At 38.6% G+C, this 227,246-nt stretch overlaps 1 protein-coding gene across 11 annotated transcripts; it reads right to left on the bottom strand.

The window, feature by feature from the left end:
* Window positions 1-28,475: 28,475 nt before the first annotated feature.
* TCF12 (transcription factor 12) lies at window positions 28,476-199,310 on the bottom strand. 11 transcript variants are annotated; one of them, XM_054168947.1, is made up of 22 exons: window positions 199,143-199,310; window positions 197,809-197,908; window positions 196,982-197,054; window positions 153,479-153,552; window positions 150,295-150,363; window positions 140,070-140,172; window positions 102,977-103,041; window positions 82,906-83,041; window positions 79,806-79,858; window positions 58,568-58,673; window positions 57,320-57,459; window positions 56,870-57,014; window positions 55,282-55,346; window positions 51,241-51,319; window positions 46,554-46,627; window positions 45,569-45,640; window positions 44,625-44,831; window positions 37,665-37,779; window positions 36,669-36,840; window positions 35,167-35,396; window positions 32,395-32,548; window positions 28,476-30,840 (listed from the first exon to the last, which is right to left on the bottom strand). In XM_054168947.1, the coding sequence occupies exons 2-21, from the start codon at window positions 197,881-197,883 to the stop codon at window positions 32,406-32,408; spliced, it is 2,196 nt and encodes a 731-aa protein (XP_054024922.1). In that variant the 5' UTR covers window positions 197,884-197,908; window positions 199,143-199,310; the 3' UTR covers window positions 28,476-30,840; window positions 32,395-32,405. The 11 variants fall into 11 exon arrangements, with proteins under 11 accessions (XP_054024922.1, XP_054024924.1, XP_054024919.1 ...); XM_054168944.1 differs by having other exon boundaries at window positions 28,477-30,840; window positions 35,167-35,399; window positions 199,143-199,309; XM_054168946.1 differs by having other exon boundaries at window positions 28,477-30,840; window positions 35,167-35,399; window positions 44,625-44,828; window positions 199,143-199,309.
* Between the last annotated feature and the right edge of the window lie 27,936 nt (window positions 199,311-227,246).

Below are 227,246 nucleotides of genomic sequence, written 5' to 3'. Positions count from 1 at the left end.
CTCTTCCAATCTTCAGTTTCCGCTGCAAATTCACTACCCTATCAACTTGCAGGTTAGGACATGTCCCTTAACATGATTTTACACTGTATCATACAAAGGAGACTTTACCTAGGACTGTGACTGCAGGCTTGCAAGAAGAAATGATACTGCCTGAAGTCCAATGGTGGTAAATAATTCTGATGTGAGTCATATAACAGGGGAACACAATGACAGGCTGAAGGGGAGGAGTTTGTGCCATAAGGCTTTCCTTCCTCAGGATTTAGTAATTTGAACAAACAGAAGTCTAGGCTTCCTGCAACCTTCATGAGAACACTAACTATTAAGATAAAATCATGGTTAATTCTCTTTCTACCATGGTATTTTTGGTAGGCAGTGTTTTCAGTACCACAGGAAAAACCAGAAGTGTCTCACCTAAACATCCCTTATACAGAGGTTCTTAAAATAAATTAGATGCAAATCTAATACCCTTGGTAGAGTCAAGACTTGATCACAGACCTCCTCTGATCACTAATCCTCTGTTCACTTTTAGGTATAAGATAAAACAGATAATGCTTTTCCTGCACCATTGTGTAAGAAAAGATTAGCATCAATTTCAAAAGTGTATTGTGGAGGTTTTCACTTCTCTACAGCTCACTTTAAAGGACTAGAATGCCACTAACAGAGATCCGTCACCCTTTCTTCAGTCTTTGATAATGGTCAATCTGGGTGTAACCTATCGACTCTGATCATTTCTGTGGTGGACTGTCTTTCTCTCAGGTGTGGAAAGAGGCACTGCACATAGTCTGTGTTGGAGATTCCACTGCACATCAAAGCACCACAGTACCAAAGCCTCTAGCCTGTAGCCACTTAGAAAAATTACCCAACACGTTACAAATTGAATCCGCCTTTACTGGTTCACTATTTAAAACATACTCTACAAATGCATTGTACACTACTTGCACATTTCAAGGAGCGAAAGCTCTAAATGATGCACATGTTGGAATGACAATAAGACAAATGGAAGCTTTCATTGGGAAAATGCAAACCAGAAGACAGATAGCTTGTTTTGCTTTAGGCAAAGCATGAATGCAAACATTTAAACTAGAGAAACTCCCCTTTCCTTCTGTGGTCCCTCTGAGCCATTTCATTAATTACTTGGAACTATTTACCTACTTCCCTTCATTTAGGCCCCAGGTGCAGACACTGTGGATTACAAAATTTTTAATTCTTTTCACTGGAGTGAAAAAACAATATATGGACACACTCGTATTTTCCATTCTGAAATCCAGGAATGTGAGGAGACATGGCATCCTAATATATATTTTGTGCTTGCCTGTTTTTTTGATATCCCATACCAAAATGTGAGAGTGGTAGGGGAGTCAGTGATGTTTCTTTTCCAGAGTACAATGAACATATTTGTTTAGTTTTGTTACAATAGCAAGGGCAGCTGACAGTGTTTGCACTTCTGTGTCTTCTAACACTTCACTGAAGAGATACCCCTAATCTTTGAAGAAAGACAAATACCTCATTTTGCAAATGTGCTGACCCGTGCTTATGCAGTGGCTCTGACAGCCACCTTCTGTGATGAAACATGTTCTTAAAGTATGACCAGGCAGATCCAAACCCATTTTTTTCCTTATGTGCAGCTAGAGAGCTAATGGAGGCATTAAATTACTAGAAAATAAACAAACACCCAACAAACAAACCCAAATCACAGCAGAGGTACAAAATTCATAGTTTAAAAATTACAACAAAGAGGATCAGTCTCAATCTTTTTGGCAAGATAGCCATTTCTCAAAGCTGTGCTCAGAGTTTTAATTTCAAACTTCCCTCCAGGGGAAAAATGAATTAAAACTTTTCTTGTGCTCTTATTGAGAGATTCTTCTGCTCTTGATTACTTTGGAATACAAACAACAGATTGTAGGACACTTGTGGTATAGATAACTTTAAATAATGATTAACAAATCTATGGATACTTGCACAAAGTGTATTCATCTTTTCACTTCCCAATAAAGAATGTCAGTTCCAGGGTAACCCAGGTCATCAAGGGGTGGCTACTGAGTCTGCCTGCCCCTGTCACAGCTGCCTGGCAGCAGGCCTACCCTCAGGAACAGCCAGCTGGCTCTGCTGTGCATTTCAGCTTCCTCCAAGTTTGCATGTGGACCTGTGAAGCAGCTGAGTTTATTTTGCCCAATCAGTTTATTTGTTGTTAATCTGTAGAGTTTTCCCATTGCCATGACTGATGATGATACAGTCAGTTTACACTTGGAGTTTTCAGCATAGCCTCTCTGCTCTGTCATTTCTGCTGGTCTGCTCTGGCCTTTCAAAAGATCAGATGTGTTTCACAGATTTTGTTCATTTTCAGTCAGTTCAGCACTTCTCTGTTCTGATCCTGTTGCTTGTCCAGATGCACAGGTTTCTTTTCTCAACCTGCTAGTTGTGGCCCTTATCAAACTTAGGCTATGAAAAAGACAAATCCTTTCTCTACTTTCTCTGTATTCCAACTGCATACCTATTAAACTATACAAGCTACTGGGGTGATGCTTCATTTAGGTCTTGTTAGAGCATAGACATCTATGCTCATTATTAATGAGACATATCAAATTTTAGTCAGAAATATAACTCCCTTGCAGAACTGTGACCCGTAACAATGCCAACAAAATCAACCTATTCATCTTCAGATGTCAAAAGAAGGGTATAAGTAGCATCTACCGTAGGAAAAAACCCTTTGAATTCTAGGGTGTAAATGCATGCATCCAAGGGGGTGTAATTCATTGTTAAAAGGAGGAGAGTATGCTCAGAATAAAAATATTTTTTCCCAGAACATGTCTGTCTGTCTTAATTTAAAATATATGTCCAAAGCATGAAGAAACTTCTTTCTAATCTAACCAAGTATTTTTTTCTGGAGAAGACAGTTATTTGGCCTAGTGAATTTAATAAGAAGATACTGTAATTCATTTAACTATTTGGTTATATTTTTAATCTCATTAAGTTAATTACTTTCCTGTTGCATTTAGTTACCTAGATGAGCGAGATAATTTTGTAAACCCCTATTTTATTACTTGATCTTTTTTTATTGTATGCTGTCTTCTTATTCAGCAGGACAGCATTAAATATATTTACAGTGATATTCATCACTTCACCTAATCTTATTATCTTAGTTACTTACCATCTCAGCTCAGTAGCACAAGTTTTCACAAATCTGCCATATGGAATTCTCTCCAAATTATTTTTATTCACTCTCAACTTCTGGACTTTTTCTTTAATTGCAGTAGACTTACTGACATGTGGATTGGAATGAAAAAAGTAGTCCACTCCCAGATTTCCATATCCAGGGGAGATGAATTTAAGAGCTTGTTGGAGTCAGTGGTAGTCTCTCTAAGTTTCTCTAAACACAAGAGAAATCATTACTCCAGTTTCAACCGCTCTCAGATTTAAACAATGATATTCACTGGCATAGGGAGAGACATTCAACTGTTTAAATGGTTTGCATGGTATAGTTGCATGGTTTAGTTGATTAGGTGGGGTTGGATGATAGGTTGGACGTGATGATCTCGAAGGTCCCTTCCAACCTGGTCTGGTCTGGTCTATTCTATTCTAAATAGCTATTTCTGTTCACTTATGAAGAGTGTCAAATCAGGTGCAGTCATGCCTGCTGGCTACATGTTATAAGAACAAATTAGTCTAAAGGCACTGACAAATTTCATTCCAATGCTCTCCCAAACCACTCTAATTAATAATCTAATTCAGTAGGAATTATTTTGTATTCAGCTGGACTCAAATTCGTTTACTCTCATAGGTTCCTCATGACCTTCCCAAATTTTGTTGCAGCTTGTCAGCAGTTAGCACATTAAAATCAACTAACAAATAAATTTATTATGACTGAAACCTAGTTAGGATGGCATCTTAGCTCATGTCCAACTTAGGTGGGCAGTATTACTCAGTTGAAACTACTGATTCTATTCCTGCATAAGTACCTTCCTCAAATGGGGCCTCTCTTGCCTGTAAAGATGAGCAGCTGCTGAGTTGAAAACAATTTAAATCCTCAGGCATAGAAAGCTGTTCTACATTCCCTACTCAATGCCTAGTACTCACCTAATTCTAATTCTACTGCATTCACACATTCTGATTCTAATTCCTGTTAAATATGGTATTTAAATACTCATTCAGGATTACTATGGAAGTGTATAAAGTAAATATATCTGAGAAATAATTAATTTTAAATTGTAAGGTTGTCCTTGAGTGTTAGTAATTATACTAAGCATGAAATCTGTGTGATTCGTGATTATTCCTGCTATTTTGATTTTTGTGTAGATGGAATTGGGCTGATTGTGAATAATGTTATTGAATTCCTCTGTTTGTTTAAAAAGGAAGTTGGAATTTTTGTGTGATGGAGTGTTATCACTGTCATAATATCTGCTAGTGAGGAGCTAAAGAGACTGAGAGATGCTTTCCCATAAATATAGTGTTCTTCAGGCACAAAGACTTGGGAAGGAAACAATTCCTTCTAATTAGGAAAATAATTTTAAGCAGAAAAAGATGTAAAAGCTTAAGGATTGTTCTTGTCAGAGGGAGATGTTTCTGAGAAGAATTAGGGCAATAGAGGATTATTGTTTTGTTAAGCCTTTGATTGAGATCTCAGACTTTCATCAGTTCTGTAGCAATACAAACAAGAAAACTAAGGCTCAAATAGATCTCTAGAAAAGAGATCTTTGGGAAATAAAATAAACCATCCGAGACTAGGATTTAGCTTTTGGGTATTTATAACTCCCAGTTGAGAGCCAAGGGGACATTTTTCTGTCATCACCCTGTTACTTTTGAAAACAGAGGGGAAAATTTTTAGCTTTTGATTTCTCAAAAAATAGTATTAGTTATTTGAAAAAATTCTGGACCAGAGCATGAAAGACTCTTTAGAGAAATACTCTAGAGTTGTTTAGAGGCTGCCCTGAGTATAATCAAGATTAAAGCCTTTAATGAAGGCAAAGCTTACTTATCTGATCAAATCCTAGCATAATGGCCTAGCATGTGATATTATTCCGTATAAGTTACATAACTTTTTAAGAGCATACTTTACCTTCTGCAGCACAGACTATTCTTAATTTGGTCAGATCCTTGAGAAATGTAAACAGACCTGAAGAAAAAAAAAAAAAGTGTATTTGTCAACAAAAGAAAATCAGACCTTTCTGTGAGTTGGTTAAGACGAAAGCAAGACAGGAAATGAATAAAGAGGATCAAAGAACCTGGAAATAAATGTTGACAGGCTTCTGCGCTGGCAGTTTAAAATCACATACTATTAAGCATTAGCTTTCTGCTTAAGTGTTTACCCACAAGATTGCCTTTCCCTAATAAAGGCTAGAGATTACCCACAACTCATTTGTGTTTGCAGGTTTACTGTGCATATGTGTGGGTACATCCTACCATTTATCAGCCACAATGCACTGAGGTCACAAGTCCCCAGCCTCATTAAAAGACAGTGAGCCAATTGTAAAACAACTCCCTTCTCCCTTGGCACATCTGAACATATGGTGCAGGAATAGTATGCTTAATTTTGAAACAGTCAGATCTGGGAAGGAGCTAAGCAGTTAGGCAAAAAGTAAGTAATGAAACTTTGGATATACAGAGTCAGAGTTTTCCTGTTTTGACAATAGGATTGATGGACTACAGCTTCAAGCTTTAATTTTTTTTCACACAATGAGAAATAAAGACTAAAAGTTACAATATTGGAAGCTGTAGTTCAACAATAAAACAAAAGCATGATGCTACTCCAACATGGTAATGTATCAGAGCTTCACAAAATCATTGACTGAAAATAAAGTACTGATGTACACAGCATACTCTAATGTAGGAGCATTGTATCATCAGGGTGTTTGTTACTGTCAGAAAACATAGTGACAGAAGAGAAGGTGGTTGCTTGACTCCTTATATGTCTAATATAATGTGTCTGATACATCACAGTAAAGAATTGTTTAGAAGTTTGACAATACAGGCTTGTAACAATTGCCATTACACAACTTACAGGTGTAGTCTGAGTATGGGTGGCGATGGTTGGTGTTATACCATCAGTCTCATCTTGTGCATTGGCATGAAAATATGGTGCAAATCCTGCAGTTCAGACTTTTTGGTAAGATAGATTTACTGGGTTTTTTTAACTACTTAAATGTAAGCATTAAATATCTCATTAACCTGTTTATCATTTTGCACAAGGTTATCTTAAGAAAACAGCCTTTTCCAGGTTAAGGAACTGATATACATTAATTCATTTAAAAAGAAAATACTCACTGAGAATTATATACTTAAATGCAGACTTTAGGGGTATTGTTCAAAGTGGTCCTCCAGAGAGCACAGTGAAAACACTGTCTCTTGAGAAACAATGCAGAACCTTTCATTACCATTGAGAACAGAAATATTAATGGCTTCTTCAGTCAAGTAAATGCTCACTATTTTGTGCTGCCATATATTCAATCAAAATAAAATTACTTTTGTTTTCCTTTATTATTCCCTTTCCTCTTAAAATGCCACATTTCCTGATGAATATTAGATATATTCTGATTATGATACTATACTAATTTAGGAACATTTAGGAACATGCAGTCCTCACAGAACGTATCTATTGTGTGAATTAAGAATCATTAACTGTGTAAACAATAAGAAATTGTAACTGTGGACTTTAGAAAGAAGAAATTAAGAAGATCGAGCTGGTTTAGACTGTCTCTGCAGTCAGTCTCTGCAGTCAGTCTGTCTCATCAAATGTATAGACAGCCTAGAGAGCATGTGCAAAGAAGTTCAGATAAAGGCCATAAGGAGGAATAGGATGGACATCCCAAACGACCCCCACAGTATATAATGAGCATGCGTGCATGAGATTTACATATGTAATGAATCCCATGAGCTAATATTAATATGCTAATCACTTCTTAGAAAAATGATGGTTATGTATGAGATGTAAGCAGATAGTTTCTGAATTTGTCTGGCTTTGATAAACTTAGGTGGAGCGATCCCCCATGTATCCGCGCCAAAATAAAGAAATGCCTGCTTCCGAACCCCTCCTTGGGCTTAGGGAGTTTTCCTGCCATATTCGGCAACAGTTAACTGGAAGCAGCGAAGTTAGCTAGCTTGGAACACAACTTCATTGCCAAATAAATGGACTCTTTTTTTATTGCATCATGACACTGTTTTATACGGATGTAAACAACATAGTAGTACAGGTAGCATTTGTCTGTCTGCTTAATGCTACCGGTTCAAACTTTTGCATAAGGAAAAGACCAAAAGAGAATGTTTAAGCGGAAGTCCTTAAAACTAACTTTCCTTTCTGTGTTAGATATGTAAACTAATTACCTTTTTGTTATATCCTTAACAAGCTGGAATGAGGCTTTGGAGAACTCTGTACTGAATTTGCACAATGAAAGCATAATACCTAACAAGGAGGTGTTTCTGCAGCTGGAAAAAAAGGGGTGAAGGGGCAGAAGGGAGAGAAAAAAGGTAACACTGGGGTAGAATGAATGGAACAGACCTTTTCCATCCCTTTCACCAGCTGTATGGAGTGCCAGGTTGGAAAAAAGGTGCCACATTCATTTACTTCCTTCCATAACACACCAAGCAGCAGAACTGCCAATTTTGTTATCTGGCTTGAGAAACAGATGTTGTTTGAATTCAAACATGGGCATGAGTGCATACACAGATGTAGATATATATACCTGCTTATTTCCACATGCTCATACTCGATTAAGAAGGCCTACTTGCAACTTTTTCAATTACCCACAGCCTGTAAGCAGTTCAAACACAGGTCTGTCACCAGGAGAAGGGCTGTGATAATGCACAATTAGTCTAAATCCCTGAGAAGAAGCAAGACAGCTGGGATTACTAAGCCTGGCATTGCTGGATTGTAGTGATCCAGTCCTGCAAAGGAGTAGGGAGACACCTGGAAGCCATTTCCTGCTTGTGGAGTGATCTCCCTCCCCCTTCCTCTCAAAGATAAGTATATGCAATGTGGCTTTTAGCTACAGTGAGGTGTTTTGGTTTTTTTTGTGGTGGGTTTTTTTGTTTGTTTGTTTGTAATGTCAGGAAGGTTTGCTTGAAAGGCACAAATCCAGGTATTTCCTTACATGTAAAACTTCAAAAGACCAAGTTTTTTCCCTCTGATGCCTTTTTTTTTCTTCTTCTCTAGTCTCTGTCTTTTTACAGATTTTTACAGCTCTGAAAACTTCTTCACAGTTTCATTTTGAAACTGGCAAATAATACTTTAACAGACTAGAGATTGCTTAGCTACTGACCTGAGCTTTCACACTGCCAATGCCAAAATGACTGATTGTTGCTTTCTAGCTATACTTCCCTAACATACAACAGGTTAAGAATTCCACACCCTCCCATTCTTAAATACTTAAAAGTTTCCTTGGCTGTGCAAAGCAAGCACATACTTTGTCCATGAGAATGCCTTTGAGCAGTATCTCTTTTGTCAGTTAGGTTTCTCTTATGCATTGTAATTCTTGCCAGGAGACATCTTCTGACTAGTTGGAGTTTTTTGTCTCTGGAAACATTTCACTTGGCAGAATGGTCTCTCTGTTTTAGCTGTTGGGGAAGGTGTTGGCCCCCTTGAAATCAACAGGATCCACCAAATTCTAAGATGACAGAATTTTTCACTTCCTGTTTTTACAACCACTTAGGATTAGAAGCATGCAATGCTTTGTCAATCTAATTATGCTCCAGCCTTCAGCTGTTATTTTCTATAGACCGGTTGGTCTTAGAAAAACTAATAGCAGAGATGGAACATGCCTCTATTTCTGACCCAAGCTTATAAACAACTTCCAAATAATTAATTTTATTTTCACTAGAAGAAATCTCAGTTGAAGTCTAGAAATTTTTGAAAACAAATATAGAAAAAGAGATAGGTAAATGTTAGGATGCCAACAAAAATGGTTTTGAGAAGTCTTACAGAAAATATCACTCACAAAATATTTTCCTAGGTTTTGAGAAGGTTACTTTTTACCTAAAGGCATTTGTTTGCATGTATAATTCATTAGTATTATGTTATAATTCTGTTGCAATAGTTATGAGACTTTTATACTTTATTTTAATCTCTTAACCAGTGATCTATAACCACAAATTCTGAATGGAGGCTTAGACTCCCAAGTCTTACTGAGGAAGGTATGACTTTATAAGAAAGTCAAATTCTTTAGATATATAAATGGTAACATAGAAGTATAAGTGGTCAGAGTGCAGCAAGGACTGAGCCAAACACAATACTTCACAGCCAGCATGGCAGAAGTCTCACCAGGCAGTGCCCTATCCCACAGTACCAGAGCAAGAGAGCAGGGAAGGTTTAGGGAAGACAGTAGAGGTTAAAAAAATGTCCAAATACCAGGAAGCTTGCAGTGGCAAGGCAGAACCAACATCAAGGCAGGCAGGCAGTTTGCAGGTGAGGGACAGCCCAGGAATCATCAGAACCATATCAACAGGAAGAGCCCAGATGAAGCTGTGAAGTCAAATCAGCAGACTCCATAACCAAGCACAGGCACACCTGAAGTGTAGCTGGGGGGGGGTGGGAACTGAAGCCCCAGGACCCATGGTCAGAGGCCCCAGGTAAGGCTGGTCAGGGCTATTAAATCCTATTGGTGCACTGGGACACACTAAGTAAGTTAGTTGAACATCCAATCTCTTATTTTCATGCATAGGTGAGAAACTGAGTGAATTATGATTGTGGGTTGACTAGTGATGTGTTTTCTGACCCCTGAGTACCTGATTTCTCAACCACCATATTGCAATAGCGCTACGTCTACCCATAGTTTATATAAACATGAAGTATGTTAAACAACTGAATTATAATGTGATACTTTTGCTTCCACTGAATTCTGGACCATCTGTGTACTAATAAATTTCTGAACTTAGAAAGATCTCTTTCACTATGTAATTCAGATACTCTTGGAATATTCTTCTGTATGTACTTTGACATTTATATTTCATTCTTTTTTTTCCATTGCAATTAAGTTTCTGTTGGATCCCAAGTTTCAGTTGATATTTCTGTACTTTTGAAAAGTCTTCTGTGCTCATCTTAAACATTTAAAATTCTCAATTTCTGTGCTGTTCAAATTATGAAAATCAATGCAAGCTTTGTTTCCAAAGTCTCTGTAGCAGAGTTTCAGGTAATCTGATTTCTGAGAAACAGTTTGGTTCATGTGCATTGATAAGCAATGTTTTCTTTTTCATCTTTCCCAGATGAGGTAATACAAACTGCTGGCTCACATCCTGGGACACAGCGCAGGGTGTCAGCGGCATTGCAAGATACAATTGTAACAGGCACTTTGTACTTCTGGACTAACACCTGATCAGTGTGTAAAGTGTCCAGTTGGCTAAGTGTATCCCCTGCTTTATCATTGACAAAATGCATGATTCTCCTGCTGGCAGAGAGAAAATTCAAAGCCTATCAAGTTCTCACTGGGGGAATTTGGGCAGAAAGGATCCATTTCAGTGCCTCACATAGAGAGGCACAAGTTATTGTTTCAGTAGTTACTGCAGCACTATCATTTGCTTCCCCAAATTGTGTCTGGCCAGGGTTAGATGCAAAAGAAAACCAACAGATTTTGTTGAGGTAAGACTCAATATGTAATAACCTAAGAGCACCTGTGCTGGGTCAGACCAAAAGCCCATATAGTTCAGTATCCTACTGAGTTGAGGTAGATGCCTTGCAAGAATTAAATTCTTTTTAACTTGCAAAAATTTCCTCCACACTTTTTCTTCAGAGAATCATACTGGGCAGGAAAACTCATTAAAAAGTAGCAAATCATGTTTTATATAAGATAAAAGGGATCCATATCTTGCTGCTATAAAAGGCATTGTTGGCTTCAGTTATCTCTGCTGAGGATATCACCTAAAAACTTTACGCAGAAAGAATAGTCTAAATTTAGATGTTACTCCAGTAGCCATGTCAGACTTCATAATATTTCTATTTTGATGTCTTGTAGCAGATCATAGCTCTATGATAGAAATAGAACACTGCTCTATTTCTAGTCTGACATTTTGATTTTAATAACCTAATACGAACTAAAATAGCAGGTGCATAGCAACACCTGTTTAGAATGAGGAATGTTTGATGCTAATAAGCAATTTTAGACAAGATTCTACTCACCCAAAGCTTTCATCTCAGCCCATATAATACATATATAATCAAAGCAATTAACCTCTTAGCTTCTGGCTAAAGGATTGCGAAAATTAGCTATAAGATACAAACACAAAAATTGTAAGTCAGTGACATTATGTGAGCTCATTGGAAAGATCCAATGTGGTCACTTCAATACTATCACTGCACTCTGTATTTTTAATTATTATGCTATCAACATTGCAAAAGCTGGATGTGGTCTGATAAAAGACTGATGCATCCAAAAAAAAAAAAAAATAAATGACCAAACACTACAGAGAATGATACTTGTCCAACATAAACATGAAAGGAAAATGTGGGCATGGCCATGTCTGGTGGAAAATTGAGAGCTCATTGAATGAAAGGGTTAATTAAGAGATTACAAAGATGAACTCCAGGCAGCCAGTGAGAATTCAATTCCCCTAGATTGTTGCAACAAAGCAAAAGATGAGTATCTTTGTCTCTTGTAATTGCGTTGTTCATGGCCCTCCTAAATCCCCAAAACAAACAACAAACAAGCCTAGCCCTTCTGTCACACAGACTTGGTCTTGCTATTACAAAGGTTCCACTTGTGAAAAACACTCTTGTCTATTTCTGTGCTTTTCCACATTTTATCCTCTTACCAGGTTGAAGGTCAACAGAACTCACAGAGAAAATACAGTTATTTGTTCCAGTAGCGATCTAGTACTTGACTGGAGATACACGTTGTATCAGACTGTGAAAGTGCAGGCTTCATAGTTAACCTGAGTCCAGTATAGAACTCTGAAAAGACATCACAGTTGCACTCAGTGATTTTACGGGTCTTTTACAACCTAAATGATCCTACAATTCTGTTACAGGTTTCTGCTACAATAAGTTCAATGTATCATTTAGTTTCTCTTCCAGCTTCTGGGGCAAACCCTGTCTATGTGCTCCAAATTTCTCTCACACATCACAGTTATCCAATGACACAGATCTTTTCAATTCCTCTCCTGCTTCCTCCAGGCCTGCTGTGTAATTTTTCCCCCTACTCCAAAGCCAGTCATTTACGAGTCTCCATCCTCACCAAGCTGTGGCTTCAGCTGAGGGAAAGTCAATAGGTTGGGTATCATCTAAGGCCTGATAGGCTACCTCTCCCCCCACCTTTTCCTCATTCTGTTCATTGCTTGAAATACAGCCACCTACCAGCACCAGCTACTGAGCATTTCAGAGAGTCAAGTTCCTAATTTGTTCTTCAGTTTGTTCTGTTCTGCAGCCTTAAGGATTCTCTGACAGAACCATTACAGCTAGACAAGTCAAACAGGCTGATGATCAGGACGTGAAGTGGAGAAGAAGAGAAAAACTTTGTGTGGGTCTTGGTCACAGGGACCTTTTTCTGGAGTCCAGCATGAGAACTGGTGCTGTATAGATTTGGTCCAGTAGTGCTGACACCTTGCATATAATGACAAGCTGCAAACAGCAAGTTACTGAACTACTGCCTGAGAAGTTTCCCAGGTTCTTAGCGATGGAGAAGTTTTCTGGAGATTAGTCAGATGTCTGTTAATTTTCATATCTCTCAGAATACTGTCTCAATAAAGGAAGGAATTATTTAATGTCTAGGAAAGGAGAAGGAAAGAATGTTAATTATACTTGATAAAGTATAATCCTACCACAAGAAGATGTATAAGTAGTTTTGTTACTATTTTAACTAAACCAACCTGCACCATAATTTCTTTGCATCACTGAAGTTTTCAGTCTCTTCATGGCTTCAGTACTTGAACATTTCATGTCTCTCATTTTGAATCATGACTGCACTTCCTGAGAGGAAACACCAGCAAAATGGCAGAACTTGAAGAGACATCCAACACACATGACAAAATGAGAGGGATTTCTAGAAGCTGCATACTGTTGGTCTCACATATGACAGTGCTAGAAGTATAATTGCATTCATTCTCAGCAAGGAAAAAGTGTTGCTTAAGAGAACACTTCCCCCAGAGTTTTCTTCTTTGGCAGAAAGATGTCCTCATTTAGTTTCAGTTTGAAGCTGTTAATAGGCTGCATTCTGCAGAAGTGTCTACTAGTCTAGTAAATGCAAATGCACCAAATGCATATTTTACAGGGGTAAACCTATGTATTTGAAGTCAATGAGCTTAAACTGTGCAGTATAATTAGAGGAATGACCCTTAGGTTGCTTTGACAAAACATTCTTTAATTGCTGGATTTTAGGATTATTGGATTAGAAGATTAGATGGAATGCCTGGAAGTCTTAAATTGGAGCATCTATAAGTCAAGCTTCTCATGAACCAAAGTTGCAATCTATAAACCTCACAGTTTGTGTAAGTTGATATAGTAATTTATCAATATACTGTCATGCTAGAAGAACAGCCTGTTTCTCTGACCTCTATTTCTAACTTTTGCTTTAATTTTAAGGAACTTTTCTCAATGAGAGAGGACAACATTAATGGTGCTGTAGTAATTCTGAGCATGGTCTGTGAATCATTAGACTTCCTTACCTGTACATTACTAAAAGAATCCTGATACTGACCAGACATTGTGTAGCATTCACCTTGCAGAGTTTGTTTAATTCTTAACTATGTTATGGTCAATAAGGACAGATACGTCTTTAATGGCATTCTTACAAGACTTACCCTGGTGTCAAAGCACTCTGCTTTGGTTACATAGTGTTTCTGAGTCCCAAAGAACATGGTAGACTACAGGCTTTTATCCTTTTTTTTTTTTTCTCTCTGTGCAATAGCAGATTCACTAGCAAGTACAGAGTTTTCACACATGGCACACAGAAAGTAATTCTGTCATTTTAGCTTATCTCACTTCCAGGGGAGACTTAGTACTTAATTCCTAAAAGTTTCTGTGATAAAGATTTCTCCAGCTGCTGGTGCTCTCCCTGCTTGCTCCGATGTATAGCATACCACACACACAGCTGTGAAAACCACAAGAAAGACTGGCTGTATGCTGTGTATCTGTGTGTATAGAGAAGTAACAGCACAAAGAGAAATAGATTAACAAATAGGAGGGACACTTTTGGCTCTGGTTCAAATCTCTCACAAGAAAAATGCTATGAAGTTGGTTATGTCAATAATGAGAAGAAATGTCCAGTGTGTTCTGAACCTACAGGTTTACAGTATCACAGTACATTAGAGGTTGGAAGGGACCTCCAGAGATCATTGGGTCCAACCCCACTGCCAAAGCAGGATCACCTAGGGTAGTCTGCACAGGAATATATCCAGATAGGTTTTGAACGTGTCCAGACAAAGAGACTCCACAACCTCTCTGGGCAGCCTCTTCCAGTGTTCCATCACCCTCACTGTAAAGAAGTTTCTCCTCGTGTTGAGGTGAAATCTTCTATGTTCAAGCTTGAACGTGTTGTTCCTTGTCTTATTATTGCACATCACCAAAAAGAGCTTGCCCCCTGCACTTGACACCCACCCCTCAGATATATACACACACTGATGAGATCCCCTCTCGGTCTTCTCTTTTCAAGAATAAACAGCCCCAGGTCTCTTGGTCTCTCTTCACAGGGGAGATGCTCAAGTTCCCTAATCATCCTCGTGACTCCATTGGATTCTTTCCAGCAGATCCCTGTCTCTCTTGAACTGGGGAGCCCAAAACTGGACCCAGTATTCCAGGTGTGGTCTCACCAGGGCAGAGTAGAAGGGGAGAACTTCCCTAGACCTGCTGGACACACTTTTCTTGATACACCCCAGAATACCGTTGGCTTTCTTGGCCACAAGGGCACATTGGTGTCCCATGGAGAATTTGGCTGTCCACCAGCACACCAAGGTCTCTCTCTGTGGAGCTGCTTTCAAGCAGGGCAGCCCCTAACCTGTACTGGTGCATGTTGGTATTCCTCCCAACATGCAAGATCCTGTACTTGTCCTCATTGAACTTCATGAGGTTTGCCTGCACCCAGCTCTCCAGCCTGTCCAGATCTCACTGGATGGCTGCACAGCCTGATTGGGTGTCAGCCAACACCCCCAGTTTTGTATCATCAGCAAACTTGCTGAGGGTACTCTCAATCCCCTCATCCACGTTGTTGATAAAGATATTGAACAAAACTGGACCAAATACCGATCCCTGGGGAATGCCACTGGTCACAGGACTCCAAGTTGACTCTTTCCCCCTGATGACAACCCTCTGAACTCTGTTGTCAAGCCAGTTTTCAATCCACCTCACACACCAGCCATCTATGCTGCATTTTCTGAGCTTTTCTGTGAGGATATTATGGGAGACAGTATCAAAAGCCATGCTGAAGTCAAGGTATATGACATCCACTGCACTTCCCCCATCTAGCTACTTGGACATGGTTTCATAGAAGGCTATCAGATTAGTCAGGCAGGATCTCCCCTCAGTAAATCCATGTTAGCTACTCCTGATAACCTTGTCTTCCATGTGGTTAGAGATGACCTCCAGGTGAGGCTGACTGGTCTGTAGTTGCCTGGGTCCTCCTTCTTCCCTTTTTTTGAAGACTGGAGTGACATTTGCTTTCTTCCAGTCGTCAGGCACCTCTCCTGTTCTCCATGACTTCAGAAAATGATGGAGGGCGGTTCAGCAACATTATCAGCCAGCTCTCTCAGCACTTGTGGATGCACCCCATCAGGGCCCATGGCTTTGTGTGTCTTCAGTTGGTGTAAGAGATCTCTAACACAGTCCTGACTGACCAGTGGAGTGTCTTCTTCCCTCCAGTTCTGCTCCCTTGCTTCCAGAAGCTGAGGTTCCTGAGGGCTAGTCTTACGAGTAAAGACTGAGGCAAACAAGGCATTCAGTAACTCTGCCATCTTTGCATCATCAGTTACCCTATCTCCATATCATGCACTAGTCACATTTTTTGCCTACTCTTCCTTTTATTACTGATGTATTTGAAAAACTCTTCTTGTTCTCATTCACCACCCTGGCAAGTCTCAGTTCCAAGAGGGCCTTGGCCTTACTAGTTGCATCTCTACAACAGGTTTACGATCCAAGTGTTTCAAAAGGAAGAGTTAATCTAACAATACTATGTTGCTCTTCTCTGTGATGGTTTCTTAAGTATTAGGAAGACTACTTTTAATTAGTGTATTGAAGAGTTTTGAAAGTTATTACTAATACGCTGTCAAGTTTTGTGAAACAAACAGAAGAGGAATTGTGTTCACAAGCAGCATGGAGACAGCTGTGCTAGCCATATTTCCCAAGCCATTAACAGAGTAGTCATCAGCACTTCAAAGCACCATATTCCCATATCACTTAGTATTTGCACTACTAAAATGACAGCAGCCAGAATAGAAGCCAAAACTTTGAAGTGTCCCAGTATGATGAAGATCATGACTTTCTTAACAGAAGGATCAATATGGAAAAGTGTAAATCATATTCTTATTTTCTGGGGTTAAAAAAAAAAAAAAAAATCAATTTTGGCATCTATTAAAAGCAGCTAACATTTTAGCCACCAATTTCCACAAGGCCAGAACTGTGCTTTTTGGATTAGCAGTCTTGTCTGCATTTAGCATACCCAAATTAGCAGAATTACATGTAGTGATAACTTACATATTTTCAAATTGAAACTATAGGAAAGAAGAAGACAACAGTTTATCACTTCCTTCTTTGGTGATAGAGCTCTATCAAAAATAAGTTTTCACTAAATTCACAGTATTTAAAAAATTTCTTTCTGAGATAGCACATAACTCTCTAACTTCCTTTAAAATAGCAATCTGTGTTTCTGTTTAAGCCAGGGACTGATACAAATTTGCTATACTATTGGGTAACATAAAATAAGGAAATAAATATCTTAACACATGTCCAGTGGGACACACTTTTTTTCTGTTTTACTGCTGTTGAACTAAAAATAAAGTACCTGCAAAAGCCCCTTGCATGCCTAATCTGAAAAGGCAGTCTGACTAACTGTCTAAAAGTTAGGAGCCAGGGAGTCCCTGTCAGTGACAAGAAAGGGAGCTGTAATGTACAGCAGGCCTTTTCCCAGCATGAGCTCTCAATCTGCAGTCTTCAGGTTCTACTTTCCCACATTTTACATCAGTGTAATTGCACTGTCTTCAAAGGATATTCCTCACATCCACCAATTTAAGACTGATTGGAGTAAAGCCTTTCTTTAACCACAGGTTCTCCTGCAGCACTGATTTCTGCCAGACATTGAAGCAAAATTCATACAAAAAGCTAGAATATAGACCCTGTAAATAAAGACAAACCGGATATGAATCACTTCCTATTCCCATGCCCACTCCAAGTATAACTACAAACTGGAGGCCTTGAAATCAGAAGAAATTTCTGGCCTGTTCGGAATTGCTGTCACAGGTAATATTATCCCCAAAGAGCATGATACCAACCACACATAATTTGGGGCTCAGTTAATACTTTTTGTGCACCACTGGCCTCTTTGGCTTCTTTACCTCTTCAAAGACATTCAAGACATAGTTCTAAAGGGTTTTCTATTCTCAGAGATTTACAGAAAGAGCAAACAGCTTAGAAGGTTACAGTAAGTATGAGAATCCTGCCATGTAGATTCAAGAAAGATTTTGTAATCAAAAATATCCTTGCCAGAAACAGTTTCAGGTTTCTTTGGTATTTGGAAGTCCTTTGCTAAACAAAGTAAAAATGAATGATAAACAAAATCAAGTTTCCTTTGAGCCTGATGTTCTTGCAGCTGCGCTCCACTTTTAAGAGTAACCCATGAGCAATTAATTTAGAATGACACTGGCAAGCAGTCCCCAGACTTTAATGAATACCTTTTTGACAAGCTCATAATCCTCCTAGTTAATAAAGTCTCTCTGAAATTAGTTTAACTCTGATTTCACCACTACAAGCAATCGGTATCAAATCTAAGGTCCTTTGCAGTACTTACTCATTTAAAATGGTTCTAAAAAGAGAATATCCAGTTACATTTTATAAAGTAGAAATGGCATTTGATGAAGGTCACCCTCAATCCAGTGGAAGAGCTGGAAAGAAAATCTGGGTTCCTGAATACCCTTCTATTGTTCAATTGATTCAGCAATGGTCTTGTCTCCCATCTTAGTATCTTGCAAGGAAAGGATTAAATTCTGATTCCAAGTTATCTAATTGATTCTTTTCCTTTAGGCCAATATCAAGATCTTAGAAAGTTGAAGTATTATACTGTAGCTATAATATAATGAATTATTGTCTGTAAAAATTACTTAAATAGTATCAGTATAGGACCACATAGTGGTCAGCTTTTAATTTAAATTTGTGCTCTCAATGTATGTCTGCTTTTGAAAATGTTGCCCTTCAAATTCTGTGCCAGTTTTACCTACAGGTCTCGAATACAGAAACTATCTACATGAGGATGTTATGCCACATCGTGTCCTGTGAGACAGGAGATAGAACTGTGAATTGGAAAAGACGCCAAGATAAAATCTCAGTTGACCTCTTGGTAAGTCAATAACTTTTATATAAATGTTCTGAAATGTGCTAAATGTGTGCCTGTTGCATATGGGTATGATGAAGAAAAAAGAAATTCTGTATTTGCATGAACCCATTTTCCCATGTAGATGCTTTAATGAGGCAATTTTTGATACGTAAAATCACCTCGACCTTTCTAATTTGCCTACAAAATAAACTAAGAGGTGCACAAGTTACTGTCAGGCTTTGAGTCTGGTAGCATTTTTCAGAATTTAGAAAACTCCAATTATCAGAGTGTAAAGCCTTAAATGAAGGAGAACTGTTTGGTTTAAATCTAATTAAGCATTGGATAACTTACTGCTAGGGGAGACTGAGGTAGAATCATTTTGTAAGGTCATTTTTTCAAAGTAAGGATATAACAGTTTTAATTTAGTGATTCACAGGGATGGCTTGTTTTAGCTTCTACTTTTCATGTAAGATGAAGAATGAGGTGAAAATGGGTTAAGAAAAAAAACAAGATTTGCTTACTAGTCCCCTCCATCTTAAATAAAGGTGAAAGCTTATTTATAAAAAAAAAGTTGTATTAATAAGAACTAAGATAATCAAGATGGCCGAGAAGGGTCAGTGATACTAAACAATGTAACTGGGGTCCTGAGACCAGAAGACATCTTACCATCTCTAGATGTGATGAGCAGTCTGACTATGCACTCCAAAAGTATTTGTGTAGAACATGTAAAACTGAAAATAACATAGCCCAAGCACCCTGTAGAACAGTTTTAATAGCAACAGGCACCAGTTTGTACCATGACCTTAAAATACTAACCTTTCACAAAGGATTTATTTTAGGTTGCTTCTTTGTTTTTATCTCTTCTTAAGTCAACACTGGGAAAAAAAAAAAATAAAAAAAAAGGATAAGACAGGTATTAGCCAGTGAGGAAAACTGCAAAAACCATTTTCAATCAGTAGGATGCTCCTCAGCCGAATTTGTGCAATTTTTCTTTAAGAGCTTGATGCATATGTCAGTATCAGCTGAACTGGAGGCCTTATTGCTATGACAATTCCTGTGTTTCTGTGGCAAGGATAATTCCATTCCAGAAGCCACAAATTAGAAAATGGTTTCTTAGTATGAAACACCAAATGGAACACAACATGATCTTCCTCCTTTCTCATGCGTGTTAACTGTAAAAAGTTTCTTTGTCCGGAATGTGGCTCTGATTACATTTCTCTATCCAAAAATAAACATGGTGTAAAAGAAAAGGATATGGGGAGGGGGGAAAGCCTGTCACTGGGCCACCCTCAGGAAAACCTCACAAAATCTACTGTCTGTCTGTGCAAGCCATGGAAGAGCTAAAGAAGTGCTTCCAGCCTGGTGGTCTTATTTTTAATTAAAACAAATTAGGCTCTTTCAGCTGCTGCAGATAAATATTTGATGAAAAGAGACAAGGACAGATGTTAAAAAAAAAAAAAGCAGTAAATAAAGAGTAAGACCAGAATTCTGTACCCAACAGAATTTTTTAAAATTTTCTTTAATTTAGAAATGACTTTATGGATTTCTGTCAAATGTCTAATTTTACTAACATCATATATGCAAAATATAATAGCAGCATCCTTATTGCAATTAATCTGTCATAACATCTGTAATTCATGTCCTTTCGAATGTTTCATTTTAAAAGGTGAATGTGGTACCATTCAGTCTTTTCCTGTAGTCACAGTTGTGTTTACCAGTATGCTTGGATCTAACCTCAAACTTCACCTTTCTCTCAGTGAGGATTTACACAAGCTGACCTCCATAGGTTCCTTCCCACTTCAGTTGCCATATGACTTGATACCCATTGGGTCTTGATTTAATTTACTTCTTAGAAAATTAATTTATACCATTCTAAGAAAAAAACCTGATCTAATAGAATTAATTTTAAAATGTGCCATAAAAGAAACCAGAGTCATGAAACAGAGGAAAAAAAAAATCTCAGTAGCTGGCTATTTAATGTCTTTAGTGTTAGCATTATATTAGCATTGCCTGCTAGCTTAAGGTCTGATCTTGCTGTTCCTGGGTAAAATGGATATTTTCACAGGAGTTTCAATGGTAATATTTAAGGTGACAGAAATATTTAAAAATAGCATGGTAATTCAGGTCAGATAAATTGGCATAGCCCAAATTCTGGAAATATGAAGACTAAAGTTATGAATGAATGGAGTTCTGAAATATATACCTGACTCTGAAGATGGCTGAGAAGAAAAAGTAAAAAATTGATTGACTATGAGGTGATACTAAAGAGCTGCAGAGCCCTACAGTTTGTGTAGATGAAAGCAGAGCAACACCTGGTGAGATAAAACAGAAGTTCAACAAGTTCAGATGGGAGATGAAGAACAAATTTTAACCACTGAGGAAAAGTAACCTTAGATTGTGATGAACTTCTCATAACTGGAGGTAATAAAATCAACCTAGAATTGGTTATACTATGTATTGGTTAAATTGAGAAGTATGGACCTCTATAAAAACTATGAGAGGTACTTCATAACTTGCAGAAGGTCAACACAAATTATCATAATTGCCCCTTCTAGTCACAGCATCTATGAATTTGTGGTGTTCAGAGTAACAATGTATCCCAAGCCTCTTGAGGTTTTCTGAAGCTGACACAAAACTCCTAATCTATGGTCCATGGAAAATACCTGCCCTTTCCACCTTTGTGGATTTCAGGCAAGAAGAGTGATAGTCTCAAGTGCAAAACAATCAGCCAAATTTTAATTCAAAGATCACACATAAAGAACTCAATGGCAACCTTGCTTGGCACAAATTTACTTGTGATCTGACAGACCTGATTTGAGCCCAACAAACTACCAGAGATAACAGTTAGTCAATTTCTCATTTCAAAGGCAGCATGATAATTGAAAGCTTTCAGGTGTACCATGTGGAAATCAAACCTGCAGCAAACAGTAATGTCAATGACAACCTATAGGAACTTTGAGCTCAAGGTGAAAAACAACTCTCAGAACAGTTACAATCAACTGAATCCTCAGTTAGGACAGAAAAAATGTGAGAGTGTTCTTTCCGAGTGGTACCTGGGTTGAGAACTTGTGAAGCATGAGTTGCAAGGATCTCTGACACTGAGCACTTTAAAGGACCCTTGCAGAAACTGATAGCATTTGGCAAGGTCACCATGTCACCAGTTAGCATGGCATTATGTTCCCCAGCTGAGAACTTACATGGAATCTGACGGTATTTAACCTCGAGCTAGCTATGGGCTGTCAACACGAGCTGCAGCCAAACTGTTGTACTGGAGTATAAACACACAGGGTGTGTCTGATGAAGCAATAAATTACAGGAGTAGGCCTCTGTTTTCTAAACTACTGTAAGGACTACAAAATTTACAATGCCAAATCCATGGCATGTCCAGTGCAAGACAGGAGAGAAACAAGGAACTGACGTATATGCTGCCTCTGTATATCTTTGAAACTGACTGCAGTTAGAATGGGATTCAGCCTCAGAGCAACAAAGAGTGAATATGCATCTGCGCCAGTTGCAGGTAAACAAACTACAGGTACACCAGTTCCATGCTACTGAAGCTATGTCCAAGCATCATCATCATTTACATTGGCAGAAACTGAGCAGCTTTTCTAAGGAACTTCCCTTCCATTTTTCAGAGTGCAAAGGAAATAGGAGACATGTTCAATGTCCCTAGTCATCAGTGATGTGTTTTATAGAGACCCACTTCTGTAAAGATTTCTGTGCTGGCTGAAATACAAGCAAAGAAGGCAGGGGGAGGAAAGGCCCAGTATAATAATTACTCCTTCATCTCCTTACAGACAAGGTTAAGGCAGACAGAAATGAGCAGACTCACCAAGGTTATGCCATACAGCCAGGATTTAAACTCAGAACTTCTGAATCCAACACCAGTGCCTGAACCACACATTCATTTTCTACTCTGTATCCACCCCCTAGTCTTGGGCCATGTGGCCACTATTGGTGAAATGAAAAACAGGTGCAGATCCATGAACAGATGGGAGACCAGCCCTGGCTGATCTCTGGAGGATAATACAGGGTTGTTTTCCACAAAGAGGATTCCAAAGAACCAAAGAAGCAGTACTCCTGCCCTAAAACTGAAGCTGCTCTGCCTCACACTAAATGTTATCTCCACTAGCCCAGCAAGTGGGAGTTTTGAGGCATGGTCTGTTGTCTGTCAGCAAAGGACATTGCCTTATTGACCTCTCAGACTTGCAATATTGGCATCTCTTGTTTTTCAGGCATGCCTATAAAGATCACAGAAGGTGAACTGCAATTCCATTCTTCGCAGTAACTGCAGCCAATGTTTCTTGGTTGCTGAAACATGAAATTTCTTCCCTTGAGTAGACAACTTTTGCATGTCTAACCCTTAAAAAATGCCATTAGTCATATGCATATTCTTTCTCTGGGAAAATCACTAGTGGTATGGGACAAATCAGCCAGGTAAGATGAATAATACATTTGTTCTGGATCCATAAGAACAGATCTACTTTTGATTTCCAGCTCATGGGGAGGTGATGGCTTACTCCACAATTTGTGGTTAAACAAAGAACTTAGACTTCTCAGTGGGAGAGTCGTATTTGATTGCTAACAGGCTGATTGGTGCTTCTGAGCATAGAATGGAGTGTTAGGATGCACAGTATTTCCCTGCCTTGTGTGACCCACAGTTACAGTCCCTACATGGTACAAGACACATTTTACCTCCACATGTCACTCACCTGACACCTCAGTATTAGAGAAGACAGGGTAATCCTTGTTTTCCATAGTTCACATATCAAACCCATGAGGACAGCATCTGTAAGAGGACAGAGTATGTTTCACAGAGTCATATAATCATATGCAATGAGCAGGGACATCTTCAACTAGATCAGGTTGCTCAAAGCCCCATCCAACCCAACCTCTAGTGTTTCCAGGAGTGGGGCACCTACCACTTCTCTGTGCAACCTTGTCCTGTGTTTCACCACCCGCATTGTAAAAAATTTCTTCCTTACATCTAGTTTGAATCTACCTTCTTTTAGTTAAAAATCATTGCCCCTTCTACCATCACAACAGGTTCTTCTCAAACACTACCGGCTTCAGCCTTCTCAGGGGTTTCTTCTGCTTCTTGCAAAAGCATTCCTTAAGTGTCGTGTCAGAGAGAGATTTGCTCTACCTGCTAAAGCTTCCTTTACAGCAAAAAATGTATGTCCACTTGTGCCAACAGAGTCAAATAAATCCTGACTGTTACCTTAGACTGTATTTAAATTAGGGGCACAAACCTGATTTGCAACAGCAGGCCAAAACCACACTGCTAAGACACATGTATTCTGCTCATTGTAAACTGTAAATCAAATTGGTTAGAAAAATCTGTCTTATCCCACTTTTAGTCAGCTTTTGAAGGAAAACATTCTCCACAGATGACACTAATAGAATTTACCAGCAAAGACCACCCAGGACACTGGGAATCTGAAACTGCTTGGCCTCAGTTACTCAGATTTGTTCTCAGCTTCATGTGTCTCTTTGAGAGACAAAACCAACCGACCAACCAACCAACCAACCAACAAACAAACAAAACAACCCAGAGCATTTCCTTAATTTTGAACTTGGATTTCTCTTCCAACCGAACATTCATGAAAGCAGCTGGTCCCTGAAGTGGAATGTTCCAAAACTGCATTTGGAGCCAAGTATGTATGTTAGGGAGTCAGCCATGATACCGCTTTATAGAGAACAGACAATGGATTTTGGATCTCATAAGTACCTTTCTTGCTGCAAATAAGTTTCCTTCCCCTATTCTTTGGAAACATCTCAGGCTGTATTGGAAACAGAGGATGTAATTTATTTTTATCGCCTTCCCTGTAAAACTGGCCAGCTGCCACAGGGTTCTGCTTTCAGATGCAGCAAGAGGCAGGAGAATCACAATGAAGAACCATTTGTTTCAGTGGCTCCTGCTCTGTTTTCTTATCTTATTTGGAGGCTACCTACTGTGCTATCTTATCACTCTTTCTAATCCTGCAAAACTTCTCTGTAACTTGACCCCCTCCAGAGAGAGAGAGCTGACCTTCCTAGACCTCCCTGCTCCTCTATTCCTGCTCCCTTCCTCGCAGAGCAAGTCACTCCTTCTTTTTGTTACTTTCAGGACTCCTTTTTCACTGCCTATCTTACTGCCTCACTCCTTTTCCCAGCTCATTACATTGCATTTCCTAGCTGAATGTACATAATACAGCTCTATGGCCTCCTTGGGGTATGCTTACTTTCTCACTGTCCAGCCTGCCCTTTGACATCTGATGAAGAAGGATACATCCTTTCAATTTCTTCATGTGTGCTATTAATTGCTCACTTCAGAGTAACTATTTACTGACTATCACTGTGTTTACAGTTGAACACAGCTGAACATTTGGTCTTCACAGTTCACCCTCTTCTACACCACCCACCCAGTTTCTTTTCAATTGTTGCAAAATAGATGTCTCCAAATCATTTCACAAAGTCACAGATGCAATGTACTTATGTTCCCACACCCAGACTCCTGCTCTCAAATGCTGGTTTGCTTCATTTACAGAGAATTAAAGAAAGACTTTGTATTGGTATTTTTGTCTCCAGTTCTCTAATAAAAAAAGCAGTGAGGCTTAACACTTTGACCTTTCTGTTGCACATATTCCTACTGTAGAAAACCCAGAAATGTAGGTGAGCATCACACTTCTGACCTATAAAGAAAAGATAGGAACTCAGGAGGAAGCATAGAAGTGTGGCCACTGAAATGAGAAGGGCTCTCTTACATATAAACTGTGAATGTCTTCACTGGATCCAGGGCCCTTGGGCAGAGGGAATTTTAGTAGGCTGGGTGGGGGGATAAAAATTACTCTAGCAAATGTACAGAAGAGAAGAATTACGCTGTTATAATGCAGCAATTCAGATCGAAGATGAAAATTCCTTCAGATGTCCTTCTCATTCCATATGGATCTTAAAATATTACAAAATAATATTAAATAAATGTAAAACAAATGTGGTTGGTTTTTTTTTCCCAGTGAACAGAATATTGTAATTATTTTGCTTTAAGATAGTATTTTGGATAAAAAGAAGGAAGCTGCTAGGTCAAAGAGTTTAAGAGCTGATTTATGACAAGGTGGATGAAATCACTGAGTGTGAGCATTAGCAGGAAAGAGTGAGAGGAAGGCACTTGCACAATTCAACAGTGGAACAACCCAAATACCCCAAACCATTTAATTTGTGTTTTGTCACGGCATCCTTGTCTGTGCTATTAGAGATGCTTATGTTTCCCGTGGGTGAAGTTGCCTGCTGCTTTCCAGTTTCAGTTCCTATTTTAGTGCTTATTACTTTACAGATTCTAAACATGGGTACAAGTTTTCCATCCTGAGAATTTGGGCTGAAATATTTAAAAAAATTTAGCAAAAATAATCTAGCCTTTCCAACAATTCGATTAAGGACTGCTGTTTTGTGCATAGTTCTTTTTTTGTTGCTATTATTGAGGAGTTTTACCGCCCATAAATGTAATGCTCACAAATTACAATGATAGGAGAGCCTGATATGTGTTTGTAGGTCCTTGTATCAGGAATGTTCCTTGTCATTGAAAACTGTCTTAAATAGCTAGTGGCTAAATAAGCGTATGTTCAGTGTAGGCTTATTAGATTTGCACTGAATGAGACTTCCCATGTAATTACTCCTTCCAGCCCTCAAGGTGACTGTAATGCTGCATGCTGGAACAGAGGACTCACTCTCAGTTCTCTTGTTCCCACTGCTCTCTACTGCATGCTGAAAAAGAAGAGTCAGCTGCTGCATTACCTAGATGAGGCAGCCCCAACACGGCCTGGAAGGAATGGAAGCCAGCATGCATCAGGACGGCAGGGAAGAGAAGACAGAGCCTACAACTGTAAGCCTGAAGTGACAGAACCTCAAAAATGGGCAAGGGGCCAGGCAAGAAGTGGCATAGGTAAGGGAGGTATTATTCTGTGGATGTTGGAAGGGACCGACCATTGTTGAATTTCACCATTGCTCTTCACACTAGAGTAGTAAACCTGCACCACATGAATCATTCCATCAGTTATTTAGCAGAAGCATGTATCTGGAAATGAAAAGTTTTAAGCCGGCTTATAATGGGTACAATCTGGAGACCATATCCCATGCAACAGAAAGTGGGGGTGAGGTGGTGCTGGGAAGAGACAAAGGAGGAAAAAAGTTCAGGAAGATCTGCAAAAGCAGGTACAGACAGCTCAGTTTGTAGGTAGCCTTCCAGTTGAAAAGGCAACAGTTCTAGTAATAGCAAAGTAAACCAGTGTATGGTTCTGGCTATTTTTCATCAGTTATTCTGGATATGCAAAATAGCCACACCGGCAAAAGTGAAGCTCAACAGACACATGTCATTTTTGGTTTCACCCACACTCTTCCCAGATACCCCTGAAACACCTGTAAATGCAGAATCTGTATTTATATCCAAAAAACCTTAATGAGATCTTTATTGACACATTTGTTATACTTCTATATAACTGGATAATGATGACCAGCTGGCTACAGATAATGACAGGCACTAATTTATATTGAGTTGCTACCTTCAAATTCTATAGGCTTTTAGCACTTTTTAGCATTCTTGCCCTCTTGGATTTTATGATGATCACATTTACTATTCTTGCATGCTAGGAAAGGGATGGACATCTAAAGAGCTTTATGTTTAATTACAGTTTCAGCTATTAGTCATGTAAACAAATTAAATGGACATTTAATTAAATGTTACCCTTTTAAAAGGGCCCCTCAACTTAAAACCAACATTGTGTGCATTTAACTTAATTAGTCAGGTAGTGCTAGGAATTAATGTACTTCTGCTGATATATTCATAATCAGATACATTAGCGTTGTTGCCTTCATAGCATACAGCTCTCTCCTGCTAGGTACTGTACAAACAGAACTGGAAGTCTATCTGCAAGACTTCCTTTTCTTTGTCACCTTTAAAAGAAAATCCTGGTACCCTCTTTCAGCTTTTATAGGTGTCATCTGACCGCTCTGCTGTCAATTTGAAACATGATCCAAAAATTTTTTGTATTTATATACAGGAGACTTATCTCCTGTAGAGCAAGTTTTCTGTATTCAGGGATGGGGATTTTTTGTTCCAAAGCATCAGGTTCTAGCCTGAGTGAATAAGGCTGATGCATTAAATATCAAGCCCACAAATGTCCTGAAGAACTCATCTGATTTTGAAAGGTTATTTCAGCAGTCAGAGAAAATAATTTGGGAGCAGTCTGGAGCACCTAATCTGGCTATGCAGTAAACAACTGGCTATTTGGTGTCTTTCCAACAAACATGCAAACTAGGGCTAGTGATTAATTCTGCTTCTGTAATAAGCTAATGCTTCTGATACTGTTCATCTCCATTCATTTGTGGGTGCTGGGAAATAAAATGCCAAGCAATACCCCACTCCTCAGACAGCTCATTCTACAGATGAGTTTAGAGCCTTGTTTGGAAAATGCAGCCAGCAGGTCAAGGGATGTGCTTCTCTCCTTATACTCTGCCCTGGTGAGGCTACACTGGAGTATTGGTGCCCAGTTCTGGGCTCCCCCATTCAAGTGGGACAGAGAACTATGCCTTAGACACTGCACACTTCCATTTTCTTTTGTTTGCACTCACAGAGGGAGAAACTGTAGAAAATGTGGAAATACTAATTTCAAGCTTAAGCTACAGGGTTGGTTCCCCCCTCCCCTTCTCATTTTCATAAAACCTACATAGATGCATTAATCAATTCAGAAGTAACTCAGCACTGAACTTCAGTGCACAAAATGGACCTATCTTAAGGACAAAGTAAGGGAACAAAGACGTAGAAGATGGCTGATGCCTATGGCATCAGCTTCTGCTCCAGGCTTCCTATTTGCCTGTGCAATTCCCCTTCCTGTGCATCAGTAAATGCAAGCTAGGTACTGCTCCTCCTCAGCTCGCTGGGCATTTCTATATTGGCTTCACAGGGAGTAGCAAGGACACTTCTTGTGCCTGAGACTTATGGTGTACCTTGGAGAAGGCATTTAGGTTTTATTCAGGTAGAGGTGAAAGCTGTTTTTGCTGGTGTTATTCAAGGGACACGTTACCTATGGGGAGAGAGAAATTTTAAAAACTCACTAATTTACCATGTTAAAAAAAGATGGCACATTTATTGCTACATAAATGTTATATACATAGTGTTTTCTGTTACATTGACAGAAATTTTTTTGAACTTCTTGCTGCTGGTTGGAAAGGTTTATCAGCAATACCTTGAAATTTGACACAGGGTACAAATCTGCAATAAACCAACAATGGAAACTGGAGAACAAGATGAGAAGCAATTCATCTCGGACAATTAGCTCTTACAATACTCCATAGGTACTACACGGTATGCTAGAACCCTACTATGGTCTTACAATGCTATTGTAAATTTCTGATATTAATGAACAGGTTATGGTAAATAACCCTACATTTTTACTACCTAATATAGTAAAATAAAGTAAGAAACTTTTTACTGAAAACTTTTTCGATTTCAAAAATCTAGAAAGAGTAATATTTAGAATTCAAGAAATTTTCTTACAAGATTATTGTATAAAAGACTAGCTACAGTGAAAAATAAGCCAAATGTTTTTTTCTTTCTATTTTATGAAGGAAAGCTTCTGGGCATACTGCAAAGTCTAATATAGCCAAAAAGACAACAAGCTTAGAAGGAAAAAGGCCAGGCAGTGGCACGTGATCACTTTCACACGTCATAAGCAACAAATTCGTTTAGCTGATAAACACTGAAATGAAGAACAAGGCCACAGATATAATCAGGTGTTATTTGATGATATATGCAAATTAAAGTAATAGAAATGAGTCCACTAATTCCACAAACTGTTTTGTTAGGAACCATCCAAAACATCAGCTTAAATTCATTAGTTTATTTTAACAATCCATCCTTTGTTCTTTCAAATTAAATGACTTCATAGAAACTATTGTTTTGTTCCTGTTTTCTGTGTGAACCAATTGCCAGTGATGAAAGATGCACTATATAAACAATAGCTCAGACAACCTTGGCTTAGAAAATTTTCTCCCATGGTCATTGCAGTGGAAGACAGTTTCCATGGAAGTTCAAAGGGATTTAACCATTTCAACACATCTGTGAAAAAAAGGAATACTTATGGACACTGTTCTGATGGAGAAACATTTAAAGGTTTAATGCTAATATGGCTTGGGAGGGGGTCATTTGTTTCCATTTGATTCACACTATTTTATTTTCTCCACTGACAAGCCACACAAAAGTGACAAGATAATTAATGTATACAGTAAGGAAAAATTGGCGACCATTGCTCTTATATTCCATTAAGTAAGCCCACCTTACTGGTGGCTTTATCACAACACTACCTGCCATGGTGAATTTAGGATTTTGCTATTCACCAAAATTACAGCCTGAAAAAAAAAAAAAACAAACCTCCTTTGTATTATAATGCATTTTGTGCTTACGTACAGCTAACACTTTACATGTACTATATGTAGTACTTACTGCTCGGAAAACAAAGCAACTCTAACAAAGTAGATTCTCCCCACCCAATTTACACTTCACGTTACAAGCTTTACTATGAAGCCTAGAAGCCTAAAAAGGTTTTGTTTATAATTAGGAAAAAAAAAAAGAAAGAAGAAAAAAAATAAGAGGAAAGTCTGAGGGAAAATAAAAATCACTTTTTAAATCCAAGAAATGTTATGGTCACAGTATTGCTCCTGCCTGCGACTCTGATGAGGCCTCTTACTGGCTTGAAGCATGGAGCTCAGTATGGAAGGGTAACTATGACCATAACCACAGATTACCAGAGACCAAAAATAACATAAAAAAAAGCTATACCAAGGAATAGTTCCCTACTGCATGGAAAACACTAGTCATATGGCAAAAGGAGAGGAAAGGACAACAAAAGACTTTTCCCTTCCTTTTTTAAGACACTAAAAGGTATGCTGGGAATGCTACGGGTCTATGGTTGTCACTGCTTTGTTCTCTGAATGTGAACAGCTTTACTAAATGCTGGCATTCAGCTGAAATTTTATCAGCTTTTAACATGTTAACTTTTCCCTTTATATGTAGACCTTTACAGTTCCATAACAATAAATAAAATTTGTAGTTACAATGCATTTGTCAATTCAGTTTAGGCACAAGGCAACTTCCACAATGAGTGGAGAGATCACAACAGTCTCTGATTGTGCAGAAGCGACACACTGCTTGCAACAGAATGATATGTTCAGAGTACTTCAAGGGCTGAAATTCTATCTGAAGATCTTGTATTTTCACTCCTGATGCAGGTGTTGACCAGTAGCTTTGATCATGAGATTGCATTTGGGTTTCTTGCTTCAAGTGTTTTCTCCTGTCAGGTTTGTGTCTTCATATAATGTTAGTTGTCTGTGTCCTTGTGAAGAAAGGTCACCTTCTGTGTATCCTACCAATAATTCTGGAATTCTAGAAAGAAATTTGGGAGAAGAAAGGAGTATTAGGAAAAGAATTGGTAAGTACTATAATATCGACACTAGAGAACTATTTTGAATGGTATCTTACTGTTTTTTTCAGTCAGTTAAGTGCAAAAGAAAATCACATTGAGAGGTCTTGAAATCCTCCTCCCCAAATATTGAGTATGATACATTGAACAGTTTGCTCTCAGGAACATTCTGTTTGGACTCTTTGGATATGGGAGAAAGAACAATCTGCAAATCTCAGACCTCTGATTTATATTTGACTTTGTTTGCTGAAATAAGCAGGAGACAGTCCCCAGTTCAATCACAACTGTTGCAGGTACACATTGCCATAAACCACGAGACTGCACAGCCTTTTTGGATCATCTTACAAAGGTGCTTCTAGTAAAAAAGCAAAGACATAGTAAGCTTCAGAAAGCATTGTATTAATAGAGCAAGAACGGCCGATAAAGTCTGCTCTAAATCAAAAACGATCTGGCAGTTCAGAATGAGCCTATTGCTCTGATATGGAATAAATGCAAACATCTTGTTTTTGTAAAAAGAAACAGCATTTCATTAACGATGGAGGAAGGTGCCTGTAAGGTATGGGGAACAGTACTGACTCAAGTAAGATTTGGTTTAAGTGTCATTTTGCTGCTTTTGAAGGAACACCAGAGAATAATAAACTTCCATAGGCCTTCACCGTAAGCTGAAAGAGAAGCCAAACTGTCTAGGTACACAACTACAAACCCCCTCCCTAAACAGAAAATGTGCTAAAAATAAGGGCATTAAACCCAATTTCTCAAGTCTTCTGAAAGTGGTAATAGTTTTACCATTTTAAAAGACACAGAATACTCAGAATTTTTTCTTCTCCAAATCAAGTTTTCCCCAATTATTGAAAAAAATCGACCCAACCAAAACCATGCAATAAACTCAAAAGAGCAATACTTTTGCAAGGCCTCCCCATCAGCGTGTTCTAAATGAACTACTGTGTTTTGGACTGCACGGGGCTTTTGGAAATTCTGATTTATCTTGCAAAGCTGAAAACATGATTTCTAAAATCTCAACTATCTTCACTAATACAGATTGTGACTTTAGACAGTTAGCAATCTCTGTTGGCAAGTGATTCAAGTTAGAATGCCTGTCTTTAAAGCCAGACAGCAAAACTCTGAGATAAGAAGTCTCTTCAAGTGTTTCTATCAGCACTGGGAAACAATAGATGGATTTTCAAACAAAACAGTGAGATATTTAGATCATCTGAAGATGTATAATTAATCTCTATTGTACTTGGCTTATCTAGCAAGCTGTTGTCTATTCCTCTGATGCCATGCCAAGAAGGCCACCTGAGCCAAGAGATGTAGCCACAGGCAACAACACATGGAAATGAAGAGACTTTAATGACAATTTCTTAATTTTTTTAAACTGTCAAACTACACAATTCAGCATGCTTTTGCTTATACTCCAAGAGAGGAGCAGAAGTATAGTGCTAGTGGCAGCTCAGTAGCTAAGAACAAATACATCTAGATCTCCCAAATTTGAGCCAGTAAGAGGAAACGAGACATACCTGGCTGGTGTTCACATATGACCCATAGGGTTGGTAGTTTCACTCAGGCCAGGATGGCTTCCTGGGTGTGGTGTTGGTGGCTCTGCCGATACGGCAGAAACTTTTTCTTCTTCCCTTCTCTTAAGGCAGGCTGCTTTAGGGTTTAGGTTTCGTTCTGTAATAGAAAAATGATTATGACCCCATGCGCTGATACCAAGGGGAATATTGATACATAAAGCACCATAGTAAAAAACAGCTACACAGCCTCCCTCTTCTAGCTGCTTCTGTCCCTGTGTTAAAATGCAGGTGCCTAAAACGGCAGAGAAGCACTACCAGAAATCCTGCCAAGCATCTCCTAGCTGGCATTGTAAACAAAACCCCAGAAACATTACTAACTGCCTACATACACCTTCAAAAAACTTCTGAAAAGTACTTTCCTTGTCAGCAGAAGTTGCTAAAGTGTGAAATGATAACTGTCTGTAGTTTGCAATGCAGTAAGAGAGATTTCTCTCGTTTGTTGGCATCTTGAAGTCATACCAACCTTACTGACATCATGCTATTTTCAGTAACATTACTGCTGCTTTCTTCTTCTGAAGTTATTGGCCTGCTATTAGAACAAGGGAAGTAGAATGTTCTGTCAATAATTCTCTTCATACCCCCAAGTCTGTGAAATCACCTTGTGCCCGTCACACTTCAATTGAAGGAATATCATCATAGAATCAATAAGGTTGGAAAAGACCTCAGATATCATCAAGTCCAACCTATCACCCAACACCTCATGCAAGCCACAAAGAGCAGGACTTTTCAAAACATTTTTCCTCTCATCACATTGAAGTCAGTACTTCATAACAGGCAATTGTGGACTAGCTATCAAGGTATTTCCATCAGTATTTTTCCATTTCCTCAATTAGCTTCAATAGATGTAGATTCAGATCTAGTTTTCAAATAATGACAGCTTTTTATGTCAGCTTTTCTGTTCTTCAAAATGGCTTCTCATGAATTGAAAGATGAAAGATGTAAATTGTAATGGCCAAAAAGACACACAAAAAGTGTGTAATGTATTCTACCAGCACATGTTGAACTTAATCAACATTTCAAGATATTTTCCTAGCTGTCAGAGAATTCTGCTTTGCAGTTTGAGATCAGAAATACAACTTTAGCTGTTGTTGAAGAGACTGCCAAAACTGAACAGACAGCACAAGCCCTTCTGGACTGCACAGGCACCCTTCTAGAAATTGCAGTTCACTGACCCTGTGCATTTTACAAGAAGTAGAATCAAGCTCATTTGACAGGCAATTTTGGACAGACTTGCTAATTCTGCTTTCTCTCAAGTCATTATCAACAGCCTCCTACTCCATTTCCTAAGGATGAGCACTCCCAGAGAGACTATTGGGGGAAAAAAAACTGCTAACTTTTCTTAATCACAGTTTTCTTTGTTTAAATGTGGCTTGCCTTGAAGTTTTAAAGAAGATTTAATTATGTGGAAACTTTGAAAGGAAGTTAATTTACAGTGATTTAGGAAACGGAGATAAAAATGCTAGCCTACAGTTAGAGCTTAAAATCTGAAATGTTCCCTTTTGAATAGCACCAATCACAAAATGAGAAGCTTCATTACCAGCAAAGAGGAAATTGTTTATGCAATTATATAATGCAGCGGGTGCCACACAAGGCTCCAGTCAGTCACTTTCAGGAACAGGTGCAAAGAAAGGCAGGTGAGAGAAAAAGGGGAACACAGCCTCTCACAAGAGGCAGGGGTGTGCTTGTGATAGGCTTCCTCAACTGCACAGAGCGCAAAGGTGAGATGTAAATGTGAATAACAAGAAGCTCTCACTTTACACTGTCCATAGAGTAGGTCCAGTTTAAGTACATTTATGAAAAGATTTCTACCTGAGATATAAGGTCTGGAAGCAACCAAAAAACCCCAAAAGTCATTTAATTAACGTTCACAAATTGCTTTCAGTGGATTATAGAATCTGTGAGAGTAAGCAGCCTTTAAACTTTTTTTTTTTTTAAAAAGAAGTTTGATTAATGTTGTTCTGACTTCATAATATTCAATCTTCTACACTATGGCAAACATTTTCAGACCAAACCAACTTTCAAGATCCGAGTCTCGGACATGGTAAAGTAAGATTTACCATGGCAACGACTGGTGTCCGATTTGCAGAGGAGCTAGTTGCTCTACATGCCTTGGAAGACCTCTGACTAGAGACAGTGTGAACTGGGTCGGGAAAACTCTGCCTGAAAACCCAGCACCTTATCCTTACTACAGACTATGTGAATTTGTGTTAAGTTATCCACTTTGCCACTTTCAATGTCACAAACACATGGAAGCCTAGCCCTGGTTCAGTTGAAGCAGAAGTACGGTTTCTCTCTTCACCCTGGTATAAGATTCATGTGCAAACCAAAGTTAATTTCACTGTGAGGTTCACCTTCAAATAATTCTCTTCTTGCTAAAACTTTTGTACTACTAAATAAGTGCTTTTTACAAATGTAATCAAGATGTATCAATATTTGGACTACAAGTTTATCTTGAAAATACAGATGAAGAGATGGCTAATTAACAGAAGGCAAAAAGAAAAAAAAGCAGCTCAAAGGCACCTACTCTCCCACCCCCTTCTTTTAAGGAAATACTCAATTCTTAGCTTTTCCAAAGAACTTCGACTTGTTACGGAACAGCAAACATTATTCCAGTAACTTGTGCTTCTAGGTGTGCAGATTTCAAGAGCAGCCTGACACGACTCTCTGAACAAAGCTACCACGCAGACTGCCACAGCACGACGACAAGCTACTGACCTCTCACTTGCTGCTCTAGACTGAGGATGACGGCTACAGCCTGGTGAAGAATAAGCAGTTTCGTCTGTGGTTTTTCGCTCTTCAGATGAAGCTGACACATACGGCCAAGTTCTTTAAATGCCTCATTAATGTCTCGCACACGCAAACGTTCTCTAGCATTATTTGCCATTCTCCTCTCCTTTTCTCTTTCTATTTTCTGCTCTGGGTTTAAATCCTCATCTTCATTAGTACTGCTGCAAGAAAAAAAGTGTACTGAAATATCACTGGTGTTTCAAAGAAGTGATCCTGCTGCTGGTCGAAAATTGAGCTGATGAAGTTAAAACTTCCCACTTAATCTACTTCATATTCAAGTATAATTAGTTAAATAAGAAAGTGTTATATACCATTGCTTACTTGTTGAAGGTAATTCCTGCCATTTTTGCCTTTTCTAAAAATGAACCTTAAATAGTTTCTGCCCGAAGAATATTCACAGAAGATTTTCTGCAGATATCTTTTATCTGCAGATAAAGGTACAGATACCTTCCTCTAGGAAAAGGGCTGATGTCCCCAAAGCACCACTTCAGTCAAGTACTGACAGCTGTTCAAATAGCCAAGAGATAATTCTGCCATCTTGTCAGGTGAACAGCAAATAATTTGCAAAAATAACTTGATATATATTTTTCAATATATCACCTTATAGAAGAGGTGCTCAATAAAATTTCCAATTTAATGTGCTTATTAAGAAAGTTTTTTTGTTAAAAACCTTGCTGCACAATTTTAGAACGTCTTTTTTTTCCCTAATACCCAGGGTAGAGCTAAACAGTTGCATTTAGAATTCTTGTATTACTTCAAAAAATGGGACTGTCCAATTCACTCTAAAACTGTGAGAGCCCTCTGCTTTACTGCACACACTAAAATGCTTCTAGACACATGTGAAGGTATTGCCTCCACTGCCTGTGCTCACAAAGTTCTGGCTGTTTTCTGTTATCTCAAATTTCAGCACTTGGGTCAGGCCTGTCCTACAGCTATAGAAGCTTTACCCAGTGCTGCCTCCAGTTTTCCTATCCGTGGATTGGGAGGGGAGGGCATGTTTAAAAGGAATGCTTTTCTGCCATATTCACCCCAGACTGTGAGTTATCAGGCTGCTGCTCTCCATCACTACTGGTGCACACTGAGCAGCTCAACCTTGGTGCAGGCACAAAGCACTGCAAATTTCTAATGTCATTCCATCCTCTATGCTGGGCAAGGCCCTCTCAATCTTTTACTACTTCATATGTACCAGCAGATACTAGGCAAGGCACTGGCTTAAGGGAGTGAAGACTTCTCAGGTGGTTTCCCCATAAAAAAATTTATCTTGTGTTCAAAATGATACAAAACTGTAAACTATTCATCTATCTTGGCTGCCTACAAATATAGGCACTGAGGTAATGTAGAAGCCTAGAACTGAAGCTATGAAACTTCAGGACAACATGCTGCAGAGCAGTAATGAAGCACAAATTCCCTAGATCACACCAGTAACCCACCTGGTTCGACCTCTAGATGAGACCTTGATATCCTTCTGGGAGGACTCATCATCTGATTTCATGTCATCTGATGAGGGAGGTTCATGTATATTTTCATCCTTCTCCTTATGTTCAGACTTGATTTCTGTTGGACCTATAGCCACAGACTGGCCCTGTAAGCCACCTGACAATGCTGTAAGCAACCAGAGATCAGTATGAGTATCACAGGAGCAAAACATTTAAGAGACTCTCAAGCAGATATTGTTGATAGGAGGCCAGGGCCGCACAGAAGCCTGGGAACACAACATAAGGAACTGCACTCTGGCAACAGAAACAAGAGAAATCCTGGTAACAGTGCTGTATTTCGACATGTGTCATGTGTTTTAAAGGGATCATAATTCATCAAGCAGCTTGATCAGTAACATCTTAATCTAAGAAAAACACTGTTAAAGACAAAAGGACATTTAGTGAAGGAAGGAAATTTGCACTTCATGTCTGGGCTACAAATTTTAAGTGCAGAACTGCAGTGACATCAAGATTTGGGTTTAGGCCAAATGCGCAACATGTGCCTCCCTAAATGCTGCAGGTATGCTAATGAATAAGCCAACTTCTGTTTTCTATAGCTTACTCTTTTAGGCTAAATACTGAGGGAACTGAAAACACCTGTGTGGAATGACTTTATTAGCTAAACTGAAATCTGGCCTCAGCCCTCCTAGCTGGTTCAGAAACAGCTGCAGCACTGCAAATGGCATTACAGCTCCTTAAGGTAGGAGACTGTGGCTGTAATGCAGAGTCTGCTGCTGAAGATAGACTGGGACAAGTCTGACACAGGGAAGCCCTCAAAACTGTTGCAGGAATCCCCAGCAGTGGTGATTTATAGGATTTATAATTAATTTTTATTCCTCAGCATTATCTATGTCTCTATACCCCATGCTGATGTGAGTTCACCAAGATATACAACCTCATCGACTCTGGATTATTGCAGACCCTGTTCAGCATTTAGCATTGCAGTATTACCTCGGTAGCTTTCTTGTGTTTTGTGATTTAGGTCTGTGGTCTGAGCAGAAACTGTACTGGGAAGAACTGAATGGTTGCTGTTGAGGCTGACGCTTTCTTCCCGGTGAGTCCCAACCTAAAGCAAAACAAAGACTTCCATTAAAGATGCGATTCAAAGAAATAGTCCCAAAGTAGAAGTTTAAAAGAGAAAGTATTTGCTGGATTCAAGACATGAGTTACAAGTTCTGGCTCAGTAATGGAAAGATTTAGCTAAAAGATGCTGTTACACCAAACCACTTGATTACAGCATGCTGCACAAAGCAGTGACCAACACCTGTTTGCAATAACACAGCAACATAGCAGACTTTCTCCAGTATTTTCCCACAGAACACTACAGAATCTTCTCCTTGATTTATACCCGAGGGGTGTAAGATTTGATTAACCTTTAATTGCTTAAAACTATCAAATCTAGTACCTGTAACATTTTGATCCTTGAAAGAAAATGATGGGGAATAATCATCTTCACCACACGAAAGGTGTGCATGCTGCCCTACACTCATGTATGCAGATACACATATATATTTATAAAATACACAGCATCTCATTTTGTTTGCTGAAAGAGGATTAAGAACTGGATTGGTTATCAAAATATATCTTTTTTTTTTCCCTTTAATAATTCTCTCTCATTTCCTTCTTTCAACTCAATTCATTTAGTCCCATTACAGAATCTTGTAATACAAAACCAATAATCCAGGCATCTGAACTATTCTTGTCACCTCTCTCAGTATTTTCTAACCTGCTCGTCCGTTATTCATCAGTAGATGTCTAAGCAGCAAGTATTGAGATGAAGAGCCTTAAAAAAAATTCTGATTTTGCATAAACTTGAACTAATGATACTTACGTAAGATAGCTGTGAGTGTGGACATCTTGTCTGAAGAGACAAGTTTGTTAAAAAGCTGCTGCTCAGTACAGAAAACTGTTCTCGCTGCAAACCTCTACGACAGATACTCTTTTGTTTATAAGAGGAAGAGGTAAAGACACACTGCCTGCATTTAAATGGAATGCAGACCATTTAAATGTTTTGATTCCTAAAGACACCAGAGTCCTTTAAATATTTATAATACAACCAACATAATACAATTAAACAGTTAAAAACTGAACAAAGATGAGGGATTCTACTATCATTTGTATAGTTACAAAAATTGGATACAGATGAAGCTTTTTATTGGAACAGTAGCAAACATGTCAACTAGAAGATTAAGCCTTTAATTAAATAGGTTTATTGCCTAGAGTTACACATGAGAACCACTGTTTTTCAATAAATCCTTCAATCCTAGTAAACTGCTGAGCTTTGAATCCCTCTTGAGTAATTAATGCAGCTTTTACCTTTCATGTCTTAGTATGGGCTTTAGCCAGAGAGAGATAAATACCCTTATGCAAGTTTATCCTTTGTTTAATATACACTCGTTCATGTAAGCTAAGCACAGGAAAGGAAAGGGGGGGAACCCACCCCAACAACCCACAACTAATATCAGGTCATTCTGGGCTGCTATTTGTATTGTTGCACAAAAAAAGTCTCCTCTTGTATACTGTCGAGTATCTGTTGCTACTTAAAAGTGTATTTTTTTTCTTCCTTTGCGTGTCATAGGTTTTGTTTTTGAGAAGTCCTACTATGCCAGTTGCCAGTTGCCTTGGCTTTTGTGGGTGTTGTGAATTCACTGTGAGTAAGGAGCAGAGCCTGAGTTTTTTTAAAGCCCCCAAGACAAAAAACTCTGCAACAGTGACACGAAACTGAACTTCCAAAAATGAGTCTCTCTCTAATTCTGCCCTGCAGGTTGTGTGTTCTGTTTTATTCTTCTGGTCATGCTTAGTCTGAACGCAGGAGGGTGCTTTTATTCAGGCTACACACTATTAATCACATCAGGGCCAGGTTTGTTCCAAAATCTACTTCAAAAGGGCAAAAATTTCTTAAAGCTGTGTACAAACATAACAGCTGCCAGAACCCTGGCAACTTTCAACTCTAGAGCTAATCTTGATAGATTAGGAACTCAGTTCTGAGCAAGGCAGAAAATAGATTAGAAATAAAAACTGATTTCAAGTCCATGTTCTAGTCCTTTGGAACAGGCTTACATAGCCAAAGCCTACAATTTAGATTAACAGGATTTACACTGAAATCTTAACAGAAGTGTTACAAAATTGACTGCAAGATCTCTGATATACTTGACAATCCAAGCAGGCAAACCCCCAAACCAAAAAAGATTACTCTATCTCACACAAAGGCCAAGAGCTTCATTTCCTATAAGCACAACTTATCAGTGCCAACTTCAAGGTATCAAATTGGACCTTTAGTACCTTAAACACCAAGGTTGGGTGTTTTTTTGTTGGTGGTTTTGTTTAAGAAAAAAGAGTTTTTCTTTTCCTCGAATCCTCACCATCTGGATCTCAGTGGGGCACAACCTTGGGCTTCTTTTAAGGCTTCTGAAAGGCATTTTTGTACCCTGGGCTCCGACGCCTCCGGAGCAAACAAGCCTGCGACATGTTTTATTACTGTCATTTGCAAGCGATTCTCAGTCAAATCATTTCCTAGCACGAAGGGTGGCTGGGGTGGTGCGTGTATAGCTCCAAGGCCTAGGACCTGCCTGTGGCTCCACAGCTTCTCCTGGAGCTCTCCTGAGGCTCCAGCGCACCCCCCCAGCAACGGGGCTTGGGCCACAGCCGCAGAGGGCTGGTAGATGCAACACGGCCCGGGGCAGGGGCTGGCAGCCGCGGTCTGGCCTGTTTCAGCGTAACTACGTTCGCGCAAGTTCCTTTGTAATCCGTTTCCTCCCCTAGGCAAACGCTCCTCGGGCGCTGCCGGCGAACCGGGTCCGGATATTAGCATACAGCTGGGCCCGCCCCGCCGCCTCCCCCGGGAGGCCCCGCAGCGCCTTAACAACCGGGTCCGCTCCGCTGGCACAGACCCGCTCCGAGTGACTGGCAGCATTTCATTTTATAAGCAAACAAACGTGCAGTTAATTCATTCTTTCATGAGCTAATTTCGCCTTATTTTCATCATCCCTCTTAAGTAAACCCTAACCACTCCTCGGGCACACGAAATGGAAGACAAATGGAAAGGCTGGATGCACATCACACAGCAAAACCCCCAGCTTCTCAGCTGCACAGGCCAAGTATTTTAGAGAAGTCTGAGAAGCAAATCAGCACCGACACTGTATCTGTTAAAAACATTGAAATTGCTCACCTTTGTGTATTTTCTTTATACAATGACAATCTAATCCAGATTCAGGATTCTCAGCAAAAGAAATATCTTACAGCTCAGTCAAGTCACAACTTGAGAAAAACAGGAGGCTGGTATATAAGGCAAAGTGGCTGTAATTTCCCAGGTGAACTGTATTTATTTTCACTCATTTAAAGACAGACTTGCACATAAGGACAACCACCTGCAGACACCCTAAGTTTTGAAAGAAAAAGTGGGTGCAGAATATACTTCAGTTGATTGCAACTGACAACATTAGGAATCTGAAACCAGAAGACTACAGTTGTTTTTTTCAACCGAGTAAAACCTTGAAAAATCATGGCAACTAATGACACACTGTTGCACGTTGGGGAACAGAGTGAACGTGGGGAAAAGACAACCTTTGTCCTGTTAGCTTGGTTCTGCATCTCATGCTTCACTTTGATTATTGATTTTGAACTCGGCAATAAAAGCTTTTGAGAACCAGAGGGGGAATAATTCTATCTTTTCTCCTATTTGCTACAGGACTTACCTAAGCATATTTTAAACTATATGCAACTTTCAAAGTATACCAGCTACTCAATTTGGCCACGGTCATTAATTTTAACTAAGGTGAGCATAATTAAGACAATGAAAAGGGCTTTAAAACCCAGGATCTTTACACTTCAGACAGCTGAAAACTGTTCATTGGGAGCATAATCTCAGTGGAGAAATTCTGACAAAGTGCTTTGAGCAAGGGCAGAGGTTGGTGTTGCCAAAGCAGCTTAAACTGCCATTTCGTGCTTTTGTACTACAGCAGACACAGGGTAGAAAGAAGATGATCACTCATTTTCTTAAATTCCTGTTGTACCTGGAAAAAAGCAGCTCGGTGACTTAAGGATTCAGTTTCATCCTCAAATGAGCTTCCAGGCCTTTTATTTATTTATTTTTAATCAATTCAGGCTGTTCTTTCTCCATCATATTACAACGACAAATAAAGAGCAGCTTGAATAAGAACAAAAAGAGTATTACTTCTTCGCTTTTCAATAATACATGAAATAAAGCACAAATCAACTTCAAAGGGCGCTTAGCAAATATTTGATGAGTTGGAGATATTAAAAATCTATTTGAATAAGTCTAATGGTCAGCCCAGCTAAAAAGAAAAACAAGGCCATTCACAGCGAGCAGGAAATGAAGTCAACTAGAGTTTTAAAATAAATCTGGCTCAAAAATTAAGCAAATGTTAAAATAAACCCATGTCTGGTTACACTAATTACATAACAAGGAGTTAAATTACTCATTTCCTAGCTCCTTCTGCCAAGATCATCATCTTCAAGGGAAATTACATTTTTTTTTCCCTAAAGAACAAAAAAGTTTTCTATAAAGATCCACATCCCCCTCCCTTGACAAGGAAGTTTCATTTAGTGCTGAACCCCAATGAAGAAACTTGGCCAAATAACTCTGAGCACATTAAACAAAAATAAGTAAACACCCTTATAAATGCTGACATTTCTCACTATCTTAGCCAATACACATGATTTTTCTTGAAGTCCACTAAAGTATTTAATGCCTGAACAAAGTCTAGATCTTATAGTTTGGGTTGTGTGTCAAATTCTCCACTCTCCAACATTTACTATTTCAAGGGAAAAAAAAAAAAGGTAAGCAAGTGCAGTTTGAAATTAATTGAATACTTTCAGAATGCTACCTCATACGTAGGAGTACTACCAAAATGCCATCACCACTAATAAACCAGTTTCCACTTCACTCATACGTGCCAAGCTCTGCTCTGTACCTATTTCAAGACTCCATACTAAGTCATGCTGAGTTCCTGCAACTGCAGATGATGTCAAGGGCACTCCTTGGGGACTGGGCAAGGCCATTGGTTTATATACATGTTTGAACAGAAGGATGCCTCCTATTGGAGCCAGTTACTCTGATGTAAAAAAACGTAAGGTTAATCCAAGAAATTCTTCAGCTGACTCACTCTTCAAGCCAAAACTGACCTACAAGCTTGTTTTGCCCAGTGAGGATGAAATATAAAAGCAAGTATTTTGCCTGATCTATGTTTATTTCTAATGAGCAGCAAGCATCCTTCCACCAAAACCGCAGCTGAATCACTAGATGACAAATCTATGTTACATTTAAGTTGCACAACTACATTAAACTATAGTAGACCAAGAAATCTTTACTTATTTTGGGGAGTAATTTCCCACCATCACCTATATTAATGAAAAGCAAGTTGATAAATACTTACCGTAACTTAGGTTGAAGGAGAAGCAGAGATTTTTATATACACTTTGACACTATCTGCACTTGACTGTATCTTAGCAGCATCAAAACGTTCCGCAATTTCAGTCACTCACACTCATGTTATTTAGACCAAGGGAAAAGAATGTTTTCTTTTGTATGACTCAATTTCAGTCTAACCCAGAGGATTGTAGAATTTTCCCTATAATAGCGTTCTTTTAAATACTGAACATGAGGCAGTGTTAAGGGAAGAAAAAAGTATTTTATGCTGCACTTCAATACTAGAAGTAACCGTGAACGTGTACAGAAACCTGAAGTTGGATGTGTGTTTGGAAAGTACCCCCTCCCCAAAAGCCCCCAAACACACAGCTTATAGCAAGTTACCATTCTTTTTGATGTTTACTGCAGTGGTTCTGAAATTAATATAAATGGATGTGTGACGTGCAAGCGGGAGAGCCTGGAACTAATTCTGGTTTATAGAATACGAACCCTTCAGCAATTGGGGTACCTAATTATTTTGATGATAGGTGAAATTTTGCCTTGATCACACAGCATCCAGCTGTGAATCTGTTTTATAACAGAGAATTTCACAGCATGTAACTGGCCTTTAAAATTATGCTGTAAACATGCAAACACATGGCACCACTAAAATAAGCATGTTTTAAAATGCTCTTTTTCCTTTAAGCATTTCTGAGAAGGAAGGAATGAAAAGGAAGAAAAAGGGAAGTGAGCAATGCTACAAATTGATTTTGTTTACTGGGTAATGCTTTTAACATATTTTTGACCGGCGAAAAGTCTGACCCCATTTTTTTCAGAAGAGTTCAGATTTTAAAAGAAACTAAAATAGATGGATTGAATTATTTCACTCTTCTTAGGGATTAATCTAAAAGTTGTTTCCTCTTCATTGTTACTTATTCTACAGCTGTGCTCAAACTCCCTTTTAATTTAGAAAAGAAAAAGTTTAAATTTTGAGCCTGCACACGCTATGGTTCCACATTCCAACAGCTTCCTCCCAGTCCTCTGCCAGCATCTGCTATTGAAGACTAGTTCCAGTTTACAATAAACAGCTTTTCCAGACCAGAACACTTGAAATTCAGTCCTTCTTGACTGCTTTTCCCATTCAATCTCTCTATTCACCGTTTCAAGGAGAAAACTGTTCTGCCAATTATTACACATCTGGAAAAAATGCATGTATAAGCTGAAATGCTTTCAGCAGAAAGTTTCAGCTTTCTGCATATGGTCACAGCAGGATTTTATGGGCCACTGACCAGGCCAAAGTCTAAGTTTTCCCATCTTTCTCCTCCCCCTCATTTCTGCCCACCCCCACCCCAGCCCTCTAATTGGAAACCCATAACAGGTGCAAGTTGTCTGCCATATTTTCTCCCACAAGAATCTCCAGTAGTTTCTTCCTGATAAATACTAGCCTCGCAGTGCAGTTTTAACTCACTAGACTTTATGATCATTTCAATGCATCAGCTGTAATTGCTTTGCATAAGAAGATACACGTTTAAAATGGGCATTACCATTGACGCTTGTCTGCTGGTTGTTACAAGGCTAGATGCTCCATAAGTCGAGTTCAGGCTTCCAATTGGCCCATTGTGGGATGGTCCCAATAAACTGTGTATATCTCCATGGCCACCTGATAGGCTTGTTGAAGGCCCCACAGCATGATTCCGTAGTACATGAATAGCATCGTCAAGTCTGTCCAAGCGATCCTCCATTCGAGACTGCTGTTGGGATGTAAGAGGGGCAGTGGCAGCCATTACTGAGTACATCTGCAGACCCAAAACTTAACAGTTCCTACCTCAAAGATACTAAAGGTTGAAGATGGAATGCGGTTTCAAAAGACTTTGAAAGCACCTACCAGCACTACAAACAAACAGGAAAAAGAACAGGTATCTAGAGATTTTGCTTGAAACAGCATTCATTCCACAAATAGGTGGCAGCTTTTAAAGTGAAGCTTATTACAAGGTTAATGCTACTCATCTTCTATTTCATGGCATGAACGAGAAAAAAGAAATTGCTACAAAATAAACTAACACAGGATGGGAAGGGTCATAAAATCAGCCTCACCACATTAGTAATAGTTACAGAGAGGCAGAAGCTTTTTGAGACCCCCCCCAAAAAAAGGGTCAAAACTTTAAGTGATAATTTTCTAAAATGGATCTTTTAGCAGATTACGTATTTCAGAAATAAAAGCAAGTTCTGTATGTTACTGCACAAAAGTCTGTCTTAAAATAACTTTCCTTTAAAAAAAAGGCCAAAAAAAACCAAAACCAAAACCAACACCAAATAAAAAAGCCCAAAGCAAAACCAGTTCTGACACTGCAGCTCGCTAGAAACTGGAATAGCAGAAATGTTGGTGTCAAAAGACTGGTCATAGCTACACTAATTTAAGTTTTTAATGGGGAATCCAAAGGAAGCATTAATTGAAACACGAAAGGCACCATCTAAAGCGAAATAGTACCTCACAGACATCCTTTAAGAAGGACATTGCATCTTGCAAATGCTCGTGAAGTTGCTGTTCAACTCGATTTTTCTGGCAAAGTCAAGACAGAACAGGAAGCAAAGCACAGGTTAAGATTAATTCAAAAAAGAGGTGAGGAAACAGCTGATGTGCATGTCAGCAATAAATTGTTAGTCAAGTTAATGCAACAGAGATTTGATTGTATCAAGGTAAGAAAAGCTAATATTTAACACTGCAGTTATGTTAGGACTTTAAGATATACACATCAATTACATTTAATTGCAAAAATACTGAAGAAGAGAAGACTGTTTTAGCTTAAAATTTTATTCTTGTTAGACAGAGAAAAAGAAACTACATCCGTGGAAACTAGAAATATCAAGAGATAACCAAAACCCTCCTTCAGAATTTTCCCCTTCCTTTCCTGATTCTGCATCAGAAATTTAAGAAGTCAGTAACTTAAATCCTCTGATGAATCTTCAAAAGAAGAAAATTTATAATGCTGTAGAGATTAGTTCACATGTGTTTTTTTCTGTAAAATGTTTCATTAATTAGTAAGTGAACATTCCCCAATAACAAATAATAATTACAAATGTAATGCCAAAGTAATGAAAACAAGCCCAAGAGACTACCATTTAAGGGAGAGAGGGGGGAAGGACAAGTAAATGCAAAAGCATGAAGTCTTTATCTTTTCTCCAGACTGAACTTTAGATAAGAATTAGCTATGGATTTGTGAAAAGGTACCAAAAGCTCATAACAGCGCTTTAGCACCAGCTGTCCTCAGCACAGAAGCCTGATGCCCAACGAACAGATGGTGAAAGACACACCCTGCACGTCTTATATTGTTCGACTGAACAGGCCATTTGTTAGCAAAGAATTCATTTGTAATGCTATCCTACTGTTTCCTTTAATGATATGCAGGATTCAGACAAAACCAAGCCTTCAGCTCTTACGTAAAAAGTACTGTGTTGCTTTCAACAATTCTTACCAAGGAGTGTAGAGAGTTTTCATAGTTTGGAGACGAGGGGGCTTGTCCTCCAGTCCTAGACCACTGACTGGCACCTGTCAAAATCGTCTGGGTTAACACACTGATTTACGCAGCGTGTGGGAAGCAGAGACGCAGTATTTCTCAACATAATTAAAATCAACATATTCTACATTAAGGTAAGGTAACATATGGGTATACAAAAGAGGGCAAATTCCTTCATTTTGCCTTATTGAGGGCTTTTGAAAATATCCTGGCACCTGTAAGGTTAGACACGTTGTCGATGACAAAGCAGTGACATCTTCCAAGTGCTTCAGTACTTAAAAACATGGACTACATGCAAGCACTTCCACTGTATCTGAAATACCTGCCTTCTGCCAGTGCTGCCATAAAATGACTGCCAAAACTGTTTCTTCCACAGATTATGTTCAGTGTACGCAGGTGTATCTTTAATGGCGTTAAAATACACAAAAATGTTTGAAGAAATCCAATAAACACTGAATTGAGGATAACTGGAGAATTATTTTTATGACACCTCACCGCTAAATCAGAAAACTTTAAACCAGATCTAAAAGCCTTGTCTAGTTCTACACTCTACCATTTCAGATAATAATGCATTCCAAGTTTAGAAGAGTCAAAATAAACCCAAGCTACTGCCATTTTCTATTTCAAATGCATTTAAGCTAAAGTGGCAGCTACAGAATCATTGACTGAACAACAAATTGGCAATTGTATCCATACTACTTATATACTGCACATTCAAACATATATCCAGTCTATTCTAACGTAAATACACTTAATTAGCATGTAAAATGTAAAAATAATTAGATGTGAAATGCTATAACTAAGCAAGCAGTACTTTTAAAACAAAGCCTGTAGTAATGTAACATGTATTTTTCTCACCAACTAATAATGCATCTTTCATAAAGATGCTACATGAAATTCTGTGGCCATTAAAGACAGCTTCCTTTCAGCCATATAAATGTAATAATAAAGCAATTACATTAATAAATTATGGACATACAATCCAAAGCAGCTCATTAAAGGAAGAGCCTGTGGGCTTGTTCTCTCAATAACAGCCAGAGCTGTACGTCTGGAAAACTGGGAAAAGGTTTAATAACATTACAGTTCCTTTGTTCAGAGAGCTGCAAGTAGTTACCTTTTACAGAAAGGGGTTTATTTAACAAAAAGAATACAGCTTGCACAGCTATTAAAATACCTAAATATTTCCCTTCTAATTAAAAAAAACCCAACTAAACAACAACCGCCTCCAATTTCGTAGAAGCCCAGAGCTGCCATAACTGTGCTGGAATTCTTTTAAAATATAACAACATCACTGAGTAAGTTTGTAATTACCAATTTTCACCTCACACAGCTACTCTAGGTCTGGATCTGTAGTCTCCCTTCACATGGCTGTCATTCTTGACCCTTAGGAATACTGCTTTGAGCCCCACTTATTTTTGCAACACATTAATGAAAACAGCTTCAGAGTATTTTGGCTCAGTGCAATGTTAACATTTTTATCTGGTCAAAACTTCATTTTTAGAGTCAAGGCTTTAATGAAAGCTCACTATCATGAGGACTTAGCGTTCTATTTTCCACACTAAAGCACCAGTGGGATATTAAGCAGAAAGACAACCAATTAAGAAAAGAAAGCAAACAGACTCAAGACCTGGGTGTTGATCAGTTTGGGTGTTTTTTTTAACGGACACAGCTACCATTTCCTTAATGTAAGGCCAGAACAAAACCCTGCGTGGGACTTCTCATGAAGAAAACAAAAAAGAAAAGAGGGGAGGGAATGCTCAACTCCTTCTCCCCAACAGCCCAACTGGAAGCTGCAGTTTTTAACCGCCCCTCTAGTAACGCCAGTGCTCTTCCTGAGCAGTGCCACGCTCCATCCCCATGTCTGCGCAGGCTGCCAGATGGCACTGATTTCCTGCCTTCCTCATTCCGCTCCCCCTCCTAAGAGTTTGCGCATGAAACTCACCAATTATGTTAAAAAGCATCCTGGCACCACAAGCCCTGCAATTAACAACTGCAGCTTTTAGTGCAGCACCAACACAGCAGCATGAAAAAACAAATAAGCCAGGCAAGTGTTGGGATTTACAGGGGTCATTGATGGTAATCGCTGTTCCTACTCTCAGAGTCTCCCCAACACTAATCCTCTGGCTCCCCTTTCAAGCACACAGTGGAGTCAGTGGAGGGCTGGCTTTGCATCCTCAGAACTGACTGAACCCTCCTGAATACCTCAGATCCTGGGAGGATTTTCAAAATACCAAGGATCCAACCATTCAGATCCATATATACATGTCTCATACACATACATTACCATTAAAGCGATGCAAGAACCTAAGCTCTGGGCATGTTTATAAAAACCAGAACCTAAATAAAAGCTCACACGCTATTGTCTAGTAATACTTGGGAGTTTTCATCATGTCATTCCCAAAGCTTTTACTTAAATTAAGACAAAATTATTGCCAGTCTTTACTCAGAATCACACCAGCCAACCAGCCAAACGTGAGCTTGTATACTTGAAGTATTTCCTGGAGTTACTACCTCTCAGTGTTTTAACTGGCAGACAGAGTGCTCCGACTCTAATTTACAATTAGAGGATGGGTAGATCATGGCTTAGTCAAATCTGTAATAGTAAGAATGCTAAATAAACAAAGAACTAACTGCAAAAGATGAAAATCACGAGGAAGGCTAAAATGCTCCAAAATATATTATTTGAGCATACATAAAACATTTGTTTTATCTGCAATAACTTTTTGGGTCAGGACAGAAAATGGCTACCATGAGTATAAAATAGTAATAAATATAGTAGTAATTACTTTACATTGTGCTTCACTGTGTTTGTAGTGACTCATCTGGGAATAAAGATAAAAGTCCAGATTCATAAATGAAGGTAATTAACTACTGGAGCAATTTACCAAAGGCTTGATAAATTCTCTATCACTGGAATTAAAGGGGGTGGGCTAGGAGGGTGCAATTGTAAAGCAGATGCTAAGTTTGCGCCTGAGAAGAATATTATAGTTGCTTATATGTACTACTGTCAGAGCCATCTGAATCCAGAATAGGGAACACAAATCAAAGTGCAAATGTTGGAGAGGTTTTTGGGTTGATAAAGATTCAAACAAAGACATTGACAGCAAAGGGAAACTCCAAATTTTCAGGACCTCAAATTTGAATTCTAACCCCAGAAATCAGCTAGCTCTTTTGTGCCTACACAGTTAGGCGTGGTATCTAATCAGGGAACTCCAACTGGGATCTTAAAAAATTTAAATACTTTGAAATGTCAGAACATCTTTCTTCCAGTCACAAAGTAATTTCACTATTTGCTTTGATGTTAAAAAGGAAATAAGAACAATTTTCTGGTCTGATCTGCCTTCTCAGTACAATGAGGAAACAAAACATTCTTTGTCAGCTAGAATCACTAAATCAAAAAAATCCCATTAATCCCATCATTACTCAGTTCAACATGGATTTTTCAGTTACAGAAAAATAATGCCCAAAGCAGCTGCTCAGGTATTCCATGTCAGATATTCATTAATCCATTAAGTACACAGAAAACCAGAGCAGTGTCCATTAAACGTGAGTGAAGGATGAATATGCATACAGATCTGCGTATGTGTATATGCCTGCATTCTGCATGCAGGAACTTCACTAATTTATTCACCTAGCTTAGCAAAGTGTCCAGCAATACTCGAGTGAAGGGTGTACAGAATGAGCTAATTATTTTATATATTTTTTTTTCCCTTCCCTTTTTGTTTGTTTGGTTTTTTTAAATAGCAAAACACTCTTGCAAAAAAAGTTACCACTCAATGGCCAGGAGCCTGAATAAATATATTAACCAACAGAGAATGGGAAAGCAGACTTGTATAAATGTTAAATAATTTAACAAATTGCACTGTAGGAAAGAACAGGGTTAAAGTTACATCATCTCGCTTGTAATTCTAGTTCTTTGTTAAACAACAAATTTAAGTCAATGGAGCTTTCACAGTCCTCTCTATATGGAGAACAGCTGTTCAACTTTTACTAGACAGCTGAGGCCACAGTGTCTGTGAAAGCTGCACTACCCACTAATAGCTGTAGGCAGCTGCCCACAGTTCATCTCCGCACTGGAATGCTTCTGCCCACATTCACACTATGAACACACAAAGCACAGGTGACAGAGATGGCTGCAATATAGAGCATTTATTTTGAAAAATGCCAGAAATCCTTCTCCCATAGAATGAAAGCATTCATGAAAGAGATGAATGAAAAGCTATCCTATGTAAAAACTGGAGAGTCTCATAGCCTACTGTATTTTCCTTAGAGGGAACACATCTGCTGTGTTTGTCACTGAAAGCCGCCAGAGTTTTAACATGTAACTTCAAAAAGAAACCCAACCAAATCACTCTTATTCCTTTCTGATGGTATGGTTCAGCACACAAATATTTACAGATGTAACAGCTATGGTCATTCAACGTTTTCCAATATTATTTTAATAAGCTAGTTTTCAAAGCCAGTCACCAAGATTTAAGTGAATACTCATACCAAAATACTTAAGAATCTGCTTTTATGTATATCTGGGGTTAGTAAAATGGAAAACCAAGCCAAATACATAAGTAATTACACAAGCAAGCTACTGCTGATTTCACTGATGTTTTCAAAACAACAAACAAGTTCTTGACAAATGGTTAGTCTCTACCTGTAAGAGGCGATGGTGATCCAACTGGGGTTGATGGATTTGATGGAAAACTACTGCTGGTATGATCAGGAGAATAAATCTAGCAACAGACAAAAGAGATTATGTATCAATACACATCAAACCCAGCTATTATGGTTCCATTTCACACTTTTAATTGTCACTCGGGGTTGGATTGATTACAAAACCAACTTGATCCTTCAATCACAGCTCTGCTTTATTACAGTCACGGCTCTAAAAATGTCCAGAGAAGTTTCATTTTCAAGGTGCTGTCAAAATAAGCACAACCTGCATTTGATAACACAACTGATCTTCCTTCTACTTGAACAACAGCAGAAAATACAAGCTTTTTTACCACCAAAGGGGAATGATACACATGAAGAGTTAACCAAAACTTCGGCAAAATGCAGAGGAGTGATCGCTTCCCAAACTTTAGAGAGAGAAAATATTTTAGCAGTCAACACATGTGATCTTCCAAAAAGTAACCCTTCACAAGAGAAGCCACCAAAAAAGCATTCAGCTCTAGTTGATGTTAGTACCTACCAAATGAAACACATCAGAAATTTTGTTGCTCTTGCTATGTATTGCAGCACAACTTTTCTCTCTTATCACTCACTCCCTTGAGATACTACACCTCAACTTGCAACAATTCATTCCTTGCTATTAACGTAATTAAAAGGTCTAAAAAACCCCCGAACACAAAATGCTTAAAGCTTCAATTAAAATGTCAAGATTCTTGGAAAACTCATTTTTGTGAAGGGAATTCAATAGGTTTAAACGCTGACTATGGCCTTTAGAACGTATTTTTATCAGTCTTCAGTTCAAACCTGTTTTACTTGAGCAGAGACCAGGACTTGTTAGTCATCAGTTAAAAATCTTCACTGGCAGGGTGGTTGATGTCTCTTCACACAGACAATATGACATTTCAGCATTTAGCTGACAATAAACCAGGACTTAGGTTAAATTGCATATTGTATTTTTTGAACTGGCAAAACCAGGACCTGATAGACCACATGGTCTTTCTTCATCTAGCATATTTTCATTAGATAAGACCATCAGCTCCCTAATGGAAAGATCTCCTTTTCATACGTGGTACAAAGAAGATTCATTTAATAAAACAGACTGCCTCAGAACACTGTAGGAAATTCTTGTGCTGTACATTTGTATAGAAACAAATCTTGAGCATCAGTATGGGAACTGCAGAGACTTCCAGACAGAGAAGACACAGAGAATTAAAATTATGTCAGAACAAAGGCCATCAAGTTTCCTTTGAAACCAGTCATTTTCCACTGCTCCACCTGCAGATTTTATTTCGCTATGTTTTATTACAGGGAAAAACCTACGCTATACCGAAGACAACCAAAACACAAGGTCTGAATTTATTCTGCATGCAGTCCCTGGTCACTGTGCTGTTAAATGACCAATGATAAACAACCCTGACACCTTCTGCCAGGCTTAAATGGTAACATGACTCATTTTACTGCAACAAATGAGACTCCTCCTCCTATCAGTCATGGTCCATTCCAATCAGCGGGGTGCCAATATGCCAGGGTCTAATGAAAAGGCTCTCAGACAAAAGCTGCACAATTGAGAGCCCGCAGAGCCAAACCTTGGAGCTGTTAGTCCAATTTTTTAAACACTACAGTGTACATTTCAGTTAGGCTTTGTTATGTTAATGTTATAGAGTCTAAAGCAACAAAGAAACTTAATTCATGAATTACTTTTAGAAGTCAACTTCCCTACATTTTCTTTCCTTTTGTGAGGAGACCAGTGGCTATTTAACTACCGAGACCCTACAGAGACCATACAAAGGCCTTTACTCTAGTTTGGAGGTAGGAATCAAAACATAAGTTATCACAAAGAGGTCTGATATAATCAACAAAGTTAAACAGTCGTCCTGTTTGATCTCCTCTAAATTAAAGACCAAGTGTTTTGATTTGGCATTAGGCAATGAAATAAACCAGATGTTTCTCCTGCCATATAACCCTCCATGGGCACAGTCTTAAAGGGTTATTGTTTGGCAAATGTTCAGGGAAACACATTAGAAATGGCACGAATACCCAGATTTTCTTTTCTTTCTATCTATACTAGTTCATTATCCAAACTAACGCATAATCCACAGGGCTTTGGGAACTTTGTGTAAATACTTTCATGTACAATTCTCTTTCTTGCCTACCCTGAGATTAAGACCACAATTATCCAGGCTTAAACCTAAAATAAAAGAACCTTTGCAAATGTATTATCTGGCCTTACATGTTTAATCACATACTATTCTGTACGGTCTTTAATACCTAAACTGAAGCACAAATGTCGTATCCTCTGATGTTTCACACATGAAAGGCCTATTGTGAGATGTACATCAACAGCATTTTACAACTAGAAATTCCTCTCAACAGTTGCAGCATTTAAAACCTAACGGAAAAGCACATTGCACTGTCTTGAGGCTGGGGGGGGGAAGTCAGGACAATTGCAGTATTTAAATACAACTTTGCCCAGAAGAATATCCTTGGTTTACTAGCCATCAAAATTCATGTGCACTAGCTTCACCTGCAGGAGAAACCACCTCCCCCTACTCTGCACAGCCGAGAACAGTGCTCCCCACTGAACCAGCGGAAATGTGCTGGGTGCGCACGGGGTGCGGGGGAAGCAGATGGATGAGGCAAAGGATTTGAAGTGTGCAGACTATGGCATGCACTGATAGAGCAGATGGAATGCATCACCATCAGCTATGACAGAAATGATTTATGGAATGACCTGGGTGCTCCTGCCAAGCAACAACATGGGATGACAGAAACAAGTTTCTATGACAACCAGAGCCCACCCACCAGTTAGATTAAACATTTCTGCCCTGACTTCCACTTGCAATATATTTAGAGTTTTTCCTCAAAACATCAGTCTGGTTTTCTCAGCTAGTGACTTGGGCAAAAATACCTGAAAGGACAAGAAAATAATTTACAAAAGGACAGCAGTAGAAAATATCATAAAGGGCCACAGATCTAAGTGGCCAGTGTGTCAGACCTCAAACAGAAATTTTGGTCAGGCTGCAGAACAGCAGACATCCTAATGCATCCTCAGAGCAATGAGCAGCCTGAAGTATGTAAGCATTGCTATTTCTGGGAGTTGAAATGACCCCAGTTCTTTCTTCACGGGTCTCAGACAAAAAGAGTGTGCTAACTGTCCTCTGGATTCATGAATTGTTACCTACTTGCTGAAACGCCAAAAGCAACTGGGACAAAGTTTCTCCTCAAAACCAGTAGGTCAGAGTTCTACCCAATACGGACATCACAGACATTATCAGATCTGGTGATCTTTTAACATATGACCCTCTGAGGGAGGCAAGGCTAACAGGATCTGCAGGAACATGCCCATCTGCATTCACCACTGTGAGGTGAGGGATGCAGAATCAAACCCAGGAGTGGTCTTTCGGGGCTTCTAAATAAGACTCAGTCTGTTTGTGACATGCAAGAAATACAAAGCGCTCCCCCAGTCACCACTCCGAACTCTGAAATTTCTGCTATTGCTATACTGCATCAGTTACCGTTTCATATAGAGTACTTCCAATTGTACCAATGCAAAAGCACTGCTGTATATATGCATACACAAACAGAGATGATCCTTGCAATGTTTTACATTATCAACATTACCCCAACAAGTGTTAAGTTTAAGCTTTATGCAAGTACAGAATTTTAAGATTGTTCCATAAATTGCAGCTACAGAACACAGCATTCAAAACCTCTCAGTTTTGTAAGGCTACTGAACAAACATTTCAAACCTTGAGGCAGGATCTGCTTTAAGAGCAATGTTAAAAATATTTGCCTAACGAGAACACTACAGAAGAAAGTCAGAATGCATCTTCTACAAATAAAAGCATTTTCCCCTTGCCTCTTTTTATAGACATTTGTCTAGTATATGACATTACAGTATCACAGTATGTTCTTGCAACACAAAAACTCCTGATTTGGTATTATAGAATGAACGAACACACGGAGTAATGAATGCAATGTTCAAAATACATCTCTCGGATCTGAATATTCTGTTACTTACAGATGCCAATGCCTTCCCAAGGGCATCACCTGTCTGTGAGCTTCCAGCACCATTTCCTCTGTTTCCTGTAATGGGGAAAGCAAACCCAATACTTATTTTTAAAGCTGAAATTTTATTTGCTTTTATTCATCACGTACAGTTGAGCAACCACTTTTGAAACGGATATTCTGAGGAAGTCAGTGTCAACAGAATCAGTTCTCATTATACTTAAAAATTTAATTAAAACAATTAGATTTAAATTTAGATGCTCTCCTCTTTAAAGTCAAATACAGTAATCACCGTGATAACTTAAGGACCAAGAAGTGAAGGCAGTCAGGAAAAAGGCTGAAACTATTTTCCAGGATAATTTTAATAAAACACGGTCACAAAATAAAAATCAGACCTGTGGCAGCTTATTTCTGAACTGTTATCACTAACATGCTGAATGTTCCATCCATTTTTAAAGATAAATTCACTCAACAGTCCCTTGTTTGTCTCCCTGCTCCCCCCTGCTCTAATTCCCTGTGTTACACTCTCATCTTTATTTTAGCAAATCCCTGAAAAGCTCTTATCCACCAAGCTTTCTGTCACCCCCGGTCTCAGATGCATGTCAGCAGCTTTGTGTGCCCTTTTGCTCCACACAACGTTGAGCCAAGAGGAGCTCTGAAGCCCTGCCAATTGGAAGCACAGAAAGGATCGGGAATCTCTGAAATACCTGCTTTCTGTAAAAGAGAGAGCCTTTCTCCAATTATCAACTTCTAATGCTAAAAGCCCTGTATTTAGCGTGAATGTAAGCCATTCACATCAGAAATCCAAATCATGCAACACTCGCCGTTTCAAGTCTATCGCAAACTTGCATTTTCCAGCCTGAATTTCCCATGCAGATTCATTAACTGGGCTCTGTTTAAAGATCCAAGTGTAAAACATGTTCCCTAATCAAAGCCAAGATAGTCATTCTAACTAAATTCCACTTACTTAAAACAAAGCTAAACACAGATCATATCAAAAGGAAAAGGGATGTCTCCGAGCCTTTAATTTCTATGATTCTATCTTAAATATGTACAAAGAACAGATGATCATCTTTTATTTCATGCTTTCTATGTAAGCACAGAAGAGACTAAACCAGCCACCATACTAACTACTCAAACAATCTCTAAATCAGTTAAGACAGGAATTTACGATGCAGTTTATCATCCTCCCCAAAGAAACAGTCTTCCTGCCTTTCTCTGGTATAGCATCTTGGTGACAGAGCAGCTCTGAAAACTGCAATGCCAGCGCTACCTATAGAAACATGTACATGTATGCGTGTGCATAAGCTATGTATAAACCACGTAAGGATAGCTGCTGTTAAATTAGACAGATGCTATCTCCTGAACATAGAGTTAGCTGTGAAAGCAAATAAACCAGTAAATCCCAAACTGACTGCAAAACAATTTGCCTCATCTCAGCCCTACTGAGAAGAGACATGTCATAGTAGTGTGGGAACCCTCACCTACATAAGCATCCCATAAATTAAATCTTACTAATTTTGCATGTCATGCAGCCTGAAATGTAATGTTCTTGTTTTTCATTTAAAAAAAAAAAAAAAAAGGTAGGAAGAACATTTTACCCAGAATATTATCTGATCCATTGACAGGTGGAGTGTGTGAGGCAGCTACATATGGTGAACTGCTGGTACTGCCACGATGGAAGCTGGACATTGGAGGGAGACTGGCATTTATATCTGTAGGTGAGACTGAATGCGGGGGATAGCTCTAGAGAGAAGAGAAACAGACATAAGACATTAAGTAGTCTTTAAATAAATGTTACTATTTTAAAATACCAAATATACAACACCCAGCTCTTTTATTAAAGAAAGGGACTCATCCATCCGCTGAGCAGATCACTACACAGCCACAGATTTTTATTTATACAACAGACATAAAAGGACATCAATCTAATACAGTAAGTTTGTGATTTCTGACAACTGAGTTCTTAAGTGATACAAGAGTAACAAACAAGGCATGGATTCTTGCAAGCCAGATCTCCACATACAAGCACAAACGCATTCGTATCTTACCAAACGGTCATGTGCATGCAGGCCGCTGTAACTGCCGGACTGGGACATGTGGGAAGAGGAGCTTCCCAGCATCCCACCATAGCCAGGCTGGCTCATGCCATTGGACGAACTCCAGAGGTCAGAAGAATTGTGGGTCCCATCTTTTTTAATTAATAAATAAATAAAAGGAAACAAGAAAAACATGTTTATTGAAGTACTGAAACTGACTCTTCTTTACAAAATTGTTTTAAAAGAATACATAATCCAGCACGGCGTGGGGACCAGCTCATTCTGCGTCTTCTATTTTCATGCCACCACACTGCTGTATTTCTAAAAAAAACAACCCCAAAACCAACAGAAGCTTTATAGTTGAAATACAATCCAACCACAGCTGAGAAAATACCAAGTACTTCTGCTCACTACACAGACCTTCAGTATGACTGGATTTATATCAAGAGGGTTGATAAAAATTCCAGACTGAAAGAAATAATAAAGGAGTGGTGGGGAAAGAAGGCTGGCAGAGCAGCGTTCATCGTAAACATGCAGTGCAAAACATCTACTGAGGTAAAATCAGCTATTTATAGTCTGAAATACCTTAGCACCATAAAAAAAAACAAAAAACTTTTCACAGCAGATTGAAGTAACTGAAATTACATTACATAAGCCTTAACCCATGTGTAAATGCTGTATTCCTTCTGCAGCACACACAACCTGAAGAGTTCTGTGAACTCCTGCACTGAGAGACTATGCCTTCAACATGCTCCTAAACCTCCTCAGACTACAGTACTACCTAATTGCATGACATGAGGCTGAGGAAATTAATTCTGCTCTCATTTTGTTTTATGCAATCTTTTTTTTTCCCGGTATGCTGGACACACAAGCATCTGAGAACTTAGGACTGTTAGCTGATATTGTACAGTCAAATTCCAGAACAGCCAAGAAGCCCCTCACCTCATTTTTCTCTATCACTCCAGCGTGCTGCTCTGAAGCCCCTACAAATCAAAGGACAGGGGATTCTGTCCATTCGGCCTTGTGTATAATCCCCTTAAATTTCAGTAAGCAATTAATGTCATGAGAAAAACTTTAAATCAGCAGACAGCTCCCTTCATCTAACTGTTTTAGAAGTACATAAAACTTAACCATAGGCTCTAGCACAGTACGTTACCTTTACGCTTCCTCATCCATTCACTACAACAGTGGCTGACTGCAGATTTCTGCCTAAAGGACAAGTGACATATGTATCCGTGTATCTGAAATCATTTTACCCACCTTGCATAAAGAAAGTGCTAGCAAACATACTGCTTGGTGGCTTAGGAGACGGGTAGCTTGGAGATTCTCGGTTGAAATCATCAGAACTTGGGGATGGTGCATACACCTAAATATTGGAGAGTGATAAAAGCAGGTTAGTAATGTTTGGGTGTCGTGCATTAAAAAACACCCGTAACAGCACACAGGCAGGGATAGAAAGCACAAATAAAAAAAGAACAGTGTAGCAAGCTGCAGCATTTGTTGCCCTTGTTTTATTTGCTTTTTAGCAAGTTGCCACAGTACAGAGGAACTACAGTAGAATGATCCTAACAACACACTTTCTGGTGTGCCAACTCAGCCAGGTGGCCTGATAAAAGCTTGAATGCTGATTTTGCTTTCTAAGTGCACGACTCGCACAGACTTGTTGCTCAAGATAAAAAAAGCAAGATAAAACAACTGGGCCCCAAACAAATTTTATTTTAAAACAACTGTATGCCTTTCTGAATATTTAATTAGCTGGCATTTCAACAATCAGAAAGAAAAAGACGATCCAGTGACAAATGGAAAGACTTTATTGCAACCGCTGTATCACCCATTCAGAACTTTGCACACCTTTGTATAGTCATCAAAAACCTATGTGATGCAAGTCCTGAGGAATAACCATGCAAAACTGCAATATTTCCATGCTGGTCCAGCATTAAAGCAGAATGATCAACCTGAACTTCCAACTAATGAATTTTAAGAAGTTAAAAACTGCTACATGCCAGGTAAGTGCAATGATTGCACATCTTTCACTGAAGTTACTCCAAGAAGAAACATCACGCATATCCAGGAACAAGTCAGACCGAAGAGGCCAGTATTCACAGACCCAAGGACACTGCCCATAATGTGAGCTGTTCAAAGTGATGCTATTTCTTTATAACCAATGTTTTGGGCAACATACTGGATATTGTCATATGGCTAATGTATTATCATTATTAAAATAAAAACCTTAGGGGAAAAAAAAGCAAATGGCAAATAAGTCAGTAATAAATATAAGAAAGTAATATTGAAAACATCTTTGCTATGAAGCAGAAAAAAACAACAACAAAAAAAAGGCAAAAAAGGCAGCGTACTTTTATTTCTATTCACCTCACTTGTGAATTTGTAAGGCTTCCAAAACTATGCATACATTAAGAATGATTTAAAAACTTTAAAGCTTACATAATGTGACTTACACAGTGTCCTAAAATACCCTAAAATTCCAGAAGTGAGAATTTTTATCTCTTCCTATGCAAACACAGACACACGCATGTTTCTACATCATCCACATCTCTTCCTTCTCTTTCTGGGATGTTGTTTACCAAGCAAGAAAAAGGCCAGGGAAACTAAGCCGGCCAAGAAAAAAACCGTGTCAGCTCCCTAAAAGAGCCCCATTGTTCGCCGGAGGGGGAACGCTCAGATACAGATATTTAGAAAGTGAAGTGGGCAAATCCCGCTGCTATTTGCATACCAATACCCGCACCCACCCCCCCTACCCCCCGACTCCCAAATGCTTTTCTAGCCTGCTGTTGTCAGACCAAATGGCTGGGCATGTGCCTGCAGACAGCACTTTTCTAGCAGAGGGACTGATTTACCACTCTCTTCGACTCGCTTTACATCCGCAGAATTTCAATACAATCTATCAAAGTACAGCGCGATGGAATCGCGACAAGGGAACAAGGAATTAGGCCGGGGCATAGCTGTCGATAGGAGCCGTGTAAGGAAAACGACAGCAGGTACAAAGACACCTGGGTAAAAAGGAGTCAAGTGGAAAACTTCTAACTTTGGGTTGCATGCTTGTTTTAAAGCTGCTCGTTTATCAAGCGGAACATTTTTAGGAAAGAAGGCCTTTCAGGAAGCCTTTGTTCAATCTTTTATGTGCACGCTGTCAGTCTCGGGAATAAACGTAAAAGAGAGACTCACCAAACCTGAGTGACAGAGTGACAATATGTTGTAAGCAATATTAACAGTACATATGTATTTCCCATGTATGATGAATGCATGTATATTCCATGCCTCAGACATATTTTAACAAAAATGTCACTCTGTCAAATTGTAAATACTTGCACTCGTAAGACTGCAAACGTATTAGGCAAAACTGGGCTTAATTTGCAAGTTCTCTGTTGTGCAGAATAACGCAGCATATGCTATAGCTGATGGATAATCTATCACTGTCACAGGACAGCAGTGGAAACAAAGCTTTATGACATTTAGCACTGCCATGGAGATGTACACTGATTAATGCAGAATCACCTACAGTGATGAATTATTCTTATTTTAAACGGTAATGTTTGGCGAGAAATCTGTAAATACCAGTTTCGGACAGAAACGTTAACATTTTACGTAACTGGGTGATTTATAAAAAATGATTAAACGGTCCCTCTGAAGGAAAATGAAACTGAAAAACTCCCACAAGTCTATCATTTATAGGTATGTATGTACAAGCCATTAACATAATAAAAATCTTATGAATTATATGAATGTAAAAGAGGCCCTTCCAAACAGCTAGATGAAAGTCCTAGCACAGACACATAACTTTATATAGTTTCTGCCTGTTTTGGTATCTTAACTGTAGCTTGCAAAAATATAGCTGCAACGTTATGAAGCTGCACTTGTGCCAGTCTAGCTTTTTCAGATCAAAGGGTTCTTGCGGCAAAACACAACTGATGTGGTCTCAAAGACTTCATTAACTCCAGATGTGGGGAAACAGCCAGCCAGTTCCACAAAAGGAGCAAGTCTCTTTTAGTTACAATCAGAACTACCCACAAATTAAACCCAGGCCTCTGATGTCATCTGATCACCTGCAGATGAGCACCAGGTTTTTTTCTGGTTAATGACCTAATCATAATTTTTATGTTGTGTTGCTACAAACAAAGTCTAAAAGGAAAGGAGAAAATTTACTAAGATTAACCTGAAGTCTATGAGATGCAAAATACAAAGACTTTAAATAAGTTTGATATAAAAAAGATGACATTTTATTTTTAAGTTGGGAGCTACATATCAGGGTGACTGTTCACTCTGAAAGCCTCATATGCACTAGGACCTTCTCTAGCAAAACACTGCCTCTGTGTCTGGTGTTCCACAGCAGGCTTATGTGGGTGCATGGCAGCTCCCTGGTCTATGTCCTAGTTGAAAGGCTTTCTCTTCTGCAACAGCTGAAAGCAAGGGAGTTATAAATATGATGTGGCTGCTCAAGACAGCCTCTTTTTAGCTATTAAGCTGATAACAGCGACATCCAGGAGGCATTAAACCAGTTTTTCCTGGCTGACGTTCCCACTATGAGAAGGAATACTGTTAAAAGGTCAGCCTGTCTGCAGAGCCTCCTTGAAGAAGGTTGTCTCCAGCAGGTAGAAGTGGAGCCCAACTTCTAATCCTCTGAAGTGAAGTGAGCCCGGGATGCATCTCCATACTGACAAGCAAAAAGTTCAACTACGAATGGGAAATTCCCTTCCAATAAACATGGGCCAAACCCACTTTCTGTACACCAAGTGTACACACAAGTCACCAAGTGGAGTTCTTGACTTTTTTAGAGCTGCGCTAGAATATACATCAATCCTAACACTGCAGCACTTCTGAAGGGTAGAGAACCTCCTTGAAAGAAAGTAGGACAAATGAGCTACTAAGGACATCGAGTCAGAGAGACCATGTCCCTGAGCTGGTCTATTATTTCTCCAGTGTGAAATGCAAGATAACAAGCAAGATGGTTGTTTTTTTTGTTTGTTTGGTTGGGGTTTTTTGAGGGTAGTGGTGAGAGCTGACTTCAGAACAGAGCTGGAAAGACATTATCTGTGCAGCACCAGGTTTAAGCAAAACAAACACATCATCCACATCATCCAGTTCTGGAATCTGCCCTGGTGATTAACATATATAATCAGCACTACCATGAAAGTTACACCAACATGTAAAACACATCCAAGGATTACACAGTGTGCTTGTTTACTGGTACAAGTGCCAATAACACGAATATGAATTTTACCAAATTTTATGCTAAGTAAAACTTCCAAGCCTCATTCTATAAATGCATTTAATAAATATAACACTTAAGAGTCCTCCTGTCGGCATACTTCCTCTCAGGCAATTTTCCTGTAATCTGTTTAAAATTCTTAAATATTTATCAATGTTTAATATTAATGTTAAAAGCAGATTAAAAAATAGCAACCAAACCTTACTTCCGATGAGCTCATGCTATCTCAAGACCAAGTCTCCCATCACAGACTGTTTATGGAATTATGAATTATGTTACTTACTTAAGCCTAACTATTAACAACTCTTGGAAGTTCAGGAAAATATTTATCAAGCTGCTGGAGACAGAATTTTTCAAAAACAGGGGAGATGGATAACCTATTCTGTATCTTGTAAACTCTGCTAAATAGCCTATCTACATTCCATCAGCATCAGTCACTCACTGAGCAAGTGTGCACTGATGCATGATTTGTACATGTGGCAAAATTTTACAGTGTATTATCGGCAGGTTTTGTAGCAAAAGCGACTTCTGATGTAAGGCAGCTCTGAGAAGAGGAAACTTGTATTCATGTTCATTGTATTTCTGACAAAATCACGTACTAAAACTTCAGGAATGTAAAATAGTAACTACAGTTTTCCAAGCTCCTCTTTACAGCAAGACAGAAGCTGCCAAAAAAACACTCCCACCCAAATTCTTGTTGACATTTAAGTAAGATGTTAAAATGAAGAGCCCTAATACTCAGGATCAGGGTACCATATCTTCCATCATATTTCTGGTTTCCAACACCAAGTGTAAGGCTTCACACATTAAAAAAAAAACCCAACAACTTTCACCATCCAGCATGAAAATAGCGCACTCCTTTAAGAGCACACCGCATCAGTCTCGTCTGCAAAATAATATTTAAGAACGGTATACAATTCAAACTCCTTTAAGTAGCTAAGGTGAATTCCATCTTACACAAATGTTTATGCAGTTTAGGCATGCTATACATGCCTGTATGGGTATTGCTGAAGTGCAGAAGCCCCCTGTAATGGTGCACAGTACAAATACTTCCTAGCTTCTTCCCCAGTAAACGGCAATTTTGAAGCCACGTTAAAAAGCGATAGGCAAACTTCTCAAATATCCAAATTCATTACAAGGAAACATTTTGGTCTGTTCTTTTACATGTTGTTTTTTAAATTTCAGCGTGAGGCAGAGAGAGGAGGAAAAAGAAGAGAAAGCAGCAGGACCACCAGAAATAAATACGCACATACATACTGCCTGAGTATTTTTTTTATATTAAGAAAAACTCTTCTCCATAGTCAAACTGTGATGTCACCGAAGGATGCATACATCTAAGTCTTCCAAAATTCATTATTAAATTCATATTTTAAGGAAACAAAAATGGAAACACTGAAACTAATCAGTCTGATTCTTAACCTGTTCCCTGTATTTCAAAAGGCAGGAATCCCCATCACCAGTACTGACCACAGGAGGATGCAGTAGTAGATACAAGGCTATCTTTTGCATTTGCTATCTCTCCTCTGAGCTCATCGGTGCTGTTTCGGTACCTTCGACACAGACTATTAGATTTCCACACGCAGATGATTATGAAAGCACACACGCTGAGCAAACAGGGTGTGTTACTCTTTGCTGCTCACATTTTGAGAAATATAGATCTGTCCAATACAGCACCTGATCCCATCCCTAGCTGCTTTCTTTTGCCCAAGGAAATGGACATAACCTTCACTTTAAAGCATCAATAAAGCTTGTTGCAGAGAAGACACCCTTTTGGCAAAGGACCGCTGCTCTGTAGATTGGCAGTTCAACCCAATGGAGTGGAGCAGGGAAGACTCTCCTGGGCTGATGCAGTGTAACTCTGTGTTTTTCAGTAGGGCAGGGAGGGGAAAGAAGAGGTGAGGAAGAGGGAAAAAAATACCCAGCCAACCAATGTTTACTACCTCTCTTTATTCAGTGTCCACAGCCATGTACCCCTAGAGATTTTCCAGCTGATCTTCTATTTGTCCTTACTTAGAAATGTTAGCTTTGACCTTGTTTAAGTTGCTGTGGGCAGCATATGGTACAGTGCAGCACTAATTGTACTTTTCTCCCTCTATACTAACTGGCCCAATACTAATAGAAGCAGAACTGAATCATTCTTCTTTTGCACCTGGTTGCCCCAAAATTTACAAACTGAGAACACCTCACTTTGATGTTAAAAGACTCAGTACATTATTTATTGCATAACAGCTACAGAAAGGCATGCTGTCGTGTCATCTAAGACCAGGCAGTGTTATTAACATGTTTCTCTCTGCTGTAACTCCAAAAGCAATGGCTGCAAGGCAGGCAATTTCTCAACTGAAAAAAATACCCAAACATACAACATGTATACTCACATCTGTGAGTACTTATTCCTTTGTACACATGTGCCCATAGGTATGTAAATATGCATGCACACACAGGGACACATTTACAGCCTTCTACACTGTCAAAATTCTCCCAAAAATCCCTATATAAGCTAGTTAAAAAAAAAAAAAAAATCAGGAAACTACATGTATGCAAATATCTATGTATGTGCTCATTTCCTCCCTCCCTTTTTAAGCAGGGATTGTAGAAACCTACTGTGAAAGATGCAGTAAATTCACTTTTGAAAAGGATCAATAAAATCTCAGCCTGTACTGAGAAAAACAAATATTTACTCAATAATAAACCCCACCTATTCATAGACTGGTATATCAAATGAACACATATAATCTTCAGAACACTATAGTAATGTATAACTTACTCACATATTTATTCTCATATGAAACAGTAGTCATAGGTGATATAAAATAAAGTATAATCAATATTGCTCCCAAAATTGACTTGTGGTGATGACACAAGTCCATTACAATCTATATTATAACAACTCTACAACACACTTAAAAAATAATTTTTCTGTAAACATATAGAAGAAATTAAAAAAGTATAAATCTTTCAAGTTTGTATTTTATTCTTTATGCACAAAGAAGACATAAAACTCTCATTATTTAAATACCTTTTTGGTGCTACTGCATTTGATAAAATTTAACTAAAAAGGCTCTAGTGAAAGAAGTTTGCTTAGTTATTTTTTAGTTCTAAAAAACCCACACAAAATACTTAAAAAGTGTAATTTAAATGTGTGCTATTATTTGTATTTATAGATTTTTTGGGAAGCTTTTCTTTTTAGTTAGAGTTTAAGTGTTTGGATTTTTTTCGACCCTGTAGCACAGCTCTAGAATGAAACAGAAAAGACAAAACTTTAAAAATAGATACAATTCTAACTGGTGTTTTCCTCCCTGTATTAAATTTTGGTAAGCTTTCCATAAACTGAGAATATTTTCTATATATCAAAAGGATGAGGGGGAAAAAAAAAACACCAAACCACACAACCCCCCCCTTAACAAAGCCAAACAAAAACACACCAAAAAACAAACCACACCACCAACACAAAAAAACCCAACCACCACAAAACACCACCACGAGAAATCTTCTAGTTCAGTGCGAGTGTTTTATTTTCTTTACAATACTAAGAAAGATAGGTTTTCTTTTCGTTTTGGTGAGGATTCTTCAAACACTTTTTTTTCCTTAACATCTATTGCACATAATGGTAAAAGGTTACTCCTCAGAAAGGGATTTGTATTAAAACACTATTTTTCACAGGTCCCTCCTAAACCACACTGTAACAAAAATCAAACCTTTTCTACTCTTAAAACTCCCAACTCGATTTTTAAACTTATGTGCCAGTGCATACACAACCAGATACTGGGGTGCTTATACTTTTTTTAGCGCAATATTTTCTTTTGACTTACAAATTTAGCAAGTTGAAAAGAAAAAAACCATACCGAACAAAAAGTCTAAATCGCACATTTCTGCATGTCATATCCCACTTGTTCTATGGATAAATAAATCAGATTTGATTGCATCGCCAGGTATCAAGGAATGACAATATAAAAAAACTAATACAATAATCGAAATAAAAAACTCAAACTCAACAAGATACATACTAGCAACTTCTAACTTATGAAACAACATGAATAAAAGCAGTAAAACATCACGATTAGGGTGTGTTCTGTTCTCTCATTATAGAACGGTTCTTACAAAGATTTGGCACACATGCCAGAAACTGCAACACAAAAACTAACTTCCTAAACTTGACAAAGTATATTTAAATTAGTAATTCAGTGAAATTTGCAAAATTACTAGGGAAGAAAACGCTAAAAGCTAGTGAGACAGTTAATTTTTTTTTTTTTTAACTAAAACCCCAGGCAACATGATATAGGATCGTCATATGATTTGTCATCTATTTACTAACTCTTCAAGCTCATAAAGGTCACCTCTGACCCATAACAGGCACATGCTATCAATTTTCAAGCCATGCTCTCCTACAGTACCAGCACTTCCATCTACTATATGCCTGGAAATACTTAATAAGATCAAAGCCTATTTTCCTGCTACAAGAACAAAGAGAAATATTGTAATAGAGTGATCTGTGCACTAGAAAGAATAAAATCAAAACTCCATGCAAGTTATATTCCCTTTGCTTCAGGGGTATTGTATAGTTAATTTTACTTAAGTCATATATATATCTTCACATAAAACTTCAAACAGATTGTTTTAGCCTAGGAGCAGACATGAAAGAAAAATAATTTCATATTTGAAAGACAGCTGGCATCTATACCAAAGGAAATGAAATAGAGACCAAGTGGTTTTACTTGTTCCCCTAACCACTCCTCCAGTATCTTTTCTGTTACTCAAGCAGCTCAGACACAACGCCTTTAATGAACGCTTTAATTATCACTGAACAAAATTCTTGGCAGAAAAGTTTACTAATGAAGGCAAAGCTCACACAGGCCCGTGAAAGGAGAAATAGCAGTAAAAATACCAAAAGAACAAAAAACCCACAGAAAAGATCGGTATCAGCATATGCGTTTTTCCTATTTAATGTTATTTTAATCACAGAATAACGTCAAAACCACGGACAACATAAACAGACTAGAAAAGACACACCGTGTTTAATTTACCACTTTATGCCAGTTCTTACGCACACACAAACAACACCCCAACCAACCCAAAAAACCCCAGAGGTTTCACTTTTTCGGGATCTGCAATTTTTATTTTTATTTTTTCCTTCCAGTGGCTGTAGTAGTCTCGCAAGTGAGACGGCCACCTCTGTCAAGGCAGCGTTAATGGCTGGCTGCGGTGCGCTCGGTGTCCGGCGGCACGGCCCTTACCGGCGCGGTGCTCCCGGTGCCCAGCAGCAGGGTGGTGCGGGCTTGGGACCCGGCCATTAGTCAGCGGTTACTGGAGTGCGCTGGGGAACGCTGCTCCGCGGAATGGTAAACTCAAAACTAACACAAACACCAAGGAGAAGTCGCAGGCGCGCAGGAACCCGAACTTCACCGGGCTCCGCGGCACCCCAGTAAGCGGGCCCAGGGACGGGCAGGGCGGGAACGGCCCGGTCCGGGAGCGCCGCCTGGCTGCGGCACCCCGAGCCCCTGCAGAACCGGACCTGGCGTCTTCGCACAGAAGCGAGCAGACTTTCCGCCACGCAACTCCGCTGTAGTTTCTCTCAGAGGCCGCTCGCCTCCTGTTCGCTCCAGCACGGGAGCGGGTCGCTCCTGCAAACCCCCCACCCCAGCCCTCTGAGGCTCAGCGCCGCGGCACCCCCGGCGCTCTAAACTCGCATTAGCCCGAGAGCGACCGCGGCTGGCCGGCGCTCCGCAGCCCCCGAACAAAGACGGCGGCCCTTACCGTCTTCCCGTTGTAGTAGTACATGAGGGAGTTGCTGCCCACGCCGGGGACGGGATACGCGCAGTACATGGCGAGGCTGGCAGCGGGCCGGGCTGCAGCGCGCCGCCTCCTTCCACCACATCCACCCGCCCGGCCGCCCGCTCCGCTCCGCGCCGCCCGCGCACATGGAGCGCCTCAGAGACGACTTATGCAAAACAGGACTGAACCATCTCCGGCCGGGCGCGGGGGTAGGGCGGGTAGGGGCCCCACCGGCCGGGCTGGGCCAAGCAGAGGAGGGAGGGGGCACTGCCGCGCACCAGCCAGCACCCCCGGCTCCGCACCCGCCCGGAGACCAACGTGCGCGTCCCAGTGAACTGCCAGCCACGAGGTACCTGCTAATGCACACGTCCTGAGCGGGTTAATCCTCTGCTTTTTGTTTTAATTAAATTAGATCACTTGTGGCAGTGGAGACGATGCTTGACGCAGCAACACGGCCATCTGGCTCTGCCTAAAGTTGCTTCCAACTTTGGCAAAGCCTTCCGAAGCTACAGGCAGCGGGTCCCATGAGAGAGCCAGAGCACCCAGGCAGCGCTTACGGGGTCCCCCCACCCCCCAAGCCGCCCCCAGCGCAGCTACCGTGCCACACCGTGCCAGCTAACAAACAGGGAAATGTGTGCAGTGTGTGACAGTCTTACACAAGATACTTAGCTTTAAAATAACTTTAAATTGATATAAATATTTCTATTTTATGGGTTCATCCCAAATGCATCTTTAAGACAAGGTGTACAGTTCTTTGGAAGTATGAGTCTTGACTCCCTGTATATTGTGTAACATGTTTTTGTAGGGGGGGAAGAAAAAAAAAAAGGCAATTCTGTGCCCATATAAGAAAGGAAAAAAAGGGAGGAACCTAGACAACTTTGGCAAATCACAAAAATGTTAATTATACAATACAGCAAACAGACTGCAGCCTCCAGCGTGAAAATCCCTTAGCAGTCGCACTTTGTCTCTGACTGTTAAATCTTTTTGCCTTCTTCACTGAACGGTGGCATTAACTAACGTTAACTCTTAATGAGGTATACATTTCTTTATTTTCTACACATGAATGCACTTGGTTATTAACTGGGTTCCTGGCAAGTCAGATACAGATTTCAATCCAGGAAAAAAAAGGTTAAAGCGAAACCACATTTCCCCACCTCTAACTGTGTCAACTGCCAATGCTGTGAATTCTCCCTGCCTCCCTCCTGACAAAAGCAGGAAAATACTTCAGGATATGGGGGAGGGGGGAGAAACAGGCAAAGTTCAATTTAGCAATTTGCAGAGAAAGAAAGCAAGCTGCAGAAATTTGTTTCATTCTATCAAGCACCTTATGTGTCTGAAACGTTCTGCAAGAGTCACAAATTCACTACAGTAGAACACTATGGTCAGATAAAAATCTTAGTGGGTTTTCTGTATAATTTCCATGATCTCAGGTTGTAACTATTGCTGTGTCTGTAAATATAGAGAATATACAGCAGACACTGATGAAAAATATTCACACCTCCAGCTTCCAAAGCTTTTTCAGAGAACTCTCTCTATCAGTTCGGAGGTTTGTGTTGAGAGCACGTTGGCAAACACACCCTGCAGTTTACATCAGCTGAAGAACACTTTCATTTTTACTGTTAAGACAAAACTACACAACCAGAACACTTTAATCGTGCTGTAACCCTAATGATAACTGAACTCTTCTGCAATACAAAAGGCATACCAGCAGCAGCTGCAAAAAAAGAACATCACTTCAGACTATTAAATGGTCAGGCCCCCAGAGTGACTTGTGGTTTCCTCCTTACCCTAAGGACCACAAAGACCCATTTCAGAAAGTCCTTAAGAAGCTTTGATTTGCAGCTAACTGGCATTTCTTAAAGCTTCTCACTAACATTCAAGACTCTACAGATGCAATATGCTAGAAGATCTTCAGATCATTGCATGTGCTACTTCTGATAGCATGCTAGATTAGAATTACTAATTTAGACTAATGTACAACTTCAAAAAAACCCCAACCCTAAACACTGGAGAAGGCACCTCCCACTTGCAAGAACTGAAGAAAAGTCTATTTTTCTGAAATAATTCAAGTGCACACAGTTTTAAATCACTAAAAATACTACCAAAGTAACTTGAGTCAGTTGAGACTATCATCAACATAGTTGCCATTGCTACTGTACCTCCATGCACACGTGCTCAATTTTCAGAATAGCTGTATTTGAGATGAAGAGCACAATCAAGCCCCCCTTCTCAAGTAATGAGCTTTATCCACCCATACTACAATACTTGGAAAAAAAATTAAAAGACACATCAGAAAAAACTAATGGTACTTCACAGCATCTGGAAGGAAGCTTCATGTTACAACTGCCCTATATTTGTGCAGAGGCACTGTAACCAAAATTATAGGCAGTATTAACTGGTAATATTTACTAACACACCATTTATCAGTATATCAAAATCACTGACATTGTTCACCATCATATGGGTTAAGACAGCAGCAACATTATAATCAATAAAACTGAGTAACACCACTGCAAACATTGTTTGTAGACAAACTCATTTCAAGACTGGTACCTCCCTAGAGTCAACAAAGGAATCTGCTCCTGAATTTTCCGCATAAATCAGAAGAATAACACTTTTCTTCTACCAAAAAGGAATTAGTTATCCTACCCTCAGCTACATTGGTAGGAATAAAACTCTATGAACAATATTGTTTCTCACAGGACATTTGCTACATGACTTCAACTTACAGGATCAGACCATAGTTCCAAACATATCAAACTTCAACTCACAGAAGTTTACCTTTACCAGAGGAGATGAAAAATAAACCTAAAATGGAAGAATTTGAAAGCTTGCTCAAAAAAATGGCAAAGTTGTTATGGGTAATTCTGTTTGCAGGACCTACTACTAGATAACTGTTCCAGAAGCTCCTGAAGTCCAAAGTAAGTTTTTGTTTTGTGGTTGCAATTTTTATAATCCCCATTTAAACCAAGCAACAGCTGCTCTGAAATTTGTTTTCTTAAGAGAATCATGTTACAGTGAAATGAATCATAGCTGCATCAGCAATACTGTACTGGGTACAGTTGTTTACTCCATTTTTCCTTGGTGACAAGTCAAGGGTTAATCTTATGACTCAGTCTGACAAAACAAGTCAGCTGGAGACAGGGCCAATTTTTTAAACTTGATTTCAGACAGACATGCCGTCAGCAGAGGAGCACTGAACTGACATGCACTTTGTAGCCTGAATTGTTTCTACTCATGACCCTGTACTGTGTGTCAAAAACAATAAACTGCTTGTTTTCTAAAGTATATAAAGAGATTATGAAATCTGATGCAGAGCAAAATACTGACCTAATAATAAACCAAGCTACCTGCAGGAAAATGTTTTCAAAGACTTGCGACAGTAAGAAATTTTGTGAATGAACTACATGTTCTCCCTTGAAAACAAACTGTTCTGTGAGATGCATTTTTGTTTCACTTGTCAGAGCCACAAAGCAAACACACAATAAGCACATGTAACCCATCATTTGAATTTATGAAAAATAAACATCATTTCCCCAGATCACTGAAAGTCATGCCATATGAAAGATAATTATGCAACTGTCTCAACAGACAAGAGCCATCCTCTGGTCAAACATGTTCCACAACAAAACAGAAATATCAGGATCCTTTAAAAAGATTACTGCTTTTTATCGCAGTTACTATTTTTTAAGTGGCTCTATTCAAACAGAAAAAGCAGCAAAACCTTTTACAAGAATTATGTGCAACTAGAAACTCAAGTTCCTTTTTTACCAACATAAGCAACAGTGAACTGTAAACCAAAGCATCCTTGAGTTTCCTCACAGAGACTTGGCTTCAATCCTGTTGAAAACATGGTACCCTGTTAAGAGCCCAAGCCTGCTTTTGAACAAAATGCCAGTTCTATTGTTCTCACTAATTTGCATTTAATTTCTTAGGGTTGGGGTTATTAACCCGGTATCTTTGGAAATACAGCAATGGAACTGTTCTAGAAGTCTCCTATTTTAACCCCACTCCACCATAAGGTTGTAACTTATCAGTTTCAACCACATTTGACAGAGGAACAGAAGTTTCACAAGTGATTAAATTCTTATCAGTTCTAAGAAAACTGGAACCTGAACAGGAGAGACAGACACCAACTGATAGCCCAATGAAATAATGGCAAGGAATGGAGGATAAAAAACAAATTCATAGAGAATTAGTCTGATACTAAACAACCTGTTGCTAATTAAAATATGCATAGCAACTTTGAACTGCTTCTCTTGCACAATACAGAAAAACAAATAATTCTATGCATCTCGGGACTCCCAACATTTATTTTAAAACCAAGCATTTATGATGATTAACTATGGCAAGGCCAGATCCAGTTAGGATCATTGATAAGGGATGTGTTCAACATCATGCATAATGTATCTGTTAGAACAGACAAAATTTTACGTCTTCAGAAGCAAACCTGTCCATTTTAAGAGGAAAACATATTGCTCATTATCCTGTCCTCTATTTCATTAATCAGTTAAGTAAATGTTAATTTATTTTAAAAGCCTTCTGTTGTTAACCAACCACAAAGTATGCAGGGACAGAGCAGACTAATTGTATGGAAGACAATTTAACCCAGTGGACTACATTTGATAGGCGAATCCCCCCACCTCTCGATATCTAAAAGATGTTTTCATCAAATTAATTCACTCATCTACGCAAGACCTTAAATATTTTTGTGGTTTTCCTTTTCCAAAAGTTTGTCTTCAACTGTGGTTTGTCTGTAATTGTGGTTGTTGGTTGACATTTTTTTTCTTATTTGTTTTTGTAAAGAACTTGAGTTACCTAAGACAGTATGGGTAAAAATATGTCTGGCTTTTTATCCCCCCCCTCTTTTTTTTCTTAAACACATTTGAAACTACAGATAGGAAATTTCTCTTTCAGTAGTTTTCCAAATAATATTGAGTTACAGATGTTTAAGTTTTTTTACCCAAATATTTTACTAGAACGGAAAGAATGAGGGGGGAAAGTGCTGTCACATCCTTCAGTATCTAACATAAACCAATTTATCTCAGGTGGTTTTAAAACTTTTTTTTTTCAAAATCTTTCAAATGCAATTTTGATAATGCTCAAATGGAGCAAACTTTATTATTTTGCTGAAAATATTAAGTACCTACAGTTTAAAAGCCTCTATCTGAACGTCTTCACTTAAATCTACCTTAAAAAGTAAATAACAATGTTTATTATCCTGAGGCATAAACGACTATATGATGGTTTCTGATGGAATAACCATCTCCAAATGTGCTAGAAACTACTAAATCTAAGAATGAGTATAGAAGCTAAAAGAATCTTAAAACCTAAAATGAAGCAGCAGGACTGTGACTGAAACTTGCCAGAAGACTACTTGAATTACAATTTTTTTCACATCAACTCAAAATGTACAAGAAAATTTATTTGACGAATTAAGAAGTGATTAAAGGGTCCCTCTGCTGGTCCAACCTTAGCATCATTCCACTCTTTGATTACTGAATCAGTTTCTCCCCTCACCAAAACCCTGCAACCACACCTGCACTTGTGTGAGCTCCCTGTAGGTGGCTCCAGAGTCAAAACCTGAGCCCTGCCCAATACATAAAAACACACATTTTTGGAATTTATTAAATAATTCGGTGTCAGAGAAGCTTTAAAAGATTGCTTGTTAAAACGCAGAAAGCTAGTTGTGCCTCACCATGTATTTCCCCATGCATCTCTTGCCTTCTTTTGTACTCCAGCTTGCTGCTTAGAAAAAAACTCTTTCACAAATTAAGCCAAGCAGCCCATCAAAAGCCAAACCATGAATCCTTCTGTCATGCAGTTAGAAATCTGCCTACGACTTCCCTACAGGCAGAAAAAATGCTAACAACTAATCCTAGCTATCAGTGCAAATGGTATGGAATCCCATAACTACATCTCCAAGCCTGGTCAACTTCCTTTCTTTAAATGCCTTGACATCACAAGAAACTCTTGTGGGACTAAACCAAGAGGAAATTCAATTTGGTTTCTTTGCTTCCATGTGTGAACACACATCTTTGTCTGGAATTTCATTTAAAGATTAGGCAGGGCTTTCAGTTCAGTACCATTCTTTTGAAAAATAAATCATTTTTTTTTTATCACCCACTTCTGACAAATGGCCCAGTCACAGGCAAAACAACCTGCCTAACATTTGGGCTGAGCAAGCAATTGAAAAGAAACATCTCAGTTCAACAGCACATGAAAGTCTAACAACACAGCATTGCTCACCACTTTTCTAGATGACTTCAGGGATTAGAGAAGTCTTCCCAACAAAACCACAAGTACTGTCAAAGGACATTTAAGAAATAGTCCTCAAAAAAGCTTTTATCCTTATCTATTATTATAAACCACCACAGTAATTTATGGCATTGGAGACATTAATCTTCGAGGTAAAGCAGTGCTACAGCCATTCCAGGTAACTTCTGCCTAAATGACACAAGCTGCAATTCAGTCATGTTATTTTTTGCAGATAAGTTTTAGAACTATGCACAGATTTAAAATTATTGTATGCAGATCTACACTTTAAGAGAACCTAATATGCTGATTCTGATATGTTGCAAAAACTTCAAAACTAAAGTATTTCCAGCAAATCCAAACACTGGAATATGATTTGGCATCATCAGACATCTGTCACATAGGTATATGCAGGATTTCCACAGAGAAGATACCTCAATTTAACAACCTCACAACAGTTCACCACAGAGAATAGGACAGTTAGTTAGGAAAAATGAGCCACTTGCAATTAAAAAACCAAAAACCAACCAACCAAAAAAACCCCACCCAACCCCAAACCAAAACCTGGTCAAACAACCCCCCAACAAACCATTAGGAGAGAGTTAGTGGAGTATCTTCACCCTAATTGAGTGGGAACCTGATCTGAACCCTCACAACAGGACTTCCAAATGGACTGCTTAATGACAGCTAAATGTCCTCATACAGCAGAGTGGGTGGCATGATACAATCTGAGGCACTGCTGTTTTCAGATACATTCCAAATAAAGGCCATGTTGGAAACAATTACAATAATCTAATCAGAAAAGCAGGTCTTTTACTTATTAAACATAAAATCGCAAAGAAATCCTTTTACTTGGGTTGGCAGCAATTTAAGGGGTGGAGGTTTTATATATTCCCTTTTTGTTTAAGCCCACAGATGCACATGGCGACATTTGATTCAAGTGACCAAAGAACAAGCAAAAAGCAGAAGGGAAGATGGAAGACTTAGTCAAGAGGAAATTACAAGTTCTGTGTTGCATTATCCATAAGGATTTATTTGCCCGGTTTTGTTACTTAAAATTACCTACTAAAACGCACTGCATCAGAGGCAAGGGTCAGGCAATTTACTGCTGCCTTTGAAAGTGTTGGATACTAAAGACAAGTGACAGCTGAATGTATCAGTTGGTTGTGCAAGGCAATTCAAAACTGCTCTGAACAAATTAAATACTGGGGTTTGTGGGTTTGGTTTGGGGTTTTTTGACACCTTTTCTGGCCAGTGGGAACAATCCTTAGCCCCCCCCCCCCCGAAAAAAAAAAAGTCCCACTAGAAGGCCAGTTAAAAAACATTACAGAACTTAAGCATCACATAAAGTAGCTACACAGGACACTCCAAAGTTTTTATTCAGAGCCATGGACTTGATAAAAGGGTATTGCTTTACACCAGGCTACTTCAATACACATTGAGGATAATTCTCTAAAGAAAGTCCACTCCGCTTGGCAGATGTTATTATTTTTAATACAATCTAAACATTAAAGGCTCAAAACACTGGTTTCAGATAAATATTCAGAAGACTGAATCGTTTTCCACTCCACCATTTCCACTCACCTGCAGGAAGGATGAAGGAAGGAGGGAGCACAAAAGAGGGTAGGATCTATTATTTTTCTTCTGGTATCTTTATGAGACACATCTTAAAATATATTTCTCAGGCTTGGTCTTATAAGACTAGCATGACACCAAAAGAGAAGTTTCTTACATGTAAATCAAGTTTTCTCCAGCTTTGCTTCATAAAGAAATCTCTTGATAACTTAGTACCCATCGACTATATGCACACTATACAGGGTGAACCCCTAAAAATCTAGATATAAATTGTCTTGAATATATTGAAAAACAAGAGTTTGAATTTACAAGACGTCTGGTTTTAGAAAAACACATAGTAACAACTTGCCAAGTGAGTAAGCAGCAGCCTAAAGTTTCATATTAACTGATAATCTCAGGTCCTGTGTGAAGTCTAAAATACCAAAAATAATTAGAAATCACACTACCCAGAAAATAATCAGACATTTGTGCCTGTGCGTCACAGATGATTTACTGTAACAACAACAAAATAAAATCATCAAAACACTAATGTATTTCAGGCTATTTCTCTGGCATGAGACTATTTAAATGGCAAAAGTATGATGAACTGTATTTGCACCTTTCCTTAGAATTACAGCCTCACAGTAGCTACCAATTATGGTATTAATCATAAATACTAGTTTGAAATATTTTCTGACCACATATGTAAATAGTATGTTCCTGCTCATAGCCTCTCCAAAATTAGATGGCAATCTCCCAGTGTGTTTCCAAGTAAGCCTTACTCTTCTTTCTTTTCCCTCTGCAGACTGAGCAGCTCTTTGAAAAGCCTGACACTCTGCTCTTCCTATCTTAGCCCCATCAATTAGTGACATGTTGTTAGTTTCTTGGCTTAGTTACAGTTAACTCCTACCCCCCACTACAATATAAACAGCGCATCATAATCTTTGTCTTCCCTCAAGCCTGGCTTAAGCTAACATGAGAAAAAAACTACAGATTTTTTAGTTTCTATCCTCGCAGTAAGGCTTTAAATTTAGCAGTTGTAGTTTAACATAAATGCTTGCATTCAAAATGTTTTGGGTAATGACTCACCACCTAGCAACTTAGGAGGGGAAAACTTAAAAACGCGTTTGCCTGGTGCATTTCATTTTAACAGTGAAAGGACAAGTTCAGATTGAGTTCCATTCTAGAAAGGAACTAAACAATTAGCACTTTTCTCTGGAACTATATTAAGTCCAGATAAGAACATATGAAGTAGCATAAAACTCAAGGCTAGTGATTTCAGCGAATATTTTACAAATCCAAGAAATAAAGATTTAAAAAAAAAAAAAAACAACAAAAACCCTGTTGTTAAATTACAGTTAACTAGGAAATTAAATTACTGCTGAGCATCTGTGGCCACGGTAGCCCTACACTAACACAAAAACATTGCGGAAAAGATTTTAGAAACACAATTTAAATACCAAAGGAGCCTTCCCCCCAAACATATATAACATCAAGTATCATCTTCCTTGTCACTTTCCATATTATAATTAAACTTCTCTTTGCTGCCTATTTGCTAAATCAATTTTTATCTTTCACACAATACATTCTGACTTCTTTAAAACAACTTACAGAATTATCTACTCAAATTTCCTATGATGCTTAGTGAAACTCAGTTTTGTGCCATCTTCCACAACATAGCTTATGTCACTTTTTTTTTTCCCCCTCCCCTCACTTTAAGATGTGTCAGTTTACTTCCAGGCTCTATTCGGCACTGCAATACAGAGAAACCTGCAGCACCACAATCACTGATTATTCACAGTAACTGCACTTTATTGTGCAGATTGGTAAAATGTTGATGCGAATAAGATTTATCAGCATTTTGTTGTCTCCACTCTTCTCTCAGAACAAGAATGAAATGAAAACCGTTTGAAAAACACTGCTGCTTAAAATCCAAGTGAGAGAAATGTTTCATTTGCAAAAATGATCTCTTTACCTGGCTGACGCTACTAAATACTAAGCATGGAATGTAAGCTTTATTACTCGCCTTGAATTACAGTAATAAATTATGTGAAAATTGCACTGCTATGTGTTTTAGCTTCTCTGACATTTTAAATATATTTTTGTTAATCTAGCAGAAATCATCTGCTAGACTGTAAAGCCACCCTACATAACAAGCAACTGTTAAAATGTAAATTGCCAAACTATTTTTAGCTGCTGCTGCTGCAGGGAGGGGAGGGGAAGGAAAAAAAACCCCACAACAAACAACAAAAAACCAAAAAAACGGGGAGGGGGGGGAAGGAAGAAGAAGAATATTCCTGGCCTCGGGAATAATGATTTGAGGCATTGTGTTCATTTTGTTTATCAAGCAGCTATTCAGCCTCTAGTGGGGCCCAAATGCTTATGCAAGCAAAAGCTCCTAAGAGTGCCTGCAGCTGCAATCCTGGCTTCCAGGTAGGCTGCAGGTTCAGAGCACAGCTGCCCCAGGCTGTCTACACTATCGCGGCTCCATCTGGAAGTATGGTTAAAATAAGATTTCAGATCCCAGTTTCTGTATATATCACTGCAAGCAGGGGGAGGGAGAAAGGGAAGAGAGGGAGGAGAGAACGGGAGATGCAAGGACTAGAAGACACCATCCGTCCTTCAGACTCAATACAGAATAGAAAGCTCAGACCCATTTTGCTCCCACTGTATTGCTGCTGCCTGTGCAGAATGTTCCATTCAGCCCATCCGGCTCTGAGTTATGACTCAGCCAAGTGCACCTGCGCCCGTGTGTTAAGCACTGCCAAATAAAAGCCCAACAGCCATTTCCACAACAAAGAGATGTACCCGGCAAGGCAGCGGGGCTTCCCCCTCCCCTCCTGTCTGTTCTGAGCCGGGGGAAAAAAAAGAATTCTGTCCTTCACTTCACTGGGGATTTTTCACTTTACGTGGATTTTTAAATGCAGATTCATTTACAAACAATTTTCTTCCTTTTAAGAATAAAGCATATTTAATACCACCAAACACCCCTATAGCATTAGATTATCACAGCCATTAATGATTTTTCCACCAAAACCCTTCCAACCTTTTTCATCAAAGCCCTTTATTCTCGAAGGATAAATTTTCAAGCAAAGAGGGATCAACAAACTAGTTGCTTGAAAGCATTCCTGATGCTAGGCTGAAGTTAGGAAAGGCTTAATGAAGGCTTTAAAATCCACCAGGGCTTCACAATGAACATCTGACTCAGTGATTTATGCATATTAATAACCTCAGTCCTACTGAGGCAAGCTGAGCTGTACATGTCCTCCGAATCTTAATGTCTTCAGCTCCACTGGGATTATTACAAATGTAAATTTCTAAGATTCTCAGCTATTAATCTCTGTCTGTCCTCCTGTTCAGCAACATAATGACTAATTAAACATCAAAAGACCTGTACAGGAGATCTTCTTTGACAGCTCCTGGCCCAGCTCTCTTCCCAAGAGAGGAATTCAAATGACAGGGACAAGTGGGTAGGAGCATATGAGCAAGCTACAAATCACTGCTATGAAATCTAAAAATTCCACATAAAATATGTACTTAGTCCTCCAGAACCACTCCCAATTACCTAGCCTAGCTGTTCATGTCCAGCGGATAAGCCTTCCTGGTGCTAAAGTTAGGACATTTGTATGTATGTCAGGTAAATAGAGTGCAATTTAACCCAATTTGTTTACTATAAATAAAAAATTTAGTACTTACAGAAGAAGGCAAACCAGGGGGCACCTTTCTTACTTTCTTTGTCTGTAGAGGATCTGTACATAGAAAAAACAATATTTCATCAAATATCTACAGGAATAAAGGAAGAAACAGCTGGGCTACACAGCTTTTTTGTTTCCACAATGGATTTATTATTTCTCCATGTCATGAATTTTTTCTCATGTGCCAATGAAACTTGTCTTTCACATCAATACAAGAATATAACATACTGATGTTGTTCTCCAAAATAAAGCTTTGCTACTTGATTACTTTCAGTTCTTTCCATGAGGAAAGCAGTTATTCCTAGGAACACTAAAACTGATGGGGTGCACTGATGCCCTTATATACACTTAGTAAGAAACACATTTTGAGATATATAAAGGAGGAAAATGGGACTGATTAGTGGAAGAAAAGCTTTTTCTTCCTGCACTTCAGAGTAAAGACAGAACTATAAACCCAAGAATTTATGGCATGTTAAAAGTATGATTTATACTCTAAAAATACTCATGTGATCTAAATTTCTATAGCTTTTAGACCATACCAAGATTGTAAATAGATAGCAAATCTAATGAGCTAATTACTTTTAAGTAATATAAGCCATACAGCTCAAATTTGCACCTAATAGTAAAGTTGGAAGTAGGATACCTGTCTCCTCCTTCCACTAACTGTCACATCACAAAAGAACCCAGCAATTTTACTAACTAAATCAAAAACCTGAAGCAGTTTACTCAGTCACTAACACAATTAATCTGAATAGTATAAATGCAAACTAAAAGTTAAATGATGTTCCAAAGACAAGTATCTGCCTGGATTACCAGTTCTACAGCTGACCAACTGAGTCTCCAATTAAAATACAGAATTCCTGGTTTTGTTTTTCTCACTTAGAATATTTAACCACTGTTTTATTATAGGGCAAGAAAAAAAGTGAGATATGGTGACAATATCTGCTGAATATCTTTACTATGATTGTTCCCATTGGGCATGTTCAAAAGAAAATAAAAGGACTACCAGAAAAGATATTTAACACTGCGCTCAGAAGGAAACACTGCTTGGTTTCAATGATCTTTAATGTCCAATTTTTAAAGTTTATTAAAGACCTGGTCAGGCTACTCCTTCTTGGAGATTACATGTCTATATTTTGCCTTTGCTTTAAATTCTCAGGAAGCAGCTCTGTAACATTTAATCAGTCCATGGGAAAAAAGAAAAATAAAAAAATTCAGACATACTTTTTTCTTGTCATTGGAAACAAGACTTGACATAAGAGTGCACTCCCTTTTCCTGTCACTTCTGAAAAAAACATTTCCATAAATTTGTAACTACCACCTGACATGTCCCAGGTTATGGTCCCCCAGATTCGGCAATGACAGAAAGAGGAGTATCATGTTGTTACCCATCTGAATGGGTTTATACCAACTGAGCTTTACTTACAAGGAAAAAGGAGTCATGCTCTGAAAACACCACACTTCACTTAATTTTGTTTAATTTAACAATACGTGGAACTTATCAAACTGTGCAGTTAATTTCAGAAGAAATTAACTTCATCATATATTCAAGTAAATAGCAGAAATCAGACAGTCTTGCTTAGGTATAATTTCTTCATACCCTTCTGCCCACATCAGTATCACTCTCTGTCCAGCAACCAATGTCACTCTCTAACTGTCCCCATTACTCAAACCCAGTGCAGGTTACTGTTACCAGTATTAATGGTTTCTCACTATAACCAATTCAATGGGGACTAAAACTTAGAATAACAAACTCCATCTCTTTTCTATCAAATTTCAAACATGCTTCCAAGTGGCAAACAATTTTACTGAACTTGCATGAGACTGTTCCTTTTCTGAAACAGATCTGAAGAACTGCTGTTTGATTCTCATTCTGAGGAACATGAATACTTACAAATCTATTTTTAAATAAAGACAACCCCAGATTAAACAGCGGTTGTCTTGACAACAGGTTAAAAAGTTATACAAAACCAGCGTTTAAAAACACCTACATGCATAAAAATACACATCTAAAGGTAAAGTTCCAAAGTTACATATTTATAATTAAAGATGTAAAAAAACAATTTCAAGCATGCTGAGGACTATTTTAATGCCCAAGGAGTTTGCAGTTCTAGTTCATACTTAAGTTACTTCAAGAAACAATTTGCATTTGCTGAAATGTTATTTTGGCTAAAATATGGTTTCAGTTATATGGTTTCAACAACTAAGGTTTTATTATGGAATAGAAGTACTATAGACAATGAGAGGCATTAAAAACCCAAGCATATAGCTACAGCAATCCCAACGACATAATATGCTAACATCAAAATATGGTAGCTTTTAAACCAGAGTATCACGTTACAGACTCTCTTTTCATACCAAAAAGAATTTTTTTCCACTTGCACACCCTATTATTTGTGATCATCTTACAGCAGAAATGACAGAGGAGCTGGCTGGCTCACTCAAGACTCCTTAATTCAATAAAAAATTCTTTAGAGCTATGAAATATTACCAATATGACCAAGTACAGAATTTCCATTTGTCTCTAAGCATATGCAGAAGAAAATATTAATACTGTCATATGATTGTAACAATTTTTAAGCAAGTTTCTGCCTGCATATTTTGCAAGATAGTTTGATTTCAGAATAAACTACTAGCTCCAATTACTACAAACTTTAAAGGCATGTTGAACCAATTACAATGAACTATATATTGTCCAGAATAAAGTTACTTTTAGCATATAAAAGGATAATTGTTTCCCTTTTGTGTCTTTCCCCTGCTAAATAATGGTAATGACCTCAAGGTCAGGCATTTCCAGGAGTTAATGATGGCATGGGTTAAGGGCACTCAGCTGGTCATCAGCTCCTACCCATCTGTCATTATTGCTTTTGCAATTATGGGTTTTATTGGGGTTTGTTTGTTTTATGAGCAATACTGACCAGTGTTGAATTCGAACTAGCATCTCAAAGAAAATCTTCATAATTCGAGTTTATCTCTGATATAGCACTTTGCCTGAATTCCTCCCAGAGCAAACTCCAGCATATATAAAACAAGCTGTCAAAGAAAAGGTCTGCAGAAATGAATCATGAACAAAAGTTTTAAAAGCTGTCCATATTACTCACCAAGAGCTGGTGAGTCATGAAGCGGTCTTCTGCGTTGATTTGTACTGGAAAATGGATAGTAGGGTGTTCCAGGTTTTCCAGAGGAGGACAGCTGACCTGGACTTCCAAGCCCCATATCAGACCGAAGCAGACTAGACTGCAAAACAGAGAAAAGTAAAATTAACTGTTGTCACAACTTGGCTATTAATATACCAGGCTAAGAAGCTATTAACCACACATACCGCTCTTGGCATTTTAAAGAATTTACTGGGCTTTTAGTGAAGGTCTTCAAGGCAAAATAAAAAAGCTGACTTAAAAAATTAGTATTCAGAGAATACATAGCAACAGAATTCAGAAACAGAGCAAGTTTGGCTGTGAGCCTTGAAACAAACATGACCATTTCAGTTTAAAACATCTGAAAGAATCAATTCATGCCTAAACTCTAAATAAAAGACATAATACTTTGTTTAGTTTGCAACATAACACCTCTTCTATTACACAACATAAGCGAAATTGATGAAAAACTAGGAGTTTATAACATGATGTTAGGTTTTAGCACATACTTAGAAATTCAGACTTACTACATCCATAAAGATATGGAATAATTGTAAAAAATCATACACAAAGGAGAGAACATGAGATTAGTGCACAGAACACAGAGATCATGACATTAAAAAAACTTCAAACCAACAACAAAGTTGAGCCCTATCCTTCTTGTTCCCTTTCCATGCAGTAAGTATGAAAACATTCTAAACACTTAACAAGTAAATTATATATTGTTTGGTCTCACACTGCATGGATTTCTTCTGTAAAACTGAAATGAACATTGGTGATTTATAAGAATGTAATTTTCCATGGTTGATGCTACACTGAACCTTCTTTTAGTCTGAAAATCCCCAGACTTTCAGTGAAGCCCCCCAAAGTTTGTACAGAAAACATGACACTACCAGGCAGTAAAACTGCAAACACTGCTGCTTCACTCCTGGCATTTGCATACAGCTTTCTTCATACAGCAGCATCCATTCTGTGTTCCATACCACTAAGGACACTTTGCTTTTAATACTTGCAAAAATCAGACAGTGTTTTAAAGTCACCATGGTATCAGCAGCCTTCAGAAGGCAGTGATTTGATTTCTTCATACTTGGTCATTATATACTGCAGTCTTCCCAGGGGGCAAAGGAGGTGAGGCACAGCTGTTGGATGGCAGGGCAAGAGTTATGTTTTGCCTACATTCAAATGGCACTAGCATTTCAGATGTCTGATGATGCCAAGACAGCATCTACTGATATATTTATACCAAAACAAATCTGAAGTGCCACCTAGTTAAAGACTCACACAACTGGAGCACTGTAATCCGTGGCTACAGGCTCTTCAGGAGAGGCAGGCAAGGGAGAAGGGGTGAAGGGCTGGCCCTGTACATCAGGGAGGCTCTAGATGCCATAGAACTGGAGATTATGGATGATCAGGTTGAGTGCCTGTGGGTGAGAATTAGAGGGAAGGCCAACAAGGCTGACATCCTGGTTGGAGTCTGTTATAGACCACCCAACCACGATGAAGAGGTTGATGAATTATTCTACAGGCTGCTAGAGGCTGTCTCAAGATCACCAGACCTTGTTCTTATGGACAATTTTAACCTGACAGATACCTGCTGGGAACTTAACACAGCAGAGAGGAGGCAGTCTAGAAGGTTCTTAAGAATGTATGGAGGATAGCTTCTTATCACAGCTGCTGTGTGAGCCTACCAGGGGTTAGGCTTTGCTTGACCTTCTGTTTACAAACAGAGAAGAGCTGGTGGGAGATGTGGTGGTTGGAGGCTGTCTGGGGTCCAGCGACCATGAAATAATTGAGTTCTCAATATGCAGTCAAGCTAAGAGGGGCAGCAACAAAACCTCCACTCTGGACTTCTGGAGGGCAAACTTCAGATTACTTAAGGAAGTAACTTAGAAGGTACCTTGGGAAACAGCTCTTAAAGACAAAGGGTTCCAGGAGGGCTGGACCTATTTCAAGAAAGAATTCTTGAAGGCACAGGAAGAGGCTGTGCCAGTGTGCCGGAAGATGAGCCACCGGGGCAGACGGCCAGCCTGGATGGGCAATGAGCTTCTGAAGGAATTAAGGGGAAAAAAGAGGGTGTATCACCTTTGGAAGGAAGGTGAGGTAACCCATGGAATGTTTAAGGATGTTGCTAGGTCATGTAGGAAAAAAATTAGAGAGGCAAAAGCCCATTTAGAGCTTAGACTGGCCACTGCTGTGAAGGACAACAAAAAATCCTTCTACAAATATAGCAATGGCAAGAGGAGGGGCAAGGACAACCTCCACTCCTTAATGGACAAGGAGGGGAATATTGTAACTAGAGATGAGGAAAAGGCAGAGGTACTTAACACCTTCTTTGACTCAATTTTTTTATAGCAAGATAGGTTGTCTTCCAGACAACTGACCTCCTGAGCTGGCTGATGGAGTCAGGGAGTAGTATAGTTCCCCTGTAATCCAGGAGGAAGTAGAGACCTGCTCAGCCGCTTGGATCCCCACAAGTCCATGGGACCGAATGGGATCCATCCTAGGGTGCTGAGAGAGCTGGCAGATGAGCTCACCAAGCCACTCTCCATCATTTTCCAAAAGTCCTGGCTCATCAGAGAGGTCCCACATGATTGGAAGCTGACCAACGTGGTGCCCATCCACAAGGAGGGCCAGAAGTAGGAACCAGGGAATTACAGACCTGTCAGCCTGACCTCAGTGCCAAGCAAGATTATGGAACAGGTCATCTTGAGTGCAATCACACAGCACTTACAGGATGGCCAAGGGATCAGGCCCAGCCAGCATGGATTTAGGAATGGCAGGTCCTGTCTGACCAACCTGATCTCCTTCTATAACCAGGTGACCCACCTGGTGGATGTGGGGCAGGCTGTGGATGTAGTCTAGCTAGACTTCAGCAAGGCCTTTGATACCGTCCCCTACACAAACTCCTGACCAAGCTGTCAGCTCATGGCTTGGACAGCAGCACTCTGTGATGGGTTAGGAACTGGCTGGAGGGTCAAGCCCAGAGAGTGGTGGTGAATGGTGCCACATCCAGATGGCAGCCAGTCACTAGTGGTCTCCCCCAGGGATCAGTGCTGGGCCCCATCCTGTTCAACATCTTTATTAATGATCTGGGCAAGGGGATTGAGTCCATCATCAGTAAATTTGCAGATGACACCAAGCTGGGGGCAGATGTTGATCTGTTAGAAAGCAGGAGGACTCTGCAGAGGGACCTTGACAGGCTGGACAGATGGGCAGAGTCCAACGGCATGAGATTTAACGCATCTAAGTGCTGGGTTCTGCACACTGGCCACAAAACTCCCATGCAGTGCTACAGGCTGGGGACAGAGTGCTTGGAGAGCAGCCAGGCAGAAAGGGACCTGGGGGCCCTGGTTGATAGTAGGCTGAATGTGAGCCTGCAGTGTGCCCAGGTGGCCAGGAAGGCCAATGGCATTCTGGCCTGTATCAGGTACAGTGTGGCCAGCAGGAGCAGGAAGTCATTCTGCCCCTATATTCAGCACTGGTCAGGCCACACCTTGAGTACTGTGTCCAGTTTAGGGCCCCTCTGTTTAGGAAAGATGTTGAGTTGCTGGAACGTGTCCAGAGAACGCAACAAAGCTGGTGAGAGGTTTTGAGCACAAGCTCTATGAGAAGAGGCTGAGGGAGCTGGGGTTGCTTAGCCTGGAGAAGAGGAGGCTCAGAAGAGACCTTATTGCTCTCTACAACTACCTGAAAGGAGGTTGTAGCCAGGTGGGGGTTGGTCTCTTCTCCCAGGCAACCAGCACCAGAACAAGAGGACACAGTCTCAAGATGCACCAGGGGAGGTTTAGGCTGGACGTTAGGAAGAAATTCTTCTCAGAAAGAGAGATTGGCCATTGGAATGGGCTGCCCAGGGAGGTGCTGGAGTCACCATCACTGGAGTTGTTTAAGAGGAGACTGGATGAGGCACTTGGTGCCATGGTTTAGTTGATTGGATGGTATTGGGTGATGGATTGGACTTGATGATCTCGAAGTCTTTTCAAACCTGGTTAATGCTATTCTATTCTGAAGTTTCTCCTTCAGTCCCACTGCTCCCAAGCCAACCTTCCTCCCCTCCTCAAACTGCTCTCAACAACAAAGTCCCACACGCACATGTGGATTTGAAAGGCTGTTAAACAAGCAGGCCTGCAGACTGCATCATGGTAGGATCTGCTCTACTGCTGTTGCCTTCTAGGCTAAGAGCAGCCCACCTGAACTCAGAGGCCATTGTTCCTAGCCTCCCCACATTTTCTTCTGAGGCCCGAACACCCTCATTCATAAGCAAATACGGGGTTTGGATTGCATGATATCATTTAAAAGCTGGTTCTTTTGGTGTGCTGACTTCTGAAAGGTGAAGTTAACTCACAGGGTTCTCAGTAAGACACCAAATCCCTTCTAACTTGCAATGCACTAGAATTAGCAGAAAATCCAGAATTCATATAAAATTATAGACCATAAAAAAAACAATAACCTTGAATGCATTTTTCTAGATAAATGGGTTGGCATCAAATCTCTACTGAAATGTCTGTCTTTTACTTGTCTGATGACTAATTTGAGCATGAAAATCTTCTATTTTAATTGAAGAGTGGGATGTGAAAAAGTCATCCTGTTTCAAACTACAGGATGGTCCAGAAGTGTTAACTATTTCTCACAAGTCTGTCACAGTCTGAAGAACAAAGTGAATGATGATTTCAAATGTTAAAGCATAACAAAAGTTTTCCCATAACTTAATTTCTTCATTCTTATTCTTACAATAAACTCATCTTAAAATCAGAATTGTTAACATGCAACTCAACATGAGATCCCTTACAAGGAGCAAGGTGACCTTTAAAGGATACGGAAGAAATCGGGAGGGGGCATTCTGCATGTGGACTGTTTCAGTAATTCTGACTTTGACAAGCAAGAGTTTGTTTTGCAGAAAACACGATTATCAGGATAGCTGGCTCACATAGTTCAAGCCTGAATTTAGTAAAGATGCTTGCCTAAACATTTATTAGACTTAGTGGTGAACACTCTGCAGGACACCTGGGCAACATCTTGTGAAAAGCATTTCCTCCAAACACCACCCAAAAGAAGAAATGAGACCAGTTCTACACTTAGCTCAAGACCTGACCCTCACCCCAAGAGTACTCAGACTGAAGGAATATTTCTTTACATAGTCCATGGGGAAGGGGAGGAAATATTGTGATAGCTGTCATTTCAAGTAGCTAAAGCAAGGTCACTCACAAAATCCCAGAACCACTGGGGCTGGCAGAGGCCTCTGGAAGTCATCTAGTCTATCCCCTGCTTGCTCAAAGCAGCTGTGAAGCACAGTTAGGAACTATGTTCCGTTCACATAGAAGACAACCCTCCTTATTCCCTGCCAGCATCTCCTCCTGATCATTGGCACTGATTCTGTAAATGCAAGGGGATGCATAAAGACGCCCCCAAAGAAACGGGTGGGAGGATTCTTAGTTCCTCTGTTCTTCTATTCAGTAAGGGGGAGGGAAAGGAAGACAACAAAAAATAACCAAAAATCCAGAAAACACTCTTCATTTCTGCCAAGTCATTCCAAAAGGCATGTGTCTATCTTTTTTCCAGACTTAACCTTCAACCTTCACCTCACAACATTTGCTAATCTTGCTTTTGTCCTAAGTACTGCAGTTCTTGACATTTTCACCAGACCCTGAATTTCAAAGCAGCATGGCTACTACAACAACATCAAGCGTACAGGTTATATTACACATACTCAGTGAATCTCAAGCTACACAACATACTCAAAAGAAGTTTCCTGATCTATATTGTATTGTTGGTTCAAGGTTTTTTTATTGTTGGGTTTTGTTTTTTAAATGGGGGAAAACCCCATAACCCTATTTTACAATACCCACAATCAAATGAAGCATCTGTTTAAAGTTTTATAATCATTCCTCAGTCTTGCAAAATAAAATAAAAATAGATGTCATTAGTTCAGCTTATTGATTTTTCTGCCTGTCTGAACCAATTGAGAAGCAATATTGATTAGGACTGATCCTTTCCTAAGGGCATCTGATAAAGAAAGGAATACAAAAATACCACTGAGGATAGCAAAACAGCTTTGTATTATCAGCACCAAGCTTCTCCTAAGTGCCCAAGGTCCCTGCACAGAGGCAGATCGCTTACATCGTAGTGCGCAGCATTCTCCACAGAGAATGTTCACGCTCCCTCCGAACCTCATCTGCCAAGCACGGATCCAATTACTAAAGAATAATCAATGACTGGTTATTCTCCCGAACACTGCCAAGTCCTGTCTGCATTACCCTTATAAATAAACAGGCATCACCCTTAAAAATTTGCCTCGTTGGATTTTATACAGCATATTCAAGCCCCAAGACAAACAAGAATGTATTTAAAGCAATACATTCCCTAAGGAATAGGTGTTCCATAACCAACCTCACACACAAAAAAAGAATACACAAAGAATTAAAAAAAAAAAGGAAAAGGCTTTTGTTATGTTCAACTAAGAACACAGCAAACCTGATTTCAAAGACAACAGGGAAAAAGAGGTAAACATGACTGCTTTTCAAATTTAGCCTTTTCATGAAAAAAATGAGAAACAGTTTTGACAGCCTCAGGGCCCACCATGGTCTGATCCAAAAAAATCAAGGCTTTTACAAGGGCCACTATCCAGACAAATGCTTTAAAGGGGTTCTTTTTTAAAAAAATTGTTCTTATAAAAATTAAATGCAAGGGAGCCATCTATTCAAACACTGCAAGGATGAGGTGGGAGGAAAAGAATCTTATCTACATATGGTGGGATGAGGGGGTGCATTTATGCACCTTTGTCACAGAAAACAAGTAACTTTGTATTGCAGCTGCACTTACATGCACACAAAGTTAGCTTCCATTCAAACTAACAAAATAATATGCTTATATCAAAATGGTATATGCCTGAGATAAAAAAAAACAACCCTCCTTACTCAACATATTTTAAAATGTTTTCAATTGGTTCTTTCAAAGAACTTGAGCATAAACATAAGAAAGCATTTGGCTACTTCAGAAGTTTTCTTTTCTCCAGCCCAATTCTGTAAATCTGTAGAGCCCCAAAGATACAATTTGATGCCAAAATACTGCCCTGCCTTCAATGAACTTCTAGGACATTGGCCAGCAGAATTCTAAGATGTTGGTAAACACTACTTTGATTTTCGTACTTCAATATAAAATGTGGACAAGTAAAGGCCTTACCGATGTCCTTATGCAATATTCCTTGAAGATTTCTAGCATCTAGGCTACAGATAGATAGGAAAGCTAAGCTATCCTGCAGAACACACAAACACTTTTAATAAACACACTCCATACACCACACTATCATATAAGGCTTTAACTTTTCAAAAATTTGTTCTGGACTGTTAGTCTTGTGCTTCTGGGTCTAAATCTTGTTCATACTTAAAAAAAAAATGCACATGTATTAGCACACACTTTGACAAATTCAGATTTTTCTAGTGCAGCCATAGCCAAACTATGCAGTATTTTAATCCAAATAAAACTGTGTGCCTTTACATTATTCATTATTTCCTATCAAAAGAATAATACGGTTGCGAATAGAAGCATTAGCCCATTATATGCAACTGATTATGACAGGGCCATTGTAGTGGCATAATAAGGCAGGCTGCTTTGGCAGTGAAATGAGAGCTGCAACTCACCAACTGCAAACTATAGATTTTGAAACCACAACAGCTCCCCTATCCCTCCCCCCAGTAAACTCATCAACTGGATTTTCTTTTTTCTGCATTAGCTTCCTTTTAAAGTTTATGCTTGGAGTCCCAGCAGTCAGCTGTCCCTATTTAAAGCAGGAAAACAAAAGTGTTAAAAGCACATCCCTTGCCTTGCTGTAAACCTGAAATGCTGCACTGGGTAGAGCAAGAGTTTCGCGTGCATGCGCTTTTATTCAGTGAGCCATTTGGATGACTTAAAAGCATGTATAGAATGTCTCAATATTTCACATCTTGCCTCACAGATAAACCTGGCAATTTGCATGAGCTATTTAAAAGAACCTAACAAAACGGAGAAAGCCAAACTCTGCTAAACTTGCAAAATCCCCCAGCTAAGTTGTGTATATTGCTACTGCGATTCCAGAAGAAAGCAGAGCACAACATTGGAAAAATAATTGCTCTGTGAGAGACTAGTTCAGTACAGATGTTTGGGCTGCAGAAAGATCACCTGAGTTTCACATTATGCCATTTAAGCAAAAAAATAAAATGACCAAGTTACAGAGTGTTGACTTTTACTTTCCTGAAGTCTCCACTCTGGAAATTGTAATGAATATGCACCCCAAAATAGGAACTGAAATTTGAAAAAAAAACCCCCAACCAAACAAACCACTGACATATGACGTAAATTCATTTTAAATTTAAATTCCAGAGATATGTTTGCAATTATCAGCATGTTGTTAAAGAATCTCATCCTGAGAATGTCATCAAATAGTAATGTGAAATACGGTGTTACCATTTTGAGAACAAAGGAGCCCTGAATGAGTAATCAATAGCAACTGGCAGAAAATGAGGCATTAATTATGATCCTCTCTAGTGTTTTGTCTCAAACAAGGTTTCATTAAATATATTGTGCTAACCTGTACATCTTCAAGCCATTACCAATAGATTTGATCGGATATATTTTTGGTTTGTTTCGGGAGAAGGAAAACATCAGGAATTAAAAACAAAAACAACATCTAAAGTGTTATATGATAACTTGGAACATTTTTTCTTGATCAGTTTAAGAGAAATCAGGGGTTGCTAATAGAACGTCTTGGGAGAGGATCCTCTAACAACATGCTGATAATTGCAAGCATATTCCTCATTTAAAAAAAAAAACCCTCAGATCTTATAATCTCAGTGTAGTCTCTTGAAAATTTAATTATCATCTCCTATACCTAAAGTATCACGCAGGTTTGAGAAGATAATGACAGTCATCCATCAACTGCATCCTGCCAGTGTAATCAGGCTAATCTAGCTCACTGGAGTAAAAAACAGCTACCTAGGGTACTAAATACTGAAGTGATGCAGCATTGTAAACAAAATAACAGACATTTAGTTTTACTGGCTTCCCAATTAATGTTAATATTAAAGAATATCAAAGTATCAATATATTCTCTTTTTCACCAAAGCTTCACCAGATCAACATGAGCTACTTATTCAACATGTGTACTGAAGCAAGATCTTCTACCACGGATAACTCAGTTTATGTGCAAATATACTGAGACAGAGTGGGAGAAGGAAGAAGTTTAGTCAGAATTCCATACTTTTTTTTTTTCCAGTAATGGGAGGATTAAAGATTAAATGAAAAAGGAAGGAAATGGTTTTAAAGTAACCTGACTAGTACAAGTATTTTGAGTGAGTCCCTTCAATCTCTCTCTTGCAATAATGGCTTCCATACACTGATACTGCATACTGGCAAGACTACAAATCCTGTCTGCTTCTAAAAGCATCACCCTGCTGATATTGGTGTCCAGTCCCCAAGGTTATGCTGGCTCAGCTTGTCTTTGCTCATTCCCCCAGGCAAGGTATTTTTGCGTTGCTGAGTGAATTCTAGGAAGGCATTACTAAGCATTGTGATTACAGGTCAGGCTCCCCTCCCTTTGCCTTTGAATGTTTTTGCTACATCATGAAAACAGTAATTTGAACAGCTTCCTTACTGTGATCATAACAAAAGCATAAGGTTTGTGGAGAACTACAAAATGTCGGAAGAGAAGCAGCTGAAGAGTTATTCATCTGCTTCATAATTTTTTTGGTACCAGCCTTCCTGCTTTTCCAGTGTGAGAAGTTAACATTATAATAAAAGATTTTATGCTGAATCTTATTTACAGAAATCAGACTATGAAGGACATTATAAAGCTCAAACTATCCTTGCATCTGTTTCTCTCTGCATCTTCAGCAAAATTATTTCAAAAGATTTCAGACCATTAGGAGAATGTTTCATGTACACAGTATGGGGAAGCTGTGCAACTCCTCTCCCACATAACCAAAGGAAAAATTTCACTTGCTCTAATCATCCAGTCAGAAAATGCATAACATAATGGAAGGTACCAAAACTACCATTAATATAGAAACCAGACAATGGCTAATGGCTAATGGTGCTTGGTGCCGTGGGTTAGTTGTTTGGGCGGTGTTGGATTGGTTGATGGGTTGGACGCGATGATCTTGAAGGTCTCTTCCAACCTGGTTTATTCTATGTATTCTAAACGTAACATGGAGGACCCATATGACCAGATGAAAGCTAAGTCCAAGACTATGGTACTAATAAATGTACAAACAAGCCCAGTAAATATCTTAAGATACAATCCCTTCTCCTTAATAAATATTATACTTTTTTCCTCTGCTTTTTATAGATCAGTGCCACCAGGAGCACAGACTGAAAAGCACACAACACAGCTGAAACCAATGCAAGTTGATGGCTTAGCTCCATGTAAGAGGAATCAAAATGGTAAATTTGTCTTGTGCTTCTTTCCGTCCACAGACTATCTGCTCAAGCTGCCGTCTCTCCTAGCCTATGCTAAGTAACAGGTTGCTTACACCACTTTTATCTCCCTCTTCCCAATTCTACTCAAGGTCTGTATTCATCTTGAGATGAGTAAAATGTGCAGATGGAAAGTCTGGAAAAGGTCTTCATCTCCCTGAAGTAAGAAGGAAAGGTAACTGGGACTCAACATAGTACAGTAGTTATAGGCAAAAGGAATAAAATCCAAAGGACAATCTAACTCATTCAAACAGACAGGTATGGCTAGGAGAACCAATCTCATCTTTCCCCCCATCCTTCAATATTACAATAAATTTGCAATTGAGAAGCATCCAGTTCTGAGGCAGTAAGATTAGTTGTAGACAAACAGTAACTGACAAAGAAATTCTGTCTGCACTTCATGGTGTAACATGCTTTTTACTTCCTTATGCAGAAGATTTATATATGTATATGAAATACATATAGATAAATGAATATATATATATTCATTCATTTACAGGATATTTATTACCTTAAGCACAATCAAATACAACCAAGAACTGAAAGGAGAGGCAAAAAAATCTTGCCAGTCCTAGAAAGTGTGAGAAAGAAATGCAAAAAGAAGTAATAGTTTGCCTACTTAAGATATTCAAACTGATTTCTTGTGAACCTGTTCCCCTGGCAGAAATAGCATCCCTCCCTGAACTCTTAATTCCTAGCAAATACTACCTGCTTTATTTCAGGGGATGTCTTACCCACTTAACTGCAGGTGGTCACCTCCAGCTCTGGAAAAAACCATCTAGCCTGTGCCCAATATGTGCGCCTTCTGAAAAAGATATACAGGCTCCTTATCTGCTGAGAGGCAGGAGGTATTTTCCCCAATAACACAGTAAATAATTCACTTGTAGCAAATCATAACCAAGAGAAAGTTAATATCGCTTGGTTTTACCTGAGAAGTAAAATGAAGCAAATAGGAAGTTGAACATGCCATCTGCCCTTAAACAAGACATGCCTCTCCCCACCACAGCCTTTTAAAACGGTATCAGGTGGCAGAATTCATCATTGCTGCTTCAGTTAACATTGTGTCAGCCTTTCCTTCAGAAGCCATGTTTCTCAGAGATAGATAGCTCAGCTGTAAAAATCTGCTTTGAGAAGACACCTTGTATCAAAGGTGTCAGAGGAGATTAAAAAGAAAGTGAAAATTTACAAAATAAAATCAGTTTGTCAGCTTTACAGTTACACTGGTATTAGAAACCCCACAAGCCTCTCTCTGGTTGTTTTCCCCCCCCCCCCCATATTTCCACAACTCAGTATTACTTAGATTTAAATAGACATTACATTCTCTATACTATTTCTAAGCCTATGTGAGGAAGCAAAGTGCCACTGTTTATTCTAAGGCCTCACAGATAAGAAGGGTCCAGAATATCATGTATTTTTCTGCTTCACTGTGAAGATCTGTCTAAAGCATCACTGATTCAAGTGTGCATTGGGTTGGAAGGGACCCTCAAAGGTCGTCTTGTCCAACTGCCTTGCAGTGAGCAGGGACACCTCCAACTAGATCAGGATGCCTGGGGCCACAAATAAAATGCCAACAATAAGCAGGAGGAAATTTCTTTTTTCTTTTTAACTGATACATTGGGGGGTAGGGAGGGCAGAGGAGGGGAAAGAAATAAAATGCCTAACCTTGTGGGTCCATAACAGATGCAATCTGACATCCTTTATTAGTACCTAAGTAAAGTCTACCATGTCTTTTAAAATTACAAAATAGTAGACCTTCTGGTAGCATCCATGCTTTTCTATAATTAGCACATTTAAAGTGCATATTTTGCTTTATTGTACACAATTACACTGAAATGTATATTATATATATAAATTATTATAAAGATAATACCCTTAGTTTAAAATAAAATAAAATTTAAAGTCTGAAGAGACAAACTAGCTACAAGGCTTAGTCTAACATTCTCCAGCATCCATTTTACCACACTACTACTTCCACTGTCCACTTAGGTGTGGTCTAAATAAGTTTATTTCAAGTCATTCCTGAGGTAAGTTATAATTTTTTCTACTCATTTAAAGCCTTTCATTAGTTTCTCACACCCCCCCCCTTTTTTTTTTAATCTTTTCAGAAACACAACATCATAGGATCAGATGCCACATCCTCAACAAAAAAGAAAAAAAAAAAAAAAAAAAAGAGCTTCAGGTCATGAAGAGAATTTCTACAGGAAGAAATAAACACTGCAGAACTCCAAATGTGTGTGAGAGGGCTTCCGTAAGTAAACTTCAGACATACATCAAAGAAGAAACTATCAAGTACCCACTGAGCCAACAATGGAATAGCCTATGTATTTATTTGTTTTACACAGTTGTCCATTACTTCTTCCACCTTCCAACTAGACAACTCACACTTAGTGCTGTTTTACAGATAACACCACAGCAAAGCACATCAGTATTAGTCTAGCACAATGGCCCTTGTATTAATTCATTGTTAAAACTTAGCAAAACATCCCAGCAGCAACTGCAGAGAGATGCTTCCATTCTGCTACTTAGGGGCTACACTGGCAGATTGAGAAAGATCAGTCCAGAAGCCTTCACACACATTTAAAGAACAACTGTGTTTTAAAACGTGATGTGATACCTTTTTCTTCTAATTTCAAGCAACATCTCAGCTGTCAGATACCACTAAAACCCTACCTTATCAAGCCATTCAAAAAAATCACTCATTTCTTGCACTCTTGCCACTTTCAAGTGTTTCATTCCTACAAAACCTGTATTTCAAGTTACATTTTTCATACTGTTCTTTGCTTTATGAGTTTGTGAATAAATGTCACTCTGATTCCCACATACATTTTAACACACTATTGCTTCCTAACATTCACATTGTTGCCTGTATGCTTATTCTTCCAGGTGTTTGTTACCTGATGCTTTACTAGATGCACATCTTAGAGTTACATAGTTTATGAATGTATTAAAAATACTCTCTCAAGTTCTTGCTTCTAAAGTTGGTTCTGTTAATTTGTCTCTATGCAGCAAGCTGGTGTCTACAGAATCGCCATGCTACTGTGGATACTTGTTTCCCACCTTGCTTGCATACTGCTCACCAGTAACAAAAGAGTTGCCATTTTGTCCTGTGCACAGTATGAGCATGCTTTTATGTTCTCCTTAGACAGCTCAAACTTCTGGACTTCTACCCTTATTACACTTCTCCAACCTGTGAGATAGCTGTTACAGAGAGTGTGCTCTTTCCCCGGCACTGCAGAACTGTTCATTCAATTTGTATTCTGCTCCAATTGCTTTTTTGAATTTGAAGAGACAAATAATGACTATGCAAAAGCAAAGAAACGTACACTTGCAAACATTTCTTTTGCCAAAGTGATCATCTGTTAAATTGTCCAAGAAATTTGTGCTGAAGGCATCTTTCAGTTTATTTTGAAGTTCTTACAGTATTTTTTAAGAAGTGACTTAAAACATTTTGTTTTTTTGCACAAAAATGAACCAAAATTTTGGTCTGTGCAGGGTGTAACAGCTAATAAAGATTTTCATGCTTGCAAATTTATTTCTTAAAATATTGCTAAATTTGCAGACAGGAATGAAGCATGCCTTTAAAGTTCCAAATTAAATTGTGAGGAAAATTTTCTTAAGTCAATAAACAAAGAAGGGCCACTAATTTTTATTAGTTCCTATACTGTAGCTATTTTCCAGCACAAATGACTCAGGCATACACAAATCTAGCTTTTTGACTGGTGTCCAGTGAGGTGAATGTTCCTATGTTGAATGATAGCAAAGGCAGAAGATGAATGAGTTTGTTCCACTTAAACAGTAAGAAGCCAGCTTATTTTTTTCTCCAAGGTAGTACCCAAGAAACAGCATACATTTAAAGTAATGGAAGAAACACAAATCATGCTCTGAAGATGCACAAAGACCAATACATCTGTCTTAATATTCCAGTGAAGCATGTAGGGTTTTTTTTCTGATAAAGAAGAAATCAGTAGATCCTGAAAAGTTGCCTGAAATTAAGTCTTAATATGTTTACTTGAAGTTTATTCCCATATGGAGCACTAAGTATGGTGCTAATGTACATTAAATGTTACTGTCGTACTGCAAAATTCAGGCTAATTTAATAATGATGCCTGATGTGCCTTACATCATGTAGCAATGATGCAGTAATACACTGCTAAATGAGTCACCTCACATTAGCTTCACAGGAACAGCAGAGCTGACGGCTACTGAAGGGAAAAAGCTGTAGCAATATTACTGGAAACATTGATGGACTAGCTTTCTATTGTGGGGTTTTTTTGGGAGGTGGTGGTGGTGTTGTTTGTTTGCTTGTTTGCTTTTTTGGTTGTTTTTTTTTTTTTTTCTTCACCTGAAAAATAAAGATACTGAAACAGCCTTATCTATTGCCAATATGCATAAAAAATATGTAATAGCAACAGGAATGAGTTAAAAATTCATCTGCCAGTACTAAATATAACACATACAGCACACAGTACCATAGAAATTCTTCATACGGTATATAGCACGATATATTTCATACTGTATCAAATATGTAGTAGCATACATACATCCTGTACTATATAGAGTTATATATATGCAGTTGCATGTATTTTGTATCACTTCACATAGACTAAGCAAAATGTATTTAGTAAATACAATCAAAGAATGTCCGGGTTGGAAGGGACTTCCAAAGGTTATCTAGTCCAACCCCTCTACACCCAAACAGGGACATCCTCAACTAGATCAGGCTGACCAGAACCCTCTCCTTAGCTCCTTCCTTCCTCAATTTTTTCTTCTTTCTGGAAGACGGAATAGCATGTGGACTTGAAATTGTTATGAGGGGAGGGTAAATTTGTTATCTCCATGTGTTAAAAAAAAAGACATTTTTTCATGCATAATTGTTTAAAATAAATACAGAACATTAAGGGGATAGTCACAAATGATTTACTATCTTCAGCCTAGTGATGCCAGTGTGGGAAGAGAAACTTTTACAAGCCCATGAGAACAGACACCGTTAGGCTTAAGGAAGATTCTCCTCTTCACCTATTATCCAGGGCACTTACAGGCTCATGGGGATAAAGCCACCTTCTGTGAAGACCCACAGAAACTATTAGTCTAACCACTACACCTGTACTGCACATTTATCTCAATTTCACTTTGAAAATAGCACAGATTCCTGGCTTTCATAGAGCTCAAACTTGTCAAAGCAATGTGCAGTGACAGCTGGGAACCTTTTTGATAGTATTGGAAATGGGAGTCACATTCAATATCAGAAGTCTAATCTTGTTTCTTTTACTTAAGCTACAGTTCTGAGTGCTACATTACAGAAATGTAAGGAAAACCCTCTTTATTACAAGCAGCTTTCTGAAAACTTAATCTATACAAAATTTATCATTTGTGAAAAACATGCCCTTCCCAAACTTGCAATTACACAGACAATAGGAATGGTGAGATTCTCCAAAAATCAAACACCCCCCCTCACCTACAATTTGAAGACACAGAGACATTGTGTCTAGCCACGCAGCACTGCATTTCATTCAGACAGCAAAACAGTTTTTACATTTCTTCTAAAAGCTTTCAATTCCTTGTCCAAGTAATTTTTTTTCTCATTCATCTAAACCAACTCTGCATAAGCCTTGATATCTCATCTCACCCACCCACATGGAGCCTATACATTCTATGAATCATTGGAGAGAATAAAAAGTCAGTTGGAAAGGTGAAGACCTGTCAGGAGGAGAAAGATTGTGCAGTACAAATAAAGCCAGAAAAGGAAGGCAGTTCAGAATTTGATGGCAAAACACTAGAAAAACACAAGTTTTAACATAACACACAAACATACACCATTAACCTTACAAACACTAAACCATACAAAACCCCACAGATCAAGAAAAATGCAACTGCTTTGTCAAGTCTGTTACTTGTATGAACAGGCCCAGTGCAAGTGCTATACGCTAGAGTGTTCCTTTTTGCCTTCCTTAAAACACCTGATGGAAATAAAACCTGAAAGTACCCACTTCATGTTTGATAAAAATATTCCTGAATTAGCCGTATGTACACTCCTATGACTAAATGCTATACCCGAATTATGTTTCTTATATTTAAGTCTCTTAGGTTGTTAAGCTACAATGAGAAATCAATCACACAAGCTCCAACATTCTTAACTGAAAAGCCAACAGTAGCTAACAGTCCATACACTGTTTATTTTCAGTGAAGGGTGAGAAACAAGAGGCTTAAACTTCAGTTTACAGCAGTCTTGAAAATTTTCATTCCAGACCTCTGTAAACTTAACAGGAGTTTTGTAAAAATTAAAACTTATCACACATCCACACTAGGTTATTAATATCACTCACACTGATGACATGGAAAGAACTTTGGTAAGAGAAGAACAGGTTAGAGAGTATTAGGAGCAGTGAGGTATTTTCAATTCATACATTCCTTAAAAGACACTCAGAAGACTTGCTTTTGAAACCCTAACCACTGCCTTAGAACACTCATGGTTCAGAGGGAGTGTGAAGATTGAAAAATAATGGGGTTGGTTGGTTGGTTTGTTTCAGGGAGGAACAAAAGCAGTAACTTGTAATTCCTCACCAATTTAAATTTCATTTTTTGGGAAGAATATTGGAAGAAATAGACTGAAAATGTCTTGAAGCTGGAATCAACTATGCAAAACTGAGACAGTTTAAGAGATGTTTTAATAAAGCTTTTCACATCTCACAGGTGAATGAAGGAACCAAGGACAACTGAAACTACTGCTGAATATAGAGTACAAATGTTTTAAGAAACAGTAGCTAGAAGCTCATGATCAATACTGGATGAATGTATTCACTGAGCCTTTGCAGGCATCTGTTTTGGACATCATTCCACTTCTTAATTAGTGATTTGGATGAAAAACGAAGACAGCATTTACTAAATTTACAAAGCAAATAACCCAGAAGGATTTTGAAGTGCAGTGCAAGTCTGAAATTCAGAAGCGTACTCACAAATTTCGAGAAGGTAAAAATCAATGTGTTAAAACACAAATAATTTGTGCATAAGAAACCTGCAAACTAAGAAATACAGGCTGAGAGATGATAAGCTGGCCAGCATTACCATAAGAAGGCAGTGGGACATCACAGAACACCATCAAACAATTATCGAATATTGGATACTTGTTATGAAAAGGTAAATAGCACACAGCAAAAAACCCCCACCAGTACTGTAGAAAGATCCAGGAGATGTCTTTTTGCCATAATAGTATGGCCTTTGATGAGGTATTTTACCTGGCTTAAAGAATCGGAATTCTCCAGGGTTATGAACCACTGGATAACATCTAGAGCAGAATATAAGCTTTTCTACCAATATTTCAGACAGAGATAATGCCTGTTACATATTCTGCATTATATTCTGCACACACCAAATGTAAAAATTAACTCCATTTATGTTTTATCTTTTCTAAGGACTCTCTATCATCTTAATCACCTAGTGTATTTGCAGCGTCTACAGACTTAAAAGAGTATAGATTCTTCTCCAAATCCACTGTCTCTAAGAGCTGGATACTTTAATTGCAAGGGTATTTAGATAAGGCATCAGGAAAACTTTTTAAGAGTAAGAATGTTCAAGTATTGGAAAACAAAGTACACTGTGGTCATGCAGTCTCGCTTCATCTCCTGAGGTTTATAAAGACTGACTATATTAGTGTCTGTCAGGGATAACAAGGCTGATTCTTCATTTGGATTCTCAAAATGATCTCTCAGGATCAGTTCTGACCTTTTCCATGATAGCTTTCAAACTCTTTAACTACAATGACAGATGTATTTCAAGCACTGCCATGAATTTATGAAATATCTATATAAAGAAAAATATTGTTCTGAAATCACACCATGTTCCAAATTAGCAAACGACTTCAAACACTGTCAGATTTAAGGCCAAATTAAAGTACAAACTCTTAACTATCCACATAAATTTAAACTGAATTAAAATTTAATTGAAAGTTGACTCTTCTAATTTTCTGAACAGAAAAACAAACCAGGTTTACCTAAAATACCATTTTTCCTGTATACTAAGAATGCATGTCTAAGAAGGAAGAAACTATAGGAGTGGAATCAAAGGAGTAAATATGTATTTAAAACTGTTACACATAAAAATAGTACTAGATATAAAGGACAAATACAAAAGCATTTTCTTCAATGAGTAGTGAAACAACAGAAGTTACACTCATTACCACAAACAAAACAGAACTTTATGCAAAGTTAACACGAACTCATTTTCCTATACACAATATTAACTTAACCACAGAGTAATATGGAAATTAACTTGCTTACAAACTAATGTCAAATTTAAGTTATTATATTTAAAGACAATACATACAGAGTTATTTGAACAACAGTAATAACATTAATACACTGTTGTACTGTCTCAACTGGCAATAACATGAAGCCCATAACCTCAACTTACAGAGGTATCCTGCTTTCTGCGAGAATGTTACCGAAAGCTCACCTATACAGTTACAAATAGGTCTTTGTCCTTCACATCTGTGTTGCAGAGTAGTAGCAAAGGCTCTAAGAATGAACCTTTCTTAACAGGGGAAGCAATGTTAGAATGGCATTGCCACATGGTGCTGCCTGTTCACATTTCCCAAACTAATAGTTAAAAGACTCAAAATCAAGTTGTCAAACTGCTATCCTAAGTTTTATCCTCCTGAAAACATCAGTTAAAAGGAAAAAGTCTATTTGCAGTGAAATTTGAATGCATTCCTCTGAGAAAACAACACAGCAAATACACTTACTGGAATTAAAACCATAGTGTATTAGTTATTAAATCTGTCAACAAATACTGAGAATCATAAAATGCAAATTACAGTTTTTAAACATTCAAACTTCCTGAACATCCAAAATAGATTTTTAAACTATAATCAATAGAGTATTCTTCATGTGGCTTTTTAGGAGGAAAAAAAAAATAATAAAAAGGAAAAAGAAATCTTCATTCTAAAACAAAGATTTAGAGATCAAGTTTTCTTTCACTAAAGAACACATCAAAACCCCAAAATAATACATCATTAAACTGGATAACCTGGATAATTGTTAAAAATTGAAAGCCTAGTAACTGTTTTCCTTTAAAAATGTACATAATCTCCTCCTGAAGTAAGTTGACTAATGAACTGTATTCAGTAATTACTGGTAATATTTTTTTTTACAAATTATTTGAAAAATCTGATTATCACAGACTAATCATGATGTGCAATAAGTACTGGTCTATAATTCTGTCTGCAGCCTTAGGGAGAGGAACAAGTAACGGCAAAGGATAAGAAAATTCATCTCATGATTATCTGTAGAAAGTTGCAATACACACAGCTGAAGCACATCATTCAATGTTCAGACTAGTAACAACAGCCCTTTTACTGAAAAGAGGAATTCATACTCATGGAACACTCTTGCACATAGCAGAAGTATCTCCCCTAAGTGGATGCAAGGCAACTTGACCACATATAATGCAGAAAATGTATTCTACAAATCGTAGAACCCATTTTTTTTTACTCTGCTTGGTAGCCTAACACATTCAAGTAACTTGCCTAACACATTCAAGTAACTTAAACTAAGTTTTAGTTCAAATTATTCCATTTACTTTCCATTGCCATTATACTTACTTGACAGCCTGGTAACCCCGTATCTCTACCATACAACGGAAATGGACCTCTATCTGATGTTTTTCCTATAAAAGAAAGACATCTGAAATTAGGTTCTTTTAAAAACCTGCTATTTATTTGCATCAGTTGTCCTTATGTATGCAGTTCAGAATATCTGTTCACACCACAGTAAATTTACAAAATTTAAGTTGCATACATAAAATTAGGCTTTCATACACCCGCATTTAATGCACTCACAGCACTGCTTCATTAGATGACACACTTACCTAACTCCATTTTTCACATAACCCATCAGTAAAAAAGAACTACTGCAATTTTTTACTGTTATAAAAGATCCTTATCAGTAAGTTTAATTAAAAAGAGCATAGGTCCAGCTTCACTTCCATTATCAATGAGCAAAGGTAGAAACATTCTTAGACATTTTTCAGTCCTACATGAATAAAACACGTAACTGGTATCATGTGAGGTGATGAATAGATTAAGCAGTAAAATAAAACCAATAAACCCAGAGGAAGCTAATAAAAACTTCAATTCAGAACAACAAGAAAGCCCACACCAGCCTCTAATGGCTGAATTCTTCAGCTCTTCACACTCTTAGAGCCTTAGAACTCTTTCATTTCACGTACATTCCAGTCGGGTGCAAAAGTCAAGCAATACAGATGGTGAAGAAAGCAAACAAGACTCTTCTCCACACACACAATATCTGCATGTAGGTAGCACATACCAAACATGGTGCCTTGTGTAGAGTGGCTGCCCTTGGACATTGCTATCTGAGGGCACAAGACAGGAACAATGTGGTTGACAATTCCAGGAGAACTACTTATTGCTGTATTTGTTGGTTATGCCACCAAACTGGTATGTTTGTACATTAAAACTCGGTGTAAAATATATCCAGCAAGGAACAGAAGTTTACTGATCAACATTTAAAAAGAAGTAATAATCTTGAACAGAAGTCTTTGCTGAACAGTCATCAAGTATGTGCATAGCAGTAAACAAGTGCATATGCCTGCCCTAATTATGACAGAGAACCAAGAAACACCCCATACCACTATTCAGTCTTACCCAAAGGCAAGCATGGACAAATACCTATTTGAAAATTAATACCACCTAACCCAGCTAGGCATTCTCTTTTCTAAACAATGTATGTGTCACTCAGGCATCATAAGAAGAAAAAGAAGCCTGTCTCACACATTCCCATTTCAGTGATAAATAGTTCTATGCTATTGCAATCGTGCTTCTAGAATAGGACTTCACCTACTTTTTCTCATTTTCTCTCTTAGTAACAAAAGAATCTCTAAATATCATTGCATAAAACTAAAAATGTGCTTAATGTTAGTTTTAAAAGTGCATCCTGTGTAAGTCAAGTGTATAAGACAAAGTTTGAATCTCTTGGAACAACATCTCTGCAAGATTATCATCTTAACTACAGGCAGTCTGGTCAACAATAGTTTGCTTGAAAAATGGCAGCTCTGCTATAACAAAGGGAGGGAAAAAAGTTAACATTTCTCTGCTGAAGCAATTTGCTTCTAACAACTACTGGGTATCAAGCAAATAAAATACCTAGCATGCAGAATAATATAAAGTAGGATGAATCATGCTGTTCATCTTACACCAGAGTCAGCATTTTCTTTCCAGAAAATGAGAATCTTATACCACATGATAAACAACTCCAACTGTAGTATGCAGTATTCTAGGCAGGCTTTAAAAACAAATGTTTGTACAAGAGTCAATTACAGAAGCTAGAAAAATTATGATTTAAATTACAGTTTGCATAGTAAGCAAGAAATTGTTAGATAAGAATGCATAAAATCATGTTATTTAAATGTTATCACTCCAAAAGTTTGGGAGGTTCATACTAAGGAAAAAAGCTGATATGAATAGCCCTGTCTATACTAAATTTGCTTTTAAGAAATTATCAAGAAAAGTCAAGGCTGCCTGATGCCGCACTGCCTAAATATTTGTGAAGAGCTAGACCTGAAGCAAATTAAAATTTAACCTGTGGTCCAGTGACTAAGCTTTTCAATTAAGGGTTTGAAAAGCAGCCTAGGATCAAGTACAAGACAGTGCCTTTTGTACAGTCTCCCAAACACATTCATGTTGGAAGTACTCAGATGCAACCCTAAAACCCACAATGGTGCCATCATGTTGAAGGTGTGACTTTTTAAACAATCACACACTACAGAAACATATGTTGAGCCTACACTCAAGGCCTGTTCCTGGTTCTCTTGTACTGTACAACTGCATCCTGTTGTCCCTTTTGCTGGACTAGAGCACTATGCTAGTAGCATGATCTTCACACTTGCATAGCAGCAGGGTGGGAGAGAGACAGTGACCTGGGCATCATCAGAGCACATCTGCTCCATTGTTCAAAAGAGAATAGGACAGACTCCATTAACAGTCCGTGAAGCTTCACTGGTAACTACACAGGAAAGGTTTCCCAGCACTGTGCTGTCTCAGTATCAAGGGGTGGTTCCACTATCAACACAATGTGAGAGTATTGATTGCAAATTGTCTGTTGTCACTTCAGCTGCTCCTTTCCAGGCACAATGCTATTGTCACCATTTAAAACATTGTAACTAAATGTCACAGGTAAAGCTATCAACAGAAAGAGAAAATACTTAGCAACTGCTCCATGTAGTAAGTCAAGTATTTGAAAGGTATGCAATGTCAAGTTTGAGAAGAGGACACTTCTTCATTCTTTTAACAAACTGGTAGGTCTCATACAGATTGTCTGATCAATGCATGGGCAGTCTCAGGCAACTAATAAAGCTCAAACAAAGCCAAATATATAGAAGCTGAACCCCTTGGGTGTTTTTTTATCTTATCAAATAGCTTCCTACATTATCCAGATTCTCTATATATTGACGGAAGAGCATAAAAATGTAGTGCTTACCGTAACAAATCAACTTTACCGGAGTACTGGTGTTTGTGAGCACACAAACTTTAAAAAGATAGCCAAATCAGACCCTGAAATGTCTGGCAGGTCTGCCCCCACCAGATTTGCTGCCGAATATGTTATACCCTCTGTCTGATCATACACTCTTCACATTCTCTCATGAGGGTCTTGTCACAGTCAGTGCTCACTACACAGATGCCAATAGCATCTTTTTTACTATAGCTGGAAACAGAACCACTAATGCTTGACATTAAGGGGACATAAGGAAACATCAGTTGGAAGAAGGATATGCAAAAACACTCTTGGATGACAAAATCCTTGCTGAATGTTTCCCTTTGCACAGATTTGTGTAAGCACAGCTGTAAAGACATGAGTAGACATACCAGCTGCAAAGGTAAAGCAACGCCCAAATGAATTTTAATTCTTCTTTAGTTTTCATTAATATTATGTGAAAACATAGTGGGATCTGAAGCAGCTTTGGCCAGTTTTCTGAACTCCAATACATCCCATCAGATCTTCTTTAGTACCTTTCAGTACTTCCCATCAGTAGGGCTTCCTACACGCAGCCATTGTGAATCATCAGCAATTTGATCACCATCATGTACCTTCTGTCTCAATATTTCAAGAATTATCCACTGTCATTTTAGAAGTACACTCTGCACCTTGCTTCCAAAGAAGCATCATGGTAAGCTTATCTTCAGGTTACATACCAGTCTTCCAACTGGATCTGAACTAAAGCAACAGACATTTAGAAATAATTGAGTTGATTATACATAGAAATATGAAATCTGCACATACCTACTCACAGGTTTGGTGGGTTGGTTTGTTTGTGGTTTTGTGTGTTTTCAGAATTTTTTGTTTCTGTGTGTGTTTTGCTTTGGGGTGTTGTTTGGTTTTGGGGGTTTTGTTTGGATTGCTTTGGGTTTTTCATTAAGTGTTGTGTATTTTCATCAACAAAAACTTCAATGACCTAATCACTACTTAAGAGCCCCAAGGACTATGTAGTTAAAAGAAACTGAGCCAAGAAAATCCCATTCAGCATTTTGAACCACGAGTACCTCCTAATTTCATAAACTTAAAACCTTGACAGTTCTGTACCCATTCAAATATTAATAAGCATTTAGTAAACTATTCTTTTTCTCTTGCAATCGCTTGTCTAAATGTGATGTGCTCACAACTTAATATAGCTTTTGAATACTGCACAAGGAATTGTATTCCGTAATAAATCTATCTGTATAACAGCTGTGCAGCCTTCTTAACACTGAATGAACTGAAACAGCAAGATGCAAAGTGATAGTGAGCTGAAAACAGCACTGCATTAACTCAGCTGAGGACTACTTCAGTGAATGTGCTATAAATGCCTGTCAGTAGTAAAACAGCCTTTTCCCACTGCTTCTAGATAATGCTTAGTTTATGAGAGGATGACAGAATGTAACTGCAAAAAATTACTTCAATTCCCACAGAAGTAACCCTTCACAGACTAAAGATTTTTCTATGCGTTGCTACGAATTTATTTGGGTGACAATATGGAAAGCACCAACAGTTTTAAATGAATCGATGTTTATCATCCAGTATGAATACCACAGTGACCACAGCTGGCAGCTGCTCTCTTTGTCAGACATGAAGTACGTCTGCCCTACTTGTACAGAATCATCCTTCAGTGAATCTTGAAACATGCTTTAGAGTTTCTAATCATAATTTCATCCCTGATAACACTGTTAACCAGTTACAATAGAGAGCTTACCCAAAACTCAGTTTATAACAAACCAATGTTGACTTAGAGGATTTTTTAAGTTAAATTTGGCCAGAAATAATTTCTTGTATCGCTTTCTCCCCCTCCACATCCAGTAACAAAATACCCAGCAACAAAGTATGTGTCTTTGTTACCCAGAGAATGAATGCATTCAAGGAAGTTTTCAATATAATGAGGAACAGACCGCAAAAGCTATACTGACTGGTGCATACAGATGACACCAGAAAAACATTCAAAGTAAACAGTTTTCTACAGCTTAAAAGCCACTTTCTAACTAAATCACAAACCAGAAAGGAAGCATGCAAAGTTTATAGAAGAACATATTTGCTGCTTCTAGTACAGGTCCATTCTTTTTTAAAATTTTTTTATTTTTAAAATTTCCTGGTGTTGAAAATTTGTATTCAACCATGACTCCACGGGGGGGTGGGGGTGGGGTGTGGAATTTACACTAGACTAAAACACAAAAATCAGCCCTGCTCCTGCAGTCTGGTGTGCTGCCTTCTTAGAGACAAGACTGACTGAACACAAGGAACCATAAAAAACTTTCCTATGTATCTAGACATTTCCCATGGCACCCGAGAAAACGTTCTTACCCTTCTACTGCCATATATGGCTACTCATTAATAGAGCCTTTCACAGTTTTAATGTCTTATACCCACACTCTTATCTGTAATATTTTAACAGTAAATAATACACATGTGAATGTATATTGGGAAGACATATAAAAATACCACATATATTTTTCCTTATAATATTTTTGACCAAAACTTAAGGAAATGAAAACCATCTGAAGCAACACAATTTGAAGAAAGTGCTTAAAATCCTGGACCTCCTTGTCTCTTCACAATTTAAGCATTATTGGCTAACGTGTGCCAAGCACGCTGCTGGCTACATTAAGGATGTTTAAGAAGCCAGTGCCAACAAGTGCAGCTGCTGGACTTGCAGCACCCTCCTCCCGTTCATCTCAAGCCAAATTACTCACTCAGCTATGAACAATGAAGCAGCAACAAGCAAGACTAGTGATAAACTACAGGATCCCTACAGAGGTCAGTGATTAGCAGGTCCCTAGTTGTAATCACTTTTCTAACCTAGCCTTTATCTCACCACATGCTCCATCTTAGCTCAGTCGTCTTCTGACTGCAAGTAGCTTCCCAATCAATGACCCCTGAAGTTCTGAAAATACATTCACACTCCCTTACCTAAAAAAAAGAAGTGTCTGCAAACTCCCAGCACAATTTTTGAAAGCTAAGGTTAGTAAATAATTCGCGCATAAAATCACGTTACTCAAACACATTGTAATAAAGTAACAGAAGAACAGAAAAAAATATAACCCTATTTAACCAGGAACGCTGTGCCAAGAGATAACCAGCAATAGTCTATTAGTCTATATAGGTAATCTTAAGAATGATCACCCATGTGTTCTTGAATGTCTCGAAGTCTTTATCCAGTCTTGAAGACTGGATAAAGAAACGATAAGTACAGAATATGACTGCGGGGAAGGGGGTTGGGGGGGGCGGCAGGGAAGAAAGATTATTTCTTACCCCCTCTCCCCTGGACATCTCCAAAATCCGATTTTCCCAGATGGAAGAAAAGGCTAAGTAAAGCTTGGTTCTTATACTACAAGTTTGCCCCCTACTAATTTCTTCAGTCAAAATTTTGAAAGACCACAATCCTACAGAACTCTACCAACCTGGAAGATGTAAAAGCTCATGATCTTGAATGAGATTTATGGGACTTAGCTGTCCAGTTTCAGGTCAGTCTCCAGTCTCTTATGATTCTCCATGCCATAAATTCTCATTTGTAAGATAGCATTATACTTCTGCTATTCAGTCCTATTACTTGTCTTTTCTTTGAGCAAGAACTGTTTTTCATCTCTAAATGATCCAAAATATGGAAATTTTAAAACCAGAATTACCTGGAATCAGCTTCCCACTATAACTGCTGCAATTGTAAGAACAATGCTTTAGACAGCAAATACTAAATTACTGCTTTTGTTGACATTTGGACAGGATCATTGGAAGGAGCCAGGGAGGATCATTGGAAGGAGCCTTTTTTCACTGTGCTTTACAAAAAACTAGTAAAGTTGCAAGTTTGTTTTATACTTTGAGTTGTGTGGGTATTTGTGTATGTCTTCCACTAAAAATGCTACTGATGAACTGACCTGGCAACGATCTCGGACTACATCTATTAAAACGTTAAACACGGCAGTCAAGGGATTTCTCACAACTTCTTTAACACAACATTTTTAAAAGAATCTGTTTTAGAAAGACATGCCCTTCACACTTTTACCCCATTGATTTGTAAGTACTTCTAAGAAAAGATGGAATATTCTGTCAGTTTGTAGACTACTGCACAGATCCTCTGCTATGAAAACAATTTATTAATACTCTTATATATTTCAAGTACAAAGGAGGTAAAGGTTGGACTAAATTCCACATTATATTTGGACAGACACTATGAACCTGTAACTTATATGCTCATGTCAAACTGTTCCATCAGCAGCTGATCCACAAAGGTTCCTTCCTCAGAACTATTCCTGTCTCTAACTTAACCAGGCTTATACTGTGCTAAATGCTTGCAAGGCTGAAAGGGACTGAAGCTTCTAGCAGAAGCCGCACATGAATAACTTAAGGCAAGGGGAAAAGAGCGAGTACAAACATCTTAAATGAAGAAAGACCTTTCTTCTCCTCCCCAAGCATATGTGGGCCAGCATCTGCAAACCAAGTAATTCTTGAATAGCTATTTAGTTTCATTTTTCCACTATGTCTACCCTAGGCTAGCCTTACCATAAATAATGTTACCACTTTATTAACCCATTAATATGTGCTATGCATAGACAGAACATCCAGTGGTAGAAATATACTAAAAACCACTACAGTAAAACCACACTAAAAAATGAGGGAATAGGGATAGAGTAACTGTAACACAATAACCAAATTGAGTATGCATCTGAATACACATACATTCCACACTGGTGGCAGGAAGGCATTTTATCACATGCATTTATTCACCTCATCTATTCATCCCATGTATTTCTAGAGTATTCAAAGTCTTTGCTTGGGCTGTTAAAATATGTCTCCTTTTGGTATCTTCCTTATCTCATCCCCAAGGGATTTAGTTGCAATTTTCAAGCCACTAACAAAGCTGCTACTTAAAACTAACTTGAAAAAACATCCTTTGCTCTCCTGATGTGGAATTTGTCCCAGATCTAAGGACAATCATTACTCAGTGTCTATCAGCGACTTTAACATCAAGCACATTCTTAAACCTGAAGTCAAGAGGATTTTATAATTGGAAATGAAAAGAGAATCCATACTTAACAACAAAATGCTACACCTGGTTTATGATTAAAATGTTATTTTGCTGATATCACTAAATACTAAATTCTTACACATATAAATATTAAAAATTTAAAGATCAGTTTCTTATGTAGGTATCCCACAGCTGTTCTCACCATCTAAAGTCTATTAATTCTCATTAAACTTGAAAAGCCAGCTTTGTCAACCACAAAGGATTCTCCCCCCGCCCATTCTCTATACAAACAGTGGTTCAAACAGGGCAAGTATTTATAACCACCTTCCATAAGGCAACTGGCAAACACATACAATAGCACTCTGCTGTCAAAAAGTTTTGACAGCTCTTATTTAGATGATTTGCATAACTTCAGCTTCACCCTTCACAGGCCACACAGCCATCCCAAACGCAGAGACAGAAGTCTGTAAATGGAGTATTCCCAAACTGTAGTCTCCAGACTAGCAGTAGCTCCTAGACTGCAAAACAACCCACAAACACACACACACACAAAAAGGCAGCACCACCCCAAAAACAAAATTAAAAATGAATCAAAAGAAAAACAAACCACAAACATTAGAAGTTAAAACAAATTTCAGAAAAAAACAAGGCAACAAGTGTTTGCCCAGTATTACTGCTTCAAGAGAAGAATCTCTCCAGGCACTGCAGAGTAACCAAGTTATCTGTTAGAATCGGAGGGGAAAGCCTCACAAGGCAGTGCCTGAAAGCAGCCATCTCCTGTTTGAGGGATGAAAATTTCTAGCTATTCACATGCAGTATATGCAAGCACGTTGAGCCAAAAGAGGAGAAGCAAAAACCCCGTAAAGAATAGTTAGTTTAAATTAATACAAAGCACTGCAAGTGCTAAGCGCTTAAAATAGGTGGTCTTATTTCAGTACAAAGCCAGTGTTTACAGTAAGGGACTTTAGACTGTGTAGAAATTTAAAGCAATCCTACCAAGCCCTGAAATACTCAAGGTAACTGTACAAGAGAACGTCACTGCATTGCAAAAAGACAACCTGACATTGGAGAGAACAAACTTTATCCACTGGGCGGGGGGAACCACCACAAACAAACCAAAAAACCCCAACACACTCTCTAAACTATCCCCTCATCTGTAGACATAACGTGTCTCCACACATTTACAAAAACACTGATACTGTACTGCCAAAGCACTCTCAGGATGAATACTGTTTTAAGTCATATCCAAAAAACCTAACAAGGAGTTGCAAAAGAAAACACATTTGCTGTTTATTTTGGGAGGCGAGACAAGTAGCATTCTTCAGAGAGAAAGGGGGCAAACTAAAACACAGTCTTTCCAAGAGATCGTAACAGTCATGGGAACGTGACTGAAGAAATGCTAACAAGAATATGCCAGGTCCAGACACATAGTGAAGGTAAACTTAAATCTTGGATTTAAACCCCCAAGGAACATAGTGTGCTGTTCAGTGAACTACAGAATAGAACTTCATATATCAATAAACACCCTCCCCTGCTTGGCTAAGCTGGGATTTCCAGAGATATCACCATGCTGCTTTACATGACATAAAGCAGATGACAAAAAACACCTTTCCCAAGCACGTTAAGAACAAAGGGAAAACTTACGTCAATGTGGGCAATTATTTTATAGAAATTGTAATATGAATAAGAATGATGAAATATTTTTTTTTTCAACAGGAAGGAAGGCCAAAAAGTAATTGCTAACATTCTGCATTTTTCTATCAGCAGGTCTAGATAGTCTGACTCAAAAAAAGGTCTTTGAAGAAACATTTAATGTATATCAACAAAGGAGTTCTCTTGAATATTAACACTGGTTTTACTTTGGTCTTAGAACACTCAGGAAGTACAAGGTGTCTGGAAACAAGTTCATTTTGTTCAGTACTTAAAATAACAAATAGGATTACCCAAATAGTTTTTCCTCTGATAGGAAGTTATAAATAACGAAATTGCAAAAATGAGATTTTATTAATAAAATGTAGGTTAACGATAACCTGAATTTGTGGGAAATCTTTTTTACACTGTAACCATGGCAAAGTACAATATCAATGTAGCTGTTTTTTGTAAGGTACATGCCTTGATACAATAATATATTGGGGGAGGGGGGGAGTAGGAAGATGGCGAAGAAAAAAGTTAACTCCTAAAAGAATAAGAATGCATTAAGGGTGTACAAAGAATCATCAACATGACTCAAACGTTGCCCCTAGATTTTGTCATCTTTTCTTTTTTACAAATCATCAATTTGACAATCTGAACATCTTACTGGAAATTCAGAGCTTCGTGGCAGATTGAAACAACTGAAAACAGGTCACTGATATGGAGTGCTCTGAACTGTATTCTAAGGAAGCAAGCTGCCTTTTTTTATTCAGTCAAGTGCAAAAGATGCCTGCAGGACTCAGACAAGGCCCTACAGCCTCCTCTTCTTTAACAAGAGGGGGGAGCTATGAAAACTTTCCATGATCCATCATTATCCTAATCTTACCTAAACCCTACTGGCCAGCATCAGCAGCTGTGCAAGAGGCACACTGGCCTTTGTGAATCCCACCGGTATTCTCCCCAGGCACTGAACAGGAAAGCTGAAATGCCTACCTTGAGGTTAGGAATGTGGTTACAGTACCTGAAAGTGTTACGAAGTGAAAATCTTCCTTCTAAGCTTAAATGGTATTAAAGAGTGAAAGTAAAAACCATGCAGGCTTTGTAACTTTTTATCTATTTTACCTGCTTGTACTTCAATTCCTGCACTACAGAATGGGGACTAAGGAGATTGCATATCATTACAGAAGGCTTTTATACACAAACTAGGATTAATTTCAAAGACACTTCCCTATTCCATATCTAGTCTTTATCTCTGCTGTAAGCTCTCAACTACACATCACTCCTTGATATTAAACAGTCATAAACACTTATAGGAAAGACTTTTCTTGATCCTGCTCTCTCTCGAGTACTCATCTAACTCTCAGCATCTCAAGCACCTATTTTACTTCTCAATGCAGTGGCTTTTCAACCTAAATCTATTTTTTTATCAATCTCCATGCACCTATAGTTTTGCCATTATCAACTATACACCATATATGGAACCTGTCCTACTTACCATCTTTATCGGTAACCTGGAGGAGACAATAAAATGCATGCTAAAAAAAGTTTGCAAAACATTCCAATTTAGAAGATACCATTAGTACATGTGAAGACAGGACCACCATTGAGAGTAATGTCATCCATTCAGAGGACAGGGCAAACAGGAACCTCATAAAATGTAACCATTACATTGCTAAGACCTGCACCTGGTCCAGCCAAATCATTTCTGAAATACATATGCAATTTTTGATCCCTCAATTACAAAACAGAAACAAACAAACAAACACAGAAAACCACCCCTCAAATATCATAAACAGAACCAACCAAGCAAAAGAGGAATACAGTGCACAAGTTCTCATTGGACATTGAAGGCGGCCTCACAACAATGCAGCCGTTCATTTAATTACTTTCACATATATTCCAGAATCCTGGATTCTGAAATCCTGCAATTGGCAATCTTCCCTCTAACTTCCTATCACTCAGGTCAAATGTCTTCTGCTCCTCCAATTTCTTTTCTCAGCTTCCTGTTTCTTTTTCCACAGCAGGGCAATGACCTAAGGTATCTATTTCTGTATTGGTTTCTCTTTACAACTTACACTCCTATCTTATAATTATTTTCCCCCCCAACTTCAAAATTTAAGTGAAACAAATGTAGGCTTTCCAATTCAACTGAATTAACTCCCTTTGTTAAATATTCTTCATGCACTGGCTCTGCAAAAATGTTCACACACTTAAAAAAATCCACACTATTTATCCCTATCATCTTTCCTTCTCTGCCTGAGAACGTTCTTGGTTAGCTGGTTTCTGCAGTGAGTTTTACAACTTCTACTATGTTGTATGAAACAGTAAAAAATACTGAATGATAGCCAAAATTATGCTGAGCAAACCATTTGAAGATGGGTAATAAAAAGTACTAAGACTGCTACTGAAATGTCCAAACTTCTCCACTTTTAAATAAAAAATTGTACAGTCAAGTAGAACATTGAATTATTGTAGGAGTTCCACGCTATAGCTGTCATCTTGAAACTCTCACTATGTCTATGGTAATGCAATTCACATTTATATTCTAATAGAAAAACAAAGTAGTACTGATGTGATTAAAATTGTTGCACTCTTACTTTCAATGTTATATTCACAAAATCTATTTTAGGAACCGCTTTGGAAGCAACTGATGTTTTATGCAGTGGACTGCTATTTTCCCAGATGAATAGAATATCCATTCTTTGGCTCACAGTTTCCATGACACTAAAAACAAAACATTCATCGGCACCACATCAGCGTTTGACGATAAATGCAGCTGCAGCTCACAGCGTACCTCAGCCTGCCTCAGCTGAACAGAGGCACTGTATTTTCCCAACGCAATTTCATTGTTTTACAGAGAAGCTCTTTCTTGCCAAACTCAAATATTTCAAGCTCTGCTTGGAATGAAGTTATTAATTTCTGCAAGTAATGATACTAATCTGAAGTCATACAAATTATCAAGCAGAGTACATAACCAAAAGCAAGACTTCAGTAACAGCAGCATTTGCACCCACAGTTAAGAGGAAAATTGTGGCCAAAGAACTTTAAACTTTGCTCCCTCTTACAATTCCAATGCACTTCCTTCAAGTCACTTGGACAAAAATGTTATGGGGACCATTTAAGAACTATTAAATGGAGAAAGTCACATGGTAATCCAGTGACAAGGAGCAGCATTGCTTTCAGCGCTATTTCTCTCCCCAAAAGAGGCACTTAAGCAAACTTAAGACATCATGAGAGACAGTCTCCTGCTTTAGGGGAAAATTAGCTAAGGATTCGTCTCTTTGAAATTGACTTTGAGTGTGCAGTCACTCCCCTTTTCACACTAGTCTGCACTCTGCTGTTACACACACCTTGACTTAAATCAATTGGTCTGATTCTAAAAACCACATTAAAAAAGAGGACCTAAACAACACTCTGAATTTCTTAGAAGCAATTTTAGGCACAAATTCAGTATAGCACTGAATCACATATGTACTTAAAAGTATATGAGATATATATAATATATATATATAAAAGTATATATATCCCATATATATATATAAAAAAGTATATGATATTGTATATCATATAATATTGCTGGACTGCACACCAATTTCAGAGAAATCTGACAAAGGATGAATCCTCTCAGTCTACACTTGCTGTAGTTTAAGAAATACTCAAAATTTCTGAAAATACTGATAACCTAACACATCAGTAATAACTGATTCGCAATTTAAAGGAAGTACTATTTTAACCCAGAAATTTTAAATTATAAAGACTGAAATCCTACAATAATAATGCACCCTCTCCAAATAAAGAAACAAAGTCCCGGCTCACAGCATACAAGAAAGGAGATAAACATCCACATTTAGCTAATTAAATATTCTGAAAATAACTTTCCAAGAAGAGTCTGAAATGGAGGGCAGTTGGTTGCACATTTTCAGCTCTCCTAGGGTGCTACTCTTACTCAGTTATCGCAACCCCTCCCATCTCTGCCGTGACCAAAGATTGTGCTTCTCCCCACTCCGCCCAACTGCTGCTGTGCTGAGAGCTCCCCCTCCTGTTTTAATGTACTCTAATCATGCTGAAGAATTAAGCTGCCCACGCACAGAGAAATCAAACGTATCTATGGCATTGTAAGAAACACCTACATCATTACAAAAATAATCAGATGTGAGATATAACCTAAAGGCATTTCCTTATACCAAAATGGAACAACACTCCCCTTCCAATAAAGTTCTTTTAAAATACAGCTCAAAGAACAACATTAATCCAAAGGCTGCAGCAATATTTATTAATAAATCATTAGAAAAATAAAACAAAACAAAACAAAAAAAAATCATTGCTCTTTATACCCAACCCACTGACTTCAACTTGAGATTCAGCAGACCCATCAGGATCAAAGAAGTGTAACAGCAGCTTACTGTCAGAGGCCAGTGGAATTTGCTTTCAAGCATTACTCTTAATAAATTTCTATTGATGGCCTTTCTACTGACAACGGCTGGACCTTTCTAACATCCTTACACTAAGCCATTAACCAGACTGGAGCAGCAGTGCGCTCCCCACAGGCCACTACAGATTACAAGATCAGAAAAAAATTAAATCCCCTTTGTAAGTTTTTCCAGGAGCTAACCAAGCCCCTATGCAGATATACACAAAAAGAAACTTTCTAATTGCCAACACAGCACTCATACATCCACAGAATACTATTAACTGGAGTGTAATCTATGTTGCAGGTAGTCATCACCACAACCTAGCGAGAACATTTGCGTTAATTTGCAAATACAGTCTTGCAGAGGTTCCTTGGTAAGTCATTAAACACCGCTACAAGATACAAATGCTGTCTTCAAATTTTCAATTTTATTAAGTGTTTGCTGAGGTTTTGACCCTTATTTTCCTTCTGAAGCCAAAAAGGAGACAAGAAGTCCAGAAGCTGGTAGAAATATAGTCAACTTCCCTTACAGTTCCTGGAAAGAATTTTCTTATCTACAGATTTAAATTCTTCTTATCCTAGTGTTTCCCAAACAGTGGATAATGAATTAAAGAGATTCACCAGCAGACTGGCAGACCAGATATAAAGTTCTTCTTTCTCTACTTCAAATACAATGCAATTTTTATTAAAAATGTTAAAAATATACCACGTGCTGTCCTGAGACTTTTTGCAGCTGCAGAGGCAGTAGTAAGAGACTTCATAGTGAGAACACAAGCAACAATGTCCTTAAGTCCAGAGTAAATTCCCACCTGTCTGTGATTATCTCACATACAGCCTGGTATGCAGAGGCAAGATGAATTAGCCCAAAGAAAAATTTTTTTAAAGTACAATTTGCAGCATGAAAACCTTAAGGTAACAGAGACTCTTCATAGTTAGTGCCCGTTTTATTGCTCCCTTCTTAAAACCAGATTCCTTCTAGCTGTTTGCTTTTTGAAACTTTGGATAATTATTAGATTCTAAATTGGGACATCAACTATGAAGACAGCAATGAGGGAAGGCAACTGGACAAACAGTAATATTACAACCACAATCAGTATCTCTCTTCCCAAACCATGAACCATGTCTTCTCCATCTGCTCAGGTACTTAGCTCAAGAGCACAAACAAAACCAAAACAAAAAAGCAAACAAAAAACAACCAAACAAACCCAACCAACCAAAAACCCACAAAAATCCTCCACCCAAAAACCAACCAAAAAACCCCCAAAACACACCACCAAACCAAACACACCAAAAACCCCAAACACCAAAACCCAACCAAACAAAAAAAATTCATATCCATGTGATAGTGGTTCAAAGAAAGAAAAAGGAAAAATTTAAAATAATTATGGCAGCTGTTTTAGATATGGAAAGTCAAGATTTCCCGGGTCAAAAACCCAATGTTTTAAAAGAATCTCCAAAACTGGTATCTAAAGATGTCTGCTTTTCAGATAGCAAAGCACCCATTACATTTGGAGTAGAACTCAATCAGAAACGGCACAGGAATGCTGAAGCCATCTCATGTAGGTCTCCTTGAAATCCTAAATATGGATTTATGGTCCTGATCCTTCAAACAGCTACATACATGCTTAACGGGATTATGCATGCTTAAAGTCTCTTAGATGTAGAAGTATTTGTAAAATTAGGACTTACTGTGAGCACACAGATTATTCAGTAGCATGCATTAGATTCATGCTGATTTTTGCTATACTCTACGATATTTGGATGCTTCCCATTATACCAGGAAGCTGACAAAGTAATTTAAAATATTTGAGGTGTATTTTACTTCCCTGTGTTACAGAAAGCTTATAAGGATTCCCCCCCTCCCCCAAGGAAAGAGAGTATCATCAGAGGATTACCAAAAGCATCAGAACGTTAATTAAGTGGCCATTTAACTTATGATTTTTAAAAATTCATTATAATTAAATAAAAATCAGACATTTATTTCAGCTTGCTTTATTGATTTTATCTTAGAGCTCTATATATTTCTAGAGCTAGAGCTATACTGGAATACTTTTTGAAAAGCAAAACCACTTGAGACATTTGATAAGTCTTGTATGTGTCTGTGTGTATGAGTTACACCACTCACCTGTGCTTCAGTGTATCCAAAACAGTTCAGCCACATGCATACACAATTTCACTGAGATTTTTCTTCCCTGAATAAGATCTGTTCTTTGCTTACTACTTTTTAATTCTCTTTTTAAAAGTTTTTTTTTTTTTTTTTTCCAATTACAGGCAGGAAATAAAAAGAAATGCAACTCTTTTATGTAAAGTAAATCCATCTGGATGTTTGCTGCATCCTATAATATAAACTTGTGATCCCCAACCAGAATGAGTTATAGTGAAGCTGCAGGCAAAATTGTCTCCATATACCACAATCCATTATCCCTGTCAAGTTAATGTTCCATGTTGAGCCATATGGCATGGGTACACACTCAACAAAGGAAATTCCTTAAACTTGTTATAATCAGCACTTACAGTCATCCAAAAAACCTGACATAAACAGCTTTATTGTGTTTTGTGCATTTCAGTTGATATCCATGACAAAAAGAGGAAGCTTCAGAAGAGAGAGAGAAAAAAAAGAAAGAAAGGGGGGAAAAAAAGGAAAAAAGGGAGGGGAGAGTAAAATTGCAATAATAAAAAGGGAGGGGGGAAGACAGAGATTGTACATATCATAATTACATATTTTCCTAACAATAGAGCTCAAGTCTTCTGACATTGATATACTGCCAGTTTAACAAGACACAAACAAACAAAAAAACCCAAACCCTACATCAATACCTCATTTTCAATGCAAGTAAGAAATCCTATGGTTTCTAAGTGCCTGACTCATGTAAAAGATTCTCATTTAAAAGAACTGAATCATTTTTAGTTTTCCTGGCTTTGGAGAGAAGGTGTGCCTTCAGTTGTTTAATTACCAAGAATTTAACAGTCTTCCATTAACGATACGGTAATTTAAGTAAAATATCTTTCTATGCATTAAGTGTAGGTCACAGATGAATTAAAGACTCCCAGAAGCCTCTGCTACCTGGCACAACCCATCACATCAAGCCTAAGTCAAGGTACAAGTAGAGCAGAACTTCATTCCAGCCCCCGCAGTGACAACAATAAAACGCTGAGAAAACACACTATCAAATACTGAACTCAGCATCAATTTCTGTTAATTACAGCCTTGTCAGCAACGTGATTATTCAAACAGCTCATGCAAATGTTAATGAGTCCTTATTTGCATATTTATTTTTTCCTTTGTTGAAATGTCATTGATTATTACATTCTACAATGATGAATGCTGCTGATGATGTGCTCTGATATGTAATTAGTCATTAAGTGGAATGAATAGATCAATTATGAAAAAGGAGTGAGATTAAGAAATATCAAACAAGACCGCCCAATGTAACTATAGAATTTTTTTAAAGGAACTAAAATAATTTCTTGGCATTTAAAGTGCAACATCAGTAGTTTTCAATAAATAAACTACTACTTTTCTGAGGTTAAATAAGATCTTCCACATGCACTGCTACTTGGGTAATCTAATTATAATAGCAGAGTGCTTTTGGAAAACCAGGAAGAAATCTGCACAGTAACAGGCAGGTTTGGGGGTTTGCTTGTCATGTCACATCCTTCCCCCAGATTTTAAAAAACACCGTATATGTTCCAAAGCTGATTATAAGTGCAGATTCTCTGATCTTTCAGCAGATATGAAAACAGCATTTGCTGCACTTGCAGCAGTCCCACTTTGTTCTCAAGGAAAAGACTCGCACTGGCATTTGCAACTGCCTGCTCTAACTACCCAGTCAGCACTCACTGTTTGCGGATGAAGGGGAAATGGGAGAGAAGAGGAAGGAAGGAAAAAAAAAACGGCAACAAAAAAAACCCACATTACTGCAGACCAGATGGGAACATTCCACATGACCAAACCAATCAATCACCTCGGTGGGGCGCAGGTGCAACACAGCCGTGTAGCAACACACCATTTCACAGTCTATCGGGCACAAACACATGGTCACCAATCAATGGCACCCCCAGGACCTGGGGGGGAGGCTCTCTCGAGCCTTACTGGTCCATGCCTGATGACTTCATAATCACACATCATTTCATTCACTGGAGGATACAAACCAGCATTCTAATAACCTTCCCCCGAAACCGGTCATGTTGTGCATATTAATAGAGCGCCGGCTAAAGCTGAACCACCGGCTTCATGCTGCAATCTGAGCAGAGCCTGCAAGAGCGAAACAACCTGAAGCTATGAACTTCTGCCCAAGGAAGGACAGTCATCTCAGACCCAGATCAATGGCATCATTATTCATTTTGCCAAAATAAACTGCACAACCCTTGCACCTTTCACAAAGCAGCCTTTGAACAATAGCAAACAAGCCGAGATAAAGGAGAAAGCGGGATGAAAAATCAATGGAGGAATGTGCTTCTGTACTTGGTAATCTGTTAGACAGAATTCTGAAACAAACAACCCCTGATAGCAAAAAAAAAAATAAAATTTAGATTTATATGCTTGTCAGTACTCTCAGTGAATTTAAAATTCTTTTAAAGCAAAAGAAAAAAAAATAGAAGAAAAGGGGGGGGAGATTAATTTTAACAGACGAATTTTAAAACAAGAAGACAAAAAAATTAAACACTGTGATGTGATCATGCCCCAGTGAGACATGAATGAGAGCACTAACTGCTTTTAACCACAGTTTGCAGAAAAGGCCAGTTACAAATGTTCATTTATGGTTTTGTTATTGATAACTGAGGAATATAATAAACATTACAGACATAAGAATACGGAGGCATTTTGGTCAGGATGTATCACACCACGCTGTTAAGTATTAGCACTGTTAAAAAGATACTCATGAAATAAATGTAGCAAGGAGTGCGTCTTCTCTGGAAATTAAATTATGCCTCGGGGCTAAAAGTCAAATTGCAACCAAAATGTAAAACACTAAACAAACTATTTACATGCACTTTTCACACTTAGAACGCTCTTAAGTGCCCAGGAAGGTAGGACTCCACCATTTGGTATCAAAGCAAAAAAGCTTTTGTTTTTCTTAATTTGATCATATAAAGAACAGACATCTCTGAATTATCCAGTTAAATCAGGCAAGCCCAGTATCTAATAAACCAATAAACCACCTCAGATTTGCTTTCAGGCATAAATCACCGAGAACTACTTGGAGAAATAAGTGTAGGATGTGTGACAAAAGTGTATTGTTAGGTTGCACTCCATAGGGCTACATGTTGCTTTAGGTCAATGATAATTCCTCCTTTCCCATCTGGGAGGCTATGCAAAGGCATTACAATATACTTAAGTTCATTAATACAAGGTGGGGGGGGGAGGGGGAGAAAATAATGCCAAAAGCAGAAAAAACTTTTTTTTTTTTTTGTTAGAAACCATATCGTTTGGGGATTTGTACTGCTGCAAGCCCTTTTATTTTCTCTTCTTTGCTCCCTCCCTTCCCTATCTCACAGATCTCAGGAAAATGCACAAAAGCATTTGCATTTTGCTTTCAATTCAGATTCCTGGTATGATTCACCTTTTCACAGAGCCAAATCCAAGTCCTGCAATCCAAAACCTCCACATGATAAAAAGGTGGCAGACTTGGCACTGTTAGAGGAGCACAGAAGGGTTAAAGAAAAAAGGTGAGTAATATCAAAGGAACATTCACATCCTTTTGCAGAATTATGTTCACCAGCAGCAGTTGAGGAAGTATTCTTTCTCACTAGAATACAAAAACCATTAATCAATAAATCATTAAATTAAGGGCCTGACAACCAGTTCTATTCAGGGCACTTACAGAATGCTAATTACTCTAGTATCTGGGGATCATACAGTGTTAGAAGCCAGAATATCTTCTTTAATAAGATAACATTTTTAGATAAAATTCAGCTTCTTTTATTTTGAAAGCTCTTGAAAATAAATTTAAAATGTCATATTATGAATTAAGTACTAGTATTAGTCACACTTCACATGCAACACAGGACAGGCTGATGGCTATGCTACAGACCCGATGTCTCTTAAGAGGCAAAAAAACTAACAGCTGGCAACATTCACAACAGAAAAGGCTGGGAGGAGTTTGACAAAGAACCTCCAAAATTAAAAAGCCTTACTAAAGCTCACCCTTGACTGGAAACATTAAACAGGAGAGAACAAGAGGGCAGTTCACACAAGTGCCCAGGCCAGTCTGAGGCCTCACTGCATTCCCTGTCTTAAAATGCTACATGAGTGAAGCCAAGAGCACACATCTGTGGTAGGATACATGCCCCAACCATAAACCTCTTCTGGTCCTCAGACAAAGCTGACCACGGTGGGAAAGGCTTTTTTTTGTTGTTGCTGTTTCTGACATCATCATACCTAAAATAAGCTAAGACATAGAAAGTGAGGGCTCAGCTCAACACAAGAAACCAGTACACAAAAGGACAGATTTTTCAGAGCAGCTTCTAAAGACAGGATATTCCAAGATGGCAGAAGTAGGTACTGCTTTCGAGCAAGGAATTTCTATAAAGACAGCACAAAGCACGACAAGAGACATGTGAGTGAACTTCGGAAAACAATGTTTTTAAAAAGCATGGCACAAGTAGCAGGGATACAGTTGTTACATCAATTATATAGTCCGTAAGGACATCAATGTGAGAGTAACAGATTTCAATCAGTTTAACTCAGTAAAGGAACCATGACAACAGTAACAAATTTTAACACAAAACAAATACATACATAACTCCTGAGACATTTCCTATATGGTTCTTGCTCCAAAAATGTATAGAAGCAAAGTTACCAATAAAACATTACATATAATTGACAAGTATATACTCTATACAGTAGTAAAATTTATCTTTTAGGAATTAACTTGGAGTTGTTAATTCACTGAAAATTAGACAAGTGCCACTGTTTGGAAAGAAGGAGCCAGAAATCAATGAAAAGAAGAGTTATAATAAACCCAACCAACTCTCCCTATCAGAAGAATGTGGTAACTGCTTACAAGGTTAACCTGAAATTGACTTCTGCAAGAAGTACTCACAGTATCATAAACAGAGGAAACTTAATATTTACCATAAACAAAGGTAAAAATGTCAAAGCTTAGAATACTTTACAACTAAGACTGAAAGGGTTTTGTGATTTCTTGAGTATAAACGGTGACATGAGATCGTCAATGCAGCTGTTACTCTAACAAGCAGAAGACAAACATTTGCTTAATATTAATAAAACCTAACAAATTTATTCAACATATAAAGCTGTGAACTGAAAACATAGCTAAAATTAGGTATATATTTCCCTTAGTAAAGGCAATTTTGAAAGTATTCAAATCCAAAAGAAATCCGTAATACCATCGAGAACTTTCTTTAACTACTACAGAAACATACAAACCCAGCTAAACAGAAAGCTTTAAAGTTTAGATACAAGCTATTGCTTGACTGGCCCTTTTTATCTAATCATCTATACTGATGCACTCATTTATCCAGTGTCAACAAAAAACTACTCATTTTACTGGATTCTTTTGATCAGCTGTTACCATCAAGCTGACTGCTTTCCATTCAGGCTTCACAGCTGGATTCATTATAAAAAAGGTATATTAAACCTTGAGCAGGCATAACTGGCTTTGACTTCAAAATAAGCATTTTTATAACTAATGATGCTATATTTTCAGGTATTAAATAAAATTTTCATTCCAATACAAATTTTTCAATGTGACACTGACTGCATATATTTAAGAACCTGCAGCAACTGTCAAAGTTACAAATGTGTTTAAAAAAAAAAAAAAAAAAAAAAGGTTAACAACCCCAAATTTTTAAATGAGAAAAAATTAAATTAGAAAAAAAAAAAATCAGGAAAAGGAACAAGAATTTCTCTCAGTAGAAATCACCTTGGAAAGAAGTCTTAGAATCACATTGAGGCTGAGGGTTGGAGCTTATATATTTTTAAAAAGGTAGGAGGCACATTTGGGAGTTTGTTTTTACAACAGTCACTGATGAGGTTCTTACAGAGTTGATATCTTTTACATTCTCGATAAAAGGGACTTTTAAGCTATGGCTGAATGCCTACACTACTTAGCGCTATTTTATATATAAGGGCTGCTTGTTACAATGACAGTATTATCCACAAGATGGATAGTTACTTTTAAAAAATAAAAAAGATCAATATCCTCAGGGAAAACATGGGAAAAAATTAGCTAGAGCTGTCTTCCAAAACACAAAATATTATTTTGCTTATTTAAGCAAATATTTGAAAGGTGTCAACAGGACAGAAAGGAGAAAGGCAGCACAAGGTAGAAAAAGGTGGTTCTGTACATGCATGTAAAAGATTAAATATGGTTATCTAGTAACCCTGTTACATTTCTACCTCCTTTTGAAATCACTGCAAAAGTCTGGTCAAGAAGAAAAAGTGTATTTCCTCAGAGGAAGGGAAGAGAAGGCAAAGGGCCACCTCCTCCTCATTACAGCAGATCTTGAACAGGCTACAAAGGGAGTTAGGGATTCCAGGCATCACACCAGAAGGGAAGAACATAGGAATACATATTGCCAAAAAGACAGTTAAAACCAAAAAAGGTATGTATCCAAAGAGACACAGTCAGGGAAGTTGACTGTATGTATCTCATGACACACGTTGGTTTATTAGCAATAAAAAAAAAAAAAAAGGGTGGGGAGAGGGGGTGAACGACACACCGGGAAAAACCTTCTTGGACAATTAGAGTTAAAACCTTCTTGGACAATTAGAGTTGTAACCACCTGATACAATTCTTGCAAAAATTTCAATTACAAAATCCCCTTCAAACATAAGTTTAAAGTGATACTGTCTTTTAAAAAACCAACTAGTTCTTTCCGTGCCCATATTTCTGATCATGGTCAGCAGTGCCCTCCATGCCCGTATTTATACAATGTAACCCCTTTCACTATTTACAAGCAGAAACAAAATGTGAAAAGTTTGAATTTAATACTTTCCAAACTGGTCACAGCAGAGTAAGCTCAGATGGCTAGTCGAACAGAACATCCTTAAGGGGACAGAGCCACCCCAGAGGCTTTGTGGGCAGGAAATCTTTAGGCAAAGTGATTCATCATGTGTGGCAAGATGACTGTGACATCTAAAGATTCTTGCCTAGAGCAGCATGGTACATGCTACAAGGGATCAAGCATTCTGAAAAGCATCCACACACATCTCAGAAACTTCGGTGAAAAAGGGCATGTTTTAAATAACAAAACATTGGACACTAAAAATGTGTACGTGAATTTGTTTTGTGGTAGAAAACCAAGAAGTTCCCCTTCAGCGTGTCTGAGCCCAAGGAGCTGACCTAACATCACAAAGAGAAATCTGTACTCATTTTGCCTTCACACTCACTCTTTCAGAGTCTAACTGAAGGATGTTTCAATATCTGGCACATATTCCTTCTTTCAATATAACAAGGCCATAAATGATTATTTATCCGCTTGAAAACATTTTATTGTTTGCTTAATAATTTGCTACAACTTCTAGCTCTTCAGAGTGATGATCAGAGTGCATTACCACACCAGCACTGCAAGGTGAGGCAGTTTTGATCTTCTAAGACCAGTGCACAGTAATCTCCCATGAGGAGAATATTTACTGTACTAAATAGTATTCCTCTTCAGAATCTGCACATAAAGATCACTTAAAAGAGACCAATTTTGAATGTAAAAATGTCTCACAAGTGACCCACACTTGTGGGTCCTCCTCTACTACGTTACGTCACTTATGGCACTGGCCAGGAACAAATTCACAGACAAAGAATAAAACAAAACAAGAGCAAATGTGAAGAAGGACATGCTCCAAATTCAAACAGTCAAGTGCTATAACCAAGTAATTACTCTTCTGTGAGCAGCAACAGAACCTAAAATTTTATTTTCTTTATAGATAAGATTAAGGAAACAGAAAATACATCTACCAAGAGCAATACATCTGCACAAATTCACAAAAAATGTCCTTTCTTAAGACAGTCAAAAAGTCAACAGACCAAGGAAGACAGACATGCCAGGTAAAGACAGGAAAAATCCCCAAGTGTAGCTGAATACAAGCCTTACAGAAGTACTCAGGTGGAACAGCGTATTGATTTTGATAGGTGCAATCAAGGAAACATAAATACAAGTTTAACCACACAGTAAACCTGAGGACAGATTATTCTGTTGATAATTTCAGTACAAATTAAAAGTCCACATTCTTTTCTATCTCCGATGTTTTGGCATTTTGTTTAAGAAATAAATCGGATCAATAACAAAATTGTGCTGCATTAACAAACAAGAAAGCAACATTAGAGTATCATCAAGGGCAGTGGCAACTTGAAAAACATACCTTTCATTTCAACAGTAGGGCTGAAATTCAGTATCAACGGAATAATGATGGTTTAGAGCACAAGTTGAAAGAAAAAAAGAGGAAGAAAAAAAAAAGCTGCCGGGGCTTGGATAAGGTTTTCTCCCAATGAATCACTGCCTTTCAATGTGTTGTTTTATTTCACATTGGTTTACTGGCATTTGCACTACGCCTCTATCATAAGACCAAGCTGTATCTGTGCTGGGGGAAGAGGGGAAGGCACACAAAACAAACCCGGAGGAGTACAAGCAGCAGGGAAGCTTGCCTCCTTCATACTGCAGAATGTCAACCAAGCACTAAAGAGACAGCTAAATTTTGAGCTGAAGGTATTTGTGCCCTGCATTTTCTTCTATCTAGATAAAATGAAAGAAATCAATATAGAAAATACTCTGTATTTTTAAAATCTAAGTTTACCTTTCTAAATATACTGCTGAAAGCCCACTGTTTATTATGTATAATAAGCACGCTATCCTACATAAAATGATTACCAACTGGAGAAACACATGGGCCTTTTCCTTCTGCCAACAAACCATATTCTTTTTCATAGTTTGCAACTGTGCCACTGAACCAATGAAAACGAGCAGTATTTCTCATCTGGCCCCTCTCCCTCTGTCCCCCACTCCAAAATACTAAAGGACCGGGCTTCTACTCAATTCATTGACAGCTTTACAAAGTTGCTAGGTTTTATTACCATGTATCTTTTGAATCATACTTCTAGAAAGATAGATTTCTAATGTAACAGCAAAAATTACAAATGAAATAAAGGATAGACATGTATACTGGAGAAACATATTCATTCCAATTGTGTGCAGGGCTTAGTGCCAGATAGCTGTCTAACAAAGGAACAAAATCATACAGTTGTTTGGCACTCAAGGCTAAAATCATCGTGAAACATGCACTGTTTATAAATTGTCAGTGATGGCTAAAAAGCAGTGAACAAAAAAATTCAAAGGAAATGCAGCCAATCACCAGAAAGACAAACCAATCATCACTCCTCCTCCCAGCACGCAGTAGTCAAACAAAACAAAGTAACTCCCAAGCCCCCAATATGCTGGGCAAGAGCAACATGTTAGCAGCTTAAGCATTGCATGAACAAGTGACTTCAGATTGGGCTCTCAGGGTTCAACTCCAAGTACCCAGAAAAGCGACAGATTCAGATACCTGAGGAAAAAAATGGCATGTGGACTTCTCAGCTTTGTTATTTATAAAGTAGTATTTTAAACACTAGTCACGCTAGTGACATTTATCTTAAGCTTAAAAATATCAACACCTGAAGATGTAAAGAAAAATTGTTTCAGCAATGGTCTTTTGCCACAGAACACAGCACTGCTGGGGGAAGGGGAGGGAAAAAGTCACCTCACCTATCAATGAGAGGAAAGATTTAATTCATGTCAGGTGAAATGATGACATTTCTCCAAGCACAAAGTAAAACAGAATTGTATCCTGAGAAGTGAGCAAGATCTGTTTCTGATCTCAAGTATCTGTAGCAATTACAGTATCTTTCAAACCTGAAACTGTATAATGCAACCCTAAAATTTAAGAAAAAAAATTCTCATAAATATGCCCTCCCCAAGAAGTCACTTTTCAGCTAATAGGTAGCATATTAAGGCACACTAAATGCTATCTACACTATAACACAAGCTTCTGCAAACTCCTCTGAAGTTAAGGCACCATGATAAGAAGATTCTCTACTATATTTCAGTAAGGTAATGCAACTATTAAGCTAGGAAAAACTTACAATCTTACAGAACCGTGTTTCTTAATTTTTGTAAATTCCTGTTTAAGCAAGGCAATCAGCCTGTAATTTAGGTTGGAAAGCCTCTCAAGAATTTCAATAAATATATAAATTAATTCAAAGAGAGGTGACAGCTTGGAATGGACTAGCAATACCTGAAACAAATAAATGACGGCATACGAAAGACATTTAGCCCATCAGAAACAAAAGTGTTATTTCTCACAGAAATATAGTATGCTTCACTTTTGTCACAGGAAAAGGTAAGCTTCACCTGACTCCTCTGATGAAGAGCACGTACGTAAAACTGCAGTATTCTGATAAGGAGCATACAAATACACTGCTTCCTATCTCTGCAGAACTTCTTTTAAACACAATATAAATTTACTTAAGATACAGTCATGCACTGAGGTGTTCAATTCAGATGTCAGGGATCAGCCCTGAAGCTTATGGGACTGGTAACAAGTCACATTACTTTCAAAGAGTTCTAGGTCCAACTGTATAAGAGAAAGAAACTGCAGTACGCCTTATTTGTACTGCATTTGTGTCTGAAGTGCCAGGCTTATTTTAGTGCTCCCGATTACCCTGGGAAGTAAAACAAATTTCATTACAGCTATTGTGATGATAGTCCTGGGTTTGCACATGGTCTGTACAATCTCAATTTGAATTTACACATTTTACATTCACACATCACATATTTTAGCATGCTTGATTCCCAGCTACCTTTTTGAAGCTTATGGCTAGACCTCAAGCAGTTTTCGGTAAAAAAATGTAGAAATCGATCTCAATTTATTTCAGTAGTCATCACTCTGAGTTTGCCCTATTCCCATTTCAGTGAACCTTTCTTCATCACTGAACTTAGGAGTAATGCTTCCTTTAAAGGAATGAGTAGCAGCAATCTCAGACATTGTCAGGTTTTTTAATCCTGTATACGACACAACATCACATAAAATGATGTATCAACTCTCTCTTATTTCATCTTCAGATGGAGGACCCCTGTGAGCATCTTCCAAAAAAACTCCTAAACAGCACCTTCCCTCCACCAAATGCCATCCTGGTGAAGCTTCCACACATAAAGATAACAAGGTTTCTATTTCTCAAAGTGACCCTCCATCTGGATGCTTAAGAGAACTCTGCAGCATTTTCAGCTAACTTCCCTATATATATATATATATATACAGGCGTTAGAGTGACAGAAGTCGAACACCCATCTGAAAGCCACAGTGCTGTTAGCCTTCAGAAAAGTGTAAAAAGCAACTAAGAAAAAACCCTTGCAAATAAAGCAAGATATTACCATCACTTAACAGAATGAGTTGCAGTTTCTCTGGTCTTCTGCACATTGCTGCTACATAAAAACTTTCACCCACTTCTCAGAAACAAAACTTCAGTGTAATATTGGACTGAACTGGAAGTGTCCAGACAACATTTCCAATTTTTTTTTAAAGTGTTTCCTTTTGATTATGCTTGTTGCATTAATCCACTACACAGCTGAAGCATTGCATATCTACAGCAGCTGGGAGTGCTCTAGGGAAACTCCATGGAAAATGCAGAGGCCACTCAGGCAACTCAGAAAACCAACAGTATTAGAGGTCCAACACCTTAATGCACCTACAAAACCAAAGTATCTCTTTTACAGGCTCACTTGTTTGATTTCATCTTTTTGCTTTCCCTTCCAAAGTGTCTGTGTACCTAAACAGGGCCAGGTTTCCAGCAGTAACAAACATTTGACTCACCACAATCCTGTTCCTAAAGAAAACGAATGGGAACTTGAAATCATATTAATGCAAATACTAGAATGGCCCAAATCACAAAAGCCACTTATTATGGTGCAATTAGTCTAGTTACAACATTTTGGTTGATCAGTTCAGAATTCAACCACTGGGTACAAGCTACTGAGTTTATTAAAAACTGGACTGTTAGCAATTTACAGGCTACAGCTACATGCATGAAAGAAATAAAAAGAAAAACAAACCCAACATAAAATTATGGAACAAAGTAGAGATTAAGTAAATTATTTTTATGCACCTGGTGATAAGCAAATGTCTTTGTTGCAAAACAAAGACAAGCTATGAAAAACTACAAAATTATCTTTTAATCACCAGTGAGCTTTCTACAGTCTCCTATTTGAACATAATAGTTATTATGTAGATCCCTGAGCAACTGCCTCATGGGGAAGTTACATCACCAGTATGGGAAAGAATCACCCCCTCCCTTCCTTCTCCCTGGGAAGGAGCTTGGCGCCTTCAGACAGACAGAAATTTAAAATCCTGCAGCTTCAGCCAGCTGATCCCATCCACTGGAACACAGCTACAAGTGCCCAGGGATGGCAGGAACCACAGGAGAGAAATATGCCCTTTCAGCATTTCATGCACTGATGAGCCTTGTAACAGATAAACATACCCTACAGCAGCTAAACTGACATGCTATAACAAAGAGGAAATGCAAGACTTAAAATTTCATCAGATGACTATTTATTCCCCTTTGCAGAGGCAGAGCACACTGTGAATAAATCAACACTCAACTATATAAGACTCCATTAACTAAAACCCAAGCTTTGCAGAACAGATTTTATCAGAAATAAATATTAAAATAATTAAAAGCCACAGACTTGCATGTTTAAATTCCCAGACTGGCAATTCTGAATTACTTAATATGACAAAAAATATCTAGATTTAAGCATGAGACCATTTTGAAGAAGGCAACATCTTTTCGTCTTCCTCCAACATCATTAACACCAGATCTCATTTCTTCTCCTATTAGAGCACAGAGCAAACAAGGCACCTGGTTCTGGGCCACCAGAAATGGGAGTTCTACCTGTGGGCCTGCTGTGGATTTGCAGACACTCCCAGAAGCCTTCTGAGGGTACCTATGGCACTGGTAGTATACAGTGAGGAAGCAGCAGCGGCTTTTCCTAGTACAAAGTTAAATCCTATTGCTTAATGGATTTTCAAGGGCAGACTTCTTCAGTTTCTTACTTGACAGAAAGAAAATCTTCCTGTGTTTTGTTTGTTTGTTTTTTTCCCTTGAACCACAGCACTGCAGACGTAGCCTGAAAACAACTCCAGCACTGATGTGGAGATTACAAAAATCTTCAAAACTTGCAGACTGCTCCCACACTCGTTAGCAGTAGTCTACCTCAGCACTCCAGCATCCTCCCTTGTGAGCGGATGAGCAATGTGGAGGGGGGAGGTGGCAATGCACCTGCTCACCCTTCTTCACCTTCCTGAAGGCAGGCAGGGAGCAGGGCACCAGGCCTCCTGCCAGCAGTGGCAGCAAGGGGAGCAGAGGGCAGCTGTGACCCTGCTCCTACCTGGCAGACCCACACCTGAGCACCACCTGAGGACGGCTCTCAGGGCCCCTCTGCCGCAGCTGCTAACTAGGATGGAGATGAAAGTCTCAAGGGGGAAGAAAGCACAAGCAGGCACCTGCTACAGCATAACATTACATAGGAGGTGAGCCCCCCTGCTGCATTTGTAGCAAGCCTTGAGGTATGACTGTATTTAAAGAAATGTTAGGAAAGCTATTTGATTGAAATATTACTGTAAACAGAAAGGAAAACTAAGCTTAACACACACTCTTTTGAGCAAAAACCCAGGGGTAAAAGTGCCCTGCACTTAGCACTGTCACTAAATGACTGTGTAATTTAATTTCCCAGAAACCCATTAGCTTTCACGAAAGAAAAACGGAGAGCAGATGAGAGCAACTCTTTGGTGCAAGTGGAATTTATTTAATGTAATACCTGGGGAAAAAGGAGGGGAAAAAAATATCTGAAACTGTACCAATAGATACGAAATATCACAACTCTAGAAAGCTTCAGCCTGCAGATGAGTGGCTGTGTGCCAGCAGTAAACAGCAGCTCAGGTCCAAGGTTTTACAGGTACAAGTAGTGAGAGCCTGCCACTGCCCAACACACCACATCAGGGCCAGGATATAGCCAGATGCAGAAACACCCCAGAAAAAGAGGTTAGGTAGCATTATTTAAAATAAATAAATAAATGAAATAAAAAATATCAATCTATGGTGATGTATATTCATATATGCTATGTATAATTATCTGGAAGAGAGGAAAAGATCACTGAAATTTAACTTCAAATACTACTCCGGGGTTGAAATTTTCATTACAACCCCCAAAATACTACAAAATTCACACTAGGCTTTTGGCCAACTTATAATATCGTATTAAAACAGTGTCAATCAATTAAGCAAAGAGACATGCCCCAAAAGGAAAACAAACATTCTTAGAAGGGAATTTAAATGTAAATCTTCTATTTGTCAGATTAATTATATGCAATCATTTGGAAAAAAAATGAATATTTAAAAAAAAATTTAACCTTATCTAAAGCAACAAAACATGAAGTTTTATTGGGGTGAAGCAATGGCAACACTAACTTTGGGAAAAGTAGCCACGATCCACTACATATAGATGATTTGTCATCCTGGTATTTTTAACTTTGATAAGCAAAACAATTAGTGGTTTGATAAAATGTAAAAGTAATACTGTGAAACTGTACGATGTCGGTTACTGTAAACTGAATTGGAAGGAACTTTCCCAGTATGGAAAGTTTACTGTCTATGGTTTGTGGCAGGTCTGTTTCTTTGAGCAGGAGAACAGTACTCCCAAATATAAATTGTGGATGTTCTTAAACTTGCAACTTTTTTACTAAGAAAAAAGTTTCCTGAACTCTCAACCTATACTAATATTTGACAGATAATTATGCACTATGTGAAGCTTATTAGCTATCCTTGTACAATCTTCTTTTGACTTAATGCCCCTCTCCAGTAAAGTGAGAAGAACTGAAGCACTTGTCAATCTTTATTGTGTCCGTATTTTGTCATTTTCTTCTTTTAACATTTTCCTCTTTCTTCCTAATGAATGCTCTGAAGGATATAAAATATTCTGTCCCCACCACTCTCCAAGCTGGTACTGATGCAAATGCATACAAGTTATTTGAGATCAGTTTTGCCATTACTCATGTCTCTCGAGATCATTTCCATTGTAATGCTTATTTTATTCCATGTGTTAAGTTGGTAATGACTACAAGAAGGCAATTCAAACAAATTTAACTATTATTTTGGACAAATACAATGTCAGCTACGACTCCCTTACAAAAAAGTAATTAAACCAAAATTTTTAGCAAAAATTCTAATGGTAGGATTTTTAACATTTCCTATTTACCTTGCTTGCTTCCTAGTATAGCCTGCACCATCATGAAGTCATTTGATAACAAGCTCTCTTCTCTATTCCAAAATGCCTTTACTGAAGGGCTACTGAGAAAGAAAGCTAGCATTTTCCCTGAAGATTAGAGTCTTAACTGAGAAATAATTCAGATGCATGCCTTCTTTTAATTGTATTTTGAAGTTCAAGAATCTTTTACTCAGAAGCTTTCCCAAACAAAGGTTTAAAAGGTTTTGTAACACCTGTTCAAGAATAATATCAACACTAGAAAGCTTAGAGAGGCTTCAGTGCTATGCAGCTTCAAAAAATGCCCCTAAATGTTCTTACCACTCTGTCCAAGCCAATTTACAAGTCCAAGCTTAACTTACAAGTCAAATAATAAATTTTACAATAAAAACTAGACATAATTTTGCTAGTTCAAAAGAGGCACTGGCACAGTCATTCTGAAGAAATTTACACAGTTAAGCAATCAAGTCAGTTAAATGAACAGAAACTTTGAAATCAGAAGGCATCCCAATCCAGATACTGATGGTTCATTTGTATGATTAATCCACAAAGCAAGTCTTAAGCTTCACAGTAACTCAAAAGACTTCCTTTAAAAATTAATGGAATTTGGCTTCAACCCATCAAGCACTTCTCTGCTCCTGCCGCTCTTTGCTCCACACAGCAGCTTCTACTTAGCACACACCTATTAACCACCTGCTACACTGGTACGAGACAGTTAAACACTAATAGAGGGTAAAACAAATGGTGTGTATATATGCAAATTACCTGCAAACCCTGGTTTGTGACACCTGATGACAAACCACCCAAGTGATTCAAGCACATTAAGTACAAGCAACATTAAAGGAAGCCACACTGCAAAAAACCCAAAATGTACTACTCTGCTTCCATTAGAGAGGACTGTTTGGTTCTCTCACCTATTTATGTCAGTCAGAACAAGAATCAGGCTTAACCTTTAATTTCACAGTATGAATGGTTAAACTATATTGCCATAAGGAACTAACATGGCCATACACAGCAGGAGTTTGCTAGGAAGAGAAGCGCAATCACCATCTTACTAGGACACTAACAAAAGGTGAGGGTTATCAACAGATGATAGGAAGTAAGACACTGACTCCAGCTCTGCAGTTAGTAAGCAGGTGAGGTCAGGAAGATCCAAGTGATCTAAAATCCTCCATTCCCACACTGCTTCCAATTACAACACTTCCCAGTTATTCTAGTTTATAGGTTGTCAAACCCTGTAGCTAGTTCAGGAACACCCAGAGCTCTAAAACTGAGCCAATTAAAAGTAACTAGTTAAAAAAATGACAAAACAAGGAAGTACAATTGAAAGAAAACTTGAAAGAACAATCCCTCTACTATAAGAAACTGATTTCAACATGCAAGCTTGTATTAGAATAGAATAGAATTAACCAGCTTTGAAAAGACCTTGAGATCATTAAGTCCAACCCATCACCCAACACCATCTAATCAACTAAACCATGACACCAAGTGCCTCATCCAGTCTCCTCTTAAACAACTCCAGTGATGGTGACTCCAGCACCTCCCTGGGCAGCCCATTCCAATGGCCAATCACTCTAAGAATAAGTTCTTCCTAACATCCAGCCTAAACTTCCCCTGAGACTTCTTCCTTGAGACTGTGTCCTCTTGTTCTGGTGCTGATCGCCTGGGAGAAGAGACCAACCCCCACATGGCTAGAACTTCCATTTAGGTAGTTGTAGACAGCAAGAAGGTCTCTTCTGAGCCTCCTCTTCTCCAGGTTAAGCAACCCCAGCTCCCTCAACCTCTTCTCATAGGGCTTGTGCTCAAGACCTCTCACCAGCTTTGTTGCATTCTCTGGACACGTTCCAGCAACTCAACACCTTTCCTAAACAGAGTAGCCCAGAACTGGATACAGTACTCAAGGTGTGGCCTGATCAGTGCTGAATATAGGGGCAGAATGACAGGAGCATGACGACTTCCCTGCTCCTGCTGGCCACACTGTACCTGATACAGGCCAGAATGCCATTGGCCTTCCTGGCCACCTGGGCACACTGCTGGCTCACATTCAGCCTACTATCAACCAGGGCCCCCAGGTCCCTTTCTGCCTGGCCACTCTCCAGACACTCTGACCCCAGCCTGTAGCACTGCATGGGGTTGTTGTGGCCAATGTGCTGAACCCGGCACTTAGATGCGTTAAATCTCATGCCGTTGGACTCCGCCCATCTGTCCAGCCTGTCAATGTCCCTCTGCAGAGCCCTCCTACTTTCTAACAGATCAACACCTGCCCCCAGCTTGGTGTCGTCTGCAAATTTACTGATGATGGACTCAATCCCCTTGCCCAGATCATCAATAAAGATGTTGAACAGGATGGGGCCCAGCACTGATCCTTGGGGGAGACCACTAGTGACTGGCTGCCAGCTGGATGTGGCACCATTCACCACCACTCTCTGGGCTTGGCCCTAAAACTGCATACTAAAGATTAAACCACTGTCTTTTCACTCACTACTGATTCAATTCTGCCATGACTTCTTTGTCATGTACAAGCTTGCGGAACTGCGTAGTACACAGATAATGAACACAGAACATGAAACTTTTACCTTTATCCTGTCCACTTTTTGTGAAAAAAACTGATGTATAGTAAGAAACAAAGTCACCCACTTCAGATTTTCAAGACTGGCCAAGAAAAAACCCTTCAAGCTCTATTAGAGAATGATCTGCTTGATTTCCTCCTGGTAAGCAGAAGTTGAAAAGCTCAGTAAAATAACATCCAGTAACAGAAGATACAACATCACATGCTTCAAAGACCTTACTAAAAACTGACCTCTACTTGCACACAGAGTACTAACAGCAGCATAATTACAGAGAAAAGAATCTCATATCCTTGTGAATAGTTTTCTAGAATGTAATTAAAACCAAAAGTGTTGAATAAGCAAAGATTATCATGTGTAAACGGAGCTACAATACCATCAATATATCTTAGCCTGATTTTCTCCAAATCTCAAGGGATACCAACAGACTATGAATGGTGTCAAGAGGATTCAGTGGTTTTACTTAAAAAACAAGAAATGGACCTTCTTTTTTTTTATATTAACAAATCAACAGGATAATTCTGGAATTCATTAGTGAAGAACACTAACCAATCCCACATAATAGCTTTACTTCCTCTGCAAAACACTTCAAAAAATATCTAAATGAATATGGAAATGCATCTTTCTGTGGCAAATTGTTCATTATTGAATCATTATCAACTCTTGTTAGACAAAATTTCTCTCTTTTGCAATGTACGAGATCATTAAAATGTTTGAGAGCTCCATCATGAAAGACAGTGGCACTTTATAATCCGCTATCTCTTCAGGCAAATATGCTTACGGCTGAACATAATACACAAAATAACAACATCCCCTCGACACACAATTCTTTCTTTTAATGATGCTCTTAAGTGTTGACAGTAATGGTGAAATATGTTGTTGCTCTTTTTTTTTTTTTTTTTCCTCTTTTAAATAGTTTTTAACTATTTCAGAGAAGTATTTCAGTCATGACATAGCATTAGGAAGGGATGTTTTCTTGCATGTCCAGTATGGAACCCCAGACACTCCATCACTCCTATTACCCTAGTAATCTGTCTCCTATGAGCTCATTACATTCATGTTCTTAGTCTCCAGTTCACTTGAACCTCCGAAGATCACAGCATAATACAAAAAATACTTGAACTATAATATGCAGAAAGTAACAAAATGGACACTTTCGTCCTGTTTATTAGAACAAGTCCCCAGTTTGCTACTAGCAAACTGTGATATTTTGTGTAAAAAACTTAAGAGGAAATCTTCTATTTCTTTCAATAGACTAAAGCACCCAACCTATATACAGATAGTGGTGCTACAGAGGAAACTACCACTCAGTGAGTTTATGTAGCTTTTATCATTGCTCTCTTCAAACTTGAAGCATCAACTTACGACATCCTGCAAAAATTCACTATATGAAAATATACCAATCTGTATCCTGTACTATAACACAAGTCCAATTAATATATTTTTTGCTGTAAGCCAAAACTCACAGCATACTTTCAAAGTTTTGAGAGGTACATTTCTTAGAGGTATTTACTGAAAGGGTTCTGCAATTCTTTGCCACATACAGAAGGAAATTAAGTAGTACTGCTCCAGAAAAATAAAACCCGTAAGAATTTTTAGCTATAAAGCATTACAAAACTATTTCAGTTCACAGCTGCTTTGAGTGACTGATGCATACACATCTTGCAACTCATTAATTCACTCTACAAAACAATCTCAATGGGGCTTATTCTCAAATTTGTATTAATGATGTAATTCTATTATATGCAATGGAATCACCTAGCCATCTCCTCAATAACATTGAAAAAGACACAGTTGTACCAATTATTTTCTTCATATATTTATATGAAGGAAAAAAATATATATTTATATATATTTATTTTCTTCATGTTGTTTAGAAATCAGATAACACGAACTAAAAGCATGAGCAAATGGTTTGCTTTTACAAATTTAAAAAATAGTAAAAAACCTTGCTATATGTTTGAAAAACAACAATCAGTATCAGTTATAAAGCTTAGAGCCATTCCATATGTGCTATAGATCCAAATACTAAAGAAGCAATAGACGTACCTAGTCTCCTGTGTTTAAAAAGACAGCCTGTTTGAAACAGCACTGGGCTGCTCTGCACTGCTTTCAAAGTAACTAAGGGAAACTACACTTTGATTTCACTGTTTTCAGATATAGGAATCACTGGCCAACTGATGCACACTCTTCTTAAAAACAGTCTACAAATGGACATTGTAAAATTACGTATTTTCAGGTTTATGTATGAAGGTTTAAACAAAACTATTTTGTCTGTCTCTATTTCCAAGAAAATTGAAGTAAACAAAGACTGAGCAAAGTAGAAAGACTTCCAAAAGAAATTGCAGACCACCAGGATTTGGATTTAGGTAATCCACTTAGATTACCATGGCTATGTCTTAAAAGGACAATACTGAGATCACAAAATAGGTCACGTCTACAGGACACAGAATTTATGTGAAACATTGTCAAGCGTACAGATTCACAATTCAGACATGGAGTCATCCCTAAGTTTAAGGTACAAAACACTTGTCCCAAGACCGTGTATGGGCAAACAAGAAGTATTTTGTTATCAACATTTTCATGCACTAAATTGGAATAGAGAAGAAGAGTTTTAAACAATGCCGTCTAAATAGTAACATGTTTCAGGTAACATAAACGTGCAGGCAACGAAGAAAAAAATCTTTCATTACCTAATCCCACATCACAATACACATTTTGCTTACTTATTTTTCCAATTTCAGTAACAGAAATCATTCAAGACCCACAGTCCTAGAAATAGTAACACCATGTGCCCAGTAGAATAAGAGTTCACATCTATTTCTTAGATGTGACAATGTTTCTAACACAAGTGTCAAAGAAATGAGAAAATTAAAAACAAGACAAACTCTTAAAATATTTCAATTGAAGAAAGGCCTAAAGTAAATTGGGAGTTTGTTCAGAAATCAACAGTGTTAGAAAAGTTAATTATTAAAATACACAAATTAAAATTGCTATAAATGTCTTCTCAGCAAAAGCTAGGCAAAATTGAGCCTCCAAGTAGTTTAGGATTTACAAGCAAAATGCAAAACTCAAAACAAAATATATCAGCTTCCTAGATTAAATTAAGAAAATCTAGGTGTTTCCCTTCTAAAAAATCCTGGACAAAGGCCTTTACAAGGCATTTGCCTAACATAAAAAGATTTCAATAGGAAAGTCAGTGTTGCTACAAGAAACAGGAGAACTTCCAGATGCTTGACACGTCAGGCCTAGTCAAGGGAAAGAAAAATGTCTCTTTCTGACCAAAGAGGCTTTGAGGGGATACTCGTAAAGAATTACCTACTTACCCATCAGATTCGAGTTCATGAAAGGTGTTGGGGACAATCCTTCATGAGGCCCTAATCGACTGTCATTCAAGTGATCACCATAATGAGGACTGTCTGCAAAACCCTAGAGAAAAAAAGACCAGAGTATTAAACAGATTATTTGGCAGCCCAGCTAATTGAGTGCAATGACACTTTCCTAATTAAACGTGCAGAGTCACAATTGGTCATTAATCACAAAAGTTGGCTTTCAGGTCTATCTCATAGAAATTACTACTTGCCCACATTTTACTTTCTCCCCCTTTTCTTTCTCCCCAGTCAAAAAGAAAGCACAAAATTTCTTAAGATGTATCCTTGTGGACAATATTACCAAAAATTGAACAACAGAGAGATATTTTGATATTTGAATCCTCTTAGTCTTAAATCACTAACCACTGAGAGGATAAAATTAGTCTGAAGAACTCCCAACTGATTTTTCGCCCCCTCAGGTTTCTGTTTGTATTAATAAAACAACACAGTAAAAAGGTTAGAAAGAGTCACTGACATTAGGAAAAAATGTTAGCAAAAATGAGAAGAAGAAATTCCTTTTCCCCTTGCAGCCTGCTATTAATGGTACAGATTAATAGTCATTTTGACACTATCATATTACTGAGCAGCATAGCTCACTGACAAAAGGCTTCCTTCCAAATGGAAATTAAACAAGCAACTTTGGCACATGATTTGCAAATAAGCACTCAAACTGAAATACTGGTTTGCACTTTTCTAGCACAGCATAGTGAGCTCAGCAGGCTTGGAGTGACCCTTATACAGTCAGGAAACACCAGCTTACTGAAAGCTTGTGCCAAAGGTATAGAGACAGAAAACAGAGAAGCTCTAGGATGGACATATTATTTAATTAACACAATTACTTAAAATTATCTTTTATAGATTTCAAAGCGCCTTCAGCTTTTCTACACAAAGGCATGAATACGATATTTGTATTTCCAATTAGTAAAAGGTGCGCTGAATGAATTACTCTGTACAAAACCACAACAGACTTGCCACTCAAAAGTATACCTCCTTTTGTAGCCAAAGGTTTGAAAAATATTTTGTAAACCTAATCTTACAAGTTCCACTTACTCACTTCTCTAAGTCTAGTAGAGAGTAACCTAAAGCTTAGGCCTAATGAGAGGGTGGGGAGTGGAACTGTTCACAGCTACCAGAAACCATCCCAAGTGCCCATGGACTATAAAATCATCAATCACTGAACATTTATCATTTTTCCAGACTGCAGGCTCACATTCAAGACAACATTAATGGGGCTGAAACAGGCCTCACTATCTTTGCAGGCATGCTGACAGTTCTACCAAAGGGCTAGTAACTGAGGGCTAAATAACTGTCAAATCTCTACTACTGCTTATGGATGCATGTCACAACTCTTGCTGCTATTTGACTTCAAAAGTAATCTTCTGGGAGTCCTAACTCCCAAATAAATATTTGGCTGACTTTATCAACTTCAGAATCGGTGGTACACATGTGATAAGCATTCAGAAACAATCTTAGTGACATTTACAACTTGGTTATGACCACAAGGATGTCCTCTGGTAACCATGACCTAGCCACGTCTGTCAGACAAGCAGCATGTAGCAGCAGCTGCCAAGGAAATGGAGTGGCTCCTAGCTAAGGTCACCACATGTGGTTTATTTTCATGCTGAAATGAAACAAAAACCAACCAAACAAAAAAAATCAAATCTGCTAAATAAAGAAACAAAAATTCGCAAATAGAAGATTAAAAAGAAATAAAGCTCCTAAGTAGGTAGCCTTCTGTTTGGCACTCTGCTTGAACCTGTTATTGTCTTATTTTAAAACCTTGTTCCTTAGGACAATACTTAAATTATATTTTCTTTTTAAAGGAAAAAAATCTAGAAAGGACACTATTAGTGATAAAAGATAATCTGTATCTCAGACATTCAGAATGTGGCATGTAGACAAGCCCTAGAAACTGCAATCTTCAGAAGATTTTTATTATTTAAATAATAACACTACTGAAAACATAACAGGGAAAGATGTATTTCATACATGGTTATACATCACGCAAGACAACCCACCTCATGCACAGGATTACTAATGTTCCTTCCCAAGTTAACATTGCATATTCCTCCCCAAAACCAGAGGAGTTGGAGAAATGAGTAGATAGTTTACACAGAAAGAAATTTTCTCCCATTTAACTTCAGAAATGCTTCAAACTAATCCTCTACATCATCTTTTTCTCATACACTGTTTTCAAAAATGCACTTGTATCCAATTACCACAGCATCAACATTACATTCCTGCACCCTACACAAATCGACTACTTCACCTAGCTGAGAAACGCTCCAAGTAGTATTTCACAATTCTACAGCCACAGAAAACAGAACATTTACTATAAGGGAGGAAAATGTACTAAAGTATATGCAAGCACTTCAAATAGAACCTTTTGCTTCTTTACTTCAACTCAATTCCTAATTACACTTGTCAGGATTCTCATTCTTTGTCATGCATTACCGAATTTACACGTGTGCAAAGCCTAACCACTCTCGGCCTTCATGTACAGTGGCTTTACATAAAAAAGATCTTAACTTGACCACCATCCTCCACACCAGTTATTCTGAGTTTTAGTAATGAGTTATGGATTATCAGCTCAAGCAGTGGACTCTTGTTTGGGATTAGAAACCCTGAGCTGCTTCCCACATACAACTCACCCACACTAAATGAACACAAAAAAAAACGCAAACTTGAAATAAAATTGCATTCCTGATACCATTCCTTGCTTTCACATCTGTATTGTTAATTTGCATATTAAACAGCATGAAGTTCTACTGTAAAGAATTGTAATCAGTCATAGATGAAAACTTCAGAAGCTTCCACTAGCTTTTCTTAAGCTGCTGGAAGATTCCAGTTGTACAATCAAGGCTTTAAAAAAAGCCTACTTAACAAATATGACACTTAAATTGGACAATGTGTTTACCGCTTGAAGATTAATTCAATTGAGAGCCTTAAAGATGTTGTCTGCAACACCAGTAAAGGACAGTGGCTTATAACAAGGTACATCCCATCTCCAACACTGAGTAACAATGGGAAAACCCCATCATCTAGCATCTGAACTCATTCCTTATGGCAAAAGCAACAGAAAGGTAGAGAGGCAGGTGATATCAATTCCAGACAAGGCCCCTTTTTAAACCTGTTTTAAAGGCGACTCAAAAATACATACTACCAAATTTCATTCCCTCTTTCTGACGATGGAAAGAAATTTCAGTTCATACAAATTTTGAAGACTGTTCTCTGGAAGTGGACTTCATCTTAGCTAGATTGCCAAGCAGAAACAGGAGCTAATTAGTTATGTCCATATCTATTTCCCCTCTTGGGAAGAACAATTGATGATATTTACTTGGACCTGACTCTACTGGAACAGGCTGGTGATGTAATTCGTTGGACCACAGGTGGGCTTCCAAGACCTTTTGGACGACTGCTACCCACTGTTCCCTGTGAGACAAATTTGACAGAAAGGCTGGAAGGAGACACTCTGTACTGAGTAAACATCCCCATTTCTGCCATCTTTTTTCCCCAGAAAACATATCAAAGGATTAGTGTGCATCAGTGCACCTGAGTATTTCACAAACAACTGGCAAAAAGTCCGCAAAACCGGACAAATTTATTTCCTGTTCTCAGCACCCTATTCTGAAGGGGATGCTCAGGGCATTTTTCTGTTTATGGACAGAAAACTGGTTGTGAACACGATTAGATGCCATAGCTGTAGACACAAAATCATACATAGCAACCACAAAAGCAAGCTTTAACCTTCCCAAAGGAAGGCAAACTTTTTCTTTCTGATCCCTTAGAGCATTTTGTATTGTTGACACTGTTTATTCTGCAAAAGGCCTCTCCCTTGATTTTGGTCTCACTGCGTGTTTGTGATGAGAAAGATGAAGTTAGATACTCCTACAAATAAAAATAACAAGTACTGCCTACTAATAACACTAGTCATGAAAGGCAGCTGAAATATTACTGCTATTAGCACTGCAATGTGACTGAGTAGCCAAGGCACTCTCAGCACTGAATGATCTAATGTTTAATTAATTTCTCAGGTATTTGTACTGGATTAGAGTGATGTCCTATAATTCCAAGAAATTACATCTATCAAGGAACAAAAACATAAATTAAAAAAAGGGGGGGGAGGGAAGTATCTACAGTTGCAGTATTTTCATTCCCATTTTTTCTGGGGAAAATGTCCCAAGTCTCCAAGCGACTTAGGTTTTATCTGTATCAGGAGGATTTTCCAGGCACAAGTAAGCCAACACAGCAAAGCCAATTACATTTCTGACACTATTAACAAAATCATAAATAGTCATATACAGGACATTTGGAAATTACCTTAGAGAATTCTATAAGGCCCAAAAGAAGAAACTGAAGAACACAGAGAAAACAATTGCTGTACTAGGCATGTTTATCCTATCAAACATTAACAGAAGGCCTGATACAGTGACTCTACCTTTTACAAAACAAAATGCTAATTAACCTCCTAAAATTCAATGTCTTTTGATGACCATCAAAGTTATATCATTTTGGTTTAAGTTAATCACAGAACTCACCTAAGAACAAGCCAAAAAGGTTGCTCAGTTCACTGTTCCTACTCCTTCTCATTGCACTGGTTCCAGGCCTATTGAAGGCTTCATCCTCTCCCTTTTGCTTTTACATCAAAAACACAAAACTTTGTCCCTTAGTAATTATTTTTTGAAGTCACACCAGGATTTGTCCACACATACACAAAACTGTATTTCTGACCCTGACTCCAGCTGTGAGGTTTTCAGGTTTGTTTTTAAATAAGCACAACATCCTATTTCCTCTTCAGGGTACTACTGAAAAAAAATGAGACACACTAGCTACATGGCACATGATCTCCCCATGGATTTATTGACTTCATGGAATAACTTCTTCTTGTACAGTTAACTGCTTCACAGCATTATTTGCTGAAGTCCACTAAACTAGAGAAAACAAAACTTCTTTTCTTTATTTCTTCTGCCTTGCTCCCAAGCCCTCTCCTACACCAATCTCTGGGAACAGACCAAAAAAGCCACTCAGTCATGGCTTATGACCAAGATGCCAAATCAATAAATGGGTATCTGCATTTTACCAATTTATAATATAGCTTAATTATCACCTCTTGATTTATGAGATTAAAATTCTACTTCACTTGACTTCACTGTTTGACTTTGCTACAGACCAAAAGATCAAAATTTAACAGATGCTGCTTCCAGTTCACACAAAATCACACAGAACTATCAGTGTTAGACCTCACAGATCATTCAGTTCCTCGAGTTCCATAGTCTGGCTGACCTCAACTAACAAATATTGTTTAAAATTCGGGAATACTGAGGTTTCTTCCAAGCTAAATTTGGCTATGATCATATGAATGAGGCAAGTCATCTAATGACTAATGTATAAACGAATGACAGTGAATCTGCTTCTCAAATCCACTTTATTTTCATTATCTATCCCTCCAAACTAATCTAAGAATGCTAATGACAAATGAAGGGGAGAAAAAAAACACAAGGCAAGGAAGTGGGGAGAGAAGGTGAGAAGCAGAAACAGTGACTGACAGACCAGAGAGACCCACTACACCTGGGAACACTGTGGTGAGTCACTGACAGAGGATTACACAAGAGGCTCAGGGCAATAGCCACACCAAGGTGTCCTAGCTAATTTAAAAGATTATGGATTATGTGATCATGTATGTTTCCAGAAATAAACAGACATTTTATTTTGGAAACAGTATTTTCAGTCAGTATTTTTCAATGACTTCTACAGAAAAGACTAGAGACCCAAAACCTGGCTGCATGTATTGAACACATAATCAGAAGAACCTTGCAAAAATGAAGGCAAGTTATCAAGAAAGAAAGAAAACAACAAACACACACATACAAACATGCAGAGAAGTGTACTATTTCTTTTGGCCTTGAAGATCACCTGCATTGTATTCATTTACCTCAACCAAGCACCAAGAAACATCCCATAGTCAAGCCATGGCACAACTCCATTTAAATCACTACCAGTCTAGCAGCAAACTATTAGTTTGGAACAATGTTGTTTCCATAGTCACCAAAATGTATTCACCACAAAGTATTCACCTGAGAATAACAGAGAAAGGCAGAGCAAGATTGCAAAACTTATACATTCCCAAGTATACTTCTGACCAAAAAAAAAAAAGAAAAAGTACTAAAGGAGCACTGAGATCCACATGGCTGGATTTTAAGAACACCATAAGGAAATACAGACCTTCCAATCAACTCCAGAAGAACAAAATAAGCTTACTTTCAGTTTAGTTATACATAGATTCTTAGCTTGGATGTTTCACCTTTAACTGTATTTGACTGTGTTTTCTAATTCCATGGACTGGAGAGATGTTCGCAGAGACTTTGCTCCAAGGAAATGGGGAACTGCTTGATAAATCAGTCTGTGGCTGAACACTATTACTCAGCAATGTATAAACCATGTATGCAAAGAAAAAGAAAAAATCCAACCAATTGGCAGCAACCTGCTTTTCCCTGGTGTAACCAGCATCTTCTTTAAGAACAATACACAGGTCTAACAGAAAATCACCGTAACCTTCTAAACACAGGAAAATGCCAAGGGTAGCGGGGAACAAAGCAGACTGATGATGAGGAAGGCTCTCCATCACAGACTCCATTTGTGCCATATCCCAGCCCTCTGCAAACAGGCAGTATACCAACCACATCTTGATTTACTGTCTATGAAACTTGTGTGATACTAAACAGGAATTAATGCAATTAGCTGACAGATATCACTCAACTGCACTGGAAATAAGGAGCTGTAGAGTTTCTATTTATAATTCTGATTCCCCTTCAATATTAGCAGTTTTAACCAGTATCCCAAAGACAGAAATGTAACATTATACATTACACAGTGGGGAAAAAAGCAGATCACTATCTCAAATTCCCTGGGAAAACTCAAAACAACTAACTAAACCATTCCTAAATGTAAGAACTTGCTCTGAAGAGTGCTGCCCATAAATCAAATTATAAAGTAAGCTGCATTTGCAAATGTGTCCTGTGCACTGAATATGGAATATTTAATTTTGGCTTTGATTTCACACTAAATCACTGACTTAGTATAATAACACTATTTCAAAACTTGGTATCTCATTACTATCATTTGACTTCTTTGCAAACTAAACCTACTTCTACTGGTAGGGCAGAAATTGTCTGAACATACAGTATTCTGGGTTCCAATTCATACATGAGTTTTACATAAAACAGAGGACCTAACCTGTTGACAACTTGTTGACTGATGCTACAAAACCATCTAAATCTAGCAGGGTTATCTTCATTAGTTCAGCTCTGGTTTCAAGCAGATGTATGGCAGAATTACGTAAATGAAAAGGAAAAACTGCATACTCAGTACTGAAGCTATGGTCTATGTTAAATCAGGTCAAAAAGTATACTCACAGCTTTTACTGCAATGTGCATGCTGGAAAATACTGAAGACATCCACAGTTCAGTTTTGGAAGAAAAATACCTCAGCTAATTTATGCTGAATTTTTAGCATTTAAAATTTTGTGTGTATCTGTAAGATTATCCAGCAAGGATATGTCTTATGAAAAATACTTCTGGATTTGCTTCATTTGGATACAGCAATCTGAACAGATGAAAAACAAGCTTGCCTCTTTTATTGCAAAGACATGTTACTACAAAACTGAAGCAAGAATGAAAACCTCACACAGCATCATTCCTCAGGAAATTAAATCAACCGTTGGCCACACTGCAGTAAAAACAACAGCAGAAAAGTGTTTAATTAAAATATTTATACACAAAAAAGTGATCTGTTTATAGTCAATCTAGCAATTACAACTCCCAAATAAAGTGGGAAGGCTAAAAAGTTTGGACACCTTTCACAACAGGAATACAAAACTTTCAAGCGCTATAGGGCAATATATTGTTGTGTAGCAAACATGCGACTTGGTTCAAGTACCTCAGAATTTGCTTCCAAGAGCTCAGTAGAGCAAGGCTTTTTAAAAAAGCCACTTCAGAGTCTTCTGCAACATACAGTAAGACCCAGCTACCCTCTCCTAACACAAGGGATTATCAACATACAAAAGTATCTCTAGCTCTGTTTCACTCAGATAAAGGAGGACCTTGCATAAATTAATCAGAAGATATTCACAGAAGAGCCACCACTGCTGCACATGAAATAAAGGCAAGATTTGGAAGGTAGAAGAAAAACACGCACCATAAGAGGCAGAAAAACATTGACACAGGACTGTCACATGGACTTCAGTAGCACATGGACTTCAGTAGTAGTAGTAAGGGAGACCATCAGCACTTTGTAGAATTTCACTGACTTGGTAATTACCATTCCTGAAATATTCCTCTAACAAATAGACCTTTCCTACTGTTTTCTTCTCCCCCCTCCCCAATATACTTTCAAATTATTATTTTTTTCTAACAAAACCTGTTTTGCACACAAATCACTAACATCTCAGTGTGTACCTCATCACAAATTTAAGATCATCACAGCCAGTTCTAATACAAACACCCACTGCTCTGTCAGTGTTTAAAATAGTATTCAACAGTTCCAGGTGATCCTGCTCTAGCAGATGAGTTGGACTGGACATCTTCAGAGATCCCTTCCACCGCTACCATTCTGTGATTCTGCAAAAAAACCCCAAGACTCTTATCTAAAACTTTTTTCAAGCTTGCAGTGATCCTCAGCCTTTAATGTTAGGCCAAACATTACTGGAATAAGACTGTTTTTTTTAAAGTGTCACCAGAAACACTTAAGTAAATTAAACTGCTACAGAATACAAGAGAAAAATATTCTGTGAGTTAGTTATTGATCAAAAGATTAAAACAAGTCATCAAACACCCTGCCCCAAGCACAGGAATCTACATTGTGTTCACAGTGAAGTTACCACTATGTTTTCCACACTTCACAAAAAACCTATGCTTGGGCTGACATTCTTTAACAATTCCACGAACGTATCCAAAAAGAGTCAGTTAAAGGTTTGCTGACAACAAACAAGAAAACCAACCATCAAAACCAAAGCTAAACAAAACACAACACCAACAAACCCCCCACAACTGAAAAATAATCCTAAGCAAATGTTAGTGCAGTTACTAAAATTCTCCATGAAATTACCAATAAAACCTCAGATAAACTTTGCTGTAAAAACAATAAAGCAGCATGTTAAAAAAAATACCTCAATATTCCAACAATGCAATAATTACTGTACAATGTAAGGAAAAAAAAACTTACTAATGTTTCTACATTTGGGGATAGTATTGCTTCAGAGCCCAGTGACAGTCAAAAACCACAGAACTTAGTAACGAGCAAGAAAGGAACAGATAACCAAGGTATGTCATGCAGAAATTGTTGGCTTCCTCTCATCATGGATGGTATATGCAGTAATAACCACCCTAACTCTTGAATTTTACAGAAGCAGAGAGATTCAGAGAATCACACCAAGAACTAAGCATAAATTAGATGGTATTACACCAGTAGAAACCAAGAGATTATGATTCTTCAGTTCACAACAGGCATACAAGTGGAATGTAAATGAAGAAGTTAGTGAAAAATAAAAAAAAATAAAGTGTACATCAATAACAATCAGCCATTATTATTTAGAACAGAGGAACATGGTGGAAATCTGTTAACAGAAAAGCTTTAATATTTTTGGCACAAAACACAATAATTTTAAAAACTGTAATCAAAGTAAGGAAAGAAAATAAAATCACAGCTTGCAGAGAATGAGTCCACCAACAGCTATAAGAACAACCTCTGTCCAGAAAATCTCCTAAGCATGGGCTTTGCCAGATCACTACACTAAACACTACAGGCTGTCAAAATATTTGCCCTAAACTTGCACTCCTTCCTTAAGCATCGCTGCTGGACATGGTCAGGCCATTAATACTGACCTGAACAGACCTACAGCAGGAGTTGGGAATGATTGCCTTTGGCCTGCCTTCCACCATTGTACTTAATGAGCCTTTGACAGGTGTGTATTTAACTACCACTGAATTCCAATCATCTTTAATAGAAAATTGCTTATCTTTATGGGCCTTTGGAAATACCAGCCAATAGTGAGCCAACGATTTAAATTCTTATGTAATTTGGTCATTGTATTGTGACCTTTAAAGGAAAACTCCATTAGCAGGCTGCAAGTAAATTTAAGACATACATAAATAAAAATCACACATAAGATAATAAGAAGTGCTACCTCTTGAGGTTTCAACTTCTCTATGTCTGTGGAGAGGTCTGAGCTTTTTCCATGAAGACTGCCATTTTCCTGTAAACAGACAATTAGTAAGAAAAATAAGGACAAAAATAACATTATTGAAATTACTGGGAAAAGCACAGGATTTTTCAGTTAAAGTTTAACGTGTATGACAAATGTAACTTAAACTCTATGCTCATCCTCACAAGGAATAACCTAGAAATGTAAAAAGCTTGCCTCCTGAGAAACTCTGATCTATATTGAGACCCACAGGCTCACTGTAGCTCTTTCCCAGAATCATCTCACTGGCAAGCATATGAAGTAGAATCAGAACTTCATTCAAAATTCTGAACCACTTGTGTAATTCATCTCATTAGTTAGTAGAAAAAAAAAGACCATACATCTTATCCAACATTTATGCATACAAACTTGATTTGGACCAGGAAATGAACTCAGGTACTTTTTCAAATTATTTCAACCTAGGAGAGAGCTTCCTTTGTTCTACTTTTTTGGTAGACCACCACAGCCATGGAACAACTAATTTGTGATTCTTTACCATTACCAATTCTGTATACAGACAGAATATATTTCTAATGTTCTTTCTTTTTTTTTTTTTTGGTGGAAAACACAGCAACAGAGTTATCCTGTAAAAGAAGTTCATTTTTCTTCAAAAAGAAAAATATTGTCATTTAAGTGACATGCCAGACAACCATTTATTGCTTCATTAGGATCTCTACATGAAGTTGTTTTCTTCCCCTACCACTATCAGAATTTTTAAGTGCCTTGAAGACCTGGGCAAAAATCTACATTCATCAGCAAACTCTCTGAATTTGTAAAAATATTCAGCTTATAATAATCTTTATTAGACTTTAGGATTATGGGGGGGGGGTGGTTCCCCCCAGACTTCTGCTCCCAGCCCATCAATACTACAGGAAAAAAAATAATTTTTCAAGAAGAGAAGGCAAAACATACAAAACATTAGTTTATCTCTTTCTCTCAAAACAGATTCTTTCATTTTTACTTTATAAATCAAGAAAATATGTACACAAGTATTTGGTCTTCTCTTCTTTTAAACTTTAGTGATGCACACAAAGACACATTATAAATTCAGCCACAAATACAAGTAGGGAAATAAATCTACAGGTCAGAATTTTCAAAGCCTCTAATTTTGCAACAAAAAAAATTCGGACAGCATTAACTGCAGTCATCCAAAATTAAGCATACTTGATAACGTATTTAGCTTGATTAAGACTTATTAAAACAGTATGATCTGGCTTAAACAAAAATGAGTATGTTGTCTTTAGAAATAATAACTGGTTCTTCAGAATGAACTCTCAGTACCATCTCTAATCACCAGTATGGAAGAGGAAAAACATCTTCTGCACTTAGCTAGCAGCAGAAGAAATACTTCAATAATATTCTGGGAATAGATTCTATCAACTCTTACCAATATATTCAGTTTGGCTATGGACCAACTGGCTTTAGCTGAAACTGGCCTAACATAAATCACAATTCTGCAACAATTGTTTGCTGGGACAATTTTTTTCCCCTGTCTTACTCTTTTTTTGTGTTTTTTCTTTTTTTTTTTTCCCCCCCTTGGGTTTGTTTTTCAATATAAACTATCTCAAGTCCAAGCCACAACTGCTGATGGGACAGGGACACCTGACACTCAAGAATTTAACATCACCCTTTTTCCTAAGATCTTCCACAGGGCTCAAGACAAATCCACATTTATGTTTGCTTTGCTTAATGATAGACCCAAACAGCACTGACTTCTTCCCATGATTCTAACTTATTTCATACCTCTATTAGCACAATAATGTCTTCTGCTATTACCATCTTCAGGGTATTATGGTGTAATCTGTAGAGGACTTGATGAAAAAAACAACCACCACCCAAACAAACAAAAAAATCAAACAACAAACCAAGAAAGAATAATATTTTTTTTAAATTGACCAAGCACAGGAGGCATCCTCACTCTGGAACATTAGCTTGCTGATCCTCTAACAAAAAAAATATGCAACTTATATAGCCACACAGTCACTGAATCACAAGCTCAAATTCCTAACTCACTACTGATTGAAATTGATCAGCAATATTATAAATTAGTGTTAAACCACCAAACTCTTATGAAAACAAGAGTTACAATTGTGTAGTAAGATTCCATTTCAAATGTAGGGAAAAATCTTCTAAATGTTGAGCTCTGTGTCTCAAACTATGGAGGATTTTTAAAAAGAATGTCTAATTTCTATGTTGCACAGAAATTCTTCTGCAACCCATAAAGTTGTTCTGTCATCTTATATTCATTTATTTACAAAAGATCAAAAGAAAAATTAGGACTTCAGGGGGGGAAAAAAAAAAATAAATCTTTCTAAAGCTCTTTTCCAAGGTCAGACTAACAATATCCAGTGTACTGGACAAGACCTTGCAGCTTACTCATTTCAATCCACAGCAAGAGAAAGCATGCAAGGGTGCAAAAGCACTAGCACAGCTCTGCCTCAAGGGTAGTGAAATCATAACAGATTATTTAGACTAGGCCCATCAGTTATGCTGTGTATGTCTAGTAATTAATTCATTCGGTACTTCGTTCAGTGGCTTTTTAGAGAGTAGATATTCATTAAAAAAACACTGAACAGATAAAAGGGAATGGGATTTACTAAGGGGAAACATTATTTTAAGATTATTTTAGGATGTTAGATACTATCAAAAACCTTTAGCTCAATAAGCAGGATGAATTAAGCTGCAAGGAACAGGAAGAAGTTATTTAAAAAAGAGAAGACTCTCTCCAACATCATGATACAGCACATAATACTGCCGGCCGACATTCGTCATGACACAGCACGTAGTATAGCTGGCTAACATTCATGTAGAGGCAAGCTTACCCTACACTTTGCCAATAATTTTCCTCCTGAGTAAGTAAGTAGTGTAAGTTAAAGGAAACACATGCTCATCAATCAAGTCTAAAGTTACGTATGGTTTACTCACATAAATTCTTAACCTACATAAGTTTGAGCCTCAGAAATCTGAATCCCTATTGCAGAATATCAAAGTCATTGAAGTCTCTATAAGATACTAATTTGTGTATTTAGAAGGATCCTACCCTTCAAAAATATTGCCAAATCATCTGCTGATTTTCATTGTACATTCCCATAAACTTTCACTATGAATTATTACACGGGAACCTTACCCTTGAAGATTCATATGAAGGACTTGGCTGACCGCTTGTTCCCCAGGATGTGGCACCTGTTCGCTCATCCATACCTAGCAATAAAAAGAAAAATATCGACCTAAGAAAATATAGCAAAAACATAATGTTCTCTGACGCAGCCTGAAAGCAAATTCATCCACTTCCATACACTTAAAGCAAATTCATCTGCTTCCGTATACTTAAAGCAGTATTTCTAAAAACTTAAGATGAACAGTTTCCTTGTTAATGAAGCTGGCTACAGAACAACCTACTCATTTGGACACCTGCAGCTGCAGAAAACAGAAGCATAAAAAGTCAAGAAGATTTGCCAATCTGCAGAGTCTGTCCTACCCAATCCATAAGAAATTAGCATGAGTAACAAAACAAGCACAAGGATGTTAGCCTGGCTTTTTGCACAGCCTGATTTATCCTGCATCTTAAGCACTGAATATTGTAGCGCATACTGTGAAACATACACTTGTTATCTACTCTGTGCTCTCATGTCTTGCGTAAGTATTGTAGAATGTGCGAAATTATTTCCCTTACTCGGTCTTTAAACAACATGCAAGATTTCAGCATCAGGGGAGAAAAAGGCAAGGCAGACTGGTTGTATTTCAACAGCTCAAAAAAACCCAGAGACTCATGGTGTCTGCCCTATTAAAATAGGAATCTTTTTAAACTCTGTAACGGTTCTTTCAGAATCAGTTCCCTTTATGCAAATCCAGGTTACAGCTCAAAAAGGGGAAGGAAAAAATAGGGAGATCTTTAAACTCAGATTATATCTCCTATGTATTATCTAGCCAACAATTAGAAATACTTGCCAGTACTTTCTCCAGTTAGTTTCCGTGTGAATTTAATTGGTCAAACCATCTTCAAACTACAATCCAAATGAACTAATGAAGTACCTGAACTCCAATAGCAAATTTGTTCATATAGGATAAGGTTACTACTCTAGCAATTAGGTTGTCAAGTATCTGTATCATTTTTTTTTCCAATGGGTGGAACACTTCCATCCTAAATTGCAGATTTCCATGCACTCTGGCCTACAAAACATAATCCATTAATTTCCTGTCACCTAAAACTTCTCTGTTTTGATAGAGTATAAAATTTGTGTGATATATAATATAAACTATATATGAAGCTTTAAAATTTCATAATTTATAAATAAGAACAATGTATGACCATTTATAAATGAGCTGAGTGCACATTACTCCATACAATCATCCCTAAACCTTACTGCAACTAAGTTGCAAACTGCAACTATAAAATTTTCATGCATACCTCTCAGACTGGCCACACTACAAAATAAGATGCAAGGAAATACTGTAAATAACTACCTACGGAATAGTGTTCTAATTGTTATTTCCTTAAGAAATGTGGTTTATGAAGGCAGGAAATGCTGTGTGGACAAACACTGCAGAAGGCATGTTAAACTGAAAGCACAGTACAATCACCCAGATTAAAACTAGACACCTTTTGTGTACTGCAGGAAAGACCCTCAAGGCTGGAGAACATTCTTTTAAAAATGCAAAACCACCACTATATTGAGTCAGCCATTTGGGGAAGTTTGCTGCATTTTGCAGCTGACAGTATTGTTGTTGTTTCATTGTAAGTGATCCAGGAGCTGAGCAAAAAGTCGTGGCTGGCACTGACAAAGGCAAAAGTAATCTTTTGGCACAAACGACTCTTTTCTGCCAGAAACAACAGTGCCAGTAATCCTCTGATTATTTTAACAAGTATTCCATTGCTTTAGTGTCAAAATGGGAGGGGGGTATATGAGGACAAAAATATCTTCCTGTAAATTTTCTACAAGACAATGTCTTTGGGAAAGCCTAAGACATAGCACCTTACAATAACCTATTTGTGAAATATGTCAGTGAGTAATGGTTATGTATAGCATGTTTAGATCCATGACTCCTAATCAGTAAAACATATTTGTTCAACAATTGGAGTCAGTAAACCAGATGGATTTACGTTAAGAGTCTGATAAATCTGCACATGTATAGCTATTTTTTCCCACCCCTATTTTAATTCTATGCAAACAATTTGCTTGAAGAAACCACTCTAAAACAAAAATGTAACAGCATAAGAGAGGGAGGAAAACTAATTTCTAAATAGTTGTTCCCAGAATTGTTTTCTTCTAAAAAAGCTAGAGTGGCTATAGCTATGAGTAGTCTGGAGTATCAACACACTTATTTTTGTTAGCTTTTTCCTCCTTTTCATGCAGTTTTTCTTTCTTACAAGCCCAAAATGGCTTTGCAACTAGACCCACCCTTTAATCAGTTTGCACATGGCACATACATTCACACTTCAGAAGCTCCATGAAGGCTACAAGGAAGCATTTAATACACTGCATACAGAACACTGGCACGCTAACTCACAGTCACTTGACATCTGGATTTGACTTGGAACACCACCCCTGGTGCCCTCAGCCTCCATCCACACAGCACACACCGAACGAGACAAGAACTGGCCAGCCAACAATGCTCAAAAAGGAAATCAGATACGTGCCTACAACAGTGCTCAAGGAATCCATTCTGGTTTGCACAACAGCTTTTTTCATCAATGACAGATGAAAAACAAGCAAGTGCTGCAAGAAACAAAGACTCAGACAAAACTCTAGCAGGCTGGGAACAAACAAACATCCAACATGCACAGCCAAAAAGGTAGGTCTGTGTGAATGAGCCAGGAGCATTAGATACACCTTCCAGAAGGGAGCAGAGCCTGAAGTGGGCAATCACCCACTGAAAAGCAACATGAGTCCTCTACGATAATAAACGCAAGTCTCAAAGCAAGTGTGTCATCAAAATGGTTTAAATGTTTTCCTGGGAAATGCAAAACAGAATGGAGGAACTATGGGGATCATCACCTTCATACACTCCCTTCCACAAGGAAACATGGTGTCCAATTCCAGTGTCCACAAACTCGATCACGGATGTTGAAGGGCATTGCAAAGTTGTGAGAGTTAACAGAGAACTGAAAAACATACTGCACAGGGAAAGGCTGAGGTATCTCACTGTTTGAGTGATGAAAGAGAGAGGGAAATTAAAAAACTATGTGTTATCACAGTATCACTAATGTTGGAAGAGACCTCGAGGATCATCGAGTCCAACCTGTCACCACAAACCTCATGACTAGACCATGGCACCAAGTGCCATGTCCAATCTCCTCTTGAACACCTCCAGGGATGGTGACTCCACCACCTCCCCGGGCAGCCCATTCCAATGACAAATGACTCGCTCGGTGAAGAACTTTCTCCTCGCCTTGAGTTTAAACTTCCCCTGGTGCAGCTTGAGACTGTGTCCCCTTGTTCTGGTGCTGGTTGCCTGGAAGAAGAGACCAACCCCTTCGTGGCTACAACCTCCCTTCAGGTAGTTGTAGAGGGCAATGAGGTCACCCCTGAGCCTCCTCTTCTCCAGGCTAAACAATCCCAGCTCCCTCAGCCTCTCCTCATAGGGCTTGTGCTGAAGGCTTCTCACCAGCCTTGCTGCCCTTCGCTGGACACATTCAAGTGTCTCGATGTCCTTCTTAAACTGAGGGGCCTGGAACTGGACACAGTACTCAAGGTATGGCCTAATAACCCAGACATACGCAGCCAGGCTGACAGCAGTATACCAAGGTTCTACACTCACTTACTTTTTTCAGCAGGGATTGAGGATGGAAAGTTATTGAAATGACTTGTGAGTTGATTTCATGGTTCTCAATGAACACTGGATACTTCTAGCAGATACACTGCGGTTTAACTAGGGAGTAATTCAGTAAGTTTGATCTTTGTTCAAACTGATTCAGCTGGCAATCTGTGCCTGGTCTGGATCACACAGCGGCTCCACCACACTCATTGCCACTGTCCCAGGGAAGACCAGCAGGACATTAGCCCTGCCCTTGGCCAGCCACGCAGACAATGCGCAACAAAAATCCAGGAACACAGCCAGGAAAGGCTGAGTGCTCCCTGCTCACCTCATGAAGAATGGACCAAGCAGTCACAAGGATGCTTTCTGGCTCTGTGCACTGAATTATAAAAAGGCTTTACTTAATGTCACTTTTAAGATAGTGCCATGAGCATTTCAGGCTCTTCTAGAAGAAAAGTTGAAGAAATGTGTTGCCTCATTATTTCAACATATGTATTCATTCTGAAGAAAAAGGTTCAAACATTCATCTAATAAAAAAATTGGATCTTACAATCAAACTGAAAGTTGTTGTTCTTGCTGATATAAAACAAAGGCAACAATATTTAAAACTTATTTCAAGAGACATGGGCTCTAATGTTAGCGTGAACAAGATAATATACTTTATAGGGTTACCATCTGCTATGATGTTGATCAAATAAATGATTTGACCAAAAAAAAGAAATCACATTGTAGATTGTTATACTAGGTACTGGAGGTATGAGTTTCTATCTTTTATAGCTTCTTCATCCAATTTTGTTTCAGAGTAATGATATTCCTTCAGATAAGAATCGGCAACTGAAATCAATTGCAAAAAAGCTAGAGCACAAATAACAACAGTCTTGATTGTATTTTGCATCTTAGACACCCAAACAAATCAATCTACCATTAGACCCCATATTGCAAAAGTCTTTGTGAAGTATGATACAAACTGCTGCCTAACATTTTATTTTAGGTCTAGACTTTCTGGTAAGAGAATTTGATAAAGAAATACCACCTCAATTAACAATTTTACATTTCAATAGGTTAAGAGTAGTTCTCAGCCTTTTCTTGTTGATTCTAAACAGAAAATATTTCTCACTTTATAGTAGATCTAGTATTTTTAATAAGATGATAATTTATATTTTAACCAACTACCTCAAATGTGCAAGTCAGAAACAAGATACAGCTACAGAAATTTATTACCGGATTACGAGGGTGGGGTGGACACAAACCACTGAAAACCAAAAGCAGGTTTGAGCTTTGACAAAAGATGTCATGTGGTGGACTTAAAATATATGAAGCTAGGGACATTAATCAAATTGAGAAGAGAAATGAAACCCAGGCAACCTATCAACAGTCTAACCACTTAAGAGCCATGGGGATAAATTCAGATACAACATTTTAGTTCTCTCCACCCTTCCATCCACTCCCTCTTCTCCAAAGAAAAGGCAAGGGGAAATACTTCCTTCAAGTCAGGGAAGGGGAATGCGAGATGGGGAAGAAGAGAAAAACTTCAAATCTCAATCCATACTGTTTCTTGTAGAACATACTGATTGCCTTACAGCATATGGATACAAAGTTCTACCCATGCTTCTGGATCAGAAAGTAAAGTTTGCCCCCAGTAACAGAATTGCTTATTAGAGGCACCTGTGGGAATATTTAATAAGAAACAGCCCCTTTTTGTACCTTTTGCTCTAGAAAAAAAAAAAAAAAAGAAAGTACTGTGAACACTTTACAGAAACACTACTTTGAGGCTAAGTCTTCTGATACAAACTCTGAACTCTGCAATTCCTTCAGAAAGCTTCCCAAGATAATGTTACTCAACTGCATGATGCTGCTCACTCTCCTCCATGTACAGAACCACAGTTGCAGACTGGACGTTTAACCCATCATGTAGCCTAGAAGTGAAATTTTTCCAGGTCTTAACCATTGGTTTGAATATGCTCCCCACATGCCCAAGTCAGGTTTGCTACCATGAGAACTGAGGCTGTTAAATAACAACCTTTAATGGCAGACATTTAAAAGCACAAGGACGCACTGCAGGGATTGAAGCCACTCTGAGGCAGTGATTACCTCAATTACTAGCCATAAAATACTACCTTCCATTTGAATATTTTCCTTTGTAGAGATCAGTTTGAAATATCAACAGTGATTCATAATAGTAGTAAATGAAGCAATTTACCTTTTGGAAACATTTCTTAATACTGGAGAGCCCCAGAGTGTATTTCACATTGCAAAGAATAAACATCCTCTATGGCGGTTATTGTTGTTTAAAACCTACACGTTTATACAGAAAATTATTTGCAAAAGTAGTACCTTCTCAGGTCAGAATACAACTTCAAGGTGTACACTTAAACATGCTGATTTAGGAAAACTGATGAAAAGCTTTAATTCATTTTGACAGTGTCTATTAACATCAGAAGTCAGTACCAGTACCAGTTCCTATGTAACCATCAAGTATGTTTTAGATTTGTTTCCACTTGTTACCTAAATATAATTTAGTATTATCCAAAAAAGAAAAACAGGCAATTACTACTTCTAACTTAATTTTAGAAACAATCCTATTCATTTCTTGTAATAGAACCCATGTATTTCCTACAAAGAACAACATTAGGTTATTGATTCCTGTAATAGCAGCACTCTTACAGAAATGTCAGTCGTTAGCTGCTTCTCTTTCCATGTATTTTCTACTTCCTAGACTCTTTATCACAAACACACCAAGTAACCTGGCATAACCTGGACACCTTACAATACAATCTGCTCAAAGTTTTTGAAGTAAAAAATAATTAAAAACAACAACAAAAAAGTGTATGTACATATAAATACCTTTGCAATACTAATCTTCATGGTTTATAATCCACATAGAAGTAATATTTACAGATGTGCATACAGTATATTTTGAAACCTTCCTAGTTACAAATGTGAATAAAGCAAGCCAGCTTAGAGACCAAGCCTTTATTAGGGATACAACTCAGAACTTTTATTCACATGCAAACATGAACACAGCTAAACTGCGAACTAAACTGCATCATGCTGCTTATTTTCTTCTTTATATTGAGCTGTGAAGTATAAGATTCAATAGCTCTAACAAGCAAGTCTGAGCCCTATGAAATACCATAATAATCCATTCTACTGGCAAATTTTCCTGTGGTTACTTCAGTTATGAGTCAACAGCTTTATATAACTGCAACTTCAGAATTTTGTTTTTTTTTTTTTTGGGGTGGGGTGGGGGGTGGATTATATACATACATATACACACACATACACACATGCACACCAAATCAAGGCCAGGATCACAAGACTGCACACAGCAACCCAAAAATATTCAAATACAGTCTCACAGTCAACAGCTACTGTTACCAACTGCATTACACCAGTACATCCAGAAAACTGCCAATTCAGGCAACAGGACACAACATAAATCTAACTTAGAGTGAGGCACTAACTCTCATAAAAAATGAAAACACTGCAAGCATGACAGCTTTTCTAACAATGTCTAGAAGTGTTTAGAAAATTTACTGTCAGTCATTTAATGTTCCACAAGGTGTCCAGCAAACTCTGACCCTCTTGAAAACAAATTCCAGTATCAAACTGAGGGCAGTATCCCTTCATGGGGTTGAGGACTGCCATTCATCATTATACATGTGCACTTAAAATTATCCAATTGCAACAAATTAGAAGTCCTCTGTTGACCTTTAGATAATCATTAATGAACATTCAAATCTATTAAGGAGCCTCCTGCGCCCCATATGCATAGAAAAGGTTTAAAGTAAACTATTAAAAACTTGCAAGAAGCACCTCTACCTGCATTTATACAGTTAAGAATCTGAGTTGATGGAAGTCCTCCCTAGTCTACAATATGAAGGACCACTTTTTCCCAGTATGCATTTCGTACTAACTAGTGCTTCCCCTTCCATAAGCTAGATGGAATGTAGTAAAACTCTTGCCAGATGTTCTCGTTTTGCAGATGTCCAAAACCAACAGTTCACAATAATTCCATTACTCCCAAAAGTTACAGCCAGAATCCACTCTGAACAAATGATGGAGATCTGGCACAGACTGTACTGCCAGCAAGACCCTCAGCTTCCTCAATAAAAACCTCAGCAAGCCCAAACAAACTAACAAAAAAACCCCAATGAAACAATCAAAACTCAACAAACAAAAAACACCACAGCTCACACCAAGAAATCTTTCCTTAACATTGAGACATCTCATTTTGGTATTTTGAACCTCCTTCTTAAAGTAAGAAAACATTAAGTTCTCTATCAAAGGACAGAAATCTGTCTTTAAATTTCCCAAATGTCATTGTATTTGCCCAAGTATTTGCTGAATCAAGCTCCTTGCTGCCTGGGCTGTTAGCTGCCTGCTGAGGCAGGCAGGCTGGCTTTGTGTTGACAGCTCCCTTAGTGTGAATGGCAGTAAATGATGGTGTGCCCACAACGCTGGAAAACTGATACGATACAGTTCAGTCTCCTACATTTAACAGCGTGACGGAAGGAAGGCTGCTGCCTGATATTAACGGACCTTGCACTAACACATAGCAATGTCTGAAGAAACCCAGTTTATCTTCAACCCCCCAAACATTTGTTTTGGTTTGTTAGGTGTTTTCACTCCTTCCCTTTATTTAAAAGGAAGACTGTCCCTCCCTTTGAACCAAGACATCTCACCAGAGTTCTTTAAGTTGTCTGACATCTGTATGTACTAGTTTCTCCCTTGATAACCAAAAGCTATTACCTGACCTATTGATTCTGCTGCACTTCAGGACCAGTTGACTATTGCTAATATCCAACTATTCTAAGAACTTGTAGTAGTATCACAGTAACAACACCACGACACACTTATTTTTCTACTCCTGAAAATATCTACTACATCTGGCAGGATCTGAGTCTGATGGAAATGAGTCAAAAAATATCGATATTTGCTAGATAAAATTTCTCTGACTACTTTTTTAGAAGAAAGACTTCTTTACTTCCCCTCTTTTAAAGATTGCATTGGTCTTCCTTCTATTTCTCCTGCTAGCTTTTCATTTAATACTCCATAGTCTGGTTGGACTGCCTAACATTTCTCCTTGGCTTACATCCTAAATATCACACTTTTTATAGAAATGAGAGTTTTGAATGCTTTTCTTGTAACAAGTGTTGCATGAGCTAAAACACACTTAATAAAATGCACTTAGAAATCATACACACTTCAGAAACAGAACTTAGATGGAAAAAATAGAACTAGAATTTATATTCAAATAAGCCCATTTTAAATTGCTTTCCTTCTCTAGTGTTACAGCTAGAACTGACATACCTGTTGCTGTTCAAAGTGCACTAATGGCCTGTTTTTCCTTCTCAAATGAGGACAAGTTAGTCTTTGAATAAACAAAAAAAAAAATTGCTGCTGCTTCTCAAAGTATGCTGTTACAGCAAATTCAGTAGGTTATAGCTAGAAAATGCTGAAAGCCAATAAATGTGGTAGAGACAGTCAGGGGTGAAAAGCACCCTTACCTGGTCATTAACCTTCCTGCAATAACACAGTATTGAACACTTCCACACATAAGCTTGAATAGTATGCAGACAAAAAGCATATATCAATCAATAACCAAGTACTTAATTCCTCCTCCCATGATGCTTTAAAATCCTCCTTCTACAAAAGATGATTTCTAGGAATATTTAATGAGAACACAGAAGCCAGTGATTTTGCATTAAAATTAGGACAAATAATGTAAATTTAATATGACACGTGAGTAAGAACAAGAAGTGAAAGGATACTAAACCCTTTCAATCCCCTAGCACTACAGAGAGGGAACCATCGCTAGCCCTGCCAGCACCGCATCCAGCAGGGCCCTTAGCCAACACGCAAGCTACAGCAGTAAAAAAATCTCATCATGCTAAAGTATGCCTTCAAACAGGCAGGCAACATTTACCCCTCCTCATATAGGATTTTGATGCAGGAACCATTACCATGCAATAGTTTGGGTCAAGTTTTATGTACGGAAACACAAGCCTATCTTCCTAAGGGCTGGCTGCCACCCAAAGGAGGTCATCCTGCTTCCGTTAACACTTCCCTGTCCCCAGTGACCATTGCCCAGATTTTATGTCTTTTTCTCTCATATTAGCATCAGTGTTTTGTAGGGTCCTGCAGTAAATCAGTTCAGGAACAAAGCCAGTACAAAACAGAACCATATAAAAAAACCTTTGTTGGTTTCTAGCCATATTAGTTCACAGAAATATTTCACTACCAGGCCAGAACACCACCAGTACTGGCAGAAAGAAGGGGGAGAGCACCAGGCACAGACAAGGCCGAACCCAGGGTTGTGTGCAGTGCCGGGGAAGCCAGCCCATCACTTCTCCAGCATTCTCTAGCTCTGAGATGGGCTATACAGACCCTGCAGTCTACTCTGGGACTACTGGCTTTACTAAACTACTGAAAGAATCATAGAACTGTTAGAGTTGGAAGGGACCTCAAGGATCATCTAGTTCCAACCCCCCCACCATGGGCAGGGACTTCTTACACTAGATCAGGTTGCTCAGAGCTATAGCCTGGTCTTACAAACCTACAGGGATGGGGCTTCCACCACCTCCCTGGGCAACTCGTTCCAGTGTCTCACCACCCTCACGGTGAATAATTTCTTCCTAATGTCCAATCTGAACCTAACCATTTCTATTTTTTTCCCATTCCCCCTAGTCCTATCATTACCTGACACGCTAAAGTCCCTCCCCAGTTTTCTTGTAGCCCCCTTCAGATACTGGAAGGCCACAGTAAGGTCTCCTCAGAGCTCTCTCTTCTCCAGACTGAAAAGCCCCAAATCTTTCTGACGGTCCTCATAGGAGAGGTGCTCCATCCTTCTGATCATCCTCATGGCCCTTCTCTGGACACATTCCAGCACCTCCAGATCCTTCTTGTAATAGGGGCTCCAGAACTGGACACAGTACTCCAGGTGGGGTCTCTCCAGAGCAAAGTAGAGGGGGAGAATCACCTCTCTCGACCTGCTGGCTATGCTTCTCCTAATGCAGCCCAGGATGTGATTGGCTTTCTGGGCTGCAAGTGCACACTGGTGGCTCATCTTAAGCTTCTCATCCACCAGCACCCCCAAGTCCTTTTCTTCAGGGCTGCTCCCAAGCCAGTCCCTGACCAGCCTATATTGTTGCTTGGGATTGCCCCAACCCAGATACAGGATCTTGCATTTGGTCTTGCTGAACCTCATGAGATTGTCATGGGCCCACCTCTCCAGCCTGTCAAGGTCCTTCTGGATGGCATCCCTTCCCTCCAGCATGTCTGCTGCACCACACAGCTTGGTGCCACCAGCAAACTTGCTGAGTGTGCACACAGTACCACTGTCCATGTTACCAACAAAGATGTTAAACAAGCCTGGTCCCAGTACTGATCCCTGAGGGACTCCACTTGCCACTATGCCAGTGTGTGAGAAAACTGAATAAATACATTTGAAGTACATCGAACACCAATAAGCTTCATGAAATATTAAAAATATGGAATCTGCTGTCAGGATAGAAACATGTTACAAAGAAGGTCAGCACTGTCAGAACACTCACATACAATACTTCATTCACTTGCTAGAATTTTAACCAAAATTTAGAGTAGATTACTTAGAAGTAAATGGCAACAAGACCAATGATTTTTCCTTTTTTCTGTAACTGGAAAGACAAAAAGGAAGTTTGTTTTTTGTTTTTTTTTTGTTTAAAGATTAAGCACATTTTGAATTTTAGCCAGAACAAGTCTTGGGTTCCATGTGCCAAATAACTTGCTTCAAAAAATTACTATAGCCTATTGTCTCATTTGTATTTTAGAGTCTTAAGCATTGCCAAAATAAGCCAATTTAAGCACACTGCCTCTCTGGATGATGACTTCAAGTTTAAATTTTGTTGGCCTTAAATCCTGTATACAGTTCTCTTTATGATACTGCTTTTACCTCTGGCAACAGCTTTCAAACTTCACTTGAATTTGTATTTTACTTTTTTATACTTCAGCATTCCAATGAAATTATATTTGTTTAAGTGTCCAGTTTTGCTCAGCCACTAAAAATAAAATGTTACTGTTTTTAAGGATTATAAAATAATTTTAATAAAACCCAAACTTCATGTTCCATTAATTATGCAGAATAAAAACGAAGAAAAAACAGTTTCTGCCTTTTTGAAAAAGGCAATCATGACTCAGTACTTTGGAAAGAATTTCTTATATTGCAATCACAGAAATGTTACTTCAACGTACTATCACTTCAGTGTTTAGCAGACATAGTTTATACAAGGGTAACAAGGTATCAAATGTCTCTTCACATCTCAACATGGCATAGGTTCAGAAATAAAACATCAACCTTCCCTCCCAGATACGAGAGTATTCTGAAGATTCAAGTGTGACCGGGCAGTTCAGAATAAACATCACATATAGCTGCACAGCAATATTTGTGTGGACTAAAAATGCCAAGTGTATTCTTTTCCATATTCTTCTACATATTCTGACCCACATATTTCAGAAGGAAGTTACTTCTAAGCTGAAGTGAATTAGTAACTAAACACTTCACATGAATTCTAACAAGTGTGATAATGCTCATGTAACTGAAGGACTACATTAGACAATGTTTGTATCCCATCGTGCCTATCCCACAGACACACGTGGGATTCCACTGACAGTCAAACCACCACAAGTACTTTATTGAACTTGCAAAAGTGATATAAAAGCCCAGTAAATGAAACAAATACATTAAGGCACCTGGCAGTATGCATGTGAAACAAATGTAAAAATGCAAGTACACAGACCTCCAGATGCAATTCTGTTCATTGCATATATGTTAAGATGTAAAGCTCATATTGAACAGGCCGCAGCAAGTAATTAACTACAGGTATTTACCTGCAATTTGGCTTTAAAAAAATACCTCAGATTACAACATCATCTTTAAATTAGAGAATACAGACTGACATTAGGATTTTCTTTCTTGCTTGGCTCTTCTTGTAAAAAAAGCAAGTAATAAATTTGAAACCACTTCCTTTTTACATTTTCAATTTCACTGTTGAATTTTTAAACATCAGGGGTATAGCTTGCCTTCAGTAAGATATAGATTCTTAACCAACTATCAAGAAACCAGAACACTGTATACTCTTCAGTCCCTAGGATCTCTTTAGCCTAGCTTTCATCTTCCTAAAGGACTCCAAGTCTATGATTATCTTAACATTGAATCTATTATGAGAGAAACAAGAGAAAACTAAAAAGAAAAACAAACTATGAAATATTACATCAAAGGGAAGACAGGATAACCGGGGGGGGGGGGGGGGGGGCGGCATAGAGAACCAGTATCTCCTTTTATAAAAGATTCTAAGTGAACAAGAGCATCACTCACGGTAGGGCCTCTGAAGATCTGTGAAGCCTCTAAGTGACCTGAGGAATAATGATGAAGCTTTTTGGAAGTCTTGAAAATCTAATAGACCTTATTCTACAGGTTTTCAGCTGAATATAGGTTCTTAAGTCTTTCATTGTAAAGCCAGAGTTTAATAAGTTACATCAGATTCTAAAAATGCAGATGGAAGCTAAGCCACTCCATCTTATTTGTGATTAAGAATAAAGCCTCCTTTTAAGCCAAAATTCTATCTTGCCGCACTCAAATTCAGAGTAATGCCATCTATAATGCTAGTTACAGAGAAGTAACAGAAGAATCTTATGTGGTACCTGTAACGATCCAGTGCATTTAGCACTTTTTCTCTGGACAGTCAATTGCATCTCCTTCACACCCACAACTCTCATTCTAACACAACGTTTAGGAGGTTTTTGTTAAACCATAGTAATATATTGGCCACCAAACAGAAAACAAAAATTACAGGAGAGAAGGTCTGTATTTCAAACAGGTCTATCAGACTCAACATTTAGCCTAAGAAAAAGAGACTACAATTACAACATCGCTAGTGATGTGCATGTCATCTTTCACAGAAGGAAATCCATATAAAGCCATTTTAAAAACTATTTCAAAATTAGAAGTCTGGAACTGCAGCTACCTTGAGGCTGTTAAGCTTCCAGACCAAAGCCAGTTCATAGCAGGGCTGATAAGCTCAATCACAGCACCTTGCCGACAGCAGTTAAGAGCTCCAAACTGAATCTAATTCACATCAAACAACTCAAAGCACAGGAAAAAGTACTTTATCCTCAAAGAATCAACAATACTAAAATAAAAAAAAGGATGGGTAACTTGTAGAAGTTTGTGGGTTAACTAAACCACTATGACACACCATGTTTCCATAGACAGCACATTTCAACAACAAAAAACATACAGAACAAGTCTAGAAATTTACATCATGAATGCTCTTAACTTATGGAATACCTTGAAATCCAATGTTCTGTCTGAACTTGGTGACTGCAAATATGACAAATATGATTGCAATAATGGAGTGGGAGGTAATGTGCTATTAGTGAGAGATGGGGGGGAAACAAGAGAACTGATCTAGATAGGCTTTTACTATCTTTTTCTTTGTCCCTTGAGGTTTTCAGCCTCACTGGAAAGGGAAAATATCTCTGTAGGATTTATTTTATTTACTTTTCAAATGCAATACAAGTAATTCAAGGCCACCAGCAGTCTAAAGTGTGGCCCTGTGCTGCCTGATCTACTTGGAGGTGCCCCAGCTCACTGCACAGGCAGTGGACAAGACAGAATAGAATAGAATTAACCAAGTTGGAAAAGACCTTTGAGATCATCGAGTCCAACCTATCACCCAACACCATCTAATCAACTAAACCATGGCACCAAGCACCCCATCCAGTCCCTTCCTAAACACCTCCAGTGATGACCTTTGAGGGTCCTTTCCAACCCAATGCAACCTGTGAAACTGTATCTAGTTGGGGATGTCCCTGCTTACTGCAAGGGAATTTGACTAGATAACCTCTAGAAGTCTCTTCCAACCCAGTGCATTTTATGCTTCTATGAAAGTGGAAGAATGAACCACTTGCAGAGGTTCATTCCTTCTGATGGACTTCTAAAAGTCTATCAGTAAAAATAAAGCAAAATGTAAGAAATATGTCCAATTCTCTATTAAGAAGGAACATCAGACTATGTGTGTAGCAATAATAATCTAGTGCAACTACACACACGCACTGGAATAATTTTACTCTGATTAATACAATGTGGAAGCAGAGGAAAAAACAAAATTCTTGATCTGGTTCATCACAGGTGTAATACTTGAACACAACCACTTTCCTATGGCAGAAAAGAGCCATCACTGAAAAGGACTGAGAAATACATGCTTAGTCAAAAAATTTAAAATACATATTGTGTAACAATTAAAATATCTTTCACTACATCATGAAAGTGAGTTAGTTATAAAAGAACACATGTATTAAGAACATGTTAAGAGGTAAAAAGGACCATGAGAACGCCAATGACCACACCTTTTCTCTGAAAGTGTGCAAGACACACCAGGCAAGGCAACACATTTAATCAAAATTTTCTATTGATTTCGGCAGGAAACTAGCATGCAAAGCATCTGCTACATAAACTATCTGATTTTTTTCTTTTGGTTACAATTAATTCTCGTATGTTGATCCAGGTATTTCAGACGCAGTTGTTCCTTGCATGAAGAATAGAAGCAACTTGCTTTAAAGTTATAAAACTGAAAAGCTCACAAAATCTAACAAGTCTCCAACAACAACATTAACGCCTAATTCATCCATAAAACTTCAGCTTGAAATTCAAAAGTGTTTTCAAAAAACGGTCAGTTAGGCATCAAAACTACGAAGAGGAAGTTGTCATACCTAATTGTCAAGCAAAACACATTACAACACACAAATACAACACATAAAACACACAAGAAACTACATTTCTGCTCTGAAATGACCAATACAGGCAGAAAAGATGTAGACAAAATTGTATTTCACACTGGATGGCTAACTCACTGTTTTTTAAACACTTAAACTTTATTCTCTTACGTTTGTTTACCATTGTATTTAGTCTTTAGGACATGTTACAGATGATAATTTATCAATTACCAATTCTTTGCTTTGGGAAATCAGATTTTCTCCAAGGTTCTCCAAGTTTCCAACATCTTCAATATATACGCATCCAGTTTTTGTATTTGGATCTGGCTGTCACTTAAGCAATAAGTGATTGTCTGGAGCCTGAATGTGACACAGGCCAGAGTCAACAGGTTGATCTGACAAAGCATTTGTTCAGGAACCTGCTTCTCCAAAGTCACAGTCTTGGGTATCCAAAAAATTCTGTTTTAAAAACAAGGAATCCATCTACTAATCCCAAACACCCATGTTACAACTATGCAGACAAAGCAAGCAAAATGTTCTTTGTGTAATGTGACCTTTGAGAAATCCTGTAAGCAGAACTCCCTGCATCAAGGAGCTCTGCACTCTTCAGCCTATTTAAGCAGCCATAGTGTGAAGGAATTACTTGAGTGCATGATCAGAATATTAAGTATCTCACACTGTCCAGATTCACATTGAAGCTATCAAATAGCACTAACTACTTCAGGGCAAAACTATTTTTTGCTGACTACCACCAACAGTATTGTCAACAGCAGCATTCTTAGTTTTGTGCCAGGCCACACACTACTCAGAACTGTCCGCCAGAGTTTAGAAAAAACACAGCTGGCAATCATGATCTTTCACTGTCAGAACTGCTGTATGCGGTGACAAAGACTGTATCCCTACAACTTCAGTGTCACCTCATTTTAGGAATCACTGAAGTACTGGGCCATTTCTGAGACCCTTAAGTGGATTACCATCTATTAAAAAAATTACTTGAAATCCCATCTCACAAAGGATGCCTTCTGTGAGTCTTCAAACAGAAAAGCACTTGCACTCACTGTTAAAAACACTGCAAACCTCAGAAAAGGTGCAATTTTCTTGTCAATAGATTTCCACTGCATACCCACATCTCTCGGTGTGTGCATATCATCCAAATAAATTGCTGCTTCCTTCAGTCATTCCAGTCTAAGAATACAGGTTAGAATTAGAAAGAAAGGGAAAAAAAATCTTGACATTCACAAGTCATTTTATAATACAGATGTTTTTCTGTTCAATTACACAGCAAAAATATTTAAAAGTATGAGACAGAATGAGTTTCAACAAATTTGTGTCCCTGGTGACAAACTTGAGGAGTTAACCATGGAGATTACTCTTCAAATCAGTAACTCCCCAAGAATACTGTGGATTCTGAGTGCCAACAGAAAATTTGCAGAGCTATGTGCCTTAGTACTCCCAAAGAGCAAACCTGACCAAGTAACTTCTTTACAGAAGTTAAGCAGCTATATACTGACACAAAAAGGTAAATTTTGCAGAAAGCTCTCCAAACTGGCATGTATCCTTTTCTAGAAAAGGCTCTACAAAGTCCACTCTCTTCTCAATAAAGTAAAATTTTTTTATTAGGGTGTTTTCTCTCAAGTTCCCAAATGTACAGGAAGAAATCAGCAAAAGCTCTTCTGACTCCATTGTAAACAAAAGCAATTGGAAAGGCAATGAGAGCAAAACCAGTTTGATCTAGAACTAGAGAAAGTTGACTAATCATAAAGAACACCCAGAATTTCTGAAATAGTTTCAAATGCTTGGGATACAATACAGAATTACCCTTCCTCTTTCTTCTTCACTATTAAAGCAAAGTTTTTCAAGATGCAGGCCAAAATTGAACCTCAAAAACCCACAAAACCAAACAACAACAAAACCAACAACCACCCACACCATGGGGTGGAGAGGAGGGGAGGGGAACACCACACACACAGAAAACCAATGAACCACAACACACCACCAAAACAAACAAATAACCCCCCAAAATATCTGTAGAAGGTTTTAAACAGATTATCTGCCACACTGCCAACAATTCCACTGGAAAAAAAATCAATAGCTGCATCACTTCAAACATCATTTCTTCTGACTTTGTCATGAAAAGGCAGTTTCAGGATAACTTTTTTTTTAAAAATAGAGCCTTTAAAAGGTAAAAAGAATAAAAGAAGCCTGTACTAGGACTCCTCTTGTCGAACAAGCAATTTGAGGATGCAAGAGGCAGATACTATTCCAGAAAAGAGCAGCATTTCTTTAGAATTATTCTCTGCATACATTGATATAGGGGCAACAGAATCATTGAAAACAAGTATTCAGACAAGTAAAGCTAACAGTAATTTAGGAATATAAAACACATTTGTAAGTTTTCATTACCTGCCACACCAGCTTATTAGCATTTAATTAAGCGCAAAACTAAAAGCATTCTACTGAATTATTTGTTGCAATAAATACACAATAACTACCATGGTAGAATGCTGAAGAGGTGCAAGAGTAAGGGAGATAAAACAGAAGAGAAGTATTCCTCCAACATGAGAAGGCAGACTCCAACACACAAACTTTTAAAAAGCCTCAGGGAAAGTACAATTCTGTTTTTTAACTTCAAGTTTGACCTATTTGTGTCTGATGACTCATACACAGAGAACTTTGAAATTTATTCCAGAAATTGCTTAATTTTAAACAATAGTACTACTTAAGATTCAGCTGAAGATGCAAACTTCATTAATTCTCCATGCTGCACACTGCACTCACTTTGTTGTAACAGGTAAGTGCCTTCAGTTACAGTTGTTCCACAAGCTTAAACACTCTCTCAAGCACTGTGTTTAATATTCTCCACTGTCTGCATCAGAATTGAAAATAATTTTTTTAAAAAGTTATCATCAAGTGTGTATGAGGTCACCTGCTTTGTCTGGCAACACTCTTTTGGAAGGCATTTACTGCCATCATACATGATGGGATTCTAGGTTTGGTGGTTTTGGTTTTGTTGGTATTTTTTTTCTCCCCCCCCCCCCGCATTATAATGATGCAACCAGCACTGGGTTGGGTCAGTCCAGTGTTTCACTGGCATTAATCTCTTCTCCCCTGATCAGCAGTATTATCTACTACATGTCTGGCAATTGCAGTGCAAATTGAATTTTAACCAGGTAGGTATCTATCATGAGTTCAGTTTAGGTATTTGAAATGTGTGTATGTAAGGCCAGAATTTCAGTAACGATTTAAGAAATAATCACGAGACAGTGGAGAGGTTTCACATTTATTTTAACTACACATATGAAGTTCAGTGGCTTTCATATGCTATAGCCTGCTACCATGTGATCGGATTTCATTTTCTCATATCTGGTAAACTTACTATAGGAAACACTGAAGCCATCAATACTCTATCTATTCAGAAGGAAAGAAAACATGATGACAATTCCTACCTTGATTTAAAAGTTACTAAATGTAAAACCAGGACTCTTTTTAGTATGTAGCATGTAGACTTCCATTTTATTTCATTAGCTCTTCCACTTTATTTAATCCATGACCAATTAGATTCCATCTTCTCTCATGCCTTTTTTTTTTTTTTTTTTAAAGAAGTCTGCTCACTTCATGCTGTGATTTTTCAATGGCACTACCACTTACACAACCAGTTGCCAAAATGGTAATGCCACAACTAACAGCTTGGCTTTTACTCTATACTTTTCCTATGTGACAAAACTCAGAGTTTCAAGATTCAACTGTTTTTGGTCTTAAACTTTAGCTCAGTATGAACTCCTCAAGTAATTCCAGTAAAATTCTTACTTTAACACTTCAAAGTAGCCTTTAGGAGAACAAGTAAGCAAGCAAAATATGGTCAGTTCCAGAACAGAAATTGACAGCTTTCACTACACCCCAAGATGACTAGGTAGTTCCACAGAACTCTACATGACAAATCTCAGTGCCCCAAACTACTGGACATCATGCACTTCAAAAGCTCAAGAAGTCATAACCTGCCCCAGAAGTTGACATTCAAGTCATAAGGCCCAGACTTCACTGCTTAGAGAGAATGATTTCACTCAACTAACTGAAAAATCCAAACCACAAGCACCAACTGGTAGCAAAGAAGAATTGTCATCTTCCACAAAAAAACTGTAATAGTGAACAGAAACAACTCCTCCTTTATGAAGATGGGTAGCTCTACACAGGCCAATGACAGCCAGGCAGGTCAGACAGGAACTCTGCTAACCAGTTACAGGCCAGTCTGAAAAAGACATTTAAAACCTGTTCCCTTTGAGACAGGAAGACACGTTAGAAGATCTCCACACAGAGCTGGGATTTTTTTAAAGGAGCAAGTCACTACATGCCTCTGTACACATTTTTCACATGGACTTGTTATTGTGAAAAGATGTGCACACTGACATCTGTAATTTTGGTGCCACAATTGTTTTTTCTATTATAAATCACTGTAGCATGTATGGGAAAACTTATACTTGATAAAAACACAGTCAGTAAAGCTCAGTCTTGACTATACCAATGGATATGTTTACCTGCAAACTAGGAACTAGCTGAAATAAAAGCGAGACTAAAAAGAGACAGGGGAAAAGAAAGGGGGGGGAAGGGGGGGAAGTAAAAAAAAGGCAATGACTTCAAAACAAGCAAGAGGAGTTCCAGGAACTCAGGGAGTCAGAGGGGTTGGAAGGAAGAGTAAACAAGTAAAGGATAAGAAAAATAGACTACAGATATAAACAAAGTGAAAACATTTGAAAAGTACCAAAGAAAATATTTTCTGCTAATAAGCACACATGCACACACTGCTCCCTGCCCTCTCCTCCTGATCATTTCAATAAGCACTCCATGGTAACCTTTCACATGAACACCCCTACCTTTGAGTGTGCAGGCATGTGGCTCACAAACAACTTCCAGCAGACAAGGCTCCCTGCCTGCTCTGAGCCCTCATCCATGCCACCAGGTGAGAGTTGCTGCAGCAACACTGGGCCTCCTCCTACCTGGCATATGGGAAAGTGAGTCTTTTTGTTCTTAGCTAAACAACACTATTTTTTGTGGATAGCAAACAGTGAAGGCAGTCTACAGTAGCACCTTGAGATGATTTGGCTTAAAAAAAAAAAAATTAAAAAAAATAAATACTTAGATTCAAAAAGGACAATTCTTTTCAATAGCAGGCTCTATTTTATCATGCAGGTGCCACAATAATATCCATTTTCCAGTGTAAAAGGATCTAATCATGTTACAAAAGATCAGATAACAGTAAGAGGCAGCATCAGACTATTAATGCCACAAGCTCACAGAAAGGAGAGAAGTATTTAAGCACAGTATTGACTTTTTCAAGACATGAACATATTGATACTAAATTGTTGGATTACAAAAGAGTAATACCACAAATAAATTTTGATACATCTCAGGAAAGAAGCTAAACTAGAAAAAAAGAAAAAAGGGGGGAAAAGGAGATCAGCATTCTGTAAGTATCCCCAGGGGAAAGCAGCAGCCGATCATGGCACATGTTACCTCTGCCCCTTGTTCATCCATCTGCTGCACCCCAAGGAATGCCACAGGGGAAGCAAACATGTGGAGCACAGCTAATAACAGCAATTCCATCCATATTAGAAACTAATTATCACCCTTTCCTATCAGGATCAGTACTTCCAGAATTATAAGCCATTTACCCTACTAAATGCAGTCTAGAATTTAGCACTCAATAGCTTATTCTTAAAAATTGCTAATTTGGACCTGTATATAACACAAATTATACTTCCATCCCTTTCTATACAACCCACTTATGCATATGAAGATTTAAACTTTTATTTTATGGGGGTTTTTAGTAAAAGGATGAAGAGAAAGGAAATCTGCTTAAACACAGTCTTGTGCATTTTAACCGTTGGCTCAAAACCACACAATAGCTGTGATTAAGTCTATGTAAATCTAACAAAAAAAAGACAAACATTGGTTTTGTATTGTATTAATGATCTTCAGGAAATAACACCACAAAATCCCATTGCTCCCTACCAAATATATTACTTTTCATTAGATACACAGTCCATAAAACTGCAAAATGAGATTAAAAGCTGTGAATAGCATTTTATATACATGACCTTGCAAACAGAAACGAGAGTTTTCCCTTGGCCTACTCTCATTCTACCAAACTGAAAATGAAGATTTTAGAGAACTGCTGAGATCTCTGCATTAAGGCTTCTCCTTTAGAAACTAATGATTTACTTCAAATAACCAAGTAAACACTGTTTAGTTTTACTTAACATCACCTGAGGCACTACTTCTGCACACAAGTGGTCCAAATGTTTTGCAGCACAACCCAAAGAAACAAGCAGGGAACACTAAGAAAACTGATACTGTAAGTGGCAAGAGGTAAGAATGGACTATCAGATATGGATGAGCACTGCTTCTCTCCCAAAGACCTTAATTTCTATTTCCTTTCTATCCATCCACTGCTTGAGCCAAGTACTTCTTTAGCCTTCACAAACCAAGTTTCATATCACAGCCTGCCAAGACCAAAGTACCCTCCCCTAATTCCCTCAAAGCCCTTCCTAGTTAGCCAACAGGTGCCTTTTTGGGTTTTGGTGGTTTGGGTTTTTTGGTTTTTTTTGAGAAAGACAAGGTCAACATTTCCCTAAGGAACTGAACAAAATGCCTCCTTGAGCGAGCAGTCTGGGATTGAATCTTGAGTCTGCTTGCTTGAGACTGCACACGCTGGCTCAACGCCTTGAGGTAGCAATGTCAAGAACTGTTAAAAACAGATTTACAGAAAAGTCTCAAAGATGGAAGTGAAAAGCATTCTAATGGAAATCACCAAACTACTTTGTACCTTTGAAGAACAGATGTGGATACCACATTATAAAACATTTTTTAGACAGAAGTGGAACACTTCCCAAATTATTTTAACTCAGAATTAAATAGAACCTCAGAAGCTGAAGAATCAGAATTACATAACAGAACACTACTTTCTGCACACAGATATGACACCAGTGTACATTCAAAGTACTTATAAAGTTATCTTCTTTAAAAAGTAATGAATATCAAATAATCAAGACTATATTTATGATTAACTGTATCCTTCAGCATGAAGGGATACAAAGAACAAACTTCACACAAAACACCAGCAACTTGGCTTAATAAGATTACTGTACATTAAAAGGTGCTCATAAGCATTTTCTATAAATGAAATGTAAAGCCTGATGACTACACATGATCCGGAACACCAACCTAAGCTCATAATGAAGGTATTGTGACAAAGCTTAGTACCACAAAGCTTAGTACCAAGAGAATGGTGTGTTTCTGATGTGGTAGAAAATTTTACACTTTATAAAACACTGATTATAAAACAGCCATGTTCAAGTGACCAGCTGTAGGATAGCAGTGCTCTAGTTTCTATGCTCCATCTAATGGTTATAAAGCAGGTAATTCTGAGTTTAGCAAGCAATATTACTCCTCCCTTTAAATCTCACTTCTCAAAATGACAGCATATTTACAGTGTAATAGCACATGGCTAGAAAATTTAAGCCACATGTCAAATAATCTTAAAGAAACCAATAATCATGTATCTTTAACTTGGTATGAAAGAGTTTATTTTTCTCTAACACAATGCAACAGGGATAGTATGATCTTCTGTGAGAGAAGCAAACTGACAGACTAAATAAACACAAAGAACTGAATTAAGTAATTGGCATTATAAAAAGAGGGGGAAATCAAAACCCATCACCCCTGCACACAGCCTCCCTCTAGCAGTACTCAGCAGCAAGTACTACAGTTAATCAGCAAGTAAGTGGCAAATTGGTTTTTTTTTCCTCACCTTGACAACTTCGAGCATGTTTAATCCCATGCCCACCATATATATACATATATATATATATACACATATATATATATATACATACATAAGCATCCGGCAGAAAATAATCTTACAGAAGGTAATGTAGAGTAGCCATGGCATCAGTTTTCCAAAACAGATTTGTCAGCTCTGGTTCACTAAAACTCGACTTACTTAGGAGTCTTTGCTAGATTGAATAACTAAAACTTACAATAAAATAATTGTACAACTGTACTTCAGGATACAATAAACACTGTTTCCTGAGTACGGCTGCATGAATCATCCCCCACCTCGAAGAGAGGGGGGAAAAAACAACCATAGAAGCCAGCATCATTTGACTGCACACCCAGTGGTCTGTCCAATCAAAGCACCAGTTGCATCAACAGCAGTTCAGGTCTTTTATTTCTCTAAATGACAATGATACTCTGACATAAAAAGGAAGTGAACAGTTTAAAAGCTATGAAAGCACACTTCTCTTGGACCTCTATTTACCTACAAATATACTTGTTACAGAGTAAATAAAGAAAAACCACAATAGGTCAGAAGCAACAACTTCAGTATAACCAGCATTGTCCCAAGTGTCTACAATGGAGCTATGGGCAGGCAGATGTCAAAATTCCCAAGCCTAAATTTCCACAGCCCAACAAACTGGATCATTGTAGGTGAGCTCTTTTCCCTCCAAACAGCCAAACGCCCTTCTCTGCTATCAAAAGCAGGCAGGCAGCAAGAGCCAAATGAATCTGTTCACTGCAGAAACTAAAGCATAAGCAAGCTCCACCACAGTCAGCCAGCTTGACTCTGATCAGTTGCAGGCAGGAAGAAAACCAGACAGGCCACTTAAGCAAAGGCTTGTTCACTGTGAGACAGCAACAGAAGATTTATTTGCACAATTGGAGCCATTATGGCAATAACTTCTGTTCACTGACACCCTTCACAGAAATCCACAGGGTTATCTTCCCTCAAAGAAAAAAGTTACAGCCCTGCAATAACTAGAATACACAGCAATAGTTCCAAAATGGCTGAGACCACATGAATTTAGATGAAGAGTAAAAGCTGCCAGCGTGCAAGTGGCTTCAACACAGACATAGTACTGGGCTGTTAATCCAGCCTCTAAAGCAAAGACCGAGAGTAACATTGTGTTCTATAAAGGTAATGCTGCTACTTAGTCAACTATAGAATGTAAAAAATTATTAGTCTTGTAGGAACTTTACAGTATCTATAGTTCTTTTGCAGTCTGTACACAATTCAAGTGAAACCTCCCAATTAAATGAGATATATAAAGTGCTTGAATTTATAACCATACAGAAAATATTACTGACTCATTCACTTGCCTTATCTTTTACTGAACTGAGATAAATGTGGATTAATCTAAACTTTGGGGAAACAACCAAAGGAAACACTAACTGGACATACATTAATTTGACATGAGAAGAAAAAAATAATTAAAAATAAAAATCAAGAAGAATCAAAAAAAAATAGTAAGACTACCAAAGTAAAAGCAAGCTTCTAAGGTGAAAAGGATGAGGTATTCTAAGAAGCTGTGACAAACTAGAATAAATTTATGTAGAAACAAAATACTAACACTAAACTACCTGCCAGAACTTAAGATAAAAGCCCCAAAAATTTTAAGTGGAAAGTGACAAACATTGGCCAAAATTAACAAATTTCACCTCACTATCAGATGTTCTCTGAAATTCCACATGTGTTTAGGGATAACAATCAGAACACAAAGAGTAGATGTTTTGGATAAAGGAAAAAGAGAGATCCTTTTCCAGGAGAAAGCAATTACACCAAAATTACAGATTTCACCAATCTGCAACACAACCTCACTCCATTTACATTCCGTGGTAGAGCAAGATGACAGAGGAAAGACAGCCAGTATCTCAGTGCTGCCAGACTACCCCTAATGCTTTTTTACTTCAAGTTTGCTCATTACATTACTGTTACCAAGATCAACATAGTGTTTCCCAAGTATAAGTATGCTTTAAATTTTAAGCTTTTGGGTTTGGCTTTTTTTTTTTTTTTTGGGGGGGTGGGGTGGGTAGAATGTAGTTTGTTTTGTTTGGGGGTTTTGTTTGTTTACAAAAAGAAAAATAAAGGCAGTTCTCATGCAACAGACACCAAATTTGCTTTTTATGAGAGAAGTGCCCAGGATTTGCAAATAAAAGGTATCAGATTTCTCAGAAATTAATTCCCTATCTTGTTAAAGTAGTTCAACAAATCTCCTAACAATAAATAACAATATCATTCCCCATAGTATATTTCTGGATGCATGCTAGTAAGTTCTATATATTGTGTGCCTTTTTCAAGATCATTTCCAAAAGGGCTGGAAACAAGTAGTTTTGTTTTGGATTTTTTTTTTTTTTTAATATATCTCAGCATTTATAGTCAGTCAGTCATGAGGCAGAGGAAAAAACAGGTTAAAACCATATTTAAAAGCCTATTCCTAGCCCCATGAGAATGCACAGTCTCAAAACACTAAATCTGTCACTGGTTCAGGGGCGATTCCAGACACTGCTGTGCCTCCTGATTAAATTTTCAATCATACATTTCCAGAAATACACATATGACAATAAACTTCAATGCATGTGACTTCTAAGAGGAAAAATATATTTCTAACTCTTAAAGGTGATTATGACCACCTTCATTTAAGGCATTCTGGAAGAATATACACACAGTAAAGAATCAAAATATATTTCAACCACAGTCACTATTCTTAATATTTATGTTCACACCACTCCATGTGTCATGAATTCTTTTCTGGTACATGCAAACAAAACCCCATCACTTCTGCAGGACACCACTGTATCAAAAATCATCACAACACTAGGAACAGCATGAAAGGGAAAGTTGTTGAATTGTCCCTGGGCATTTGTCCATCATGACAAGTTAGAAAGATTAACAGAAAGTGAAAAATACGTAACAGAATACAGCATGCAAGTCTGCCATTCATTTGGTTCATACTGTACAAATGCCTGGAGGAATCACATGCACACAGAGGCAGTTAACTCTATTAATGGCATGGATGAAAGGCAACGCAAATGAACAATTAAAAATTATACATCAACTGAACGCTCAGACAAATTCAAATCTACCCTGTGTGAAAGATGTTAACTACAGTTTTTCTTGCTATCCAACAAAAATTATATTAACAAAGCTTTAACTGTATCATTAATACTTACTATTAGAAGCAGCACCACTAACAAACTCTTAACAAAAAGCAATCACTCTTTAACACCTCATCTCTATTTTTCCTTGGAATTGAAAATGAAGTTCCTATTAGAAGGATTTAATTCTGAAATTGAGACACACTCAACATCAAGGCCAGAACAAAGGTATTCCCACCTACTAAAAGCAGTAACAGAAACTTGGTAACAGACATTAATAAGCACATAGGAATGGACATGGACATCCACATGAAGACTGCAAAAGGCACAGTAGTATAGTTCTTTATTTCCCATCTTCAAAAGTTGAACAGTACTCTTCATAAATGTTGGTGCTCTTCAGTGCTGTTCTGAGTGTTGCTTTGACAATCCATTTCATTGCCACTTAAGATAAATAACCTTCAAAAACAAGATGATATCTATGTACAATAGCAAAACTGTGAGGGATCAAATAAACACTTTGCACATTAACAGCAAATAAATTCCTATAGTTGCTTACACATCAGACATGCAGAAAAGTAAATAACCTTCCCCCACTGAGTTTCAACCAGATCAATCTGGTCTCCTCCAGAAGATATTTCTCCCTCCTAATTTCCATGGCTTTCCATATCTCCCCAAATACTAGCTTTGGTGCAAACATCCTGCCTAAATCACCCAAACTACAAAAAGTTGAGAAAGCAAACATGATTAGGAAAAACAAAAAAAAAGACACATCACAAGTACCAGAGGTTGCTGAAATGTAATCTATACCAATTGGGGTGAAGTATTAATTCACTTTCCTAAAGGAATGTTAATTCCTTCAATTTGTTCACACTCTCTTTCCCTTCAATGTTTTCTGAAACCTCGTTTCTGCTAAGTGTATCAGAAATTCCTTTTTAAGTAAAAGGGAGAACAAAGTTACAATTTATGGAACAATTGTTTTTCTCCCAATCTGATGGATTTTATTGAGATTTCTAGAATGTAAAGCAGCTTTGTTTTCCCAAAACATAGAATGAAATGTAAAACAACACTCCCAACATGCCAGTTTGGCAGAATACACTACTTAAACATCACAAAGGATTGTTCAAGGGCCAAGGCATTGTTTTCCTCTTAAAGGATATTTACATACAATGTATGTTTTACTAGTCTATGGTAATTACATACTAACAGTGTGCTTTGGTCTCAAAGTATTTGTTTTCAAAATACCTGTAGTGCTTGAAGTCTTTCCCTTTGACATGTATTTACTCAACAGTGCTTCTAAAACTTCCCCTTGCATACCAGAATTGTAAGAATGGTGTATTTCACAAAAGGCTCTATTTAATTGTATACAACTATTTTTATGACAGAAGAAACGAAAGTTTAAAAGCACTTCAGGGGAAGGAGAAATTAATGTTTTGAAACCAAGTTCTTTGTGATATTTTGATTTGTTTCATAACTTTGAAACATGCTGTTGTATCACAATTAGCTTTTCCATCCCTGTGAAAGCATAAATTCTATCTATGCCATCCCAAAGGGTAATTATTAAGTATTCAAAATACAGGCATGGTAATAAATGTGGTCACAATAACAGCCTCATTTCTTGTTTCAGTCAGAGCAAGTTTTGTCAAAAAACCCACTTGATTACTGAATCTTTTTAGACGACTTGCTACCATATCCATGATTATTAGATCATGGCCATAGGCTACACACTGGTACACATATTCAGCTGTCAAAGCGAATTCAATCCATTAAATACAAAGGATAGCTATGGACATGGCTGTTTTCTGTTTATGTATAAGGAAACCTTTTTAGACTAGCAATTTTCTTTCTTGAAGAAATGTAGGCAACTGTATTTATCTGTGCCATATTTGGATTAGATTGAAATGAAATTTACAGAAGTGAGAAGCATATGTAATCTGTGAAGGTGTGCTGAAACAGTTTCTAGAACGTTGCTATGAGTCCTAGACTGAAATTTGCATTTCCACATTTTTAAATACCAGAATTTACATTTAAAAAGCTGTACAGTAGATACAGTAGAAGTTGAATTGAAAAAGAAAAACCCAAAAACTCTATCAACAAAAGCCTGAATTAAGCGAGCAAAGAAATAGAAATTATATACAAAAGGAGGGAATGGATATTAACACTGGAAATACATGCAAGTTAATTTAACCCTGCTTAGGTCATATGAAATTATTCTTACTAACCCATTCCAAAGTCCACAGTGTCCTTGAACTGAGGAAGTTAAACACTTTGCCTCTTTTACAGTGTCAACATTAGTCCTCATTTTACAGCTGAGGAAACCAGAAAATAGAAAAGAAACTTAAAAAAAAAAAAAAAGGCAGTTCCTCAAAGAGACATAGGAACTGTGCAGCAAGCTATGAACAGAAATTTTGTCTCTTCACTATGTCCTTTAAAACTCAAGATTACTCTCTTTTTATTACACAATAATAGAATCTTGGTAAAAGTTTTGGTGGGAGGTACTAATACCTACTTAAATTACTGACGTAACAGCACTAAGTATCAAGTGAGTGATAATATTTCCTAGGAATTTTATATTCCTAGTGGATTTTTTTACATACACATTTCCATTTAAAAATACATTAATATAAAAAAATTTCCCATTTTGAGAATTCTGTATTTTGTTCATAACTCAGTATCCACATCTCTATACTTTAAAAGATATGATAAAACAGCAGCATAGATGGAAACAAAACCAGAGGATATTGAAAGTTATTTAATATGTTATATGAATTGCATTAGCTGCTCATTTAATTTTAGAACCAGTCATCCACATATAAAATTCTTCCAGAATTAAAATTTCAGAAGGTAAATACCTAACATCTCACACTAAACTCATTTTAAAAGCTATCCTTGCTAAGCCTGATGAAATCAGGCCAGTATTAATATGTATTTTACATATTCAGAACACAATGAGCTTATTTCAATGCATTTCAGTGAGTCTACTGCCACAAACCCAGAACTAGTACCTACTCAATCAGTATTAATTGACTTAAAAGCTGAAAGGACACATAGACCAGAACTGTGAGAGTCATGAAAGACCTTTTTCCAAAAAAAAACCAAAAAAAACAAGTGACTTGAGGCCAATTGGCAAAACAGTTAGAAGAAACTTCAGTTATTATGTTGTGTTCATTCCCAAGGATATCTTGAGAGCTTCAGCACACATCTGTCGGTGCAGCATTAAATTTGCTTAAAAAGGGAAAACAAGAAGAAGCAGACACATTACAGAGTCTAATTCCCTTGGCTCACACTCTCAGTGTAGTCAATGCTATCCTCTCTTTGGTACAGGATGTGGTCACCATGCCAAGGTCACTTACACCACACCTTGTCTGTCCAGGTTAGACCAATACATGTAGAAACTCTAACAAGTTCTGTCTAAACTGTACTTAGACCAGCAGCTCAGTAACTTCTCAAGGCCAAGCCAACCTAAAGCTATGCTTCTTTTCTACTCTGAGAACAGGACAAGAGGAGGCAGGGACTGAAAAACAAAACTCGAGCTATAAAGATCACTAGTATGGCACATACATACATCTGCTACAGCACAAAGTTCCTTTCAAGTATGAATAATATTAATTATTTCATTCTTCCTTAATTTCACTTGAGAAACAAGATGGAAGTGCTTCTTTAATTCTCATCTGTATCTGCATTTCAGATGAAGTGATAAAGCTATAACGATTATGCTACATAAGAATTTGTGAAGAATGGTGCAAGCCATACAGCTACCTTCAAAATTCTTCTCTTCTTGAGGCTCCTTCAGTAACAAAGGAACACTTGAACATGGAAATCCCAGTCCACGTGAAAGAATCTCATGTACAGCATTAAACACATTGTCTCAATTTAGAAATGCGTTCACTATCTGTTTGATCTTTTTAAATATGGAGGAAATCAATAATCGATCAATTCCATCCCCACAGCACATGTAGAAATGGATGTTACTGCTGTCAAGATTATCTGCACTATGTAAACTGTCTCTGAACTCCTATACTTCATCTTGGGAAAGAAAGCTTCGCTTAAAAAAAATATGGATCTGAGGGGGCACAAGAAATTCACAGACTTTTCTCAATTTTGTAACAAAACCACACTGCAAAGGGGAAATAGTTATACACAAAGATCTAGCTATATCTGCTGAAAAAGGGATCCTATGCAAGGTGTGTTTACCAAATAAACACAGAACTATACCTCTCCACAAATTTTTCTCCTCCATTAGTGTGATATTTAGGATGCTGTATCATAAATAGGCTGAGAGCAAGACAACCATTTTACTTAGGAAAAAAAGGAAACATCAAGTCAAAAAAAAGCATTATGAATAAAGCTTTGGACTTCTTTTTTAGGGGCATTTACAGTAACCAAAATCATGGAGGAAAGTCTCTAGCAATGTATTTTTCCAAGTACTAAAAATGAAAGTCCTACAATGATGGTTTTGCAATAAACACCAGTTAGCTGTTACAAGAGCTCAATCTATACATGCACTCAAGCTAAGTCTGTTAAATATAAGAATTGTTAGCAGCGTAAGATTTTTAAAAGCTGCAGTGTAATTAAGAGGGGGTTCCACCAGCAATCAGCTGCAGAAAGAAAATCATGTATTTTTAAGAAATCTATACTTTCCCCTCTTTTCACTAGAGCTATGTGCTAATACTGACAAGGTACTTTCAGGTCAACGCACCAAGCACTTTAGGAGATGCAACAGCTCTGCCAAGAAACCTGCCTTCAAAAGGACTTTCATTGCTATGGCAACAGCATGTTCTCCAGTATCCAATTCAAAGACAACCTATGACACATACATGAGAGATGGCCAAACTCCGACTGATTACTCACTGCAGCACAAGTCACATTGTCACATATGCACCAGTTTTTACTTGCAGAAATAAAGGGTACAAATCAGGGATTTTTGATGATAGTTCACAGGGCACTTTTGTTTCCTACCAATAAGCAGCTGTATCCAGGACAAAAAAAATTGCTGTTCACATTATAAACAAATATAGAGTGTTCAAAGGCCAAAAGGAATATAACCAGTAGTATCTCTCATATGCAGGCATTTACCTCTCCACTAACAGGAGCTACAGTAACAGCTACATGGGGAGAAGCCAGTACTTCAAGCCATTACAAAGGTTAAGAAGGAAATTTAATTTACATATCCATTTCTGCACTTTTATTACATCACACCTTTCAAAAAGTAGTCAAAGAACAGCATGCTGTTTGTCATCTAAGTTCATTCACCCCAGATGGTCTGATATATCTTTCCTGTAATACAATGAGAAATGTAGCAACATGGTTGCATTCTTTATGATCCTGGCGACCCTAAAATCATTTAGCAACATTTAAAACTACTTCTGGTTGTACCACACAGTGCTGATAACCTGAAGACTAACAGACAAGTAGAAACTTCTTGTAAAGAATCATAATATTCTTTAAAATCTTGGTGGAAGAAAAAAAGGATTAAATTAACTTTCATAGAAGCTGGCTACTTCCCACTTTAAAGGAGCTGACATACAAAGAGAGGGAACGGGTGCAAGCTGGAGCATAGATAGTTCCACATAAAGAAAATCTTTTTCACTGTGAGGTTAACAGAACACTGGAAAAGGCTGACCAGAGAGCTTGTGGAATCTCCTCTGGAGATGCTCAAAATCTGTCTGCATGCTTCCTCTGTGACCTACTCTATGGAATCCTGCTCAGGCAGGGGAGTTGGACTCAATGATCTTTTGCGCTCCCTTCCAGCCCCTAACATTCTGTGATTCTGCGAAAAGGTCTTTTTGACAATTCATAAAGAATCATAGAACTGTTAGGGTTGGAAGGGACATCAAGGATCATCTAGTTCCCACTCCCCTACCTTGGGCAGGGACACCTGACAATTGATCAGGTTGCTTAGAGCCACATCCAGCCTGGCCTTAAAAACCTCAAGGGAAGATTGTTGGGAGAGCATGTTCTAGAGAGGAACCTGTCTCCTATCCTTTAAACCGTCTCTCTGCTTCCTTTTGAATTATCAGACTTTATCTAGCTTGCTTTGCAAGTAGTAATATTACAGATTGTCAAAAAAAATATTCCAAATCAACTAATGAAATTAATGAATGCAAGGGTGGGGGGAGAGGGAAAATGAGGTTTTGGTTTCTTTGGGTTTTTTTTCATGATTGAGGTTTTGGGAGGCTTTGGAGAGGGTTGTGTTGAGTTGTTTTGGTTCTGGGGTTTCTTTGGGGTTTTTTTGGTCTTTTGTTTGCTTTTCAGTTGAGGAACTTCTTAAATTCAGCATCTTACAAGTACTTTCTGGAAAAATATCCAATTCAGATGCTCCTGTCATAAGTAATATTGACATAGTTAATATTCTGTTTTTCTGTATGCTTATTACTGTCCTCTGGCAAGGGAATACGATATCTGAGATATTTTCAAGGTTACCAAAATAAAAGCATTACACAGAGCAGAGAACACGTCAGACATTACATGCATCTATACACATGAAGTGGAAAAGAGATGCATTTCTTTTATAAAACCAAACTACAGGAAAATTTTTTTTTACCATACTATTCAATCACCACACATCTAGGCATCACAACCACTAATCTTGCAAAGACATACTACAAAACACAGCCATTTGAACTCTGCAGTGGTAAGCACCACACATCATTTGTAGAAATATACAAAAGCTTTTCATTACTCCAAAACTCGGTCATCTTCATTAAATCACCATCTCTTCATAAAAGCCTCGGCTTCATTTAGCATTCAGGAAGATGAAAGAGCAGCTACCCTCCTTACGGATTACTTCTCTATTACAAGAGAATGTTTTGCACGTCAAAAGCAAACATTAAAGGATTAAATGATATTGTCATCTCTGCTCTTGTTTACTTGCAGTGGGCAGTGAATAGAATTGCGAAGAAACAATCAGTGATTATTTTAAGCTGTGTTCTTTTGCAAGGATTATGACTCATGAAGTTGCTGCATAAAGAAACTGGAACGGGATAGGTGTCACATTGAAAATCATCGAAACCACAATTTAAAAAAACACATTTGTCATACAAGCAAAGCTGTCTGGTTTAATCATTTCACAGAGTAGCCACAATAGCTCTTGGGGTAACACCAAGACAATAGTATCTTGTATTCAAATAAACAAACAAACAAAAAATATAAACAGATAATCCCATTCTCCTACAAAAGACTAAAAATACTTTAGGATTTTCTGAGTATATTTATCTCCACAGCATCCTACTTACACTAATGCAACACAGTCGAAAATTCAAGAGCTATGTGGTTCCAATACATCCCGGCAGCATGCAAAATGCTAAACTGAATGAATTTAGCATGGATTTATCTACATCTTTTAGGCTTTAAGCATGCTTTCCAACAGAATGAGAGAAACCAAATTGGCAAAGCAATGTTCATTTTAAATTAAAATCTTTACCTTTTTCTCACACCATATATGCTAACAGGTATGGATCATGCTGTTTCACTAAATCTGTCTGGTTCCTGCAACAGGGTTTTGTTGGGTAGATTTTGAAAATGTAAATAAATAGTGTACATAAAACCCACCAGTATGCATTCAGTTTTTATTTTAGGTAAGACTTAGAATCACTCAGTACACTAAAGATTTTGCCTGTAAAGTCTGAACACAGATGAAGACAGGAGGACTATAAATCACTTCGCTCTCCAAAGACAATGATATACATAATAAAATTACTAATGTATTTTGGTCATACCCTAAACAATAAATACAGACACCATGTAATGCTACAGACCAAGTTCTTGTTTGTAGTGAATTAATGATGACTGTTTTAAATTCTTGGTATGATATTCACCGATCTTTCATCTAAAAATGGACAACTAGAAATTACCAAACTTGTATCTCATTTTACTAGGTTTTTCTAATTCATTATGCCTCTTCATCTTTAGATTTCAAAAGGGAAAAAAAATACACCATCTGAAATTTAATTTTCACAAATGAAGGCTCAGAACACACTTCTATACAAAACTCCAAACCAGCCTAACATGAGTTTCTCCATGTTACCACTGCTTCATCTGTGGCAGCAGCGAAGAGCTGTTTGAGAGGCAATACACAAACAAAATGTTTCCTGCAGTTTTGATCATGTGGAATTAGCAAAAGCAAGAGGTTTAACTTATTACTAGAACTCCAAATAACTAACAACCTGGTACAGACACAGAGATAACCACTGTTTCTATAGCTACAAATTGTATGGAAAAAGAAAAATAATGCAAAAAAGCAAACGTAAGTATCTCAAAGGTTCATAGAAAAACAGCATAGGCAACCTCTGCAGAAGGTTAGGAGCAAGAAAGCAGGTCCACTGCAACAAACAAGCTTTACTTGTCCACTTACCAATGAAGAGTAATTGCATATCATACCATCAATGTACACTTTTTGCCATCTCTTTTAGACTCAGTTCTACAGCTTGAGCAGTTTAAATCTTCCTATCACTAACATGGAAATATACAACTTCCTTGTCAAAGTCAAACCTTAGTTTTATGCTCCTAAGGTTTTACCAGCATTCCTAGAGAGCATTACCCACATTACCCTACTACCAGGGCTGTAAATAGTCTCTATCAAGTCTCTTCCTCTTATATTCCCCATTCAAAGAACTTTTAAAAATACCAGCAACAATTTCTTTGATGTGATCAAGCCAGATGATTTTGCATTATATCAATAAGAACATGAAGTTTAATCTAAGGTAATGCCAGCGCCTTCTTAAAAAAACCAAAAAACCCCCCACCAAAACCAAAACACAACCCACCCAAACAAATCACATCCCTAGCACACAAGAATCTAACAAAGTCCTAAAGATTGATTTGGTACATTTTAGCTTGATTATCCTCTGAAGACAGAGAGATATTGTTAAACGTAACAAAAGCTCCTCTTTCTGATCATTCTTGGTATTCAGTTAACATCTTCACCAAAAAACTATGCCCTTTATGTTTTTCAATGTTGTGTTTACAAACATAGCTTTGTTTTACCCATAAAAAAACAAGGCATTCATTCATGACATTAAAAAAAAATATCATTATCTCATCTTAGACTCATAATAGAAAACCAAAACCAAACAACAAAAAAAAACCCCTTGCCCCTACTACCACTAGTAAATAACCAATTGTACTATTTTCAAAGTCCACAAGTACTTCCAATTCATCAGGTTGAAGTATAAAACAGAATTAGGGACATATAGACTCTCAAATGAATAAAACACTCCACAAACTGAAGAGGCAGTCATCGCTAAACATAGAAAAAACCCCAGAGATTAAAAATAATATTTCCTATCTTCAGATTTATAACTATGCATTGAAATAATACTTTTCCCCCTTTTCCTACAATGCCTAATAATGAAAAAGTGATTAAGATGTATATACAGTTTAAAACCAGTTTTAAGTATTCAGCAATCTCCACCAAATAATTCACATGCAGAAGAAAACAGTGTCTTCACTTCTGTGTTTATTTACTATTTAAATGTAGTGACTTCCTCACAGACATACAAAACTAATCAAGTTTTCCTCTATACTTCTGAAGAAATGCTAACATTATATTAGACACAGCCATTTAAAAAAGCATTGTAACATACTTTATTCAATAATGCTATTTATTGAAGATGAATTTCCAAATATTATATAGTACTTATTTTGGAGGAAATTTAAGATAGAAGACTTTATTATATCACATAGATTAGCTATAGATCCAGATGTGATCTAATTTTACAAAGCTAAAAATGCTCAGTGCTGGTCCCCAAAAACAATCCTTCAAGTCAAGAGCACACAAACCAACAACTGTATCCCCCTGGTCAAGAGATGTCAGCTCAAGGGGTCTAGTAAACTAGATTAGTTCAATTTCAAAACTAGTAGATCAACAAAAGAAGTCATGTAATAGTATCTTTAGGCTCAACTACGGATAAAGTAGAATTATCTGAGACAAACAGCTGTCTTACCAACTTGATAGCAAAATGACTGAGGTGTTAAGTACTCTCTGTGTGACAGCTGAAAGAGGTGGGGGGAAGGGGAACTTTGGCCTGTATATATGAAAGACATGCTTTTAATGTGAAATTCCCTTGCCAAAGACCACCAATTTTTAAAAAGTTAAAAACCCCCCAAGCCTTAGCAAAAGCTACAAAGTTCTAGATTAATCAAGGGACTGAGTATGTTACAGTTGCCATTAAAGGATACAAATACACAAGGTTTATACTTCTCTTTAAAGAACAGAAATTCCCCAGATAATATGCAGTGTCTACTAAGTCTCTCCTCTGGATTATTCCTCCACTTCTAAAACTTCAGTCCTGGTGTTTACATTTATATCAACATGGATGAACTAAAACAAAATACACTAACAGGCAATTTCAAAGCCTATTCTTTCACACATTCCACTAGGACCACTCTACAAAGCATATGGATACACTCCATCACTTACAGTAGATCAGAAAAATCTGGAATATAAGAGCTACTGGCTGGGGTGGGCAGTGATGGTGAAAGGTGCCCCATCCTGGCTACATCCACATCAGGAAAAGACAAGGCACTACTATGACCCCAGACCTTCTGAAGCTACCCAGAAACAACATTGCAAAAATGCTCCTTGCACTGTAAGACAGTAACATTTATTGCTACTGTGCTCATAAACATGGTGATCACACTACTCCTCTCACTCAGGGTGAAATAATTGCCACAATGATGGCATTAGGTTTTTGAAAGAATGCTCCCTACATGCCAAGAGAACAAGTTAGTTTCCCTTATTAACAGTGTCAAGTGTACCTCTATACAGAAGACAGGATAAACGCTACTAAATTCTAAAATGAATGGTTTGGAAGACAGCAAGGAATTTCTGACCAACTGACTATAAGGTTCATATCACTACCTTAAGTGCTAACGGCCATTTCAAATCCATAGCCAATGGCAAGAATGGTTTATTCAAGCCAGATTCAGAACATCTAATTGTTCCAGCCACAATTCCTTTTCTCCTCCTTTAAAAAAAAAACAAAAAAAAACCCCACCCAGCAACAAATAAAAATACCTCAACATCCACGTGACCACAAACACCATGTGAGGGACTGCCTGCTTTAAAGCTGGCTTGTCAATTCTCTCTGACCATATTTTCCCCTCCTCTTTCTTAAACAGGAATATAGAAGCAGTTACTTAGCCCTTTTATATGCTGTACTTCTTAAGACTGTTCATGGAGTGTCTGGGAACTTACCTTTCCAAACACAAGGGAAGGGAAGGTACAAGAGAGTAATAGTGAGCCAGAGGCTGCCAAAAGATAAGCTTCAGAGTCAGTTACTAGCACTGTACCACCCCTCTAGGTTTCTAAATGCAATAGGTGAGAAGGGATCCAGATGAAAGTGCTCAGCACACTTGTGTTCAGTCCATTTGAATGATAATCCATGGGTCTCCACTAGAAACATCTAGAGGGGAGAGAAGCTGCAAATACCTTTCTGCTCTCAAGCACAATTATTCAACAACTCCTAGCAGGTTCTTCAGAAGAGGACAGAATTTAGGACCCCTCAGGCCCAAGATGAAATATCAAGCTACTAGATCTGCTTGTTCACTTTTAACACTGCCAGAAAACAAACTAAATAGAAATAATAAAAAATTCTCATTGCTGCATGACCTTATGTTTACTTTAGCAGACCACTTTAGATTTCTGACATTTAACACACTTACCTTCTTCTAAACAAGAAAAACACACAGGATCATAATGTATTTTGAATAACAAACGCAGAAATACAGATTACATTTCTGAAAAACATGCCTTCCACTTTTTCCCCACCCCCCCCAAGGTTAAAAGAATCTGTCATGATCTAACACACAATAAAATCAAACTACATGACTACATAGACCTCTCATCAACTCCTTAATCACTGAATTAGGAGCAAGCATAAAGTATTTTCTACACCTCAATTGGAGACAGTATCACAGTATCGCCAAGGTTGGAAGAGACCTCGAGGATCATCGAGTCCAACCTGTCACCACAAACCTCACAACTAGACCATGGCACCAAGTGCCATGTCCAATCTCCTCTTGAACACCTCCAGGGATGGTGACTCCACCACCTCCCCGGGCAGCCCATTCCAATGACAAATGACTCGCTCGGTGAAGAACTTTCTCCTCACCTCGAGCCTCAACTTCCCCTGGTGCAGCTTGAGACTGTGTCCCCTTGTTCTGGTGCTGGTTGCCTGGGAGAAGAGACCAACCCCTTCGTGGCTACAACCTCCCGTCAGGTAGTTGTAGAGGGCAATGAGGTCACCCCTGAGCCTCCTCTTCTCCAGGCTAAACAATCCCAGCTCCCTCAGCCTCTCCTCATAGGGCTTGTGCTCAAGGCCTCTCACCAGCCTTGTTGCCCTTCTCTGGACACGTTCAAGTGCCTCGATGTCCTTCTTAAACTGAGGGGCCCAGAACTGGACACAGTACTCAAGGTGTGGCCTAACCAATGCAGAGTACAGGGGCACAATGACCTCCCTGCTCCTGCTGGCCACACTGTTCCTAATGCAGGCCAGGATGCCACTGGCCTTCTTGGCCACCTGGGCACACTGCTGGCTTATGTTTAGGCGGGGGTCAATCAGCACCCCCAGGTCCCTCTCTGTTTGGGAGCTCTCCAGCCACTCTGACCCCAGCCTGTAGCTCTGCATGGGGTTGCCGTGGCCAAAGTGCAGCACCTGGCACTTGGACTTGTTAAATGCCATCCCACTTGCCTCTGCCCATCTGTCCAGTCAGTCGAGGTCCCTCTGCAGAGCCCTTCTACCCTCTAACTGACTAACATCTGCTCCTAACTTGGTGTCATACTGCACCAGAAACACATGTTGAATGGTATCAGACAACAAATTCTTCTTAGGAATCACAGTTCTGATAAAAAAAAAAAATCCTTTTTTTTTAAAGGTTAGGAGCACTTACTTGCACACATAAAAAGTCTCACTTTTCTGTAGTTTTCTCCACGTCTGTGATTTGGCTATGAGTATTAAGAATGCAGTTCTTAACACACTGCCCATCCAGGTAACTCACCCAAGTGTTTTTGTTGAGGTTTTGTTTGTTTGATAAGGAACTGCTGGTGCAAAACTAAAAATTAAACAAGAGTTTACAGGACTGAGAAACAGGAATCAAGGTAGGTTTTGCTAATTTTGGCCACACTGTTTGATAACTTAATAGACTTGCTAAAGAATTGCCTTTGTGTCCAGTCTCAATACACACAGCCCTAATTTAGGGACCTTGGGTTAATAGCAGGCTATCAACTTAAATGGTCTTTGCATCAAGCCACTAATTAGTGACCTATCCCAATCCATTCCTTAAAGTCAGTACATTAATGGAGAGTGAAAAGGAGAGCCTCTTCAATACGCATAGAATGGGACCAAACTGATAGGAATGGGTACCTAGAGATGCATTCAAAAGGTTTTTTCCTTGTAGATCTATCACAAGGAATGTCTTGGTACACAAAGGACTTGTGCCCAAAGCTTTCCACACACGAATGTGTGCTGATTTTTCAAAGAACTTCAGAAGAATCTTACAAGCACAAGAAGAATCATATTTTGACAACTTAGCTCTTGAACTCTTACCAAATTTGGTGTTTAATCCACATTATCTTACCCCCTAGGTTTTTGACTATTTGCGCAGCCACATACAAAAATGATGCTATTGGTACAGTAAGGAGGCTACCAAAATTGAACATAGCAGACAACATCGTAAAACAGTGTTTCTGACCTATTCTTCTTTAACATCTAAGGTTCTTTGCAAATTTCAAACAAAACAAAAAACCAGTTTAATTTTAGGGTATCACACCTGAGATCAAAAAAAAAATCAATCACAGCTAAAAATTAAATTGAAATCCAACATGCTGAGAAACACAGGAAAATTGCACTGCTATTGCTTATGCCAGGTTTGTATAGGCATAAGTTTTGTGGTTTTGACAGAGAGCAGAAGAAAATCTTACAGTAAATCAGAAATAATGCTATTAGCCATTGTAGTAACACTGACAAAAAGTAATTCTAAATAAAATCTGTTTTAAAAGCCTAATGAAATAACCTAATAGAACACGTCTCTGACCTTTGATTACTCCTTCCACAATTTCTAAGATAGAAATGGCTTTATCTTCACAGGTTGGCTTGGAAGGAGAAGAGAATGGGAAGTTCTATTTTAAATGTGAGGTAATTACAACAGGTATGACAAGGAATATTTTGTGGCTTACCTCACTGACTTACATATCAGGTTACTTTTCAAATACATTTATTTTCACCCGGAATCTGAACAAGTTACTTGACTTCAGCAGCAGCTTACATGACTCACTGGTCTTAAGATAGCATGATCTATCAGATGAACTAATCTGCAGCTTTCATTCATAACTGATTGATCTGCAGAAAGGAAGCCTGCCCCAACCTCACACTCTAGCTATCTTTTAATAAAACCACAACGTTTGTATGTTAATTCCTGACAGCATTTTCTTACAAATTATAGGTATCGGTCATAATAGTTGTTTCATTTAAGCAACCTAATTACACATATTTACAGTACAATCAACAGAAACATCAGAATTATACCATATCAAGTTTGTTACATCAGGATTAATAACGTACAACCTAATGCTTTCAACACGTCACAAAGCCACACTGAAAAACAAAACATAACCATCCTTGAATAGCAACTATTTAGTACTTTAAAACTGGGGGCTTGGAGGATAGCAAGGAAAATGCATCGTGAGCATTCCTTCCTTTTAAATCCACTTTCCCAGAAATATACAGTCACAAGAGCCACTCAGACAAGCAGCTGATTTTCACCTATTTAATGGGGGGCCATCAGGCTGCATCTCAAGTCACTGGTAAGTTAAGAGGAGGGCAGAGAAAGACAACACTCAACACTGACCCAATACACAACTAATATAGAAGTATATATTCCTGCAGAGGAATCCCCCTAGGTCAAGGCTTAGGTCATAACATTGCAATACTTAGACCATATAATCCAAATAAATAGTAAATCTCCACAACTAGAAATGTTTTGAATTAACATCCACAACTATATACCTTTATCATTTCCAAGACAATTCAGTTGAGGCTGTAGCTTGTTGGACAGCTGCAGTGTATTTGCTCATAATTGCTATCTATGTGATGCTATTAGTAAAGAAATTCAAGGAGTCAGTAACACTGTTTTTCCCAAAAAGCTAAGTATTCTGACATTCTCCTTCTCCGGCCATCCAAGGAAAGAAGAGGATACATTGCCTACAAATAGGGCAAGCTGCATTGCCTACAACTGATCTAATAGCTAAACTAAAAATATAAAAGCTTCATTATTCAACAGCAATTTGTTCTACTCATTCAGGAAAAGCGAGAGAAAAGAGGGATGAGATGCTGAGTTTGGGCTCCCCAAAATAAGTTATAGCTGCCTGAATGTCTTTTAAAACAAGCTTTTGAGAAGCAACTGTCTTGAATACTTAAATAAAACAAAACCAACCAACCAAAGAAAACAAAACAAACCCCACCATTACATCGTATATTGATTTGCTGGTTTACCACCGACGATAATTTAAACTCAATGTACCTCCAAAGACCAGGACAAATCCACTTATGTATTTTAAGTGAGAAAAAGTATAATTAATTTTTTGAGTATGCTACACTTACATCATTGCCTATATATTTTGCTTAAATATAGGAGATAATCTCAGAAGAGTTTGCAAAAGTATGTAAATTCTCAGTTTTAAGATGCTTTTAAAACCAAAAATTCTTACGTGTCACTAAAATGCAGTGAGTGATATGGACTCTCAAAAGGAATAGCTCTGACAATTGTGGTAGTTTCAGGTTATGCCTTTAAAAATTTTTCACAGAAACAGAACAGAACAGAAAGTAGTAAAATGTAAATAAATCACTATTGGGTGTAAAAAGGAAAATAATGATCATTCTAAACAATCCCATTGGAGAGAAAAGGGACTTAAACTAGCCTGCAGAACAATCTCTCTCTTCTCGCCTTTGCTCTGGGAGATACTAACTTTGTGCTTCTGCTGGCTTCTGCTTGACCTTGGCTGCATTGTTTTGACTAAGTTCTAACATCGGTCTGCTTCTTTCTCTTGTCCCTTTTTGTGTGCAGCGGAGTAAAGGGGAGGCAGGGAGGGAGAAGCTATTAGCTTCCCCTGGTCTTTCGCCAGGGGGTTTCTTGTGCGGTTCATTAATTGTAAATACCTGTAAATAGTGTATATATTGTACATATTCATTGCATTTCATTGTAGATTGTAGTTTTTCTTGTAAATACAATTTTCATTTGCTTCTAACTGAGCTGGTCTGGCAAATTTAATGTTATGGGGGAATTTTCAACCCACCACAACACTGTAAAAGGCAAACAGGCCATATTACTACACAACTTCAAGCCACTTGACTGAAATTCTAAAAATTTGGTTTCATTAACCTTAACTAAAGACACAAACATCACACATTCTTAAAAACAGAATTATCACTTCAATGAATTCACAAACAATAAGCATAGGTAAGAACAAATGTTATGCAACAGTTACTTTAGTTTCCCTTTTTATGTAGTAAGAAACATACCCTTTACAAGAATGATACAAAGTGTGTGTTAAGAAAAAACCACCTGCATTTCTTTCCTATTTCAGGCTCAGGTGAAAAATAACTCAAAAAAAGTCATTAGGTAGACCTCAATGAAAAGTCATTGATGCCACAAAAACCAGGCAACATGTAAATAGATTTACTTGTTTTCCAGAAGCATTGGCAAAGTTTCAATATGAGAGAATTCCATTTGCCAAGACTCAGAGAACTACAGTGTCTAGAAAATTGTATTAGCCTTACATTTTCTTTAGGAACTGCCTTTTAAAACTACATTCTTGAGTCCAGAGTGTCTCAATATTTGGCATTTTACTTCAGTGATTGCCCCTTTCCTACTGAGGCTAAAAAATACTTCAATTGAACAGGTAATTTTGATTGTATCAAAGAAGCCATTCACTTTTAACACCACAGAGAGAGAACTTACATGTTGATGAGTAGAGATACTAACACTTCGCTGTACTGGGACAAGTAGTTTAAGGAATATAGACTAAACCTGTGGTTGAAGTCTAGGAAGTGTGCTCTTCAGTCAGAGCAAAACCGCCTATCTTTAAACTCAATATCTCATGAGAGTATGTACAAATGAAAGACTACCATACATGAAGACTAAGCTAAAGCATCAACAGCTAGTTACGTGAACGTTACGTATCTTGGGTGCATCCTACCTGATCCAGTGAACTGGCTGCTTCCCAGCGTAGTTGGTCTGGTTTTCCCACTATTAACAGGTGGGGAAAACATCTGCAAAACAAACAAACAAACACATTTAAACCGGCTTCAAAAATGTGCTAAATCGCTAATGTAAACTGTTTTTTAAAAATTAATAGGAAACAGTTATTTGATTCATTTTTCTGCTAGCAAATAAACAGAATGGAAGGCCAATAAAGTCAATAAACTAAAGTACTCCTTGCAATTTATCCATATTACTAAAATCTCTTTTCTACATGAACACAAACAACTTGAAAAAACAAAACTTAAAAGGAAACTGACTGCTATTGCAATTTTAAACCTTTCTGTATCTTAAATTTTGCTACTCAAAACATATTTCTTCCTGATCTGTGAGTTTAGTCACTGGATAAAGGCAGCAACACCGTACTATGTTTACAAATAAAACACTTATTTGAAGTGTTAGTATCACATAGCAACTAACTGTACTTGTCTAAGCTAAAACTACATACCAACAAGCTTGGTTATTTACGGACATTACATTTTCTTTTCTGTTTGTCTGAAGGAAAAAATAAAAATAAAAATGTCAAAGTACCAGTGCCACATGCCAACTTAATTATTAGATTATGCCACCACTGGGTCAGCCTCATTTTAACTAGTTAAACCAATTGACCCAGGTGGTATTACAGTATTAAATCTGGAAGTCTAGACATTACATCAAAGTTCAGGTGTCCGACTTGGCTGAGACGGACCCAGCCGAGCCCTGTACGCTGCCGCCCCTACTCCTCAGCTCGCTTTACCACGCAGAAGCCCTCGGAGGATATCCTACCGCACTGAAGTCCAGCAAGTCGCTCAGCTCCTTGTCAGTCCCTATAGCGGCCATCCTCTGCTGCTGGGAGTTCATCTTCCTCCGCTCCTCCGATTACCCTCTAGAGCACAAGGAAAGAGGCACAGGCAGTACTTCACCACGGGGCTGGGGCCGACCCCCGACACTGGAACCCAGCGCGGACTGAAGAAGGGCCCCGGATATCTGTACCCCTCGCGCAGGGGAATCCCAGGGGTTCCCCGCTTTACCGGGCGGGCTGACGGAACCGGCAGCGGAAGCAGCTTCCCCAAACTAATCAACTCTCCTAAGTTTCCTTAGTCTCTTTCCTCCCTCATTCCACTTCTCCCCCACCTCGATGCGCCGCCGCGGGGCCACCGCCAGGAATGAGGCTCCCCCCGAGGCAAGCGAAAGCAAACAGCCGCGACCCGACGAAGTCCGGAGAATTAGCGGGAGATTAAGTGACTCACTGTCTCTGCAACAATGGGGCTGACGAGCGGGACTGGACGCGCCTCAGCAGAGCCATCTCTGCCCCAACATTGTCGCCCACCGGCCCTGGCAGCTCCCCGCACCCACACACCCGCTCGCAGACCGCGACAGCCGCTCCGCGCTCGGGACCGCGGCGGGCCGGGAGCCGCCCCCGCGCACCGCACGCGCACACGCGGCGCGGGGCCGGGCGGACGCGCGCCGCCCCCGGGAGGGCGGACGCGCGCGGCGGACGAGAGGGAGAGGGAGAGGGAGGGAGAGGGAGGGAATGGAGTGGGGGGGGGGGTGCAGGGCAGAGGAAAGGAGGGGCGGCGGGAGCTGCGCCTTCTCTTTTGCCCGGCGGGCGCCGCGAGGAGCAGCTAGGGCGCTGCCGCAGCACCCCCCACTCCCTCTCCCCGCTCCCTCCAAGTTTCGGAGCTGCCCGGCGCGCCGGGGCCGGGTTCTAGCCGCCACAATCCTTTATGAGCACTGAGAGCCGGGCGGCGGGGAACGCGCGCCCCGAGCACCGCCCGCGGGAAGTCGCTGCCCGCCGGGACTCGGTCCCGCCCGAGGCCGAGCGCCACAGCGCGGCAGAGCGTCCGTGGTCCGACCCGACGTCGCCGGAGACCCTGGCACGCCGCACGCACGCCCCGCCACCCGAGCGGCTGGCCCCAGCAGCCACTTCTCGGGCTCCCTAGCGGCGTTTCCTTCGCCTCTGCGGCCTCTCCGCTGTCCGCACGGAGGCCCTCCTCCCGAGCGGCCGCGGCCTCGGTGCCTTTAATCACCGCCTCTGCCCCTGCTCCCGACCGGCTGCCGCTTCCCTCCCCCCACCATTCTCTCCCAACTTCTCCCGGTCCCTCGCCGCTCGCATTTACCTGCTGCCCACCGTACGCTCCGGTGACCAGGGCTGAGCCGGCGGCGGCGGGCGGGCCGCGGGCTGGGTGGGAGGCGACGAGTCGAACGCTTCCCCCCACCCCCCCCCCACTGGAAGGAACTTGTGGGTTTCCCTCAGGCAGACATTTTTTTGCTAACAGAGCCTTAGCACCACGTTCACGGCTTCGGCTTCGTATCCCTCCGCGCCGAACGCCGCCACGGCCTTAACCCTTACCGCCCCACGCTGCTACCGGCCGGGGGCGGGTAGGAGACGCCGCCGCGCTGGCAGCAGCTCCGCGGGCACCCCTTGGAGCCGCTCCGATTCTCGTCTCACTGCCGGGCGTAGCGCAGAGACGCCCCAGCAACGGGTCCTGACCTGGTCCCGGGGGCTTCCCGCACCGCCGCGCAGAAGCCCAGCGGGCGTGTCGGTGGCACTAGGAAAAGTGGGACCCATCGGCCCCGGCCCGCTTAGGGAATACCGCAACGGGCAGCCGCAAAAACACATAGCGCACAGATCAGACACACACACGTATCATCCAAACCGCCAGCAGAAAACCTCGGCATGTTGCACTGGCAGCAATTCATGTGCCCCAAAATACCCCAAACACATTATCATACTCGTCCAGAATCCACGCACCTAAAATATGCCTAGCTACTTATATCAACATACAGTCTTACTTTGCAAATTAAAATTGCACATGAATTACATCAAGACTTAGACGTTCATTAGCAGCCTCCTCTTAAATGCACACAATTAAAACCATAACAGGTGAAAGCATAAAAATACGTATGTCAATGCATGAACATACATTGAAATAAACTCTGCGGTTGTCTGAAATGGGTGATGCAGGAAACGGAACCAGTGTCTGAAGTACCTGCACCCTCATCTGGGTCCTACCCTTGCTACAGACAAATCACTCTTGTGCTCCATTTCCTTCTTCATAACGGCACTGCCAGTCTGCCCGGCTAGGAAGTTTATTTCCTGTTTGAAAGCCTCTCCGGATATACCAGCTAACGGCCTAATGGAAGGGCACGGCTTCTCTCAGCGCCAAGGAGTGTGACCCCACTGCAAGCCAATGCTCAGCTGCACACAGATCTCTCAAGCCTGCAGAGCCCCCAGGTGGCACCTACTTGCCACCACCTGGGGCTTGGCCTGCTCTTCCCTGACATCAGCTACAAGGGCTTCCTACCCTGTTCTCTAAAAGTCAGAACTGGAAAACAATCCTGCAGCTACTGGTGTATTATTCTTTCAGAGCACAGGGACTTGCAAAACACAAAGATGATCAAAATAGGTACTGGGAATCCTTGAGAACTTAAAATACTCCAGTGTGATAGTAATAGGGGAGCGTTCATCCACCAGTCTACTGCTTGGCAGTCCCCCAGCTTTGGAAAGTAGGAGTCAGTACAGAGGGCTCAAGTCCCATTTTCTCCTTTCCAACATAACTCTTTTCATACCCAGATCCTGTCTGTGACATCTTCCGGAGGAAAAGGAGGGTGATAACAAACTTAGCAACCCCAGGCAAAAACAAACTGGAGATTCTGCAAACTTAAAACATTCTCCATCTTTCTCCCATATATACTGTATTCTGGATGATCGTTTGGCTTTGTGATTCTATGAATATTAATATATTTTCCACTTAGAAATTCAGGAAGCAATATTTATTAAAATACCATCACAACGCTTCCATTTCTCTGTATTCCTGAGGAACACTTTTTCCCTTTGATGTATAAAACTTCATTTTATGGAGGAAAGCACTCAGTGACAGAAATCATCATACATTTAATGAAAAATGTCCTTTAATATATTCTAATTACAACAAAGATCTCCTATTTATATATTGTGAAAATATTGCTCTTTCTCTTGCAGTGCTACTTTTTTACCAAAACTAGTACTGGGTACCAGTTAGAACAACTACAACACTGATAAACATTGACTAAATGTAAAGGTGAAGGTAGTAAATGCTAGCAATTATTTGCACTGATGAATAATTCTATTAAAATGAAAGCTTAATTTCAAGTACAGTATTTTTTTATTTGCCCTGTGACCTAAGGTTAACATTTGTAGGCTTTTATTTGCAGCTAGCAAGGTCGAGTACAAGATGATATATCCACATAATCCGTGACATTGTAGGTTTTAAAGATACACAAAATACCATCAGATATTCCATTTGGTGCACAATGACATGTCACTTTCTAATGTAGATACTGGCAGTACACACAGCCAGTCACTCAAGTTCCATCATAGCAGCTATTCTTCTGCATTACATCTCCATGGGCTCTTTGAAACAACTTCATATCCAGGTCCCTGTAGAAAAATAACCAGAACATAAGTGTCTCCAGAAATTATGCCATACAACTTAGTAAGTACCTAAGGCTTCAGGAAAGGTATTTTTTGGCCCAAAATATGCTGCGAGTCTGACCTTAAAGGAGGTGGCTCACTCTAGGGAGCCAAAATGGTAATGTGTTGGCCAATTCAGAAATTTCAAAAGGAACTCATGCAGGTGGGTAGCTTAACTAAAACTGTTGTGAAAGATCAGGAATTATCACATCCCACATTATTGCAATAAAATTCTAAAATGTGATTTAATCTGAACATCTCCTACATTAGTGAGATCTGGAATCTTAAATCTGTTCAGTTTTTAACCTCTCCATGTAACATGGAGCAGAACATGTACATTTGACATCTCAACCAACGGTATTCTGTCCATGCAATACCGTCTTTCACCTATTCTCAGAATCCCCAACCCCTTTTTCAAGCTGACACTTAGTATACTTTCATCTTTGCTACTCCCTACATTCTTCCTGTTCACTGCAAATACAGGCATTAAAAAAAAATGCATTGCATGTCCTTATTCTGTTGTAGTCATACACAGAAAATTAATCAGAAAACACAGTCAACATTAAAAAAACCCACCAACATAAACCACCAAAAACTAAAACAAACTCTCTAGTTTTAGTTAGAGATCTTTATGAGAAAAGACTATGAACATTTTAAAACCTTTGCTAAAACAGGTATCTGAAACCTGGTTCAGTTAATTTTTCCCTTTGCTACGAAGAAAATCCAGTTTCATCCCTGTTTCAAGTGCTAGTTATGGTTCTTTCCTATGCAGCAAACGTACTACACAAATCATACAAAAATAACTCTCTGCTTTGCTGTGACACAGCAATACCTTTTCCAGACATTACATAGAAGTCTGAAATGCTACTGTCTTCTGCAACTGCTACACGAATTTTTGTTTCACTTCTTTAAAAAGAAAAAAATCTTTACCACCTAGGGAGCAGTGAATCAGCTGGATAGCATAGATGTGTAGGAGAAAACATAAACACCAATAATTTCACTAGTGGTTTTGTGAGCAAGTACTCTAGCAATCAGGGCTGAATTCCCGAAGATACATTCCAAATCACGTTATCAGCAGTGAATGTTCTATCATGACAAATTAATTTATTAATCTGGTGGCTAAATATCCTTTACTTAGAAGACTCTTAGGACTGTTGTCCTAAGTAGTGCAAGTAATAGGCAGGTAAAAAGCCATGAACACAAAGTCATCAGTGAACTCCAGACTAACAGAGCATACAATAGACCAGTAAATCTTTATGGTAACAGCCCTGACAGCTGATCTACCAACATCAATATGGTCAGCTACCAACCAGAGCAATCAGGGAACTGTCAGTTGCCAGATGGCAATGACAAGATTCTTCTGCATGCTTCAATATGACCATGAAAATGAAGAATTACATATAGGACATAAAAAAATTAAGAGGCATATAAAAACCAAATCACTTGAGCATAACCCCCTGAAAATAATCACTCTCATATACTGTTTCCACAGCCTTCATGAATTGCTTTCCACCCACTCCTTAAAGAAAAAATACCTGATATAGCAGACAGCTGTTGTGCATTCAGGGATGTGAGAAAATGTATTCCATATTACTATTTAATGTATCATGCCTCTGTGAATAAAATCATTAAGCTTGTATGTCTCCTTTTTTATTTATTTATTCTTAAATTTACATGCACTGAAATTTACCAGCATCACCCAAACTGTACCAGCTCCTAGGGTGTCCCCTGACAGATCGTGACCCAGGACAGAGTTTTCACTGGAACGGCTCCTTTAAATGAACACAGCCAGCAATTTATCCATGGTAAATGCTATTGCTCAGCAAATCCACAAGCCTCGAGAGGTCAGCAAGCCTTCTTTTCCTGCCTTCCCTCCCTCCACCCCCTCACCCCCCAACAAGTTCCCAGCCTTACCTAAACCACTGAATCCTTTCTACTGCTTCCAGCAGACATCCCAGTACAGACAGATACACTCATTTGGAGTCAGCAATAAGAAGAAAACAACCTTGTTTCCTGCAACTAGCATGAACAAAGCAAATCCATTTTCCCACTGACTTGTCTGAGAATTCACCTGGAATCTGATTCAAGCCAGTAAAACTGAAAATATTTTTTAATGTCATGCATGAAACTTTTGGATGAAGCTCTTGGACAGTCACCATGTTCTTCCTACAGCCCAAACTAGGCTTTGGAAAAGTATCCTACAAATGAGCTTACAGCTATATTCCTAGGACCAAGCCTCATGGTTACGCAGTGCTTACTGTTATCAGTACAGCCCATCTTACAGATAACTGAATTTGCTGCCTCACTTGCTGCCTGCTATATTTACCTCGCAGTAATTAAAATTATATAACACACAGATTATGCAACATATCCTGCAAAAGGAAAGATTCAGAGCATGTGCAGGAAGATACAATGGGGAAACCTCTCACCAAACAGCATTACTTATAGGGGAACCAGAAAGAACGTGGAGGTTGGCTACTGTAAAGGCAAACCCTGTTTCTGTGAGGACACTGATAGCTACACTTCATTTGCTACCGCTACTGCAAAAATGCTCGCCGACAAGTACTTCTGGCTAAGCAGGAAACGGGTAACAGCATTAGCCCGCCCTAGGTGTCGATCTTCACAGGAAAAATTCTTACAAAGCATAAAGCTGATTAGAGATGGGGCGGGTAGCGCCCCATGGCAGGTAGCCTCTACTGTCCCCGCTCACCGTAGCAGGCCCCTGTACACTGGGGCCGGGCCTTTCGCCGGCCGTGACCACGGCCAGTCCCCCGGCGCCGGTATCGTCACTCGGCGCGCTGGGGGGGCCGGAGATGCCGAGAACTCAGTGCGGGCGGGGGGGGCAAGGGCCGCCGAAAGGCTCGAAACGAACGTGGTGCCCTCGCCCCGCCAGCACGTCCCTCGGGCTCCGCAAAGTCCGCACCGCTACAACGCAGCACCACACACCCACGAGCACCGCCCCGGACGCGCTAAGCCTCGCCGAGCCTCACTTCCCCGGAGCCGCCGCGGGGAGGGTGGGGTAGGGGAACCGAAGTTGGTTGGGCCCGCCTGGTCTCCGCCTCGCCCAGCCCGGCTTCGCTGCCCCTCAGTGGGGCCAGCGGCGGGGTAGCACCCCTCTGCAGAGAGTGGCCCCGCTCCCCGCCGCTGCGACGGAAAGTTGTGCAGGTCTGGACAATACGAGAAGGACTATTTATCCTTCCGCCGGACGGCGGTGACGGGAGGGGGAGGGGAGTGACGGGGGCCCCTCCTTGCCTCAGGCTACCGGGGCGGAGCGGCTGACCCCTCCCCGGGGCCGGTTATGAAAGACGAGGGAGCCAAACCTCGTTGAGGCCTAGGATGGGGTGGCTGGGAGTCGGTGTGGTACGCTGCTCGGTCCCGTTTAGGGCCGCACTGAAGGGCCCTTGCAGGAACTCCCTGCGGGCGCGTGGTACTGCCGCCCCGCGTCCGGGCTGCTCCGCGGGGCTGGCAGGGCGGCAGCAGGCGGGATGACTGGATTTTCTGTGTTCCCGGTTGACGTCCTGCCGTCACCACTGGGAAAGCAAGCGCTGCTCCCTCCCCGGAGCCCTCGGGTTCCCCGCTTTCTGCCGGCTGTTAAAACACGAGCATGAGGACTCGGTGCCCACACGGGCCGTGTGCGCCCTTTGAAACTTCCGATCTTCCAGCTGGTGGTTCGGGAAGTGAATCTGAACATCACCGGCAAAGCTTATAGCTTAAACCCAAAAGTGACTTGAAATTCACACAGAACATGGTGTGGGTACTTACTGTGTTCAAGCCAACCTTTTTTAAATTATCTGAAACAGGGTTTAAAGAAGTAGTCACGAATTAATCTGTCTTCAAGAGTGGCTAAAACAATCACTAAACCTATTCCCAAGTAAAGTATTCATAAAATCAAAAGCATATTGACACCCTTGGAGACAAAAGTATCTTCCCAATGTATCTTAACGTTTCTGTTCAGGAGCCCTCAGCACAGCCACGCCAGAGCTCCTTGGGAGGTGAGTAACCCCAGGCAGATGCAGTGGTACTGGAGACGGCAGGCTGCTGCAGGGACAGACTGCTGCCAAAACCAGTGTGCTGCCGTGCTACATAGAAGTACTTAATTTTAAAAACTCACCTACAAACTCAAAAGACACAGATTACAACAAATAATCACAGAACAGATTTAAAAGATGATTACTTCCAGTGAGATAATTAATAGAAAGTTGTACTTTTCCCTATGTGAAGATACGCCTTTCATTGTGAGCGCACTTACAATCGACTGCATCATGTGGGTCAATATGAGCAGCTTTGAAATGTCCCTAAGACAACAATTACTGCTGAAAGCAACTGGAGCAGAGCATCTTTCACCAAATAGGAGTTTCACTCTGAGGTACACTGGCTAAGGAGTTCATGTGCAGAGGAGAAAGAGTGAATATCATCACTTTTAAGCTGGTGTCCCAAGGAAATCACTTCCAGACAGCCACTGTGTTCATGTGGATGGACGAGTTCCCCTAATAAATCATAAACTTATTTAGTAATTTCAACCAAGGGGAAGGAAGCAATCACATTCACACACATGTAACAGAAACAGAGATTAAAGCAGAAGAAAACAAGACTGTTGGTGCACCTACTGAAGAAAAGACTACTTGAAATTAGTCCTTGTCACTGGCCAAAACATGCAAACATAGGGGAAGGTAACTGTAGGTAGTTTCACTTCTGGCAGAGCAGTTTCTAGTATTCTGCCTGGCACCAAGAGCTGTAACCAGTAACTTGTTTTACACAGACCTTTCTGAACATTTCCTCATCTCCAAAGTTTCACGGGAGACAGGTAATAATTGCTTTAATGTAATCAAAAACTGTATTAACCCACAGACCATGTTTTCCACTCTAAAACTGCTTCAAAGACTAACTGAAGTCTGACTACAGCCGTTCATCAGCCAGACCCAGATGGGCCTCTCGTGCATTAGATTCCCATTGAACACTAATTCCCTTCGTGGCACTGAAGGGAATAGGTTCTGTCCCTCACACAGCTAATGGACCGTCAGATGATGCATTCTGGGGAACTAGGCAATGACAGGGAAGACCAAATTTACAGAGGAAAAAAATCACAGCTTTGAAGAATAGTGGAAACTCTTTATATCAAGCACATCTATAACTACACTTAAAATTTACACTGAAAAAAGTTTCATTTCTTAAATGAGTGGAGTGATAATAGATGTGGGTTAGTAGTATTTTCTGCCATTTTTTGTTTGGTTTTTGTTTGGTTTGAGTTTTTTTTAATTGTTTGATTTGGGTTTTTTGTTTCTTTCTTTAAGGTTTTAGGAAGCAAGAAAGATCTTTTAAGTTGTATTTTGAAGACTGCTGCAGCCTCATCTTAGCTGGACTCTCCTTTGAAGAAAATTGTCAATATTTAAGTATTTCCTTCCTCATATATTATCATGATTATTTTGTACAGCAGTATCTCCAGAGCATATCAGATTGATTTTTACTAGTGAATTAATTTGTGGGCAGTTTCCTTGTCATATGTATTTATAGTTTCATTCTAATTAATATAAATATTTTTATTAGAAAGAAGGGACAGTCTTGCAAGTGCTCTGTTCATAGAACTACTTACTGACTACATTTAATGCTCTTTCGCATGAATCATTTAGGATTGAGCTCTACAAAATACATCTTACCCCTATAATTCACCTTTACGTGGCTCTTAACATCTGGGAGAGCTGACTCAGTTATTGTAAGTTATTTGATCACCCAAGACCCAGAAAATCCTGGCTATCTGTCTCAGAGTGGGGAGAAAAAAAAAAGAAGAAATACATTTTAAAAGCTCAGAAATAATAATGTGTCAGGATTACTATGTATAGGATATTGCTATTTTGACCATAAAGTGTTTCCATGACAGACATGCAAATATTCAAGGCCAGATGACTTCAAGTGTGGTACTCATGCCTTTGATGAACTAGTTTGCACCATGTCATCTGATCCCCTCTTTTAGCACATGTAGATGAGACGTCTTATGCATTCAGTGTTTTGATGTTATCACATGCAGGTACTTATTGTAACTACATAGTTTCCAGATGCTTCAGAATAGCACAGCATGCTGATCAAGAGTGTGTCCAAAAGGAATTAATGAATTTGTACTCAAACTAGAAACTAACATAGAAAATTATGCATACTATACCATGTAGTAGGCAGTTCCATACAGGTCTCAAGTGTAGAGATAAAGTATACTTCAAAGAAAGTGAATTGTTTAGGTTTTAGTTTTACTTTTGTTTTGGGGAGAGGAGCTTACTTTTTAAACAGCATATTTATGCTTTCAGTTCTTCTGTGCTTATAACAGCACCAGTTTTAACTTCCAGAGCCATCATAAATCACAAGTAATCTCACTGTAGCTGCAGGTCCTGGAGATCTGGCATATGTCAAACAGAGGCTTCTGAATCAGTTATGACCTTTAATCAAATTTCAACAGCTTACAAGAACAGAGAACATAAGAAAGGCCATGATGCTCAGTCCACTTAGTCCAGTAGCCTATCTCCAAAATAACAGCCCAGTGATATCTGTTCTTTCCAGTTTAATTTCTTAAATGTTCTCAATGTAGTGATGATTCAGTGTGATTCTGGAGAGCAGAAATGGGTTTGCCCTTGTGCCTGTTCCTGTTGTTTTCTTGTTTCCAGACTAATGAGAAAGAACAATCATTAGCCAGTACAGGATGCTCAGGGAAGTATGCAAAAACCAGGTATGACCAGAGTCATCTTGTATCTGCCACATTCCCCCTTTTGCCAGCAGGAAAATTAAGAATTTCTTAAGCAAGAAGTTGTATTTGATTATTGTTCTTAATGGCTATTGAGGGCTTATTCTTTATGAATTCCTTTTGTTCATACCAACTGCTCAGAAACTGTACATGCAGACATCATGAAAAAAGGAGTCAGCAAGTACTGAAACTTTTTAATCCTGTCAATAGGGGCAAACCTATTCCATGAGGACAATTCTTTGGAAGTCTGTAAAGGAGATCTAAATCTTGAGGGGAAAGACTTGTATTTGTTGTCCATTGAATACAAGATAAATGGATAAATATATTGCTATTTAAAATCCTAAGGGCCAAGCTTGATTTCTCATAAAATCTGAGATTTTAGTTGGCCACTCTATGCAAGCTGTTGCCTCTTGTTTGCTGGGAAGACCAAGAAAAATAGTTGAAGGTGAGACTCTGTGCATTTAGTAGGACTCAGTCTTGTGTTTCAGTTACTCTGTGAGGCTGTGTGAGGCTGTGTGTATCATTAAGATCCTATTGTAGAATTCAAACTTATCTCAAGAATAGCCTAAATAAGAAGTATGAGAATGTAAGATCCCTCTAATTCATGTATGTAGAAAGCATTCCTTTAGTTCTGACCTTCTGCTGTGAAGTATGTAGGGTTTGTAAAACTGGTGATGCAATCATTACTTTTCAAGGTTAATTTGAAATTACACACTACCAGATTGCACTGGAAGATCATGAAAGTTTGTATATGAACCTTACTGACAACTGAAAACCAACTACAATCACCCTTCTGCAGCCTTCCCCAATTCATGAGTATGAATATAGTTGTGCTTTATAGAAAAAAGAACTTGAGTACCTGATTCTAAATGTGCTGTGTATTTGTCTAAGTCATAAAAAACACTATGGAAGGAGGCCCAGGGCTATAATAGCAGGTGTTTTCCAAGCTAGAACTGAAATCAATTGGCAGCACTACATGGGGGAAACTTGCATTGTATCTTCCTGTGTTCAGTTTGATTTAACCAAGTGTTGGCAATCCTTATTTTCATTAAGTTAAGATTTTTTTCTCCCAACATCTTGCAAAAGATACTACTTCTAATCAGGCCTTTTCATGTTAAAAGAAATTACAATGCTGGTTTCCTGGCATTCCTAAAAATCTGACAATTTCTTAGATAAGAGCAAGAGTTATTTTTTAAGTGTTTTAAGCAGTGGCTTTATGATTGTGAAGTCTGACTTTTTTTTAATGGCTCACATTTTGGTATCAGAACTATCGGTGGCATTAGATGTCTAAGTTGTGCACCATTTAAACCTTGCAGCTGTTTACCATTGTTGCCTAATATCTTCTTGGAATAAAAATGGAAAATTTCAGTAAGCCTAGGCAGAGCAAGATAGCTAGGTGTCACTTTAGCTGCACTACACAGTTTTTCATAGTGTTTCACACAGTATGGGTAACAATTTCAAAAGAACAGATTCTCTAGGTTTCTGAATTCTTTGTGCTACTCAGCCAGGAAGAAGAGACTAGAGGGCTGGCAGCAAGCTTAAAATAAGTGAAACAGGATGCAACAGCTCACCACCTTTAACTGCCAATATTAATAGAGGAAGTGACTAGAGCACCTTAGGGTAGGGTGGTAAGGGTGACCCTAGTCCTCTAGGTCACTGCTAAGCAGGAAAGATTAGAGCATTCCCCAGACTGTTGACATCTGTTACAGCCAAAGCATAACTACAACATCAGATAATTCATAAGCACTCTTCCAGTTCTTCTTGCCTCCTTACCTAGTAAAAATCAACAAGATTTCTTGTAGTTCTTGCACTAAGGAATGCCTTTGTCCTGTCCAACTTATGCCTGATCACTCTCCATCTTTTTTTTCCTTGTTTTTAATGTCATTTTGGAGGTAGAGCATATTTCCAAATGCTATTTGGAAACAAACAATTACACTTCAAAAGGCCCAGGACATTTTTTTTTAATTTACAATTTTCCCAAGCAGAGCATGGTCAGACTTTTCTCAGTAGTGATAAACAGGTAATAAGCATAAACTGAAACGCATTAAATTCCATCTAAATGTGAGGAAACACTCTACTGTGAGGGTGACTGAATGCTGGAATAGGTTGTTGTGGGTGATTCTTAAGCCTCGGCTCTTAGGAGATGTGGCCTTGAGCAACCTGCTCTAGCTGACCCTGCTTGAGCTGGGGCATAGGACTATGTACAATTTAGGCATCTTACAAAATCAGCTATCCTGTAATTAGACCACATTCTTCAATGCAATTATCATATCATTTATGCCTTGTTCTTTGAGACTGGATAACTGTAATTGATTCAGCAAGACAAGACCTCTTGCTACTGAGAGCATGAAGGAGTTAAGGGATTCATAGGCTACAAGTAAGAATTAGATACCTAAAATCAAACACATCACCTTAATATTTCATGTCAATCATGACTTGGTTGTGTTTGAGGAGGGATCTAAAAGAATTAGGCTAAGTTACTATCCTGGAATTCTAAATGAGAGACCACATCTCTCCCTCTCTGCTCTGCACAGTGAGCAGCAGAGGTCACTGAGTTAGATGCCTTGGCATTGGCAGAACTGTTTGTCAGCAGTTCTCCACATTGGCACATCTTTCCCTCTGGTATTGAATAGGCAGGTGTAGTTAACTCAAGCTAGTCTCTAAAGCTAGAGGAATTTCACAGGAAAGAGATGCTGCCGAGAAGATCTTCCTTGGAAATCAGCAGGGTGGTTTTACTCTTTCAAATGCTCTGAGGACAAGTACTATCTACTGGTATCTACACAGCATTTGTAGACATTAGTGGTTTACAAAAGGGTAATTTTTTAAAGACTGAGAAAGATCACAAGTAATCTGGTTGAAAACATTCTTTGTCTTTGTACATTCCAAATAAACATGGTTTAGAATTCATCTTCATTTGACTCTGGTTTCTCCCTCTACATGTTAGCAACTGGGTCATTCAGATGAGTTGAAACACTCCCATTTCAAAAGCTACCCATACAAAAATGTTTATCTTCCTTTCAAATGGAGAAGCATAAAAAGAAACTGAGCACAGGAGTGTCACGGGTTGAGTTGAATATGCTGCTGTTATTCATACCATGCTGCAGTCATGCCAGCTTCAAAAATGAAAAGTGCTAATTGGAGCAAAGTATTATGGGGCTTGAAGTTCAGATTGTGACATGAAAGGCTTCCTGTTCTGGTTGCTGCTTTTGGGTTCTGGGTTTTGGGTATTGGCTCCTTTCTGAGGACATGGCAGCGAGACAGGTGGGAGTTGGGTAGCACTGGTTTTGGTTTTCTGTTTTATGCTGGGTTTTTTTCCTGTATTTCACTGTGCTTCTTCTGCAAATAGGCTAAGATAGGGTAATCATGCATCATATTGTTAAATTAATTAGATTAGCTGAGGTAATTGTGGATTGTGATTATGATATATTAAACTCTTATCCCTTTATCTCAACCCTGAGTTTTGTGTGTTATTTTCCCCCTCACTTCTGTGTTGGGGGGAGCAGGTAGGTTAGCCCTTTAACCAATTACAAGGGGTAAACAACAAATGACTGATACTTTAAAATGACTAGGGGACTGGGTTTCTACTTGTGAAAATGGAAAAACAGGTATAGCAGAGAGGCCATGAAAATCTGTTTTACACTATGTTTGGACTCATGAAATGTGATGAGATTATTAGCAATAAAACTTGCCCAGATCATGGAATTAAGCATATTTGTACAGAGAAGCCCCAGCTGTACTGGCTTGGAGAAGTGCCCTTGTTTAACAAAGGATCTGCAAATGAAATAGCTCATTTAAAAAGGTAGATGCAGAAAACTAGAGGTTTTGATGTTATGCTTCCAAATGTGAATACAATGTGATTTACTTTTAAAAAAACAACTTAATTATGCTTTTCAATCTGCTCTCAGTGGATAGCAGTTCTGAAACAAACAAGACACACACACACTCAAGCCCAAAATAAAAACCAAAAAACAAAACAGCAACAACAAAACCCCGAACCAACCAAATAAAAAAAGCTCAAACAACTTTTAAGCAAACAATTGATCAGTAATTTTAAATGTTATTGCTATGACTTTGGAATGTCATTGCTCTGAGGTTGGTATCACCTACTCAAATGTAAGAGTCTTTATAAAAAACAAGTATGCATTTTGCTAGCCTTATCAGTTACACGAGGCATTATTATACTGAGACCCCTCCCCTATTACCAGAAAAATTATCCTCTTTTTTTTTTCAGTATAGCAAGCTCTTTATTCATTTCTTCTACAAGACTGCTGGTATTACCCTTCATGAGTCTTGACAGCTGACTAGTTGATGGCCACACTTCCACTGACTGCTGCATTATAACTGCCAAACCTGTTTCATACTGTAAGACTGATACTACATGTGACTTGTAGTTTCTGAATTTGCTCCTAATATTTGTATCACTTCATTATGTGCATGTTACTGTGGGAATGGTATGTGGAGAGTGGAGAGTAAAAAAAAAAATCAAACCAAAACTCTTTTCTTTTCTGCTCTTTTGCTGAAATAGTAAAATCTTTAGTAATGAATGCATAGCAGAACTTGTGCACAGCATGGCTGAAGAAGGTGAAAAGGACTATGTTTTAAAAGTAAACTTTTCTGCTAGGAAAAAAAGGAAGGAAAAAATAGTTGAAGATGCATCAAACAGTACAAAAGTTCTTAAGGAAGTATGATGGTGTTAAATATGAGATAGAGGTCTGTTTTTGACTGAGAACAGCCATATTAAAACACACAAGGTGTTAGCCCAGAAGCAGAAATTATTGCCAATAGTGATGTAGTTTTGCAGACAATAGGAAGCAGGGTTTTGACTGGCCATCTGGTCTGCACTTATAGCTACAGCTGTGTTAGCTAGCTTAGAGGAGGAGCTGCAGCTGTGTAATGAATATATACAGTGTAAGAGGAGGGTGTGATATCTATGGCAAAGAAAACAATTGATGAAAAAAGTAGGACTGGACATGCTTGAGGTTTAAGACTCCACTTCAAATGCTGTTGTCTATGATTCGATGCTGGAAATTTCCTTAAAGTATTCAGAGACCTAAAATAAGACTTTTGATAACTTTGCTGCTGTGTGCATAAATACAAATGCTAGGAATGGGCATGCACAGTCCAATTATTCTAAACACAGTGACAGAAGCACATAATCTTTCCACCAAGCAGAATGATTTGAAGTCTTTGGTTTGATAGCTTAGTATCTAAGAATTAGGAAATTTCTTTTAGATAGCTTGGAACTGTGAACACCTTGAGCATAATTCATTTTACATTGTTCATGCATGTGACTTAGAATTAGAGATGGTCTGGGTAGAGCAACATACTGTCATCACAAGACATTTATACTTTACTAAAAAAAAATACGACTTTTAAAATGGGACTTTTTCAGATTTACAACACATTTTACCTATTGCACCTTCTACAGAGATAGTGAATAAATAATTTGAATGCAATTGTCTAAAGATATACCTTTTCCTAGAGGATATTTATTACTTAGCTGCCACAGGTAAAGCTATTTGATGGCCTATGTAAAGTTATTTGTGTTGGCCCACATACTGGCATAGAAGTACTAATCCACCCACTAGCAGCAGACAGGTGCTAACATGCAGTTACCACAGCACACAGTGCCAGCAAGGAGTTTGCCTGTAACTGGGAAAAGAATTCCCGCAACATTTCCTTACTTTTACCTTGTAAAAGAAGTGTATGTTGGATGGTATGGACCGCCTTGGAAAAAATATTCTGCTAGAAATCTTTGTATGGGGTATTGGTCACATTTGTGTGCTCAGGAGAGTTTGTGACAAGCACAGACAAGTGTGAAAAGCTTTGATAATAAATCTGGAGATAACATTCATCTGAAGAGTTGGTGTCCCTGGAGCATGGAGGGAAAGCATTATTCTCTAGTATTCCTTAAAACACTCAAAGCAAATGGGTATTATTCTGCCTGTGAAGACATTCCCAGAAATCTAATTCTATGAAGTGCTACTGTCTTAAGAAGTTCTGTAAGAACGCTAACACCTTATGCCTTCAAGAAACATTTGTTCTCTGTGAAAAAAAAAACAAACAGAGGGCCACAGTAAATCCATAGATATAAGGATGGAGGTAAGTAGCTGGCATTTGTTTCTAATTTGCATCTATCTTACTTCATTGCAAATTTTAATTCATCTCTTCCAAAAGAATATGGAACATTTCATTTGCTGATCTTCTGCATTAATGTGGTCAATATAATTGGATCTGAAGTGAGCTGTTTGCCAGACTTTCTAACTGCTGCCAAGAAAAACTTGGGTGTCATTTTAGAAAAATCCATGGGTGGAGGAGGAGGAGATCATGACCATCTGTCTATGCATCAAAGGCTAAATCATTATAAGGGAAAAATAACTTCTCTGTTGCGTTTGCCAGCCATGTGCCTCTTTAAAGGAAGTTCAGTTACTAACTTTTGAAGATAAACATTTTCAAAATTGTCCTGTGGGCTTAAACATTTCTAGGAAGGAAATTTGGGGGGAAAAAATAAAGGACAAAACTGCAGTTTGTAAGTGAGTAAGATAGCAGGAGGTTAATATTAGAGGAAAAGTATACAATCTCCTTGGAATCTTCCCAAACACTCCCTTTCAGTTCCAGGATCTAACAAGTATATAGAAAAGGAAGCACATAGTCTCTTACTTGTCCTGCAAATAAATTACACCGATACCATGCCACACAGTATTTACAATGTTTAACAAAGGGAAAATACCCTAAAAGTATTTGAGAGCTGTGACAGGAAATATGTATCTGGACCTATTTTAGCCTTGGAACTTCTGTTGCCCATCAAGATAATTTCCCAAGGGAGAGACTGAGGGGGACGCGTCTCTTTAGCTTGGAGAAGACTAAGGGGTGACCTCATGAATGTTTATAAATATGTAAAGGGTGAGTGCCAAGAGAATGGAGGAAGGCTCCTCTCAGTGATGCCCAATGACAGGACAAGAGGCAATGGGTGGAATTTGAGGCACAGGAAGTTCCATGTAAACATGAGGAAAAACTTTTTCACTGGAACATTGGAACAGGCTGCCCAGGGAGGTTGTGGACTCTCCTCTGGAGATACTCAAAACATATCTGGAGGCGTTCCTGTGTGATCTGTTGTAGGTGATCCTGCTCTGGCAGGAGGGTCGGACTAGATGATCTTTTGAGGTTCCTTCCAGCCCCTAACTTTCTGTGATTCTGTGCTTCTATCATTCTGTGATTCTGAAAAGTAAATATTCTGAAAAAAAGTGCTTAGAGATGAGGACTATTATCTGTAGTATAACTAACACTTTGCTTATTTGGTTGGTTTTTTACTTCAATGCACTGCAAACTTAAAAATCTTGGCATCATGCCGAAATCCATCATAAGGAGTCTCTGAAAAGTCATCAGTCCTTCAAACCAGGACTCACTATTACAGGAGTGCTGTGGGCTTCTTTATCAGTACTCACTGTGACATGAAGGTCTCTACGATGAGAGTGAAATGACAACAAATGTAAAATGCCAGTAACCATGGGAGTTCTGTTTAGACTGCCACTTCCAGCATTGCTCCTGTTCTAGTTGAGTGTGCTACAGTAACTGCTTTAGTTCCAAAGCTGTAAGTTCCACCTTGCAGCATGCTCCCTCCTCAAAATATTTGCATTTTGTAGGGTATGACAACCAAGTCCAGACATTGTTGCATAAAAATATTGCTCTGGCTTCTCCAAGCAGGAATCCATCATAGTGCCAGTCTTCAAAGGAAAGATTTACAGTTCTTATCAGAAGTATGGGGTTTTTCTTTGTATTGAGATTCTGCATTCTCTCCTTCTTTGAAGATAAGAAACCCCTGCTATCACAGACTTTATCTGAATACGAATAGGTCTCTGGATTTGATAAACTGTTTAGGGCTATTAGACTCAAATCCTAAATATGTGAGCACTGTGAGTTCAAAAGGTGAATTAATTTCACCTTTGCTTGCTATTTTTGATTTCTATCTTTCCTGATAATAACCAATACAATTTTAAAATGTAACTTTAAGAAATATGTCTTTTTGTTGTTATACTTCATGCTTTAACATTTTAAAACAAGCCCCAATGAAAACAGAAAAATATCACTGCCTAAATAAGATTTTTAAAAGCCACTGGCAATTCAGACCAATTATCTTTTTACACTATTGAAGTTGAATGGTATCTTGAAAAAAAAAATCAAATTCTGCAAGTTCTCTAGAAAATCAAAATTAGTTCATTGCAATGATATAGCTGAGTTTGCTAAAATGTTTGTATTGAGCTTCTTGCTTGAGTTTTATGTTGCCATACTTTTAAGCCTCTAGTCTTCTTAACGGGCCTATTAACGATGCAATAGAATTTGTGTATTGAAAAAACACCAAAAAGGCAAATTAGAAGAGTAAAACCTACTAGTTAAGCACTCCTGTAACACTTGTAGAAACCTGGTGGTAGAAAATTAATTTCTTTCATTATAATGAAAAGTATATATACACTCCTTCAGAATATTCTCCTAACATTTTTTTCAATTAAGAGTAGTTACCTTTCTGCTCTGCCACTGTGTCACAGGCCACATGGTCAACAAACAATTGACCATGAACAGTAAAATTTACTATTTGAGCTAAAAAATAAAACAGGAGTGCTAGAAATCTGCATGGCGGACTGAACTGGAAAACTGCCAGAAGTTCAAGGGCCACATCTACTTTGCATAAAATGGAGCAGATGGTAGCTAACTTAATCTTTGATACCATGGCACAGTCCACAGAGATTATAAATCCCAGCATGAAACACTCCATTTCTTTCCTGCATTAAGCAGGTGATAAAGGAAGATACAGCCTATCTTGCAAATATTTTGAAACACCTACTTTGGAAAAAAGCTCTATGCTGCATTATTGTTTCTCATTTAGATTTTTCTAGTAAGAATCCTGGTGGTATCACCTACAACTATTAATACACAGTTAATTAATAACTACAAATAATTGGCAATTTCTTGGACATATTATTGGATCTTTGCCTATGCTGGCCTGGAGACTTACCCTGTTTCTTAGGAAGTCTTTTTGCTACCTTACAGAAACATTTATAAATCTTCCATCTGACACCATTCACAAGCATGACCAGATAACCAACAGATGAAATGCTGAGAGTCAATATTTTAAATTCTTACATTACTCAAAAAGCTTGTGGGACATTAACATATTGCTAAGGAAAGGATGTCTTTGACTGCCCCAGAGGACCATCATCTAATAACTATTTAACATGCCATAAGTGTTTAACAGCTTTTTCATTTGAGAATGTAAGAGATTTAGAGCCTAATGCAGCAAATCTTAAATTTAAGAATAGTTCCTCTCAGTAAGTAAAGCAAGTAAACTTGCAAAAGCCCCCACTCTAAATAGAAATCCTAATGTGTACATCAGAATTCCAGGAAATTGACACTCTCTACATATGCAGACTAAGGAAGCATATGATAGAAACGTGTTATGGACAGTATTGAATCAGTCAGAAAAAATACTTAGAAACAATTGCAGCTACATCTTTTCTCTCCCTCTGAGGATTTTGTTTCCAAGCAATAGTCTCTTTCACAGCTTTTAATACTTAATTAGTCATTTTCATCAGCATAGAGTTGTTCTAATTTGTTAGTCCTATGTTCCGATTATGAAATATGACAGAATTCTACATATTTAATGGGAATGGGATTATTAGCAATGTGCCCTTGTGGCATGCTGCATTGTTATCCTCCTTAGTATCATAAAGTATATAATGTACCTGTAGCAAACAAACCTTAGTAGAGCATACAGATGGAATTGAATTCCTAAGGCAGTCATAGGTCTGCAAGTGTTCTCAAGATCTCAATACAGTCTTTTTAGATTATTATACACTAACACTATTGAAATAAAAATCTTTCTCCATCTTCTTTTTAATACAGTAAGTCCACATATTATTCAAAGATACATTGGTACAAAATGTTCAGTTTGATTGCACCTTAAAACTGAAAAGACAATTTATGTGTTGGTCGGTGTTTGTGAACAGAAAGTAAGATTATGATTTAATGTTTTACTCTATATCTTTCTTGCAGGTTATAATGCCCCTTGGAGCATTCCAGGTTCTTTGCTCACTATGTTAAATAAGTTTTTCTAATGTACTTAGAGAAAGCTCACACTTTGCCAAAGATGTATAAATATTCTAATTTGAAATGGAATAGTACAAAACATTAGGATTTGAGACTTGGAGAATCATGTAGTGGTATCTTTTGTTCGTGTACTAAGCCACTGAATAAAGATTATTATGGTATCTGATAGTGCAAGAACATGGGGATGGAAAGCCCCCTGCATTATTCATTTTGCACTCATGATTTTGAAAACAGAAATCCATGGCGTAAGCAAAATATGTGTTGTTTGGTATTTTTTGCAAGGTGATGGAATGGAAAAAGACAAATACTTTATGGCTCCTAAGGTAAGCTTTACCCACTGAATGAGCTAATTCTAGGTTGGTAATATATTTGCAGTGGTTGAAATAAAAATGTTATTGGCCATTTTTAACTAGGTCTGTGTGGTGGGTTTCTCCCCAGCATTAACTTTGCCAGACCAGCTCAGTTAGAAGCAAATGGAAAGCCGTATTTACAAGCAAAAACTGGACTCTACGATGGAATGCAATGAATATATACAAAATAGACAGTATTTACAATACTATACAGATATTTACAATTAGCAAACAACACGGAAAGCCCTCTGGTCAGAGACCAGGGAAAGCTGTTCCAGTGTCCCCCCTCTCCCTGTCCCACAAGAGAGAAAGGAGCAGAGAGAAAGGGTTTGTCCACTGTAGATTCCTCATGGATTCTTCTTTTTGGGCGCAATATTGTATCTGTACAACACTCTGAATTTAAACTCTCTCAGCTAAAGTTAGATTTCTTTGTGGAATACACTGAATTTCACCATTCTCTTGCATTACCCAGTAAGTGTGACCAGGACCTTCAGCAAAAACCACCCCTTGGACAAGTTTAGCCTCTCCTGAAAGAGAAAATACCCAGTTTTACCCAACAGATTCTTTTCTCTAACAACAGGAACTCTATCTCCTTCTACCTTTCATAACAAATCCGAGTGTGCAGGTCCAGCTTGATTCACTGAACCTCTACTATTTACCAGCCAGGTTGCTTGTGCTAGATGTTTCTCCCAGTTTTTCAAATATCCACCCCCCATGGCTTTGAGACCCATTTATAACAGTCTTCAGCAAACCATTGTGGCATTCAATCTTCCCTGCAGCTGGTGCATAGTAGGGGATGTGGAATATCCACTCAATTCCGTGCTCTTTGACCCAGTTTTTCACAAGATTGTTTTTGAAATTAGTTCTGTTGTCTGACTCAGTTCTCTCTGGAGTTCCATGTCTCCACAGGATTTGTCTTTCCAGACCAAGAATGGTGTTGTGTGCAGTTGTATGAGGAACTGGCTAAGTTTCCAACCATCCAGTGTTTGCTTCTACCATAGTAAGCACATATTGCTTACCAGATCGAGAACGAGGTAGTGATATAGTCAATCTGTCAGGCCTCACCATACTTGTACTTGGACCATCCAGTCACCATATCACAAGGGCTTAATTCGCTTTGCCTGCTTAATAGCAGCAGAAATGTCACAGTCATGTATGACTTTAGAATAGAATAGAATAGAATAGAATTCCTATTCTATTGCTAAACTAAACTTCCCCTGGCACAGTTTGAGAATGTGTCCTCTTGTTCTGGTGCTGGTAGCCTGGGAGAAGAGACCAGCCCCCACCTGTCTACAACCTCCCTTCAGATAGTTGTAGACAGCAACTCCTCTTCTCCAGGCTAATCAACCCCACCTCCCTCAGCCTCTCTTCATAGGGCTTGTGTTCCAAACCCCTGACCAACTTTGTTGCCTTTCTCCGGACTTGCATAATAGCATCCATGGAAATGTCTATGGATCTGTCATGAGCCCATTGGTGGGTTGCATCTCTGCCTTCATGTCCTGACAAATCGTGAGCCTAATGAGCTATGAACATCTCACCTCAGTGTTTCCAGTCAAGACCAAGATCAGAGTCCATGTCTACTTGAGAGACTCTTGCAGCTAGATCTGCCTGATGGTTGTGGTGTTGTTCCTCAGTAGCTTTGCTCTTAGGAATGTGAGCATCAATGTGTCTCACTTTCACTGGAATTCTCTCGATTTGATCAGCAATGTCCTCCCACAGGTCAGCAGCCCAAACAGGCTTTCCTTTCCTCTGCCAACCATTCTTTTTCAAGTTCTTTAGCCAACCCCACAGAGCATTGGCTACCATCCCTGAGTCAGTGTAGAGATAAAGCTTTGGCCATCTCTCACGTTCAGCTATGTCAAAAGCTAGCTGGACAGCTTTTACCTCTGCAAATTGACTGGATTCTCCTCCATCTTTTGCCTCTGCAACTTGACATGTTGGACTCCACACTGCAGACTTCCATCTCCGCTTGCTTCCAACAAGACAACAGGAACCATCTGTGAACAAAGCATATTTCTTTTCATCATCAGAAAGGTCACTGCAGGGAGGAGCTTCCTCAGCACGAGTTACTCTTTCCTCTGGAAGTTTTGTAGTTAGTACATTCAGGCCAGTTTGTGATCACCTCCACCAGACCAGGTCTTTCCAGTCTTCCCATTCGAGCTCTCTGTGTTATCAGAGCCATCCACTTACGACCATGCGGCATCTGTGGCGTGATGTGGTGTAGAACCTTTACCAATTCAAAACGGGCAATCTAGGAGCTAGAACTTGTGACTCAGTTCCAATTACTTCAGAGGCAGCTTCTACTCCTTCATAGGCAGCTAGAATCTCTTTCTCTGTTGGAGTATAATTTGCCTCTGAGACTCTGTAGCATCAACTCCACAAACCAAGTGGACGTCCTTGTGTCTCACCTGGAGCTCTTTACCATAAGCACCAGGTTGGACCATTGTCACTTGCATCTGTGTACAAAATGTTCTTAATGTCTGGACCAGTTTGGACAGGTCCCAAGACCCATTGCTTGGACTACTTCTTGCTTTATCTGGTCAAAGGCTGCTTGTTGCTCAGGACCCCACTGGAAACTGTTTCTCTTTCGAGTTACATCATACAGAGGTTTCACAATCTGACTGTATCCAGGAATGTGCAGTCTCCAAAATCCCACTATACCTAAGAAACACATAGTTTCTTTCTTGTTCATGGGATTTGCCATTGTACAGACTCTGTCTAACACATCCACTGGAATGTGATGGAGACCATCCTGCCACCGCACTCCCAGAAACTGGATCTCTCTGGCAGGTTCTTTCACCTTGTCTCATTTAATGGTGAAACCAGCTTTCAAGAGAATGTCAATGATTTTTGTTACCATTCTCGAAGACTTCTTCAGCAGTTTTACCCCAGATGATGATATTGTCAATGAGTTGGATGTGTTCTGGAGCACCACCTTTCTCCAAAGCATCATGGATCACTGCGTGACAGATGCTTGAACTGTGAACCCAGCCTTGAGGCAATCTGTTAAAAGTGTATTGAACTCCTCTCCAAGTAAAGGCAGAATGAGGCCTGCATTCTTCTTCTATGGGAATAGAGAAGAAAGCATTAGCAACATCTGTGGTAGCATACCATTTGGCCTCTTTGGACTCCAGCTCATACTGGAGTTCCATCATTTCTGGGACTGATGCACTCATAGGTGGAGTTACTTCATTGAGGGCATGGAAGTCAACTGTCAGATGCCAATCTCCATTTTGCTTTTACTCAGGCCACACTGGACTGTTGAAAGGTGAATGAGTTTTGCTGATGACATTCTGTCTGTCCAACTGACAAATCAGGTTTTGAACGGGCACCAAAGAGTCATGGTTGGTTCTGTATTGTCTGTGATGCACAGTTTGAGAAGCAACCAGCAACTTCACATCCTCTATCTAATGTTGTCCCACAACTGCAGACTCATCTGAAAGTTCAGGTCTAATAGACAACTTCAATTTTCCTCTATCAGTTTCTACAGCTGCTATTCCAAAAGCCCATTTATAACCCTTAGGGTCTTTGAAACACCCTTCTCTCAGAAAATCAATTTGCAAAATACAAGGTGTATCAGGCCCTGTCACAACAGTATGTTTCTTCCACTCCTTCCCAGTTAAACTTATGTCAACTTGTATCTTAGTCAACGCTTGAGATACACCAGTGACTCCCAGAATAGTTATAGGCTCTGATCCCTGATAATTTGTTGGTATTATGGTGCACTGAGCTTCTATGTTAACTAAGGCCCTGTACTTCTGAAGGAGGATCTAAGTGCCAGGCCACTGAATGTACATATCCCAATAGATTCTGTTATCTTCATTATCCCTCTCCTCCCTCTGGTGGAAGGCAGGACAACCCTAATTATGGGGAATACATCTGCATGTGCAGTTAGCACAGTGTCTAGTGTCAGAAGTGGAATCACTGTTGGAACTATTAGAGTTGTTCTGGGCAACTGAGGAAGTAACAGCTACCCTTCTGGTATTGCTACCTCGGGCTCTGCCACTCTGCAGTTCCCTTCATCTCCTGAAAAGACCAGAAGTTGGTTGACCATCCCATCTATTCATGTTCTCACCAAACTGATCATGCAGAGTTATCCAAATACTCCCACATGACTGTCTCTGTTGTCTGTTCTGGTTTAACCTATTTTGGAATGGTCTTCTTGGAAGATGTCTATTTCTAACAGCTGAAACTTGTATCCACCTGGAAGAAGAATTTGAATTATCCCCCTGTGCCAATTTGGATATGGAGGTTTTAAGTTCCTCCTTCAGCTCTTTCATGCAATTCTTTATTTCATGAAAGTTTCAATGGCTGAGACCAAAGAAACACATGTGAGACTATCCTCCAATTGCCTCATTTGGTCAGTGAAATGGCCAACAGTATGAGGTGCTCCACAGTAATTTCTTGCCACAATTCTGCTTGCCAGAATAGTAGCATAATTAGAAGGAGCAAGGTTGATGAATTTTTTGGCAAGACCTGTTCCCACAGGAATTTCATCAGGACTTGTGGGAACACCAGCGACGAGCGGTGTGAGCAATCTGGCAGTGCAGGCCTAGAGCCTGACATGGTGGTAGGCCATGCTCAGCAGAAGTGCAGAGCCAGCTACCAGTATGCCAAAACAGTGCTGTGCTTGCAGCACTGTAACTAAAACAAGACGCTGGTAGCTAGAAACATAGTAAGTTATCTCGGGACAACAGGACATGCACCTGCATCAACAAACCTCGCGTGTCATCCATAGTTGGACCAATAATCTACAATAGTGTGATGTGTGGTCACTCATAGGGAACCAATGAGTCCATGCCAACAAGGCACACCAAGGTTATATAAATTGTAGCAGTTTCCTTGCTACGCACTTCTTTTTCTGCCTGTCCTGTCTCCTCTCCTTCCATGCTTTACTGTGCCATGCTTTCACCATAGGCCTGAGCCATAGGCCTACAATACTGGAACAATAAAGGATCAGTACCGATCATATTGGTCAGCCGTATTGATTCCAAGAACCTCCATCGTCGCCTTATCTGGCTAAAAGGACTCAGAGTGCCATGGTCACCATACATCACTTCTCTCACAAATCAAACACTCTCAAGCACTTAATTCCCTCATCCATGGTGTTCTAAGGCTTAGGGTTCCATGGAAGGTCATCTCTGGATGGGTACCTCATAAGAGTTGCCAGTAGTAGGCATGTCCACAGAGAAACCTTACCAAGACACCTGCCTAGCTGCCTATCTATTCCACGATCTTTTGAGAGGGTTCCAAGCTGAGATGCTGACTTGTCCCCCCCCCACACTAAAGCAGAAGCCCCTGTATCGTAGCACCTGCCTAGCCATGTCAGAAGTGGCTCATTCTTTCCTCTAACGTATTCCTTTCTTACATGCTTAATCTCCTGTCTGGGTGCATTAGCTGACTGTATGTCAACCTCATCATCCTCATCCTCTTGAATTGGCTGTCCCCATAATCATGATGATACTCTCCATAGGATCTCTTTAAGTTCAGAAGCACCTCCATTAGCTCCACTATCCACTGATGGTCTCAGTATTTCAGCTATATTTCTAAGGCAGACTCTCTCAGTCTTCAGAAGGATCCTTTTTAACAGAAGGTCCCTGATCATCAGAGGGATCTTGCTGTTCTTCTGCCTCTGCATCTTCCTTTCACCTGCCCCTTTTATCCAAAGCTGTGACTTGTTTAACTGGAGATGCATTTAAATTTACAGCAGACTTTGCAAAAGCAGAAGGGATTTGCAAAGAAACAGCGTCGGCAGGTGGACTTTGGGACCAAGCAGCTGCCTGGCTCATAGCTGCCGGTGAAGCTGTGGTCGCCATCTTAGCTGCTGTCACGGCGGCTGTGGCCACCATCTTAGATATGGGTGCTGCAGCTGTGGGCTGCATCTGCCCCCCCGCTGGCTGAATGCCACAACTGCTGCCAATCTCACTCAGAAGTGCCTTCCCATTAACTCCTGTCTGCCTGTTTCCAGCTGGTTGCCCTGTTTGTCCTGTTTCTGTGTCCTCCTCATCACTAGAAATTTCTGCATTTGAATTAGAACTAGCCCTCTGATGTCTCCGTCTGCTACGCCTAAAAATACACCTATTCGCTGCACGTCTCACTCAGTACAGGGCCATCAACAGATACACATTTATAATTACCGATAACAGAATCACACATAGCAAATAAATAATTTTAGGGTCCCACCTTCTCATGTAACTTTCGGTAACAGGAATGCTGAATTCATATATCTCTGCAGGAACAGTTACAGTCAATTTATCTTATCTTTTCAACCAAAGAAATCCCAAGCATCAGTCATACAACATCTTCAGCTTGTATTTAAATCAAAGAAATATCTTATATGCCAAATATCTACCTAGTTTATCAACCATCATGGACACACACCATCTGTACAGTATCACAATCAGAGCAGAATATATCAAATGCCACAAAACCCAAATCAGCTTCATTTTGCTTCCCTAATCTGAGCAGGAATTAATCAATCAAGCAATTGCCCCACGTTGGGTGCCAATTATTTTGTAGTGTAGTGCTTGAAGTTTCCCCCCAGCATTAACTTTGCCAGACCAGCTAGTTAGAAGCAAATGGAAAGCTGTATTTACAAGCAAAAACTAGACTCCACAATGGAATGCAATGAATATGTACAAAACATATAGTATTTACAATTGTGGTGGTTTGAAAGGAAAGGCTCTGCTTTCCCTCCCCCACTGAGAAAGAGACCACGGCTAAACCCAGTCGGAGAAATGAGATTATATTTTACAAGGAAACAGATTATATGTAACACAACAAATACAGGTATTTTACAATATATACAGGAATATACAGCAAATGAACTCAACCAGAAACCAGACCCCCCACAGAGGGGGCTTCCCCCTGTGCCCCCCTTTACCCCCTACCTCCCTTCTCCCCCAAAGAGGTAGAAGAAGAGACGAGGACAGTTAGCAGGACAGGGGAAGAAGCGGACAGGCCTGTTACAGGGAGTGAGTTAGTTCTTATCTCTTGTCAAGAAGCCCAGAAGCAGATCCAGCCGAAAGGGACAGCGAAGGAAGGAAGACAGAGAAAGTTCCCAGTTCCCCTGGGTCCAATCTCACCTCCCCCCTATACTTGGCCAATGAAATTCGTTTAGAACACCAAAATATTTTACAAACATTTAGCCAGTGTGCCCCTTTCTTAAAGGCACAGCGTCAAACGGCCACAACAATATTATACAGATACTTACAATAAGCAAACAACACGAAAAGCCCCCTGATCAGAGACCAGGGCAAGGCCATTCCACCGCCCACCCTTCCTTTATCCCACAAGAGAGAAAGGAGCAGAGAGAAAGCAGCGGGTTAGACTTCACTAAACAACTCAGCCAAGGTCAGGCAGGACAAGCAGGTTAAGCTCTCCTGAGTGAAGCAAGCAGCAGAGATCAGAAAAAGAAAGAACTGTTTAGGTAAAGCCCGTTTTATGGCAGATATTTATCCAATGAGTTTGTTTAGAATAATCTTTTGTTTTCCTTTTTACACCCTATAGTGATTTGTTTATATTTTTCTACTTTTCTGCTCAAAATCTGTAACTAAATTTTAAAGGCATAGCGTAAAACCACCACAGTCTGGATACACATACATTGCACTTTCATAGCTCTTATCCACTTCATTTCCTAAACATTCTCAACTACTTCTGAGATGTACAAAATTAAGAAGACCTCGATTAGTGCCAGAGATATCAATGGTTATTAATGCTTTTACTGCTTCTGTAAATATTATGTATTCCATTAATATTTATAAGTAAAGATTACTGATTAGTGCAATAGAATACCTATAGCTGATCTGTTCATCATAACGGCTTTCAAAGTATTCTTCTGCAAACTGTAAGAATGCCCAAGAGGAATTATTCTATCCTGAGATGCTGCTAAAGGTCTTAAACCTGGCAGTGAATCCACATGGAAGGAATTCTTCTGCAATACTATGTAATTTAATTTATTCACAGAAAATGTATTTCTGACATCTAAGGTGTCAAGTTTCTGTCGCTGGTTTATTTGTGTTTTTGGGTTTTTTTTTGTTGTTGTTGGGTTTGTTTGTTTTTTTTCTATAACATTGTTCAGCAAGTTTTTACTTTGGAAGTAAAATGCAACCAAAACAATAAATAACTGGGGAAATACCCTGCACAAACTTTTCTAACTTAAAAGCATTCCATTTTAATATGGCACAGTAGAAACTGGTAGAATGAAATGCTTTTAAATATCATTAGCACAACACTGGATTTATATATGTAGTGAGGAAGCTAAGTTCTGTTAATAGACACAAGAATATCTGGTTTGGACTCTGGAAGTATATTGTATTAAATATTTCTGATGCTTAAAAGGGTAAGTTTATCAAGTGGATACAGTTTTATTCCTCTTCAAATAACACAATATTGAAAATATTCTGAATTAATTAGATAACTGTACAATTCCACAGGAGCAGGATCTCTTCCCCTATTATAGATCATTAAGTGGTTAGCACTGTGAATGAACATGGCTGCTTCTGCAAATTGTTTTCAATTAGCTGTTGAAATAAACTCATCTGAGAAACTGCTCTAAAATTATATCACAAGTTTCCCAAGTGAGTACTTTGCT

Source organism: Dryobates pubescens, chromosome 17 (assembly GCF_014839835.1).
Source record: "Dryobates pubescens isolate bDryPub1 chromosome 17, bDryPub1.pri, whole genome shotgun sequence".
Taxonomy (NCBI): Eukaryota; Metazoa; Chordata; class Aves; order Piciformes; family Picidae; genus Dryobates; species Dryobates pubescens.
Note: the sequence above shows the minus strand (reverse complement) of the source record. Positions and strands in the feature narration are given on the sequence as shown.

Excerpts from the sequence above, each read along its gene's own strand:
- TCF12 (XM_054168944.1), bottom strand. The coding sequence starts at position 197,883 with ATGAACTCCCAGCAGCAGAGGATGGCCGCTATAGGGACTGACAAGGAG. Across the intron at positions 150,364-153,478 it reads CTTCATATGAATCTTCAAGG|GAAAATGGCAGTCTTCATGG; the intron begins GTAAGGTTCCCG and ends GTCTGTTTACAG. Across the intron at positions 46,628-51,240 it reads ATCACCATCGCCTCTTACAG|GTGCCAGTCAGTGGTCTAGG; the intron begins GTAGAGACTAAC and ends CGATTTTGACAG.